This window comes from Diorhabda carinulata, chromosome 2, assembly GCF_026250575.1.
Source record: "Diorhabda carinulata isolate Delta chromosome 2, icDioCari1.1, whole genome shotgun sequence".
Classification (NCBI taxonomy): Eukaryota; Metazoa; Arthropoda; class Insecta; order Coleoptera; family Chrysomelidae; genus Diorhabda; species Diorhabda carinulata.
In genome coordinates this window covers 14282248-14570605 of record NC_079461.1, presented here as the reverse complement: position 1 = coordinate 14570605, position 288358 = coordinate 14282248, and the positions used below count along the sequence as shown (strand labels likewise).

The following is a 288358-nucleotide window of genomic DNA, read 5'->3' as shown; positions in this document are numbered from 1 at the left end:
AAAATCCAATATGAGAGGCATCTAGAACTAAAAAACAATGAAAACGAACAATCGGTACAAAACGAAGAAGCTCAACATGCTGTACGAAAGCTGAAAAGAAGTAAAGTAGCGGGCTATGACAATATCATATCAGAAATGCTACAAAATTTAGGAGAAAGGAGTATACAAATGTTAACAAGAAAACCAAAGTGAATATAGATGGAAGAAAAAGCTCCGACAAAATAGACCGTAATAATTCTAAGGGCATAACATTGTTAAGCGCGGAACGAGAATAGACTAAGGAAACTCTTGGGCAACCAATTAGAGGAATCGCAAAGCGATTTCAGGGAAAGAAGTACACAAGATTATGTATTTACATTGGGACAGATAAAAGAAAAAAACATGTAAACAAATCATAAAGTATACATCGGTTTTATAGACATTCAAAAAGAATTTGATAGCGTTTTAAGCAACCAAATATGGAATAGTTTACAACAAAGAGGAGTTGGAGTCAAATTGAAAAAAAAATATATATATGAAGCAACAAGGAATCGGGTAGGGGAAAATAATAACAAATCCGAGAATTTTACGACTAAAGAAGAATTAAGACAGGGGGCGTACTGAGTCCTGAGCTATTCATAATTATAATAATGAATAAAGTATTGAAATAAGTGAAAACAAAAGTGAAACAAATAGAATTAGGATACAAAAACATGAAAATAGTTAGTATATCTGAATATGTTTTTAATGACAAAATTTATCATTTAATTTACATGGTTTGGACACATTTGTAGAATGGAGAATAATAGACCGACAAAAAAAGATTTGGCAAGCAAGAGAAATGGAAAAGAGGACGCCTAAGGAAGTCATGGGAGAACACAATTGCCGTAATTTTAAGAGAAAAAAAAATATCATCATCATCAAATTGATCAATTATCAATTTGATTAGGGTTTCTTTTTAAAAGTTGTTATTGAAGTTTTATTTCATGGTAATATGAGCAGGAAAATATACTACACAAACTGCATTGAAATTTTGAGCTTTGACCAAAAGGAAGTTTAGTGTGCTTCGAATAAGAACGCCCTCAATATCAACTTATGCAAATTTTTAAAAGTTATAATTCAATGAAACTTATGTTTTCGTGGAATTAATAACGATTATGCCCGTACATCAAATTTTCAAACGCCTTTTTAACTGGAACTGACATGATTTTCACAAAGTAAGTATTTCCTTGCGTGTAACTATAATTAAATTATTATGTAAAATGCCGAATTTTACGAAGCGAATAATCCTCATTAAAACAAACATTCAACTTTCTCCCCAATGCTGTAATTTATCTTTCATCAATGTTAATAATGTTACACAAAAAACACTATAACCTTTTAGCATCTCTTATCACCCCCAGGTTATTACAAAATTACAGAAGGGTGAGAATGGTGAATTTTAAAGAGGGTACCGACATAATTCCGAAGAAAATATTTTCTAACGAAAGTGGTGTTCCTCATATTACATATTTGATAAATTGTTAGCTATTGAACTCACTTCTCTGACAAATTAATGATATGTTGTTTATCTTTCACTGATTTTTTTATCTCATACAATTTTTCGGTCGGGTGTTCGATATAGTGACAAACGGATAGACACTGGTCATCCTGCATAAATCTCTCTAAATACTACTGTGCGATTTGAGAAAGTTATTTTACAACTGGATCCAAGATGCACAGGAATGAGCATCTTGTCCAGGTTATATGAGGCTCATGTCCAGTAGTCGACGAGACAGGCTGCTAAATGATTATGATGCAGTACATACTAAGTGGCGCAATAATAATTAAAATCGCTTTCTGCTTTTTAGTGCGCATTTTTTTCCGAGAGACAATAGATAGCGCATATTCATCAGTTCTCTGCCGTCTATGATATCGAGGTAGCGTGTTCTGTTAGTTACTATGTTCTTATTTCGCTTTTTATAGCAGCTTAAATTTTTCTGCAGGAACCTGCGTATCAGATAGTTGAAACTTGTCGTCATATGAAAGAACAGCTTGAAACTGATCCTGATTTTCTGTCCAAGATCTTTACAGGTAAATGATTGATGGTACTGTAGTTATGACCCACAATCAATGTAATAGTCGAGTTATGGAAGACACAATTGTTACCTCGTCCACAAAATATAAACAAGTCGAATCAAACATCAAAACAACGCTAATTTGTTTTTTGAAGACATAAAAACCTTTCATTTGATAGAGTTGAGGAATTTGCAACGTAGTATCCGTAGAAGAATACACGATTTATGGCCGATAGGAGACTGGTTCATTCACCACAACAATGCACTTGTACACCAAGCTATCTTCCTCCAACGACTTTGGGCTATTAATCGCACGGTTATGCGACCTCACTCACCCTAGTTGTTCAAACCGTGAAAACTCCAAATAGTTCAAATATATTTGTTGTAATGGAGAGTATTGTAAAGTGGATAACTTTGTTGTATGGTGGGAAATTTTATATAAAATATATTTTCTTAATAATTCGCCATCTCCAAACTAACTTAAGATTAGAAAAATACATGGGTAAGGAACGGGAGAAACGAAAAATAATAATTGTGACAGAATTTTAGATATATGTATAGAAAAAAATGATACTGAAAAATATGGATTTCAAACACATTACCCAATCATAATGATAATTCAATAATTGACTTAGAATACCAAACTATATACCAAGCGTTATTAAATCATCACATTGTTGACAAGATGGCAGAGCGAGGGAGACAAAAAATGGAGGAGATTCAATAACAGTATCCTTGATATCCTTGATATCTTTGAATACATAAATCTATAGGCAAACTCAAAAATTATCCACTGGATTAAAATTACTCGAAACGTCAATATTTATTTATTTATTTTTCTTCTAAGGAATTATTAAAACACTATATATATATATATATATATATATATATATATATATATATATATATATATATATATATATATACATATATATATATATATATATATATATATATATATATATATATATATATATGTATGTATGTATTTTTTATGTTTTATGTTTTCACAATTTCTTTTTGAAAATTAGCAATTTTCCGTTTTTTGGCATGATGAATCATAATTTGCACTCTAATTTAACATTGCTAATAGAGGGCGCTAGTTACACTTGTTTGTGTTAATTAAATCAAAGTATACTTTTTTTGGGCTAAAATTACAACTAAAATAATAGAAAAATATTAAAAAGCGTCAAATTCCACAAAAAAAAGTTACTCTTCTTTGATTTGTGTAACTCAATCGAGTTATTTGCTTCTAAAAAGTTCGAAGGCAACCCAATTACAAACTGTACCGAAACGGTGAAACGCTTAGGTGAAACGGGTTCTTTACGCTCTAAAACTGAGCACGGTGCTACAAAAAAAATCACTGCCGATGAAGAAGATAAAATTTAAATTTGTGTTACGGAGAATCCAGATATCAGTACTCGCCGATTAAATCTGCAAACAGGTATAAGCCAATCATCTTTTTTTAGAATACTGAAGAGGGAAAAATTGCATCCATATCATTACACTCCTGTTCAGAATTTATTACCTCAAGATTCACCTAAGCGTCTACAATTTGTCCATTTTTTGCAAGATAAACAAAATTTTAACCCAGATTTTCTGGATATAATTTTTTTTACTGATGGGGCAACATTTACCAGACGAGAAATATTTAATTATAAAAATAATCATTTGTGGAACTCTGAAAATCCACATCCTATGAGGGAAACACATTTTCAGCACGAGTTTAAGGTTAACATTTGGTGAGGTATAATATGTGGGTATTTAATAGATCCTTTTGAACTGCCAACCAATTTAAATGGACCTCTTTATTTAGATTTTCTTTAAGAACATTTACACGAATTACTAGAGGATATACATCTCGCTTTAAGACAAAATATGTGATTTTTGCACGACGGAGCACCACCACATTATTCTTCACAAGTTCGTCAATTGTATTGAATTGTTATTCACTAACATAAATTGTGTCAACCTTCAAAAATTAGAAGAAATACAGAGGGCGCATAATACATTCATGAACACAGTAACTTGAAATATGGACTTATTCAAAAATAATTTAACATTGATTTAAGTTAAAGTAAAGGTCGCTACCAGTTGGAATAAACGTCAAAGGTTAAAGAGTCACGTGATATTCTAAACATAAAAACGTGACCACTAATGTTTCGAACGCGTGCTACCCTAATTCGGTAATGGGGTAGACACCACACGATCGTGTCGGGTATTCGGGGTCATTCTGTTTGGGGAAGAATTACGATCTCATTACACTAATTGACTGTGCGGTTGTTACCTGGCGGCGAATGGTTTATGCCGGAAAACCAGCTGTCACCTTAGCGGTCATCACAAAATCAATAAATCATTCACTTAGTGTAAGGGTTTTCCACCCTTGGGGTTTGTTCACTATCCTGAAAACGACATTTCAATCGAATTTTGAGGAACTATTTATATATTTATGTTATTTCATGTGAGCAAACCATAATAATTATTTATATCCTTCCAATTGTGGAAATATATTACAGCAAGAACAAGTCGTAGAACTTTTCACAAGTTAAAAATGAGCAAATCATAGTCAAACATCTTATGATTTATATATTCTCCTTCTTCCGTTGTATACATGATTGCTTTACAGCTGTAGGAGAAAAAATCGTAATTAATAGTGTAGGAATATGTATTCGAGCGTAATTATACAAAATAAAGATTCCATTACATTTATCTCAAGCCTCAAATGATAAGCATTAACAAGTAAAAGAAATGTTCCATTAAAACAAATTGATATTTTAGTTACTTAAACTTCTAATCGTTATATCCTAACCCTAAACTAAGCAAAATATTTTGTTAACAAACCTTATATCAATTCAATTTCTTTATCTGAAATCATTAACGCAGGACTCTCTGCGATAAAAAACAGTAATTAAAACAATATTCTTTACCCAAATAGTACTTTTGTGGAAACTTCAATTGTCAGAAGAAAGAAATGAAAAACACATCACAACTTGTAAGTATCCTATTTCACAGCAATATTTTATAGAAATATATTGGTCTATATCGCAATAGTTATGAAGCACACTTCATAGAAGATATAATAGATTAAAATTTCATGTGAGTGGACTGTTACGTTTTTCACAAACCAAGCAAGAAAAGTTTTGTATCAATCTTCATTTCTTCGGGATTCTTTATATCTGTGCAGCTTTTCGTCATTCTAAATATGTTTTACGATCAAATTTCTCTAGGATGGAAAACTCTTTCAATAATAAATTAAAAATCTTCTTAAAAATTGAAGTTCCCATCGTTAAATAATTTTTCCGAAATCATTAGATAAAGATCAGAGCATCGTATATTATCATATTTCAGCATAGTTTTCGAAATAATCCAATATAATCACAGCATTTGAGTAATCCTATGATATTAGAGATGAATTTAATGGTTACCATTAACACTAACACCTGACTATTAATTGTACAGCATTTTAATCGATAAATTCATAGTTGATTACGAATTCTCGTAGGTTGCGCTACGTGGAGGCATGCCTTGAAACCGCAGAAAAAAATATTACCATTGAAACGGTACAGTCGAATGAAGGATTTTCAGATGTGATTTATTCTAATTTCAATTAAAAAACGGGAAGAAGTTGGAAGAAAACATATAAACATATTTTTTTTTAACATGGAAAATTTGAATGAATTACGATGTACAATCAATTTTTACTAGAATTCACATGATATTTACAGAATTGTCTAATCTTTAATTTAAATCGTTCCACAACTTCAAATAATGAATTGACTTACCTCTTCATGTGATCGGTCAAATAATAAAATAAAACGTTGGATTATGTAGTAATTTTAACGGTATCCTCTCGTGTAATTATGAGAATAATTATCTTTATTTTTCTCAACATTTATCTCCTTCTGTTGCTTTCTGATGACAACAAGATGTGATAGATATTCATGATATAATTGTTTTTTGTAACATTTTATTCATAAAAGTATGTTTAATCAGGAGCATATTTACATTCAGAATCGTAAAAACTTGGTAGGTGGAGGAAATGCAATATTGCCGAAAGTTATGTAGAATATTTCAAATCTAATAAGATTGTTATGGTAAGTCATATCCAAGTGTGTGCTGGTACTTATTCATTTGTTATGGGAGAAGACATCTATTGATTCTAGAGATTTATAAAAATTTTCGAATAGCACTATATATTCAAGTTTTAAGGATTGTATAAAGACTCTTAATATTGGCGTTAAAATAGTTAGTTATTTATGTACCAAGCGGAAGAACACGTCCTGAAGTGCTTTGACGTCAGAATTTTTCTTGTTACGTTTTTTAATTAGCAAATGTGAGCTGATAATTAACCTCGGTATACTGAACAAACTTTTTACTGCTATCATTGTAATCCAATTTACGTCTTCAGAGACTTTCGGACGGGACACAACAATGCCAATTCCCATGTTTAACAGTATCAAATTACAATAATATAATATTCCGTTGCAATTTAAGTACTTTTCATATTTCAGTGTTTGAATCTTCCCTACCACTCTTATGTACAGAACAAGAAATGCAGATAGTGATCTCTACCCTTCAATTTGTCCAAAGTGACATTCACCATTATTTTAACGGGTATCGAACGTTGTATGTGTTAATAGTAAAATATACACAGAATGGTGACTTTTTATACCACTGAATAAACTCCGAAATATGATCTATTCATTACTATTAGTGATTAGTTGATTTGAATTATTTATACTTAAGACAGCTGTAACTAAGTTGGAATTTCTGGAACCGTTGGAGATATTAATACTGAATAATCCACCACTATACCAACACTCACAATTACACTGTTTGACGCGCATTTCGATAATCAAGTTAAATGAATGAAAGCATTTTGAAAAACAAATAAGTCATTTTGGAACTCAATTCAAACTCAAAGTTCACCTTCGAAATGGAAATTAATGGATAGTTACCATTTTTAGATACTTTAGTAATTAGGAACAGTAATAGGCTAGAATTTTATGTACTTAGGAAAACCATCGCTACTTACAGATACATCCCGGTTGATTCTTTTCATTGTATCCAACATGGCCAATCTCCATTTCTTGATACATCGGTTAATCCACTTTCCACTTACCATCACCATCGAGAGATACAATAAGGAAAAGACCTTTATTGAGGATGTAGCTGTACTTAACGGTTATGTTAAAAGAATTATAGATTAATTATTCGTCATAGGCTCAAGAAATATTTCCCAAACCCAAAATAAAAAACAAGAAAAATTTGCTCTGATACCTTTCAATCCTGTTTATATGCAAGGATTAGAAGGAATATTTAACAGAGTATTCTTTAAATTGGTTTATAATACCAACAATAGATTAAAACAAATGTTGTGTGATTCTAAGGTTAAAATACCAAATTTGGAAAAGATATACTAAATTAACTGTAGTAATTGTGACGGGACTAAGAGATTGATTACTTGGTAGCATGCATATTATATAGGTATCAGAATATGAAGTTATGGTAACTCTAATAATTATCAACAATTAACTATCACATAAAAGAGCCAATTTCTTCTCATATTTCAAATTTTTATGAAGAGCTTCAGTGATTACTAATATTTGAGGTATGTTACTAAAATATTTTTGTCTACCTGAGATAGTGTGGTCACATTTTAGAAGTCATTTTATATTCTACTTGATTTTATAAATTAAAATTTTTCAACAATTCAATTCAACGAATGAATATTTGTTGAAAAGTGAGCTTAATAAAATATTTCAAATAGTAAATATGAATAAAAATCCCTCTTGAGTTTTATTACTTTAAATTGTAAAGTACGTGAAGAATACCAAAAGTCTAATTTTCTATTTCATAAAACCTGGAAAATAATTTGTTGCAAAACGTACCAGCTATCGAAAATGTTTATCTTGATTTCTCTTGATTGTAAAATGCATCTTTCCATTCATATTATAATTATTTTGTCCCGTTAAAGAAACATAAAGATTACGATAAAATATCGAAATAGCGATATTTTTTATAACTAAATCGCTGAAATAGCTCAAATTGCAGTTATTATTGAGTCGGTAAACCAGTATTGCAAACCCCAACTTTAAAATATACCTAATTTGGAAGATTTGCATTATTATTAAAAAGCTTCCAATAAAAATATTTCAGGTGCACAATGTAAATTAACAGATAACAAAGAATAGTTTACCTAGTAGCATTTGAATAAACACTTTTTTTTATCAATTGACATATTGCAATTCATGAGTTGTTTCCATAGATAATTCATTCAAATTTATACAAGGTGAACACAAAAGTTTTCCACCTATCCGTATTAATTGATGAAGAATAAACGTTCTCTCACTAAAAGAAACTAGAAAAATTACAGTATTCAATTGTTAATCGCTCTGACCACTAATTAATATTAATTGTAAATTAAATTAATTATAACTGTGTAATCAGTTTCTGTTGTCTAAGTAGTGAAAAATTTGAATATTCTATTTCAATTATTATTTTTCCGATTCTCCAACATGTACAATTTAAATATATAAGTTGAGTTAAATAGAGCACCTTGTATTTCATTACATTTTCGTCTGTATTTGCCAAATCGTTTGATATCATTGTTTCAAAATCCAACCACTTTAGATATATTCCATTTTTAGTTAAAACATAGAAATACTAAATTATTCAACAATAGAAAATGGTAGGCCTTGATTTTATTATTTAAGGACATAATACTGAAAAGTTATGAATAACGTTAGGGATATTAATTTTGGATATTATTAAGGACGTTAACTAGGTATTTTGAATTAATTCAATTAGATAACTTACAAACAAAAATAACTAAAAAATAAACCGACATATAAAAAAATTCCAACCTAGCACCATCAACGTCTAAATATTTATAAATTCCTTTCTTCAAGTAATTTGAAAAAGATGGTCGGGTGTTAGAGAATTGAAAGCAATATATCTAATTGTCATTGTAACTTCAAATGCCAAAGTCTAAAGGAGCCAAATGAAGAGAGTGAGGTAGCCTAATTGACAATCCATCTAGCATGAAACATTTGTAAAAATGCTGAGCAATACGCCCAATGTTATAAGGAAATGTTCCATCGTGGTTATACTAAGCAGAAGCCACCTCTCTATTTCTATGTAGTATGTAACTCAGCTCGTATGGCTTTTCTGAATTGTGTCAATATCTTTCCACATTCTTATTTTCATAAAAAATGTTAATGTTGGTATTTTATCGTCTTTTAATTAGAAAAAAACCTTGAAACTCCAACTATCATGGAACGTTCTTTACTAACAGGCGGATTTTCATAAGACCACAACGAGAATTACGTCTATTGTATAATCCATTTTATTTATACTTGCTTCATCACTCCATATAACTTTTTTATGAAATTTTAATCCACTTCCAGGAAAATCGCCTAATTTGAAGTGTTGCACAATGGCCGTAAAATAATCAAAAATATCAATTTCGCTTATAACCCAGACCACTAGGGATTTGTTCTTATTAATTTTTGTCTCACTCACAGCAGTTTTTTCACAATCTTACAATATTACCACTTGCATTTGGTCCATTAGGATATCATAATGCAATAACACAGCAAGTCCGTTCAACAATCCTATTATACTCGCAGTAAACAATAATGAGAATATATAAAACAATCGTCATTAGTATATCTTACATTCATCATTATCAATGAGTTGGATATATGGAGTTAACGGTCAAGAACTTTTGGTTATGGACTACAATTTCACGTCACCAGATTTGTTCCCAATTGAGATACTACTATTCAATATTTACGAGACTCTTTCAATAGGACATTGGGCACAATTTATAACTAAAATTTTATGTTGCTTCGAAAATAAAATAAAATCAAAAAGTTCTATTTAAAATAACATAGCTGTTTCACATTTAGGACATTACATTTGAACTCAGCTTTATTCAAAACCTACAGCTTCGTAATTACAAATTTTTAACATAATTTGTATCCCTCACTACTTTTCGCACTACACCAGATATATAATGAATAACGTGTTTCCTCCCATAAAAGTATTTTTTGACGTTTTAGCTCTATTTTGATACATAAAAATACATTTTTGCAGAAGTATCGACAAATAGAAATAATGTACGAAAAGCAAGATTCTATTGTTGTTTGAGAACCAAAGGAAGTAAATTTATAGAAAATTTTTTTACTGTTATACTAATTTATGAATAATTCAACTTTTCTTAATTGTAATTCATAATATTTGTAATTTCTCAATTATTCACTTCCTATTTTTTCAAATTATACATTTCTGAAATTGCAAACAATAGTTTTTCTTTCGAAATGTCCTTAAGCAAAACGTCTCCTGATTGGCATACCTAATACATGTGTTCAAGTATGAAAATTAATAGGACAACTCCCTCTATAAGTCACGATTCAGGATTCCTTATTCAGGAAAATCAATAGAACATCAAGTAGACAATATATGTGGGCGTAATGCGTAGCTAACTGCTATTTTCAGGAAAACAGCGCATGAAACGCGCGCCTCTCCTCAACAATAGCGTCGACGAATCATATACGTTTTGAGATGGTTGGATGATTAGGTAAAAATGGAGATATGGAAGGTTGAATCAATGAATACCTTCGAATCATTTTACTTCAATGCTCATGTTCGTAGTGTTTTATGAACTGTTTAATTTATAAAATTCAAAAGTAATGTATACAGAAAATTTTAGAATATTTTAAAATCAGAATTAAAAGAAGATTTGTTCATATATTGATGTTCATATGACCCAAATAAACTCATTAGTAAGGAATATTATTGTGTAAAAAGACGAGAAATGTGATTTCTCATTAATACTATAATTTGTGAAATTATTTTTAAACATTTCAAACATGTCTACGTCAATTTGAATATTGAATTTTGAATTCTGAGTTTAAAAATTTTCACAAGCATCAATAATATCAAAAAACACCGGAAATCTTAAATAATTATTTCCCAGAAGATTAATACATAAGTATTCGAAGGCTCGGAAAATATATTAAAGTTAGTCCACTTTGGTGTTTCCTTGCCACGTTATAAATAAGAAACCGCTCATAATATAGCTGGCAAAGACTTCTTCACAATTCATATATATATATATATATATATATATATATATATATATATATATATATATATATATATATATATATATATATATATATATATATATATACCCCCAGAGCGGTTTTTTATTGATAACTTTGATAACTTGGCATTATTCTTTTCTCATTTAGAATCATCACATCACAGGACATTCGCTAATGGTATATTATAGAGTTGTGTTCTTTGTTTGTAGTTATACGTTTGAATTTCTTGGTAGTCCTGAAATTAGATTTTTGGAATAAAATTTGTAATAGATAGATATGTTTATATTATGAGAAAACCATTTCTCATTTATAAGAAATTTGGATATGTTTCTATTCAATTTTGTTTTATTGCGAATACAGGATGAGTCATATGTTTACCATATGAAGAGATTCTCAAGGAGCATATCATGAGGCTACTAGAAAGTTGCAACTCTTCTTTATTAATTCACATTGTGGCTTGAGGAATTGGTTAAAGTGTTTACACAGCTAATTGGATTTTTTAAATTCTTTCATGATGAAGCAGCACACTACAGTACAATAAGCACTGGACAAGTAAGTCGAGAACTAATGTTACTCAATGAAAAGTAAGTAGAGTCTTACAAAAAAATCAACCATACCCAATCATATCCAAATGCTGTACATGACACTATTTAAAGATGAAGATCAAAGAAGATAAAAATCGACGTTTCGACTTATTTGAGTCCTTTCCAAAATATGATATTGACACTGACAATTTGCATATTTATATTAATCAATAGATCACCTGAATCATGAATACAGAAATAGGAATAAAATCAAAATAGAAAGTTGTCTTACTTAATAAAAAAAATGAATTTTTCCTTAGATCTTACATCTCAATATGTAGAAGTAATCAATTTAATTATTTTTAGTCTTATGAAAGTTAAAAAATAGAGCTATAAATTCCACTTAAATTATTTAGATCTTTTTTATCATTTATAGCTTTCAAAAAAGTTTGCATAGATAGGTTAAGTAGAACTGGCCTTACAGGCGTTTCTTATAATAAAGTTTCCATCTTAATTGGACAAAATTTGTAAATTATTCATTTTATAATTTTTAAAAGGTCGTCAATACGATAAGAAAAATAAAACTGTATTAACGAACCATGAAATATCAAAAAAACATAAATTCAATTATAAAGATTAAAAAATTCTTGGAACAAGATCTAATCCACAAAAATAAGAATTTTTAGAAATGGTTCATATTCATAAGAGTGAAAAAGGTATAAATGATAAAAAAGATCTAAATAATTAAAGTAAAATTTATAGCTCTATTTTAAAACTCTAATAAAACTACAAATAATGTAATTGATTGTTGCTACAAATTGAGATGTAAGATCTAACGAAAAATTCATTTTTCTTATTAAAAACAAATTTTTATTTTGATTTTATTCTTATTTTGATATTCATGATGTAAGTGATCTATTTATTATTATAAATATACAAATTCTCAGTGTCACTATCATATTTTGAAAAAGACAGAAATAAGTCGAAACGTCAATTTTTATCTTTCTTTTAAAAAATTATTGGAAAAAAAGTAATTTTTAAACAGAAGAGGCCTAAAGTGAAGAACTTTTATAAGATTAATATTATTAAAAAAATAGATTAAATAAATATAATTAATTGATGGAAATACAATTTTTTCGTAATACTTTTAAAAACTATAGATACCAAAGTATCCGTAGTTCAAAACGGCAATTAACAATCCAGCAATAAAAATGTGTGAGTTTCATTTCGAGAATCTACTTTGAATTATTTCTATTTGTTGCGATCGTATTTTTTCCATTTCTTATTTATGCGTCTTAACCACACAATTTATAGTTATTGTTATAAAATTGCAGCTAGTTATTGTTATTAGTTACTATTTTTTGATGTTTGGTGTTTGACGTTTTTATAATTAGATACAGTTTATTATTTCAGTCGAATGATTTGAAATTTATAAGAATTTCTTAAATCAATAACTTATTATATGAGACTTCATTATAATTGATATATGTTTAATAAGATTTAATCATTCAATGATCATTCCTAAGCCTAATATGGGATTTTGTATTTTAGCTAATACCAGTAAAATGCTTAATAGTAGTTACTGTATCATGAACTAATTTTGGTAAATCAAATGAGCTGTATAAACACAATAGTCAATTAAAATTTATCGTCAGTTTCCCAAATCAGCATGTAAATTAATAAAAAAAAGAAATTGACACTTTCTAGTAGCTACTTGATATCTTCCCTCAGGGACTCTACATACACTCTCTATAGAAGTATGTAAAAAGCTCCTCATTCATTAGCTCCTTCATTATTTCGATTGTAGGAAAATACACGTACTTCTACTGTACAAATACTATGCTTATACGGTTCAATTGGACTAAACTTATCAAACCTTCATAATAACTCTCACCTGATAATTTAAAAATACATTAATTATTTATTATAAATGAAAAATATCCAATATTTCAATATGAAGAATTCTCTAATATTTAAAAAATAATCATATAAGTGGAACATTTGCAAATACTTATTATTATTTCAATACTTATAACAGATATAGACCTTCCTCTTTTAAAAAACAATGTTCATTTTTGCAGATACAGATATCACATATTGTTCCTCATAATTTTTATGTCCGCTCCATTCAAATTATCAGTTCATCAGATTTTCTTTGAGCTCAATATGCCTCTTGAAGCTCTTTTTTTTAAAATTGTGCGAAATATGTATTACAAGGAACAATTTTCAGAGTATGTATCTAATAGATGCTAGTTATAAGAATGACAAATATTACTCTTACTCTTATTCTTGTCGTAATAATTTATGTTATAAAAAATAATTTTTTACTTGGGTACAATGTGGTGAAATTATGTTTAACTACGTAAAATTTACACCGGAAAAAGTAAATATTGCCATGGGTGAAAATAAATATAAATAGCAAGCCTCGTACATAATTTCACGATTCAAAATAATTTTCTAGACACAAAAATTTGATATGCTCATTGCTATTTCTTCTTGAAATGTCTTGAAACTATTAATTTGGTCAGTTCCTTACATCGACTATCACGTTATTCGTTTAGTTCGTAGTATATACAATTACCTCTGGCTAAGTGTTAAAATTTTTATTTTGATTGTTCATTACAGTTTTGTAGTACTCGCTGGGAGTTAAATAACCATGTAGTATTTAATAGTTGTTTTCCTTTAAACGTAAGTGATTGAATTAGTTAATAAATTACCCATAATTAATAAAAGGCAGTCTTCTCAGTTTGCGTATTTCCTTTCAATTTTTCCAGTTGAATTATTATCATTCAAAATTAAATACTGAAGAGCAATATTGTATATTTTTCTTACACGTACGTTTACAGTACAAGGAATACAAATTAGTGTTCATGTTTTACTGAATCTTCCTCCATTTTCCAGTAATCAAACAAAAACGTTGCGTGACGGTTCACCAGTGCGTGGCATTCGCTGGTGGCCTTTGACACTGGAGCGCCACGAAATATAACTGTAGCCACGCTACCTGCTTATATCGGACACTCTTAATAAAATATTTAATTACACTTTGGTTCTATGTTTATCTCATAGTTGTATCTAACGGGAACAAATATTAAGTTTCCAAATCAGAAAAGCACCAATATAAATCAACCTATAAGTTATCTAGACCTAATCTTCAATGAATATTAATACTCGTAATATGCAAACAAAAATTCAATGTATAGTTTGTAATTTCTCAAAACTTCTAGTATGTGAGGATCAGGGTTTTCTTCCACTTAAAGGTGGCGGCTTATGAATAATAGAGAAGGTTAGTTTTAACAAATATAGTTTACAAAACATTCCAAATTATTTTTAAATAATAACATACCAATTTGAAATATTGTTCATATCACGCATAAAAAACCCTACCCACCTTTTCTTACCTATATTCTAGTTTTTTTATTTCCTGTTTAAGGATGTTTACTTTCTTGATGTAACTTTAGACTCCAAATCTCCTTATACTAGTTAGTGTTCCAGTATGATGGTGTGGAGCCGAAAACGGTCCGGAACATTTCCTCCATACATTCCTATCCCGAGCTATGCCCTTTGCTTCTTCCCAGTTTATTCCTCGTTCATTCAATATTCCGGTTATAACGTTATTCTACGATTTTCTGGGTCTGCATCTCTTTCATCTTATATCTATATTTTTTTTTTATCTTTTTTTGTTCACTCTGGTCAGCAAGTTAAAAACGTCAACAAAAACGATAAAGGTTCTAATAATTTGAGACATAGCTCATTTGATTCGAAATAAAATGTTTTTAAGGATTTTGTTGTAGGTAAAAAATTGCAGAAAATAATTTATAATTTTAATTTAATAATTTTATTATAGTATAAAATGTTATTAAAAAATTTGAAAAAATTCTAGTATTTTTTAAAATTATTCTCTTGCTATTTTGTTATCGAGAGAAAATAATGATTTTGAGAACAAATTTCTTTCTTAATTTTGATTTTCAATTGTTTGAAATCATTTTTTCATATTTCGAATTCCAAATTATCATAATATTTTGAAAAAGACTCAAAGAAGTCGAAATGTCAATTTCAAAACAGAAGAGACCTAAAAGCATAAACATTTAGAAGAATATATATTATATATATATTTATATATATATATATATATATATATATATATATATATATATATATATATATATATATATATATATATATATAATCATAAGGACTTCACAGAGTTCAAAATGCATATTATATAGGGCAATTATTAATACGTATAACTTTTAAAAAATAGTGATTTAACTTTTTTCCACAAGGCTCGATTCTCTTAAGTGTTAAGGGGATACCAGAATTTTTCAAATTTTCAAAATTTTGATATGACTTTTATTGTAAGAAAATTATTCATTTTTATTAACTTTCTTTAACAACAACACGCGTATACCATAATAGCCACGTGGACCCCTATTTTTAACGTCTAATGAAAATTATAAATAATGGATATAGAGTTCCGGAAGTTAAGACTTTTTATCCAAAGTTTCCTCCTCTTTACTTAGTTTGTTTCCAAATTCCCTATTAATCAATATTTTTCCTGTTATTAACGAAAAATTAAATACATTGTTTTTCCATTTTATGTTGTTAATAACAACTGCAATTTTTTCCCTGCATGAAAATCCTATTTCTAGAGGTGATTACGAATCGAATGAGATATCGTTGATTTTTTTGGACCTTCATCTCTGTTTTTGTGTGTAGTGGTAGTCCAACCAGTGTGTTCAGTTTTTGAATTGTTGACTAGAATATGTAACCGTTTTTCGTTCTTTGCTATTAGTACAGCATTGTCTGCAAAGGCTCCTTCGTTGATATTAACTCTTTCTAGTTGCGAATATCACACACATACATTTTACTGAAAACAGTGTCTCTTCATGATCTCGTTTATGAATATGATATATGATGAATAGTAATGGAATTAAATTATTTAATCCCATATTTATGGCGAAGCCTTCTGATATTTTGAATTACTTATGACCGCATTCTCATTGTATCTTTCATATTTTTTCTGTAGTTATTCTATCAAAAGCTTTTTCTAAGTCCAAGAATGCTTGGTACAATTTCTTTTTTTTTAATAGCTTTTTCTGTAATCAGTTCTATAGTAAATACATATGAAACTTTAATTATAAAGCTTAATTATGTTTATTATATGTCGTGGGAATTATTTAGCTTGAATTTGTTATCCCGTAATCTGGAATGTCTGGTCCATAACTTAGAAGCATTCACTTTATCATATGAATGAGGGAAGTAAGTAGGAATATAATCTTATTGTATCTTGAATTTATTTAATATAAAATTTAAGATAACACCTTTAACACAATTTTGCTTCCTGCTTCGGTGTTCCGAACATATGAACATCATCGTTTTTGTCCATTTTAGATATTTTTACCGATGAGTCGGTATTAACTTAAGTAGACAATCGCTGACTTTCCTCACAAACCTAAACAATCACTGATTGTTAAGATATTTACAATTTTAAATAAATATCTGAAGGCATAGTCAATATTTATATTATCAGTACACTAGCCTATTTGGACAATTCATTTTTTTGAATAATATAATTAAATGGCATAGAACTAAAATACATTAGTTTAGTCAACTAAACAACAATAATAATCAATTTCGGCTCATATCCGATGAAAATAATTTTTTAAAATGTCAAAGATCAGTTTCAATTACATGAAAAATTGATAAGAATTTGTGAAAGAAGTATGCATTAGGTTAGAAATCAAGAGATATAATGTTTCTTTGACACGCCTATGCTCAATTATATACGCTATACTATAAGTTTGATAAAGACTCTCTCGCAATACCTATATTTTCTTTAACGAACATTTGAACCAATATCTATTAGTTCTAAGTCGTGACGCTGCTACCTCTCGTGAATAGTATTTCAGACTTATGTGTTGTATAATTGTATTATGAAGAGAAGATTGTATTCCATGAAACAAGGCAACTATACTAAATTACTTAAACATCTGCATGCCACCAAATAAGTAAAGCTATCTGATAATAATACTGACAAGATATCAATTGAAACATCAAAGGTTAAAGTGAGAATAACCGCAGTTCCTCATAATCGTGAACTGATGGACCTTCCAGAAGAATAACAAAATCAAGTCATATATAATCACTTTTTTGCTACTACATTCAAAATATTTCAATATCATGGAATTAGACACGATTCTAACGTAAATCACATCAATTCTTTATTTCAATATATTCATGTAATATAATATTGAAATAATATTATTCGATCATCATATTAAAAGTCACTTAAAAATTTGAAAAATCCATAATTTTGGCACTGTTAAGTGAAATATCCTAGACTTTATACGGTTCATTCATTTCGTTGATCAATGGCAAAAATTTGTGGTAACGAAGTTAAACACCAAATATATTTGATATATTAATGCATCTAAATTTTCTTGACTTTAGGTCTGTTTTATTTTAAAATATTTTGATAAAGACTTAAAGAAAAGTCGAAACAACAATTTTATCTATCTTTAAAAAATTATTTAGAAAAATATATATATATTTGATTTGATTTGATGTTAAATTATCGCCCGACTGAAGAAAACGTCGAAACACCAAAGAGGACCAATAATATATTTTCCGACCTTTCAAATACTTAAGTATTCATCGTCTGGAAAACAATTAATTAAGATTTTCGGTTTTTTGGAATTGTCTTAATTCTTGTAAAAAGTTTCAAATTCATAGGATTTAAAATTCGATATTCAAATTGACGTTGATAGAAATATTGATTGATTGAAATATTTCAATTACTATAATTTCAGTTCCAGACAATGAATACAAAAGTAATCGAAAGCTAGGAAAATATATTAAAGTCCACTTTGCTACATTACCAATAAATAGCGCTCATACTCCAGCTATATATATATATATATATATATATATATATATATATATATATATATATATATAAATGTCACCAGAGAATATATATATATATATATATATATATATATATATATATATATATTCTCTGGTGACAGTAGCGTCCAAGTCCTTGTATGGATGTTCTGCTTTCCTCCTGCCATATTTGACAGACAAAAAATATGTGCTCTACATAATGATAGTCTACATTACGACAATAAAGATAAGTTGGTGAGTCTGTGATTTTAAACCGGTAGAAGTAAGCCATGAAACATCCATGTCCTGTGAATAGCTTCCTCAGCTGATAATTTATACATCCTATTGAGCCAAACTATAATATTTGGAATTAATATTTTTGTCCAGCTGTTTCTGTCTGTCATACTGGCCCATCGTCTTTGGTAGCTTTCCATGAATATCTCTTTCTCCATTACTTTGGCTACAACATGTTTACCATACGACGAGCTTTTTTCCGTTACCAGTAAGTCTATTGATATCAAGTCAGCCAGTATTACAACTGCTTCCGTTGACACTGTTCGAAATGCGCTGCAGATTCTAATAACTAGTATCCTTTGGAATTTCTTAAGCATGTTGCTGTACTTTTGGAATCTGAGTGCATCTGACCAACACGGAGAAGTATAAAGCATGATAGAATGAGGGACTGTACTCAAGAGTTTCCATTTTACAGGTGTAGGAGTATTGAGATTTGGCATTAAGCAGCTTAAGGTCATCCCAGACGACTCTGCTTTTTTGCAGGTGTTCAAAAGTTCAAAATATGTCTTTTCCCCTGGTCTATGCAAACTCCGAGGTACTTTAATTATGGTTTAGGTGTGATACGTGTGTTCTTCACTTCTATGGCCATATATATATATATATATATATATATATATATATATATATATATATATATATATATATATATATGGTATATGATTATTTTCCAGACAATGAATACATAAGTTTTCAAAAGCTCGGAAAATATATTGAAATCAGTCTACTTTGGAGTGTCATTGCCACATTCCCAATATATATATAAAAATGCCTTTAAGAGACCTAAAATCAAGAGCATTTAAAGCATTTAGCAGCGTTAATATATCAAAATGTCGAAAAAATGAGAAATTAGAGTGTATATATATATATATATATATATATATACACACATTTTCTCTTATATAATTACCATTTATGACAATTTTCCTCAAAATATCTTTTTATTGCGAATGGTTATGGTTTCCTTGGCATGTATAACGATCTAAAAATCTACTTATCTTCTGAACCATGAATTTCATCGAGTCAAACACAGAGTACCATATTGTTAAAAAATCGATTAAGATATTAATGTTTGCCATCCTTCGATTGTACCTGTTGTTCCTGCAAAAGGTACGGCTTGTTGACCTCGCCTGGCCTTCAGATTGTAGTGTAGAATTATTTACTCTGTTAACACACTACATGACATACGTAATCATCCATTAAAAATCATAATCTATAGTTTGGAACATATACTAAAATATAAATTCTGATTTCGCAAATTTAAATGCCTATAACTCAGAAACGAAGATTCGCTTGATAAATTTTTTTATGTCACTGCATTATTTTCACGTCATTTACTGACTCCCGAATTTTTTTCATCGAGTTGCATAACACCTTGTATACATATTCTAGTGTGATAAAATGAATGAATATTCAATAATTGTATACTAATAATGTCTTAAAATGATATTCATTTAATATATCAGATATTTTCATGTTGGGACTAAATTACAAAAAAAATTATCATCTCTTATATAATGAATTTATAATATTCAGACGCTTACTATTATATTATGTGAAATGTTTAATTTACTAATGTATTTTGATCGATATTTTAATATGTATCTTTTGTCTCATATCTTCGCTTTGAAAATAAATATTATGATAGAGCTTTCATTATTTTTTTAATTGCATGTTTTTCCAAGTAAATAATTGCAAACCGTAACAATCTCACAAAATTTTCCACTATGTTGATAAAATGTGAATTTAATAATACTTAATATATTGGAAAACCAGTTGATTATATTCATATTTATTATATAGACAATCACATTAAAATATTATACACACAAGTATGCAAAGACGGTCACGATAATAAGAAGTATTTAATTTGCAATATCACCTAAATTAATAGAAACTTGTATAACCTCGTAGATACACTAGTAATCCCACCGTTTCCTATGTATTCGTGTTGTGTTCAGTGGACATGAACGAGCTTCAGATTTTTAGAATTCACGTAAACCGATGTAGCATACCGACATAGAGGGCCGTTGCTAGCCAGCAAAGGTTAAAAAAAATCAAATTACTGGTATTCCACGTGGAATACCTTGTTAAGTAATATAACGGATTGCCGAGCCTTTAATCTTAATTTTTATTTGATCTGAATCGATGTTATGAGCTACTAATATCCGAAGAAATTGATATGCTGGAGATCTCTCATTATTTATTTGGGAATAATAAATTGGACACAATAAACGATACTGAATGGAAGCATTATTATATAATCGCATTATTTTTTTTATATCATATTAAGGAAAAGTTGATAAATTGGGGACCCATGAAACTACATCACTCAATTTTATTCTAAATTAAGTAATGTTGAGAATGACCTTAATTTTTTCATTACTTGTTTCATAATTCAGTTATAGTTGCGATTTGACTTAATTTAATGCATATATTTTCCTGTTCTATGCGCTACCAGTCATCAACATACCATTTAGCAACCGTTGAACTTTATTTGCTGATTTTGAACATTTACGAATTTACAATAGTCGTAAAATAAACTTATAGCAAGTACTCTGTACTGTATATTATTTTTTATTGGTAAAATATATTCATTTATACGAAGTAAGTGTACGAATCAGTGTACATACAAGATGAGTGTCATATATTACAAATTGTACTTCATATCTGTAAGATAACCAATAACTTGATAAAATTTCGTTCACCCATAAAAATAAATTCATAAAATTCACATGTGGGGATCTAGGTAGCCAACTGCATGGTCCTACAATTCCTATCCATCTATTTGAAAATTTCTTATAGCTAATTAAAAATTCTCCGGTACGTCATCTAACTTCAGCCACATCTTTGATCTGATATTTGAAGAATTAGGCTAAAAGACAACTCAAAATACCTTCCATGTTAATAGGAAATTACTTGGAAGTAAATAATTCTTAAAACGAACGAAGATCTTGATTTTAGGTCTCTTCTGTTTTAAAATTAGTTCTTTTGAATAATTTTTGAAAAATTGATGAAAAATTTAGTTTCATCTTAATATCAGACTTTATCAAGATATCAAAAATTATTTAAAAAAACTAATTTCGAAACAGAAGTGACATAAAGAAGCATTTATTGATTCAAGGAATCCAAAATGAGTATTGTAACCTTCACTTGTCTAAATTATAAATATAATTAAAAATGTATAAATCAAATATAGAGGATATGGATATTGAGGATATGGCTATAAGAAAAAATGTTTGCCCACTAGAGACCGTATAATTTCAGGTGATCTACCCTGTATATTTAAAGAGTAATTTCTTATATGTAGAAGGATAAATTTATTATAAGTAGAATCACTTTGAACTGATTATGGCCTTAAGTCAATTTTAGTTTTCTTAAGTTATTCATCATCTATCAAAATATTTCTATCTCCAAATTCGCTATAGTTCATTCCCTTGTTGTTGGTTAAACATTTGCAAAATATATGCCTCCGACTCATATTCCATATTCTTTGTTATGTCTTCACGCTTACAAATGAAAAACTACACCAGTACACTAAGTCTTTTACCAAAAGCCTTAGAATGGATTCATTTAATAGATAAATTCTGCATTGTCTAAATAACTAACGACTCTGTCGAGATTAGTTTAATGATATAGAAGTAATACAACATGAATGAGTAAAATTATTTCCGTGCTCTCAAAATCAACAATTGAATGTATTCTCACTTCAGTTGTTGTACCCATGCCGAAGAATATGTCCGGCAAAAAACGTTTTTTCGTCATTTGCATGATTTACCTTGCAATAATTTTTGTGACGCTACTTCCACTGTTTCTGCTAAGTTCAATTCAAGACATAATGAAATAGTATAATTATATTGACAGAAATTTGTTCAAAGGTTTATTTAACAACGTAGATCTAATCATCACTATAAATAAAACAGCCTCTAGTGTAAAAAATCAAATATATTCATAATGTTCTAACCTCCATAAAATATGAAATAGGGACAGATGAAAAGGTCTCTACATTAAAATAATTGTTCAAGTATCATAATACACTCATGCATGAAATGTTTAGGAGTGGAGTTCATAGTAGCTGAAAACACTGTTTGTGTTTGGATAACTTAGGTATTTATTTCAGACTAAACTTTCTATTCACGTTTGGAATCTTTTAAACTGCTAGGATATTACATGAATATTCTGATAATCGAGATAACAAGTGATTTGACCTTGAAAAAAATCTATAACATTGCACAAACCAAATACTTACTGTTTACTTATTGATTCAGTAAATTTTATCTGATTGTTATGAATCTATATTCGTGTCTCCAGTTGGGATTCTTAAATAAAATTTTTTGTAATATTTATATAAAATGACAAAATGCTTGCCTTTTTACTATCTTCTGTAGACAATCATATGTTACGCCTATTTGAAATTCAAACGGTTTTGTTCATAAGAAGTCATATATTTTATATATTCATAACAAATACAGAATTAATTTTTGACAACCGGAATGATATATTAATAAAAAAACTTGAAGAATGAATTTATTGTTGGTAGATTTGAGCATAAATTATTTTTTAACTTTTATACAAGCATATATATATCAATGTCATGTTTGAGTGCCAAGAACTGGAAAAAATATAGATAAATATGTAAATTTTTAAATTCATACTTACGTGAGATAAACTATTATTAAAATTTTGAATTTGATCACCATTAACAGTTACATTTTCATTCTCGAATTTCTCAAGGTGAGAGTTTATGTCATTTCTAATTGCTACTAGATACTTAAAACTTGATCATATGTATTGAAACTCCAGTAGCAGCATGGTATATAATTTAAATAGAATTCTCTTGAACTAAACCAACATATTAATTGAATAAAATCAATCTTTTTTCCGTTGTAAATAACATTAGTGAAGTCTTTTTCATCATTTATATCTTTTTCGATCTTATGAATGTGAACGAGCCATTTCTAAAAGCTCTCTTTTTCGTGTATTAGATTCCGTTCCAAGACTTTTTGGATATTTATAATTGAATTTTTTTTATATTTAATGGTTCGATATGCAGTTTTATTTTTTTATCGTATTGATGACCTTTTAATCTATTTTCTAAATACTGAGATGTCTGCCGTATCTAGACAGCGTCACTTGTGAACCTAAACAATCTTTCCTATTTAGAGAACTGTTGTATAAAACTACAAAATTTTTAAAAGGGAAGGTTTTGAAACAAAATCCAAATTTAATAGACATACCATATGACTTATAAAAAGGGTAATGTCACATTTATAATGGAGAAACAGTAATATTTAGATTTATCCAGAGAACTTATCGACCATAATAATTTACTTACTAATGATCCAAATCTTACATCAACTAATGATTGTAATGAATTGATAAAAAAGCTTTTAGAAAACAAATCACAATAAAACTAAAGAAAAATTATGTAATATTAGTGAAACTTATCGTGACATGGTTTTATCATTGGTTTTGATTCTCTCATGTTCAGAAGTAATATTACTTTTCAGTATTATCTAAATATATATCTAACAGCTCTTCCATACAAATGAAATAATACAAGTATAAACAAAAACCTCAATGAATAAACTTTGTAAGAATTAATAACATATCTATGTTTCTCATAATAATACCAATGAACACCAATAAGCTTTTCAATAACCTCTATAGTAGCAGTTTATGTAATGGATTATATTTTAAACTTATTATCTGTTCTGCACCTAAAACTATTCTTCGATGAAAAGAATATAAATTATTTGATTGTTTTCTTTCCATACGATTAAGTTGATAATTTGCTATTTTACGTGAATAGTATCGATCATTACATTCAATTTACTATAGAACGAGAGAATGCTTAGCAATCCTTAACTTTTCTCAACACTAAATTTATTAGAATTGAAAACAATAACATTTTAATCAATTGGTTTAGTATACCAATAAGTTCTGAAAGATATATTGATTATCATACTTTCCATCACCTCTCCTCTAAACTTTTCAGAATTTTTGGGAAATTTATTATAAAAATAGCTTACAGACAGAATCAGAAAACAATTCAGTCTGTTTCCCCTAAAATCAAAGACCAACCAATTAATGGACTAACATAGTTTATGAAATGCCTTGTTTGAATTGAGAAGTGACAACAAATAATATCCTTACAGATACTCGATTACCAACAAATTTTCTATGAAGGTCATTCTATGGATTATAAATATCTCAAATTTTAAACAACCGAAAATAACAACTTTAAACGCCAGTTTTTATAAACAACATATATTACTTAAAATGATCAGTGTATTATTAAAAGAACTAATTTAAATAACCTTGGTGTAATCTATGCATATCTTTTATATTTTGACAAAACAAATTCTATAACAAATTATTTATCATAAATACCTAATTTCACCTAACCTATAAAAATACAATGATATTCATAACTACTCAATAGCAGCATGAATCTACAAACTCCATATTCATATCAAGTATCATTTTGAATATTGTATTCTGTGTCTCAAAAATTCAATAATACATACAAAATTTCAAGGCACTACAATTTTTCATTGATTAATGTAAGTTTCTATATTGTTATACTTTTATAGAATGGATATATTTTTACATTCTACTTTTCCCATATTTTCAGTACCCGATGATGAGTGCATAAGAATTCGAAAGCTGACAATATATGTTTGATTGCCACTATCCCACAAGTATCAAGTTCAGAATTAGAAAATAATAAACTGCTCAGTCAATTAAGAATAATAAAACTGATGCGGATAATTTTATTGCATCTATTTTTGTACTCCCCAAATATGTCCCTATTCAAAATAGTGAATTTTAGATCAAAAATTATAGCTATTGAATATATTTGTAATAAAACTCCACAAATGTGGCGTTAAAGAATAAAATAAGTCAGTTATCTATGGTTTAGATCGAAAAGTAATTGAGAAATCAACATGTCACCAAATTTGACATTTCATAGTTGTAATGTGTATATTTGAAGCTGTAGAATCCAAATGCTAGAAATATATGAGGGGATCTCATTGAAATTTTAATTAATACCTTATATAGAAAAAATTCAAAAATAGGTTATCAATTATCGAATCAAAGGCATAACAGAAAACTGTATGAAATGTCATTTCTACTATAGACTATAGGAACAAATATTAAGATAAGAGTGTTTGGTAGGTGAATTCTGGTTTAGTCCCCTGAATTTTATACAACGACATTTTCCAAGATTTAAGATCCAAGATTTTTAATTTAAAAAATAGATAGTAACAGCTTTTCAAACACGTTTTGAGTAAAATCTTAGTTAGTGTGCCAACTGAAACAAGACGAGGCTGAAATTTCACATGAAAAATAAAAATTATTATTGAATAGTAATAAGAACCATATGGAGCCAATGATAAAACTGATTGGGAGATAAAATTTGTGTTTCACGAATAAGAAAATAGTAAGTCAAACGATACCCTCTAAAAGTTTTTTAAAATAAAGCAGTAATATATGTATAAAAAATATTCAAACTTTTACCAGTGTTCGAAAACAATAACTCAAGATAATGTAGATAGGTCTTAACAAAAGAATTTATTGTTTTCCGTTATCAGTTGAAATAAAAGTCACGTAGTATATTGAAAACTGTACAGTTATATAAGCAATAATGTCAAGGAGAAACTACAATTACAATTTCGTGCAGATTTCCTAACCTAACCAAAATCGGTATATCTCCTTACTCATCTCTTAAATATAAATAATAGACTCGTACTATATATTAATTTTAAAGTAGTTATCGGAACGCTTGATTGACAGGGCTTCAAAAGAAGAAAGTAGGTACAATTTGTTTCAAGAACATTTGGATGATCTGTGATATCATACCAACTATATATGATACAAAGAAGCATATGTATATATCAATCTCCCGTGACACGTCATATCAATGTTTCAGACGGCTTCAATAAGAAAATAATTAAAATCTCTTTAAAAAGAAATATATTATTCCAATATAGTTTATTATTCATTTGAACAGTTAAGAGTCGAATCATTCATAAACGCGAAGTAATCCAGCGGCGGATATAGATAATTATGTTCATTGCAATCACATATGAAATAATTCAAAATATAAATGTATACAAAAATACTATTAGTATACATTTAGTCTCAAATCACTATATCAAAAACGAATTAAATAGCTATACTCTTCAGAAAATGATTCAATATTCATTATTTTGATACATTCGACATATCGACATCTTATAACTTTCTATTTATGGACCTTTTTATATGTTTTTCTTAATAAAACTTGATTTTAGACATCTTTTAATAGAAAATAAAATTGAAAATTTGTTTCGATGACAAAAAAATTAGCTGCTACATTTCAAAAATATGTAGCAGTAGAATATATGTTTTTTTCGATATTTTTAAAATTTTGATGATAAAATATACTTATTTTAGAACAATTTGAGTGAATTTTAATTCGATTTTATAATTTTTTGAAAAACTGGAAAACTCAAACAACTGAGTAAAAATTTTCCGTCTTAACAACAGATTTTTATTTCAATTTTGAAACAAGTTTTATATCAAATATATTAAATTATGAAGATTCATAAAGAGAACCTATCCCCTTCACTATAATGATTGTAAAAGTATAAAAAAAAATTATCCAAATAATAATGTCATATAACTATTTATATATTAATACATCAAAGTGTAAACTAAAGATTTCATGAGTAGAAAGCATAATTATTGGTTACATAATTGAATGTTCTATATGATAAACTATGATAAACAAATAAAAATAGGAAAAATATTTGTATTTTGACTTATATAATTGAAACTACATAAGGACGGATCGACTTTCAATTTTTAAAATTACCGAAGTGAAAACACGATACATTTTTGTATTACTTGAAAATTTTGTAGAGGAGATGAAAAAACATGGTCGCTTAATGTATTGTAATGTAATAAAAGTTCTAGTTTTCACGAAATTCCATCGTTTACAGAAGCTCACTTCAAGCTTTTTTCATTATTTCACATATACATAACTGGCTGCAAAAGATATTATACTCCGTTCGAATTTTCATTAATTTCGTTAGACTCTATGTTGAGAGACACAATAAATTAGGAACCTAATAAAGACAAACGCAGTTCAAATGAATGGAAAATACCTCATTGATTAAATAAGAGGGTTGCTACTGAAGTTTTGAGATTCGCATATGAAATTATAATTAAATATAGCTTTGTTATTTTTCAAAATATTGTCCATTAAAATCAATACAGTTTTTCAAGCGTTCGAACCAAATGTCGAGTTATTTTTTCCATTCTAATTGAGGTACCTCCAAAACATGTGATTCTTCTGCATTTTATTTTTGATTTGGAAAAATAAAAAGGTCTCTACAGGGAATAAATCATCAATCCTATGCTTTGACTTTTTAAAAACGTTTTTGTTTGAACTGATTGGTGAGAGTTCGCATTGTCGTGATAAGGAATTATTCATCCTTTGCGATTTGTTTCCCTGATTGTTTGGAACACTTCTGTCAAACAAATGCTGCTGTACCATTCAGAATTAACCGCTCTACGTTGCTCCAATGAAACGATATTGACATCCAGTTATTCTAGAATAACAGGCGAACATTTGCTTCAAAGTGCTTGGTGCGCGAACAACTTTTACTGGATTTGACCCATACAGTCCATTGTTGCTTAATTTCGGGTTCATATGATTGATCTATGAGATGATTTCAGAGGAGATGTAATTCAATATTCGTCGAGGCATTAAGCAGGAAAGTAATTGTATAGTAGTTATATATATATATATATATATATATATATAAATATATATATATATATGTATATATATATATATATATATATATATATATATATATATATATATATATTGTGAAGAAGCTTTTGCCAGCTATATTATGAGCGGTTTCTTATTGGGAACGTGGCAAAACACCAAAGTGGACTAACTTTGATATATTTTCTGAGCTTTCGAATACTTATGTATTCATTGTCTGGATAATAATCATATATCATATAATCATTTATATATATATATATATATATATATATATATATATACATATATATATTTATATAGAATTTCGTAAATATATTCTGCCGTTCTTCAAAGAAGAAAACAACTTCTTTCCTGGTTAATGCCTCGACGAATATTGAATTACATCTCCTCTGAAAAGCGTAATGTCAATTGACCTTTTTATCGATATTAACATCCCCAATCGCTCGCATTTGCAAGTTGATCCCTCATTTATGCAAACCATTCAGAAGAATCCCCGTTTCAGAAAATTCTTTCCCATAAACAAAATGGGATTCTTGAAATTGATAATAATATAATGCATAACTATAAATAACTTTAGATTTTTCAAAACTCTGTAATTGTTGATGTTAATTCTTCTACAAATAATTCAATTAAAAGTCTAGGCCTGAATATCTCCACTAGATAAAAACCAAGTAATGGAATGGGGATTACAAGGCTCATTCGATGCAACCACATTCTAACAAATATTTTCACGTAAAATTTCTTTCAAAGTATAAAGCATGAAGTGAAAAACGAACTCTATAATTTTTTAAGCCCTTGATTCGACTAGATTCTATGGTCCATTTATCTGTTCCAGCTTCCAGTGAAATTTTCAGTCTACGATAAATTTAACTGGTGTCACAAGTGTTCAGTTAGGTTGAATATAAAATAGTATGAGCGCAGTTGAGTTTTTTGTAGCATACGTCAAAATAGATGTTACGACTCAACTAATATTCTTGAATTAGTTTTTCATTATTTGCGCTAGGTGCTTTATTAACTTATCTGTTATTATATACGTTGTACTAACTTGTTCCGGATTACCAAATACATACTCATATATTGTTACGACGAAATACCTTTGAATGAAATATGCAAAACTTCTCTCGATATTGAATATTTTCAGGATTAGCTTTTTAGCAACTTACGACTCATGAGTTCAATCCAAATCAAAGAAAAGTGGTACACCAATGGTTAAATTGGATTAAGAATTCTCTATAAAGATAATTTATGACAGTCGAGACTGTGTTGCGTAACGTCAGTTGAATTTACTGTTAGAAGTTGAATGAATCGGTTAAAGATATATGCAATATTTTATTACATTCAGTTACAAATAACTGACCACATGTCCTTTTTTATTCCTTTAAATTTGTCATAAATTTTATGTTTATTGAATATCTATCTATTGATTTCTTATTATTGTCCTATTTTCAGTACTGATCTAGAACAATAAACTATAAGGATTCGGTAACAGATTTTCTTCTGCTTCAAACAAAAAAGTTCTTCACAGTTCATGTTAAATGAGATGATTTAGTAACGTCAAAAACCAGTTATATTTGTTTCATAACTGCTATATACAAAGATAAGAATGATTTACCCAAACAATCTATTCTAAATTATTCAAACTATTATAAACAACAGAGGACTCTGTATTTCTTCATGTCTTAGGCCATCTTTTATCATAAAGCTTTGAGACTCTGAGTTATCTTTAGTGACGTAGGCTCTATTGTTGGCAAATAGACTTTTGATTCTGTTTATCAGTCTTTTGGTTACATGTCTCCGTTTTTCACCCTTCTTAAAAATCTAGGAACTCAACACATACTTGTTTTCTGTTTTTCTCTATCAATTGCTTGATTGGGAATTTATGATGGGTCCTCTTTTAATTTCACTTTAGACTTTATCTAGTTAATCCTCAACTAATGTCCTAAGGTTTTTCTCTAGTATTTCCTCATATACTTTATACCTATAATCTGAATATATACCTGAATATTATCAGAAGCATATATTTGTCGTATTTACCTAGAGTTATTATCATATCAGATGATATCGTGTCCACCGATTTCCCTTTTTTAACCTTCTTAATGCTTTCTTCGATATCCTTTTCTGTTATTGATTCTCGTCTATCATTATGATACATTTATTCATCTCTTTTTCCTCTATCTTCCTGAATGTAAGTTAATTATTCAGTAGTAATTAGAAGTCTTTTCACTGTTGCATTATTTTCTGACCACCTCTTATTATTTCGTTGTTTTTTTTCCTTCACTTCTATTATTTACTATTGTTTTTGTCCTCGGATTATTTTTGCTTTATAAAATAGCTCTCATTTGCTATTGAATCCTTTTCCAATTTCTTCTCCAATACCTCTGCCTATTTTTGATTCCTTATTTTCATCATTTGCTTCTTGTTTATCTTGATTTTTCGATTTTTTTTTATCACTAAGGGGTGATTGGTATTTTTCATTCATTTGAAATTCCATTTTCATTACCTCTATTTTTCAAAACGGAATCTAATACAACTCCTGTTTTTTTTTAATCAACTTGTTTTTATATTTTAAGAATGTATTCGATATCATTAAAATATAATCTTCGCATAAGTGAATTAATCTATTTTTGTTGTTACTTTTCACCTCTTCACCAAATAGGTTTACGTCACTATTTCCTTACATCCATTTAGCTACACTCCTCGTATGTTTATTTCCATTTATGTCTTCGACTACTTCCCTTAATTTTTCTAAAAATTTTTCCTTCTTTGTCTTATTTTTTTTTCAACGTCATTTCTTTCATATGTAACCACTATTATTATTAATAGTGAGCAAAAGCACGTATTAAAATCTATATTTCAATGGGCAAAAGTAACAAGACAAAATTTCAGAGACGTATCGCTAATACACATACGAAATATTTAGATGCATACTTTGATATGCGAATATTCAGAAAATAGTCTGTTTTATGGTAAAGACCATTATTAGCGTGTTTTTTTTTCTGTAAAATTACTAGCGCTTTGTATGTCCGTCCGTCGGTCGGACTAGCGATATTTCCTCACAGAAAGTATGTGCCGAAACGAAAGAAATTCTGAGCATTCTTAGGAAAAAATTAATGAAATCAACCAAAATGTGATTCCATTGATCCCGTTAGCCAAATAACCCCGAAATACATTAATTGTCGTGAATTGATCGTCAATCAATCAAAGTTAACAGACATCATAAAACATCGATCAGCATCAAATGACAATAGTCGTCAATTGGCATCAATGGACATCAATTCATGTCCTTTGAGGTCATTTTTCATTTCATAAATCAATTATAACAATTGTCAACAAATAATGAGAACAAACTTATGGAATTATTTAAAAATTTTTGGTTTATTTTTCAAGGAAACGTTCTTTCATAAATTATGATTTTTGTCAATATTTACTGATTGCTAACGGTAAAAAATGCGCTATAGTCTCTCGCGCCGACTATGCGACGACTTTTTTACTTGTTTTATTTTCCGTATTGCAAGATGTTCACCCAATATTTATAATTATAGTTCTAATGATAATATCGTGAGCTGTATATCCGTATCAAATATATTTTCTTTCCACTCTATTTGTTTCTTAATCTTTTCAATTATAGCATATGAAATTCTAAGGTCATAAATTTTATACTACTTTTATCAAATGTTAATACCGATATATTAAGACCTAGAGGCGAATTAATGCAGCTATCAAGGACAAATTCAACTATTATTTCATTGTTTTCTATTGAAAAATTTTCTCATTTATAAATATACATTCTTCAATAAATATATCGTAAAGATACTGTTATTCGTAATTACAGACTGTTCGAAGAGAATGATTTGCAGGCTTTTTTCAAGTTCATACTTAGGTATGTTGTGGTAATAATTGTTGTATCTAATAATGAGGTCTGAATAAATGGAATAATCCCAGTTAACTGAATTAATGAGAATTGTCACAGAAAGCCAAAAGGCACTCGAATACAAATTTATATATAACAATTGCGTGAGCTCATTTTAATAAGCTTAGATTTCTCATTTAGAATTTTCGTGCAGAAAACTATATTCATAACTTCGATACATCAATTGATCATGTTTGAAATCCATCTAAAAGAATTATCTCTCTGGTAACATAACGTTTTTCATCTAAATAAAATGTTTTTAGTTTCCTTGAGTATGAACATAGCTTCTCCTACACTGGCAATGTTTCCACTAATGTTCCTGTTATACTTCTCCTTATCAGACTGATCCAGAATGTTTTTCTTTGTATACTTTCAAATACTTTATCCAAATTCATTAATACTCACTAATGTATGTTTTTTGTGTAATAAGGTTGTTCCTCTGTAGTTCTGACAGTCGCGCTTGTTGTTATACATACTTAAGATATAGATAGTTATGATTATGCTTATGCCCCACTCTGACAGTAGCTGATTTTCTCTTGCCTTTATATTTTGTATTTGGACATATACTTCTATTAGGTTATCTCCTAAGTTCAATAACAACTCGGTTATTTCAGTAAGTGCTGCTTCTGTACGTATCTTTGTCATTCTTATTGCTACTCTGATTTCTTCAACACGTTAATGATGTTGTCCTTTTTCCTTATCCACTTATTGTTATTCCTGTTTATCCGGTTGTAATATACCTAGTAATTTATTGAAGTATATTCCCACTTTGCCAATATTTCTATTTTTCCATTTTTCTATGTTATATATGGTCCTGTATGATTTTGACCTTTTCTACGGGTTTTTAGTGTCTGTGAGAATAATTTTCGGGGTTTTTCCCTATAGCTCCTTCCAAGCTATTTATTTTGCGCTTTTAACATTATCCTTAATTTGATATCTCAATAGTTTATACAGATTCCATTGTTTCGGTTTGTCGAAGTTTCTTTTTTGTTTTAGTATTCAATGCTCATTTCTATTTATTTTTATTTTTTATTACTACTTCCTTCTTTAGTCCCTTCATTTCCTCATTAAATTTCAATACATGAATTTTCATTATCTGTACAAATGTCATTTTTCTGAAACCATCTTCAAAATTAACAAAATACTTTGCTCTGCCAAGAGACATATTTTCCATTTGACCACACACGTCCCTGTCGATAATCTTCAATAATTCTTTAGTGTGCGTAGTTTTAGTCTTAAATGGTAATATGTCCTGTTTACCTTCACAACAAACTTCACAGTTTGACTCAGTAACATATACTTTACCTAGATAGCTAACCCCTTTTACCAAGTCGTTCTTCATTTTGTTTAAATTGTCACGTTTTAATGTGTCAAACCTTCGATGTCATATTTCACCAGTGCTATCTGCATAAACATTTTTCAGATTCTAAAATATTTAATTTGTATATAGGTGCTCTTAATTAAGTGCGCGATGGCAAATAATTTATTTTCCTGATAATAAAATTCCATAGAGTACAATAAATCCGCGTTTATGTGCTTCATAGACTTAACAAAAGCATTTGACAGAGTGAGATTACATGACGTTATTGAGCTACTAAAAGAACGAGGCGTAAACCAAAGGACAATAGACATCATTCGGGACATGAACAACGGAAATAGCACATATGTAAGAGTAAACAACGAACTCTCCAGTAAAATGCCAGTATCAACAGGGATCAGACAAGGAGATAGTCTCAGCCCAATACTCTTCAACATTATAATCATAAAAGAAGTCAAAACGGCAGGCAGAGGATACAGAATGGGAAAACATGAGTTTAAGATAGTTTGCTACGCTGATGACCCGGTTGTGATATCCGAAGATGAGGATAATCTGCAAAAACTGCTACACAGATTTGAAACAGTTGCAGGAAAATTCAATATGATCATATCGACACAAAAGACACAATCCTTGACAATAACAAGAGAACCAAGAAGATGCAAACTGGCAATTTATAATAAAAGTGTAGAGCAGGTTATGTCTTTTAAATATTTAGGGGTTAACATCACGAGCAATAGGAACTTGAAACAAGAAGTCAAAACGCAAACAACAGCAGCATCTAGAATAACAGGATTCCTTCGAACCGTGATATGGAGGAATAAATTTTTAAGTATCGAAAGCAAAATACGGATATATAAAACTTATGTCAGACCAGTAATAGAACGCCATAGAACCGAGGGTGGAGACTGCAACTACTAAGCGGATTCTTAGAACGACCGAGATGAAAACATTACGCTCAATCACAGGGAAAACACTAAGAGACAGAATAAGGAGCAATGAAATTAGAAGAATATGTGACGTTCCGGATATAGTGAGATGGGCCAGAACTAGAAGAAGAGCATGGAGAGATCATGTCAATAGAATAGACGACGATCGACTGACGAAAATTGCAAAGGAAGAGAGACCCAATACAAGTAGACCGCCTGGAAGACCACCAAAGCGCTGGTATGAAAGCTGGTCCTCGGAGTCACAGCTTAGACTGCCTCTTTGAAAAAACATGACATAGTCTTAAAATAAGAAGAAGAAGAAGAAGATAATAAAATTTGCAACAACATACTTCGAACTTAACAGTATTGCAATTTTTTTAATTGGCTAACAGATAATAAATTCGGGGTTAATGCTGGTACCCAATGATCACATAAAGGTTATAGTTAACAACAAAGTAGATACAGACGATATCAGTGACTTAGGAACATCGGTTTCAGTGGGAGATCATAACAAGGAAACGAATGGATCTGGACAGTCAACTAGCTAAGGTGAAGTCTATGTTCCGAAACCGAAACGTATTTCAATATAAACTACCAGTGGAGGAAAAAATATATGATGTCACATCACATTTAATAAAAGAAGTCCATGACATTTAACTATGAAAGGGCGGAATCTAATATTAAAATTGAATATAAATTCAAACTGAGGCATACAATGCTCAAATATAACATTTTATTTTATTTCACATGTTCTTCTTTCAACCAAACCACCAGCTAATTCTATCAATTTGTATTTGGCTGTTGAATTCTTGCACAATCAATAAACGAACTACCAAAACATATCCATCGAATTGGATAATAACACATATCAAAAAAAAACTAGTCCACCTCTTTCAAAATTTTAGTAAAAGAAATGATATTGCATAGATATTTGAACCAAAACGACAATATTGAGTTTTACGTATAAGTTAACTTTTATATCATGCCTCATATTGGAAAGTGAAAGTTATTTTCTAGCTTTTTTAAGTTATTGACAAGTTCAATAAATAGGTATGTTTCTATTCATCTTTATTTTCAATTTCACTGCGTCTTCGATCTAAAATATTGTTTTTATCTAATATGGAATCAATCAATCAATGGAATTGATTTTGGCATGAGCAAGATTCAATTCGAATAAAAACTACAAAAAAGGCACAAACTTTCCAAATAATAATACATTATCATAATAAAATTAAGGTCTAATATGGATAGTATACAAGAAAAAATTAGAATAAAAGACGTACAATAAGACAATGTAGAACATAATTATGAATTAAATTATATACAAAATTATGTACACTCTCCTTTAATTCTATTTCCTCGTCAACGATTTTTTATGCATTTTATAAATGCGTCACTTTGATAAATATTTTGTCAATCATTTACTAAAAATACCGTCGTTCATGTCAACTGATCATTTCTTCTCCTACCTCACATACAGATTGCTTAGTAATTCACCGTTAGGTAGGTTGCTGTGGGTAATTTTTTCTTAACCGTTCTATCTCAACAACTTTTAATATGATCTTACAAATTCCAACGATTCGAATTAATTTATTTCCCGTATACATCCATTTAAAACACCTTTGGAATTATTTAGTATTGCCTTCTTTAGTAGGTTATTTGCATGGAATTATAGAGTTGCAAGTTTTCTTCTTAGTGCATGAGCTACTTAAAACGTTGTTTGAGAAGAATAAATATTGATTATATTTCTGACTACTGGTAGGTAATGACCTCGCTAAGCAAGTCAATTTTAATTTTTTTAACAAACTATTTATGTATTGAGACAAGGGAGTGGACTAGGTCCATTCATTTAAGATATATTAATGAAATCTAATAGTAGAATAACGTTAAATACTTTTAATTCTTTACTTATTCATATTTCTAAAATTATCTATTCATTCGCGTATTTCATACCCGATAACTTGTTTGGTTTCCAATAAATCTACTGCTTAACTGAATTAAATACAACACGCATACTACTATTAACAAATTTGATAAAAAAATGATGTTTTCCACAAATAATTTAGATATTACTAAACTTATTTGATTCTAAAGAAACATGGTCCATTGTGAATGATCTAAAAAATAAGGCTTCTTCATCGAGCATAATCTCCACTTCACCTAATAACCTCAATAATTACTTTGTGAATGTAGCCAAAAATTTATCAAATCAATATCTCCCTGATGATAATACTAACTTACAAAGTTTCTTCTTGATGCCCGTAGTTTAAGAAGAGCTTCGCAGTACAATTAATGACAAAACAAATACTCTTCTGAAACTGATGGACTTTCATTGAAAATGTTTTCGGGTCTGTCCGATTGCACATTAAATCCCCTTACCACTATATTTAACGTTTCATTTCAACATGGCACTTTTTCAAATTGCCTTAAGATGGCTATAATCATACCTCTGCATAAGAGAGGACATAAAAATCAAATATCGAATTATTGTCCAATTGCACTTTTCCCCACATTATCTAAGATCATAGGAAGGTTAGTCAAAAAGAGGCTTTAAATATAAAATACTGACTACTTATCAATTTGGGCTTTTCAGTAACAAAAGCACAAATTATGCTATATTCTTTCTCCTAAATAATGTCTAGTTTAGCCGCCTAAATAGTTAGTAATCACTCCACGCAACAACTTTTTGTGATTTTTCTAAGACTTTTGATTGCGTTCATCATTATATTTTAATTAACAAATTGCATGCAGTATTACTGTATCAGGGGAACAGCTCTCGCATGGTTCTACCTTACCAACAGAGGTCAGCGTGTGTGGGTTGATACAACGATGTATTCTTGCAAGCCAATAGAATGTACAGCGCCTCAATGCTCAGTACTAGGCGCTATTTTGTTATTTCTGTTTATAAACAACATTGTCTATATAGACATCAGTAGTAAAATATGTCTATTTGCAGACGACACAAGTTTCTCTTGGAGCAACCCTGATCTCACAGAATCGCATCTCCGATATACCCTTCTCTTCTGGGGTAGTGTGGTGCGACTCAATTTGAGCGAATTTTAAAACTACAAAAGAGTGCTGTTAGATATTTACTCGGACTAAACAGCAGTGCTCACTGCAGGGACTTCTTTAAATTATTTAAATTATGACTCTTCCTTATTTTTGTGTAATTCGTAAGCTCGCTTTCCAATTTTAAAAATGTCTTTCCACGGCTATCCACTTAGAAATGCGGAGCACGACCTGTACCTACCTACTCCACGCTCAGAATTAGTTAAGGGCTTAATATTTTACAATGCAAGAAAAATGCACAATCACTTGCTAATTGAAATCAAATCGATATCATCTTTTCCTGCATTCCGCAATAATTTGAGGGCATATTTACTAGAAAGTTCTTTCTACTCTGTAAACTACGTTTATTCTGATAATAATTTTTCATTCAGGACATGGTGCATACTAATTTAATTCTGTTATGGACTTATATACTAATTATCACCTATTACTTTTTCCTATAATTTTGTTACTTATTGTGGTTTTCTTCTGTATATTTAAATTTTATTTTATTTGCATCTTTCTTTAGTTATTTTTATGTTTGTTTTTAGTTTTTTACAAGCTTTTCTCTACAAATTGTAACAATTTGTTAAAAATAAAGCATTTTGTTAAGATAAAATAAAAGTTTTATAAATATAAATCAACCTACGAACAAATTTCAATAATAAAGCCAAAAAGGTAGAGAAAAAGCTTTTCAAGGCATCTTTGATCTCATCAATGTCCTCTATATTGCATATTTTTTTTAGTTTTTGAATTCTATATTTTTCGTGAATTTTCTCGTTTGTTATTTTGACTATGGAACTTGTGGTTATTATTTTATCGTTTCATTTCGACTGACTCAACTAGACTTATAAGCAAGGGCATTTACGAAAATACGTGACAAAATTAGTAGCAGAAAAAAACAACGCCATCGTGTTCTGGGAGTGAAATATATGTGCATCATTTTTTGTCGATGCGTTATTTTTTTAAACAATAAAAACACCAAAAAATCGGTACAAATTTTGTTTTTTGCCTTTTGCGCTAAACCTAAGCAAGATCGTTTCTGTTACTAGGGACAATATTTTAGAGAATTGAAAAATCCTCAAAATAAGCTTTTATAAATTGAATTTCGATAATTTGTTGCCTAGATAATTTAACCGAAAGGAGAAAATTTTTAATTTTTCAAATTATTTATAATTTGTTTAATTTTAAATATAAAGGTATCTTACTCACTGAAAACCGAGATCTCGATGTACTTAATCAATGCTGAAAAAATGGGCCCTGTGGCCCTAAAAGTTTTTGCATAATGCCAATTAAACCATAGGAGGCCCTTTTTTCAAAGGGCCATTCGTGCTCACGGGATGGTCCTATCATTATTAGAAAAGTCGCGTTGGAAAGAAGAAGAGTTGAACTAAAAATCCCTCATCTCAGTTTTATTAATTTTTTTTTGACCTCAAAAAAGTGTTTAAAAAAGGGGCAAAAAAATTTATAAACAATTTATTGTTTTTTAAACATTTTATAAAAATATCGTGATACCAATGTCATATTCTGGCAGTTTAATTTGAGGCGAAATTAGACATTTTTATTGTCCCCAATATAAATGAGACTGAATTTAATCATAATAATGATAAAGAACCAAGCGACGTTGTTTAATGTAAAGATTTATTTGAAGAAAAATGATGTATTGCATAGAAACAATAAATAAATTTTGACAGCTTCAATAATTTTATTTATTCAATAATTGAGATTAATTATTCATTTATGTTATACGTAGCTGAAAAATTATTGTTTCACAGTATTAGGGTGCAAATAAAAATATTTTTATAAGCAACATACAAACAAAGGAGTATTTTTAAAATTTTTTGTATTAAACCTATAAATGCGTTCAAGTAAAGCAATAAATACGAAAGTCTTAGAAAAAATTGAAAAATTGATAGAGGGGAAAATTCTGGGAAAATTATTATTTAAAAAAAACTGATGTGATAGCTAATTTCAGCTGAACGAGTTAGCCAAGTTAAAAAAAAGATCAAAATCGCCCCAATAGTTACTAAGATAATTAATATTTTTCAGCGTTTTTCGTTATCGATATCCCCACTCCTCCGCTGTCGCGGCTTCGCGGAGCAGCAGAGAAAAACAGTGTCACTTATACTGCTACCAAATGCACATTTTCAATAATAGATTATTGATAAAAATTTCAAGCTTTCCCTACAAAATGACGCAAAATACATTCCTCAATACTGAAAACCAAAGCCACAGTGAATTTAAAAAAATGTCTAACTTTTTTTCTTTCCAACGCGACTTTCCAAATGATGATAGGACCATCCCGTAGGCAAGAATGGCCCTTTGGAAAAAAGTGCCTCCTATGGTTTAATTGCCATTTTGCAAAAACTATTGTGGCCACAAGGCCCATCTTTAGAGCATTGATTAAGTACATCGAGATCTCGGTTTTCAGTGAATAAAAAACCTTTATATTTAAAATTAAACAAATTATGAAATTAAAAATTTTCTCCTTTCCGTTAAATTATCTAAGCAACAGATTTTTTTTGTTTTTATTGTTTAAAAAAATAACGCATCGACAAAAAATGTTAAATTTGATGCACATAACTTTTAATTAACCCCTAAAACAAGATGGCGTTGTTTTTTTCTACTATTAATTTTGTTTGTCACCAAAAGCCTTTTATTCGTAAGTTCCCTTAATCTACTATAGATAGAGGTTCTTTCCCTCTTAGAACTCACAGAGTCACCAATTATTTGGATATTTTACATTTCATGGTACTAAGACTTGCTAAAATTCTATTTTATACTCTATTAGTAAAAATAACAATTGATGATTACTATTATATAACTAATAATTTAAAATACAATTTAAGTTTCCCCATACATTCGTAATGAGCCTTAATATCACGTTTTATCACATTACCCATCTTAATTTAGACTATTTTTAGTTTCGAAAGCGATGCAATGATCCAGGAAACAAAAGAAACATACGTGCTGAATTCACTCATTATCCGCCAAGGAATATATTAACCTTTAGAATTGCATCTTGCTTCTAACTATTCAACAACGAAACATATCAACATAAATTATCCCTCTGAGATATTGATTACCCTTTTCCTTATATTTTATTTAACAACTTTCGTTTTACTGCTCGCGTCGTGCAATTCGATTCATTTTGCTACTGCCAACCATCAAGAAAAAATTATAAGAGAAACACATGAATGTTTCATAGCGGTCAATGCGTGGAGTTTCACTAATTCTGAAAAAGGGAATATGTCATCGTTTCGTATGGGTTAAGTTACGTGCTGTTGCCGACAAGAAATGTATTGTAATGGTATTCAATAAATACGTGAGAATTCTGTAGTATCATTTTTTTAAATACAGATAATTATTATGTTACGATGGAAGTAGGAAACGTGATTTCTTGATTAACTCTGTCTAATTCATATAAGATATTTATAATAATTTATCTTAGGTACAACATCTTTGCGGTTATAATAAGGAGTAAGAAAAGTTTTAATAACGTTTATGGTAATAATATATACTTTTACTCTGACACATTTTTCTAGGAATTTGATAAAATAGCGTACAAGCAATTTACTACTACTTCACCAATACTCACTGTTAGACTGTCGAGATGGTTTCAGACACCGATGATACACAGATATCTCACAAATATGTGTATTGAGTTACACATAACAAAAAATCACAACAGTGGCTATAAATTAACAAAAAACAATACGCAACCTTTTGTCAAGAGACATGTAGAAAAAAGTACGTATGATTATCTATTACTAAATGTTTTTCTACTGTTCCTATACAATAAACAACTACTATATGTTTCTTGTTTGCTATTTCTACACTTTAAGCTTCGTTTTTTTTCTCCTCTCGTTTCATGTGACCAAACATATCTTTTGTCAATGTCTATTGTTGCTACTATTATCGATCCTAGACAGTGGTGTTGTGCTAATTTTTTTTTACCGGAATGCGTTTATATAATTATATATACAGGGCCGATCCTGAGTAGGCGGTCGCTCTGTGCGGTCTCATGTGCCAAATTTAACGACGGGACGGGGGGACGGTGATTTTCCATGAGAATCCTGGCGGCGACGTTTTTTTTTAGGTCTCATGTCCCAAATTTGACGACGAGGGGGGGGGAATTTCCCCCATTTTCGCCCGTCGCCATGATCGGCCCTGTATATAGCATAAAACCCACTATGTATATATATATATATATATATATATATATATATATATAAATGTTTATGACAATAATAGAAACGTTTAATAAAAATTAGTTAACAAATTATAAAAATTATAAAATACGCATAGTAGATACTCAAACAATATTGCATAAATATTTTTAACAATACATGAAAACCCCAAACTGCCTCTGATGCTTCTATGAGTTTGTTTCGTTTTTTAACGTCTTTTAGTGATTCCAAAAAGCGAATAGTACAGCGGATTAGTTTGTCCGCATATACTATCGTTACACTTCTGTTCTGTAACGCTTCAAGCAAGACATACAAAACGTCATACATTAATGCCAAGTTAATTATAAACTGTTTAGACATGATATATTTTTTTAGACCAATGTATACACTCTGAACAGTTTTTTAACGAGTTTCATCAGTTGCGGCTTGATGAAAATGTTCAGCAAGAGATTTTAAATTTTGCCAAACTGCATTAACAGTTCTGAATGAACTAGCTATCCACCTTTTTCCTAAAACACTTCCTATTTTTTTAATTCCTTCTCCTAAATTTTCCGTGTATGATTCTAGTTCGCGTTGATTTTTAGGAGATTGATGATAAATGGTATATAATTTATTCATAAATATGTAAAAATGGTTAATACCATTTACTTCCGCGACAGCATCGTTAACAGAGAGCTCCAGACGATGATTTAAACGAGTGGTGTTGTCGAGCGGAACGCTCCGGAACGTCGTTCCGGTACTTCCTTTTTGAACAGGAACGCGTTCTGGAACTAAAGATGATTTCTGATAACGAGAATTGGCAGACGTATTGAAAAAAAAATTAAAAAGAATTGCTGATTTTTTTTTCTAATTTTTGACGAATTTTTATATGAATTATTATAAACAAGGGTTTGAACCGGACCCGAACCGGAACAAAAACCGGAACGAACCGGTTTGTTTTTCCGAACCGTGAACCGGAGTCCGTAACGTTTTTTCTGCTGAACCGGATCTCGAACCGAACCGAAACAAATCCGTTGAACCGGTTCAACGGGAAATAAACTTTATTTATAATAAACATTAGAAGAAAAAAATATAAAATTTTAAAATGTAAAGATTTCATACATAAATTTTAATGCAAGCGGCCCACGGACCGTACGTTACTCATCCCTGGTATAGTTTATTGCCATACCCAAATGGGCCTGCGGCTAATGTTAAGAATTTTTATTATACATTTGTTGCGAACTAGAATTTCCAGATGTTGGTTTCCAGTATTGGTAGATGTTTTAAACTTTATTATAATGATGCTAAGAAAAATGCCGACAAACGTACCGATTTTCATCTGAAATGTGCATTGCTGGGAAATTCCCATCTTTGTAGTTTTTACATTTCCCACCCTTAGAGTAAGAATTTGAGTATTCAAAACCATTTTTTTAATCAGTGTCAAACCATCTTTGCGACAGCACATTTAAGAAAGTGGAAGTTTTAGTTAGTGAATAAGTGCCACACAAACTCTAGGATTACGTGCGCGCTACATATATGCACTTATGTAGTAGTTGCATTTTTCTATAATCTTTAATCTAATAAACTTAAAGTGTAAGTATATTTTCATTATTAATAAAAAAATGTCCGTTTTTTTTCTATTAAATAATAGTATTTATTTTTTATTAGTAATTTCAACATGAGTGAAATAAGAAAAAACAGTAGCTTCGCCGATTTTTTTAAAAAGAAACTAAAAACTAGCAGCGAAGATGAGTCAATGACCCAGGAAAATGCAACATTGAGCCAAGTATCCAACACCAACTTGAACGCTGATCAACTGGAATCTGTTGAACTTATTTTTATTAATCAGTGTCAAACCATCTTTGCGACAGCACATTTAAGAAAGTGGAAATTTTAGTTAGTGAATTAGTGCCACACAAAACTATTGTATGCATTAAAACCTTTATTACATACAACGTAATAATAAGATTCATAAGTACTACTGTTAGCAAAATATTCTATGCACGCTACCTACGCTACCTAAGTCAAAGTGTCGATTAAATAGTGTCCATGTACTATTTTTTTAATTTCTTCCCTAAATTTTCCGCGCATGATTCTAGTTCGCGTTGATTTCTAGAAGATTGATGATAAATGGTATATAATTTATCCATAAATATGTGAAAATTGTCAATACCATTTACTTCCGCGACAGTATCGTTAAAAGAGAGCTTCAGACGATGATTTAAACAGTGCCACGTAATTATTTTTGGAAATTTATTCAATAATTTTGTAGCCACTCCTGACCTTTTTCCTAATAATACACTTGCTCCATCACTGGTAAATGTAATTAAATTTTGTTTCAAATAATTCTCGTCGAAGCCATATTTTTCCAAATTATTTAAAAGGTATTCTGTAATGTTGAATGCTGTTTGATAGGGCAATTCTATTAAATCAAAAAAAAGGGATCGTGGTTCACTGATTTCATTTATTTCGAATTTTAAAAATATAATTAGAGTAGATTTTTTACTTAATGTTGTAGAATCATAAATGACAATCGAAATCTTTCCATTTGTTTTAATAATTTCTGAACAAATTCTTAATTTCATATTTTTGGATATGTGATCAATTATATTGCAGGTATATCTGGACCGTAAACCAGGTGCCAGAATTGTTCCATTTAATTCTTGCAATTGCAATAAATTATAATAATCTGAATATGGTCGGTCGTGTTTGGCTAAATAATAAGCAGTTCTAAATATTAAAGACGTGCTCCTAACAACTAATGTGCGCTGTTGTTTTCGCATGTTCAAAAATTTATTTTCTTAATGACGTTAACTGCAATTTTTTATCTTTACCGTAGTAAGAAACGGATGTAGAACTCCATTCCTTTGAAATATTTACACCACGGGTTTTAAATACCCCTTAGTGCTATGTTTTGTTACAAAAAGAGCAACCTAATTTTCCGGATTCAGAAAGTAACCAAGAAAACTGTCTTTTCTTTTCTAACCACATTTCCGCCCTCCAAATATTAAGCCACGAGACTTCGTCAGAATCGTTATCATTTTAAGTACTTGTTGACGTTGACTTTGATGCTATGGCTGTAAGTTCAACAGATTCCAGTTGATCAGCGTTCAAGTTGGTGTTGGATACTTGGCTCAATGTTGCATTTTCCTGGGTCATCGACTCATCTTCGCTGCTAGTTTTGGTTTCTTTTTAAAAAAATCGGTGAAGCTACTGTTTTTTCTTATTTCACTCATGTTGAAATTACTAATAAAATAAATACTATTATTTAATAGGAAAAAAACGGACATTTTTTTTATTAATAATGAAAATGAAATATACTTACACTTAAGTTTATTAGATTAAAGATTATAGAAAAATGCAACTACTACATAAGTGCATATATGTAGCGCGCACGTAATCCTAGAGTTTGTGTGGCACTTATTCACTAACTAAAACTTCCACTTTCTTAAATGTGCTGTCGCAAAGATGGTTTGACACTGATTAAAAAAAAGGTTTTGAATACTCAAATTCTTACTCTAAGGGTGGGAAATGTAAAAACTACAAAGATGGGAATTTCCCAGCAATGCACATTTCAGATGAAAATCGGTACGTTTGTCGGCATTTTTCTTAGCATCATTATAATAAACTAATAAAGTTTAAAACATCTACCAATACTGGAAACCAACATCTGGAAATTCTAGTTCGCAACAAATATATAATAAAAATTTTTAACATTAGCCGCAGGCCCATTTGGGTATGGCAATAAACTATACCAGGGATGAGCAACGTACGGTCCGTGGGCCGCTTGCATTAAAATTTATGTATGAAATCTTTACATTTTAAAATTTTATATTTTTTTCTTCTAATGTTTATTATAAATAAAGTTTATTTCCCGTTGAACCGGTTCAACGTATCGGTTCGGTTCGAGATCCGGTTCAGCAGAAAAAACGTTCCGGACTCCGGTTCACGGTTCGGAAAAACAAGCCGGTTCATTTCGGTTTTTGTTCCGGTTTGGGTTCGCTATAAACCCTTGTTTATAATAATTCATATAAAAATTCATGTTTGACAACACCACTGATCTACTATAAAATTGACAGCAGAATAATTTGAAAAGTGGTTTAGTAAACAGCTTGAAATCCAAATATTTTTTTTTCTTCTGTTTTATTTGCAAATTATTCATTTTTCTTTATGGTTTTGTTTTGAAATTTGGTTTTCCAGCATAAGAAAACGAATGGGGTACAAAAAGGGCTCAGTTCCCCTCTCATACCCTGTTTAAATGATACTCCCTTAAAGACAGGTACATTTTACTCGTCTATTTAACTAGTTAACGAGGTATAATAATGTTTTTTTTTTCAGGTTCCAAGAAGGACTACATTTAAGTGCATCTGTCTAAATAACGGCGTATAATGCCGTCCAATTGATAATGTTTCGATTGAATTTTAACGAATACTTTTTCGAATAAAATGTACACAGTTTTGCAAGTTTTTATAAAAATAATAAAATTATAAAATGAGGTATCTACGTCTACGCTAAAATAAAATTGTCGGCAAGGGTTTTTATAATCTGCAACTGATACTAGAAGAACTATAGATATATTGGAAGAAAATATACTCCTCTTCACTTCAGAAGTGTTAAAAAAGGCCTATAGCAAAATAAAACTCAAAAGGGCACCAGTATATCACCTGAGATAATCAGACAAGTAACTGACAATTTTGTTGATCAGTCATTAAACCTTATGAACCGTCAGCTTATCAATGGTGAGTTCCCAAAAATATGGAATAAAGCGAGACTAGTACTTCTAGAGAAGTCCCAAAAATCGGTAACAAATAGAATATCGTACGTCTGTATCCGTGTTTGCTGGACTGCATAGGAAAGCTTCTTGAACATTTTATCAAGACAAGACTTATCACAGAAATAAAGAATGTAGGTGGATTTTCTAAAAAAAAAGTTTGATTTTACCGAGGGGAGATCGACTATCGATGCTGTAAATCTGATTATAGGAAAGGCAAAAACCTGTAAAAGCATCGCATATAATATCTGGAAGCTTTGTCTCTTGGTAAAGCTTGATGTAAAAAATGCATTTAATTCAGCCCTTTGTATAGGTATTGTGTAAGCGCTTCGAGACAAAAGCATATCACCATATTTCATAAAAGAGAGATTTTTGTTCGGCAAGTACATCATACGCGAATCACATGTGGAGTGCCACAAGGATCCATCATAGTTCAATCTCTCTGGAACCTCTTTTATGACAAAATCCTCAACTTAGAGATGCCATATACCGTCACCCTTATTGGTTATGCTGACGATCTAGCAGTAGTAGTCATCGGTGCATCAGAAGAATTACTGGTGAACCAGAAAAATATTGCAATATCTAGAATTTCGGAGTGTATGAAAAAAAGAATCTGGAACTCGCTGAAGAGAAGACCGAAGCGGTACTCTTGGTCGACCGTAGGGCAGTTAGGCAGGTGACCATAGTGAGGAACACACGTGTCACAACTAAACCAGAATTAAAGTACCTCGGAGATTGCAATGAACAAGGATTTTTTATGAAAAGACATATTTTGAACACGTGCAAAAAAGCTGACACAACTGCGATTGCCCTTAACCGCTTAATGTCAAATCTCAATGGTCCTACCTCTGTAAAACGAAAACTCTTAAGTACAGTCACTCCTTCGATCATGCTAAATGCAGCTCTGTGCTGGTCACATGAACTCAGATTCCAAAAGTACAGCAACATGCTTGAGAAAATCCAAAGAAAACTAGCTATTAGAATCTGCAGCGCATTTCGAACGGTATCAACGGAAGCAGTAGAGCTACTGGCTGACTTGATACTACTTGAGACTTACTGGCAAAGAAAAGAAGAAGAAAAATTCACTAGTATAACCATCCTGTTGATATTAACTCCTCTTTCAGCTGAGTGAACGAAAATGTATTTGATACTTAATATTGGAATGTTTCGTTAATAATAACTCGAATAAATATAGATATACCAATAAATCGTAAAATAGTATCCATATCTCATAGTTTTCAATAACAACTAATAGCTTATACAGCCCTTGATTCCGAATATTTCTTCGTACAAACAAAGAGAACTGAATAATCCAATTTTATATTTATTAAGTTATCGCAAGGCTAACCTAACCATTCTATATATTATTTCTATAAGGATTTGTGAATATTTAAGATTTATTTTCATATTATTTGATGGTTCAATATTTTTCTTCTTCGTCTCTATACTAAAAAAGAGTTGTATATATTTGTGTGGGATGAGGAAGATTTTATAGAGAGGAGAGTTCATTGGAGTTGAGCCTGTTATACGAGGTGCTCCTATGCAGGGCTGGCGTTGTGGTGATAGGTTTTAGATTGTGCTGTTCAGGCTGAACGAAGACGTAACGGACGACCACGTGGTTCGAGGAAAAAGAAAAGAAAGCTCCAGCCTAAAAAACTAACGGTTCTTTCCAGGTTTGGGATATATTTTTGAGCTTTTTGTTTTTTTTTTTGTTATTTCTGTTTTATTTTTTGGTTGTATTTTTTGTTTTAATTTGTCATTTTATACTGTTTTTGTTCATTAATTGATAAGAAGCTGCGGAAGCCTTATTCCCTATAGTCGGGCATTTGTCTGGTTAACCAGTTCACCAGGCTACAGGAAAACCCCAGAAAACCTGCTACACCGACGATTGAAGAGGTGTGAGGTTTTATCTAATAGCTGAAGAAAAATTATCTAAGGAGTTATGATAATTCTCGGGAAGCTCTTCGTATGCTATTGCGAGCAGCCGAAGGGGCGGATTGGGAAATTTATTAAGAGCTTTGTAATGAGGTGCGCCAAGGGGTGAGAAGAGTTTCTTTAACTTGGAGTTGTTTGATTCGATAGTAGGAATCACAGAGTGGGCTTAAAGGTCATTTCGACGGTCTAGTAAGGGGACTATGTAAGTATTAACATGAATAGTATTACTGATACTGAATCGGCACTTGTATTCGCAGTATCTGAGAATGGACTGCTCGCAGGTCAAGGGTGCTGTAGTTGCTTTATGTTCGGTTATAAGATGAATTTAGGTTTATACGTATGAAGTAAGGTGAGGAGGTGGGTTCGTCCGAAGCTTCCTCCGAGAGCCTTAATGGGACAGACTCATCTCCGTGCTCTAGAGTATCATTCAGTTCGGCCGAACAACTGAGAGAGTGCGTGAATTTTTCTCCGGATTTCGAGTCTATCTCCCCAAAGTATCAAGTGGAAATTTTGGGGTTGAAGTTGGTCGCACCGGGAATGCACAGGTTTGAAGACGATAACCTGACTTTTTTGGAAATCGAAAGTTACCCTCCATTGCCTGCACCAATTTGAAAATTGATTTAGCAAATTTTGCGATTTAAAGGGTATCATATTTATTGAAGAAGGGCTAGAATGAAGCCTTGTATAACATCCGTAAGGGGGTGAAAAGTTCGGCTAGGCAATAACCGACTTCGACACTGATGGAGCGATTGATGAGATGCGAATACATCAATTTTATTGTTGGATATGTATCCGGTTCGTTAAAAATTTCGTAACAAGGATAACGAAAAATTCCTCATCTAAGAGTGATCTACATTTTTGCAGACCAGGGAAAATGTGGTTTTTCTTGGTGCGAGATTAATTGAGATGAAGACTAGCTTCTCGTGGAATAGCGTGGCGTTTCGTGGTGAAACGAAGCAGCAATTTTAAGGAAAGCGGTTCTGTTTGAAGGGGATGGGGGATTGGGGATGCTCGGTATTTGGAGGGTTTTGTGTGGAGCGTGTACTGGAGTCTTGGGAATATGCGGGTTATTAGGTGGGTCGGGGATTTGGAAAGGAATATTTGCATTCTGTTTGGGAATGGCGCCTAGACGGGTATAATCTACCTTTGAGGTTCTATAAAAGGCGGGTTTTTGCGATTTATGCGAAAGCCTAGATGAATAGGATTTCGCTGCGAAAGAAGAAGATGAAGTCCCGCTATTTTGGGGATTTTTTGTAGGTTCTCAATAAAGTCAATAGCTGCTTAGAGTTTTTGTTCCATAAAACAATCTTTTTAGCAGAGGCTTTGAAGAATACTTATGTAACTGTCGATGTTCTTCGAGGAAGTTGGTTTGGATGATAGAGAAGGAAAATCCTCCAGAGAAGTAGGGGACACTGGCTTGATCCTGGTTTGGATAGCATAATACTGGTTTGGTTTTTGAGAAAATTGGGGGAGGTGAGAAAAAATAAAAAGAAGAAGAAAAAATTAAAGAAAGTTTTCGTCAATAAGTTAAAATAAGGTGGGGAATGAAATGAGGAATTCAATAAGTGGATTTCGTTCTGTTAATATCTAACAAGATGGTTGGCTCTTAAAGCCGACAGCGGTTTTACTCCCGGAGGGTGTGTCTTCCCCGGTTAAAAATCCAGGATTTTTTTGATTACATGCTAGTAATTGATAATAAAATAAATATTCACCGAAATTCGGGTTTCTTGTTACGGGCACTCACTTCATTAATACACTCTGCTAAATCGCCGAAAAGGGGTGATCTTTATATAAATCAAGACCTGAAATCGGGCCACTTTGAGGGGCTGTATTTATTTGGCACTATAATCGCTGAATAAAAATTTTATATTTGTAGTGAGAGTTTGAATCGCTTAAAGGAGACTCTGCATTAATCAGTTTATTTTTTGAAAAAATCAGTGACCGAAAATACTCTTTAAGACTCAACAACCGTCCTTGTCGTATCGCTCCAAGAAAGCAATTGTCCCTCTACTGCACTTTTTTGATAGTTATAGCAGCCATAGTACGAGGGTTTTCTATAAAATAAGTTTAGCAAAAAGCTGCGATGATTCACGTCAGGTGCGAATTACACTCTGTGATAGTGTCAAGTATATAACATTAATTAAAGAAACAATTAAAGAACTAAAGGAAAGTTTTTAAGCTACCTTCGCCGCAAGGAGGCGACTTCTTCGGCTCGGGCATATGGGCATGCAAAAATGGATTATAAATGGCGATTATGTCAAAAAATGGATGAAATTCTAAGCACTCTAAACATCTATTATTCAATGCTAATAAACATATTGAACATTGTAAGAATTAGGTAAGAATCTTATTTTATGGACAAGCCTTGAAATTTAAAAAATTAATTTTCAGCATTTTCTTTTTCTCCGAAATTTGATTGAACCACGGAAAGAGACTCAAACATATTTACAGATTTCCCATCTAGGACTGGAATCAGATAAAGTGTAACAAAGGTACTAAAAAGATGAAGAGTGTGTGACATTTCGATAAATATTCGAACATGATATTTGAATAGTTAGTTTGATAGGTTGTTTCTCCTTATAGTTTGTATTTTACTATTGCTAGAGTTATTAATTGCACTGCATTCCATATATAATATCTAATACCAACTACAACGTACAAAGCTAAACAATTATTTCTATTTACAATGATACATTAAACAAATTGCACTAAAAGTGTTGCAACCATTTATGGTATTATTGATAATTGAGTATAATTTAATAATGAAATTTTATGACTGTTCATCAAATTATTTATTAAAGTTGAGGCACTTTTACCACACCATAACTTGATGTAAATTGTGATATTACTTCTTGTTTGTAAACGTGAGTTGGTGTTTTTTGAAATGCGGGCTTTTCCTCAATAATTTTCTCACTCATTCATTTAATAACTCCCTCACGATATACAATAATTGTCCTCAATTCTATATTGTCTGTCAAGTCATTAATTTAAGATTACTCACTATAAATTTTCATATTTGTTTGCCAAGAATTTTTTCTCAGTTTCATTTTTCACTGATATTTGATATATATACAAAACCATTCGAAAGAATTTCTTACACCATATTTTCACTGTTAAGCTTAGCCTGTATAGCAAAGGTTTAATTTGAAACTTTAACAATAACCGTCAGTAATAATAAAAATTCATATCCTAGTGATTCAAAAATACTTATTAATTTCGTAGCAATTTCGATATAAAATTGGTCACAGTTTTCAAAATGCCATAAATAATTTGGTAAATGTAAATCTGAGAAAATATACAGGTGTAAAACTTAATAAGCGTATATTTGCTTTTTCCCGCAGCAATGAGTAATCCTGTAGATATCAACATATTTTCCAGATAAGGAACATGTTTTTCATCATAATTTTTGTTGATTTTGAATAATTTCTATAATATCGGAGTAACCAACCATTGTCTCACTATAAAAAAGCAAAACCAAGAATATGACCATCTTTAGGTCTGTTCAGGTCTATACCAAAAGTCAGTCTGGCGGTAGTGTAGTCGGTGCGTTGGTTAAACACACCTTTGTCTACTGTATCCACCATATTCTCTATCTCCCTTAGTATCCTGGTGTGCCCATATTTGGATTATTTCCACAGCCCAGTTTCCCTCAGTCTGAGGGCACTTCTAGCTGCTAATCCTTTTATGTGCAGATCCAGTGGTTTCAGATTCAGCAGCACATCCAGTGCGGCCAGTGGTGTGCTTCTTTGTGCTCCCGTTATGCCTATGGCTGCTAGCCTTTGCACCTTAACGAGTTTTTCCGCATATGTCTTCTTATTCATGGCCTCCCACCACACTACGGCTCCTTAAGTTATAATGTGTCTTACAACCTCTGTATACAGCCAGTGTATAAGCTTTGGTTGTAGTCCCCATTTTCTTCCAAACATCTGCTTACAAATGTAGAATCATGTGGATCTATTGAAAGCCTTTTATCGTTATCCTTGATATAAGATACTTGTTAATTAACTTTGCCCTCTCTTGATTTTTTTGTCTCTTGGTAAAAATTTTTCAGTTCTTTGTTTCCCAATATTTTGTAGTTTTTTTGCGTATGTTTATTCTCTTTTTCTTTCTGAGTATGTATTTAGTGTTCTTACGAATTTCTGAATATTTTCTTTTGGCTTCTGTCGAGTCAATTTTTGATGTACTTAATAGTATCGATTCCTTTTCTCCAGTTTCTTTTTATAGTAAACAATATGAGTACACAATAGAAATAGAATACTAAGTTAACTATTCCAGATGATAAGATTTGCTGTCAGTATGGATAGTTCTTTTAGCTACTACTGAATGACTTAATGGAAGGAATTAGAAAAAATAGGTGGTAATCGAATTATGTATCGATAGATTACTTTCTTCTCACATACTCTCCATGAATAGGAATTTTGCAGTTCTAGAAAACAAAAAAAAAAACAAAACTAGAAAATAAATGTGATAATAATGAAATAGATGCTTTTTTATTCTATAGACTATGAAACAGATAGTATTTTAAGACTTGCTTATTATTTAAAATTCAATGTATTTTGTAATTCTATTCCATCTAAAATATGAGTATCTTCACTTCCCATGTTTATGAGATAGAATTTTATACAATCACAAAAACAAGTCGTTACTTTTACAAACAATTAGGATGATTCAAAACAATACATGTTTGTTTAGATATTCAAATTCGATTGAATTTGTGATCACGTCATCTTATTTATTATTGCTTTGTCAATCAAAAGTGTATTCTAAATGTACACGCCCTAACTCTCTTGCTTATCCAGCCCACTTTATTTTCTGAATATACTTCACCTGACTATTCCTTGGATTATGAATATATACTGTGCAGTTGCTTTAGACAGTCTCAATTATAATATAATAACAAACATGAAGTGCGATATAAAATAAAACCTACTTACTAATCTAAAACTTACGTACGGTCATTCTAAATTTTATTACAGAGTACTCTAAATATTTCATAAACATTTTCATAAATGTATTTTTACATACAAACAATTATGTAAAAGTGTTGATGACACAATGGAATTAGTTAGTAGTACGCTTGGTGACGAGAAATCTACGATTTACAGAGTTATTGAAGATAAGAAATGTGAGTTTCAAACAGCACGTAAAGCTCCAGGAAAACCAACATTTCAAATAGATAATCATTTGAAAGAAATGATTCGAAGAAAAGTATATACTTTCTGATACAATGTGAATCAAAGTACACATACATTATTTTCTCGTTTATTTTTAAATGAATCTCATGTATTTTTTTTTTTTTTGAATATCGAAAAGTACTTTACCGTTACCTAAAATTAGTAGCTCTTGAGATATTTTGATGTTTATGTGCGAAGCAATGATCTTCATATAATCGGTTAACAATTAATTTTAAGTTTGCTATTTGTCACAAACTTTATCATTTCATCATTGCTGTTTGTTACAGTTAAGGTTGAATTGCAAATAGAAGGAAAATTGCGAATATTACAAATGAAATATGGGAACGAAACAATAAGGTGTTAGAAATGACCTCTATGCATTCTTGAAAGCGATAAGAGTTACTCACATCACGAAGCATTTCTATAGAAATATTTTGGTACTGTTGGAGGTATTCTGTAGAATTCATTGTTAATGTGACCACAGAAAAATAATTACATTTTATTAAAATCTGCTGTACTTCGTTACTACTCTACTGGACCATTTCTTCCGATCCATCTCCCAGGAAATAGTTTATTCAGTTCACCATTAATTAATTAATTAGCATTAGCAGGCGCACCATCATGCATCATGCAAAAACCGTATCACTTGTGTTGGTTTTTAGTAACTGCAGCAAAAAATCAATTTTATTTTCTTCTGTGACAGAAGTTTTCGATCGTTCATGTTTTTCATCCGTGTGATGTAATCGCTCCATAAATCTATCCAAGTTTACTTTTGCAGGCTGCTGCCTTTCAGGAGTAGGTGTTTTTACTGCATTTTCTAAATATCCAGATCATATCTGGATATTTAAACCACTAAATCAAAAACTAATAATGTACCTATTGTGATGTCATATCATTGTCAAATACCTGTTATTGGCAGATAAATCATAGCCAACTCACAATTAATTGTTAAATTATTAGATATAGGTACATAAGAACTAATAACTTTAGGTATAGAGCATGCTTGATAACAAAGGAAGAATGTTGTTAGTACTTTTCGATATTCACATAAAATACAGGGTGATTCATTTGAAAAAATCGAGAAAATATTGTATTAGTAGTTTGATTCACCTTGCATCAGATCTTGCAGCATCTTCTACATTGTACGCGTATTGCGCTTGTTGCGATTTTTATGAAAAATTGGTTATAACTTTATAAATTCCTCGTAGTCAAGTTGATTCCAAATATGCAATAAAATACAGGATTTTTGTTAAAAGGATTGTAACTTTGATATGTAACAGCATTCTGGAACACCTAGTAAGATTGTACATAATTTTGAAATATGAAGACTAATGATAGCTATAATCTCCAATTTTTAAATTGATATCTCGGAGGGCAAGGGAGGCACTGATTTTATTTCATTAATCAATCACCTTGTATATTATGAAGATTTGATTTTCTACTTCTAAATGTAATTCATCCGTAACTTCAATTTAAATTTCTTGCAACAACTGATATACTCTGCGAACTAGGATTCAGTATCATGTCCGTGGCGTGACCTTCATGTTTTCCAAAAAATAATTTTGTGGTATTAACAAGTCATTAATAACATTATTTCAAGTAATACGCAAACTAGGTGGTTCAATTGCAAGAATCGCAGACCGAGTATTTTAGCGGAATCGCAATGTGTTTTAGTATCATCTATTGTCCCGTTCTACTGAATTAAACATGTCTCGTTCATATTCAAGTTTAAGGTTTGATGCTTTGAACCTCATAAGTTACGCCGATGGTCTCTCATGTCGTTGAACGATCGTAAATTTTGTATTCTTTACACACTACAATTTTATTTTACGATGATACGGTCAATGTAGATAAAAAGCAGGTAAAATCTTTAATATTTATTCATAAACAAATTAGTTAGGAAACTCTGTTCATGTCCCATTTATTAAATTATGCTTAGAGTATTTTCTTCTTTATTGGATTATTCATTGGCTTATTAACCTCAGTATTTAATTTATAATCTATTATATCTTCTTTCCATTAATATTTAGATTCTTAGATTCTCATAGTTTATTGTTTGATATACGAGTATACCTAATGTAAAATTTATTGTGAGCTAATTAAGATGAGAAATTCCCCAAATAGTTACTTTAAAATAGGTACAACTAACTTTTCATGCTGCCTCAACCAACAGTTTACTTACTCTGAAGAGAATATATTCTACTTGAGGCGTTTCTTCCAATCCCTCAAATAATTCTGCACATCATGCAAGCATTCTTTGGTTTGACTCATTTCTCTCCAATGTTTCCTGCAGTGAATAGGAAATTCCTGGTGAATATAGTTTTGGTATTTGTATTTTTGTGTGCCAAATACCCTCTTTATGCTCGGATTCTTATAAAGTTTTCCATTTTCGTTCTGTTGTTTTGACTCCATTCACGTAAATACTTTTCTTCCAACAATTTTAAATTATTTGTTATTCAGCTGCATCATTATCCATGCTTAAACTCTTTTATCAGAGTGTCTAAATAAATATAAAAGAGCTGCTCAGATATCTTTTCAGTAACATTTTTTGGAAACCTTAAGTGATGACTGCTGAAAACTAACGATCATTAAATTCAACTCGATACTCCATTCTTTAGTTCGTTTAACTACAGATTGAATTGCATGCTTAACATTCAGATATACCGGATGAAATAAATCAATGGTTTGTTTGGTTTATTGCCATGCCTTGGTTTGTATGTTGACTTTTTATTCTTTCCATTTTTGATAGCTTCTAACATTTATTCTGTTAAATTTTCAAAATGTGCAAAGAGGTATTATTGTTTCTCTATGATAGTGACCCTGATATGTATAAATAGTTATGGACGTTCCTTAATTTTTCTCTCTCTGTTCTAATCTCCTATGATGTTTGCTCTATATTTAATACTCTTCCGATACTATCATGTTCTTATAATTAGTGTCAGCCCTCTAGCTCCTTCAATTTATTTGTGTCTAGTAATATTCTTATCAACAAACTATTTGTTCCTATATTATATCCATATTTATTACTTAGTTCATAGATATATAAATAAGGAATGTGAAATCTATTACTTCAATTTTTCACTGCTAAAAATCTTTCCATTCTTTGAAATTTCATATATTTGAAATAAATGTATGAATAATTGAAAATTATAGAATACGCATTTTAACGCGTCTGAGATATAGGAAATTGAAATTTAAATAAAACTGGGAGCATTTCAAGTTTCAGCTGAGTTATACTAGGTTCAACTAATTTTTCGGTTTTTTCTAAAAGTTGAAATTATTTCTAATATAATTTTTTCGATGAAGTATGTTTCTATTATTAGGACTTTTTTACTGCAGTCGATATACTATACACGAAAATGCTTTACCTACTTTTCAGTATATTTTCAAATAAATTCAAGCTTAACTCTAGAAATGGGGTTCAGAGTATCTTATAAAATTAATTCCTAATTTTTTTGCTCTCCATACATTGTTATTACAATAAGTAAGACCTCTTGTTCGATGTGCCTAGCACATGCTTAATAGAAAATTCAAGACATTGTTTAGTGAAGTTAGTGAAGAACGTTTGCCAGTAAATTCTTGAGTGCCAGAAGCTAAACCATCATGTTCAACTTCTTCAATATTGAATAATCTGATAATCAGTTCACATCAAAAATAGTAGGAAATAGTGCATAATAAAGCACAATCATCTAGATAGATGATTCTATAGACTTCGAAAACTTTAGAATAGATCTTCAGTTTTGTTTTTTTATCGATGACAACTTTATTATTTTTCACCCACAAAATTTAGTTACATAAATACATATATACAAACAGCGTAGGTTAATTTTTTTGATGATATCCAAACCAGATTTGGATAAAAAAAGTTTATCTCCATAGAATGATCAATATTTTAACCATAGGTTACTTTATTTCACTCGTTTTTTATATTGAATCTTAATTATTTTTTTCTGGTATATACAATGTCAACAAGATTATTAATATGTTGCGAACGCAATATTCAGTATAAAGTGACTATTATAGATTATATCCCGTCAAAGCGTTAAAGTACAGGTAGACAATTATCAATTTTTTTCTGTAATGTATCCAGTTGAAACCTATTAACGGTTGTTAAATCAACTTCCTTTTAATATCACTTTAAAATGTCCTTCGTCCACTGCATTATAATTTTTTCTTAAAATGCTTTCACGTTCCATGTGAAACAATAATAATAAAAAGTAATAAATGTACACATGCATCATGAATAATGTTTTACATATGAATAAAAGGTTGCGGTTAAAATGTTAAATACTTAGTCCAGTGAAAGAGCTATGCTCCTTTTTGCTCTAAGTCATGAATTTATGACTGATTGATGATTCATAATTGCAAATTACTGTTTCCAATGAACTGATTATTGAATTAAATTTGAAAAATGATTTAATTTGCATAAGATGACGTTAGCGTATGAGGTAGTATTCATAATTCTTTTTTGATTGAAGTAGCCGTAACTACTTATTATTACTATCAAAATAATAATATTCTATCGCCTCAATTTTTTCAACATTTTATAGTATGTCATTATTATAAGTACTTTAGATTACTTCCACAACTTACATAGGTTAAATATATAATGGGTTTTTTTTAAAAGTTTGGCATTATAAGCTAGTATGAAAAAATGATATTGTCTATTTTTTAAAAGGAAACGAAGAAATACTCCAGCATTAGCAGTCTGAAATAATAAGTAGCAAACTATCCTTCAGAACATAATCCAAATACCATGGAATAAAATTGAAATACACGGTGTATTTCGTTAGCAGCAACTTATTTATATACTTCATTCAATCTTCCTAAATAACCAAGTCATTGTCAAGAAAAATTGACATTCATAGCAATTCTGAGTTAACCTTATGTCATCAACAAGATTAGGAATGCAAAGAATTGCATAAGAAAATACTAATTTTTTTAATGTTGAAAACATATTAATAACTCGTTTCTTCGGCATAGACAAAATTGCCCATTCATTTTAACAAAATTTTTCAAAATTACTATGCGATTTACCGTTGGAATTTTCAGTCTAATCGTCATTTTTATGGCCATGAAATTTGAGTTGAAAGGTGGTCTCATTGAACTTTCCTTCTAATTTGAGAGCAACTTCAGATCTTAGGGGGACATTTTACTCATCGTTTATTCAATTTGTCACATGAATTTTCAACTTTTAGTTGGATAACTTCTTCTTTCGTCTGGTCTTTCAAGAAACTTGTAGCCCTTGTAAGATTAGACATAGTACTAACTTTAGTTTAAGTTTCCTGTCTTAATTTTTTTTTCTATTTCCAATACCATATAGCGCTTTTATAATATCTTCACCTCTACCTCTCCATAATTCTACTATCACATTCAACATCTCTTACCTAACCTAACTATGACGTGCTTTTTAAATCCGGATTAATTGGTATCACCAATCAAAAGCTTCTTCAACGTCACACAAGTTAAATTCGTGAGCCCATGTCTTTCACCAAGATATACGGTGTATATGTATATGCATACATTCAGAGAGCTTCGAGTTAAGCATTAATAATCATTCAGTATTCCTATCACATTTTATTTTTATTCAATCACTCACGAAATTGCATGGGGAAAGACAAATCTAACGATCTGTATTTCAATAACATAATTTACTAAGAACCAGCTCTAATATGAGAATTAAAATCGTGCTGTCTTTATTTTCCTTATTTTTGTTAGTATTAATGCTTGTATAAATTTTCAAACTCATAGAATTCAAAATTCAATATACAAATTGACGTTGATAGAAATATTGATTGATTGAAATATATATAATGTAAATATATATATATATATATATGTATATATATATATATATATATATATGTGATGGTCAAAACAAAGTATACTTAAGACTTGAAACTCATAACTTGATATTTGAAGCTCACCAGCGTGAATAATATATATATATATATATATATATATATATATATATATATATATATATATATATATATATATATATATATATATATATATATATATATATATATATATGAGTTATGAGTTTCAAGGTTTTAAGGTATACTGTAACATATTCTAAGTGAATCAATAATGAATGCGCCTGAAGATATACAAGGAAATAATCATAGAGTATCAGCATAATAAAATCTGCGTCTATAAATAATAAAGAATGACTGTTGAACATTAACATTGACTGAATACTAATATCCAATTTAAAAATACGAAATACGTAGGTATGAGTAATATTAAGAGAAGAAAAATAATTTAGTTGCCAATTGAAACGAAGAACATTATTGTCAACATCGATCAAAAATTAAATGAAACGGTAATGCAAAAACGCTAGTGCAAATTATTCATTCGAAATTCACTCAACGTTAAACCACCCAAGAAGTGATTATTATTGTGTTTGACAACCAGGACAACATGAAATGCACAATGTAAGATATGTTGATTTGACATGACTTAATTTAAAATTATTTACCAGTATAGTACACGTATGAAATATTACAATTACACAGAAATTTCACAAACTTCAGCGCATTCGTTAAGCATAAGTAGATAGTTGATTTCCACGAATTGTCTGCATCTTGTATAAAAAGACACTTGACCGTCCCCTGTGATCTTCTAATTAAGTTCTAATTATCATTACTATTCCTTAGTGGTGCCGATAGAATGGTAATAGGTCGCAGACAAAACGTATGTTGAATATCCGTATGTCACGTATACGTGTACTAATCACAATATAACTTGTTTCACGATTAGTTTCTATAGATCTAATTCCCAAATTCTCATTCCATCGACTTCTTGCTCTTTCACATTTTGGTAGTGGCGTGTTAGTAGTATCTTCATTTGACTTATTTGGGTTTCTATTCTTTCTAGCCTAATTAACTAACTAGAATCAAAATATTCTGAACCAGAAATAATTATTTTTATTTTCGAAACATACATTTTCTTATAGATATAATACTTTATGCTACGTTTTTGTGTGCTAACGATAAAATGCCATTTAAGTATTATATATAAACAAAATCTCTATTTTTGGAATCAAAATTATTTCAGTTCGAAATAAGAAACTAATTTTTTCGGTCTATTTTTTCATTGTGTATTTGAAATAATTGATCATTCTTCTTAGCTAAAAAAGATAAACCTAAAATTGGAATACATTTCCACATCTGCTCATATTTTTTAGAATAAACCTTCAAAGTCTCCTACATCAACTATAACAGGCATAACGGTAACTAAGATATTTGCTATTAAAGCTGTCATACAAACACATTTATATCTGAACTACAACATTGAGCAACCCGGGGTACCAATATTTATATGTGCGATGGCAGCTGAAATACATTATCTTCGTTGTTCATATTCTTCACTGACATTCGAGTTTACTCTCAAAAAACTTGCAAAACATTGCAATCATATATATACAGGATGTCTAGAAACTTAATTTCAAACTTTCGGAATACAATAGAAGGCTGAATAATCTCAAAATTTCAAATAAATGTCTGTTATATAAGCCTCCGTTTTGGAGTAGTATCGAAATAAAAACTTATATTTAGACTGATTTGCTGATTCATTATATTTGTTTGCTTTGCTTTACAATACAAATGAATGGACATTACACACATAAATCCTAAGGTAGCTTGCATACTCTTATGAAATATGAATTCTAAAACTAAGTTCCCAATCTCTATCTGAAGCGTATATATTATTTGAAGGATATTGTGTGGTTTAGCAGCCATATTCTGGAAAAAGAGTTACATCACAATTTAATTTTAGTTCAATCGTTGAAGTCTGACTATGTTAGTGGTTTAAAGACACCCTTCCATTTTTTTGTTAATAAACGAAATTATCACAATAATCTTATTTCTAATGAATGGATTATTTTCAGCACCAACTCAGTATTCAACAGCATAGGTGAACTCAGAAAGTGCAAAAAAGTAAGTACATTATTTTATTCTATTTATTTTAACAGGTTTTTTCGTATTATCATTAAACTGGACATTATACTGGATTTTTATTGACTGAACTTCGGGAGAATGGAAGGCCCTTATGGCAACAATGCCCCTTCTAGAACTCAAAGTAGATGATTTACAAAAAAATTTTGAGAGAGTTTTTCAGTATTGCTGAGGTATAAGAACTCAAATAGAAAGTCTCACTCAATCAGCCTTCCGAGCTCTAGCCACTGGCAGTATCTGTTTAATTTAATTTGACCGGAACCTATAAGAAATAAAATATAGCAATTCTATTCGATTACCTTACAAATAATGAACGCAACGTAACACTTTCCTTCTGGATGCCAGCATACAGGGATATGGAATCAATTTGGCAAAAAAGAAAATGCGACCATTTCCACAAAAACCGTGTTGTTTCCCAGGAGGGGAGAGGAGATACGACACAGAACAAAAGGAAAATCTGAAAATGGCTGAGACAGAGACAATAGACCAAAATAGAACGGAGAACTATTCTAAGTGGTCCGAAGTGGAAGATAACAACAATCGTCAAGATCAGGACAAAGCCCGTGATTCGAGAGCCCTACTGAACTGTAATAGATTATTATCAACATAAGTCATAACCCATAAGAAAAGAGAAGACTTAACGAACCCAGCAAAAATAAAAGACTGGAAGCATTGTTAACTGATCTATCAAAAATATTTTGATATACTTATAAGGAAAGTCATAACAAAAATATGAAGACACTTTTCAAGCCAAATACTAACCTGGAATTGAAAAAGCTAGAATGGAGATCATTTTTACAATATAAAAACTAAAGAAATTGCATTATGAAGAGATTAGACGTGTCATTAAGAAAAGGCAGCAAATACACCAACAAATAAGAATTGAGGTCCCAATGAGCCGTTTCAAAGAAAAATATGGGAGCATAGACCAGCTAAAAAACAAGGTGAAACGCTCGGAGGTATAGCTTACCTGGAAAATTCCATCGCAAGCCCACCGATAAGGGCTGAGAGATACAATTTAGGTTTGTCTGGTATCTGTTCATAGAAAAATAGCCCACTGAACTAACGTTGACTGAAAACTTTTAATAAAACAGCAGTCCAAACTGGCTATCCCCTCCATCACTACCTTTAATCGGGATATTTTAGAAAAGACCCTGGAATATGTGTATAAAGACATCGAAAAGATGACGAAACTTTTTAAAAAGGAGGCAGTAATCGTCAGAGGGGATCTCGTGAAGCGGATAAGAAACGAAATTTGTCTCGATGACATAGCAGTCGAAGTATCAATAAAGCCGTGAGCAGCAGAGCTCCATCACGAAAGTCGAATTTTTCGTCGAATGAAGAATTTAACTAATACACAAACAAATCTTTCCATAAAATGAATTTCTTGGAAATAATATCAATTCTCAATCTTATTTCTTTATATGGAAAATTAGCTATTCTTCAATAACTTTTCATTTCTCTTGTTCAATTCCAATTGACAACAAAGAAAAAATTGTCATAATGACAAGAAATTTCGAAAATGGGAAGTAAAAAAAATCACCCTAGCAACGATCATACTCGTATTATTCATTAAATAGGAGGCGGTCCAGTTCAACAATTACAACGATCAAAATGATTTCGGGCGTTTTGTGCTAGAAGAACTGAAGAAGAAAACTTTGAAGTTGAGAAAGACAATTCTTCAACATCACCCCTACTTGCATGCGAAGTTCGAACCCTCTAGTTAAACTTTTTCTGGCCAAAAAATAATACATAATACACAAAAATGACCATAAAATGGAGAGGGGTGGAGATGGAAAGTTTCGACTTTAGACAGGAAATCATCTCGCAACTAATTGAACCTACATGTGAAATTTCATTTTTCAGTCGCTTTTCGTTTGACCTGCAGAGGTGAGCAAAGGTCAAAAACCCCCTTTTTGCACTGCGACCCCTCGAAATATTCATTTGTTTTCAACCAAACTCTAATAACATCAATCCGCCGCCAAAAACTACAGACATTCGAAAAACAATCATAATCGTGTTCAGGAGGTCTGAAAACATGGGAAAAATGATGTGCCCCCCATTTTTCTTCTAGTCATGCCTACCGTAATAATCTAGTTTTTCCTTGAAAAATTCGACTAAAAATGCTACAAACGAGAAAATATTACGTAACACAAAGACGATTTCAGAATCACTTATTTGAGGCCAACCAACAGGGCGATACAACAAACTACGGTTATCTTTGGAAGTAGTCTAGCAGATTCACTTATTAGAATGGAACGCTAAAAATCGTTTGGAGTATATGCCAAATTTGTGAAAGAAGAAACGTTGGAAAATTCCGGATGTGGTGGAATACTGAAATACTATTTATAATAGTTCTTTTTGACCAATATGAACCCAAATTAGATTTTTTTACTTGAGACATATAATACATAATGCAATATATCCCTTCATTTCATCCAAAGTTACTGGAAACCACTTTAGGTTTCATTTATTTGCACCTTCTTTCGCAATTATTTGACTGGCATATCTATTCGTTTCTTCTACTATCATTTTCCAAAAAATTTCAGTAAGAACTTGGTCTAGCACTTTCAAAGGTGTAGGATTATCACCTAATTTGCGCAGGTACAAAGCATTGATTCCAGCTATTTCTTGAAATTGTTTTATATCGGCAAGATTTTCTTTTTCTTCCCAAATCCATTGTTCTTGCAATTGTTCGATAGAAGAATCACTATCGCTCGATAAAAGCCGAGCGCGTTTTCGACGTACTGGTATTACTTCACTATTGCCAGTATCACTTTCCAATTCATTGTCGTTTTCATCATTTTCATTCTCTAATTCACTGCAATCACTGTTATCATACAGATTTAATTCAACTTCATCGGAACTATCATTATCGCTTTCATAAAATGAATTTTTTAATTCAGACATCTTAGAATAGCGTATCAAAAAAAAACAGGAATGAAATAATAATAAATGGAATTAACCTTTTTTGCAACTGTAAGATGTCGAAAAAACGTTAGGCAATTGTTTGCGATCAACGCCAACTAGCGGGGGTGTCGCAAAAATGAAACATCTTATTATTAGCCGACTACAAAATGAGCTTGAGACCAAACAGAGTATATGAAACCGACAGTTGAGCTTTACGTGAGGTAAATGAACAACAGACTGTTAAAACAATAGTAAATCAGACAGCCGGCAGTAGTTATAAATGGCAAAATGAAAATATGCGCCTTAGTTACCTCCATTATTCTGTTTGTAAATCAGAATAAATACGAAATTTTTATCTCCACCAATATGTTGTAGTTCATTGAAAAAGAAGGTAAATAACGAATTTTTCAGAAACCTCTAGATTATTCTATTTGCGAACAATAGGTTATGGAGAGAGTTATGAGAAGTAAGACGTGATGATCGAACAAGAGAGAAAAAAAGAGACTAGAACTGTGGGGGGACTCCAAAACAGAGAATTGGTATTCGAAGCAATGAAAAAGATCGAATACCCGTTATTAGATGTTATCAGAGACGTATGAGGATTGGAAATGAAAAAGTAATCCTCAAACTGCGCGATGGCCATTTATCTTAGAAGGTCTTGTATACCAGCGAGAAGTGTATGGTGGCTGTCGCTAGATGCTAAGAATAAAATAGAATAGTTGGAGTACTGGAGCCAGTTTCTACAAAAACTCTTAAATATAGAAGAACAAAAATTGATGAGGTCCCCGGTTATTCGCCAAAAAAAAAATAGACCAAGACGAGTTCGACTTTCCAATCAAAAGGAGCATAACAAATGGTGAGGAAATGGAAACCCAAGATGCGATATAGCCTGTGGTCTTCTCCTATAGTACTGGTCAAGAAGAATGAAGGTTCAACAAGATTCTGTGTCGACTAAAAAAAGCTTATTGATGTTACTAAGCAGGACAGCTCTTTCCTGCTTAGAATTAATGACACCCAGGATACTATGACAGTCGTAGGACGCTCCTCAATCTACTAATTGAATCATACACTTGCTTGAAATCTACAAACAGGAGCCTTAGATTTAATCCCTGGTCAAAGCTACTGCTCTGCACGGCCTTTAATATACAACACTTGTTCGGTATTTGCTTAATCTATTTTTTATGAATTTGAGTTTTTTTATACGAAATACAACAAAGTGATACCTATAATTCTCTCACAATAAATGCTCGTTTTCTCCGTAATCTCCTGTTCCATCATTTAGCAATTTATTAAAATATTCCCTCCACCTATCCAGTTTTCCTACGACTGAACGACTTTGTAATATTTCTGTTTGGTCGGGTTTGATATTTTACTTTCCTTGCCTCTTGATAAAAATTTCTAATGTCTTTGTTTATGTAATATTCCTCAATTTGTCCTCCAGATGTTTTCGTTTGCTGTCTCTGAACATTGTCTCTACTTTTTTCCTTTTCTGTGAGTACTCCTGTCTCAATTCGTTCTGTTTGCATTCTTCATCAAACCATTTTTTTGTCCGATTCTCCAATTTTCCTACTTGTTGGTTTGTCATCTCCATTGTTTTCTCAATCTCTAGCCACGCCATCTCGATATCCAACTATATTCTTCTTTTAGTTTCATAACCAACAATATGTAGTTTTAATCCACGTCTGCTCCTCTGTAGCTTCTGACATTTGTTATCAGTGTTTGATTTTCCACTAGTACATAGTTGGTTTGGTATTTGTTCGGTAATCCGTAGAGATCGAGGTTTATTTATGGATAAACTTGCGGTATTCATGGTCCTCATATTATCTCTGACTGCCAAATCTATCGCCAGTTTGCTGTTTCCTCTTGTGGTACTTTTGTAAATTTCCTCATTAGCAGTTTCACAAAGACTTCACAAAGACTAAAACCTCATTTTTAGTACGCACTTTTATCTACGTCTATTTAGTCCTCCACTACTGACGAAGGTGTAATAATCAATTGGCATTATGTTCTCCTCTGTCTGCTCTGTCTCTTGCACCGCCATTATGTCATAAACAATGCTCACTAATAGATCATATTTCGTGGTGACTGAAACAGTAGAGAAATTACGGGTGAGATTCTAATGGATTGGATACAAGTACGACGTAGCAGATTGGTGTCGTGAAACATGAAATTTTTTCAATTCAGTTAAACTACTAAAAAATCTATATTTCACTATTATTTGGCTACCAGTGCATTTCTTTTACTCAAGACTTTATTTGTAATTTTTTGGAAATTTTTCCCTGCATATTAGAGAATTTTTGAAAAATGGCAATTCTTTATATTTATTTCATCATTAATGAGCTTAATTTGTAGGTTGATATTTCTGTCTATTTCTTCGAATCAAAATATTGAACTGGTTTTCAAATGTTTCCGCTCACAATCCTCTCGATGGTCTTAATATCGTGTCAAAACTTAAAATCTCGAAAGATACTCTCTGACCATGAATCGCCATCACCTCTTTAATATTATTCATCTTTCAAAACTCAAATTTCATGCAAACATATTGTTTCCAAAACGCCTCTTGAAGCTGGAATTCACCTTGAAGTGTTTGGTTGAAAAGATATTCAGAGGGAAGATAATACCATTAACTAATACACAATGATTGTTGGTTTTGCATTTGAGACGTTCAAAATCTATTCGATCTCACAATATAAGCATCTTGAGGATGACATTTATAAATAGGCAAAAACTACCTGTTTTTATTAGTATAAGACGTCTCTGAAGACATTACTTCGTGTGTGGTACATATTACAGATCAGTCTTTGTCACATAAACACTAGCATCCATAATTTATCCGGTTGAAAGCCTATAGTTTTATATGATATTTGACACCATGGAGTTAATAGTGGTAATTTTTAATTACTAAATAGCGCTTTCCACAATAAAAAACGAATTTTAAATGGTTAAATCGTATTTTAAAATAATATTGAGTTGTACAAAGTAGTTTATCACACTGTTATAGTAGTATTGTCGTATAAGGATGTTTAAATTTTGGATTTTATTAAGGTTTTTTATTATGATTCTTGTGGTGGCACTTTTCTTCGATTTATGTTGTTGTGAGACCACATCCCAGGTTATAAATTATATAAATGTGGACAATAGCTTCAACAAAGGAATGTTACTAGAATAACAGCAATTCATACAAAAGCAAAACTGTTATTAAAATTTCTACTTTATATCAAAAATTACAGGTGGTAAGGATAAATTTCAGTATCTTTATTTTTTCTCAATTTCCGAGTTAAAAAGAAGTAATTAGTATCATTTACATCAGAGAGAATTGGAGTATTTTATTTTATATACAAGTTTGTAGGTTATAATGAATTCATATAATGCAAAAAAAAATTGCTAAAGGACAAAGGAAATGAACATTCAATTTGTTATATTCTGTTTATTTGTTGATTAAAGTTTAGTCTACATTATTACATATATATACACTATCAAATTACACATAATAATTTTCGGTTTATTTCCGCAGGTAATTTCTAATTTTTCAATATTTTTCCATAACTTTAAATATATATCTTATTTCTTATTTCCCTGCCACAATCCTGCAATAATATAAATACATCATTTCTAAAAGGGAAGAATAAAGGTTTCAAAGTTGTTGCGTCTCATCAACGCGATGTGATATTATCCAATGATTGAGACTAGCGTTAAAAACTTTCTCATGACAAAATACTATTTATGAAAGAATTTTAATTTTTTATTGTTTTTTTCTCAAAATCTACTCATAGATTATTACATCGAGGTTAACCAAATTAATTATCAATTAATACAATGGTCATCTCAAGCAACACATTTTTTCTCGAAATGTTCTTTTCTGCTATAATTACTCTGGCAGATTCAATAAGAAATTTCATAAAGTTAGTCAATATATTTGGTGTTTAAAGTTTCGGTTATATTTATAGCTATTTAATTTTGCATTGTATTTACATTATACAGCAATAATTTCATCATAAAAACATTCATAATAAAATATATAAAAGATTTACCAGTATATATAAAAAGAATATTCCAATAACTGATGAGCAAATTTTCAAGATATTTTATTATAAAATCATTTAAATTGATCCTTAAATAATAAGAATAATTTCAACGTCAACTGTTAATGAACATAACCTAAAAACAGGAATTGGTTTTTTCATATCTTCAACCAGCTGTTGAATACCATTTCCAAGGAAATAATTGAAACGGGTCTATTGAAGAAAAGTTATGTCTAATGTGCAAAAATATGAATAAGTTGATTGTAATATTTACCAGAATCAAAGACTGAATCAATTAAAATTATAAATTGTTAGAATATGGACTAATTATGTAATTGTATATGTGAACTATTGAGAAAGTAGGTGAATCAAAAATATTTATATTTAAAAGAGAACATGAAATAGTAACAAATGATAAAGGTCGGAAGATATAAATATGAAAGAAAGTTGGGAAAAGCTCTTTTTTTGTCCTATTTTTGCCGGCTCTCTTTTGTCGTAGCTCCCTATTTGTTTTTAGAATTATATTAAATAATTATCAATGTAATTAAAAGTGAATGTAAAATTTATATTTTTATTGTTATTAGAATTATATAGTCAATTGTTCTCGAAATATCTCACTCTTCATATTAAAATAACTTATTCAAAATTAGTGACATCAGTAATATTTATTCTGATTTAGTCAATTTTATTACAATGAATATGATACAAAATTATTAATTGAATATAGTTGACTCATATGTATACTCATTATAATGCCAGAATTTAAAGTGAAACCGACTAAATTAGAGCTTACCGTAGTTAGTAATTGAATAATAAATAATTAATAAAAATTAATGAATATACAAGGGTTATATAAAAATTATAAGTGCAAATACAAAATATATCAATAAGGAATGTAATAAAATTCAACAAGATAGCCGATTAAAAGAAACCAAATAATCTTTTATTGTAATTCTATTCAAATATAATATTCTTGAAATTCTTTAAATTAAAATGTTAAAAATATAGAAGATGAGTCAGTGCCACAGTTTTATTACTACATAATAATAATTTTCAACAATATCCACTAATTGGAACGAAGCATATTTCAAACTACCAATCAGCATGAAGTGACGTCACTCCTGTTATGACAACTTATTCTAGGTTAAGGTTGTTGAAATGACTATAATTTCAGGGAAATAATAATTGCGTTTTTAAATAAAAAAAGAAATTGTGATCATCAAAGTTCACTCCAGGAATGTTGCTGTACCATAAAAACTTGCACTAATAATTTACAAGACAGTTTTTCAATAGTAATGTTTCGTTTTTTGAGATATTTGTTAAATTCTCCAACCAGTTCGATGATTCATAAGAAGTGTCTAAAATCTTACATTTTTGTATTCCTCTTATTAGTCCATTCGAGTGAAATATATATTTTTTTCAAAAATTTTGGTAGCGTAAACAGAGTTAAAAATATAACTATTTATAAATAAATATTACACTAGTGAAGCAAACAATCCAGCTCCAATTTCGTTAACGTAATTATAACAATTATTTATTATAATTGATAAGGTATATTTAGCCCCTAATTTCTAAATACTTTTGCCCATTTCGAAATCCTCTGTCAAGGACGAAGACGTCTCCTGGATTTGAAAAATTGATTTGTATCCATAAGAGTTTTTAAGATGCTAGCATCATTCAGATTTACTTCATAAGGACCAAATAAATCAATATATATTCACCAAACGTACATACTGTAAAAGATGTACAGAGTGTTTTCTTCTTTTGAAACAAATGAAGTTTATGCTGATATTCATGATTTTGAGTCTTAGATGAGTTGCAAGTTCCATCGCACATAAGTATAAGTTTATCATAATAATCCTCATATAATAATTCAGAAGTACATCAGCCTTTTTATATTTTATTACAGATATGCAATCCTCTAGAGAGTTCTAAATAATCTTCTGACTATTCGTAGAAATCTTCAAAAACTTCTGAATCTTTTCGCTTATACATTTTTATACGACAGGTTCCACATACTCTAGTATTACAAAACATTCTGACATCTTTCGCTGTTATAAATATTTTTGTTTCTCACTCTATTTTGAAAATTCGATTCACTACTAATGCCACACGATTGAAATTGATAGCGGATTGTATAAAAACCAACTTGGAAAATATTTAATTTCGTATAAATAAACACGCATCGACCTAGGTGCTCGTAGGAAACAAAGGTGTCGATAAAGTGGTAACTAAAAAAACATTAATATGTAAAACAACGAGATAATTTAACATGACATGACATGAAAGACGAGAGCACATAGTTACAATTCATGAAAATTACTAATGATATTCATTAATTTTAACTTATTAATATTATCAATAATTATTATAATTATAACTGGATCATTTGCTTAGCTAGTGTAATATTATCTATAAATAGTTATAATATATTTTTGAGCACTGTTAAACTGTAACAAAATTTTTGAAAAAAATATAGAACACTTCGAAAAAAAATTCTATTGAATTATTTTATTCATATATATATATATATATATATATATATATATATATATATATATATATATATATATATATATATATTGAAAAATTAATGCATTAGGGGTCGTTTTAAACAACCAAACAATCAAAACGAATTTTGCTTTTTATTTTTAAATTACTTAAAATTGTCAATATGTCCATTTGTCAGTTTGATCGATCAACAATAATTAATGAAGATTAGGATGGAGCGCTATAATAAATTCTTAATTTTCACTCACATTATTAATAGCTCTTTATACATTGCCGCTATAAAATGTATCGAATAACTCGTGTTAAGATGTTTTCAAATGATTTGCGATATAGGAAGACATTCCGATTCAACTAGCTAAAAAATGTGATACAAGAAGTATACTCTCACTGCCAATGAGAGACAAGACAAGATCCAATTAAACGAGTCTGAAACTAATAAATATTTAATAATTGAATACTTTCACAAAAATATCATCGGTCTTGACTGGTATCGATGAGAAAAACCAGATGTCATCATACATTAAGATTAAATGTTGAAAATGTAGGGTAAAACTTAGATTGCACGTGCAAATCTAATAACATGTATTTGCGGATTAAGTTTTTATAGGTTACTGTAACAAATTAATGTTAATTTTATATATATTTTGATAATACATACCTTCTCTTGCATTGTAAGAACTAATAACCTTAAATATAAAATGATCCAATTAATCTCCAATAATTACATGCAAATATCATTTCAACAATGTATTGTGTTGAGAAATACTTATGTGAGTAGTTATTTAATATATTACATAAAGTGATTTAAAATAAATGTTTGTACGAGGGCTTGACACTTTTAATAGTGAACCCATTCAGAAATAGTTATCATAAGAGTGTTATTTGAGTTGTTTACATATACTTGAAATATTGATCTTGGTCAAAAAATTGAACTAAACATTTTCGTGCGATAAAATCGTTTCGACTTTTGGTAATGAAATATTGAGCCAGCGTGTTTCGCAGGTTTTCCAAAATCAATCGTGATCGTACTTCGCTACAAGAAGAACTTCGTGAAGGTTATCCAAAATCGGCTGTTCTGCCAAAAACTGATATTGCAAAATCGTCATGTTATATACCATAAGATTGAATTACTTGGGCATAAGTTCCACTCGCCTACATTCAACATTGTTTGAAAATTTGGCTGTCAAAATTTAGATACCACATAATTTGACAATAGTTAAAAAAAGGTCTCGTGATTGGTAAAAAGGAATCTGAAAAAGTTCAATCGCGGTGCTTCAAAAGACGTCTATAAGATCGAGACAGGCGGATCTATGCGTATGAACCCAAAATTCAACATCAATCGACTGTATAAGTCTTTTAAGAGCGCTTCGAAGCAAATGATCACCTGTTTTTTCGGAATAACTGAACATGTCACCACCGTTCCTTTAGAGCAACGTAGACCGGACAATTCTGATTGGCACATTAGCTTTTAAGGGGACCAATAAGGGAAACCAATTGCAGAAGACGAATAATTCTCCATCACGACAATGTGAGCTCTAACACATCAGTAGCAACCAACTAAGTAGCAAGCATAGTGTTATTTAGAACAGTGATGAGTACGTTTACAACACTCAACACAAACTACAAAAAAAACTATGCAGAATATCAATATTGGTGAAACTATTCCTAAATTCCTATTTCCCACAAAAACAAATTGATAATAGCGATAACTGGAAAGGAATAGTAGACATAACAATTAGATTTAGTCTAAAACAATCCATTGTTAAATTCTCCACCAAATAAAGGGTAAGATCAAAGGTGTCAAACCATCGTAAAATTATTGACTAACATAAAAAGGCAAATACTTCATATCGCTAAAGTAGAGAAAATAATCACTGGAAATATAAGTTTGAGTCGCTGGAATTGGGCCTTGCAAGACAATATTAGATTTTCCATATTACGAGTAATCCACTCTCACATAGCGGCATTCGCATTTTAAGTTTAAATGTAATTCTTGAACATTATGCTTGGGTCCAGCCGTATCGTTCATGGAGACCGTTGACTTTATCTAGGAAGAATGGATGGAAATGACATCAAAGTCATATCACAAATATATGGGTGCAATCGATTAAAATATTGATGTTTACATTCACATAAGCACGTACATTATCACATTGTAGCGCCTGTTATCTATAAAATTACGCTGGAAGCTTACATCTTAATAGCAAAATAGATCGTTTAGAACACTCGATGATTGTATACTTGCTTTTATAGGAGTTAACTTTAACGTAATTCACTTATATTTGGTGAATACATCCGGGAAATCTGCAGTATTATAGTGACAATCATATACAGATGAACATGTAAGTGGAGTAGCCAAAACCGCTACCACAAGACAAATAATTTTTGCAAGAAAAGTACTGATGGGTGAGTAATGAATCTATGACTTTGATGTATATACCGAAATAACGAGTGAAGAATGAAAGTAATGAGTTTCACTACCTTCTAAAATAATTCAAATCCAACCTTAAACAGTCAAGATCATGCCAACCGTATTTCGGTTTGTGTATTTCCAGAAAATTATCCTTACAAATTCTCAAAGAATGGAAAATCAAGAGCACTGACTTCATACTCACCTTCCCCAGTGATATTTTTTGGATGGCCTTTTTTATACTTGACTTAATCTGAGTACGCTACACCTCGAATGAATAAATCCCAGTAGTATCGTTCTACTCTGTTGACAGATGTCTTCTACGGAGCATGACCTGCACCTACCTACCTACTCCAGGCTATGAATTATTTCGGCTCAATATTTTTCAATGTAAAAAAAATGCACAATCACTTGCTAATTCAAATCAAGTCGATATCATCTTTTCCCGTATTTCGAAATAATTTGAGGGCATATTTACTGGAAATTTCCTTCTAATCTGTAAACGACTTCTATTGTAATAATAATATTTCTTTCCGGACATGATGCATACTGTTTTAATTGTGCTTTGGACTTATATACTAATTATTACCTATTACTATTATTTTTAATTTTGTTATTCATTGTGGGTTTCTTCTGTATATTGAAATTGTATTCTATTTTCATCTTTATTTAGTTATTTTCATGTTTGTTTTGAAGATTTCACAAGCTTTTGTGTAGAAATTGTGAATATTTTTTGACAATAAGACAATAAAGCATTTTTCTCTCTTAAGGTGTTATATATTTTGTGATGTTGGTTCTATGTAAACAGCATTGCCGTTACTCTCGTAAAAAGAACACATTTCATATATTATATATTGTCATATTTTTTATTTCTAGACTAAAATATTGTATGTCCTTTATGACTGATACCACTTTTATATTAACTGAAATAATTAGTAATAACTTGATATCAATGAATTTGTCATCATGATCATGATCATGAATCACCACACTTTGAATCTTATGTGATAATTTCAATATATTCGTATTTTGGTAGTACCCTAGGTAAGCAATATTTCCAGAATAATTTTTTGGACTTTAGTTTACACCAAATTTTATAAAAAAATATATCATGAATGAGATTCATTCAATACCTCAATACACACAGGGTCATTTTGAATTTTTGCAAGAAAAAGGGAGGTGATTGCACGTACGAAATGGGTCTTTCCGATAACAAAATTTCCTCAGCTCACCCCTTTTCGAGATATCACCTCAAATCTTTGAACATGTAGGGCAATCTTTGACAAGTACGCTACGTTCATGTAGTTTGGTGGTTACTTCCAGCATTTATTATAAACCGTATTACATTTTATATCCTCACTGTTTTCCACTCAATCATAGATTAAGGTGATTATTTTATTCATCTGCGGATATTGATTTTGAGAAGAAAAATTTAAGAACAAAAAATATTTTTAAATAAAGCAAGAATTTTAATTTAAAATTTTATTTAAAAAAACTGCATCTTGAAAGAAACTTTTGATATGAAATAAAGTAAGGACTGCTCATTTCATCTCCGTATAATGTAACAGAAATATTGAAAAAATACTCGTGGTTAGTCCTTTGCGAGTGTTCGAAAACTACAGAGTTTCTAGCTTCACTGTAATTTTAGAAGAAACAAAATAAAAACTCAATTTTAGTCACTACCTTTTAAGGGTGATTTCTCGGAAAGAGGTGAGCTGAGAAAATTTTGTTATAGGAGAGACCCATCTTTATTTCATACGAGCAATCACTTCCTAATTTTATGATTTTCCGAGGTCCTCCTATGTTGCCATACTATAGTTAATTTTGAAAATATTCCTTCAAAATATTCAATCCAAATTACCTCTTTCAAATTTATACCACACACACATCGAGATAGACGCATTTAAAATATCCATTCAATTGTTAAATATCAAAACTATTATAGTGATTTTTTTGCTAACATTCAAATATTCACATTATTCTGATTCAGTTAACTTCAAATAATTGAATTTATTTTTTAAAATTCTCTTGTACACATTTATTTACCATGTAGGTTGAACAGTATATTAATCCTTAGAATTGTGGTAAGAGTTATTAAGTACTATAAGAAATTTTCTACTCCTTCTGAGAAAATAAATGTTAAACCAAATTATTATCATGCAAGAACAATTATTTTAGAATGATTATTATACATGCCAAATCAGCATATTTATTGCAATGATTATTCTAATCTGATTGTTTTATTGCAAAACCAGTTGTTATATAAGTTATATATTTACATTAATAAATTAAGATTATTTGTATTGTCACGTGGAAAGATATACAGTTGGTAACTAGAAAACAAATCCATCGTTCAATAGAAAAACTAGATTTTCCAGGATATAATTTTAAAACTGAGACTAGTGAAAATTAATCTTAAAATCATTTCGAGTTAGGACTTTAGTTATTTTTTTTTTTTTTTTTTTTTTTTAAATAACGACTTGTCACACTTCCTCAGCAATTTGCTGGGAAACATTCACCACCTCTGCGGAGTCCTGCTTTGCAGAGAGGCTCGGACGGTTGGAGTGTCCTTCTAGTCGTCTACGGCCCCTTTTGTCACTTATGGCATCGTTCCTGGAACATACTTCATGAGTGACGGGCTATCAGTGGTTTCCTTTTACCCTACGTCTCCCTTCCCCTCTCGGGATTAGGAGTTCGGGTTCCTTTCTCTCTGCTGTCTTTGCCTTTCATCTTTTTCCTTGTTGCTGAGAATACTCTTAGCCAAGTTCTGCACCAATTTCCAGTTCTCTGTGCTGTCAAGCATCTTCTCTACAATGTTGTCTGGAGTGAGCTCGCATTCCAGCTGTCTGTAAGTCCTGTCTCTGACCTCTCTCCACTTGTAGCATACGAAGATGGTATGTTCGGCGGTGTCTACGGCGGCACAGTATATACATCTATCCGTGGTGTCTTTTCTGAACCGTTTAGCATAGCATCGAAAGACGCCATGTCCTGTTAGGACCTGTGTCAGGTAGTAGTCTACCTGGCGGTGCTCGCACTTAACCCACGGCTTGATGTCTGGTATTAACCTTTTGGTCCATTGGGCCTTTACTGTCTCACCTTCCCATCTAGTTTGCCATGTTGTGAGGGAACTTTCTCTAGCTTCGTTGCTATTCTGTAGCGATTTGTACTTGGATGTTCTTTCCTGGGCTAAGAGGTCAATGGGCACCGTAGCCGTAATTACTTGGAGTGCTACTCCAGACACAGTTCGGAAGGCGGAGGCTACTCGCAACAGCATGTCTCTTTGTGCTCTATTGACCGTAGTAAAGTGCTTTTTTCTCATAAGCGCTTTTTGCCATATTGGGGCTCCATATAGGACAATATTTTGCATAGCACTACACAACACTGCTCTTTTGCTTTGCCTAGGACCTCCTACGTTTGGCATAATCCGAGCAAGTTTGGACACCCTTTCTGTAGCTTTCTTTGTTACTGTTTCTACATGTTTGCCAAAATTTCTACTTTCGTCAATGGTTATACCTAGGTATCTCAAGTTCTTTGCTGGCTTTATATTGACTCCGTCTACGCTGAAGCTTATTTTCTCCCTCTTTTGTTTACCCTTTAGTAGGATTGCCTCAGTTTTGTGGGGGGCAAGAGCAAGCTTGTTGTCTCTCATCCAGGTATTTATTTTTTCCAGGCACATGTTGGTGTTAGTAACCAATGTCTGTTGGCTTTCTGCTCCGACTATCAGCGCCAGATCGTCAGCAAATCCTATTGTTACAGCATTACGAGTTAGTTCTAAGCTCAGCACGCCGTCATATAGTACATTCCATAGCAGTGGGCCTAGGACGGAACCCTGGGGAACACCTGACGTAATATCCATCTCCCTATTCTTTTCTAATTGCAGCTTTCTGTTTCTTAAATAGTTAGAGACAAGGTTTATTAGATATGTCGATATATTCCTTTTTTGTAGCTCTTTGATAATCAGGCTGTGACATGCAGTGTTGAAAGCATTCTTAACGTCAATTGTGACAAGGGTGCAGAATCTACTTTTGAACTCCGTTACAGTATTCAGTGCAGCTTCTACAGCCTGGATCGTGGATTTCCCTTTTTGAAAGCCATACTGACACATGTGCAACCCTCCTCTGTCTTCAAGCTCATCTTGTAGTCTTCCCCGTATGAACGCTTCTAGTAACTTGCTCAAGGAATTTAACAGACAGAGTGGTCTGTAGGAACTAGGTAACTCAGCTGGCTTTCCTGGTTTTAGTATTAAAACCATCTTTGCAACTTTCCATTCATTTGGAAATTCCTGTTTTTGAAGTAGTTTGTTCATCATGCCTAATAACCAATCTGGGGCACAATCTGCTACTATTTTGATAGCCTTAGGGGGAATTTGGTCAATTCCAGGTGATTTTCCACATTTGATACTTTGGGCTACCTTCCTTAGCTCTTCTGCTGTGAAGGGTGGGGCTGGAGCTTCCTTTTCAGGGTATCTCCACTTATCATTTCCGGGTGGAAACAGTACTGCCACGATTTCGGATTTCTTTTCGATGTCAAGCTCATAGGGTTTTAGAGTATTAAGCTTTTTTGCTACTAGCTTATACGCATCTCCCCATATATTATTATCGAGTTCTTTGCATATGTCGTTCCAGTATTTCTTCTTTGATTCCTTAATTAGGCAGCAGAGTTCCCTTCTATTGGTCTTGTACGCCTCTTTCATTGCTTCAATATCGTCTCGATTTGGGTTGTTTCTTCTCGCCGCACGTTGTTGTACCCTTCTTAATCTGTTGCATAGTGACCGTTTTTCAGCAATGTTTTCATTCCACCAATATGATGTTTCAGTCTTTAGAATTCGATTTTGCGTGCTGTTCTTGCTTGCCATCTGTATCAGCTTGGTTACTGTTTCATGACTCATTTCATCTGGAGTAATGGTAAGCAACTCTATGCAGGCTTTAAAGGCGGTCCAATCAATAAGGGGCCTTATTGAAGTTGTTTTGGTCTTCGCTCTATCTACTTTAATTTCGAATGCGATATATCTGTGCTCTGTCAGTGTTTCGGTATCAAGTATCTCCCAGTTGGTTACTCTTTGAGATACACGATTGGTTGCTATGGTGACATCAATAAAGGACTCGCTATCTCCTCGGATAAATGTGGGCTCATTTCCAGTATTCAGAACCACCAAATCGCGAGCGTTGATCCATTCCACCCAGTATTGACCCTTTTCATCGGTTACAGGTGATCCCCACATTGGGGACTTGGCATTTAGGTCTCCCAGAATAATGGCATCACTGTTGTTCGTTATGTGCTCCATTATACTGTCCACCTCAGTTTTGTAGTCTTCCATGCTGATGTTTGGGGATATATAGCAACATATCAGCTCAAGATCTTTGAGTTTGATAATTACGTGACCATCTCCGACTACGTGGTTTATTACGCTAAGCTTTTTATTCAGAAGTAGGACCCCCACATTATGCCTGCTGTCCTTGATCCAGTTTGCTTCTTTGGTCCTTTTTTTGTTCGGTTCCCCAGTTACCATAATATCAATACCTTGCTGAACTGCGGTGGCATACGCCATGTCTTGGGCTGTATAGGCACGTCCAACGTTGGCTTGAAGTATTTTAATATTGAACACTAAAGTTTTGACCGCGTGCAGTGCTGAGCCTGCGTCTGGTGTCACTAATTGCTTTTGATTTTTCCTTTACAAGCTTAAGGTAGTAAGGGCAAGCAGTCTGGTCAGCTCTGTGACCGTCTTTTTTGCATGTTAGGCAATAGCTTTTGTTAGTACAGTCTTTGGCCTTGTGGTTATCTTTGCCGCATTTAAGGCACATCTTCGAGTTATCGGTTCCTTTGCATTCATTGGTGCGGTGGCCAAACTCCAAACATTTGTAACACCTGGTGATTTTGACCCTTGCTCGGACCTGGCACGGTGCCCACCCTATTCTCACAGTATCCATTTTGAGTAATTCGCTGGCCACTCTTCTTTTGACCGCAAGTGTAGCAGTTTGGTTTCCCCTCTGGTTTGGTCTGCAAGAGAGCACTCGGACGTCATCTTCTTTTGCGTTTGCTACGCTTTTCCTGACATCTTGCTCTATCTGTTTTGCGTTCATATCTCCGTCTATGTCCGAGATATGAATAATGTCTTCATCTCTTTTAATTTCTACCTGGGTATCTTTATCCTTGTCCATTATAGCTTGTCTGAGGGCGGTTACTTGATTTTTTTCTCCAAGTATCTCCATAAGGACATCACCCTTAGCGGTTTTCTTAATGCCTTTTACCTTAACACCCATCTCATCTATGTTCACACTACTCTTGATCGAACGGAGTATGTCAGCATATTGCTTTCCTTCAGATTTGATTATAATCTTCTCTGTTGTCGTCGCTGGTCCTCCCTTACTTGACTTAGGTGCTAGTCGGCTTGGATCTCTAGGTATAATAACTTGCACTTTGACCTCAGATCCTCTGAAGATACCTTCTGCGCACTTTCTAAGGTAGATTTTATCAATTTTGCCGAAGGCTACTACTTGAATTTCCGTCACTCCATGGTTTTGAACCTCTGCTTGCAGTTTGCCTAGCAACTGATATAGTTGACCCATGTCGTTTTTCCCTTCTGGGTTGACCTTGTACGGCAGCATGTACATGGTTCTTGACCTTGCTCCATTTTTGCCTTTGCTGAGTATGACCTCGGTGTTCGTCCTCACATATTCAATACACCCTTCCTCAAGTTCTTCGCACATAAGGCTTGTTATTTCCGGAAAGTTGCATTTTAGGTCGCTTTCCGTAGTGGTGGTCAAGGTTACATCAGGGTCTGCTACTATTACCAGGTCTCCTCGAAGCTCTCTAAGCGATCCCAGCTCTGTAACAACGGTGCTTTGGTAGCAGCTTTCTGGCCACTCGAGATGTATTACCTCTTCTAGCCCTGTCCATCCTTTTCTTGCTGTTATTTGCGTCTCAACCCTGGTACGTATTTCATTTGTAAGATCGAGTAACTCTCGTCTTATGTCGGTTTCATCAGCTTGGACTCCTATACTTTGTCTTGCGTAGCTAGGATTATTGTCCTCTGGTTTAGCTAAATTATTAGCAGTTTTGCTCTTACCTGGCGATGATTGCTCAGTGTTGTTTCGCACCATCTGCGTGTGTCTGATGTTTAAAACATCCATTCTTCTGTTCAGGGTTGCCATTATGCTTACGAGCTCTCTCGTTATTGCCTTGATTTCAGTTTTTGTCTTTGTACTCACTTTGACTTCATTTTTTAATTCGTCGACTTTTTTATTAAGACTACCCAAGGCGGTCATAGCAGCAGTCATCTCTTGGCTAGTATCATCCGGGATATGCTTTCCATGTGAGTCTCGCTTTCGTTTCTTTTTGTCTGGACTGGTATTTTTTGCCAGTCCATCGTGACTGTTGTCGCTACTTGCTTCGTACGCCGTGTTACTGTGGCTCCCAGTCTTGTCATCTTGACGTGTGCCAGAGTTTGTCTCTAGGCTAGCAAAAACATCATCCGTGGCAGAGGCAGTTGAATCTTTGCGATTCATTGGTGGTGTTCTTGCCAATGAGGATCTCCTAACACTAGGGTCTGTAGTAAACATCCAGTGATACCCTGTTGGGGTCATATCTCCTTCATTTTGTCCTTTGTCTTCTAAAGACAATGCAGTTTTTTCGTCGTTTGAACTATAGCTATCCATTTATTTCTTGTCACCAGCGCTTCGTATGTAAGGGGGCGGGTCGAGTTGATTGAGAACGGGTGTACCCTCGGCTGTCGCCTACCCCAGTTCACTGAGGCCCAATCCTCGCTTAGCCAGTCCCGGAACACACAGACGGACCAGACTCGCCCGGGGCGATGTGAACTTCCGACTTCCACATTCAATACATACTACCTGATCAGGGCCCGTAGTGGCTGGCTTCCGATCCCGCGCCATCATCCACCTCGGCAGAGACTAGCTCACATCAGCATCAGCAGCTACTTCGGTGACGAACCGAAAGCAGGGCGATGCACTCCCAGCAGACTACAACGCAGAACCAATCCGGGATACAGGAAAAAAGGTAGGAAGCCCCCTAGCCCTCGTAAACTAATAGCGTCGGAGGAGGAAAATCTTCTAGGAATAGTGGGGTTTTTTGGGAAGAGTCCACCTTGGGAGTGGGGTGGATCTCTAGCTAGGGTACCTCGGGCTTGCCACACCCGTAGTCGCAGTGCGATCCCCTGAGGGCAGGACTTTAGTTATTAGTTTTGCAAGTTCGGGAATATATAAGAAACATAGAAAATTAAACTATTTGACCGTAAAATTTATCATCCGTTATGTAGATCCATAATTTTCTTGCCTTATATTTTCAGGATATGAGAGACATACAATTTTCTAAATATGAAGAAAAACAAAATACTCTCTGAAGTCCAAAATTATTATCTTTATGACACTCGTCGCAAAAAAAACTAGAAAAATTCAGCCAGGTAAATTAAAGAATACCATTTTCTGCACATGACAATTTCCGGACAAATGATTACTACCCTATTACTTAATGCTTTTGCATTACTGTCTATGGAAGCTCAACTGGTTCAAGAAATTGATTATTATGACACAAATGATATTTTTAAGTGAACCATAGCCAGGAAAGTAATTTTAAAATTGATTTTTGTTTTAAAAAAACATTCATTGATTTGCCTAACGTTAATCAATATTTATTATTTATAATGGAAAATGAGAGCGTACTAAAGCTATTTTGAATTGTAAATAAAAATATTGTATCAAAATTAAAAAGCTCTAGCATTAAGGGCGGCGCAATAAACAGGGCCTAGTGCAGTATTAAACATAAATCGGTTACTGACCATATTATCCTGATGGTAAAAAAATATTTTTGAATGTGAATTAGTATATAGTATATACCAGGTTTGACCAAACTTGTATTTGACTTATGGAGCAGTTTTTTAAAATTTATCTCATATCAACTTAAGGTAAATTTAAAAAAAAACACCAAATGATGATCTGTCAATTCCGATTGATGTTGTGTTTTGATCATATTCATGAATGATAATGTTGTTTCAAAAAAGATGTACCATAATTATTTGAATATGAGTACTCATTTTTTTTCTTTTACTCAAGTAACAATCTCAAACCAGAGACTTACGATTTATTTTAAATTTGATACAAATAATATTTTTTCCACTGACTTGCTTAGAGGAGATTCTTTAGACACTCTTTAGAGTGCGTGAAACTTTACGCATTAGTGCTTGAATAAACATACTTTCCGCATTAGTGTGTAAAAAAATTCTATTAAGGTCTCCGTCGCGTAGTTGCTGGAGTGAGAGACTCACATGATAGAGGTCCCAGGTTCAAGCATCAACTATTCCATTTCTTGCTTTTTTACTAATTTGATGATAATTATTATTAGGTGGCATTTATGATTTGTATCTCCGGCACATGACAAAGAAAAGAGTTGACAAAACTGAAAATCGAAGTTGAAATTTAATAACTGTAAAAATTGCACCCAATATTACTTACTAGTGCGTGAGTAAATTACTAATAAACTTTTGTATTTTGAGGAAACTTTCGGCAGTAGAAAAACATTGTATGCAATTCGTGTGTAAGCGCCTTTTTTAGACTCATGCGATATTAACATCGAAATAAGGCTACTTTACACACTTGTTATATGAATAACTATTTTTTATTTTTATACTCATTAGCCAGATTTTGAAGTTTTTATTGTTTTGCAAGCATATTTAGTTAGTTTTCAAATGTTTATCATATATATTACTGTTTCACCTTCAACTTGTTGCTGTAAATTTCGTTGATATGATTTCCCTGTAAGATTACAGAAACAAGTTGCATCAAAAAAGCAATCTTAATCTTTCAATTGACGATGAAATATGTTTAGTTTGTTTTGTGACAAAAAACTCACATCAATATGATGCTTCATATCTGATATAACTAAAATCTGTCGACCTACTAGATTTTGCATATCAAAATAGCAGAATTCATTTAGTGGGTTTCTCCGACCCTGAGGTATCTTTCAATGTGTCGTTTGCAGGTTTATAGTTTAAAGAAGGAAGTTAGGAAAATTATTCCTATTCCTTAAATTAGATGAGCGATCAAAGAAGAAACCCCAAAATTACTAAAATGAATTAATAAAGAAAATATGAGACGATGATGGAGTCATAAAGAATAATTAATCTAAAGAGCATGAGAAAAATGTTCATCAAATTATTGGACTGTTACAAGATTCTCGAAAAGGAACAAAAGTGTATATTCAATGTACGTTTATTTTTATGACTATCAATTAAATCAAAGTGGAGCATAAATATAAAATTGTAGATTAGTTAGTACGCAAAAACTTGTACATACATACGAGTACATACAAATTAAAATACTCGTATAATCAGAGTAACTGAGCAACAGTAAGTTTGAACTCATAGCTGCCGCTTTTCTCATAATTTTTGGACTCAGGAGTGAATGTTGAATGAAGTTTCCATATCGTTATATAGGTTTCTCACCATCTCTTTTTGAAAATGGACTATGCTTCTCGAGCTTAATCTTCTCCCAATTTCCCAACACCTCCACAGATATTCGCGAATACCTAGGTACTTATTGTAATGTTTTTCTCATTTATACATTCTTTTTATTCGTGAGATTAATTCATCAACACTGTCTCTCACTTTTTAATTCATTCAAACACTTTACACTATTCTCACTAAATACAACAATCGCCTGCTATGATGAAAACTTACATGAAACCAATAATCAAACAAACTCCGGGTATGTCAAACGTGCCATGCTTTCGCCGAATTTTAGAATTCCACTTGCTCCTTACATGAATAGTACTGGATGTACAGCATGAGGTGTAGTGGACTGGACAAAACCATAATAAAAGTGCTCTATCATCAAAAGTACCATGATATTAGATTCTCTCCCACTCTAAAATATCTCCTCTATAATCTGTCACAGCTACAGAGATCTCAGATCCCTCTAGAAAATGTGGAAGCTCTAGGTTTCTGCTCTAAAAAGAACAATGACATATTTCCAACCATCTCGGAAATATATGACATTCCAAGCGACCATGACTCGGAATGGAAGATCTTATACAAGAAAATTGACGATTTACAGAGTCTCTACAACAAAAAGTGTGAAAATTAACTACAATCTCTATTCCAATTGGTTAGGGAAATGAAACAAGTCATCGACAACTTATGAACTAGTTTCGTGGACAATCATGATCAATAGAAATAGCTGATCTGAGACTTATGCTGGAATAGTCTGCAGCGAAGAATAAGACAAATATTAGTAATAGGCCACAAACATTTAAAAGATAATATCAACGCAGACCAACAATATAAATACAATTATTCTTTCATCTCCAGAAATTATCCCCACCTTTTATTTAACCCTACAAATGAGAATTACGTGGCAGAGTCCATCATTCCGCCTCCATATACAGCAAATCAGCTTGCATACTACATGCAAGAAAAACTAAGAACAAATGACTATATACGATGATTCCCAATGCTGAAAACTGAGGACAGTTTGCATTCCGATTTCAAAATTGGTGTACAAAAAAAAATAGTAACGCAAGGACATAAATATGTGGCCACCTGGTACCAAAATAGACAATACAGACATTCACATTTAGAACCTTTAAAACTAACGCCGCGAGAACCCAGCACTGCGACTACCAGTGAACATATTGAAATGGACATGTTATGAAAGAATCTAGCTTTACTCGAGGAAACTTATTTAAAGAGGTCAAAACAAAAAATAGGTTCTGACAGGGAGATTATAACTTCTTGTATGTCCCAGGGGATAAAAAGGTCTAATATAATTATAGAAAAAAATACGAAAAGAGATCATTTCTCACATATAGATCCGATGACTCCACCTATAGTGCAGTTATCGCGAGATTCTGATGCGGCAAATGGGCGCTATGTATTGGAAAGGCTAAGGTATCCGACAATCGTTAAAATACTTAGACTATTACTCGCTTATCTCCATAACCAACCATCCAGAGTGTGCTTCGAAGGGAACACGAATACCAGCATCAAACTAACGCTAGTGTCAAAGGGAGTCCGTAGCGACGTGGATTTCTTGCTTGAGTTATATTATGGCTTCCACAACGCGTATAGTATTTGTTCAGCTGAAGTTGAAGCAGATTCCCGCCTTCAGGTCTTTCTTTTTAACGGAGAAACGTCTACAGCTTTACAAAATTGGCGAAAACCAAAACAAATATTATTCCAGTAGCTCTCCAGGTAAAAGTAAAAATTTTTTTAGTTAAAATGACACGATCAGAGAAGCAAACACCCTCTGAAAGACTAAACGATAGCATACTTCGGATCTTACTGGATTCCTTACTCTAAAAAGCAAACTAATTGTATGCGGCGATCTAAATATTGATTATTCCAGTGTGTGTGCTGGTCAAAAATGTCTTCAATCAATTTTTGATTCTTTTTGTATGATCAAGCATATAACGCCACCAACCAGAATAACTGAGACCAGATCTAGTACTATAGACTATGTCGTGTCATCGTATGAGTCCACCGACTGTATTGTCTTTAATTCAAGTCTCTCCGACCATGAAGCAATGGTAACAAAATTATCAGTAAAATCCAATAGTAAAAATGCCTCTCGCAAATTATGCCTTATCTTTTCGGAAAAAAGTTTTCAAAACTTCAATCACGGTTGTCAAACATCTGAATAGAGCATGCTCTCAGAACATGGTGATGTGGACTTCGAAATTTCTAGATTCATAAAAACACTAACTAGTCTGGCATCCAATTTTCCCCTCTCAGCCGTATATCTGCAAAGAGCATGCGATCTTTATCTTACCTAAGGAAAATCTCGGATAGTGTCTTCTTCAAAAATTACATCAAACTATACAGAAAAATGTATTATATGAAAATAAAAGCTGCCAAAGATATTTATTATGATAGTAAACTCGTCAATTCTCGTAATGATTCTAAAGAAATGAGCCCTGATAACCTCAATAATTATTTTGTGAATGTAGCCAAATATTTATCAAATTCTACAACTCTTTTTCATGATCTGCATTCATGACTGCTTTCTTCTTTATACCCGTAGCTTTAGCAGAGCTTCGCAGTGACATCAAAAATAAATACTCATCTCAGACTGATGGACTTCAACAAAAATGTTTTCGACTCTGCACATTAAATCATCTTACCATTTTAATTAACGTTCCATTTCAAAACGGCACTTTTCTTCATTGCCTCTGCATAAAGAAAGAGATCAAAATCAAACATCGAATTTTCGCTCAATTGCACTCCTTCCCACATTATTTAAGATCATAGAAAGATTTTTCAAAAAGAGGCCTTTATCATTTCAGTTTAAATATAAATATACTTAGTACCCGGCCATTTGGGATTTTAAGTAACAAATGCACAAATAATGCTTCTCCCTCCTTAATAATGTGTACTTATGCCTAAACAGCCATCACCCCACTGCAACATTTTTTCGTGAGTTTTCTAAGGCTTTCGATAGTATTAATCATAATATATTCATCAACAATTTGCAGTACTAAGGTTTTAGGGGAACACTTCTCGCATGATTCATGTGTCATACCTTACCAACAGAAGTAAACTTGTAAGGGTTGATGCAACGATGTCATCTTGCAAGCCAATAAAATGGAGTGCTCCAAGGCTCAGTACTAGGCCCTATTTTGTTTCTTCTGTTTATAAATGACAACGCCTATCTAAAGATCAGTGGTAAAATATGTCTATTTGCAACGACACTAGTTTCTCTTTCTTCTTTCCCGATCTCACGGCACTTCATAGTCTAGTGACCCAAACACCATTAAATCGTGATACAATTCTAATCTTCTCTGTTTCAACGATTCTAAAACCAGAGTTTTATCACATAAAAATACATTGCTGCCTTTTTAATAAACAACACCACCATTGACGTCGTTGAATCTGTAAAATTCTTAGGGCTTGTTGTAAACAATTTCTTGAAATGGGAGTTACGCCTTATCTAAAAATTTAAGTTAAATAATGCCTTTCCCTTCTGGGGTACGTGTGGTGCGACTCAATTTGATCGAATCTTCAAACTAGAAAAGATAACTGCGAGATATTTACTCGGACTAAAGACTGCAAAGACATTTTTAAAAGAATAAAAATTCTGACTCTTCCTTCCTTATTCATCTTTGAATCCGTTTGCTTATTTCGTAAGCACGGTTCTACAATTTCCAAAAGATCGTTGCATGGCTGTTCACTTAGGAACGCGTAGCATGACCTTTACCAACTTCCTCCACGTTCAGAATTAGTTAAGGGCTCAATTTCAACAATGCAAAAAAATCGCTCAATCATTTGCCAATTGAAATCAAATAGGAATCATATTTTCCGTATTGCACAATTATTTGAAGGCAAATTTACTGGAAAGTGCTTTCTACTTTGTAAACGACTTCTATTCTAATAATAATATTTAATTTTGTGGTTTTGTTCTGGTTTTGTTCTGTATATCGAATTTTCATTTTATTCGTATCTTTAATTAGTTATTTTTATGTTTGTTTTTTAGTTTTTACAAGCTTTTGTGTACAAATTATAACAATTTTTTGACAAAAAGGCATCTCTCTCTCTTTGTTGCAGAGGGAGATGTTTGCTGGAGACCGTCGTCTAAATAGGAAGTGGGGATTTCGATGGTTTGCACCGGTTCGATGTTGGATATCTAAATTGTACTCTTGAAAGCGTTCACTCCATTTAGCGATCTGGCCCTCGAGATTCTTGACCTGCATCAACCACTTGAGTGCTGCATGATCAGTCCAGATAAGGAACTTCCTTTCATAACAAGATACTGGTGAATGTATACCTTCATTACTCACTATATGGCCTAAATAGTTGACTCGGTTTTAGAATAACTGGAGCTCGCTTGAATACGTCTCCTGAATTCTTAAGATGTTTCTCAAATGTCTTTCCCAATACCACTATTCAATCCAAATAAACCAGGCATGTTTTCCAAAATAACCCTCTCAAGACGTTTTCCAGAAGTCGCGGGCGCGTTACAAAGCCAGAATGGTATGACGTTTGAATTGCAATAGTCCAAATCCGGTAGTAAAAACTTCTCCTGATCTTCTGGAGCCATCTACCCATGATTCGTGACATTGTTTAATTGGCGATAATCCACGCAGACTCTTGTTGTTCCATCCTCCTCTTGACGATCATTACTGAAGAGAAAATATATCCCTTCCGCTTCACAGTCCTTTGCTCAAATCTTCATTTGCTTTTCCATTTTCTTCTGCATGTGTTTCCCATTCTCAAGTTATTTGAATGGTCAGCTGTAAACAGGCATCTTTCAGACGTCCTATTCACTAACGTTCTTTTCATTGAACGGTTAATGTCCATTCATTGTTATATTCCATTCTTTATCATTCTCTCGTTTCTTGTTTCTTATAAAGTCGTCTGATTATACGTCTCTTATTTTGAATTCACGACTATTGTCTATTTTGACCTTATTTTGTTCTTGCATCTTGAACTCCTAGTGATGTTTTTTCTAAATTTCACAATCAAATACTATTTCACTGATATTTACCTATACATACATACATACATACATACATATATATATATATATATATATATATATATATATATATATAATTATATAATTATTTTTAATAAAAGTATATTACAATTCATTGATCTCGTACCAGTCATTGTCTTTGTGAAGCATAAAAAATGAATTCCCCAAATTTATCATAATATACGAATCCACTAATATTCGTATTAAGTTAGTGTTAAGTTTGCGATGAACATTTTAAATATCTGGAACATCAGAGTTCAATTTATTTTGTTTTCTTTATTATTTACAACTGAGTATCACATTTTATAAGTTATGTAGGAAATATCGGTAAAACGAATGCTCTAAAAAATCCGCCTCACTTTCATGTAACATAATAATGATATTTGAGTACACAAATTAGCAAAAAATATGAAATCAAGGTGAATAAATTGACAAAAATATATTAATCGAAATCGAAAATAATTCATCATCATCATTCAGCCTTATCTCGTCCACTGCTGGACATAGGCCTCTTCCAAATGCTTCCAGTATTCTCTGCTCTGAGCGGTTGTTACCCTATTTGTCTGAATTCTTTTGATAACGTCAGTCCATCTCGTATGGGGTCTTCATTGATTTCGTTTTTCTGTTCTGGGTCTCCAATCTAGAATCCTTTTTGTCCATCGTTTATCTTGTATCCTTGCAACATGTCCTGAAAATAATTATAATGACCAATATACATATAAATCTTGTGAAATTTGATATCGATGAAAAAAAAACTCTCGATGGTAATAAAAATCAATAACTAGCTTAATCTCTTTAAAATTAAATTTATTTCAGGCACCATCATATGAACAATTAGTTCGCAGCAAATATAATCTATCATAATCTCAACAAAATTTCATACTAAATCTGTAAATTTGTTCATTGGATCTGCTTGTGTAGGTATAGCAAAAAAAACGATGGAGTCATCTATAGATTTATTAGAGAATTTTGAGATTTCAGATTTATATGTGTAAACTGAAGGAAATTGATAACTATATGATAATTATGTCGAGATATCAATGGTTGTAAAATTTATTCGAATCATAGTAATAAGCTGTGGTGCATTCAAAATACATAAATATAGGTACACATCAATTAAAGACATTTATTTCCTTGGACCCTTCCTCAGACAACAATGTGGTTATCGAACTTTTAATATTGTACTACCTCTTCGTAATCCTCGACTTTGAGACTAGAGCTTTTAAAACATTATGGGAACTGCCTGTAGAAATTCTTGATTTTTGTAATCATAGTATAATTCCTAGCAGGGAAAAATTTATATCGTGTAGGAAAAAGCAATAAATGGAAATTTTTTTTTCCAAAATGTATTTTATCTGGGAAATTTCTCATTATTTTGGACGTGTCATCTTTTTAAATATTGTAGCTTGTATGGATAACTTTTCTTTCTAATTTTCACTCTGCCACTATTATGTAATTAATAAATTCATTCAATTACCGGAAATTCTATTTCGTAAATTTATGTTAATAATCGGAAAAATATTTTGGCAAAATATGGCTTGAATGTCAGAGTATAATTTTTAATTTGATTTTTGAACTTAATTTTGACTATTTGACTATGGCAAACCATTTACAAAAAGCTGCTAAATTTTTCATTAAAATAAAATATAATACCTATACAGAATACGTTCAGGATATTTTCTAGTTTTACTCAGAAAACTTTCAAGAGTCTATTCAAAAACATCTTACTGAAACAAGTAATTACACATATTAAATGTATTTTGCTTTTATATTATTTCCATATCAACCAATAGAAAACTGCGTGAAGGTTAAGAATCATTTTTGATCCTACGTACTGATAATCATATAACATGATTACTTCAGCTAAATATTGGTAACTCTGTAGATTCTATATTTATTACTTCTCGCATTATCTAACTGGATCATCTCGGTTAACCAATCACATTTTTCACGGTAATTACAATAATAATGATTGTTTGTCATGATAGATTACTGCATCAATTAACGGAAAAGATGAATGTCGACACTGAGTTTGAGATCAATCTAATAATGCGTTTCAATTTGTATTACGTAAATGTTCAAAGCTTGAGGCACAATGCGTAATCATAAATCAATGAACATTAAAAAAAGGTACTATATTTTTGTGGTTGGTCGAATGAAAATCTAGCATTAATGATAAAAAATTTATGAGCGAATATGAATAGTAAATGTTAGAAAAACTCATTTCCCAAAGCGTTTTGCACCTAGAAGTGAATCATAATGAATTTACTATTGAGTTCCTCAAACTTTTGAACTAAAAAAAGATGTATTGTTTGTTTGAAAAGAGGTGGAAACGTTGATTCTTTCATATTCATAAAACTCTCCCCTACTCATCTCACTTTTACCAGCACAGCAAGATTTGTACCTCAAAGGCAGAATTATATCTCTATAGATATTACAAAATAGACTATAGTGGAGGTTACTAAATATGGTTAATTAGTGGCATTAAGCTACCTTAGCTCAATATTTCTTTTATTGATCCTCATCTACTAAGATTCCCACAGAAGTAATAAAGTTGTCTATTGAACGTATTAAGCCTCGAAGTTATAGAGCTACCCCTAAAATATTTGATTTGCCTAAACTATTTCTTTTTTGAAGCTACTACACTTTTTTAATGAAAACCTTTAGATTGATTTGTAATTACCTACAATGAGAATCTATTTTCGTCTAAGTGTGGGTTATTAAAATGCAAATTCCAAATCATCTGTTCTATTTTTTTCACACTCTCACAGGTTTCTGTTTTATGAAATTCGTATACTATACGTCGAATATCTCTGATTTCATATTGGGTTAGAGATGTAATGAATGCCTTATGGTCTCATTTTTTAAAAAGTATTAAAGTTTTGGTTTATTTTGTAAATTCTTGATGTGAAATAATGTCAATACGTAAAATATTCAATTAAAAGTTAAAAAATAATAAATGTTGAATTGAAAATCGCAAAAATTTCAAATTTCCCACTAAATAAGAAAACAATTCTCATTGGTTTTCAGTTCTAGCGTCATAGGTTTATAAAAACATTGGGTAGTTGTCTGCTTGATGATCACGAAGTTATCGTTGTCTGCAACGCAGCTGTTATAAAATAGTTTTTATTTATTACTTACTAAGAGCTCAAGAAGTTTTGATAAATAAAACATTTTTCTTTATATAAAAATGTAAGAAGTAAATAAGATTTTGGTAATTATACACTTTCACGGTCACCTGGTTTTTTGGCTCTAGAAAATCGAAAAATGGGTAGATTTTAATGATCTTGTTCTCAAAATGTTCCATTTTACGGCAGATTATATAGAATATAGTACGAAACTGTTCACGAAAATTGATTGTTTTTCATCGATTTCATTTTAAGCTATAAAAACTGAAAAAATAATTACTATAAAATAATAAAATAAGTTCCAAACCACTTTTGTTGTATATTCGAATTTCTTGGCATCGTAAAAAAACTTTATCAGGTGTTTTAGTCGTGGTATTTTCATATCCTGGCACAAAACACGATTCATATACCATTTTTCAGATAAATCAAAGTTTTATAATAACCGAGAGAAAAACTGTCGTATTTACTATGTATCATATGTTACGTGTTAATTTTATACCTATGACGACACGCAATATGGCGGCCTTAATTAAGTGTTTAAACTACCTGCAAAATTTTATAATTTTTGAATAATTTTTTTATCTATAAGTATCGATCAAAGAATTAAAAAATATATAATGAAAGTTGTACTTATATAAATTAACCAAAACTATTTTTTCTAATACAAGTACCCTATTAAGCAGATCTCATCTTTCTGAAATATACTTTCAATAGATTTTTCATAAAATACTCATAACATATAACTCAGTTTATTACAAAAATTATAATATATAATCTGTTATAAGATGTACTTTTTTCCAATCGTCCAGAAAGATGAAACTTTAAATGTAGATACAGAAATTTTTTAACTATGTTTTTTTTAAAACTGATTAAAATACAGAAATTATCTACATCAATCAGGAAAATCTTTCTATATAATACTGACTTATTACACTGCATAAATTGAAGACAATTTTTTCTAGTAAGAATATTTCAAACACTCAACACTTTCTACTCTCCCGATAATGCATTGATAAATTGGCTCCAACAACTTTTTCCTAGTTATATATACAACGATTAAGTTTGTGTGTCTTTGCAGAGAAGCACAATAAAAGACTTTGGAAAAATCACATCAACATGTTATAATTAGGAGAAAATGTCCAATCATCCACTCAATGGAAGAAATCTTGTTATTCATTTGAGTTTAGTTTGTGTTTCAAAAATGAGTTGATGGATCGGCGTAATTAGATAGTGGTATTACAGTATTTGCACAACTTTTCTTCAACAATCTAGGAAATACACCATCTTAAACAAAAAAACAGAGTTTCAATAATTTCTTTAACGTGATTTGTTGTAATTACCTGTTCCAAAAATACACAAAAAATTAGAGAATTGATACCAGGAGTTATTGTCTAGTTTTAAAAAAATTGTAGAAAAGAAAATCTCTTCTGGCTTTGAAAGAGTTTTTAAATAGTTAATATATTTTCCTTGAAGAGGAAGTTTTAAGGAAGCAAAATATTAGCTTAGGCTTTGGCAATCACTAAAAACCGTTAATGCTTATACTTAAGTCGAAGTGTATTTGTGTTTGATAATTAATAACACTGGGTGATTGCTTAGGGTTTAAGATTATTTTTCATTGATTTTATGAATATATAGATCTTAAATATATTTTTAATGATCCTTTTTATTTGTAAATAAAATTTTGCTCCAAAATCAAATGTGAAAATACTACGCTGAAAAAAGAGAATATATGCCTAAAGGAACAGAAATTCACAATGAAGTGAAAAAACTCAGAATACGGAAGAAGTAAACAGTAAACTATTAAAATTTCTATTCCCCCAAAGAACCAATATATATACATATATATATATATATATATATATATATATATATATATATATATATATATATATATATATATATATATTACATTAGTAATGGGAAGAATAATAACAAACTGTTTATATTGAAATAATTTGTGAAACTGATAACTCCTATGAGGTCTATTCTCGATATTCCTAGATCCTATGGTATATGATAAACTCTTCTCAACATTCTTTTTCAACTGTTCGTCCGCTAGACTTGTGGGTGGTTCAAATACCAACGGGCATGCAGTGATATTGAAAACGAGTTTTCGGCGAAGTAACTCGGTCGGTAATGAATGTGATTTATCAAGGATTTCATGGTGGAATTATCTTGAGAGAATCACACAAGCGTAGATGGGAGGATAGGAGGCATTTAAAAAAATGAGTTTCCATATACATAAAAGTTTTCATTGATTGGTTGACAAGTAATCAATGTGATGTATAGACAATAATATCTATAGATGGAATCCTTATTTTATTCAAAAGAACTAAATACCATGGAGCTTCATTTAAGGTACATTATATACAAAGGAAGATCAAAAGTATAATATGTCTTACTGACAACAATATAGCTTACAAATTTCAACACTTAAACTACTAAACAATCAAAATGGAAACTACAATACCTAGGTAGTATACTCAATCAACATATTTTTTTAATTTTTGGGAAATCATACAAGTCCATTGGATTGATTCAATAGAAGATCAAATTTCAGAAGAATACTGTTGATTGAACTCAATGTAATAAGTGTAACAAACAATGGTAAAACTGGAAGTGAAACAAAATAAGTCATAAGATGCCGACACACCAGAACAATCAACATAGAAAATGGAAGCAACAAATAATGAAATAGAGATAAATGGAATAAAAACATTTGCGAAAAAAATATACGCCGAGAAAAAGTAGAAAAAAAAATAGTTGAAGTAAAAAACGAAAAGGTTTTTCTATCAAGCAATATTTACATAATACGAGGTATTAATTTTCTGTTTCTGAGAGCGGATTTTAAATGATACTTATTATAAGAAATAATCAACATCTGCATTAAAGCCTCAAGAATACTACTATAGTTAATCTGTGAATTTTATTTTTCGTATTTGCCAAATTATATTCACACTATTAAAAGTTCCAAACATTTCCTGAAAATATATTTGTAATTGAGAGAGATACCAAGTATTAAGTGAGCTGGAATTTCTGGTATCGTTAATGCTATTCCTATCAAATACACTGTTTACACGACCACTACACTCACAACACTTCAGTCTCTGAAGACGATAATTTGGTTATCGAAACGCGCGAAAATTGGACGTAGGGAAGTTACACCGACAAGTTAGTTGTTTTCCAATGTGATATGTCACAATTAATCAATAGCTTATATAATAATTTCATCGAATTTTCGATTTACCTACCCCTGTGTATCCATAACGATATTGAAATAAACAAAATCTGATTTGGTATTGATTATTATGTTTGTATTTTCGCAAATTCATTTCAGGTTTGGTAAAGATCCTGAATTTTACATTCATTGTGTACTAAATTAAAATTGTAATAAAACTTTTATAAATATGTCAAAATAACTCCAAACATTATTAATAACTTTATTCTCTCTCTTCATCATTTCTATCTATTGTGTAATTCAATAACATACTCGTGATTATAGTTTGTTTAGTACTTGTTGAAATTATATAAAATCTGAAAATATACTGAACACGCTGTTTACACTACCACTAAACCAACAACTACAATTACATCGTCTTCAGAGACTGAAGATAAATTAAAACCTATTAACCTGACCCATCTATTTCAAAAAGTCAGATGAGTCAAAGGTTTTAATATATTCCCAGGATACGGTTATATGGACGATATTTTCATGATCACCAATGATTCCGCAAATTAGAACTCAGTTGGTATTCCTTTATTCCGCAACGGTGGAGGTAGAGAAATTTACTAATAAGAAATTATGTAGATATGATATGACGGTATGAACCAATTCTTTTCAGAAAAAGATAAGGGAAATCAGATTAAAATTTGAGGTAACGATGTGATTGAGGAGATAAAAATGTTGAAGTTTTAGTAGAAATATTTTTTTGACAAGAGCTACACATTTGGCACGATTGCATTTTCCTTTAGAATAAAATTTTATGAACCCTCCTCCCAAATATATTGAATATAATGACGCTAAACGCTTTTTCCATGTTTGCAACCGCATCCTAGTAAAACGTGTCGTGAAGTGTCTGGAGACATATAATTATAAAAAGTAATCACTTAATTTTTCTTGACTCATTTTTTATACAAATTATCAATTTTATGCCATTTGCATTTTCCGTTTTATTTTGTTCCGTGATGTAAGAAATCTGCTATTTTAATCACAGGTTGTACATTGTCGAATTTAAGATAATTTGTTAATCCGCTCAATAATTTCTCTTCCAACGTTTCAGTATAATTTTTGAGCGTTCATTTTCCATGATTTCGAATGGTCTTCAGGAGCTCATATTAAGGATAACAATGAATAATCATAATAAAGTTTAATGAGAAAAATTGGAACTAAAACAGCACTACGATTTTTCCAGTTGCATACAGATTAATAAATCGTTTAGTGAACTTCGGTCTCCTGACGGTTGTGTTTTTCGAATAAAGAAGAAAAAGTTTATTTACAGGTTTTAAATAGATAGATCATCTGCTGACGTCCAGTAAATTTTTTACTTCATCAATGATATCAGCAGCCACTCAAATGTGATTATAAAATTTTGAAAAAAATTTCGAAATTTTCATAAAGAAAACGTGTGTATTATATACTTTTATAGGCGATTTGAACAAGTATGGAATAAACTATAGAGTATCGATCATCGGTACAGTAGATAGATAAGTAAATAGGTTTTACGAGGTGACTTCAAGCCTTTTTGACAATAACCATTTGAGATCTATTGTGTTTTCTGAAAACAAGCTACATTTCTAGCTTCAATTTTCTTTTGAAGCCTATCAACCTAGATACTGACTATCGACATATAATATGTGCTAGCAGTTTCTTCTCCCGATCGATAGAAACTACGGAAGAATTCCTCTATCATTCCCATTAGTTGCAGATACCTATTCAGCTTACAATGTCCTCTTAACCCACTCAGTTTTTACCGTTTACCCTTATTCACTTTTCTCGAATTCTTGCTATTATTGTTATATAAACTATTTCTCTTGTTTGGTGACTTTCAAAGAACCAATATTATTTTGAATTCCCTTATTTTACCAAACAGCTGGTTTTCAATTAGATTGCATCAATCCTTCATCTCAGAAGAAAACTGCTAAAATCTCAAATGAAATTGAGGTTTCCTTTTCAGAAATAGCATACAATTTAAATCCTTCGTTAATTCTGGAGAAATGAAGTGTAACTGTAAAAAATTCAACTTATCAAAATAACTCCCATTAATATCTAAACAGTGATAAAGACTACTCTTAAAATTCTCATTCCAAAAAATTTCTGCATTCTTCACCAAGATGTAACTTTTCATATTTATACTTGAAATTAGGTCCAATAGAAAAAAGTCGGGCAGTGTAGTAACCATTCTATTACTTGTCTCCACCTATCAATGAAGGAATCTATCTTTATGACACTGTCTTACTGGAAGTGTGGGAACCCAGTAAGATCATGTTAACGCATCAATTTTATAATTCAAAGGTTACAGCTTACATGTTGGATTTTCCTGAATGAATTTAGGTCGAGTAATAGGTACTATTGCCAAATGTTTACATTCTTTAAGTAATGTTTATAACTATCCGCAAAAATTTCCGAATTTTTATCACTGGAGTAACGATAATTTTGCTTGTTAACATGTCCATTAAGAACTGATCAGTGAAGCAAATCTTCTGCATAATAATCTGTTTTTCAAGAATAAAAGCCGTTATTATTCATTCGTCGGAAAAAAATGTTAAAGAATTGCAGTTAAACACTGCAAAATGATGTATAGGGTTTTGTAAAAAGCCCAACACTTCTATTGATACTGCTCTATCCTAAACAAGACGATTGTTATTCTCCTTAACAATGGTACCAGGTTCATTAACATTAGCAAATAGTTCTAAATTAAATACTGTTAATTCTCTTTGCAAGCTGTTTCTACAGTCCCTATTTACAAAATAATTTTGGTTCTTCATTGCAAAGAAAATACTACTTTCTATTATATTTCTTTAATTTTTCAATAAGATGATTTTAGTTATAATCAATGATTTCTGAAATGATAAATGGAGAATATTTGAAAAAACTCAGAAATGTTATTCTTTTGCCCTTTTAAATGCCCAATCTGTCAAGTATATGGTATTTTTTTAAATCTAGTTAAATAAATGTTTTTATATGAAGTGACAGTCAACCTCCTATTTTATTCAAGTTTTTTGTTAGCGTCCGAAGGTTACTGTAATTTAGTCGCTTATTGCCGAATTTTCTTTTAGAGCTGAAATATATAGGGTGGTAAGTTTTAAAATTGACATCATTGATTTGATTGAAACTATATTCTCTATGCAACAACAACATATGTAAGATTATTAATAAATGAATTTATTGAGCTTTGATTCTAGAATAATAACTAACACGTTCTTTCAACAGATATATATTATCTTTGTAAACACTATTTTAATATTTAACTGTACAATGTTGATTTTATGAGACACGCCTTTAAAAAAACCTTTGTGACGGCTTTGTTCATGAAAATCGTGATCGGGATACGGTTGATGCTGTTTGTTGTTTTTAACCCAGGAAATTCGGTAACAATATCTTTCGGTGCAAGGTTGATGATGAAGCTAAAGATCGGACCCACTTTTCATTTTATTGATTGTTTACCTTGGCTCAAGAGTAGAAATTATTTTTCGAAACCGAGAGTTGTTCGGAATCTCCAAGGTTGCCGATATTTTATCATGTGATGGAATTGGACAATCCTCAAAAGATATACTAATAATGCTTTCAAATAGCAATATTAATTTGGAAGTTGTTTTAATGATCTCTGATATTTCTGACTAACAAGATTAACTAGAGAATTTTAACAGGTACTACTTAATTATAGATGTAGTATTGTTTTCAGGTGAAAATGTGATTGGAATATTATTATAATCTTCAAAATTCTTCGATGCAGAATTTATACGAAAAGAGAATCCCTACCTCTTAACCATTTCAACATTCTTATTTTAGCTGTATTTTTCCGTCATTTTACAGTTGTGTCATCATCGCAAGCTCTGTTTATTAAGTTGTTCTGTTACAGTTAAAGACATACAATTTTTCATAGTTAACTGTAGAAATTTAATTATCAACAACGTTTTTGAATCAATTTCAAATAATTAATTTTTTCACTTGCGATATTTATAAATATATTTCTAGCATTGCTTGGCTGCTGATTATTTCATTTGGTGTTTTGTAAACATTAGTAGTTGTAATGTAAGTTTTTATAAATAATGATTCATAAAGATCATCAATTATATTTCGTAACATGCTTATATAATAGTCCTAAACTTTTTCACATTACATTAACTATGATCAAACTCCCACACTGAAAGCATGCTTTAAAATGGACAAAAGAGAATCTAGTCGAAACAAAATTAAATCTGACCGGTCGCAACTGTCACCTGCAGATAACTTAATAGGCGTCTGCTTTTTTTATTGTCCCTCGCAAGAGCTTATTTACATTTCGTTTAAAATTTTCAGATAATCTAGACGATTTATCAGACACAAAGTGTGTTTGTTGTCTTTTCTATCTTTGCCCGCTCAGGTACGGCCTTAAGAAATGATTAGCTTTGCCAGGGGTATTTATTTTTCATTTATTTATTTTTTTGTCCAATTGAGAGGTAAAGTGAACTTGATACTGTGTGTTTTCGTTTGTTAAAACTTGAAATACATAATTAGTATTATAATGTTGAATCAGTTGTTACTACAAAACATTGTATTTCTAATTTCGTAGAGTGGCAATGTGACTTCTGGTATCTTATCTGTATGTTACTTAATTTGAAGCAATTTTGGCATTCATGTTATTATATTTTCTCTAGCTTTTCACTAATTGGTTGGTAAAATGAAGGAAAAGATGTTTTTTAATGTATTGTTTTTTAATATAAATCTCACTATTCTAATTCAAGGCGTCCGCTTTTAATCATTAAGGCAAGTCTCCAACAACAAAAGTCATTAATCAGCTTTTATGTTCTTTTCAATTTTTGTTCAGCATTTCCCATACCCAAAGATGAATAAAACAGTGTTATTATATTAATTATTTATTAGTATTCATTAAAAGCCATGATCAATTATTAATCTACAACATAACGTTGACAAAATTTCACAAAAATGCCAGTCGTTTACGTTTGTATATTTTATATTTTAAAAGTACTCAGTAATTATGGCCTCCACTTCATATTTTTTTTTTAATGAAAAAAGAAATACTCAGGATGATTAGTGTAAATTTTTCTACTAAAGATATGATGGACATAATATGGTACTAGTGAATCTAACAAAAATTGTTTGCTTGCATCTGATTGAGCCCAATTCAAAACTAATAACCAGAAAATTTTTTTCATTTGATGCATTTTGAAGATGAGTCAAATTTTTTAAAAATGGTTGTATAAATCGGCAAATTTTCATTATTATTCAACTTATAATCCACACGCCACTCAATCTATAGTATCCCATGGAGGTGGTTATTAAATGTTTGGGTTGAAATTATGTTGGGTGATATTGTGATAGGATGAAAGAGTAACTTGTCCGGTTTTTTTGAAATTTGAATCACCTGCCATTTCTATTAAAATAAGATCCATATAATATACGAGATCATTCCAAGATAATTTACATCCAACCAGAATATTTCTACGATTTGTTAAAAAAAAATATGTACTTTTAATCGCCAGTTACTGAAGCAAAACTAGATGTGGAGTAAATGTGGCTGAGTTGAAGTAATAATTTCATTTACATGTGAAATCAAGATAGCTGTGTCAACAGTTGAAGTCACACCAGTGGCTTTTTCCGACGTTGGAAGCAAACTAAATGATAGAAGTACTGGTCTAACCCTTGTCTAACTACATGGAGTAAAAGACTGGTAATTAATTCAGATTTATAATCTGAAATGGTTATCTCGCGAATAAAATTTTAGCATGAAACATAATTAATGATAATTGAATACTTTTTTCAAGTTCAAAAGATTCGGCGAAAGTTTTGATCCACCTTATATGGGCATCATTGCTTTTTCACATTAGTTATCAGTTTTTTCATACATATAACAAAAATAATATACTTACGAATATTCTCTGAATATAGAATAATGATTTCATAAAGTACCGAAGCTTCATTTGGATTTGAAACACCGAATACTTACGGATTAATGATTTGAGAACTAAAATTTACATAACTCGTATGCTTAAGACTGAATGGTGCTACATCCTAAAGTGTATAATAGTTACCATATAAGCGGATTGAAGAGTTTAAGAAGTTTATAAATAGACAGCAACCAACAGATTCGAGTATGAAAATAAGTTAATCATAAACATACAACTTTTATTAGTTTTGATATACAAATATCAAGCTTAATAATTCATATGTAATTGAGTGATTAACAGTACAACATTTTCTATTAATAATTAATAATTAATAATAAATTGTTAATAGACGGTCGGAATGTTTAATAATCTTCCGCAGTTTCGCAAAAGGTAAGTTTTTTCTGCACTTACTAAAAATGGAGACATATTTTCTATTAATGTGTTATCTATCGAAATTAATCTTTCGGAGTAAAATGATATATTTTTTTGGGAAAGTTGTATTAGGTCCTCGTCCCACTTGGACGGCGCGATACAACGTCGTTGGATATAAATAACGCGCAATAATTGTTTGTTTTATAATACACGGGTCAATATATCAGAGACCTCCCATGCGATGCAATGCGACGTGAGATGAAAACAACTGAGCAACTGGTGCTGTCAGTCGCTTGATAAAAGTTTCCTAGTCAACCATAATTGTAGTATCAAATAAAAATATTGAATTTAACAAAAAAACGAGAAGAAAACTGAACTATTAACCTAGATGAAACTTTAGAGAAATATCTATGTTTCATACATTTGATTACTCTAGAAGGGACTTGTCGCCCTAGGGAAACGAAGACCTGATACCTACCTTAAATTTACTTCCGCAGTTTTCATTTAGCTAGATTAAGAATGCCAGGTTTTTGACGAAATTCGTGTATGACATAGGTTGAACATCTGAATTTTCAAAATTCATTAACGCCTACTCTTAAAACTGAAGAATTGATGAGTATGCTTTACTGTTACAGATCTATGTCTACTGATATGGTCCGATCTACGATATAGTTGATTTTTATATGTTTACTCACCAGTTCACTTCTGTACATATAGGTACATAAGTCAAATAATATGTGAATAAATATTTTATTTTTGATTAATCTTTAAGTCCGCATTTTGCTGAATTTATAATAGGATGAAAATAGTTTGAGCAGTAAGAAAAAATGATTATAATACGTGTTTATTAGAAAATGACTTTTGAATAATTTTGCCCCACTAACGGGGCACTAAGATACATAATTTGGGGCACTTTTATACAAAGTGAAGATTGTATGAAATTGTTTAAATCATACCACTTTTATGGGAATAAAACTTTACTAATGTAAAAATATCGTAATCAGTCTTACAAAATACTTGAAACTTGACCAAATTAACAATTGGAAAATTTGAATTTTTTATAATAGATTAACAATTTATTTAAAAAAATAAATCTCAGAAAGCAAAATAAAAAAACAATCGAGAAAAAATCTAATACTTTAGCAAAGCAGTATATATTAAGTAATATTACCAAGCACGCTTGTATTGCTACTTTTATTGCACATTGTATGCACTTGAATCAACTGAAGACAGTAGACATAGAAGATGCTTGATCTGTGCTTTCCGTACAATTTGGTTAAGGCGAGCGTTAAACAACATCTCTGAAATCAACGCTTGCTTGATCTTCTACAAAAGGAAAAACAAAAATATAAGACTTTGGATATTCCTGGTATTCATTCAAACTGTATGTAGAAATTACTTATGGTACATAATGGAATACAGATTTATTCGTTTCAAATTTAATAAGAAGGAAATCCCCCATATTTATATTTTCAAGATTAGGGATGTCAAATTTTTTACCTTCTTCGTCTGACCTTTCATTATCGTCATAATCGCTTAATTTAAATAACTCATTCTCACTGGAATCCATCATGACATTGGATTAAAATGAAGACAGACTTTTTACTCTTTCGATTTTTCAGTTTCTGTAAGTACCAATAAATTTTTTGCTGCTTTCAGCTCCTTTACTGGAGACCTTGTGTATTAGTCTGGTAGCTTGGTCCAGCCTTTGGAAGCGGTAAAACGTTGAGAGGTGGAACAATATTCGCAACAATATCAAAATCCGATTAGTTATCCAAAAAGTACGTCTCTGTTACATCTGTCATTAATAATTTCAATTTGACTTATTTACGATAAACGATTATTTTCTCTGTATTGCATGTCCAAATACCTGGTTTGAAAAGCTGCTTGTGATGTTCTTTGATGTAAAAGACTCCAAAATGGCAGTTCAGCAATGTTATATAGATAATATTTTACCAATAACTCGAATGTGTCAATCATTAAATACTGTTTTTGATTTACTTTTAAATGGACCAAAAACGCTGACAGCTAGCACGGTTGTAATTTGTGTGATGTGTGTTGTGGCAAAGAAATATAGTCAATCCCATTAACGCGACAATAGTTGACAGCTTCAATAGAAATAAGTGACTCACAAATAATTAGGATTGGATTATCATTAGTGCATGAAGTTTGGCATTGAATGTGTTGAGGAACTTGTATATCATGTAGTCATCCAGCCGCTGTTTGCCAAACGAAGTCTGTGTTGGTCTTAAAAACGGCTTTGTTTTTTTCATTCCAAACTTTAGGCGTCAGTAAGAATGTATTAATATCTGTCTTATTAAGTTCAGAACTTTTTTAGGCTGACCTCCTGATTCCTGTTTCTAAATCCTGCTGCCCAATCTATCATAGCAGCATTATTTTTTTTTAATAATTCTGGATATTTGCATCCCAAATATTCCCAAGTATTCTGCATACTCATAAGGATAACCGATAATGCATCTTGCTGCAAGTTAACAAATTTTCTGAAAAAAGTTCCTCTTCCTGAGCAGTAAATACTTGAGCAACAGTTTACTTTGACCCATACAAATTAGAAGATGACGTTTGGTTTTTCTTAGTAGCTTTTCTAAAAAATTCTCAACAAGATGCTGTAGATTTGTACATTTGATACCATATTTTTCGCCTGCTATTTTTATATGTAATGCCTTCAAAGTAACTTCATATATAGAGGTCTTGATCCTCTCTCTATCTAAACTCCATCTCTCAGTTTTAGGCTTGTTGGGCTTACCTTTTTGTAATGTCAGAATAAAATACCTATTTAATTTTAATTCAAAATATTTGACATTTTTATGGGGGCACATTGATACACATGAATGTGACCCGTAACTTGCTGTATCTAACAGATTTTTTTCAAATTCCAAATTATAAAAATGAATCCAACAAAATTATTTTGAATAAATCACTAAATCCATTATATTAGACGCTCCAATTTATCTTTGGTATTTGTAGATTCTCTCAAGGTGGTGCAAAAGACCGAAGAAAGACGCAGAAAGCTATCAAAAGGTGTTCTGTTTTTGCAGGACAACGCCCCTGCAAACAAATATCATGTTGCCATGCAAAAAATTCGTAATTTAGGGTTTGAATTACTAGAACACCCCCCTTATTCGCCAGATTTGGCTCCGTCCGACTATCATCTCTTTCCTTAACTGAAAAAAAGTTTAAGAGGTCGTAAATTTTCTTTCAACGAGGAGGTAATAAAAGCTGTGGAGGTCTGGTTTGCAGAGCAAGAAGAAACATTTTTTTTGAGAGGTCTAGAGACGTTGCAGGTTCGCTATAATAAATGTATCCAATTAAGAGGAGAATATGTTCAGTAATAAAATATTTTTACATTGAAATTTTGTTTGGTTGTATAGTAGTTGTATAGTTGTATGTATAGTAGGCTAATACATCCTCGTATATTATTGCACTCGAAGCTGTATACACTGTAAAGTTATATTCTAAAAACAGTTGTAAGAGCGACTCATATACATTAAGAGCTTAAATTAGAACGTTTAGGTAATAGAAATCAACAAGTTAGCGATACATTCAAAAACAAATATGATATATTCATCTATTTACTCAGAAAATAGGAGAAATGAATTTAGAAAATTATCTTCAAAATGGCTTTTATTCAATAGAAGGTATTGATTAATGATATTATTTCGTTTGGATTGAATTAAGAATACAATATAAATTGATACCCACATTTTTTCTGTTCGTGTGTTTGCAAAAAACTATTCAGTGCCTCTAGTTACATTCCCAAGTTGCTCTATCTTCTTCATTTAACTGTGGAAAAGATAATAACAATTGCGTTGACTGAAACTGCTTATAAATTGGTAATATGCTATACCTGCTTTCATATACTTTCACAAATTAGTACGAATCAATGATTTTCATAATTTTCCAACGGCTTTACCTTCGATGAAAAATATTTCGGTTAAATTTTTTTAAATTTTTTTTTTTCAGAAGAACATTCCTTCCTCTATTTTAATACTTTAATTCGTTTCCTGATAATAAAAATATTTTTCTTTTGAATTTTGAATTAGTAATCGATATTCTTTTCTATATCTGTATACATCTACATTCAGATTAAATCCTTTTTATATCAACATGAAATTGAACTTATTAATTGTAAATGTTATTTAAGTTCATGTGGTTAAAACATTGATGGATTTGCTTTTTATAAATTATTGAATACATACCTTTTTTTCTTCAAGCGTATAATAAGATCTACATTTTTTTCGGCAATACAGATCGTGAAAATAACATTTTTCTACGATTCCTACCACCATTTATGAAAATGATAGATTGCACACTCATTTTTACCTATGAAAGTAGTTTATTTCACATATATACTAAAAAATAATAAAACATCCATGTATTGAAATGCTTCTTGTATGTTATAATATATGGTCTCGAACGATAGAGGGAATACGCGAATACAATATGAATCTGGCAATGCAAGTTTGTATACTTCATCTATACAGAGACAAGAGGTAATAAAGACATATGTAACATCACAAAATCCACAGATATTTAGTAATTGTTAAGATAACAAGTTTACATTTAACTTTTATCACGCCTCAGAAAAAAAAGGTATAGGTAAGACAAAATCGTTAATAATTATTTAGTTCTTGCTAGGTATCTAATATAGTTACAAAAAATTTATTGTTCTATTACTCCTTTTTCTGTTCTTTAGTTATAAAATATTTCATAATCAGTCTTTTCGTTTTTGTCATCTCTACTATTACAAAATAAAAAATATTTTGTAGAATATTTTTACTTTTCAGCACATGGGTGGCAATACTTCTCAACACATGTGGGATATTGTTTGATTGACTTTCTTATTTGAAAAATACATTTTTTGAAGAATTTTTTACGTGGTCGTAGAACAAATGGTGTACACTACTCGTTGAAAAGTGTATTTCGCACTCGTTACGTTTAAATACTCTAGTGCGAAATGTATCACTTTCCAAACTCGTTATCTAATATACTAATTCTTTTACTAGTAAAATAATGAACGCTCATTATTTTAACAAAATAATGAAAAACGATAGCAACGTCTTATTATGGGCGTTGTAACCAAGTAGGCAGGAACTGTCATTTAATTTGATGTTTTTCAGTTTTGAAAAGTGTATTGTAAAAATGTCTCAAGAAGAAGAGTTTTAATGTATAGCCTTCTACTCCCAGAAACATAATGTACTATTTCTGCCTATATTTATTATTTAACAGCAGTCATCTTGATAAAAACATCAATTTATACTTTTAAGCCACAAGCATTTTCAAACTAAAATGTGATATTTTGACAATCAATGGGAGTTGTATCTAAAATGTCAGTTTATGATGCTCCAAACACAAGTACATTTTCTTTATTGTTTCATGTGAGAAACAACTTTTTTTGAATATATTATTCAAAATCTGTGTAGAAGCATTCAACATGCTAAGAAAATGAAGTCTGTATACGAAACGTAGTTAAAAATACAGTGATTTTGTTTTATTAAACACAAAATAGAAAGTAGCAGAAAATTTGAACTAACCATCAAAGTACTGCCTTTGACTAAGCATTTCACTCAACCCAACGTTGAATCCATAAGGATTCTTTGTGATTAGCTGTCATCTTCTCAGTTTTAATTTTCGAAAAGAACCAAAAGTCTGATAGTAATGAATCTGATAAGTAACGCAAATATGGATAGACAGAGTCGCAAGATGCAGGATGCATGAACGTCTTGTAATATGGTTTCACACTTTCAGGAGGGTATCACATCAAAGATACACTTTCACTTGTACCTTCGGTTTATATGGATTATATCTGCTTGGATTGGTATCAGTGAAAAATAAATAATAATCAGACTTTTCAGACGACGGGAACGTCATTATGGCTTAAGCAGTTAAAAAACAAAACGAAGTCCAAAATGGATTCGTTTATAGCAGGATCCTCACTGGAATAATGTTGGATAGCATAGCTCAGTTATTGTTAACCCAATAATTTTTGAGCCACTCATTAAAGTTCAGGAAAGTCATATTAGACACGAAGAGGTGAAAAACGCGCAAATCAATCATGCAGACATTTTACGAGCCCCCACCGTCACCACATTCAACTAAGCGAAAATGCCGAAGACGGTATTTGAAATTCCGGAAGAAGATAGAATATTGGCTAGCTGTACGTTCACTTTATATTGAAATTATTCAAATGGCATAGGATCAATTGAAGATATGCTGTGGCTTTTGATATAATATATGGCTAAATATTCCATAATTTTTATTACGACTTTTATTCCGCTTTAAAATCCCAGACATATTTCTAATCAAGTTAATCCTGAAATTTATAGTTGTAAATTTTCCAAATTTGCTCAGTATTTATAAATCTTGTAGACAACGATGTACATAGCTGAATAATTGTTCTAAAAGTAGGAGTTGCAATCTTTTTTGATTTAATTGTTTCAGGTAAATTGTAATGTTTCAAATATATTCGAGTTTTTATTCAACTAAGGTTGTCTGAAAAGTATCCCACCAAACAAAGAAATAAAACATTTTTCCATGATTATTTTTCAACATAGTCCTAAATTAAACTCACCTTTTTAACCCTTCCAAATCCAAACTTTGAGATTAGGAAACATGAAAAAATTTCTAGAGCATAGATCTGGTGATACGTTGGGTGGTTGGGTTTAACGAATTTAAAATGTAATTTGTGAATTTTGGTCAACACCGAAGTGTGAGAAGATGCGTTTTCCTGATGATTAAGTACATTGTTCTCCCGAAAATGCTGTCTCAATTTATTTTTTTAGCCTTGTAAGTAATTATGCATAGTACTCCCCTGTTATTGTTCTACCTTTTGAAGATAGTCGATTAACACATTCCCCTGTCTATCCCAAAAAACATTGTCTGGACTGTTTTTCAGTTTTCGGAATGTAGTGATGGATCCAGGTACCATCCACAGAACTGATGCAAAAAATTTTATTTTGCTTAAACCGCGTCAATAAAGACTGGGAATGTTGATTCGAATGTGCTTTTGGTCCAAAATGAGCAAACGTGACACCCAACGCACGAACAACTTACGTTTGCAAAATTTTTAGATCAGTATATGGCAAATGCAATATTTTGATATGCCGATGGCCTCTTCTATCTCTCCAGCCTTAATTCGACGATCGTCTAGTACAATTTGGTGAACTCTTTCGATGATATCGCTAGTTGTCGCAATTGGCCATCATGCGATATTACCATGTTTGAATCAACTGACTAAAATTTTAAAGTTGTAAATGATAGTGCAGTCTCACCAAAGAAAATTTCTACCTCTATTTTCATTTGTGAAGGCGTATTGCATTCAATAAAAAATGTTTATTGACAGCTTGATACTCAATTTTTTCCATTATCAGAAAAATCTTCACAACGATTCACTTATACAATAGTCAAACAGAAACGGCTGAGACTTTAATGAGAATTTCGCAGGTGCATATGTATTTCCCAATTTGTATTGTGTGCACATCTTCAGGTTGAGGTTGGAATCCATCGTAGAAAAGAATTGTAAAAAAATTGTCATTTTTATGTGAGAATTTTACTGATTCGGAATAGAATTATTACATAGAGGAAAAATGATTCCTTCTAGCAGTGATGCATGTCACCAGCATATATGTTCTGTATAATGACAATAATTTATATCTTTACTTTCTAATCTTTTTCTAGGTACATACCTTTACAGAGATTTTTATTAAAAGTGAACTAAGTTGACGTCTGTTATTTATTGATTTATTACAAGTAATTGATTTAATCCCATAATTACTATATTTATAAATCTCTGAATATGTAATTGACAGTTATCATTGTACTGATTATATATTATATAAATACAGGGTGCTTCTAAATTCATCGACCAAATTCGGGAGTGAACACAATCCCGTTTACAATTGGGTTCCTTCAACAATATTTCCTTAGTCAAACCTCTCCGAAGATATAACATCTACAAGGTTGTTAGTTAAATCTGAACTTTTGCTCAAATATAAGTGTACATAGAAAATTGAAATTCAGTAAATTCCCTGTAATAGTAACTAAAGACATATCCGCCAGAATTTTTTCAACATTTCTGTTATATCATTAAAGCGTGAAATGTGTGCGCAAGAGATGTTGTCCAGAGCAACATCATAAGCAGCTGTGAAACTCCTGTTGATGTTAATGAAGAATGAGTTTAGTGTTGGTTAGGTTCAATAATAGATACGATTATATTAAGCTATAGAAAAAAGTCCAAAATTGTTCCATAGGAAAGTCGTTTTCTTCCATTTAGAGCCAAACATACAACCTATAAAAAAATCAGATATTTTCGTTGATAATGAAATTCCTATGATATTCTTTTAATAGTATACAACTGGTTTCAAAAGAGACAAAAGATACAGAAAAGTGGAAAGGATCATATATCAGAATAGAACGTCATCGATTAGAACATAAGATGATCGATCACAGTAAAAGGTCATTGATCAGAACGGCACATATATCATTGATTGGCGTTTAAAATTTATTTTAATCATTTCACTGAAAATCTCCAAATTATCGAAACTACTCTCTCCTCGACCAAAATTTAATTTACACCAAAACAAATGCGTGAGCTTGAGTTAGGTTTTAAAATAGATATAGAAGTATCTATATACATACTTGATATTTAATCACTGAAAGTTATATTAGAATATATTGTAAAACACATCAAAGTAGGTGAATATGGGAGCGAAAAATTAACACTTGATGAACATAGGCAAAATCTACACAAAACAAATTTAAATTCCGAGGTAAAATTGGAATTAGAATGACTAGAATCACATACAAACGTACCGTTGAACAGGCTAAACATTTAAGTGAAGTCAAAGAAATCTGATACCGTTTTTGAAGGAAAAATATCTATAAAAATCAAGGAGCAATAACAAAATGATCTGTCTTCCATTGTCACACGAAATCAACAGCTACAATGAAGTATTTTTGTACTTCGTCATATTCCTGCAATATCTACTTCGATATACTAGATTATTTGATCGAAATATGTAACCTATTACCAAAATAATTTTTCGTAAACACGGAAAAACACGAAAAAAATAATTTCAAATTCCCAAACCTCAAAAACTTAAATCATAACTAGAAACAATGATGAAGCATTTGGAGGTCAAGAGTATATTTTATAAAAGCAATAAAAAGACTGTTTGATATGATATTTTCAGTTAATTCGAACAAATGAACGAGAAAGAACAGATCTATGGAGGACGGTTCAAACGTAGCGGTTTCGTATTTGAATTCCTTAGTTTCGTTGATATTGATGTTGGCTTTGTCATCAATGAAGATTTTGTCGTATTGTTTCCCAAATCAATGTGGCGGGTAGATAGTATGACGGGTAGAATATGTAAAGGAGAATTCAAATATTAAATCATAATATTTATCGATTTAAATTTTCTAATTATAAGCCGGTCACCGAATACATGTTAGTTAATAGGATTATTCTGATTTGTTACTACTAATGTAGTATAAGAAAGTATATATTGTCATCCATAAGAAAGGATTAGAAGAATTCTGTATCTATGCATTTGAATTGCGCGAAAACTCTTCACATGAGGAGGTTCAGATGAAGTAATTCCTGTTAGTAGAATAATGAAGCTCTAATTTTGATGCTTTGAAACGGAAGCCACTTAAGTCACCAATTTCCAAATTGTCTGAATGCTTTTTGTACAAAGAAAATACTTTGTTCTTCTCAATCAGAATTTAATCAACTCTCTATTGTTTCCAAAATGAGGTTGTATTCAGATCAAAGCCTTGTATTGCAGCACGTCTCCCTATTTACTAAAAAATAAGGCTTTGTATCATAGAGCATGTATTGACTGTTACTCTAATTGAAAATCTCACGATCCCTATACATTTCCAAAAGTGTTTTCACACAATGTTGTTTCATTGTAAAAACGTTACCCAATGAATTGAATGAATAATATAAAATCAAACAATATTTTTATCGCTTTCATACAATAAACTATTGACCTCCTCATTTTTCTATCTGTTTTGCTACCTGATTCAAGTTTTGGAGTTTGGGAATTGAAGTTATAATTTTCCGTGTTGATAAATTCGGCAAACTGAATAAAAAACTTAAATTGCTCAGATGTAGATGGCAATTGTGTCAACGTAATAACGAAAAAACGGCCTTATGAATGATCAATTTTTGACTACAAACTGATTGTTAATGTAGGTATGTCTTATAAATACCTCCTGAAATATCAGTGTTTACTTATGCCTTCATTGAATCACGTTATAAAGTTAGATGTAATCACACTAGAGACATATCTAACTTATCAGCTAATATAGTTTTGGTAAAATACTAAAATTACCAATTTGTTGCAGTTTAAATGTAATTTCCCAGGATATCCTGAACAGCGGTTTTTTCATGACACAGCAAATCCTGTTAATATTTCCAATATAAAAATTAGCCATCAACCTAAATACCTAAAAACAATACTGCAGATACTCGTCAGCGTTCAAGGTGAAATAACTGGGTAAAAAACGATACCTACCTCAGATCTAGTTATACGCAAAATAAATTGTACCATTCAAAAAATAATTTGTTTTTATACATAACAAATCTTTTAATGAGAAATCAGAAACGCGAGGAGAAAATAAGTATTCAGAATATCTGAATTAATTTGCTAGTTTTATAACATCTCATCAAAACTATCGATTACTGAGAGATTTCAAAACATTTCCGCTTTAATTTACACACCGCTATCGCTATTTATCTATTTAAACGTCCGTATAATCAGTTAAATATGCTCATTTAATTTTAACTGTTACGCGGCCATAAGTGGTAGTTCTGTGTGAATGCCAAAAGTGAATAGGCTTGCGCCGTCCCTGGACCTCCCTCTATTCATCCCATTCGGCGATTGCACGTCGTGAGACCATTCGCGTCAGTTCCAGTCAGGTCGTGACACTCGAAGCTCGATGCGCGATTGTATGTAAGTTGCGCCTTGCGCGTGTCCACGACGAGTTTACGAATTTGCGACTGTGAAAGTGACCGATGAGTTTTCACGGAAATTTACCCCCGGAAACGGCATAATGGACATCGTTTATGGTGGCGGGTGTGGATTTTGTTTATATTTTTCCTATTGAAAGAATTTAATAGTGATTTTTTTATTTGTGATATGGTTATATTTACAAAATTGTTAGTTCAGCGATAACCTGATTGATGACTGATTTTTACATGGTGCTGGAACCTAGTATGTTTCTTGTAAGTTTTTCAACTTTGTATTACCAAAAATTATTTCGTTGTAACATACCGTTTTTCTATTGGGACAAGTTATTCTGAAGGAATAATGAACATTTTGCCAAAAGTTGTTGTTTAGTAATACAATAAATTCTTGAATTTTATATATATGAAATTATCAATTGTCTAGGAAATTTCTGAACCTAACAAATTCTGAATACTTTAAAACAAATGTTTTCATAGTTTTTCATATTGAATTAAAAATAAAAAATACAAATTTTAATCCTTGTTTTAAGTGACGATTACAGAATTGTATGTTTCAATAGTTTGAATAAATTAATAATCAAAATACCTAGAGTTTGCAAAAGTTTTATTTATTGTATGTTAGGACGTACTTCACAACTTTTTTCCGAATTTGTGTGATAATATTCACACAAACATTTAATATTAATCCGTTTTACGGAACCACTAAACAATAAATAAATATAACTTTGTTCTTTATTAATGCAGTAAAAAATTGTTAATTTCATGTTTTGTTTGTTTCTGTTTGATTATAATGGTACCTATTAAACTCTGTATTTGACACAATTCGAAATACAATATACCTACCGAAAATTTAAAATAAGTAATAGTCATTTCCATAATTATGCAAAAATGAACGATATTTAATTAATGATTCCAATGATCAAAACTCAAAGTAATTAGTGAATAAATAGAATTTGCAGGTTCATTCCAATAAATGAATTAAAATTTTTTGTTTGTAAAAGTAAAGTATAAATTGTTCTGTAAAACTTTGAGGTAGTTCAAAACATCTCCAAAAATAAAAACAAACATTGACATATAGAATTATTCAACCAATCGTTTAGAAATATATTTTGTCACATTTCAATATTTGTCACAAAAATGGTATAAAATCAAAACAAAATATCTGCTGGTTGCGATTATTATTTGTTACTACCTAGAAGAATTCTTGGATAGGGTTAAGACTAAAGAATATCTCTCATATTATCTTGATTGCTAATTTTAATTCACCAGCTTTGAAACTTACCTAGAAAATCATAATAGCCACACACTGTAAGTCATAGATATAATTATAAAATGGTATTTCGAAAATCATGTAGGCATGGTCAATAAGATCATTAATTACTGTACCTAAGCTGACTCTCCACTTACTATGTCATCAATTCCCAATGATAATTGATAAGAATATAATATTAAAGTGTCGACTTATCCCTTTTTATCGCCATGGATGGAAATAAAACTTGTTTCAGAGCGGTTGTGAAAATTTGTAGCCTCAGAATGATACTGAAAGAGTCAAATAAATGTATTCAAAGTCATTTATTAGTATACTTGGAAGAGATATCGCTTATCTTCATAATAATATTTAGTGGAAGTGTGTTCAGTAAAAGATACGAAATGTGTATATGAGAAAACATATCCAAAATATGTAATGTCGCTAAATTATACTATGATTTTTTACGAGAATTTATTCAATACTAATTGCAATATACAAACAAATTAACTCATATATCCAAACATTCGGGCTAATAATGAGTAGTTTTTGAAATGATATTATCAATGTGATAGGGGTGTTCAGTTTAGAAGAGTTTAGGGAAAGAAGGTATAAAAATAAATGCAAAATAGAAAAAAAATCTCACAACACTATTAAAAAATGGTTGAAGGTGAAGACTGAGAAAGAAAGTATGCATAAAAAAGGTACTAATTCTTAGCAATAGACAAAAAATGATGAAATCAAATAAAAACAGGCAAATAAGAGAGACTTATTACAGTCATATTGCAAAAAACAAACATGGGTGATTCCGTTCTAACTGTGATTTTTTGTATTCAAAATTTCAAGATTTTAAAATTTAACTTTTCTAACTTTTTTATGCATATTATTCATCTATTTTACTGTAAAAATAAAACTCTAAGAGGAATTTACTACAACTTCAAAGTATCACGAGCAAGACACAAATGTCGGATTTTGAGTTCCACGGTACTGACTCATTTATCCACGGTACTGACATGGTAACTTAAGATATTAAACAACAAGTGCATCAATTTTCCTCAGTTTGATCATAAACATTAGAATTTATAAGGTAATTAGTTTAAATCATTTGTTACGACAAAAAAAATTAATAATTTATCGGTAAATTCTAGGAATGGACATGACACGGTACTGACATTCAAGTGATGTAGTATAAGTTTTCTTTAAGTGGCAAGTTATATTGTATAAAAATAATGTTTAAATATCTTAAGAATTATTCAATTAACACAAAATTTTTATTAATTGATTATTAATTAATGACTAGTACAAAAAAACAATACAGGACATTGAATATCACAGTTATAATGGAATCACCCACATATATTTGGAAGAGAGTTCAACTGTATTTAATCTAAGAAAAGTACTAGTCCTAAGTCATTTGAAAATATCACCATATATACAAACTGTATCGGAAAATGTAACAACCGTTAGTTGTCGAATGAATAAAACATTAGATTCAACATCGCTCACCCATTAGTTTAGTATGAAAATTGTAATTAAAGACCCATTATTATTTTTATTATCCAAATCAATTTTGGGATAAACAATATAACAGTTAAAAACATAACAAGAAGCTTAATGTGTGGAATTTATGAAGTACTTTAGTTTGGAAGGTTATGATATACCTAAAAGATATACTGGTAATTTAAAATTTTTCAACATGTAATATACCCAGATCTGTTTAGATAACTGCATTATTACAGAGAATCTGGATTCGCGTAGGCTTTTATTTCCTATGTAATTATGAATAAGTTAACCTAATATTTGTATTATCTGAAGTGGATCAGTTTGAGAAATATCGTTATAAAAAAGGTAATAAAAATTTTGGGCTCTTACGTTGGTATTAGGAACAATATATAAAACAATGCTGAACTCGACTGTCAAGCTTAAACTAATTTACGATTATTAAAATTAAAAATGATAGCTTAACTTTTTTTTCGTTTTCTTTTATGCATTAATAGCAATATTCTCAAAACTGCAAATTAACTAAGGCACAGACTGTTATAATTCTCACCATATTCTTGATGCTTAAACTCTACACTGCACTTCATGTAAAGTACGAAAATGTTGAAATGCTAATTGCAAATGAAAATTTTATCAATGTATTTATTTGAACTGCCGATAATTGTATACATTTTGCTCAAACGAAAATTGATAATTAACAAAAAATATAATTCGATTCTATATTTTTTTAATAGTAGTTCCGTCGGCAGAGATTGAAAATATTTTGATGTCAGTTATTTCTGATTGATTTCATCTGCCTAGCCAAAAATCAGTTTTCATAGAAATTTTTACACATTATACATGAAGTATATTAGCCCTTTTATATAAATTTGCATAATCTATAAATCTACAAACACAACTGTTAATAGTGTCTAATTCTCATTGTATTTTTATACTGCTAATCAAAAATTTGATCGTACAATAATAATTGACACGAACAAATAACTTATGGATATAATTATATAATCAAATTGTCTTCATTCTTATGTTTGATTGTATCCATGTGTTCATGCAGATCCTCAGAAACAATAGAGAAAAATCGGTAAATGTGGTCAAACTATTGTGCCAATTTATATGTCTTGAAAAACTTTGAATTTCGAACAGCATTACTAAGGTGAGGGAATGCATTATTATTTATTATTGCAAAAGCTTTTTAATTCCTCAACAAATCAAATCCTTTGATCCGTTCAAATTGGCTTCTACAAAGAATAATACCTGCTCAAAAATTAACTTTCAAAGACAATATCTATAACTGTGACGGTTAACTGTACAATTTAATATAAACGTAATATAAATCTCACTTGCAAAATCTACATCAACTTTTTGCATTCTGTCGTTATTATAATTTTCAAATAAATTTATTGTAGTAGGGTTACTTTTTCAGGATGAAACTCATTTCTTTTTATAATGACTACAGACTACATTACATCATGTGATGCACTTTTACGACTTGTATTTTCTACAAAATTTTGCATAAGAATTTTACTTCATTAGTGACGATTTTTGTTCGGTCAGATTTAAGAGATATTTGGTTGACCCACTTCTTCGAAAAGTTTCACAATATTCTATACTGAAATTTTGATAATTCAGTCGCGATTTGGAAACGTAATCTCGTCATAAGTTCTTTACGATCACCGGAATATCTCATCATATCGGTATACTTTCCTGTTGTGTAAACTTGCTTAAATTTTAAAATAATATAATAAAATAAACTAATAATTCACGATATAAACATAATTAATGGCAGAAAATCCTACTTCTACTTTACTTGACCAATTTTTCAATAATTTCAATTTCAAATGGTTTTGAAATTATTAGATGTAGAAATGTGAGGTTTTATTAAATCTTTTTGTGAACATAAATCGGGAAACTAGGTAAACTAAATGTCAAAGAAATAGGATACTGAACTCTTCAATATTGATGATGTAAGTACAACTTAAATATGGGAGAAGTAGTAATCTTTAAATTTCACCTTATCGGAAAGTATCAAGTATATGAATTGAGAAAATAGTAATAATAAAGAATATATTTATTTGTACAAATGAAAATACAGTACAGTTACTTGTGCTATCCATACATCTAACCCTGACATATTAATGAGATAAAATGAATGAGACAAAATAAAATATTTGACATTTAGTTTCATTAGTTTCAAAGTATAAGTTATTCACCCAAAATAGATGTAAGTAACAACTAGTAAGGAACCATTTTGCGCCCGAGATGGTAGTGAAGCTTGAGAAAAGTAAAGATACGTCCTTTAAACTATGTAAGACTTTCATCTGGCGATACTTCTCACAGAAAATTATAGCTTTGACCGGTTTCTCTAGCATCATCAGCAATGTTATTGTATCAGTAACGTGAAGCTGCCAGTCTCTGATTAAAGATTAAGAGAAATTAAATTGTTATACTAACTTTTATAACAGCGAAATTTTTATAGAAGAATCACTGCCGTCAGAAAAATCGAGGCAAAGGTATGTGGCGACGTAACAATACTTAATGAATGGTGCCACACAGAGACTGTAACTGTAGTTAAAGAAATCGTGCTTTTTGCCTATTTTAACCAGACATCTGCTGTATTACAGCCTCCATCAAGCTTGTGGTGTAAACACTCCATGCTGAAGATCACCCTTTTCATAACATAGATTTTTCCAAGTATCCTAAAAATCGAGAAAAATGTAAATTATTTCCATAATTCTAATAATTGTACTATTACTTATCTAATAATCATATCACTTAATATAAGTTAATTTTTCTAATTCAATGTTAGTTTGACGTTGTTGATGAAAATGAAATTCAAGATATTTCCAATGTTTATGATTGAAATTTAAAAAATATAAGGTGAACAAAATACACGTTTCAATGGCATAAATGATTACCACTCAAGAGTGGTAAGTTCACTTAGAAACTTACAACCCGTCATTAAGTTAACTTAGTCAAGGGTGATCGATACTTGTTTGGTAATTGTTACTTCCTTCTTTCAAATCAGTGTTAAAATACGTTGTTTACAATATAAGGAGTAGAATAATAATATAATTATACAGCTACTGAGCATAGTTAGTTACATACAACGAAAACATTAGTGACTACAAAATCAGAATGAAGAAAATAGGCATGGTTATAGATTTTCAAAAACTATCCTATAATGTTTAAAGACGTTTATTGTTTACAACACATGATGTATATCTCCGTATAATTGATATTTGTTAGGTATAAAATTTTTTTTTATTTCAAAATTCATAATAACTAGCGACACCCCTCAGAGGTGTCGCTAGTGACTTTCCGTTTAGGTATTTAAAACGTTAATATTAAATACCAATTAAATATTATCATTAATTCGATTTATTTAATATGAATTTAAAATTATATAGATGGTGTGTAAGTCCTCAATGCGCCAGCATATCTGCAAAATTCCCAAGGTACTTGTGATTTAAAAAAAAAAATGTAGTTCGAGACAAGTACCGACGTGAATTTTTCAGTTATTTTGTAGATTCTAAAATATTATTTTTCTACTACCGTGCGTAAAGTACGGTAAAGACACACATTCGAGTGCGTAAAATTTCACTTAGTAGTCTGTAAAGAAACATACTTTATGCATGCCGAAGAGAATAGTTGCAAATTTTAATAAATGCACAAAGTGCAACTTTAATATTAGTATTAGTGTATAAAGAAAATTACCATTAAACTTCTGTATTTTAATAAAATTATCGCTTGTAGAAATAATATATTATTTGTATGCAATTTGTGTATAAAAAAGGCCTTCTTTCGACTTATGTGATTGTCGCATGAGCCGTAGGCAAATGTGATAATATTCATATTCGTCGAAAAAAGACTACTTTACACACTTTACATAAATAACTAATATATTGTTGGAGATCTTATTTCAATAAGGCATAAACTCTGATATTAGTCTATTATGAAATAAATATAAAAAGTATTTCGTTATATTTGTTACTCAAATTACTGTGATTGTATTATTATTTACTATTAGATGAAATAGAGTCTAGGTATCTGTATATTATTGAGGTACTTACTCGAGCACTTTTACCTTTCTGAATTCTCCTGAACAAAAGCCTCGATTCAATGCATAAAACTTTTCCAGCATCCACACACCAAAAATATAAATACTTACTTCATGAAAAGAGTCGCAAATAAAATAGCAGAGTATCAGTGGTTTGTTAATTTGTCCACTTAGAGTGACATCCTTCTATGATTAGTAATCAACATGGCGGACTTTCATATTTTGAAGATTTATCTTATCAATATAATTATCAATCTCGCTTTTAATATAAAATAAATGTTAGCTTCGTATTCCATAACTCAAGTTTCATTTAATACATGAACAATTTTGCTGATTTTCAATCGTCGTACTATTATTGCGTAGCAACCTGCCTTTCTTTAAAAAATTTTCTAAAACTTTTTGTTACTAAATACGGGTAGGTTAATATAAAAATGAATGGTTGCTATAGCAAAATCTCCGTCTAAAGTTAGTAGTTGAAAGCGACGCGTAAAATTGCAAATAATTTCACTTTGGTATTAGTTGTAAATATAAAAATGATCAATGAAATATATGTCAGAAAGTAAATCTTCGCCTCTAGCACTCGCAATTTTTTCTCGTCTTCTATCGACGGAAGTGTTGTCCTGAAATACCAATATGACCTTTGGAAAGAGTGTAATGATATTTTGGTTGGATGAACCCTATTTTGGCCGGCACCTCGTCACAACGTAATGTAATACTTTATCCATATTAATCCATTTGGGAGATACATAAGTTTCACCAGCTACTGCTCAACCTCAAATGACTATTTGAACTTGGTGATCTAAAGTTTTGTTGAAGACTTGGCTGATCAGAACAAGGTAAATTATTATTAATCTCGACCATTTTCAAATACTCGTACTAATAATGCGTATATGGTTGGATCTACTGTTAGTTGCATACTACATTCAATTTAAAATACAAAATTCAAGAGATAAAATAATTTTATAAATTTTACATGAGGCTTTGATTGATATTATTACTGACAGGAAGGGTAAATAGAGAATATGGAAGCTATGAAACAGATTCAAAAAGGAAATTGAGAAAACAACTATAAATAAAAAAAATAAAATTTGATGAAAATATTAAACTTTGAACGGTTTAAAGAGACCTCATATTCAAATTGGAAGTTCAGCATGAGTTTTGTTAAGCAAATAATTAGTATTTTTTCAAAATTATGAAATTGCCGAAAGTAATATTAATTGATTGAACTATATAAATATTGTAAAGGATTTTCCTTTGAGAATATAGATATTATATATGATTCATTATTATGATTTTTAATTTTGAAATTAATTGCTAAAACGCATGAAAGATTTTCGGATACAAACTAATTTAAGTATGCAAATACAAATTTTATTAATTTCCATAAACATGGTAATCGTACAACGTATTAAAAGTATATATATATATATATATATATATATATATATATATATATATATATATATATATATAAGATATGCTAAATGGAATTTAAACTGTTTTTACCTTCTCACAAACATGTTTTACCAGTTATTCTCGTAATCCTTCATATATCATACAATTGTTTCTTATTTAAAATAATCGATCAACGTTTTATGTCGTTGGTCATTTAAAACCTAAGAACCTCTTTTCATTTTCTGAGAAAAAATAGGAATTGTTTCCAAATCATACTCATACATGTAACAAAATGGGTACATTTATTTTGAATATTGATAAATAACTTCAAAATGTCAACTTTATCGCCACAAACAAAATATTAGTTATTACGAATATCTTAAGAACATAATGTAAATATTGAATCTTAGTTCTTTATGAAAAGCAACTTATATTTAACTTATGATTATACATACCAGCGTATTCAGTATAAAGAAATTTCAAATCTTACAAATCAAATAAAATTCATTGAATCGACAATGGTGTGATGATCATGATACTATTTTCATATATGGTTATACTTATCGGTGTATAGTATAGCTGTATAGTTGAAAATTATCACTAGGAATAAAATAGGAAATGTAGGGAGTAGCAGAGAAGAGATGTTAAGTGTTACTACGTGTGAGTATATTATTTATTTCTCTTTTCTCTATATGTTCATTATAATTTATTACAGGACATAAACCTCCTAAAGATACACCAGTTACTGTTGGATACATATCTTCAAAAGATTTTCTTTCAAATAAAAACATCGTAAAATATCATTTGACCTACAAACTAGTTAAAAAAGAGAAATATAATTTCGCAGAATTCTTCATTTAGTTATTTTAATTGCTTGTTTTTCATGAAATTATTATCAACATTCACGACTTTTCAATCAAATAACATAGAATATATAATATTTCTTGAAATGTTTTACTATATCAATAAAGAACAGACAATTATTAGAAATATGTATAGGTATGTAAGAATGGTTTTGACAGTTTATTACATTTGCTGATAGAATTAGTTCTTTGTTATACACGTATCCTTATACAAATATTCTCAAGACGGGATAATGGTATAATTATATAATATTGAATAAAATATACATTAAATATGTTAAGTTGAATGTTTACTGGCAATATTTTGACACTATACTCAATCAACAAAAATGTTTCACTTTCTATTTCCATTCATTTAAAATATGTTTGGCTATAGGATCTCATATCATCATCCAGAATACCTTTCATTCGTTGGGGTTTTAAAAAGAAATACAGGTTGTTAATCAGTGTTAATCAGCACAACACAAGTAGAAATTATAAGTCGCCTACGTTCGATAAAGGAAACCATCATGTTTGACAGGATGTTTTGCAGGAAACTCAAGTCCAGCTATAAGGCAAACTTTTGACATGATACATGAGGACCTAACCTAACCACTCCACAACAGACCCTCCATTAAAACTAGGTTAATGCACAATTTAATGCCATTTTGAGGCTTGAAACCTAAGATTGTGTCACGATCAACAAGACTGCAAGCTAATTTCGAGTAATGAAGTTGCCAATTGTCATCTAAAGACATGCGGTTATCTCGATTATTTCATGTGGGTCGTCATTGGTTCATGCTGATAAACTAACAACATGGAACGCCTTGGAAACCATCGTTGTTCGTATTATTCATTGCATACGCTTCGTGAAATTTGTTCCAAATCGGACGTTCAGAATAAATAGTCTCTGATGCCATATTGCCGAGATCATTTGCAAATTTTAATATCAAGTATATACGTAGGATTCTATCGGGCTTCAAAAGCACGTGGTAGTTAGTTCTGCAGAAATTCAATTAACAAGTGCGCACATATAACTTTTAGAATGCCTTGATATTGAGCAGTCTAAGAGGAAAAAGGTTATTATGTTTTCCAGAATATGTGTTTTTCAGTAAGTATAAATTATTCAGGCTTTCATAGAATGCCTGCAAAATTTTGTTTTTATAAATGTCTTCCCTTTGTCTATCTATACCTTACTCGATTTTTTCCAACCCAAGTTCGCATGCAAGACTATCGTTTAAGATAATTGTTCTTTTATCAGAAGAATGAGTTATTATTATTTATGTAGCTCAGTATTTGTTGCAAAATTGATCCTTGGCTATAATATTTATTACTAAATAAAGTACAAACCGCTTTCTGCGTCGTTGACATTGTTACTTATTTAAAGCATCATGAAGTAAAAATAGCTTGGTATGAAAAAACATATAAACACACCTATTTAAACCAGAAAATATTTTGCTTCTTTTAAAACGGAATGTTTCAAATTGCGTTTAATCGCAGGATTACGAATAAAGGCTTTCTCATATATAATCACCACTTCTTCTAGATATGAGAGACTAACTATTTCATAAATTTGACTCAATTTCTTATTACATTACAAAAAAAATCATGGCAAGCTAACAATGATTATGTTTTTGAAGTAAGGAATTTATTCCTTCCATAGTGTATTATTTAAATCAGGCGGCAGCGGTACTCCTATTACTGACATTTAATCAGTACTTGGATCACGTTCAGCGAATAATAATTTAGTTCGTGGTCATAATTGACAAACTATATCCACAATGTACCCTTGATACTTCTAATAAGTAGGTCAAACTTACTTTTCGTAAAGTAAATTTATCTGTCAAATTAATAAATAGGTTAAATAGTTTATTAGAAATGGTTTTTGAAACTTATTCATGAAATTATAGAAGACACATTTCAACTTACATCGATATTTGTGATGCAAAATAATTTATTTTAATAATTCAAATGCTCAATTTAAAATACACGAACTTTCCTTGTATTGCTTCTAAATATTGATGAATGAATATGCTTAGATATAATAGGAATAATATGTGAACCAATAAATTAATTTTAATTTAATGCTATCGTCAAATTACATAAACATTTATACGTCTACATATATTTCAACCTATAAAATACGTTTTTATTAGTGATGAGAGTAGGAGCTCCGTTGAATATGAACTAGTCTTTTATTTGAAGTTATGTTATTAAATTTCCTGAACAGAGTTCAACAAAGAGTAGCACATATTATGTGGTAAACCTAAAATTCTAATGATTGATTCACAAGGATCATCCCGAATTAGAAGAATATAATTTAGTGTTTTGTTGAAGTTAAAACGTGAATCCTGGGTGTTATACGGTTTAGATAAGACAAGAAGAAATACTTGATTTATACTTTAATTATTTGGTACTTTTCATTTTTTTGTGCTATAAAAAAACTGAAGACCTATTGTTTAATCAAAATTGTGAACCATGAAAGAAATTATAATAATAAGTAATAAAAATAATAAAAATCATCAAATATTCTTGATAAATTATAAAAATTCAAAGTACCTACGTTCTTTAATCAATTGCTTTAAACGCATTCATTTGATGAATAAGTTGGCACACTATTAATTAATTAACTATTTTCATTCCATTACGTGACAAATGTGAGTTATTTTACCCTCCGTAATTATATCTCTTCATATTAAAATTACAACTGCCCTGTGAAACTCGATCTTCTTCTGAAACATTGAAAAAATTGGATAAAGCTTTTAACTTATGAATTATTTTTCAATATTGAAATGTCAATATACTATACTTTATTTTCACATTTACTTTCAGGTTGGAAACAATTGTTACTTTTTATTTAAACTGTAGAATTGTTTGGATTTCATTGCTCAACAGCCGGCGGTTCTGGTATTATGTTTTCAACTAGTTAAAGGGTTTATATTTGATTTAGGTTTATCTCCTTATAAATTCTCTTTTAAGTATGCTTCATTGAACGATATTTCTCTCGAAGTCAATGGCACAAATTTTGTGGTTTGACTAAAGCCATACTATAGGTTACATTTATAATAATACAAATATTTTTGTCTCTAGTATAAACACGATAGTATCGAGTCTATTAACTAATTTATGTTTGTTAACATCCTGTTCATTGTGTTCATCATCCTGTAAATATACAAATTTAGAAGTCCTTGTGAAAAATCACATTCAAATTAAGAAAAAAAAGAAAGAAAGAAAGAAAATTGTAAAAAATGATTTAACGGAAAAATATAATCAAGGTAGTGTAATTTTACTCAACCAGGAGCAAAAACGAGATGATCGTATTAAGATGTATATTGTATAACATACGTTATCTCCGAATTTAGAGATATTACGTCATCATTTATCTTATTAAATGGCAATATCCTCATTTTTGTAGTTAATTTTATTTTATGACAGCAGGCCCAATGATGTTTCTTCATTGCGATAAATTATTATTGTATGGGTTGAATGATAATTTCTAATCAAAACTGTTTCATTCTAATGCAACAACTTGATTGGACCATGCAAAGCTGCCTTTTTTTATAATATGTATAGAAATATATATTTCTTAATTTAAACTTGACCTGTTGGTGTTTCGCTTATGACTAGAAGCATTATAATTAAAAATGATTGAAAATGATTAAAAATTATTATATAAATTCCATAAAATATGAAATACATTTTTCTATTTATTCATATTTTATGGAATTAACATTTTTCAATCAAGAAAATTTAGAAGCATAAAAATTTCAAAAGGTCTAAGAAAAAAGAAATTAAAAATTAATATTTAACATTATACCAGAAGAAGTGGAATAAGTTTTATCTTTAGGTCCCAATTTTGCGCAAAATATTTCTAGTGACAAAAAATTACCTGTGTCAAATATCTTAAGTAATACTGAATCCAACACCAATCATCTAAATAACGATATTCAGAATAAAATAAGATCTGATACTTGTAATATTATCACTAATTTGAAAAATAAATTGGAAAACTGGCAACAACAGAGAAATATCAAACCCCAAAATATAATTAAAACCAAAGAATTTATCAATCAAAACAGATATCTCAAAATTTTGAAAGCAGATAAATCTAATAAAATTTATTATGAAATCAGAAGATTATAATAATAAAATGATGAAATAAATTAAACGGTGAGACAACTTACAAAAAAAGTAAACAAGACCCTACGAATTCTTATCAAAAACAAAATTGAATTGTGGTTGGATTTCTCGAATTTCTTGCCAGCCCTAAAAATTTTCTAGGCAATCCTGATAGGTTCCTAGTTAAAGGAAATATTTTGACACTCTAGCATAAATTTACAAATTTTTTTATACAAAAATTGAGCGCTTCAGAAAATTCAGTGACGGGACAAAATTATATTGCAGATTTTTTTTGGAATTATTCCGTATATTTATGCATTTTTCTCTACGACTCGTTGTGGCGGACAACCGGTTTACGAATGGTGACTTCGAGCGATTGTAAAAGAGTAGCATACGATAAACAACTGAGATAGGCATAACAAAGGGAGGAGCCTATAGTGAACCTTCTTCTCTTGTTAATATTCGGTGATAATATACTGCTCAAATTGCTGACATTGAAGCAACAACTAATATTATGGTTTTCCATTCACATCAATACCCACTTACTTATCTTAAAAAAGGAAATAATAGTTGTCATACTATCTTTCTAACGATTCTTAAGTGTAAGTTGAAAAAATCAAACACATATTATCTATGTATCACTGATATCATTAGTCTGTCGTGTTTCTCAAGGTTCCTCTAATTCAGTTAGATTAGTAATTAAATTTTTCACAATAAAAACATACAAACAAGATTAATCACATATATTAGTCCTGATATTATTTTTCACACTTAGTAAACGCTGAAGGAGTACAAACGTATCAACTTAACAGTTAATAATTTACTTACTTTACATATATAATTAAAAATTCTGATTATTAACTACTAGTTAATTACCTATGGATTTAATTTTCTCGATATAAAACTAAAGGTCAACTAGTTTGAGATTAGAACAGGAGCAATTAAATTATTATTTAACAAATATTCAACTGTTTCATCAAATGAAGCAATGAAATATCAATGCTGAATGAATTTGTTAACTGTATATGTATAATTTAGTTAATGGTATGAATTCTTGATTTTAATAGCTCATAATCATACATTAGTTTATAGTCGATCATTTCTTTTATAGGTCTTTATAACCATTCATTAGTTATTATTATCGGGGGAGTGATACTAATGGTAGCTCATCAAAATAAATTTGCTACAAACAGCATGAGATTAAGAAATTGTTTCCCTTTACCATCAAAAAATAAGCATAGCACATAGGATAATATATACCAGTACATAATTGCTTATCTACGTAAGATTTTCTCATCAGTACTGTAGCGGAATGCGAAGCTTCAAAAACAGTTATTCTTGGAACAAATTACATGATTTGATTCATGTCTATGGGATTAACAGCATTAAAAAGAGTGTGAATATTCTCTAATTATAATGCCACCCCAAACGACATTTTAATAGTGATAGTAATTTTCTTTTGTGTAGATTTTTTCTACTACAAATCTGCTAATCACAGCGTCGGTGCTAGTGTAGTGTATTCAGCATTAATATAATAACATTAAATTACATTATATTATATCACCAACAGTTTCAGAAATTCAAAGTTACTACAATACCAACAATCTCGATTATAGGCTATTTATTCCATGAAAAATGTACCTTGTCTTATCACAGAAGAGAATAATTTGAAGTATCATTGAATCCCCATAAAAGTACGTATATAGATGATACTTTTATTGTTTAAAAATTTACTTAACTTTCTACTTATAACGATGTCATTGGTTCCTTCATTTCATATATAACGGGTTTCACTTGTCGGGAATTCTCTTGGTCTTTATTAGATACTGATAAAAATTTGCTGATTCAAAGTTAAGTGCTTTATGACATTCATAAATAATAGTTTCACTCAAAAGTTTATTAATAAACTGGTTATAAAAGTAGGTGAAAATAAGCTAGTAACTTAAGTAAAATACTATTTATTTAATTACTGAATGATTTTATGTGAAAACATTCCAATGAACATAAATAATTGTATAGGACTTTATGATTCCTCAATGTTTTTATTACCGTGATGAATGGAGAAATATCCGTATATTAATGCCTGTGTCTATGAGACACACATATTTCATTTCCTAAACTTTCATTGTTTAGTTAACTGTAAAATTTTGAATGAACAGAGAAGAAAAAGTAAATTTCTCAATAGTTAGATACTTATATTTTTACTATTTTAGAAAGATTTCAATTATCAAGTTTTGGCACCTCAAAAAATAATTGGACAACATAATTATTTCATCACAAGTAATTTTTGGGTAATTTTAATTATAATTTTACACAATAATTTTGGACCTGATGGCATTAAAAGAATTCCAATAATTTATGGATATTGTAAAGAATAAGGAAACTACAAAAAATTATCATCTCATCTTTTAATATTGAATGCTATAGAGCCACATCTGTGAATAACAGTGAGGATAAGAAGATATAATAGAGGTCAATATCAGTCGATTAAATTGAATACTTGTTCACGATTAATTTTTCAAATTTCACAATCACGCTGAAGGATAGAGAAGTGAGAAGTGAGAAAAATTTGAAACATTAATAGACTAAAAAGGAGTTTAGAGGGTGGTAAGTAATATATCAATATTTCTACTTATCATCAACATATCATGGCTCAAAAAGAAGAAAAGTCGAAATGGTTATGTTTATTTTGAATCCAATTTTGAATGTTTTTTTCCTCGGTGCACTTATTGACAGTGTTTATAGGTAAGTATTGTGAGATGTATTATCCAGAATCACAGTGGACAATGAATCGAGTTTTGAAATTTTTTCTTTAAACACGTTTAACTTATTCATTCAAATGTAAACTTACTTATCAGTAACAGTATACGCTACCAGTATACAAATCAACGCTATTGCCTTCATCCACTCAATTAATATTTTGATCTCCTCTTCATTAGATTCATCATTTATGGAATGTAGTCAATCCTCCAAAAAATAATTCTATCTTTTTCTAGTAGCATATTTACCATACATAAAAATTTTAAACTTCTCGATATTTTCTGGGTTGTTTGATATTTGATATATCTAGTTCTGTATATTTTTTTTAGTGGAATAATGAAATAATGATTTGATTTTTTCACGGATACCATTTCCAACTAAAATTATCAATTACGAATTGAGCTACTTTTTAGGATTCTTCTTAGACAACTACATATAAAGTTGTTCTAACGCTACCGACTACTACCAATATATCTGCAGCCAATCTCAATCAAACCGTTTTTCAGCTTTTTGGTCGATCCATAGACAAAGCTTCAAGAACTAATTTAATTAATATTAAATCACTTAGTGATTGTGAAATTTTTAACCAGGAAGTTTTCGAAGAACTAAAAAAAATTAGAAAAGCCATAAAATAAATGCCCAGAATCACATTGTAAACGCTTTTAAATTATTCTAATAGACTGATAATATTTACGTTGCGTGTTAATTGACATTATATATTCAAGAAATTCTTGGATAGATAGATACAAAAAAATCTGAGTAGATATCACTATCTAAGTGCCGTTTGCGTAGAAGCAAAATAATCAATATCTTTATTCTAGTGGGAGGAAACTAACCGTAGTTTTTGTTTGTAATTGGATAGTTATTATTTTTCATAAATTGGAAATGGCAAGAACATCGAAACAAATATGCATAACATAACAAAGATGAGCTTATTACGTATGACCCTTATTTTATACCACTACAAAAAGTGAAATAAAAAAAAATAAATTTGGATTAGAACAATTTAAAGTAAATGCATTGCATACACATATTGTTGCCTATGTTATATAGAAATTTGTTATTCATATTTTAAGGTTAATTTTTTTTCTACAGTTTATAATGATGTGTAAGATAAATTTATATACATGTAGTATGTTTTCTCAATTCCTACTTATTTACATTTCATTTGAACACTATATGTACTCTAATTCAATTTGTATTTCAAATAAATTATCTACTATTCACGAATAGAGTTTTCGGAGTCTTCTTTAGAATTCGGTTCTGAGAATTCCCTACGCCTTCGCCAAAATTTCCAAACTTCACAGTGTTCTCTTGGACAGGAACAGCTTCATTAGTACGTGAAATGGTAACAAACTTTATTAATACATTGACTATACTATTAATTAGCAGACCCTTTCAAAGTTGTTGTAGTATTAGTAATAGGTACATGCAGCAGTTTATTTCTCTTTGACTAAGCTATACAGAAAGTGTTACAATTTGTAAAACGACCTACACCCGTGTTACCCAACGTGGGGCCCATGCCCCACAAGGGGTGAATTCGACTGTAAAGGGGGGAAATTCAAAAATGGACTCGACACGAGTTAGCCTTTTGCTCTGGGTCATTTGGATACAATGCTAGATTTCGGTGCCAATATTGAATGAGTAGTTTTTTATTGGGAACGTGGCAAGGAAACACCAAAGTGGACTAACTTCAATATATTTTCCGAGCTTTCGAATACTTATGTATTCATCGTCTGGGAAATAATGAATTAAGATTTCTGGCGATTTTGATATTATTAAAGCTTGTAAAACTTTTTAATCTCATGTTATTCAAAATTCAATATTTCTATCGAAGTCAATTTGAATATTGAATTTTGAATTCCATAAGATAAAATGATAATACATATAAAATGAAAAAATGTTTTACCGTCATCGCGGAAATTAATTTTTTTGAATGTAATCGACAGTCAATTTTATTGGCTTTAAAGAAAATCACGCAAACCACTTTTTTACCGGAAGGGTCTGGCATACCTATTTGAAGATGGTATGCGGGATTTTTCGGGCAGTTTTTGAGCGCGCATACCAAGATATTTTTAAAAATTACATAAAAATAAATAAAATAAAGAAAAAGTTTCTGGCATGATGGAGAAATTTTAGCTCTCATCACACACTTCAAATAGGTATCCGATCTATATATCTATGAATTTTTGAAAGCGATAAATCGAATGCCTTTCAATAAAATAAAATTAAAACGCCGCAATTCTTAACTAATTATTTCCCAGCCGATTCATACATAAGTATTTGAAAACTCAAAAATATATTAAAGTTAACACTACGAAAACTCTCATAATCTAGTTGGCAAAGACTTTGAAAATTAGTTTTTTTATAATTTTTTAAAGATAGATAAAATCTATTTTGGTTACAAGGGGTACAAGGGTTTCTACTTAAGTTTTGAGATATGGCAACACTGATGTAAATATGTCATATCTGACATTGCCATCATAAAGATCGACATTTTCGATGGTTAACGTATTGTGATACGATTACTTTTTGAGTTGTTTACAGATACTTGAAATATTCATCTTGGTCAAAAAATGGAATCAAATTTTCGTGCGATGATTTTCTATGACTTTCCACGTGGATTCAATTTAATCGTAGTTACACCTCGTTATGGGATAAATTTCGTGAAGTTCGCCGATAATCGCCTGTTGTGCTATAAAACATGCTGAAAAAATTCAATCGCGGTGCTTCAGAAGACGGTAAGATGCTGACAAGCGATGTATCATGGATCTATGCATATGCATCCGAACCTACACAACTTTATGGGATTTTCTAGACAAACCAAATCTAACAAAAGTTGTTCACGCATGAACCACTTTAAAGCAAGTGGTCGTCTGTTTTTTTAGAATAAATGAACATGTCGCCACCGTTCCATTAGAGCATCGAATGATACACCAGCATTTGGTCTCCAGAAATATTCGAGAATATCACGGTAACCAATCGCAGAAGACGAATCATTCTCCACCAAGAAATTGCGCGCTCTCACACATCAGTTCAAACAAAAGCATTTTTGAACATCGAATTGATGGCACCCAATTGTTTCTGCTTATATAAGAAGCGGTTGATGCGTTCAAATCACATGATTTGGAGGTACTTTAATTGGAATGGAAAAAAATACTTCGAAAATTGGTTCAAACATATGAAAAAGAGTATCGATCTCAATGGAGAATTTTCTGAAAAAAATAAAGCCATAATGAATAAAAATATTTGCTTTTACAAAACTTAAATACCAACCCTCGTACCTAATCAATTTTGGATATAACAATATGTTTAAAACTATCTTAAAACTTCCTCATTCCAATGTTAATTCTTATTGCATTTCATTATCCCTTCCTTTCACTTCAAATTAATTTTTGTGTACCAGTTTTTATATATACTCATATATGATAACCTTAATTTGAGAATAGTTGTATTACTGGTTCTGAATTTTAAGCAACGCCTGGTTGTGATAGCAATCAGTAATAGCTAAGATATTTTCGTCATCACAAAGTATGCATTTATGTGGAACTAGTCAAGCGGAACCGACGAGGAATTTATGTGTCAAAAGCAATGTAGCCTTCGCTGTTTAAAAAATATCTGAACTTTGAATTATATCAGGAAACGCAACTTATGTGCAGTTAGATTTAGCTCATGTCGAAACTAATAACTGGACAGTTTCTAATTAAATAATTTCTATATCGAAACGAAGAAAATAACTCATTTGAATTGTGAAAAATAGTATTCTTAGGATGAATATGTTTTATATTATATTATATTTATATTATTATTTCAAGTTAGTAATGACAAAATATTGAATGAATATTTACAATATATTTCTGCTATTTATACAGTAACAGAGTGTTGGAATTTAGTTGAGAAGCCTATTTGAAAGAGTAATCGAAACTTTTTTCCACTATAGATATTACCACAGTCAGTAGGTTCATACTGCTACGTCATTTCAGAATATCGGTCAAATTTTTTTAGGTTTTAGTCAAAAGTTGAGTTAGATATTAACTATTCTACATTTCCCATGAGTTTTCAACAGTTGTATTGAACTATGTAGCTCCCAGTCGCCTTATTAATTTTCGGATTAATCTGTTCAGTCATTTTACGATATTTTTCCTCAAGACTTTCTCTAGGTATCCTTTCTATACTACCTACTCATTTCAAATGATTGCATAAAACCGGAAAAGCAATTCACCTATTAATTAATGTGATTGTTTGGAATTACAAAGTAAGCACAAGAAATAAAATTATTCCCAAATAGCTAGAAATCTAATCAGATAATATCTTTACCCAACTTCACCAAATATGGAACAACAATTAACATTTTTCAATGTGTATAGACATATAGGTATAATAGAACATTAATTAACAGTAAACGTCTAGGAGATGTATCCTTTTAAGAAGTTTATGATTAATTTCGTATTATATCTACCAATGGAATTTGTATATCATGTTTTACATCAATAAAAAATCCTGAAAAAACGTATGCCAATGGTAAATGAGCATGATATCTGCATAAAAGTAAAATTTGCGTAATAATTGTTTTTTATTTTGAATACAATGATCTGATATGGGATAACAGGATATGGAAAAGCATTTCCCAATTTAAATTCAGCTTAAGATTCAAAAATTGATCAAAATATATAATTCTCACTTCATATAGAAAGTATTGGTTTCAATTATATTTTATTGAATTTCTAACAAATTCTTTATTATTGGATAGTTTACGATAGAAAATTATATTGGATTATTCATAGATCTAGATCTAGTTCCTATTCTTTGAGAAACTTTTTCAACCACTTTGTCACTTGAGAGCATATCCAATTTATTAATCAAATCTGAGTTCTAATTTCATTATTCTCTCCCATCAATAGTTGCAAATTCTCTGACTCACCCTTCCTACCTCCAAGTAATTTGTCTCTATCTACTATTTACTATGTCAGTTACTGATAATTTTGCACAGTAAATATAACCATTCCTACGATAGTTGCTAGTTAAGTTTTAAGATAGACAAATGAAAACAAATATTTATAATTGGATATATTCTTGTTTTCAAAAATATTCCATATCAAAATCATTACACTTCAATTGTCCAAGCATACTTTTAATTCCGATTGAGGTACCTTCTTCGGCTGTATAAAAACTATATCGCATTTTATTTTTGATCTGCGGGAATAAGAAGAAATCATTGGTTGCTGAACAAAGACTGTGCGGCGAATGACCTATTAATTCGATGTTTAGCTTCAAAAACGTTTTATTTGAACTGATATGTGCGAGCTCGTACTTGTCGTAGTGGAGAGGATTCGTCTTTTGCAAACACTTCTGGCAAACAAATACTGATGTATTATTATTATCCAAAATTTTAATGGAATGGTAACGACATATCCAGTTATTCAGAAAAAACAGGAAATCTTTTGCTTCGAAGTTTTCAGCATTTTTTTGTACTAATCGACACGAGTTTTTTTAAGCGATTGTAAAACTATGCGGTATCCAACGCGAAAAATCTTTTTGACAGCCAAATGTTCATGAAATATTGAATGTATGCGAGTGGATCTAATGCACATGTATGTCTCAATCTTAAGGTATGTCACATGACGATATTGCAATATCAATTTACGAATTCAGAAAACTATCGAAATACGGTGGCTCGAGATGGTGTTTCATCACCAAAAATCGTAACGATTTGATCTGCATTCTGCTGTTGAAAGTCACAGAAAATCATCACACGAAAATGTTCGTGATTTAATTCCATTTGTGACCAAGATGAATGTTTGAAGTATCTGTAAACAACTGAAATAGCTCTCGTATGATAATACGTTCTAAGTATGTTCATAACTTTATTATGGAAATGTAAGATTTGACATATCAACATCATTGTTGCCATATCTCAAAAATTGAGTACGAATTTAGACCAGCCAACATTTTAAAAATCAACTTTTCATTGATTTGTCTAAAACTTGATTACTCAGTCACTTACTTTTATTACATCTATATCGTCTACGCATCAATTAGCAGTTATTGTATATTTGTAATTAAGATAACCATGTATTAATATTATGGGCTCTCCAACTTTCAGTTCAGTCAATTGTATTTCAAAAATATTGAAATCATTATTTTGGTTGAAGTAAAAGAGTGGATATTTATATATTCTAATTAATATGTTTTAAAATTATCCAGACTCTCGTGATTATGAAATAGTAGTTTACGGCTAGCAAACTTTTAATTATTATATATTTTTAGTATTTCTTACTATGAATCCTATCCAGAATAAGGCACTTTTTGCATCAGTTTATGTTGCAAAAATGAGCTTCACAACTTTTTCTTATTGATGGCACAAAAATGTTTAATTGCTTTTATGAAAATATTAGAGAAAAATAAATAATTACTAAATTTATACAAAGTTAATAAAACGAACTAATGAAAGTAAAAACTCAAGAATTTGGAAGATATGATTGAATATAAGTCGAAGATTGTAAAAGTATGCTTCTTATTTCTTAAATAATTATTGCAGTTTTGCGTAGTGCGGAAATCTAATATGATTAACTAGCATTTTAAGCAAGCAGAACGGAGCACCTTTTGTGGTAGGTGCTGACGTTTGTACTGCATCTTGAATCTGTTTTCTTCATTTTCCTGCATACCAAAATGTTGCTTACACCTTCTGAATCTTATACATATCTAAATCTACAAGTGATTTTTTATGTCACATCCTTCAAACACTGAATTTGATGGAATGTATAATAATAATTTGGAATCAGGTAAAAAGACACGTCACGAATAATATTTTTATCTCTTATCAACATTGTTAATGTGATGAAAAATCAAATCAACAATTTTATATTGAAAGTTTATATAAATTACAAAGCTCGAATGCTTACCTAGATCCTTCGCCAGAATATACAATTCTCGAACTTCTCATTTTACCTTCACAAATTTATATAGTTAACGCGCCTTATTTTTTTCTACTTCTAAACCTATCAATTATATAAAAATATGAGAATTGATACTCAATTAGATAATGATAATCTGTTATTCCTTATATCATTTCTTTCAGTAAATATTTAATTTTATTGTGGATATTTGATAAAATTTGTTCAGAAATAGAAGTATAGAAAATTCGTTCTTGGCATTGAATTTATTTATTAGTATTTGACAACATTATCAGCAAGGTGAACAGGCCTGCTATTGATAAATTTGAGATTTTCTTTTTTAATATAGAAAACATTGCTTCACAAATATATCCAGTTTAATACTAGAATATATCGTTATGAAAATTTGAAATTGCTACAAATATTGTACCAAACATCAGTCGTTAAGGAATTATCTATTGTAAAATATACTTACTACATCTTGCATCTGACATGATGATTTTGTTCTATGGAAGCTCCTTGGTTAGAGACCCGTGAGACCATAGTACCTAATTTTGTATTTAAAAAGAATAGTTCTTGCACATGAGGACTTCAATTATTATGGAAATCGATTATATCGATATTTATGACTCATATTTCATACGATTTGTGGAAATTTAAAATTTTGTTTAACAAGGTAAGAGGTAAAATAATTGTATTATAATACAAAAACCTACCTATTTCTAGAAATGTATTAAAAGAGGTTTTGCAGTATTAAAGACTGAATAACTAAATGCAAAAATTGCCTATTATTATTATAATTATTGATCTTGAATTGTTTTTCGGTGATCACTAAACATTGATTTGGTAATAAGTCTCTAACATGTCAGATTTATTATTCTAATCTCAAGATTCTCAATAACCTAATCAAAAGATATCAATCGAAGTAAGATCGGGGGATCTGGAGTCAATTCCACCACTTCCTTTCTTTCGAAAAAGAAATGTGTTTGTTCCCCATCGTATTGAAACCCTTTTTTGGTATCTAAATTATCAGCAATTTGATTATCGGGCAGTAGCTGTGACAAATACGGTTATGTGGTGTTCAAAAATTTCATTGATAATTCTGCTGATGAATTTTTATCAAAGAAATAAGTAGAATGAACAAATATATTCAAGATTAATTCAAATTTTATCAGTACAAGTTAAATTCTATTACAAATACACATTCTTTTACTTCATCTTCATCCACCTATTGGCGAGTAACTGGATAGTCTAACTGTTTCCGGTATATCAGGGAGCATTTCCTATGTTGAATGGTGATTTTTCTTGCTCATAGCTGGATGTCGTATATACATACTGGAGGTCAGTTCATGTTCATTGATATTATCTCATTAAGATTGATTCTCCATCCTTTAGTCTAAGCGAAGATGACGTATGAGTATATATTTGTATATTTGTTATAAGACTTATATTATCTCCAGATACCCCTGCTTTGATCGATCAAAAAAATGTTGGTCAGTAAATGTATTTCTCAAGTTTTTTGTGCAGTCTAGGCGTATACCTCCAATATTAATCATTATCAAAATTTCAATTCTATTACTTTTATTTAAATAAATTGATTAACAATACAGAATTGTACTTTGATGTTTATGATAATTCATCGTCAAATTAAAAAATAGTTGGCGAGAAATCCGTTTAAGCTTTTTCTGTGTAGTCTAGCGGCGAGATTATGATATGTAATAATGGCTTAACATCCGTAATGAGGTTGGGCCGCAAATGCTCTTTAGATCCACTTGTTGGGGTAGTTCAATTCACGTAGTCCATGTATACCCCTTCTCGCTTCCCGCAGTTTATAACTCCTACTCTGCTTGGGTCTTCTTTTATCTTTTTTAACCATTTTGTCCTAGACCTGTCGTGTCTTTTTCTATCACCGGCATCCCTGTTGTATCATATTGAATGCTATAGATTGTGTTCCTCCACTCCACTTAAAATTTCAGTTTAAAGCATATAATATTGACGTTTCGACTACTTTCAGTTTTTATCAAAATAATTTCATATCATCAGCATAAGCGATTATTTATTTTCCACTGAACCTTAATTTCTCTTCATGAATTCTCCTCATTATGTATTCTAATGTTAAATTGAATAGTGTTGCCGATAGCGAGTCGTCTTGTCTTACTCCTTTGTCAATCACAAACTCATCAGATTCTCTGTTAGTATACTAACCCTTGTTCCACTCATAGTAATTTCGATTAATCGTCGTAGTTTTTCTTTGAGTCGAAGGCTTGTTAAAAATCGATGATGAGCATCTCTGTGTCTTTTTGGTACTCATTTACTTCTTCCATTATTTGTTATATTGTATGTACTGCGTCTGTTTTCAATTTACATCGTGTGAAGCCGAATTGATAGCGCCGAGATTACCTATAATAATAATAATTAAATTATATAATGTTCTGCTAAATTTGCTCAATATTATGATACATTTTTCGGATCAGCTCAGCAACAAAAATGTAGTAATTAGAAAATGGAAGGAGTAATTCATTGAAACAAAATGTTACATATGTTTCCATCTAACCGTATTTCAATGATATATGTAGTTCAATAATTCAGAATGCTTCTCATAATAAATTAGTTCTTCTGTCTGTGCATTTTGTCGAAATGATTCAGAAACCATACGATCTAAAATATTCAACTACATTCTCATGTTAACTACACAGGGTGCTTTATAATGTTCATCTAATAATTCAAATTGAAATACATTTTTATTCAGTCATTAATTTAGGCCTAAGAATATTATTTTTTATTTCTATGTAGATTCACTAGATATTACTTATAATAAGACATTGATGTTAGTGTCAGCATACAACTTATTAATAATTATTGATACAGGTACACCAACAAATATGGAAAACCAATATGACTTCGAGAAATTAATGCTTAATGTAATAACTGGTCTGTATATGCCAAAATAAGAAAAATATTATGTAGCTATCAGAAGTTACACGGACTAAACAATCATTGGACATACCTGGGAATCAATTGCCTTGTCATGAATCATAGGCACAAGACGATAATATTTTTTGCTGTCATTAAGTATGTGTATCAAAAAGGAACTATTTTACACATACCTCTTATTACATTTACTTTTCATAGAATGGTTATATTCCATGAACCAATAGTTGAATAGTATTTCTACCAAATAATATCTTCAATAAAATATATGAATAAATTACATTAATTCATCACATATAACAATGAAATTATAGGTTACTGCATGTGTCTAAATAAAAACTGGACTCCTATTTTTAATTCCTCTTAGAGGCAATATAATCGTTTGAAATATGCGCATTTTATTTCAATACAATTTGAATATTTTAACTCGTTTCCTATATGATTCAAAACAAAATAGAATATTAAAATGTGCATTTTTAATGCTTTTTTCCGCCCCCTCTCTATTAATATTCGTATGTAAGAGGTCTGCAAACATATTTTATAGAATTATGACTGGATGGATGGAACTGATTGATTTTTGTCTGTATTGACTGAAAAATCTATCGTTTTTTGTACACAACGAAGCGTTTCATTTTTATCATTTACATACCATGTTTATTGATACTATATGTTAGTCATATTTTGATAAAGACTTAAAGAAAAGTCAAAACGTCAAATTTATTAGAGTACGATTCACTTCTACAACTTCAAAAATTGTAGTTTGATTGAATTTATGTGGTTGAGCTCTGCAACTTTGACATCTACTATATCCATACACTGATTCTATTTCCACTGTTGAATTCTAGTTTTAGAAAAGTCTGTTCATCTTTTTTTAAGTCGTTTCATTGGTCTCTCAATTAATATTGTGTATATCAATCTGTGGTCTTTGAATATTACTGCGTAATCTATCTTATTAGCTTTTAAGTGACTATCTAATTTTTTACTGACATACAGCCACCCGCTTTTTGGTGTCTTCTCCACGCTTCTATTATTCCGTCTTTTGCTGGTTCAAATATAATTCTTGTTTTCGTACATTAGACATTAATTTATTTCTTTTTATTTCTTATTGGTTGACAATCCAGGACCCTGCTGAGTTTGTATTGTTTCTTCAGCAGTAGATATTGATAATGATGTGAGACACAGACTAATGTCACTAAAATAAGCAGAGCATTATGAGCAGACAGAAAAAACAATAAGCAAAAAATTAATTGCTATTCAAATGCCAATTAAGTGCCATATTACGAAATTTTCCGCTGTGTAAGTTTTTGAGAAATTAGCTGTTGCAAGTTAAATGTGCAGAATCAATGGATAATGAAATTAGAATCAAATTAAATGCTCCATTATTCAATGATAGAAAAACTTTTTAGCAAAAATTTTTGCATGGAATTAGCGACTTTTGTTTTTGGAAAGTAAATAAGCTAACATTTTAACAATTAAATGCTGCGAAAAAAATGAATTTTTTGGAAATGTCACCAAAGACATTACTTTTCCGAGGTTTCTCAGCAGAACACTATCGTTTGCGAGGAATTATAGACTCATGTGGCCTCGTTAATGCCTGAATAATTAATTGTTTGACTAACGCTAATTAAATGCTGGCAAAAAGATGAGTTTTTTTTGAAAACACAAAAAAACTTTTTATATATCTGTAAAAAATTCATTTTTTCTGCAGCATTTAAGTGGCATTAGTCAAAGACTTCATTATTCAAGCCCTAACGAGGCCACACAACTCTATAATTCTTAGTCAATGATAGTGTTCTGCTGACCGGAAAATCCTAAAAAAGTCATTTTTTCGTGACGTCTCAAAAAAATCTTTCTAATCTACACTATTTGATTAGCATTAGTTAAATAGGACCTACCGAGGCTACTACTGAGTTGATATAATTCTTCGGCAATGATCGTGTTCTACTGAGAATGGTCGGAAGAAATAATTTTTGGCTTTTTACTTTCCTAAAACAGGCATGAAAGTCGTAAGAATAGAAAAATTTTTTTGTATTTTTATAAGAATTTACAAAATGGAGCTATAATTTTTGCATAATATATTTAGATCTTTTTTATCATTTATAGCTTTTTCGTTCTTATGAATGTTCCCGCACATATTACGTCATTGAACAGTGAAAACAATTTGTAGTAGTTCTTTATGTACAGCTATCCATTAACATTTCATTATAATGAAATCTGATTTCTATTATTAATAATGCTGACAAGGTTATTACTCCAAAAAAAGAAATCTGGACCGAGATCGGAACTGTCCTTGAAACGCTTTCATCTCAAATACTATCAATTTAATTGGTTTTTTTTGTTAATTGCTCGATAATCAGTTAATACCCATTTTTAAGGATCTATGGGGCCTAAATTATCATTCTGTTTTGCATAAACTACGTCATCTTACATCTACTATCGAAAGTAAAGGAAGTTTAGTAGAACATTTTAAAACCGTGAGAAATAATGGTGTGAAAAATCTTCAACAATCCCATAGTTTTGATATATAAATTAGGATATCACCTACCAAAAAATAAAATCTGTATCAATTAAACAAAAATTAAGAGTTATCAATTTATATTATATATTCGTAGTTGTATTGAAATCTTTAAGAATGGGACTAGGAAAAAACTTCACACCACAATATAGCAGATATATACTTTAAATAAATAGTCCATGGCTTTGAATTAGGTTTAGTTCTTTGGATATTCGAAGAAAAACGTAATTCCAAGTATTTTCATTGTTTCTCAACAATGTCTCACCAAATAAACTTTCTTTACTCCGTACTCGACGGCTTCTGAAATATGTAACCGTTATATCGAACAAAAAAAAACTTCTATCTGACATTTTACTTCAATCGATTTTTTAATGTTAATTATTATGTGATTAATGAGGTAAAAGTGGAATAAATACTAATCCACTGCTTTATATAGATTTCAAATTATTGAATAAATTATATCAATTGAAGAAGTTGAATTAATTATTGTTGACATAGTAGACATTTATCATTTTTCCATTTCTGTTAATGTAGTTTCTCTTAAATACTTTTGAATTTCAATAAAATGAGAAATTTTATCATCCTCCATTTTGTTTATACACTAAATTCCATATTATTTTCCCCTTAACACTACAAGTACTGTTGTTTTCATCTTAGTTGTCAAACATAAATATCAATGATTTCACTGACTCATAGCTAAGTGCATTTGCCGGAATTATTTTTTGAAGTACATAATTCTTCAATTTACCGGGATCTATATTATGAAACAATATTGATAACATACATGTTTATTTTATGAGGGTATTTAGGAATAATATAGTTTCCTTCTATACAATATGAACCTAGCACAGTCTAAATTATAATTTCAGTAGTTTTCTCAAAAATTGTTCTTACAATGTAAACAATTTTCACTAGGCATAAAGTATTCTGATTTGTCATTTGTATGTGTCAACTCTACTACTTTTTCATCCTTGTCATTTCAAATTTGTTTCTATTTCAATAAAGCTGCTCATAAAGACTTATTTTATGAATATGGCGAGTCCTCTTAAAATATCTGTGTAATTTAACTTATTAGTCAGTTGTTGTGAATGATATATATCATCAAGAATATTACATACCTATTCATATTATTTATTCGCACTAAAATTGATGTAAATGAAATTTAGTTGCATGAAATTAGACTAAAAACTAGATAACAATAGAGTTAATTTTTTGATTTAAACTATCAATGATATGTTTATGTATAAAAAAAAGGTAGAAGAATAAGTTAAAGCATGAATTAACCAATCTTTTCGATGAAGTTTTTGAAATTACTTACCAATTAACATTTGTGTCCAACAATGTAGACCTTGATCGAAAGGAAACCTTAATGTAACCCGTATTCTACGGAGATCTTCAGTTAAAATGTCGATCCAATCCATTTTGGAACTCCCTCTCCTCCTAGTGCAGTAGTCGGCCAAGTGTGACCACATCCCATTTTGATAAATTAGAATTCTTCTATAAATCGAGAACATGTTGAAATGTGTGCGAATATAACCACCCAGCATATCTAAGATCTGAAATTAGTTTTGGATGTATTAATAGTAGTTTATGTGTCTTCTGGCATAAATGATACAGCGCAAAATTCAGTTTTCATAAGATTTCTGTCTCATTATATCGGATATTGGAAATGCTGTAATTTAGTGTACGGATAAACATATTCCTCTCGATGAAATTGTGTCGATTCCAACAGATGGAACCAAAATTTTGAATGAAGTAAGAAGAGGATTTGTTGCTATTTGGAAAAAAAATTAATCACAATATACTTGTTCGCCATTGTAGCATTCATCAAGAAACACTTAGTGCGCAAACATTTCCTGAAGAAATTTGTGAAATTATGGAATTAGTGATTACCATGATCAACGCCATTTTAGCTAAACCTCTTAATCATCGCCCATCCAAAATTTTTTTTATTTAAAATGGAGAGTGCCACGCTAATCTCCTGCTTCGTAATAAGGTACGTTAGTTTTCCAGAGTTAACGTTTTAAATCGTTGCGTGTCTCTTTTAACCGAAACAGTAAGCATTTCAATTTAAGCACTAACAGGCGATTAGTAGATCCGAACCTTCTATTTCATATTAATAGGAAATTACGAAGGGAACATTCCAAAACAAATTATCTAGGATTTTGGAAAGGAAACTTTACGAGTCTGGTGAAGCTTCGCCAAGAAAATAATTCGTCTATTTAAATATGAGGGACGCAATTCAGCAAATTAAAAACAGCAGATCAACTTTAGCATTTGTCAATTATTCTCATAATGCTATGGTATGAGAGAGAGAATTTTCTCCTTTTGAGATTGGTAGCTTTGATATACAATTGCTAGATTTAAAAAACAAAACGCTCCAAATTCGAACGTATTGGTGTTGAATTAAAAATATTGGAGAATAAAAAATATTATCTTGGTTCACAACATAGGTGGTCAGCTTTGAATGACCTAAAGAAGGAATATTGTTCAAGACTAAAAAAACTCGGGTTTGCCCTTATTTCCCTTTTTGGCTCCACATATATATACGACCAACCTTTTTCGAACATAAACATCATCAAGAGTAATCTGAGATGTTGTCTTATTGATGTAAACTTGGAATCATATCTAAAATTAAAGACAACATCATACAAACTTGATTTACTCAAATTTTCCGAGAAGGTGCTAAGTATGAAATTACTCCGTTACCTTACGAAATACGAACAAAAGTAGGTACTCCGATGCATTCTGCCGATTGCTTCGCATAAATTTGAAAAGCAATATATGTCTAATTGGAGCTGTGCATATTTAAAATTATACAATATATTATGATTACTTTGAGTTTTGAAATAGATAAATAAAAATATATATTTATAATTGGACATGGCTTCATTGTTTTTCACAATATTCTCCATTAAGATCAGTACACTTTGTATGCGTTCGAAACAATTGTCGAGGCATTTTGTCAATTCCGATTGCGGTACCTCCAAAACATGTGATTTGGACGCATCAACCGCTTCTTCAGGTGTAGAAAACCGTTGACCTCGCATTTTATTTTTGATCTACGAGCTAAGATGGAATCATTGGGTGTCAAACAAGGACTGTGCGGCGGATGACCTGTCAATCTATGTTTTGACTGATCAAAAACGTTTTTGTTTGAACTGATATGTGACAGCTCGCATTGTCATGGTGGAGAAAGATTCGTCTTCTGCAATTGGTTTTCCTTATTTTTTTCTTGCAAACAAATGCTGTTGTACCATTTAGAATTAACCGTCTACGTTGCTCTAATGGAACACTGGTCACATGTCTATTTATTCCTAAAAAACAGGCGACCATTTGCTTCGAAATGCTTCGTGCGCGACCAACTTTTGTTACAGTCGACTTTTGTTTAGTTTCGGATTCATATGCGTAGATCCATGACGCGTGGTCATGAGGACAACCAGCGAAACACGGTGCGTGAGATGGTGCTTCATTACTAAAAGTAGAAGCAAGTTCATCGGCACTTTGCTGTTGGCTTAATCTACGTCGAAAGTCATAAAAACTCATCGCACGAAAATGTTCGCGATTTAATTTTTACCATTTTTACCAAAATGCATGTTTCAAGTATATATAAAAAACTCAAAAAGCACTTTTGTATGATCACGTTCATCATTAAAAATGTCAAACTTTATGATGGCCAGATTTGACATATTCACATCAGTGTTACCATATTTCACAACTTAACTAGCTACCTTCATACAAATTCACTGTCTGACGCGCGTAAAGTCTTCAGAGACCGAAAGAAAAAAATAGTAAAACACACATTTCGGTTTCTAAACATAAACTTCATGAGGGCAATGTCTATTCACATTAGTATTGTCATATCTCAAAACTTGAGTAGCAACCCAGTGTAAAGTGTCTGTAGTTGCGAAGTATTTGCTAGTTTATGAACGTTTTCGTAGTGGGAGTGTGACAAATTAGGCACCAAACAGTACTCTGTTTAATATATCTCGAGCTTTCGAATATTCATGTATTCATCATCAGGGACTTGAATTATGGTCAAAGTAGTATGTAAAATTATGTAATAATGTATAACAGTGAGTATTAAAAATTGATAAATTACATCAATTAATATTTACTCCCCACTGCCATATCTCAAAACTTAAGTAGCAACCCTCTTACATGATCCATGTATGACCATCGCGGTTTATTTTAACTAGTTTTTTGTTGTCAAATTTTAGAAGAATATCCTTTACTTTCAATTATCAGTTCGTATCATAGATGAATATTTATAGTTTTATATATTATGCCATAAACATATTTACAGTTCACAAATCACTATAAATTTTTCTATAATATAGTTATCTATCGGAATCTCTACGGAATGGGTATAAAATTATTTAATAAAGGGTATTGTGTCATTAACAATTATATTATTTCATAGCAATATATCACAGATAATAAATAATTGAATACTAAAATGACAGTGTAATAGTAATTACGTTCCTTGAAACCCGTTGTAAATATAATTAATTTGAAAGTATCCTTCTTCAGAGAGTAAGAAATAAATTTTTCCCAATGACATATAATTATTATTTAAGAAAATTTATGTTTTAATATATCCATGTTGTAAAAATAGATAGATGTGGGAAACTGACAATGATGTAGCAAAATCGGCAGAGACATCTATATTTAATGAAAATTATTTTATTTATTACTATAATCGAACATTTGATGAATGTTGTTGAAGGAATAGATGATAGTGCAGACAATCCTTCTCACTCTATAGATGAGCCTCTTATGATGGTGGTAATGTAATAAAATAGTGACAATAAGAATTCAGATAGAAAATACATACATGTAAAATATTGTTCGTCAAATCATCAATCCAAAGACATTATATACAGTAGTATCAACTACATTGAAGATGAACGAAACAACAATATTGCCAAATATTTCATAATTTGATAAAATAAATTGTACCTGAGGTGAATAGTAACTTACATTGATTAAAGTGAAAAAATATACCTTTTCGTTCGTGATTTCCATACAATATTCTAACCTCATCAAAGTTTAATATTATTATTATACTAAAGATTTATGCACTACTCTACTTAGAGCCTCTTTTTTTACCTATCCCGGATACCAAGTATCAAAAAGATTAGACTTGGTTCACATAATGAACTTGCGCACTGTGTGGCAAGTATTCAATATTACAGCCTTCTGGATGTCGGCGAAGGTGTTTTTTGGTAATCCCAGTTTGGCGATGTTATCGTGTACGGTCTTAGGCATGACGCCGGTTACTGACATAATAACTGGAACTATTTCCACATTTTCGCTATGCCACATCTATTTAATCCCAATTACGAGATCTGCGTATTTGGCCAGTCTCTCCTGGTGTTTGTTGAGAACGTTAAGAGTGTTCGGTATAGCAACATCGACAAGAAGGACTGAGTTGACTCTTCTATCAACCATCACTATGTCAGGTCTGTGGTTAGGTTAGGTTAGGTTACCTGTTTATCGGTGAAAATGAACCTATCGTAGTAGAGTCTAAAATTGACATTTTCGAGCATCTTCTGCAGCTGGTACTTATAAAACGGTGTATACGTATTGAGAAGACCGAACTTGTTGGCCAGTTTCTGGTGGATGATGTTGCACACATACTCTCTGGTGTTTGTTGACACTTTCTGCATTTGTCAGATTGAGTGTTCGGATCCTTAATAACATTTTTCTTGTAGTTATTCGTGTTAATAACTTGATCCTAGATAGCCATCATGAAGTCTTCGTTCTCTGGAAAGAGATTGTCGCTAGCAAGCCATTTGTTTGAAGCTTCCTTGTCAACATGCGGCTGGTTGAGGTCGTAATGATGTCTACCGTGTAGTGCCGCCTTTTCGTGACCACTGTTTCAGCTTCTCGGTCTAATACTACGAGTATATTCAAGTCAAATTCTGGTGATGCGAGGTTGAGGGGTGAGTAATCCTTATCCGGTGTAGGGTTGAGGTTTCTGATTTCCTATGAAATAACTCACGAGGTCGATCAAGCCTCCCCCACCCTCTTTTCGGGGTAATGTTGTTCTAATAGTGAATGACTTCAGTTGGTGGTTGTTGTTCTTCGTCATCATTGTTCGTGTTTCATTATTATTATTATTATTATTATTATTATTATTATTATTATCAATTCATTCAATTTCATAAATTTATTATTTAAATCCAGCTATTTCTCTTGAATAATTTTTCTTCCTAACCAAGTATTCTACGAAAATTGTTGCCTTCTTTAATAATCTGTACTTTTAATGTACAGAATTTGTATTCATTCTATAGTATGTAAAAATGATGTGGTAAATGATTAATATGCCCCGAATCATTCTATTTTCTAGGCCAGGTCAAATCTATATTTTTCTTATTCACCTTTTTTTAGAAATAATTCTGAATTGCATTGGCTTATATCACATCTGGTGGAGCCACAATCTTTTTGACGACCCGATCTCAAACTGTTAATAAATTTTTCTCGCCTACCTTTTACAGTTCCATAATTTTGATATCAATGTATCGTAGACGTTAAACTTTTGATTGTATGAAAATTTTTATCCTTAACTAAATTAACACGTTAATAAGTTTGCATTTGTATCTTATTGTAATTTTCTTCTTATTTAATTAAACTTTCTGACTGTGAGGTGAATTTATTCACGCTGTCTCTTAAATAAATAGACACTATTTATAATAACTACTCACTATTTATAACAATTACCTGTTCACTACTTATATAATTTATTTAAAGTCACTGGTTACTATTTACTGTTTCCTTAATTATTACTTTCAAGTATATACTGACTCCTCACTTCTAAACAAGTTCGCATTTATACCCAAAAGAATTTTTCGATTCTAGCAAGTAAACAAACAAACTAATGAACAAAAGGCCTTCATAGAAATAAGTTCTGAAAATAATGTAAATAAATCGCTGTATATATAAAAACATATAGAAAACCACTATCAAACGCTTAGTGAAGGTTACTAGAATAATAGAAGGTTTGTGACATGCGCATGTTTTTGTAAACAAACGATCAGCTGCTAGAACATCAGCTACGTTTTATGTCAAACATAACCTCACTAACATTATGTTCGAGTTATGAGGATGTGTGTTATCTCTTGCTGATCTGGCTATATAAACGAATATATTTCTAACTAACGAATTCATAGCTGGGAAGAACTGGTGACGTCACTTGTCTACTGCGCATCTTGTTATTGTCACAAACCTTCTATTATTCTAATAACCTTGAGGATAGTAACCTGTGAGAAACACAAATTCACCAAGTAGAAGCAGTCAGGACTTGACTAAAAACTAAAATATAATGGCTCATGGGCAGGAAATCCCAACTATCAACTGAAAACAAAGTGCGCTTATATAGTAGCATCCTTATGCCGTTATTGACATGCGAAATTCAGTTCTGAGGAACAGCCAACAGTTCCAATATAGAGACCCTGTAGAGATTCTGGAACAACACTTCAAGATTTGTACCTAATAGTGTTATAGTGAGATTATGTATCTAAAAACATTTCTCATAGATTTAAGGAAGACATCAATTTATTACGAGTAAACTTTGTTTGGATGAGTATTTATCAAATAAATACCACATGATAATATAATAACAGTACCTATAGCAGATCCTAAAATGGTTATTTTCAGCTTTTGTAATAATTAAAATTGGACGCAATTGAATTGAATATGTATTTTAAAATTAATCCGTTGCAAAACAGCTAAAACCTTCGAAGTGATTGATTATAGCTGTATGTAATACATTTACTACGCCTTAGTTTATTTCTTTGAATATTTCTTTGTGAGTAATTAACAGATATCAGTTAAAAATGTCACCTTCCTACAATGTATTTGACTCAAAAATTTGAACATATCTTTTATAACAGTTACCATTTTGTCACTTCACTTTTATGGTCCTAATTAATTACATGCTAAAAACTTTCACACAGCAGAACTGCAAATATATTTGTAGGTTGAAATAAGTAGTTTTACTCGCGTCATAAAACAATAGTTGCCTTATTCTTAATTTTTTTAATGGTATTAATTATAATAAATAATGTTATGGAGGAATACTATAAAGACGAAAATACTTAACGTGGGTGTATGTAAATGCAATAAAACATCGTTTTAATTGCGTGTCAAATAACAGTTAATATCTCAGTTGAAGTAACCTTCGAAACACCTTATATGTACTGTTCTTAACATTTTTAATTCAAATTATTAAGAATCCACCAATGTATACCAGAACATATAATTATCCAAAATATACACTCAAAACCAAGGAATTATGAATCCATTAAATTCTTTACAAATTTGACTTCGAACCTCGCACTTTCATGTTGTCCATATACTGAAAACGGATGTTTCAAGTAATACGAGTTTGAGAAACATGGGACATGGCAGAAGAAAAAATATACATACTCTAATGATTTATTTGAAACTTTATCATGCTCAACCTCTTAGTAGACATTACACATTACACACTCTTATTTGTTATTGAATAATTTATAATCTTCCACAAATTGTTATCAAATATACTTTTTACCTACAATGGTCAGTACAACCTGAGTTGATTGGTTATCTCGAAATAAATTAAGCGGAATGATGAAGTTGTTAAATATATGCCAAAAGTTATTAAACATGGAACGATCTACAATATAATCTGAATCAAATGATAACGGAGAAACATTCTCGTTTCCTAGCACATGAAATTCAAACTAAATACCAACGTCCAACATTGTAGAGACAATGTGAATGTGTAAAACTTGTCACGAAAGATATCACGTTTATTTTATTGAATAATCGACTATAACATTGATTCTAAACACATCTTAAGTACCGTTACAAAACAATCAACCTTAACATTATAAATATAATCAAAACCATTGGTTTCATGTAAGTGCGAACTGAAATCATTAGACTGAACGTTGAATTAATTATTAATTATTATTAAATTGATTGCTGTTCTCTATTAATATATAAGAAGAAATTTCATCTCTAATTCACAATATTATCTGCTCTTAACTATATTATCGCCAACTAGAGATGTGAACCTTAACTATTAATTGAACATCCGTTATAAAATCCTCGAAAATATAAATTTCACTAATGCTATGAAATTTCAATTTTTCACGGTAGTAAATCTAGGACTTTTAAATGGAAAAGAAAAAATTATTTGACCTTGAAACCTCTGTATGAACCGTCTGTTTGATAAGGCAATCGATAACAAATAAATATATTTGAGATTAATGTCAGTTTTGCAATACTACATCTATAAATTTCTGTTAACCACAAATCAATAGTTCTACTGAAAATTATGTTACTTCTTGCAACCGCAAAGTCGTTAGTATAATCCTTACAAATACTAACGATTTGTCTAAAAAAAGAACAGTACAGTAACAGTAACAGCTTTTTAAAAATTTGCGTAATTCGAATAAAATACAATAGGTCGAAATTTTCTCTGAATGTATCAGTATTGGAACAGAGTTAACTCGAGTGCACATTGAGATGCAGGCGAGGCAGTCGAAACAATGTAGGTCAGGACATTTTCAAATATGTGCCAAATCAAGACTGTATTGTGGATGGCCCATTAACTTGCCATTCGATTATTAATTTGATTGAGCAACGGGACGATAGTTTACATTACCACGATGAAGACCTAATCCCACTTTCTTTGACATTTTCCGACTTTCTTCAATGAATTCTAGCAAACAATTGGTTGTGTATCTTTCGGAGTTAACCATCTTAAGCAGCTCTAAAGCCACTGTTTCTACATGACGAGGCAACCATTTGTTCCAATGTGATTCTTTCGCGGACAACCTTTGTTAAATTTAGCTCATCTTGCGTAGATCCATGTTTTATCCATGTTTCGTCACCTGTGGAGATATTATACACAACCTTTGATGTTAATCTTCTTTGAATCCCACGCACCTGCTTATGTCTGGCAGAAGTTTTGCGTAATAACTGTAATTTATGTCTCTGAATCTAATCAAATGTTATTTGTAATTTTTATTGGAACCTGAACACAACTTTTATTTACTGTTCGAGCAATATACATATATTGTTGAGTAAATCACATGGAAATTATTAATCATACAACTTGTGACAAGTGAAAGTTCAGTTTCAAACAACTAATTAATTACTCGAGTCATGTTAGTGGTTTTTGAGAAGAACTAAGTTCCTATAGTAGAATCTCAAGATGATGACTATGGTTTTAATGTAATATTTTCATTACTCTTTTCAATGACCTCTTTATGAGTCTTACTTAAATATTTGATTAAAGAAAACTGTACAGTCATCGACTATTTGTATTACAGAATCTTTTTCGAAATAAGTTTTAAATCGATCGATTTACCGATGCCGATTCAACTTGTTGAACCAGTTTAAATAAAAAATGTAATTAATAAAGTAATCTACCAACATAGTTTTATGTGTAGGTATAGCAAAACTGGCTTCGATCGATTTCATTAACTTAATCTATTTTCTCTTACAACTTTATATATATGTATATATATACTAGATTTAGAAAGTGAAAATAACATGATTACTGATATATTTACATTTTTATTAGAGTCATCATCATTTAAGATCTTATCTTAAACTCAAGTGTGAAATAAGAGCGGTAAAAGTTTGACCAAATTATTTAGAAATTCTTTAAACTTGTTTATTTTCCAACTTTCAACTGCTAAACTCTGTGTGAAAAACAGAAGTAGTATAAAAAATCTTTCTTAATCACTGTTTATTTAAAGATAAAGATAAGATAAATGTATCTTTCAGCAGAGATGATGAAAATATAATTATTAATCAAATTAACATTGTACATTATAGTACGTAAATATAAATATATATTATTACCAATCAACCTAATATAATATACTGATAAAATTGGAACTGACCAGAATAAAGGACAGGAGCATCTATAGACACGTCACTGAGGAATTTGAAAGTATCTATTATTTTCAAAATAAAGGCAGCAATCAGTAAGATCTAATGATGTACTTTAGAAACAGAAAAATAAAATAATTACTCTCAATAGTGTATATATGGAAGTGAAGGAAACAAATGTAGCAAATGCTTTCAAAGCTTTGTCTATGAATTACCCAAAAAACAACAATTTTGTAGAACTTTTAAAAATTTGAATTTTTATCAAGATAAAGGATATATCGTCTCCAAAATTTGACAAGATAAAAAATCTTATCAAGTATATAAAGAAGGTTAATCGTCTGACTCAAAAGTTGATCCTAAACAAGGACTCTAATTAATTGTTTTGTATATTGGAAGCTCTCAAAGATTTGTTGATGGTAGTCATCTGTTATTTCAATTGAAAAAACGGAGACATTGATGAGAAAATGATTGCTTAGAAACATTTTTAGTAGTAGTAATGGACAATACACCCAACCCAAGTTCTTCCTTAAAGCACATTTTATTGTGTTAAAAGCAGTATTTGATAAGAAATGTGAAATATTTTATATATCAGATTGCTGTAAAGAGAAATGTTGACAACCCAAACTAGCCCCCTATCATGGCGATCTTAATCTCATTGAAATTCTTTGGGTGAGACAGGATATAAAAATACTACATTTCATAATTTAGGGAACAATAAGAAAAGATTTCTTAGAGAGACTAGGAATTTACTGACTTCGAAACTTAAAGAAGAAATTTAACAGCTCTTACCTATAAACTTGTTTGGACCGAATGAAACAAGTGGACATCTTTGCTAATTTTTAATGAAACTAGTAGTGACAACACATCAATATATTTCACTTTCCATTAAATACAAAGGTGGAAGACAAAGCAGCTTTACTTCACTCGTTACGAGCATGGCTACTTACTTACAAATGTAATTGTAATTATGCCAAGCATTTTTTCCATTCTGATTGAGATACCTCCAAAACATGTGATTGGAACGCATTAACCGCTTCTTCAGCTGTAGAGAAACATTAACCTCACAATTCATATTTCAATTTTGAATAAGAAAAAATAATTGGTTACCAAACAAGGACTGTACAGCGGATGACCCATCAATTCGATGTTTTTACTGTTTAAAAATGTTTTTGTGTGAGAATGGTGGAGAATTATTCGTTTTCTGCGATTGGTTTTCCTGATTTATTCGAAATTTTTTGACAAACAAATACTGGTATTCCATTCAGAATTGACCATTCTACGTTGCTCTAATGGAACTATAGGGACGTGTTCCATTGTTCCGAAATAAACAGTCGACCATTTGCTTCAAATTACTCCGTTTGCGAACAATTTCGCTCGTCATGAAAGACCCATGCAGTCGATTGTTGTTACGTTTCGAGTTCATATGCATAGATTCATGATTTGTCTCCTGTCACAATCAGTTTACGCACAAAAGTAGATTTTTGACGACCTTCATGAAATTCATCCTGTAACAAAGTGCTTCATCTCCAAAAGTCGAAGTGAGTTGATCGGCACATTGCTGATCGTTTAATCCATGTCAAAAGTCATAGAAAATCATCGCACGAAAATGGTCAATTCCATTTTTGACCATGATGAATGTTTTAAGTATCTGTAAACAACTCACCTTACTTTCATCAATCAAAGAAGTTTAAGAATATAGTGTATGTATAACATTTATTTTTTCGAACAAAATATAATTTCGTTTCGTTACTGTTCTTTCATACTACTACTAAACTAGAGCATTATTACATCAAAAGGTAGATATTTCTTTAGTATTTAACCGACTTCTCTTCTCAACAATTTTGAGTTTTATTTGGCTCAAGTACTTTATGTATTATCCATAAAACAACACATTTTATGGATCATTTATAAGTGTTTTCAAGTAATATATAATCATGTCTTTTATATTATTTCTTCTAGGTTTCCTGTTTCCTGCAACATGGTCCGGTAAGAATAAATTTATTCGAATAAGAACTCTGAAACAACTCCAATTTTTTTTGTTTAACAAATTCTATAGTCGTATTTAACAGGTTTGTCACCCATCACTAGAATAGTTTTTATATACTTTCATACTTTCTTAATAAGCTATAGTTTAGGAGCCCGAGCTTTGAAGGAACATTGTACATGTTTCGCAGTGTCTACTTTTATTTGGAAGAGGTATCAAGAACAGGTCTATTCATCAAATCAGCATTTATGATCTTGTCAAATTGTTTCATGGATTTTATTCTAGTATTACATATTTTCTGACGTCAGTATAGGCATGCCAATCATATTCTTGAAAATTAAAAGCCGGTACAATCTATTTTGTTCTATTTGATAGTTTTTGTCAACTCGTATATTTTCTTTCATAATCACTTATTCTTTATGCATGAATGTTAAAATGAATCAACTTTATTTGGAATATGTGTTTTCAAAAGTGGTGGTTGGGAGATTTTGTTTTCAATCGAGCTTTACACCGCTAATGTGTAGATACTATCCTTCATTTCTACGACTATTATCATTCTAAGCGATTGTGATTGTATCACGATAACACATCTTTTATAAGACAAAAGTAGTTGTACAGTAGCTGTAGTTAGTACAATTAATTTCTATGGTTTGATTTGACAAAAAAATTATGAATACGTCCCTGTGTTGAACAAATAGTCACACCATGAATGGCGGTTATGAATGAAACGTGTTTACTCTGAGATAACAGGAGATGAGAACAGGAAATAAAAGCGAGTGGAATCTCGTCGGACAGGTCGCTGTCCAGTTCTGTCGACCAGGCTTCTAGATATATCGAGATATCGACTCTTGGGGTTAGCCAATGGCGATGGTGTCGATTTTCATCATTTGCTTATCGTATTGGAATTTCAATTCAAAATATTTGTGTCCTCCGAACTGAAATTGATAAGAAACTTTGAAATATTAATTCGATTAAGCCAACAACATAATATTTTGTTTTTCAATTAAAGTGATTAATATAAAATATTTTACCGTGAAATTCAACGACAACTTAAGAGATTTATTCAAATAGTAACAAATATTTTTGAAGGTGATAAAGAACAAAGTATTGGAAGTAATTTATTGTCTACATCTGAAAGTGTAACTGAAACTAGACTTTTTTTACCTAAACACCAAATTGACGTAGTAAACATCGCGGTGGGCCAAATTTGAAATTCCTTCGTCATAAAATTCTTCCGCCAGCGCTTTCAGCTTTCAGTCCCTCAGTGAAACATACCCGCAACTCGTTGTCTAATGTTGTGTTCCTATTCAGCTATAGAAATGTAATTAAATGTGTTTTATTGTATGAGGACGGACGTCATTCAAAAACAAAATTTTAGACGCCAACTTTCTTCGACACTTGTTAACTCTTCTTCTCAGGTTGCGCAAAGTTTTACAGTACTGCTGATCTTTTGTTAAGGCACTAAGGTCGATTGAATTAATTTAGACGCACAGTGATGATTGACTGTCTGTTGTGGGCGTCCAGAAGTATCAAGATCGCATCCATTCACTTTATAAGCAATTTTGGCCCCATTCCTTCACAAAATTTGACATTTTTATACAACAAAGTCCGAGAAACTTGAGGAAAACTGAACGAACTTAATCGGTCATTGTACCGTCACAATACTAGGGCGTACAATCTTTTCTTTCTCGAGAATATTAGTTCCATTTTTTTCAATAGAATACACTACTTTTGAATGAAAGTTTTGTTTCAATACACAGACTTTTGGATTAATTTCCATAGGTTAGGCATAGACCTAATATTCTGAGAAGTAAAAAATTTCCGTAAATATGTAAAATTCAGTGCAAAAATCAATTGTCATTTTTCAACTAATCTATGATTGAATATAAATCGTCCCTTGTCTACCCATTATCTTGCCTTGTCTCACTTATTCTATTAAACAAAGAACATGTTGGAGCGATATTTGAAAGTCAAAAATGAGCAGGTTGCTCCAAAACCTCAAATACAAAAATACAACATATTGCAATCCAAGCCTTATTTAAAGTCTCAAATCAAATCCTATATGCATGCCATTATATTCTTTTTAAAGACGAAATATCTACTAAGAGCAGTAAAAGCCCTTGAAGCCACCTCAAAAGAAACTCTTCAGCTTATCAACTGACATTAACCATTGACAATACCTACTTAACTACAAGCCAACTGCTTGTATCATAGTTTCTTCTTACTTAACTGGAAATTTTCCAAACAGTTTAAGGTCTTTTTATCTTTGATTGTATAAAAAAACTTTCATACTCATAGCTAATGAAGACTATTTAAAGAAGCTTTCAAAACAATTCCAGATACATCGTTGTTGTATCGCTATAACATTTCACGAGCACACGATTTACAAATTAATGTGGTATTATACTGAATTAGAAAATCACATTGAGATTTAGATGTTAGTTAAAATGCACACGTGAAAACTGGTGCAAATTTCAAATGATCCATTGTCAGCCACAATAAACATACAAGATACTAAATTTACTGATGGTGAGCTATCTATTTACTAAATTTGCTGAATAGCAGTTACATATTCTTTATTTTAGTGTGGAATTTATTTTCGAATTTGAACTTAATTGATGACTATTGAAGTCTCTCGAAAATGTTCTTAGTGGACATTCCTTGAGATTAATTTATTGTTAATAGAAATAATCGTTTATTTATGGACGAAGATAAGTGGAATTTCTTAAGCAATATTTTACGCTTAACTAAAATACCATAGTAGTGTATATAAATTAATTAACATTTAATTCAATGGAAATATTTTGACATTCTTGTCAAGAATAAAATTTCTGTGAAAACCAAACAGATAAAACTGTTGTAACACTTGTTAAAGCGGCCAAAACCGACTAAAGAAACAAAATAATAGGCGATTAGGTATCCCCAGGCACGTCCGTAGTTAACAGAAGTTTGTCGGGACGTGACTGAATGTTTTTCCTACTAATGTTCTTTGTGGTTGCGTATGCGAATGTCTAATGCCATCGGTTTATTACCGGTGTACCGGCCGGTATAGATAAAATTTCTTAGGTATATTAGGCCTGTTATTATAATTTAAACCTTTGCTAAAGTAAATATTTGATTTATTTAAATACTTGAGATATTTTTTTTTCTATTCCAAATGTACTAATCATAATTATGTGAATTATAAAATAATGAACAATGGCTTATGAAAATTGGAACATAACAAATGAAATTCGGAATGTACAATATTTCTGAATTAAGGTAATTATAGGTTGTAACGACACCTCCCACCCACTCCTACTGTAAATTGCCTCTTTTCCGAGTTCTTACAAACTTTAGTTAAGCTCCAAATAATTAATTTTCGTTTCTTTTTCAAAATCAAGAGATGAGCTTAATAGCCAAAAAAGGACTCTTAAAGACAAAAACCAAGTTTTCCGAATATATTTTTTATTATGAAAGTCAATGGTAGCCGTGTTCTTCGAATTTAAATATACCTTTTTCCTCAATGTCGAAAGGTCCTAAAAATCCTTTAAAAACATAAAGCTTCTCTCTTACTCTATCATTCAAATGGGAATGACGTTATATTACAATTTCATTGTAAATTTTCAATTCGTCATATTAATTACTTGTGTAATAGTTAAGATCTTATTTCATCTGTTGACTGGCCTATAATAGATAAAACTTTGCCGTATGCATTTTTTCGCCATAATCGAAATGGCACATCGATTCAACTTTGTGCAAAACGAAATCACGTACTCCGTGAGAAACTGACGCGCAGGTCTTATCTATGGTGTTAATGACGGTTATTTTTCTTTTCTTTCGTTAATTTTCTCGCTTGGGTATTACATCTGATAAAATATTTCTCTATTATAATATATTTATTATATCTGATACTATACTTTATTAGTTCATGACTACAGCGTGATATCATAATAAATACATATGTGGTCACACGTGTATAGATTATTATTTCCAGTTTATTATGTAACCTATATTTTTACAATCGACTCTACCACTGTACCGCTGATTTCTTCAAGTAGGAAGCAGATAAATACAATAGGTACACATCGAAAACAAACAGAATAACTGAAAAAAAGCGTTTTTATAGAGAGAAAAACGAAAGTATAAGAATATGAAATATAGGAAACGTTGATAAATAAATACTATATTTTATGAGTACATTAAAAGAATTAAGAATAGTGAGAATTGTACGCAACAAATTTCCAGTAGGGCTTAAAACTCCTTTGCAAACATGGATGTGACAACTTGCGAGAAACGAAGAAAAGCAGGACTTTTTGTAAATTAATGTTAATTACAAATTGAAACTGTTACGCCTCTAATTATATAGATTAATTTCTAAAGCGTTTTTTATATTTAGATAATTTCACTAATATCGTTTAAGATTCTAATTATCACAGAATTTTTTTAACCATCAAAAAGTCATGATTTGTACCTCTGACTATTGTGGAGATTTACTATTATGGCATTATAGAAAACGAAAACCCGATTGGAGAAAGACCAAATCCTGAATCCTTCACCACGATAGAGCACCTCAACTGTGGACGCGTTCTTCGCAAAATTGGACATCTGTGTGCTAAAACATCTGCACTACTCAACTGATCTTGATTTCTGTGACCTCACAATATCATGTCAGCGCGGGAAAGAACAGTGTAAAAGCAGTTTAAACAAAATCAGTATACCTTCGTGCGGTTGTCAACAATATAATCGTGAAGGTATTAGGATCGCCAAGGGAAGTACCTAGTACATAGTAATCAAATTTCTTTCTTCTGGAATAATAAGATAACAACAATTATTTAATAGCCACACCCCGTGCATAAATATATAGTCCTTCTCTATGATGAGTATTCGAAAGCTCGGAATAAGAAGAGTGTTTCAATAGTTTCGATCCAGATATAAAATTCACTATAGAAAAGGAGAATGCTGAGAAATCATTACATTTTCTTGACATTAAATTTATCAAAAACGAATATTTTTATTTTAATTCTGGAAGTTATATCAATTATTATTGATATCACCCACGTAACACTAAGATTAATTTAATCATACAGATGAAAAATAGAGACCCTAAAAATTTCTGATCTAATATTTAATGAAAAAACCTTAAAATACTTTACAAACTTTTTTTATGAAAACTCATATCCTCCATATCTTTTGAAACGAAATCTGTATAACTCATTTGACACTGACTTTGACATTGGCCCGATTTCACCTTCAAACGTCAATTCCGTCATTTGTATCTCATCTATTTATACACCTCTACCATATATAAAATCAGTTAGTCCTAAACTTTCTGCAATCTTCAAACAACACAATATTAAGATAGCGTACAGTCAAACCCTCCATATTCAATATATTTTTACTAAAATAAAAGATGAAACTTCAACCAATAAATTGCCTAACATAGTGTATGGAATACGTTGTTTAAATTGTGATAAGAAGTTCAGTCGAAGAGGTCACTAACCAATCGGATAACTTCTCACAGAAGCGATAGCAAATTATATTCTGACAGGTATTCATTAGTGACACATGTCTACCATAAAGGGTATAATATGAATTTTGAATCTGCCTAAGCTTTGATAACTAAGAAAAACTACAAAAAACGTCTATTTTTAGAAACAACATATATTGCTTGAAATAATGAATGCATTAATAATAATCAATAACAAATAACCTCAGTGTAATCTATGCATATCTTTCAGATTTTAAAAAAACAACCTCACCTAACCTATAAACTTCACCCATAACGACCTAACCTATAAAATTTAATGTCATTCATAGTCGAACCAATAAATATCAAATATGTAATACTTCTATATGGACAGTTTCTATAAGCGGAAAGTGTTCCGACTAAGTGAAACAAATAGTGTATCGTTCTCGCTCCTCCGAGCGCGTCAGTTAGTTATTATTTTCCTACTACTGATATTTTAGAGAATTTTCAAGCATGCGCAGTATATATAAAGTATCTCGAACGAGAAAGAAAATGAATACTGTCGGCACCGTAACGAAGATACGTTTTTTCCCATAAGTACTGTCCATATAGGAGTATTACATATATGATAAATGTTCAGTTCCATTCATAACGACCTAGCCTATAAAAATTTAACGTCATTTATAAACTAACCCATCAATTTTCAATATGTGTTCTTGATTTTAGTTGAAATCACATTCATAATTCAAAAGTAATTCCGTGTCATTCATTACGGCATTAATTCTAATATGTCGATAAATTCTAAAATATAATAAACTGCTTTTGTCCCGTTAATTTTCTTCCAATTTTATTTTCCTATAGTGTATTAGCAGATCTAATAAAGTATTAAGTATTTCCAAATCAGATTATTACTGAAATTTTTACTTATCAGCTGTTCAGTGCTTGTGCAATGTCATTAATTATAGGTATTTTAATTGAGAAATAGTTAAGTATACATTTATACTTCGATTATGACTATCTACTTCATGTATAATTCAGCAAATAATTGCATTGAATTAAAATGCGGCATGAGAAGCAACACGTTTTTCGTTTTAAATGTCAGCGTTCAACGTCAATTACTAGGTTATTATTAACCAGTAATGTTTTCTCATGCATTTCTTTTGCGAACAATAGTTTTTGAAAAATTTATCATTCGTTTATTTTTCTAAATACTCTTATTTTCACCTAATGTTATATAAAAACAAATAATACTCGTAAATAAACTACTGAATTGTATGATAATGTAAAAAACAGCTTAACATATAATTGCCATTTATGATGAAAATGCTCATAATGCTCTATGTATAATATGTTCGAAACATCAAACAAATTATTGATGGATAAATAATTTGATTGGTGCAATTTCTGAGTCACATCAATTTAATAATTTATACAAACTTTCAAACCACAGAATTCTGTAATAATTAATTCCTAATTAATGCATAAGTATTCGAAAGCTCGCAATATATACTGAAAAGGGTACACTTTGGTGTTTGATTGCCACAGTCCCACAACAGTCAAGATCATAGACTAGTTGATAAAAACTTCGAATAACTTTATTATGAGGGACTAAAATTATGGTAAAAATATGAAAATCTGATCCAAAAAAAATCTTCCGAATGACAGTAGTTAAGAATATTGAGCTTGTTGTTTTCTTTAGTTTTGAAATTGAATTTGTTGTTTTGAAATCGAATCTATCCAATTAAAGATTAGGTTAGCTTAGGTCGTTACAAATGACGTCAAAGTTGGTGTTGTAAGAAATGTATTGAGAATCTTGCACATGTAAATTCTAGTCAATAATTCACCATATTTTTGCATAAACATTGTTATCAGAGACTGGCAATACGAAATATCAAAGCTAAATAACTTAAAACGCTAAAACATTTGAACATTACCAGGAAATATACTTCCTAATTCATAGCTGCTGATCTGATTGTTGATCTCACACATTTTGTTAAAAGAGTAAACAACTCTCTAGTTGTTAAAACATATTTTGCTTGCTCAATCTGCGATTGCACATCTTAGGATAAAAGGGTAACTTGTTCACAAAATTGAATTAATCAAAAAATTAGGGACTCATGACCTTGATACTGAATCTCATACAACCAGAGACACCTGCTGTTAACTGTTAATTTTTTCTGTTCTTCCCATTCATTCACTGACGGTCGATCTAGGTATTCGTCTTGCCAGGTTGGAAAAACCATGTGTGATATAGATGAAGAACAACCAACATATCCTGAAACATGTGTAGAAGTATTTTGAGCGACAAAAACTTAGCTATGGTCCTATAAAATGTAAAACATTACATCCCAAATTGTACTCAACAAGAAAAAAAACTTTCATAGAATAAATGCATATATGGATATCGATCTATGTATACTCATTAAGCTAATACTGTATTTTGATGGCAAACAATATCTATAGAAATCATATCCAAGTCGTTTGTAACAGGAATATTTCTGTGGACATTCTTGTTTATGCGACAAACACTGAATATACTTTTCATATTTCTTGTTTTTCTTCAATTTTTTGAACTAAGGTTACTCTATTTGATTTAATAATCTAGAATCAAGCAATTTTATTGTTAAATCTTAGAAAAGCACCAATATATAACAATATGAACATATATCTATTTGAATTTTTGAGACTACTGACTAAATTTTCTTTTATTTTAGGCAAGCAAGAAGGTATCTCGATTTGGTTTTTTAACTGGGCTATGAATTAAGAATCCTCTACATCTTCATAGCCAAAACTTATATTACATTGAAATATTGTGAGAATTATCTATTATTATATATAATAAAACAATCTATCGGTATCAATAGAAATTACACATATCATAGGTAAGATAACTAAGGAGATCAAATTTGTTCAAATCTGTTCAGTCGTTTCTGAAAAAATTAAATCTACTTTATTTCAATAGATACAAGCCTCCAAAAATAATGAAAAAGATTCAGTCATACCATTTTGAACATTTAAAAATATGTTCTATATTCTCTTTAATTTTCAATATAATAATGAAATTATTTACGCTAAGTCTCTATGGCAAATAGAAGAAAAACAAAATTTTGCATTCTTATTTAATCACTCGGTCCACATTAAGGTGAAACATAAAAATGATAATAATATGTCTGAAATCACAAGATGAAAAAGGGTCAGCAACTGAAATAATGTTACATAATAAAATATTAATGAAAGTAATAAATTACGGTTTTAAGTCATTCACATAATTCTAAATTTTATTTGAAAACTCTATATTGTGGAATTTCACTTTTATAAAAAAATTATTCTAAATTTAATGACCAGTATGTTATTTCAAAATTCTCAGTTTTGGAAAACAAATTAGTATGATTAGGATATTTACTTTTAAGTGATTTGTTATAGATATCTATAAAAATATTCTGGAAGTTGACTTTTGACTGTATTCTATCTTTTTATATTAACTTCACTTTATATAGTCGGCACATCGAGATGTGCCCGACTAAGTTATATTAAATAAAATTCTGATATAGAACAAACTTTTGATCAAATATTGTGGTAATAGAAATTAATTTTAGGATCACCAGCTACTCAATACACATTTGTGAATTTATTGTTTGTATTTTTTTCGACTCTTTCATCAAAATATATCTCCCCAATGCAAAGAAAATATGATAGGAAGCTAGGAACTCATACAAATATGCTACTTATATTATTCAACTTCTGACACTCATGTAATGTTTTCAAAAGTCTAATTTATATTCTTATTCTTTATTCGAACCTGTAGGATGAATTTATACAGTATATTTTTTTATAACTAGCTTATTTATACTCTTCACTGCGTAACACACATTACTAGTTTTTATCTATCTCTCCGATTTAATTATTTTCCATGCCATGTTGATTTTGACTCTAAAAGTGTTCAAAATGTCACCATTAGATTATTAGACTTCTTCAACTACGAAGTTCAAACATAAAATTCATTCTAACATATGCAAAAGCAACTTTCTATTTTACAATAAATATTCTGGACATACATTGGGACGTATGAATGGGGTCACAAAGGTTTTTAATAATTGGAAGAGAATAAGGATCATAAAAATCAATTTTTCATTAATGTGGAACTTGTCTTGCGATAAGATGCATTATTTTTTTAATTTGAAACGACTCTCTAATAAATCTCTTATCATTCGAAGCAAAATAGAAACATTTTACTGCCATTTTAAAGACGTACAACAAAAAATATAATAAATCGTTATAAACAAACAAAAACCAAGATGGTGTGAATGCCAAGAAACTATAAAGAATGAGTTATCTGCCGAGAAAAAATACATTATTTTATCAACCAACTATCGAATACCCATTATTCGCTAGTAGAATACTATACTTTTTTATGAATGTTGAGTTTGCACTTTTTACAGACTTAACGATTATTACGAATTAATCTGATGTTACAATAAAATATACATGGTGTCTTATTGAACCCCTTATGATTCATGAACGATACAATATCTTTTTAAACCTCTGGGATATCACTCTCAAAGTAAACTTCCCGAAAGCTTAAAATATTAGTTTAAGAAAGATAGCTTTTCTATAACACCTCTTGTTCTGCTGCATTGCCAGTTCGCTATCCCTGACTTCTGTAAGTCTTACATACATCTATCCATCTTCTACGTGGACGCCCTCTTTTTCTTTTTGAAGAAAATGTGGAGATGTTTCGTTCAGTACTCTTGTCGGTGTTAGTTAGTCCACCGTCTGAATCGATATACTTGGGCTTGAATCTGAAACTGATTCCGTCTGCACTGCATGTCCTATGTTTCTTTCAATAGGTTGCTCAATGTTTTCACTAAAATCGTACTCCGGAATGGCTGCTGGATTTAGCGGGAAAAATTGTGTTGCCCCGAATTCTGATATTTCATGTCTAATAAGCCAAATTGTGGTCTTGTTAGACGGCGTCCTGGTGCTGTTTCATCCATAGCCTTCAGGATTTGTAGAAGTAAGTTTTTAGAGATCTGGAAACACCAACATCCAGTTTTTATTCCTTACACTTATTTCACTGACAATTTGTATATTCATTTTAATCAATAGATCACCTACATTATGACTATCAAATATTATTTGTAGTTTTAATAGAATTTACAAAGTAGAGCTATAAATTTTACTTAAATTATTCAGGTCATTTTTATCATTTATAAGTTTTAAGTTCTTATGAAAGTTAATCATATCTAAAAATTCTCTTTTTCGGTTATTAGATTCCGTTCCAAGAATTTTTGAAGCTTTATATTTGAATCTATTTTTTTTTTTTTTGAAATTTGATGGTTCGTTCATGCAGTTCTATTTTTTGTCGTATTGATGACCTTTTAGACTATTTTCTAAATACTGAGATGTCTGCCCTATGTAGACAGCGTACAAGGCGCTTGATATATAATATTACATCTTTTGTATTTTGGTCCTCTATTACTCTATACTAATATCATATTTATTAAAATAATTCGATAGTTGTTGGAAAAGACCTACATATGGTAAAGAAAAATGTTTTATGTTTTGATGTTTCGTTTCTGTTTTACTTTTTATTGATTGTAGTAACTTTTTATCCTTTTCTTGGATATGTTGTTTATCATATTTTCCGGATAATTATTATCTTTCAATGCAGTTTTTGCTTTTTGAATAGCTAAGAATCTAAATTCTATAGCTTTAATAAATTCGTTTTTCACAATGGAAATAGGAATATTTGTATATATAGAAACTACATCTAACGAAATAAATACATATTCGTTAGGAATTTTTATACTTTTAATTTTTTCTTCGATGTGTTTTTGATATTTTTGAAATAATTATATAATGGGGTAAGAAGAGTTTGAATATTTCAAACAATCGATCGAAGGGGAATGTCAGACTTGTGCAGCTTTATTAAACCATATATTTTAGGGGGCAAGGCATTGTGAATTTTCAATTTTTTTGCATCTCATGGCGAAATAAAAAGTTGTTCTTCCCAAGATCGAATTAGATCATTATTTTGTTTCTAATAAGAATTCGTAGGGTCTTGCTTAGTTTTTTGGTAAGTTGTCTTATCGTTTAATACATATTTGAGATGTAAGAACTAAGGAAAAATTCATTTTTCTTATTAAAACAATTTTTTTATTTTGATTTTATTCTTATTTTGATAATCATGATTGTCCATGTCAAATCATATTCTAAAATAGGCTGAAATAAGTCAAAACGTCAATTTTTATCTTTTATCTTTCTTTTAAATTATTAAAAAAATCTAATTTTAAACAGAAAAGAGCTAAAATCAAGAACATTTAGTACAATAAACATATATAAACGGTCTAAGAAATTACATATATATATATATATATATATATATATATATATATATATATATATATATATATATATATATATATATATAATAAATTTTTAAAATTTTGTCAGGTACCTTGTGCTTACCTAGACGTTTTATTTTCATTTATTAATTTTGTTATATATACTTTTTAAGTTTTGACCTAAGTAGAGTGATAAATTATCAAGATTTCTTGTCTGTTTGGAACACTAGCTATGCAGTTAATTACCTACGATGCAACATATGAAGTAGAATAAATTATATTATTCGATCAACGGAAAAAATATTATGGCCTTGCTGTTATTATTTCCATCTAGGTTCTGATAGTTCTTACTGCATTTGATAAATGATAAATAACTAAATAAAGAAATATTGATCATAATTTTCTGTAAAATCTATATTTTTTCTGTTACTGCACTGTTATATATTCACGTTCTATTCCAGAGAGAACTTGCTAATTTACTCGGTATACCGAATTTCGTCAAACATTTGTGTTATGTGTTGAACCTGTTACATAACTGAGGGACACGCCCTGAAGTTAAACAAAAATTGTCCTATATAAATAGGGGTGTGTTTTCACGTTACTAACCCACAGTGGGATTTCCATGACATATTGCATCACAGAAATTTTAAATTAAAAAGGTTTACATTTTATATTAAGTTAAAAGGCTTTATTTTTAGTTTGATGGAAAAGTTTTTAATTGGTAAATAGGGTGATAGTGTATATAAAATTTACTATACAAAATTTACTCCCTGTATATCAATATTTGTGTTACCTAATTATATATATATATATATATATATATATATATATATATATATATATATATATATATATATATATATATATATCATCACATCGGGGAATCAAAAAGTTACTCTATTTCTGCTTTATAAAATTGTCAATTGTTATATTTAATTAAAAAATATGATTGATTGATTGATAAGGGAAGGCGAAAGTTTATGCATCTGTATTTGAGATTTTACTATTTTACACTTGAAAAGGTGCATTTTTTTAATGAAATGACTCTCAAATACTTATCATTAGAGGCCTAAATTGAGTAAATGATTTTTAGTCGTCAAAAATTTGAGCATTGATGTAAATACAGAAGAATTAGTTTGGTATGACAAGAGAGAAATTAATAACTAGTTTATAATTAAAATGTTAAATATATTACTATTCACTATAATATTTTTGAAGACTTTGCAGCAACATTTCTGTGAAAATTTTGCAATCTTCTACTTAAATAGTCAGATTTGAAGCGAATTTTCTTACAGACCTCCGAAAACTCCTCCCTCTCTTCAAGAAGTGTCAAAACACTGTAGAATCAAAACTTGCAATCATTTATATCGTATTACTTGTGGTTAATTGCAAATACTATTTCTAAAAGAAATATGCAAATTAATATCTAAGTACATATTTCTAATATAACTCGTATAAAAGATATTAACACTCAACTCTGGTTGATAATAATCTGAAATTTGTTATAGGAGCCAATTTGAAATTAGACTTTACAATGACTTCATAAAGAACAAACGCATGAAAACGTTGGGACCTCGAAAGTAAGAGGCTGCTGTTAATTTCTCGTAAGGGTTTATATTTGCATTATTCGAATATCTTACAGTACGAGTATATTTCTTATGCAACATATGCTGCTAGTATCATTTGATTAAAATAGTTTCTAATTATTTATTGAAGTACAAAATTCAAATAGTATACTGAGGGCTCGCATTTAAAATACATATTTCCCCGAACAACTTCCTCGATAAAACAATAATCCTTAGATCCAAGTTACCTTCTTTTGGAAATTCCAAGTAATATTTCTTTTATAACCTTCTTAATGTCCTAATAGCATGCAATTAACTAAGTCATATCCGATATACTTGGTAGAATTTTTGGGTACAACGAAGCGAACAGATCCCGATTGCCTACATCTCAGTGGAGCTATGCTACTCGTAGAAATTCGGCACGCGCGACTTGGTTAATTTTACGATTTCTAAATATTTTTGTGAACATTGTTTTGTTGATGTATATATATCAAGCTTAAACAGTTATAGAACTTTATTATGCTACCTTTTCACGATTTCAAGATCCTTGACCCTAAGACTAGTGCCAATAATACTTAATATTCCTTCATACCTGCAGGTTATTTATTAAAAAAAAACGCTAGTGTACAATAATTGTTTTTACGAATCTGCACATTTTTCCTGCCAAAATCTAAACCGAAATGTAATATAATTAGGTCTTCCGACAATATTCCCATTATGATGTCTGCATTATTAAAATGAATTTCAGTAATTTCAATATTTTTAAAGACAAACCATCCCAAAACTGTTGTTAATATCTGATTGCATAAATCAGCAACGCTATTTAAAATCTTGCAAGTTGGATGTATCTGTTTTAAATATAAATCCCACTTGTTACATTTATTTACCCAAAAAATACAATCACATAATTTCATCTGTGTTAGCACCATTTATAGGTGACTGGTTGCCTGTGGACAACAGTAAGGTAAGGTTGCAACTATTGTGGGTGAACAGTAATTGAAACTAAAATTTTTAATTGTCGTGGTTGTTGTGATGGTGGTAGTGTTGGTTGTAGAATAAGTAGTCAGTAGCAAAGTATTAATCGTATTTGGATGTCATTGTGCCACCAAAACGGAGATATGAATATACAGAAGACCTAATTTAACAGGGAAACATTGAAAAACGTCGAATTCTGCAATGTCCTAGTAATCAACTTAATGATTATCCCATAAAAAATGGATTTGGAACGAATGAAATGAATTTAGCGGTAACTGAGGATGTCTTTTGTTATCACACTGTCATGCACAATCACAGTTTCAGATCTATAGATTGTAAGTCTCGAGTGAAACAAACTCTCTTTGAGAAAAAAATTTCCTACAAACGGACGAATACTGAGGTAGTTATAAAAAAATATTCCGGTCTCAACCTTTTTTTTTTTTTAATTTTTCGACAATGCGTCTCGGATTTAATATATCCAATATGGTCACTTCACATATGAGGTTACTTACAGAATAGAAGTAACAGATGACAGGCTTTGAAAAAAAAACGATTTCATAGAATATATCGGAATTTAGATGAAATATTGCTTTTAAAACTCTCAATAACTGAACATGACAACTACCACATTTCTCAAAATGACAGTTGTCTAAGTGATTTTTCACGAATTCTATTTAATAGAACATTGAAGTTGAAAAAGATGAGTGTACTTATTGTAGGTTTGCGAATTACTTAGGTTTATTGTTATTAATTTATTTTGAACTCAATTCAATATAAAACATATGCAGAAAAAGTTTTGCCAAATAAAACTGGGTTCTCGAAGAAAAGTAGAACATTAATAAATTCTTAAGTCATGTTTAATTGAATCGCTAAAATTCAATTTCCTGTTTTGACTATTAAAGAACGCCGCTGATTCATTAAACTGTTAGAGTAACTGTGCAATCATCAATTTTTTATCATGATTTCGATATCCAATTAACTCTTCATTATATTTTAATAAATTTAATAAACAAACAAACGTGTTTTGCCAACCAGCTCTAGCAATCCAATTTCAAAAATATCGCCAGCTTTTGCACTATATTCAAAAACCCGGAAGATATTCTCAAGTGAATATCTTTGATTGACAAATACGATTTTCATCTAGTTTTTTTACGATGTTTCTCGATTTCTTTTAGTTTAATTTTTAACATGTTTTGTTGTATTGATCACCATCAAACACGCAACTTGGTCAAGTTCTCATATTAAATCAAAATTTTACTGTGTAGTTTTTTTTTTAAATGATGAAATAAACGTATCAAAATGAAATATAAATTTAAATTTAGACAGAAACTGCTGATAAATTATGAATTTTTGTTCTATTTTCATAGTCGAACACTGGGGAACAAGCATTTGACACGACCATTGGACGTAAATCATAGACGTTACAACATATTGGTGAAGGAAAATAAATTTTGTTCTATGTTCCCCTTCGGTCTCTGAAGACCATATCTTGATTACCGAAACATGCGTAAAACATTGTAATTAATAATTTCTGTGTAGTGGTAGTAAACCATATGCTAATGGAATTGACAGATTACTGCAAAAAAGAATAAACGTTTCAATAGTTATTATGGAGAATGCTACTGTTCCGAGTTTTAAGCATTTATTTGTGGCTGTTCATGCAACAGTACATGTTTGATAGTCTTCTACAAACGTTCAAACAATTCAATGCTAAAACTGAGAAATTACGCAATTGATTCTTAAGTTCAAACTTAATAAATATATTACGACTATCTTGAAAGCTAAATTAAGAAAATCAGCTGATGTTCTATCACTGAACATATGACAGTAGGACAGTAGAACTATCACAGTAGGTTTTTAAAATATTAATTGAAAATTATCCTGACTTGAAAGTGCTTCAGCTAGAACGATATAAGGGACAACCTCGTATCAAATTCAAGATTAACTCAAAGTATTTATCTGGGCTGCTCTTTGAGTATCGTACTTTTAAATATTTTTATTAGCATTGAAATGTATCAGTAAAAAATAAGGAGAGTTTGAATTTTTTTCAATCAGTTTCATAAGTTATTACAAATAATATGATAGAAAAATGTTAAGTCTCTATGTAATAATGACTTTGAAATAAAAAAAATAAACAAAAATATTTCCCTAAATTCGTTAAGATTTTTAGCTGTTTGAAATCTTCCAAGATGATTATTTTGTTTCAAATAATAATCATTTTTTATTAAAAGTATCTTCCTATAATTTTAAACTTCACGTTAATTGTAAGCTGGGCAGCCGTCTTACTAAAATAGTAATTTTTACAGTAGCGTTTTAGAAATACTCATTTCCATCATCATATTGAATCATAATTCCACAAAAATCCATACGTTTGGTATTGTCATAGGAAAAAATTCTATTGATAGTCTGTACCTTAAGCCAACGATAACAGTTTTTCATTTGGCTTCAAGAATGACGATTTATCAGCTTACATTTCTTCAACTTCAAAATAAGTCAAACTGTACACGCGAGCAAAAACCAGATTCTCATTCACACATCCAGATCACTTTCAAGGTGGAGTGAGAATCCAGTGAAATAAGTCTCTTCTACCTACTTAATACACTGTTTACACTATCACTACACCAACACTCACAACTACACTCTCTGACACGATAACCAAGTTATCATCCTCAGAGACTGAAGCTAAACGAAAATCTTTTAGCCTGACCTACTTATTGTATATTAAATTTTACCACAAATGAGTTTTCTCCCACGAAAAATGATTCCACCGTGAAAACACACACACATTACTTCCTTAACTACATGAGTGGGCTGTAAGGAATAGGCCCCTTGTTCCTGTTTAAACTGCTCTTACATGTAACAATCTTGATGCTCTCAAATGCATCCAACAATTTATTATTGGATATACTTTTAAACAATTTCACATTATTTATATTTTTTGCTCTATCCATATTTTAAATGAACTATGTCCTCTTTAAACCGGATCTTTTAGTCTATCCAACATACTTACCGTCACAATCATTACTTGGATATCGAAACACGCGTCGGGCAGTGTAACTGTTGTGTTGGTGTAGTGGTAGTGTAAATATGAATATCACCAACGGAGTATCATTTTTCGTGCGCGAACAACTTTTGTTGGATTTGGCTCGACTTGAAAGACCTCTACATTCGATTGTTGTTTAGTTTAGGGTTCACATGCATAGATTCATGAATTATCACCTGTCAGGGTCTTATAGACGTCTTTTGAAGCACCGTAATTGAATTTTTTACAGTATTTCTTTGCACCAAACAACACGAACTTTTTTTTGAGCAATTGTGCAATTATATGGTATCCAACGCGAACAACTAACTATTTTTGCCATTCAAATTTTCATGCAATATTCAATGTAGGCGAATGGGACTAATGCCCAAGATGTCTCAAGCTCACGGTATGTCACATGGCGATCTTACGATATGAGTTGACACACAGCATCGATGTTTTCTGGCACAACACCCAATTTTGTACCACCTTCATGAAGTTAATCCCTTAGCAAAGTGCAATCACGATTGAATTCGAAAAACCAGCGAAATCCGGTAGCTTGATATGGTGCTTCATCACCAAAAGTCAAAGTGAGTTGATCGGCACACCGCTGTTGGTTTAATGTACGTCGAAAGTCATAGGAAATCATCGCATCGTTATTAATTAGGATTTTTTCTATCGTTGGTATTATATTCTCGATTAAAAACTGCAAGATCATTCTTTCAAAAGTTTTCACTTTTTCAGAAAAATATAACGCTTTACGACCAGCAATCTATATTAAAAAAAGTGATATATTGATTTTCATTTTATTATTCTATACACCTCACTAACTGGTGCTCCTATAAAGGAAAAGTTATGATGTATTAAATAAATAAATGTCTTAATAAAACCTTACCAGAGCTTTCGCTGCAAATGTCAGATGTACAGTTTCATTTTCTCTTGGATTATTGTCTTTATTAGTATTGAAAATATTAAAAACTGCCTGTTAACTTATTTCCAAAACTTTTAATACTTTACTGGACGGAACTTCAAAAACCAATAGGTACGCGCCAATGAATGAAATATACTAAGTAATTTAATATTACTTAAGTGATCAGAATCCTCACCCTTAATTTGTCAATATAACAGTAAACTAATGCAAATTCTACATTTATTATCAAAAGTTGATTAAAAATACGTGTAAAAAGCAGCTTCCCTGAAATGTGATTGTTATTTGATGATACGACACGGATTACTTTGTATCATTTAAAATTTATATACCTATCATAGTTATTAAAATATAAACGGAAAGTAGAAGGACCACCTACAATATTATTGCACAATTTTTAGAAATACATATATACGTTACTTTATTTTGAAACAGACCGAAACAATTTTTCATTCTTACATAATTCTTAGCGAGACAACAAATCTTGGCCATCTATTATTAAAAGAATTATATGCAAGCATTAACTTTAACGATCCCGGCACCGTGATTCTTGTCAAGAATCTTGACCCAATTGTACAGAGTGCAATTGTAACGATCAATGAACACCGCTCAAGTATTTACTATTATAGTCTGATATCGACATATAGGTAAGAGAAATCGTTACAGATGAGGTCTTGTCGCTATCATTATGGATCGTATACTTTTTTCTTTTCTCTAGACGAGATTCTTTTATTATTCCATGTGATATCTTTGCCTATTTTGTTGCGTTATTGGTTTTTTAAGATTGTATCTTTTAAATTATTATTTCGTATTGAATGTTGCGTGGTTTATTGTCTTTATCTTTGGTCTTTGTCCATGATCCTATTGTTAAATCATTAGTAAAGACTATAAAACGGTCCACACTTGACAAGTAAGTGAGAGGTACATGTCCAATGCATATTCTATTATTATATTTTGGTTTTGAGAAATGACTTATATCCAATGCTAAAATAGAAACATGATGCGTTTACATAAAAAAAACTTATCTTAACTATTTTGAATTTATATTAAATTGTTCAGTTAATCACGTTATGAGTAAAAATTACTTTTAAACAAGCTTATTTCAGACATCGAATATCTTTCTGTCCTCCATTCTACTGATAGGTTTTCTTAAAACCTCTTTGCACCTATTTTTTCAACGTGTTTTTCCTTGCTTGTTCTCTTCTGTTCAAGAAAGTTTTTCCACTTATCCTGCCTGCCCTTATTCAGCTGAAAACATTCTGCCTTTATAGACCATCCGGTTTTTTTATATTTTATTCAAATCTGATTTCTCTCTTTTTGCATCTTGATGACTTATTTAATGTTTTCATTCATTTAATAAAGTCGATTTTTTTACCTTAACTCATTCAACAAAGTAATTTAATCTATAAAATAGCCATTGCCGTTCATCTTCATTCTTAGCCACAAGTTTAGTCGCCCATTCTGTATCTTTTCTAATCAATTCATCAATAATCATGTTCAAAGTTTAGAAAATTCTCCTGCTTAATACCACGCTCAGAGGTTATCGGTTCAGTTAGGTCCTTAACTATGCTCAAATCCAATTTACTTTATAGATATTTGTTATGGTCTTGCTTGCTTGTTTGTATTCTTTGCTCTTGTATGAGGGCCTCTGTGTGCCTGTTAAGTGAGATTGACCTCAAAATTTGGTACTCAAAAGTACTTCTGATATTTACTGTCTTGTCCTTACTTTACTTATCTTCCATTAGAATTCTCTACTACTTTAGTATCAAGGTCATCTGTTTGCAGGTTTTTTTAATAATCTTCATGAAGTTTGATCAAATTTTGAATTTGGTGTCTACGTAATTTGAGATAATTATGGTCTAAGATATTTTCAGTGCTATATCCTGGAAAGGACGAAAAAAAAATAATTTATGTTTTTCAGTTTTTATTTAGTAAAAAATACAAAAATATCCCAACAGAATACCATTTCATTTCGATTGTAATAGTGGAACTGATTGTTGAGAATCATATAACTCGTATGTCTAAGTCTTCAAATTAATACAAGTTTCAAAATAAGACTATGCTATTTCAATAGTAGAAGCTTTTAATTCTTGTTTTTACTTGTTTTCACTACATCAATACCAACCATGCACAGTTTTCTAACGCATTACAACCGATTTATTTATTCTGTATAGTTCTAAACATTCTTAGTACAAAAATAAAATTATGGCAAATCCAATTCCGGCAATTTCAAAGAAAAATATTTTAGACGCGCTACTATCACTTTCTTCAGATTTACTTTGCATTTTTATCGAATTTTTCTTTTTTTCTTGGTGATGTCGATGCTCATGCTCATGCTCTTCTACAATATCATGCATAATTTCGATTGAAGGGCAGGAAAGGCCACCTACGTATGTGTTTTCTATAAATCCATCTGAAAACGTGTCGGTGCAATATCTAGAAATGGAGATATAAATTACATTCCACTATTAAGTTTATATCACAATAGAACATTATTATTGTTAAGTAATGTTTTACTCTATTTTTTTAGAATTAATCAAAAAAACCACCATATTTGTGTATTTCACATAAACTTATGAAACAAACTTTGACCCTTATTTGGATAGTTTTTAAATATATTCATGTAATCATATATATAATGCAATTTTCGTACTTTGGTGAGAAGTATGTTTGGTTGGATAAAATATAAAGTAATTAGAAATCTTACAAAAAAAATTTATATAATCTTAATATACATACAAAATAATGTGAATTGATTCTTAGTGCTGGGGGTAATGCTTTATGTTAATATTTGTTGAAACTGAATGATAACATGATAATATAAGAGTAATTGATTTCATCTCAACTCATATAAATACAGGATAGTTTTCTTTGTCCCTATATATTGTGTAAAAATTTGAACTGAAATCATAATGTTATTATCATCACACTCAATATATGAATTGTAATCAACATTATGTTTTCAGCTATTTGAAATTAGTTTATGAAATTACCCCTTCGAAGGCATATATATCCCTTATTCATAGATAGCTTAATTTTATTTTAGGAGAACTGTCAAGAACATCTTGCGAATAAAATATATTGTATGATTGAGAAAAAATTTATGACTAATGTTAATCAAATATATGTAAAAAATGTGACCAGTCAATGCTAATCCATATTCTTCAGCTTTTAAATCTATGTGAACTTTATAAAAGCAGGAATAATATAATTGTGATTATTTCTATGGAATTGTACACTTGGTATATAAACAATATAGAAAAGAAATTTTTTAATTTTTTTTTAGGTTTAGATTATTAGTCGAATTTTTCAAGGAAAAATTAGACTATTACGGTAGGCATGACTAGAAGAAAAATGGGGGACACATCATTTTTCCCATGTTTTGAGACCTCCTGAACACGATTATGATGATTTTTGGAATGTCTGTAGTATATATATATATATATATATATATATATATATATATATATATATATATATATATATATATTTAATTCTTATTTTCGTCTCTCGAGCAATTGCTATGGGTCCGATTTGGTTCAAAATTAGCATACATGGCTTTTTTGGCGGAGGATTGATGTTATTAGAGTTTGGTTGGAAACAAACGAATATTTCGAGGGGTCGCAGTGCAAAAAAAGTGGTTTTTGACCTTTGCTCACCTCTGCAGGTCAAACGAAAAGCGACTGAAAAATGAAATTTCACATGTAGGTTCAATTAGTTGCGAGATGATTTCCTGTCTAAGGTCGAAACTTTCCATCTCCACCCCTCTCCATTTTATGGTCATTTTTGTTATATTTTCTTATTTTTTGGCCAGAAAAAGTTTAACTAGAGGGTTCGAACTTCACATGCAAGTAGGGGTGATGTTAAAGAATTGTCTTTCTCAAGGTCAAAGTTTTCTTCTTCAGTTCTTCTAGCACAAAACGCCCGAAATCATTTTGATCGTTGTAATTGTTGAACTGGACCGCCTCCTATTTAATGAATAATACGAGTATGATCGTTGCTAGGGTGATTTTTTTACTTCCCATTTTCGAAATTTCTTGTCATTATGACAATTTTTTCTTTTTGTCAATTGGAATTGAACAAGAGGGTTCGAGACCACCGGGTCTATTGAAATTATGAATTTTCATTCGAGAGAGAGAGAGAGTTAACTTGTGAAATGAAAAGTTATTGAGGAAAAGCAAATTTTCCATATAAAGAAATAAGATTGAGAATTGATATTTCCAAGAAATTCATTTTATGGAAAGATTTGTTTGTGTATTAGTTAAATTCTTCATTCGACGAAAAATTCGACTTTCGTGATGGAGCTCTGCTGCTCAGAGCTTTTTTGATTATTTTGATGGTTGTAAAACTTACTTCGTCGAATACCAGCCGTATAAGTACTAGAAGTTTTAATAAATTTGGAGTTTCGCAATGTATAACTTTTATTTATTAGAAAATGAATATATCATGTATTTATTAGATGAAGACGAATTAATTTATTAGTATAAGGAGTTATTCCGAGATCAAAGAGAGCAAATATTTGGACTAAACTTGGGTTAAGAAGACCATACGGTCTCCTTAGTTTGGCAAGTTTGACAAAATTCTCTCGTCAAGCAGTTATTTTGACTCTTCTTTTATTTAAGTAGAATTATTATTGTCGCTTAAGTAGTATTTTCCTATAAGCAATATTCGTTTGACGAGATGGCTCGAACTAGAAATATTGACTATAGCAGTAGCAAAGCTAAATAAAACCATCCATTTTGGGAAAGTTGTAAACAAATATTTGGTAAATAGCTTGTTAATTGAGAAACTGTTATTATTAGTTCAAATGAAACTGGTAAAGTGGAAATAATTATGAATGAGAATCACTGAACAATTATATCAGTAATAAATGTATAAGTTCTCAGAAGAATAAACTACTATCCAGTGCAATAGTTAAATTTTAATGTATGCTTCATATTGAATATTCAATTGATAGACTACTTTATAAGTTCTATTTATATGATATCTTATAATGTTTCAAGAACGATTACAGAAGTATTTCTTACAACACTTCACGAAAAGACGACATTAGACGCTCTATATTAGCTTAACCCTTATGTATCTATTTGTCTATGATACTATTTTCACCCACTTAAAACATTGAAGCTTTGTATACTTGTAAAAGACCAATGACAATACAATTCTTTAATTTTGTTCAAAGTCTTAACCAGAATCAGTAGACTATCCATAAAATAAATACTGGTTGCGTAAGTAAAGTTAAATATGTGATACTCAATGGATTACTTTTGAATTGTCAAGTAAAAGCACCGTGAAGTAAAAATATTGTTTGAATTTTTACGGTATTCCTATTTTAAAAAATCTATTAAATTATGGTTCAATAAAACTAATAAGTGCATTGGCTTCATACCGAATTAAAGAAGTGAAAAATAATCCCCAATTCTGGTATAAAAATTATAGTTAAATCATCTACAAGATATATGTCGATTGCACTAAGAAAACCTTAAATAGTACCCCACGCGTATGTTGGAAAAATTATTCTTTTATAATCTTATCTAAAGCGCATTGGAGATTATCTTATATGAATCACCTTCAGGGTAAACGGGATTTTTGATGTAAGTGACAGAAAGTTTCCTCCATTGGTCAAAAGATAAACTTTATTATCAATCAATACCCGCCCCTTTACACATGTTTTAACTGTTCCGAATTATCGATAATCCAGGATAGAAATTGTTACTGTAATTAGAATATTGTTCAATAAAATAGAATGACAGAATAATAAAAAAACTTTAGATTTAAAATTAATTTATATCTAGCTGATTAATGTCGTTAGTTTCGGATTTATCGTCAATTGTTTAAACTTGTTAGATGATTCTCAAAGCTTTGTTGGTTTTCCAAATAATCGTGATTTCTGAGTAGGATTATGATTTGAGTTTTCCAAATACACTACCAAAAATAGTATATTGGGCTAGGGCAACCTCTATTATTTAAATTTAAACATCGCTTTTTCTATTTATACTATGATGTAAAAGGGACTGTAGACAATAAGATACACAAAATCGAAAAACGAGAAATGTCAAATAAAATACGATATTTTCCTGTTTAGTTTGATTTTAGAAATAAAAAATAAAATAAAAAATTATAAAATGTTGTAATATAAACGGAGTGGTACAAAAAATCACAGTTTTTCACTTCTCGAATGCATTTTTTAATAATCATTTTCTATCTTAGTTCGCACAAATTTCAGTAATACATATACATATATGAAAACATTATCTCGCATCGAGCAACCACAACAAGGTGAACGTTTAGTTAACATCAAATACAGTTTAATCGCAATACAAGAACACCTGAAGACAAAGACATTTCTTCAAGAATCATCAGTAACTGAAAGACACAACCTAAATTACAAGAATAGTATTTACACTAGCACTCACAAAAGAAATTGTTGACGAGAATTTCAATTGCAACATGAACTATCATCGCACTACCGCTAAGACTAGTATGAATCATTTTTCATTGTTTTAATCAATATTTTAAAATTGCACGTTGTATATGATAATGAACTTGATCGACAATTTTATTGCCCATTATATGCATTTAATATTCTACATATAATCGTAAATCAACACTGCAATTGACAGTTTAATGAACACAAATCAATAAAAAAAAGTTGTGTATCGAGAATAATTTTATCTTTAAATTCATCTCCGTTTGAAATTATTGATCATTGGTGACTGATTAATGTTTAAGTAATTTAAATTATATATCACCAATTATTACTTAATTATAGATCGATACGAAACATTTGTTTGGTTGCATTAGTATATTTTTATTATACGAAAAAATTACAGACAACGCATTGTCGAAATCGACTGTTTGTTTCGAGTTTGCCAAATTACAATAAGAATTTCAAAATGGTCTATTCGAAGGATAGTTAGAAAAAAGTTTCAAATTCCCAGAATTTGAAAAATATATATTTTTTTAATATTATTATTATTTACTAAAACTTCAAATTATATTTTCCGTATATGGTCGCTGTATCACAAAACCAGTTTATGATAAGACCTCCAATAATATGTATTTTTACAATAATAGTATTTTCCCTAAAAACTGCATAAATCTAAACCATCTTACAATAAAGTAAGAAATTTTTCAACAATGCTTTCATCCATCGCACAATCTGCTCCGAACTGCCGCATTGACTATACTGAACTTGTAAATGAACTAAATCGCTGTTAAATCATCACTACTTGAGAGAATACTGCAGGTAAAATTTTTGACAGCTAAATATTGATGTTGGATAATACAGTCACAGTGGTAGATGGATTCGGTTGATTCAACTAAATTAATATTTAAAGTACTTGGTCTGATGAAATTTTATTCAGACTGTGCATTTAAATTGCGCGCGTAAATCGAATCGTCAACTTCTTTTTCTAAACTGGTGCAAGGTTTTTTCAATGTTGGTATGAAGTTTTAGCGGCATATACCTCTTAGTGTGTGTTTGTCAACGGTTTATTTAAGATGCGAAAAGTGGATCTGGCGATATTGACCATGAAAAACGAGTTTGCTCGAAATGTTGTTTCAATGGACTTACAGCTGACTGTCTTGAGGACTCTATTTTTTCGCGAAAGTAAATATGTAATTGACACAAAGCATTCAGTAAAAGTGGTGAAGTCGTCGACAATTCGATCAACTTAACATATTTTGGTTAATGTTTTGGGTACGAAGCTTATCAATAGTAGACTAGTAAGATAACGTAGCTGAGGACCCTACATTCATCAAATGCGGTAACGAGACGTGAGTTTAAGAATATGACGTCGGAATCCAGAGGGCCAAATAATCAATAAAAAGTTCTACCTGGTCGTTTTGTGGCTTTTACATAAAGCAATTATTTTTAGGCCAAATACTGAAGTCATCGCTCAGCTACCGTATTTGCTAGATTGTGCCCTCTTTTAGGATTGGTGTAGCAAAAAGAAAATGAAGACATGGGAAAATAATTACGAATTTCAATAATACCCAAAATACACTGAACTGCATTATAAACGACCTGAACGGAAGTTTCAAATAAACGTCCAAAACCATTGCTAAAACATATAACCAGATAATGGTAAAATGGTAAATATATTTCAATAGTTATGATAGATAGTCAAAAAAATACTTACTCTTCTCTTCTGTAGAGTCTGTTGTTATCTCGATTTTTGACCTGTAAAGTCCCGTCATCTTGAATAAATATAGCAGATGTGATATTGTTAACTTGTAATTTATTTATGATGTAAGGTGCTACGCATTTCAATTTTCCAGTTAATAGGTAGTAAGGAAGTTCTACGTCAATTTTAATCTCGCCTATGTAGAAGGACGGAACATACTTTGGTATATTTTTATCTTTCATACATTTATTTTGGATTATATTGTAGTAATATTCGTCTGGACAACATTTTTGTAAGCAAAGTTTTTCTGAACAAGGATTAATAAAAGCTGCCAGAATTCTGAAACATAGCAAGTTCTCGGCTGTGACATAATGATAAACTTTAAAAAATTATTTGGCAATTAAGCCACAAGAGCAATTAGTTTCATATATTCCAAACTAAAATTTACACAAGATTATTTGGAAATCCTATATGATTTAAATTACCATCTGAAAGGTAACTAAATTTTTAATCATCTACAAAATGATAATTTCAGAGATGTAATTTTTTTAATTATTGAAAACATTTATTATTTTGGAAAATATAAAACTCTAGTGAATATTTAAGCACATGTAAAAATCTTAAAAAAATTAAATTAAAAAACAATTATCGCTACACAGGCACACGCTACAAATATCTCAATTTCCATGAAAAATGTCGTCAAAAGACGATTTTATAGAAAATTTGAATCACAATATTTTTTATTTAAACAATCATTTTATATTTTAAGATATTTTTAAAGAAGTGATATTTTCAAATGTTCAAAGGAAAATGAAGAGTTGAGTATTTAATAAACCAAAATAGATACGCAATGATGACCTGGATGATTTGCCGAAAGGACATTGCGTTACATTTCGTAAAAAGTTAATTCCTTAAAAGACAAACTGGGTGATAGAATATTTACGCCTGCCTAAGCAGTGGTGGTTAAGAGAGATGTAACATTCCACAAATAAAAAATTGTTTTCAATTCTTAACACAACTTCAATGTTCATTCTTAATTTCTCATTTTGTTAAAAATGCAAAAAATTAGCAATACAAAATATATTTGCATTCCATATAGTAATTAGAAATAGCTATATTTTTTCTTTCTCTGCCTCCAGTGCTAATTTTACATGAAAAATACTAAATGGTCATGTAAAGATAAAAAAATTTACTGTATATTAAGTTGTATACAATTGAAATTCAATTAGAACTTTGATAGTAGCACAGGCCAAGAAAGAGAGAAGCCCTTGGTTTAAAAAAAACGATTTTTTTCGGTGAATTGAATAAAGATTTCGAAAATTGTAAATTAAAAAGTTGATTTTATTCCTAGAGAAAAAAGCTTCGATAACAATAATTTTTGTAACTTTTGTAATTTTTTAAGAAAATTAATAATAAAAAACGAAGAAAACGGTTTTTTGTGTTTTGGGATTATTTATATTAAAAATAATAGAATTTATAAGAATTTATTATCTAGATTTTTTATATCTCATTTTTTATATGAAAATTATTCAAACCATTTTCAACCCTTTTCAATCCCTAATATTTGTAACCCCCTTTTCTGCCATTTTCCCCTTTCCTTCACATAAGAAATTTTCTAATTATTCTTACTATCTGAAGTCGTACGCAAGGCCCATGTGAAAATTTTTTCTAAAAACGCTTAAAAGGGACATTATATTTGGTTCATGTCCCTGTAAAAAGAATGAAAGAGAGCAACATTTAAGGGGAATTGAAGTATTGGAAAAGAGAGAAAGAGCATTGATCTACCACTCTTTATCTCTCTCTACTCGCTATGAGTCCTTTGCCATTCCTATTCCAAACTTTGACGGCATGTCGATCTAGTCAGAATAAAATAGAGAGACATAGAGAGTGGTATACCGATGTTTTTTCTTTCAATATCAGTAATTCTGGTTCACATGAACAAGCTCCCGTACCTCGGTCTCTCTATTTTTAATATTAACTCTATGGACTTGTAAAGGTCTATATGAGAGGTCAGTGAGATCACAAATAATTTATTTTCATATTCTCTATGAAAAAATCACGTCAATATTTTCGTGTCAGATTATATATAGAACTACTTACTGTTCTGATGTAAGAAAATCTAAACAATAAGTACTTGTTGAAAACTTGCTAATAATTTTCGTTGTGTTTTCGCTCAACAGCACTAAAGATAGATCTTCTTGAGAAAATGCGAAATCTTCTAATACTGGTGAACTCCAATTTACAGCTAAACACATTAACAAATAATCATTTTATAAATTTATGACATGGCACAAATTAGAATATGTTCTGTTCGACATAGTAAATTAAATATCTGTATTCATTGTAGAAAATTTTTGTCCTAGACATTTGTAGTGGGGTTTCAGAGTTGTCGGTCTGACAAAAAGTCAGAAAAGAAAAGCCAATTTTTATATATTGACGCCATAACTTCTGAGCGGCATACGTATGACATAAGCATTACCACTGAGTAATTACCGATTAATGTATTTTTTGTTCGTTGCATTTTAAATCTCAGTAGGAGAAGCATTCTGAGTCGCCAATACCAAAAAAGCTCATTAAAGTCGAAGTTTTTTTTATGAAGAAGGTGTTATACACTATGAATATTATTTAACACGTCGTGCAGCTTCGCCAGCTTTCGCAATCCCGACGTAGACAATTCCAATAGCACAAGAAAAAAAATTAGAGCTTCTATAAATAAATATAATCAGATTGTCTAAATCCACAGACAAAATTCATACCAAACAAATTTTGTTTTTATAGTTTTCGTACATAATGGAAACCTGTTCCTAGGACCTATTCTAGAGCGCTCATAGTTTGATATACCTAGCTAGTGAAAGGGGATTTCAAGATATTTAATTTTCAAAAACGTAAGAAGATTACACTAAATATTTATCTTATTGTATTCTAGAGTCAGACCACTTCTACCAGCAATGGAGTTTGGAATAAAAAATTATAATATAAAAAATGAACCCTAGTGTACCGCCGTTGCATATAAAAGCTTTTCAATATTAAATGCGCTTTTTCCTCACATTGTTGTAAGAATCTTAGGTCATAGCTAATATCTCCACCAATACATAAATAAAGAAAATAATGGTTAGTGAACAGTTCACTTAGTTACTGTGTCACCACGAAAATCAGTCCACCTCAGTAAAACGGAGCTTTATTGACTATTGAAAAGTTGCAAAGTTCGTATTTCTGTTCGTTAACTTCAAACTTATAATTTCCAGAATATACTTTACACATACACATTTAGATTAGTTTTAAGATAGCTTATAGAAATTGCTAGAGAAGTTAAAGGTGAGCGTTCAAGATGTGAAGAATGATGTACTGAAAACTGATAGAGCTAATGAAAGATACTTCTTCCACAGATGAAATAGAAGCTGATCGATCTTACCGTTTCTCTGTGTTGTATTATGTTTGTAGACTCATACTAAATGTATTTTGTAAATAGAATTGGTATAATATATAAATTAAAGCAGGCAGCATCCAAATATTATGCTCAAAATTCGTGTTCACTTGAAAATTATCAAAATTCAGAGTAAGATATGACATATTATCTAGAATAATTTGAAAAAAGTATGTGAAATATAAAAACGTGGAAAACATAGGGAAAAGAATACAGCTGAGAAATAAATTGTTTCGCCCCATTTTGTATTTAACAAGCAGTTGAAATATAAACTTATTTACTGAAAAAGTACTAGCCCAGAAGACCTTTATTACGCACATTCTTTAATATACTAACTTACCAAAGGCATTTTCATCTCTCAAATTCAAAATGTAGTTAGTATTTTTGAAAGCAACTCTGCTTAGGTTTATCACTGTTTTGTTAAATTTCTCATCAATAACAAAATTGGTCAGTTTATTCATCAATGTATATGGCGGAATGAGTTCATCTCCATCTTGACATTGATATTTTTTATTCAAGTATTGGTTAAAAGCACAACATTTGTGTAAAGAAATGTTTCTAGTCCAATAATCTGCGGCTTCATCGTAATTTCCAGCAATTCTTTTCGATCTCAATTTATTTTCATTTTGTATTTCTTCCAGATTTACGTTAGATAACGATGACACATATGTATATGTAGATAGAGATATAACATAGAAACTCATGAATAATAATAAAAATATAATCTTAGATGTGCTTGAAGAACCCATTATCTAACTTTGACAATTTTAAGTCAAAACGTCAACAGTTTAAAACATTCCAAAGACCACTATTGAAAATTAAGGTAATGTAGTAGAAGTATACAAGCAGAGCTAAAAACGTATTTCAGTAATCGAGATTTTCACCTGTCTCTACTAAATTTTGATTTAGGATTGATTACAGTAAAACTTTCACTATTGTGATACTTATATATGAATTTTAATTGGTATTATATTTTTAAATTTTGTGTCCACGTTTTCCAACCGTTTCAATTGACATACAATTGCTTAGCTTTTGATTAAAGTAGTTCTTATTCACAAGTACTTGCAACAGATTGTGAAAATAAGCTATTTTTTAGAAGATTTCAGAACGGAAATAAAATAGTTTGGGATATATGAGATACTCTTGAAATAATAGACAGTTTATAAATATATATACCTATCGATGTAAGAATTATTTCTCGTTGATTCATTCCGTGTATGGGTACTCAACTTTTTTATCTTCAACTAGCAAATACCCTTCAAGTGCTACTACATTAAAAAAGAAATAAATACTAAATTTTGTTGTACTATCAAAAAAAGCGTTTTCGGTATGTGTGTTAACATAAAATAGGACCGATAATCCAAATGGTAATTTTTTTGTTAAAACCTAAAACTAACAACAAAGCGATTGGATAGCCCGAATTTGCCCAAACCATTGTTTTATTGGTCTAAAACCATCATTTTCAACGTCTTGTAGATTTTCAACCGAACCTTATCTTATACGAAATATTTCGGTTTTTATAATGTCAAGTATACACTATTATACAAATAACGAGAATTACATCAATTTACTCAGTATAAATTATATTCTTCAAATAAAATATGTATCTGCATAGTCAAAAATAAATTCCTGTTCTTGAATAAATTCTTTAATATTAGAAAAAAACTACACAATAATAACAAAACAACTTCAGCGAAATGTTTTTCATATAAAAATGTATCTGCCGAAACCCGGGATCGAACCAGGGACCTTTAGATCTTCAGTCTAACGCTCTCCCAACTGAGCTATTTCGGCTTATATAAGTTCATAGGCGATACACATAGTTCTACCTTAGAATTTCACTATAATGACTGTGATATTAGAATGACATTTAAATTGTAGCAATCTACCTTTTAATTATAATATGATTATTGAAATTGTAATGCTACGCTTCAACAAGCTATCTGCTACATAATAAAAATTTGTTTCTCTAACTACTTATGAACAAAAAATATAAAATATGTTTTAAATATACTGAGTGGACGTAATTTGTATGATAACTTTAGGGTACTAGTTTGGTGTCGAATAAGCTGCTTTAAAATCTTATGGCTGTTTTCCTCACTCTTAGTGATGAACGATGAACGTTATTCTTCAGATAAATTAAGTTTAATGAAACCCTCAGTTCGTATTTTGTAATTGACATTAATCCTTGAAACTTTGGAACCATTCGACCTAAAGTTTAACTATTTCATGAAGAAAACGACCATTATATGTGAACAAAAGAGCAGGTGGTTATATTAACAAATTTCGACTTATTCCTTAAAAGTTAATATGTACTTAAATTTACCAACACCTCAAATCTGAAATGGACATCAGTATACTTGTAGGTACTTATTCGCATCGTAAATTTTTTGACGAAATGTGTAAATAGTGGTTTTTCAATTCATGAATACATACTTCAAATTTATTGCGTTAATCTTTAACCACTTTTTTGATAAATATATAGTGCAAATCTTATGATCCATATCTAAAAAAATTTTGCTTCTTGAAGTAAGTAGAAAACGTAGTTGTTCTCTAAAACTTTTAAACCGTAAAAGTAATGAAGTATACAATTTATTTGTAGGCATCGGTGGTTCAGTGGTAGAATGCTCGCCTGCCACGCGGGCGGCCCGGGTTCGATTCCCGGCCGATGCATTTTTTTATATATATTCATACTTAATTTTCTGTTTTATACTGTAATTAAAAGTGTAATTTCTGTTTCAAAAACAAAAATTCATACATTTCTTTTTTCGTTTTTGTTCTTATTTTCATATTTTTGTTTAAGCTAGGTATAACATTTAGCTATTTCGTCGACTTAATCAAAATCTTATGTGATATTATATTTGTTTTCCAAAGAACCAATATTTCCATTCTTCATTACTAACTAAGAAAACGAGAAATTATATTAACAGAAAAATTTCAAACTGGAATCAGTTTATATTCACCACTAACCAACTATTTGCAGATATAAAAAACGACTACCACGCTTTTCTTAATTTTTTAATCAATTAATCTCATATTCCAATTTCATAATTATATTTCATACCAGCATTCTCATAAACACCACATTTTTTAGTTTAATATATCATTTTGTCTTGCCTTTATTTGCGTTTGTGGGAAGGAAAATACAATCTCACAATTTTTCAGTTTCCACCAAAAAACCATTACCTACGTATTTAATATTTTATCAAATAAATAGTAATTGACAATGATCAAGATGAGCATAATAATTTGCAACAGGAAATTCTGCAAATAATTTTGATACTTGATAAAAATAATAAATACGCATATGTATCGGTTAAAAAACTACAATAATATAAATACTACGAATATTGAATCTCATTATTTGATACTATCTTTTTAATTTCGTATGTTTGACACGAAGGCAATGCTTTGGATTCAATAAGAGTTTAAAGTGTTGCTTTGGAATTGACAATCATCATTGTTTAGTGCTATAAATTCCGTACCTACCTAATATCATTTTAGAACAGGATAATATACATTATAAAAAATTTGTGTATGTGGATAATGAATTTAAAAGTAGTAATTATCGTATAATTTATAAAAAAAATTTTCATGTGATTCCATCGCACTTTATATTCAACTTAAATATTGTCGATTTACAAAATATTAAACATGATATAATAATCAAGATGATACAAAAGTATGTAATGATAATGAATAACTAAATTCCATGTGAGTATATCAGTCCATACTTTAACTAGTGTTAACTATTGTCCAATTTCTTCACTTCTTTGTGTTTGTTAAAAATGAATCAAGCGATCATAAATCATATATCACAATAGTATCAAATCAATTAATCATGTATCGTAGAAATAATTTATTTTTTTAATTTCCTTTAATCTTGACAGATATTTCGTGTTAACACCCCAGAAAATAAATGAACAAAGCCAAAAAACTATAAATTATGACAGGTGAGCTGGACAAGTGACAGGTCAAGAAACAATTGAAGGTATGGGCGAAAATGACAATGCGTTATAGTAAACTGAACACTACGGGTTTCGAAATAAGGCTACATCAACAACACATTAAAATTCAATATAACTTTTTTTATATCGAACACTGCTGAGTTTGAATAATCAAATCAAAAGCGTAGGTATCAGTACAAATTGACAAAAAATCAAGATGGTTTTTTTTAAATTGATGTAAAATGACCGAAACAAATTATCGATACGTATTTACCTATAATATTTATCTAACGATTTTCAAAACACAAAATCTTTACAAACAAATCATGAATGAATCACAATTTGTAACAAATTCCATAAAAATTCAATGATCTCAGAGAAATTAACAAAATCGTTGTTCAAGATATCAAAATTAAAAACTTACAACCTTCTTAGATCCTCCGACACACAATATACAGGGTACTCCGAAACTCTCCCATCTACCGCAAACTACAAATACTAGACTAAATCCTCATATATTTTTTTGAGTAGACGTTCAACGTGAGAAGGGTAATAAATACATTCAATACGTACCATAAAGATAGATAAATCATCAAATAATCGAACTAGCGAATAATTTATTCATCAAATTATAATAATGAACGCTAGAAAAAAAAATATTTTTTTTTAAACGGTGCATAATCGCCAGTTCAAACAAGAGCATATTTTTAGTGAAATTTATCTTACAGTTTTCGAATATGAACAAAAATCGCCATGTTTTTAATTTTTTCGGAACAACCACATAGGTTTCAAGGATTATAACCGGGCATAAGGACAATGGATTCACGATCTTGGACTTGAAAATATTCCTACATACGACGTCAAATCATAGGGTACCAGTTAATAAAAAAAGTGTCTTCTGAGCCACCATGAATATTTAAATTTGAATACTGAAATCAATTCCTCTTTAAAAGATAATGGGGATTTACGCTCAACTTTTTTTTTCGTAGTGCCAACAGGTCTGGCCATAATACTACAATGTCCAATAATTTGGTGTTCCGCCCCACTGTGCGCTGGTGACGTGACAATAAAATTTTACAGTAAACAATTTATCACATACAATGTACTAATTTTGAAGTTTCTTGGTACCAAGTATTTGAAATAAGTAATAGCTGCTATAGAGATAAAATAGATTTTATGGATCTAAAACCACGTTTAGTAGTTTGCGTTGGACACCCTATATAATAATACATACGAAAAAACTTGTAATCTTTTTTAACTAGAATTTGTAACTTATGTATAAGTAAGAATTGATATATTTTATGATGTATAAAGCAAATTCAATAATCGCGATCGCAGCACAATTTTGAACAATAATTTTCGTGAAAAATCCTATAATTTCCAACGCAAGAAAAAAAATAAACAGTTACTATTCATCTCAATAAATGAAAAAATATAATCAACCCATTGAATCGTACACAAAATTATCAGTAAACAACTTTAATGGCGAAAAAGTAAAAATCAATCGAAATATAATTAGAATTAATATTCCTAAGATAATAAAAGACTTAATTTTCCTAGATTTCAATAGCAATTTTACTTTGCCTGTTATACAGTATTAATCGTCGACTTAACAAATCAAATATTTGCAAGAGTTCTAAAACATATAGGTTTGCCAACCATTCAATAAATTAATAAATCATAATTTTATTAATGATAACAGGAAAGTTTTGGGCCTTATTCAACCCAATAATAACGTATTGTACGTTAAATTTTACATTTTTTTATACCACATAAAATATTTTCATATATTACAAAAGAATCCATGTATTATACATATTAGCAAGAAAAATTGGAAGACGCAAAAAACTTTTCCCCTGTTCTTGCTAAAATGTTAATTGGCATATGTTCATAAAATAAAAAAAATGAATTACGTAATTAAAGTAACTGAAAATATCAAGGGAATAACTTCTTCTATATAATGATTTTAATTTGAATTGTGTATTTCATATTTAGTTCAGTTAAAAACGAAAATAATAGTTACTTAATAAAAAATGTACTTTATATTTAATCTTATAAATTTAAATAACAATGTTTCTTAATCGACAGCTAACAGTTTCAATACAATAGAATCTATAAGTATGAACCGGTTACAAAATGTTTAAGTATACTACTTTCATTTTTATGTAGGTATCCTGCTGATTTTTCGAAGTAATTAATTTATGTTTCACTCACAGTTTAAATGCAATGTCATAAAACAATACAGTAGAACTAAAATAAATATACCTACAAATAATCTAGTACACGAGTATGAGAAACTAAAATAATCATAAAGAAGAACCTACAAGTTTTTATCAAAAACGTCTTTTTGTTATAGACCAGCGATCTGGACACGTTCCTGTGCAAGCAGGACTGGGAGCGACCGCTGGAAGAAGAGTTGGAAAAGCCCCGTCGAGATTCAGTACCACAGATCGATGACTTCTTTGAACCAAATCATCCAAACCACAATAACAATTCGAACAGCAACGCCAGACACCAGGCTATGAGCTACGTCTCTATGAGATCGCTGCCAGGTTAGTCTTCTCAAACAAATTTATAGCTTCATAACTCATACTTTTCTTGACATTTAGGTTGTCTCTTGAGTTATCTTCCCAGTACTCCCTTTCTTGTTGTTTCAATTTATGAAGTTGACCGTGTGAAGTTTCTTTCTCTCATTTTGACATTTCTGTTTCTGACAATTAGACAAATATTTATCTTCAGCAAAGAACCTCCAAAACGTTGGTCTGAGTCTCTCCAATGTGTCAGACTGCTTGTCCACTGCAGTCATCTAAAAACGTTGTTCAGAACAACAACTAGAAATGGAAAAGTTGGGACGCCACGCCTTTTAGGGATGACTTCGATTTTTCACTTGAACCCAAACTTTTTTTATTTAGATGCGGATGATTTATGGAATGAGGGACATATCTCCTACATCAAGCAAGAAGTGGAATTTTCACTTTCCCAAATTTTTATGTTGTATCGTTGATGATTATTCTTGGAGATTATCCAAAATATGCATAATTTTTCGTAGTCCTATAGAGCTGGAGGCTTACTTAATATATTGATATCATGTGCTTTTCACTATGTCGGTACAGGTTGTCAGCCGATGGAAGAAGTGTGTTATGAGAATCTATATGTTAAATTGTTGCCGACATACCGAGCTGAATTTATTCAGATGAGGCAATACTAGTACTGAAATGTCATTAAAAAAATGTTTAGTCCAATTTTAAACTATACAATGAAAATCCTGTATTTATATTACATAATTAGAACAAAATCGTTTTAGGCTCAGAAGATGACGCATTTTTACGGCCTCCAGCACTCTGGGAAGATATCGCAAGTAGTATTCAAAACATCGACCCTGAAAACGCCAACATGTTGGGAGTTAGTCCAGGGCATGTAAAGTTGGAGGCAGTTGATGATTTGACTGTTAGTTGTGGAACAACAGCACCGAGTCCTTTATTGTCTCCTTTAGAAATTAAAACCGAAAAAGTAAGTTCAAATTGATCATTTTGTATGATATGTTTCTGTGTGTAATCTAATCATCAATGAAGTTCGGAACGTGACATTTTATGGTACTTATTTATTTTCATAAAATTACCGATCGAATTAATATACGATATGTAAAGAAGTTGATGATTCAAACCAAATATTGTGGGATTGAGTCATTCAAATCTAAATCGCATCCAGAAAAAAGCTCTTTTGGACTTATCAAATGATGAATAAATATTATAAAATGAAATCTATCTGTTTGTTCGTAATAAGATGTACAATTGTTCATATGGAAAGTTCAGATATATGCTTTGTTATTTTTGAGAATTGGTTAAAATATGACAATAATTGCTTGGAAAAAGTGAAGTCGCTTGTGAAGCTTTCATCGAAAACGTTGAGTAATATTTTTGATATATAACAAAAGAAGGTATGGTGGCCCAATTACTTTTTATGGATCTACAACAAATTTTAAACATATCTTAAATGTCTATTCTATCTTCTGAAAAAATGGGTAATTTATACTGTGGTTATTGAAAAGCTATTTAGACGGAGCATAATAAATACTTATTAATTTAAATCCACTAATTACTTAAACGTTTCATCATGCACATTATTATAATCCTTCAAATGAATATCTTATCGCAAATAATTAATGTCCAAAAGTATAGTGAAACAACCAATTAAATAAAAAATTTATGGCAATTAGAATTCAAAGTACCCTGAACCCCGCAAAACTTTTTAGAACGATGGGATTAAATTATTATTATGATAACATATATGTTTTCGGCCCGGTTTTAATAAGTGAATTTAAATATTTTGGGCCAGAATCTTAGCGAAAACGATTGACAGTTGATATGATCATATTTCTCATATATTCTTCGCCCATAATTCTGACCAAAGAAATTATATTGCATTAAACAAAGAGTAGTATAATGCTCCCAAAAATTGTTTATCTTTGTTCTGCTCTTCTTGTTCTGGCGAAAGTTACAATAATATACAATACGTTGAGTGGTGACGTTTTTTCCCCAAACTTAGCAGTACACTACCGGTCAAGTTTTTGCCAACTTTAACAAATTTCTCTCTCATTTTGTCAAACGAAGATCTGAAAGGTGTATTACAAACCAAAAATTAAAGTGTCCGTTATTGTTTATTTCATACGATCAAGTAACGGCTAATTTGTTCATTATGTGTTTATGATTGTAGTATAATCTAAGTTAGCCCTGCGAGACGCAAAAACGTGCTGTGTTTTATACTTTTTGGACTAAGACATCTTTTTGTGATGTTTGTATACGTATATGTTTTGTTTTTCTCAAAATGAGACTTGTAAGTTTAAAAATGGGTAAAACCAAGGAAATATCTATTGAACCTCGTGCATTAATCGCAAGTCATAGTCTAGGAAAAAGTAGCTGTATCATTGCCGCCCAATTGAAAATACCTCGACGTACCGTAGACTACAACTTAAAAAAATATGCATACACCAGGAGATTTGGCGATTGAAAAAGTTCAGAAGGGCCTAGACAAACGGGCATAGAGATAGCAGCTCAGATCAATTAATCTATGGATCAGCTTTTGAGTATTTCTACAGTGAAAAAGGGATTGAGAGAAGCTGGCATTTTTTAAAGGGTGGCAGTGAAAAAACTTCTTAACCCCTTAATACGTCAAAATAAAATTAAAAGGCTGCAGCTGGCTGAAGAACATGAAAATTGGATACATGCAGAGCAGTAGAGAGTTTTATGGACTGATGAGGTTTTTGAGTCTAAGAGTGTTTCTGCGCAGGTCAAAGGAAGAACGGATATTAGATCCATGTGTAACCCGACTGTAAAACATGGCGGAGGCTCGGTGATGGTTTGGGGATATTTTAAAGGGTGGGCGATTGGCGACCTGGTAAAAATTTGATCGGCAGAAAATTCATGTTTTAGCATAACAACGATACCAGGCATCATTCGAAGCTGTGCAAAGACTATTGGAAAGAATTGGTAAGGAAGAATTTACTGGAAGTAATGATTTAGCTGTTACAGTTGCTCAACCTCAACCCAATTGTACAGTGTCCTACTTCCACTTCAAATCTTTGAAATATCTTGAAAAACGATGGAGCGGCATACATGTTTTATTAAAAAATTATATGGAATTTTGCTCTGGTAGCAGCTATAATAATCATTATAATCGTTATACACAAAATATCGGATGTAGCTGTTTATTGCTATTTATTTTCGATTTTTCATTTACTCAATTTGGAAAATTGGTACAAAATGAAAGAAAAAATTCTAGACTCCTTAAGCAACTTGAAGGACAACGTGCCAATTATTGTCCACGAAGCCCAGAGAGTATTATGAAAAAAATTTCTTTGAAATTCAATGAATGGATAAAAAGTGGAGTATACATCGCATTCCTCGAATTTGAGAAAATATCTAATTTAATCAGTGCGCTCAATTTCTCGATACTGAAAACCGAAAATACAGCTCACTGCTCATCTGAACAGTGCAATGTTTGACTTCCATAGAGAATAATTGATTATCGTAACCTGTTAGACGGTTTAAATAATAACCTTAGAAATATTTAGGTGGCACTATAAACGGTAACAGTGCGTGGTAACTTTTCCACGGTAAGTAATTTCATTGTTCCTCTAGTGGATAAAATGATATTCTATACAACTCATGAGAGATAATTATAAAGTGATTTTAGATAGAACATATTTATTGAGTTGTGAACTATAAAATATCTAACTGATTGCGCATTTTTTGTCTTAAATGATTGGTTCTTATCTCATATATCAAATTAGAAGGTAATGGCGTAATAAATTGTTCACTTAAATGTATGCTATTATCTAATTATCCTGTAATGAATCATTACTAATAAACAGTATACCGTTGATTGAATCATTCTATAACCTATATACAGAATGAGGAAATTTAACAAGTTATTTGAAAAAAAGTGGAACCAGTTAAAGGTGTAGGTAGTAGTATATTTTTAAGACCATATACCTGCCGAAGGTCAAGCATTTAATTTTGATTTAAAGTTGATAGATACCGATATCTGCCTAAGAAGCGTTTCAAAATATATTAAATTAAAGGTACAAGAGTTTTTTCTTTTAGATAAATATAACGTTTTTTTACTAATAAAAGTCTTTTTACGATTTTCTAGAAAGCTTTAACAAGAAAATTTCACTTTTGTCTTTTCTTAAAATGAAGTGAAATGCTAATTAGATAGCAGTTTCCGAGGCGAGTAGACCAAATACCAAATAGGTCACAATCATAAAATAGGTCACAGGCATTGCCCGAAGCGGTCATAACCTAATAAGTTTTTTGAAACGTTATAGTGTCCATTGTGAGAAACGTATGGTATTCTGTTGATCTATTCCTTTGGAAAAAGTAGGACGATATTTACATGGCTTAACTATATCAATTGGATTCACATCAAATCCACTTCGAGTTGCTTCCACCTCTCTGTTTTCGCTTGAATAAGCCTCCAACCCCAATTTTTACTTATCTCAGGCTCGCGTACATTTTGCCCGAATTAGAATGTAGGTGATATATTATAAAACAACACCTATGTAGAGCCTACTGCTATGCAAGAAATCGAAATTTTGTTTTTATCAGTAGATCGCGAACTTACGATATCTTTTGTACATTCAAGTATTTTGTCATATTAACGTACTGATGAAACGTAAAATTTCCATTATAGTTGGAATTTGATTTGACCATTTAAAAAAGCCCAATAAATGTTTCACGAATGATATTGTTATGTTAATTTTGAGTCCATTCTTCTTATTTATTAATATGCATTAAGGAGTTTGTTATTTCATTATGATTTTTTGATAAAAGTACAAGGTATCTCAAAAGATAGTTCACATTTAAAAAAAAATGGAAAAGCAAGAAGTTTATTGAAAAAATGTTTCTTACATAATAGAACACATTGCTTGGGAAGTTATTTTTTGAAAATATTGTGAGAACCATTGCGTTCACGGCATTCATTTAATCGAGTATTAAAATTGCCTATGACGGCTTGGCAGGTATTCTCCGGTATTTAGTGGCGAGTCCCCTTTTATCTTTCAAAAAGTAAGTGCCTATAATTCCTCGTGCTGATATCGCAGCCCATAAGGTCACTTGGGCTGTAGAGGATATTTAGCTTGTTGTCGCGTCCAGTAAGATGAAAATGAGCTTTATCCTTAACAAGATGGTGGTAAACATTAGAAAGCGCTCAATTATTTAGTCAAGTTAAGCTTCTGACCAGTATCTTGAGGTTTGAATTTTTGCACCCATTGCATTTTGTAACGGTACAGCCCCAAATATTTGTGTAAAATTTGAAATAATGATTATCTGGACATCTTGAATGCCGAAATTTTGGTTTATCCAGCGTTGAACGGGTCTCTTCAATTTTCTCGATTCATGTTCCAATCAATTGAGCGACTGACGCATCATTTAAGTGACAAACATTGTGAATAATGCAGAATTACAGTCGCCCAATTTCCGTTTTTGGGAAATACATAAGTACAGTCCGCTCCCGAGAAATGCTCTGTAGCATCTAAATTCCATAGGTTGGGCCATAGATGAACCACATCCTATAGATAGCCAACTCAATTCTCGTTTCAGCACCATCTCTTGAATCATGTGCACTACTAAACGTATATGAAATAACAGTTTCCTTTCTGCTTTTGGCGGAATACTTCAAATTTTAAATTCAAATCTTTCGTTCGGTTATTTTTTGAAACAATTCAACGGAGTTGTATAAAACGAAATTCCATTGAATTATTTCGAAAAATAACTGGACGAAAGTTTTTAATTATGAGGAGGAAGGGGCTTCATAAATGAAACAAAAAAAAACGACAGTTTTTTATTACATTCGAAAAAATAAAAATTAAACATGTAGATAAATACATGTATGCTGCTATACCTATATTAGATTATCATACTCAAGGATCTATTGTGTTCCCCTTTTTTGCTGTGATACTGGGGATCATCTTATCTATTAATTTTCCTTTTCTTGGATAGTTCAGAATATGGGATGGCTCTAGCAGCCAGATGTCATACGCTCCCCGGTGTAGTGCTCTAGAGTTCCGAAGTGTGTCACACTTCGAGGGAATGTGGATAGAGGTTTCATTCTCTACGCTATAGAATCTGCAGGCTGCATTACCTGCTGAATCTATTGTCTTCAGGTGTCCATTGAGGCGACAGTACCCTAGTCAAATACATACATCATTAATTTAAAACTACCAATTTACCAGTTTTTTGTATTTTTTTAAGTGTTTGTATATTATTGTGAACAAGAAATCAACATCTTTTAATCTTCCATCTACACCTTTCAAAACTATTAATTTGTTTTACATAATTGAATAAAATTATATTTATTATAATAATCAACAACTCAGTTTGCTTTTCAAACGTATTATGATTATCACAAAAAAGAAATTTATTATTGTTACTTGTTTTAACTTTTGATGGTCCTTCTGGAAGGCCTTGTACTTTATCTACAACTTTGAAAGTTGAGGGCTAAGGCACATATGAAGTTTTTGTAACACAATAAAAGAAAAATGCAGTATGATCCTTACACAACAGTTACATGTATGGAAATTTGAAGGTTTACATGAAACTTACCCTTTGAGGAGCTGTCTTCTTCGTCCTATGATAAGGCTTAACGGAATACTTGCAAGTATATGTACTTACAAATATGATTAAAGATAGTTATATCAACTCTTATTATGAACATCTTGTAAGTACACCTATCACACCTACATTCAATTTCTTCTGGTATTTGAATGTTTTGTTGAAGGGGTGGAAACCAAAAGTTATCGTTGGAGTCTCCAACAACTGCGTAATCCATAAAAAGAAAAAAAAATACCTTACTGGGAAAATGTGGGGATGACACCACACCCTTTACTAACGCCAAACCTTCGCCATCTTGTTTTAAACAAAAAAGATGACATTTTTCCAAATTTCCTGTTATTTTGCTCATAAATCAGACTCGGGCATATATTTGAGATTAACTTTTACACACACATTTCAGGCATCAAAATAACTGTATGTGAATAAAACTGACTGAACACGTGTTACAATGAGATTAAAAAGTTGTTGGTATGCATCCGCACCAGATCAACTACGCAACCACTATATTACATCAAATGTCAATGTTGTTCTGTCATTAGCCCTTAGTGTTACCTATCTTTAAACATATAAACGTATTAGTTTAAACCTATAAACGTATTAGTTATGCTCGTAAACCAAGAGAGGACGCTACGGTTCATTCTCCCTTCCTGCATCAGCTAGTTTCCATATCCTGGCTTAGAATTTCGATTGACATACCTTCCGCACTCCTCCGAATAGCTGCGTTCACGCAGTAAGCAATACAAAAGTTAGACACATTGTATTTGGGTTAAATTAAGTTTTTCTCCGTCAATTATCATTACAAAGACTTCACAAAAATAAATCTCAATTTTGAAAATTGTAAAAACCGTTACCGTCCTTGCTCCTATATTATTTTCACTTTTTTGGTTTCATTTTGGAACCAAACTTGTTTATAGATTCATCTTGTAGTAAATATTGTTATTATATGTGTAATGGACTTTATTATGTTTTTACTAATCAGGATAATTACTTTTTCTGAAATTTTTCATTCCACCCACATTATTCCATTCAGAATATAAATGACTTTTTATTTTATTGCATGTTACAAAAATGTTAATATAGTTGAATGGATGTTGACCTAAACATATATAACTAAAAACCCTTCATTCTACCCAGTCTATTTGTGGGAATTAACCGACTGGCAAATCCATTATCTAAACAGGATTTAATTTTCTAATTGCAGGTTCTCCAACAACCCTGTCCGACGTTACATCTACTAGGCACCCCCACCAGCCCATACACGCAACCACAGCCGACAAGTCCCCAACACCATCCTTCCCACTATCACCCGCAACAACCGATGCACCACCCTCACAACAATAATAACCAATACAAATATAACAACGTCACTCAAGGGGCGCAGACAGGGCCGGCTCCAGGCAATGCGCTTTACCCTATGCCCTCACGGCTGATGTATGTTTCCCCGCTAACACCCCCAAATTCAGAACCTGGTTCGCCCGGGGGGGCGTTGCCGCGCAGGACGCCACCGCCCCCCTATCCCGCCCCAGGATGTCCTCAACAGACCCCGGCCGCCGCCGTACCGCGAATAAGTGGAGTGAAGTACAATAGGAGAAATAACCCAGAATTGGAAAAGAGGCGGATTCACCATTGTGATTTTATAGGTAAGAGTAGGAACCAAACAAAAAATTTTTAATTGAATTTATAGGATGATTATCAGATTTTTTTATCGATAAACTACGAACTAGATTTTTAAGACTGACACTTTATGTACTAGGGTATGTTTTTTCTTCGAGTTTTATTACTAAATTAGTAGTTGGATCACAATCATCTTGTTAAGCACCTACGAGAGCCTAGTGACCTAGACTAATCGCAAAGTTAATCAAAGTCAAGCGAATAAGATAGTGTTAGGACAAATTGCGCTTCGTGTAACCTAGTACTTCGCCTCAACTTTCAATCATTGTGGGCTTTTGCACCCGAAATTTAATCTTATTTCGTGTGCACGAAGAGCGTATGACTATATTACCCGAGTCAATTCAGTTTGCAAATTTGGAGTTCTATTTTGGAAAGCAGATAAAAATCAAACAGTGATAATCGTTGAAAATTTTCGAATTCTGCAGATCGTATTATTGCATTAGGGAAAATGCACATCCAAGTGACTGAGTTCCACGCGAGGTTGCACGAGTGTGAACATGCGCTTCTAACTTCAATTTTAAAAAATTGAGTTAAAAATAAATCCAAATGTCAAATGGGTATGTAGAAGACAAAATATCAAAGACATTATATGATGATATTCAAAATTCCAATAATAGTATAAACAAATGCACAACGCAATTTAACGTTTTTTATATTTCTTATTTCTATCGAAATCCAAATGATAAATTTCAAATTTGGGGAACTTGATACAGAGGATACAACATCTTCATTTACAATTAGATCTGTTAAGATGTAAATTCAAAAGAGCAAAGGAGTTTCCACCAAGATATAATGAACTTTGACCACTTTATCAAAGGCAATATAATAATAAATTTTATGGGTGAATACAATTATAAAAGGAGAAATTTCAAAAATGTACATGAATGTCACGTTAATTAAACAATGAGAAGAGTGCCAATGAGTAGGAAGAGAGAGAGAGAGAGATTGGGATATCTCCTCGTATGAGCAAAAACACGTGACTGTGTATATTATTTGTAAAGTATCTTAGTGCCTTCAGATTTAAACAGTTGAACGGGGAGCGAAATGCTTTGTATATTTTTAAGCAAAACCTCATGAAATAAGCTATTCAACTTACTATCATTTTCTGCGAAAATATATAGTTATTCATATATGGGTGATTCCGTTCTAACTGTGATATTCAATGTCCTGTATTGTTTTTTTGTACTAGTCATTAATTAATAATCAATTAATAAAAATTTTGTGTTAATTGAATAATTCTTAAGATATTTAAACATTATTTTTATACAATATAACTTGCCACTTAAAGAAAACTTATACTACATCACTTGAATGTCAGTACCGTGTCATGTCCATTCCTAGAATTTACCGATAAATTATTAATTTTTTTTGTCGTAACAAATGATTTAAACTAATTACCTTATAAATTCTAATGTTTATGATCAAACTGAGGAAAATTGATGCACTTGTTGTTTAATATCTTAAGTTACCATGTCAGTACCGTGTCATGTCCATTCCTAGAATTTACCGATAAATTATTAGTTTTTTTTGTCGTAACAAATGATTTAAACTAATTACCTTATAAATTCTAATGTTTATGATCAAACTGAGGAAAATTGATGCACTTGTTGTTTAATATCTTAAGTTACCACATCAGTACCGTGGATAAATGAGTCAGTACCGTGGAACTCAAAATCCGACATTTGTGTCTTGCTCGTGATACTTTGAAGTTGTAGTAAATTCCTCTTAGAGTTTTATTTTTACAGTAAAATAGATGAATAATATGCATAAAAAAGTTAGAAAAGTTAAATTTTAAAATCTTGAAATTTTGAATACAAAAAATCACAGTTAGAACGGAATCACCCATATCGATGTACAGCTGCAGAACGAGCAAGGTAAGAAAATATCTAAATTTTCTAAAATTTTGCTTTAGTACGAAAAAATTGTCGATATTGATTGAAAAAATTGTTTCCCTCAGTTTTGAGTTTTGTAATAATTATTACTGTTAGAGATGAAAAATTAACATATACTGATTAATATTTATGTTAATAAAATAGAAAACTAGTTATTTCATCAAACATTCCTCGAATCTAAACTGAAAATTATGAGAGGCTTAAGTATACCGAGAGATCTCGATTTTAACATTCCAACTTCACTGAAAAGCTTCATTTGCTTTCGAACCTGGCCTTGAAAATCTTATGATATGAAGACGAAATCGTTTTTCTAATCATAACTTGCTTAAGTTTTATATTGAATACTAATTAAGTTAATTTGACAGTATTTCTAATAAATCGTCGATTCTAGTCGAGCTACGCTGCTCCTAGAGATTAGGCACGCGCGAAATAACGGCTAAGTTTAATTTTACACTCTAATTTTAGGACGGCTTTTGCGCCATTGTAAAGTTATCGCATTATTAATATATGAATATTAAGTAGTTAATAGAACTTTGGTTATTATGTTACCTCTTCATCGTCCTTGATTTTAATACTCAAGTTCATATAGAGACCGAAAATTCAAGGCTCGTACCTATTCATTTGGTCGTCATCTTTTATATAAAATCTTTTTATTGTCGCAACAATGCAGCTTCAATTCCTACAGCTTGGCCTCCATTCACAATGAAATTCATAGATTTTGTGCACCTTATACAATAGAAGAAGTAATTAAGTACACAGGGACAAATTAACGATATTTCTATTTCTTAAAATTTTTCACACAATTAAACTAATTGTTTCCTTCACCCCTATTTTCGTAAAGTTTTTCACTACATAACTGTAATGTATACTTTGCATAACTTTACCAACAATAAGTATCTATCGTATCTATTTAATCAAAATTGAATGCAGATTATCTCAGAAGGTACGTTGAACTTCACGAATGCCAAAATAGCAGTATTCCAATTTGATATTTCGAATAACCTGTTTTCCATAAAATAAGGTGTGTCCAGACTTGACAAAAACGTTTCCGCTAGTTAAGGTTAAACTCTATACATTCGATACATACATGATTACTCCTATATAGTTTGTGGGTCCAATCGTTACTTTAATGACTGCAGTTGCAATAGAGCATTTTTTAATTGTTTTGTAGTTTCATACAATAATCATGGCTCTTTCCCTATTGTAATTTCTATTCATTGTAAAATTAAATCGATCCGGATAAACCTCATTATGTATATAAAAAAAACGATAATGTAACGTGGGAATCAATATAATATTGACTCAATTTATACTATATTCTTTTATTGAATTTAAACGGCAAATTGGTACATTGTTAACTTCATTGAAAACTACGCAATAACAATTTTTAACAACCTTCGACTTATTTTGTCGTTAATAGAAAACTTTATCTACTCGAATTAGAGCAATCGATTTTTAAATTGAATTGAAAGATATAGTTCACTTAATAGCATCATTTCTAAAAAAAGACGCAAAAGTGAAAACTCTATGCTTTTGTTCAATTTCCAACCTGATTAATTAATAAGAGTAATATACTTGTTTTGTAGGTTTATATGTTGTACACGTCATGGCAAAAAAATTACAGACTCTCACCTACCCGTCCCAGAAGTTTCAGTAAAAATTGATTGTGAATAAAGAAAAAATAAAGATATTACTTTTCTGTATGTAAATATATGGTTACAACTTCTCGGTCACATCAAGTATTTGCTACAGATTTTGCTTCGTTCTATGAACAACCGAAGAGCGATAAATTTGAGAAGCGGTACAGCTGATAATTCTCGTACCGTAGGACATGTACCCTTTTCTGGCGCTTGGCTTTTTGATTAACATAAGCTTTTTTTTATTCTTAAAACAATATATACAAATTACTGCTGTAATTTGTATATATTACGTAAAAACGTAAGAAAACAATATAAAAGGCGCCGCAACCACCAAACTTTAGACTCCTCTATCATAACTGAACAGGACCATCTTCACGGTCCATGTCGTGGAGGAGTTCATAACATTACCCCCTCTTTAGAAGAAAGTTCCTCTTGGAACTTATGTATAGCAGAGAACCATCTCCATTATTGCTGATTACGAGATGTATAGCTGCAAATTAATATATGAACACTAGTATCCTGGAATATCACCTCTTCACGTTGGCTTCCAGCACATGATCCCGGAGACTTTGAAGCGTTTTCCACACATCGCGGTAGGGGAATCGATCTTGAAATTTGTTTGTGACTACCAGATAGAAGACATACCGCGAATTGTGTTTGATCCTCAGAGTCTAACAGGGGCTGGGATTTGCTCTTCAAGTTTTTCTAATTGACCAAACTTCTTTCCAAACTCGGTTGCCTCGTGCGTTGTTGATACGGTCAAAGATGTTGCAGGCAATCGAATAATTTTCCGACAGATTGAACAAATCTCGTTGACGTTGACTCTATATCCTACTTTGCCGAGTCCTCAGTGTGCACCCATGAAGAGGGCATTTCTAGCAAATGGTTCACTCCTTCCTCTGGGTTATGGTTTCCTTCGAACGGCGCTAGTCGATTTTTAAGGACTACTTTTGGTTTTCCATTGGGAATTTTGCTTATGCAATAGATGACATCATCGATCCTTTTCTTGTTTAATTATGGACCCTCCCACGATTTCAGGAGGAAATCCTTTCCTCCTTGTTGGATTGTGCAACTATACTTTGTCTCCCTCTTTAGAACCGCCGTCTGTGGCTTCCGCGTCGTATCGTTTTTTCATTCTGTCCCTGGCAACTTGAGAATTTAAGCGAAACAACTCGTGTATGTCGTTTATTCTCCTCAACTTAATCGCATAATCTTCTCCCGCTAGGTCTTCGCCAGGCCGACAGTCAAATTATAGTGACAAGGAAGCCTCATTTCACATTCAAACAGAATGTTCGCAAGTGTTTCACCATTAATAGTAGAGCGATGAGCCATTGCAAATAGGAATATATACTGATCCTAATCTCTCTGGTGACTGGAAAATACTTTGTATAGATATTTGCCAATGGTCCTGTTCATTCTCTAGACCATCTCTTCTTTATTCTTCTTCTTTATTCTCATTTTTAAAAGGCTCTCTTACAGGACAAGGAGATCCTACTGATCCCAGCTTTCCTGCGACTGATGTTCCTCTTTTGCGGGAGTCCTGAGACACTCACACGAATTCCGTACATGCCCTAGATTTCCACAATTCGAATATCCAATCTTCTTTTGCTTCTAGTCAACCGTACCTTTTATTAAGTTGACAATCTGGTCAAGTTTTTTCTTGTCATCTTCCTCATGTATAGTCCTGACCTTGTTACATGAAGCCATCGTGGCTGCTTCATATTCAAAAGCAGCAGTCAGAGTATCTAATTAAGTTTTCGTTAATTTAAACTTTCTCTGCATGACATGATCGCGCTGTCGCCTGGATTCTCAAACCTCCGTAATGTTCCCTGGTGCTGATGCATGAGCAAATCGGACAAGTCGGGCAATGTCTACTCGTACTCTTGAAGAGATTTGTCAGGCCTTCTTCAACTGCGATTGGTACAGGTGTTCTAGATGTTCGTGGCCATATCGCATATCCAACCACTTCTTTAGCTGTTCGAAATCAATAGTTTCTGGAATATATCTAAGGCCTCTCCTCTCAGTGCAATGGTTTAGTACACTATTTTTTCTTTATTGGACCAATTATTCACTCTAGCGGCTGTCTCAAACTGTTTAACTTAGTTGGTCCAAGACCTCTCAACGTCAAACGTTGGGGCCTTGATTCGGGCAAAATTGCCAATGTCTTCTGTTTGAGTTGTCTTTTTAAATTATATGATTTCATTGAAGGCTCGTCTTTGAATAGTTTCTGGATCAAATCCGTCTCTACAAGTGCCACTTTGAGTCTTTCTACCAATTCACTCTTTCAACCGAACGTTTCCAACTCGCGATTCTCCAATTCTGCTTTTAACTCTGCCAATTTAAAATCACCTTGACGTCACTTATTATTTAAACAATCTGATACTAATGTGATGTTTTTCTGCTAATTTATTCAAAGTACCCCACCCCTGATACAAATGTAATGTTTTTCTTATCTTTTTATCATATCTCTATTGGTACGGTGAGGTGACTTTATACACACTGTCTCTTACTTATTCAATTTATTCACACACTCACACTAGACTTACTAACTAATATAATTTATTTAAATTCAGCGGAAAATTTTACTACTTTGATTCGTTCACTATCTCATTCAATTATATACTGACTTGTCGCTGCTGAACAAGCACGAATTTTTATCAGAAAGAAATTTCTCAAATAATTCTGGTAACTAAACAAATAAACATAAATAAAAAGGCCTTCCTAGAAATGGATTCTTAAAAACATTATGAGCTGTTCGTCGTTGTCATAAGAACGTCTAAAAAAACAATATCAAAGACGCCGTATTCGCCAAACTTTGGATTCATCATCATAACCGAACAGGACCGACTTCACGGTCTATGTCGGGAACGAGTCCGTAACATTATTTTATTTCACGTTTCTGCTACAAACAGCTCTAACTTGTATATGATATCCAACATTATATATGTGTCCTTGCAGTTGTAGTATTTTATAACTATATGAAATATTATGATAGCGCGATGCCATAAACATTATTAATGCAAATTTAACTGAGAATACTGAAATCTTGAGAGAGATTATTTATATTCCCATGTTCCTTTTTTAACTCACTGATTGCTGCCTTAATATAATAATATGGTTCTCATAGATTTGATCGCATTGATAAATGTTTTGAACATGAGCAAAAAGTTAAGTTACCTGTCCAAAATAAACGCTTCTCGTTTGTCAAGATTTATGGATAAATCAATAGTACAGTAAATATCTTTAAATTAAATACTTTAAATCTTGCGCGGATTTATAATAATGGTTATTTGTTATTGTAATTTATTAAGCGTTAGAAATATACTAATAAATATGACTAATAATGAGGTTATGAAGGTAACATCACAGCTGCGGTATTATAACTATCCCAGAGAAAATGTCAATTGCTTAACAAATTTCTAGTTACTAAACGTAGGTGTGATTCTTAATGTACTTTGCAAAATGTATTGAGGTTAGGTTGAGAATTAGAATATTATAATTATTCATTTCGTTAGATCAAATAACAACCAGAGTCACAATATGAAGTTTTTTTAATTTATTAGCAGAAATAAGTACTGCACTTTTGCACATTTTGCATATTAATTAATTTTTCTAATCAGACTATTTCACTCCTGTAGAAAAATAGTACTAAATTGTTTGTTATAAATCACAAAAGCTTGTAATAATATGAATTGAACAAATAAGAGAAACGATTTATGAAAAGAAAAAAAACAGGTCGCACTAGCTGAAAGTCATATTGACACCTACTATTACTTTTAGTTTCACAGTAATAATACCTATGTGAAAACCTATCTTCATAGTGTTTAACAAATAATCGTTAGGGATGGTACCTATGTGACTACATGACCTAATTGGACCCTAAACGCCGCCAGTGAACCATAGAAATTATTACTTACATTCGCCATCAACCCACAGAACAATAATAAAACATTGGAAGGTGCAATTTGTAAAAGAAACAAATGAATGCAAATTCGTGTCATTTGTATGCAGAAGAATTCAAAACACATATTTTACAATAACTGAACCCATATTTAACGAAATGCATGTAAGAGTATATCCTAGCCTGACCCCGAGAATTTGCACATTCTTATCCTTTCTCTTAAAATAGCAGTAAATATTTCAATTCCTTCGCTAAACTTTATTGGAATGAATCGTCCGTCTTCTGAAAATGGATATTAGAAACGGAAAGCCGATCAAAGAAAATATGATAAAATACTTTTTTTATATAAATCAGACATATTTAGTCATTATCATACCATATAAACATTAGTTATCAGAATAATAAGTAGAATTATAGATTTAATAAATGTTCTATACTTTATCTCGAGGTGAAATATTTTTTATGGTGAAAAACGGGGTGATGCAGAAGATATCTCCCTTCATGATGCTCTTCTTGATACAATATAAATAGGTGTTATAACGCATCAATTTTTCTATATCGTTTCGATTCCATATATTTTATAAGGCATTGCAGCTCGTTTATCACAACATTTAGGATCCTCAAATTTTGGAGAATGCCCCAGTTTATTATTCAGAAATCGAACAATCTAGAAAAACATCAGTATATGAATCTCGACGGCTGAAAAGTCAAATTTGTAAATTAACAGTGGACATAAATTGTTGTTCTTAGTGAAGAGTGTAAATAAATAATTGGTAAGAACATATAACGTGTGTTTAAATTTATCTTACCCTTCAGGCTAAGTATAAAATAGGAAAATATTATAATATTTATTACAAACTACCTATCATTCCATACTCGATCTTGACCTTGTTTTAATTTAAAGTAAATTTTGAGTTAGTAAAAGTAGGATAATGTAGTTTAGTTATAATATAATAATATAATAAATAATATGAAATAAAAATAGAAATATGGGAATAAAAGTAATTATCCAATAATGATCAAATTCTTTTCAAATGGCTCAGGAGATATTTGATTATGTTAAGACTTCCAGTGGTTTACTTACTAGTTCTATGCTATATTTATTAATTAGAAACATGATATACCAAGGTATTCCAGATCCTCTATTGTTCAGAAAAAATAATATGACTCAATCTTCTTAATCCTTGTGTGATTACCCATCAGAGCTAAAAATGAGTGAGTTGAGATGTGTAGATGGGCAGAACTATAAAACAAAATTTTAAAGTGAAAAAAAGTTTAAGGAACTTGATAGGCCCGGTTAGCGATTTTTTAATTCAAAGTTAAGCTTAACATATTGCTTGCCAAAGATTTTTATTTTGTAAATATACAAAATATATTAATAAATTTTAAACGGTTCTAGCTTTTTTTTGAGAAATTTAACGCACATTATTATTGTGTTCAAAAGTTCTGCATTTAATCAACTCCAGTGTATTAGAACCAACAAAGATGATTGGAGTATTAATACATTAAGGCTCCTTAGATTTATGACTTTTTTCTACATTTTTTTATTGAACACATAAAATTCATATGTGATAATCTTGCTCCCACAACTTCCTGTGCTCCATTAAAACTTCAATACAAAAATTGATCTGAACACATTTTGATTTATTGTTATGTATTTTCATTATATTCACAATTACTTTAGATGGAAATTGGATCTGTTAATTTTTTGTTTCAGGTTGTACGAAAGTGTATACAAAAAGCTCACATCTGAAAGCGCATCAAAGAATACATACAGGTAACTTGTTTTATAGTTATATATATTTAAAAATGCTTTATTTGTTAGTTTTAACATTTAACTGAAGTTAAAACCATGTAAAAGACTTTTGCCATCATTAGTTTTATGAAAAAAATTCGGAAGAAAAGATGAATTTTTCAATTGAAAAATATCTTGATTATTCAATCAAAAATTAATTATCCTGATTTGATACAATTTATCGCAATCTAGAAAGCGAATGAAGTGTTTGACAGTGAATTTTAGAATTTGATGGTGTTTATAAAATCATAATATAAATGGAAAATTCCTTAAATTGTGAACAAAAATAGGAATTGTGTCCATTTTAGAGAAAATTACATTCCCTCACTCTAAAGTGCACTGTCAAATATTTCATGTTACTGACGAATAAATATGGAATTATAAGTAAATTATTACCAACTTTAAATTCCCAAATACTTGTAATTGCATCTTTGAACTGCAAATAACTTTTCTGTGTTATAACTAAGCAAAAAGCTTTACTCTTAAGTAGAATTAATATTTGTGAAATTTTATCAATATTACTTCTGTCGAAAAGAAGGGACGAATATTCTAGTTCATTATTATCACACTTCATAATTACCAGAGGACTCTATATTCGCCGCAAATTTTAGGTGATCTGGAATCTAGAGAGTCATCATAGATGACACACGTTTTTTTCTTACAGTTTCGGCAAATATCTTCCGATACAGCCACAAATGTTTGCTACTAACTCCACATCTCCCAACAAATTCTTTATTAACATAATTTTTTTAAATTTGGTATAGTACTGAGACGGTAAACGCAGAACACATAGATCGTGTTCTGATTTTCTTGAAATAAAAGTATATAAATAAAAGTTTGGTTGTACAGGGATTACTTCGTAAATGTACATTGTACACAATGGCTGATTATAATAACATGGTGCTCTTCAACTCTAGCGAGTAGTAAAAACAAAATATTTCAAAGCATTAGAATCAAACGACGCACTAAATAAACTTTTTTTGAGCCGAATTTTTTGTTAATAATAAATTCTCATTATTTCATGAAACTTGACAGAATACATTTAAAATATTGCATTGATGTCATCTTGTTAACCGAAACTACTTCTGTATATTCAATCCAAAAAGGTTGAAAGGGAACCTCTAGGAATGTTTCCATATGAGCATTAACATGTAATTTTTAATAAACAGTTAATTGAAAAAGGAGATATGTGAAATAAGACGCTATGCCATTAGTTTGTCACCAATCGGAACATTATTAACAAAGTTACATGCTGATATCCCCATGAAAATATCCTTGGAGGTTCACTAAAAGCCCTCAAATGTTGCCTATTATCATTCTTTCTTGATTTATCCTACATATTTCTTTGGTAGTATATTATTATTGTTAGTAAAAAAGCATGGACTCAAATATTTCTTACAAATTTGACTTTCTAACAGGTAGTTTCAGTCTCGCTGAAGACTTTAACAGTAACTGGCCATTCTATCGTATTTGATATTGCTAGTTTCAATCTCATGATACAAAAGCAAATAAAAACAAATATTTATCATAGGATATACCTTTATTGTTTTTCAAAATATTCTCTATTGAGATCAATACACTTTAGTATGAGTTTGAAACAAGTATTTTTTCCATTTCGGTAGAGGTACCTCCAAAACATGATTTAAACAAATCAACCGCTTCTTCAGGTGTAGAAAAGTGTTTACTTCGCAATTTTTTTTGATCTACGAGAATAAGAAGAAATCATTGGGTGCCAAACAAATATTGTACAGCGGATGACCCATCAATTCGATGTTTTGACTGTTCAAAAACATTTTTGTTTGAACTGATGCGTAAGAGCTCGTATTATTTAGTTGTGAATGATTTGGCTTCTAAGATTGGTTCCCCTGATTTTTTCCAACACTTCTGGCAAACAAATGCTACTGTACGTTTACGTTGTTATAATGGAACGCTGACGTTATTCTAAAAAGACGACCAGACGACCTATCGTTTTTTTTTCAGCATTTCTTTGCATCAATCGATACGACCTTTTTTTAAGCGATTTTCAAATTATGCGGTATCCAACGCGAACAAATCTTTTTGACAGTCAAATGTTCATGCAATACTGAATATGTGTGGAACTGATCCCGAAGTATGCCTCAATCTCACCGTATGTCGCATGACAATCTTGCAATATCAGTTCACACAGCGCATCAATATTTTCTGGCAAAAGTTGTAGCGAGTTTATCAGCACACTGCTGTTGGTTTAATCCAAGTCAAAATTCATAGAAAATAATCACGATTTAGTTCCATTTTCTGACCAAGATGAATGTTTCAAGTATCTGTAAACAAATTCAATAACACATTTATGACAACACTTTCCAAGTGCGTTAACCATTAAAAATGTCAAACTTTATGATGACAATGTTAAATTTAACAAATTCACATCAGTTTTGCCATTTCTCAAAACGTAAGTAATAACCCTCGTATATTTATTGTATATTACGCACTTAACACTGCTAAAGTTGGAGGGCATTAATAGAAACAATGTCAATAGAAACAAGTAAATTTTTCCTTTGATGCTCTGGACCAATTGAATGTAAGTTTGCTTGAGAGTTTGTTCTTTAATATACATATTATTTCAATTAAGTTTATTTAATTTTCAGGTGAAAAACCTTATCAATGCCAGTGGCCCGAATGCGAGTGGCGGTTTGCACGATCCGATGAATTAACGCGCCATTACCGCAAACACACAGGCGCTAAACCATTTAAGTGTGGTGTATGCGAACGCTCTTTTGCTCGTAGCGACCATTTAGCGTTGCACATGAAGCGCCATCTACCGAAAACGGCCAAATGAATAACTTTGCCATCCCATTAAGAGTTTTTATGTTTTATTTATATGTCACCTTACACGAGCACATTCCTTTATTTATGATTCGATTATAATTCTAGAGATTCTAAGATTAATTCGAGGACATCCTAGAAATAGATCAGATTGTATTGTCATAAGCGAAAGTATTTGTACTGACATTTATAATTTAAATTATTTGAAATTCGTTTAAGTTGTTTTCGAAACGTGAGTTTCTATTCACGTTAATAAGAAAGGGTACCTCCAAATATTTGAATACTAGTAAGCTTAGTTGTGAAATAAAAAGGAGCAATATGATAAGCTTATATAGATTACAAACTTTATTTGATATGAATATTGTTTTTGGTAGCTATTCAATTGAAATTGAAATCCGTCCGATTGACATGTTAGTTGAGGTTCTTACGAATGATACTCCTTCTGGCATTAGGAAACATTATTGATAAAACCAAGATTTTATAAATATTCCACAGATAGCAATAAGATTTTGTAAAATATATTGATATTGGGACTGCTCTTATAAGCATACTAGGAGTTTAATGAAACCGAAAACGATCGGATCTTATTGAGACCACTTTGAAACAAGGAAAGTCCCGGGTCCCAGTTCTTCTAACTTAAATTCATATTATTCAACTTAGTTAATTCTTTCAAAAAGAACTCTTCTTTTTAGTCAAGAATATTATAATTGAAATTTTTGAACGGGAAACTTTTATATAAAAGTGACAATTTTTGTATGAATTGTATGAACATTCTTTGAATAGTTTTTTGTTTTTTTGGTATTACTGAAATTCCATATGATATTTTGAAGTATTACAAAAAACAACGTCAGTTAACACGAAAACTCAAATTTCGGTGAATAAATATGTGGAATATTTAGAAAAGATACCGTGCCATAGAAAATAATCTTTTATTCTTTGTTTTCTTGGGATGTAGTACTAGTATTTTCTTTATTTGGTATTGGTGTATTATTGCGGCATGGAGTTTTCTCTGTAGTTAGAACAAAATGTATTTTGAAAGCAAAATATCGTCTTTTTTTCTAGTTGCGCTGAATTTCAAAATGAGCAGTGATTGGACAGTTTTTTGTTTTAAATTTCATGGTTCTTAGGCTATCAGACCTTCGAATAAATTGAAAAAATATATATAGGATGTCCTTGAAAAATTTAAAAGTATTTTTGAGTATAAGGCGATCTCACACGTTTCAAAGACGTTTTGTACTTGATTAACATCGTTAATGGTTATATCTTCATATCATTATCGCCATTTGCCTTTTATAACAACTTGTGGCCTTTTACAGTGTACTTAGAAAAAATATATTAAGAAAAAATATATTATCAATTCTAGAATATTTATGTCTTATTGGAACTGCCTAATAAATAAGTAAAAATGATATGTATTAATATTCTTAGAGAGATCGAATGATTGTTTCTAATATCCTGATATAAATATTTGTTAGATATTTCAATTTTCATACTTCCCTGCTTCTAAAGATTGATTTTCCCGCGCAAAACTCCTGAAGAATTATATTAGATATTATATCAAGAAATTACAATATCTTTATTTTTTTTAGATATAATGTAACTTTATTTGGTTACATTAGAGGAGAAAGAAAGGAGCTACTTCAACATTAAAAAATTGAGCAGCTACATGCAGTGTCCTGTTATATTGAATATAATAAGAATCCAATTAAACCACACATTTTAAAATTTTGTTTTCATACTACAATATTTGAAAACGAAAATTGAATTGATATTTTCCCAGTGTTTTTGTTTATTAGGTAGTTCCTAAAAATATAAGACCATATGATTTTCTTCGAGATATTCCATATTTACGGTGTGATATTTCGTTTACAGTAGCTTTAAAAAAGAAATATGCAAATATCAAACTGTAAACATTTTTAATAGAAATATGGTTATGATTTTTTATAATTATTTTTGTAAAAAAGCAAAGTAAATAATTTTGGTTGTGAAATATTTGTTATTGGTGTATTTTCCTCTGGAAAAATAAACCCCTGTAATTATTTTTATTGGTAATTTGTACATTATTATTTACTTCAGTATGTATTATCCCAACATTGCCATCGGTTTTACCCACATATGTGATTTTTTTTAGATTCTATTCGATGTACCTTGTGATTCTTCAACAAAACTATGTATTTCAACCATATAAGTTGCGAATATTTTCAAGTGCTGGAATCAAAAGATACAGATGTATTTCACTCCAAAGCGACTTCATTTTTCAATTTATTATAGTAATTTTTTTTATTATTCAAACCATAAGCCATGTATGCATTTTTCATGTCATAATTATGATTTTCTCGAAAAATTGATTTATTCACATAGAATAACCAGTTTATTTTCAAAATTGTATGTCATCATGCAAATCAGTAATCAGAATTTCAATTAATAATTTTTTTCAGTTATTATCAAATCTGAAATTCATATCGTTTAACCGCTAGACAAGTAATAAATCAGCAACAGCAACATATAAGCCTTACCTATATTTATTATTCATCACCCAAATTGAAAAATTTCATTAGTTTCATTACTTATACATTTTTCCTAGAAAATTTTGAAACATCAATTCCTGAATATATAAACATTGAAATTTCTGAAACCGTCGATAGTATTCATACTAAACACATAAAGCTACACCAACATTCACAATCTCTAGAGAAGAAGATAAAGTAAAACTTAACTAGTGGATAAGTTTGTTGAGCAAACTAAGGCTGTGTTTATGTTGGAGCTGCTATAAATAATAAGAGCGACGATACTAGTGGAGTAAAGAAAATTATTTTAGATGCAGGTGTTTGTATTATAGCTACGCGTTGAGGCTTGCTTGGTAGCCGAGCAACGGTAAGAGCGGCTCCAATGATTTAGTCTATTTTCTTTGCTTTTATAGAAAGTGCGATCGGCAATGATATCGATAGTTTAGACAGTGAAATATGTATTAGAACCCCTTTGTGGGACTAAAAAAATAGAAATCACCACATAGGTTCATTCGGATAGAATTGGTCTACTATGACAATTTCTCCATCTTTTTTCAACTTTATCATAGATGTTGCTATTTCCATCTTCATATATTCCATTAACTTTGCAGGGTGGGCTCCCTTAATATTTTATAAAGATGATGAAATTCTCCACACTTGTACCTCTTTGAATTTATAAGGTGTGCAGAGAATTTGCGTTTTTTAATGCAATTTTAACAATATAATATTTAAATGATTTGACTCTGAAGTATTTCTTCTTCGTAATCACTCATTTAAAGAAATACATATTTTAAATCGATTAGTTGATCCAGCTCTCAATGGCTTCAAAGCAGTCGCTATTGTTGAAGCTTCACTACAAACGGCATATCATAGAAACGTATTTTGCGCAGCTCTTATGGTTTATTGCAGCACCAACATAAACGCACCCTAAGAGGTTTATTAACGTACGATTTACAGAGTATTTCGAGAACATGACAGAACAGATAAATCGAATTTTACTGAGTATACTGTCATGTATAATTTTCACGAAATTTGTACTACACTACTTTTAGATACATTTGAAAATATGGAAGTAGATGTAAGAATGGGTTAAATAGAGACATAGGTCTTTTTCTCTAGTAGATGGGGATTCAATGTAAAAGTTTTTTGTGGAATTTTTGAGTAATCCACTCACAAAACTAAAATTATTGATAAAAAATTAAAATAAAAAATGAAGTCTTATTGGAGTAGAAATAATTGTATAAGGGTAGCTACATTAGAAACAATCGTCAAGTCCGTCCTTCAAAAATATATTTGTGAATATTATGTGTTAAATATAAGATAATAAAGTACTATGTTGAAGAATTTACACAGTAGATTGACACATCTTTTGGCTTTTTGAATGTCCATTTTACTTATCAAATAAGAAAGCTAAAAACGTGTCAAAATTATTTCTCCTACGATTAAGCTTAGTATACAAACAGTTCTGAATTACGAGAAAATAAGAAAAATCGGAATTCAAATATAATTTTGGAAGATGTAACATTAACATTTTGGAAGTACTGGTGTAATATGAAAATGTATTTATTAAAATACTGTGAGTGATGAGAATAATTTAATTGATAAATTAAATTTCAATTATGGACAGAAGCATGAGACTATAAAATGAATTAACAGTGATCAGAAAAAGTCACGATCATGACTGTAATTACCATATTTTAGTAAAAAATTTATTGTTTCTTCATAAACCTATAATTGCTTCACCCAAAGTCATTTCTGTTCAAAATATAAATTTCAGTGTCTACTTGAAAGTCCATCAGAGGAATGATATTTAGTAATATGCTGTCTCATAAAAATTTGGTGATATGGTATAAACTCTACCTTTATGTGCAAGATTCAAGGTTTGTGTAAGCTAAGCCCTCAAGTTTATTATCTAGTTTCTACAAAATATGAGAAATAAAATAAATCTAGACTCAGTCGATATAAATACCCAGAGGAATTATTTTTAACTTAGTTAGCTAGAATAGAAGTTTAAAAATGTATAGTAATATAGAAGAATTATTTAGTTATTATTATTATTAGTATTATGTCAATTATTGATATATAAATTACAATTCAATTCACCATAAAAGTAATTAATACAATTGATACCAAATATTCGAAATTTGATTACATCGACGACTTATTTAACAACTATTCATAGAATCCATTCTATAAATTATTTTAATAGTAATGATAAAGAAAATGCAGTTTTAATAGCACAGAATGTGGCAACTAATATACAATGTGGTCTAGAATATCTGGAGTTTAGAGAAGTTCAAGAATAAGGTTACCCGTAATCCTTTGAAAGGTTAATTGAGAACCTAATTTTTTGAAATATATGCTAAACGGTTTTAATTACGAAATTCAGTTTTGATTATGAAACATTAATATAAACACCATCTTGTCACTCACCTGAACCCGTATAAATGAAATAAAAATAAGATAAATACATTCATTACAGAAGGAAAAAATATTTTGAAAATTGTTATTTTTAATTAAATATAAATTTTTATTTGAAGTGTTCCATTAATTTGAATTATTACCTACTTGAGAAATGTATTGATTAAAGTAGAAGACATACCTTCGAGTTTAAGTAAATGGATTTCAATAGAATTATTAAAAAGACTGAGTATGAGAAAACGTAATAACCTTCGATTATCCTCCAAAACTGTATTCATAGGATGGAATAAATGATAACATCAAAAACGTTGGCAGATATGTGTTCATAATTTACTCCTTGGATCTAAGTGATTCAGCTCAAAAAATAGTATTTCTGGACCGCCTCACATAACCAATATTCATGTAAACAAATAAAATTACAATTTATATCAAGATTTCCTAAATGTTAATGTGTAAGAATAATCGAATATACAAAAACACATCTGCCTTCTGCCAGTTTTTAAAGTGTACAAGCCTATACCAATAATTCTTATACTCTTATCATATACAGAGTGTTCAGTATATGAATGTTACCAAATATGTACACTGAATTATTAACTTTTTGTACATAAGAATTAGAAATTGACTAGATCCTAGTCTAGTAATTCTGATATTTGTAATTACATGTAAGTTTCAAACTGCTATGCATATCTAGTGTATTTATATCCTTTATTGTAAGTATTATATAGATAATTACAAAAATGTAGCAGAAATACGTGCAGTTTATTCTTTTCGCTTCGATTTAGGTTATACTTCAAATCATAGTAATTGGTTTATCTAATATTCTTATATTATACTGTTTTCAGTTCCTACAAGATTAAATAAATGGAGAACTAATTTCACACTAACACAAGTAAAAAACAGCACTACTTGACAACTTAAAAACTTCTTTTTAAGGTTGATTTCTACTTTTTCACCTGGATTTAGTGAAAAAAATTACCAAAAACTTCATCAGCTTATTCGTTTTGCGTTACAGTCTATTGAGCTTGAAAAACACCCCTTAGTTGTCTATTGTACTAGAACAAAAATCTGGTACGCACTATGTTTGAATGCTTAGAAAAGGGGATAGGATAGTATTCCAGTAACTAAAATACTTGTTATTGCCCAAAAGTTGTTTACACCGTGGTCGAATATAGTATAGAAGTGGGTGATAGTTTTCATGTTATAAAGCAATAAAATGAATAAACTAATCAAGCTTATGCTAATACCTATTTATTTATTGTCAACTCCAGCTATATTAGTTGGAGTTTTCAAATGCATGTATTCAGACTGCTTAAATTGTTAATTTTTATAATTTGGACTCATGAAATTTTACAAGAGTCACGTGGAACATATTGAGGACACAAACAAGTTGTTTATTTGCTCCACAGCAACGATTTTTTACTGCAGGTATTGAATTCAACTAAAACGACAGGTTCACACTTGCTTAGCCGATTAGTTTAATGAACAATGATGCTTGAGAGACACTAATCGCCCAATAAAAATAAAACGAAATGGATTGACTTTACTTCATAATTTGCTAATCTATTAGAGTACACTTGTTTTATTTAATTACTTTTAGTTACTAAATTAATTGGTACTCAACTAAATTACTAGCTGTATTACAAACGATTTTTGAAGAGTAATGAGTATTTTAGCTACTAAAATACCGTTCGACTAAACTGCTAGCCTAGAGCGGACTTGTTATAACGGCTGAGATAGTAAACCCAATTATAATTTGATAATAATGTGATTGGTGCAGAAAAGGTATCATGAGAGAATAGTTTCTAAGTTGAAACCAAATAAGGTCTTATTTGGGTTTTGGCATTAATAGATATGAGTTAAAGCAACTGATATATTTTTATCATAAAAATGAAGGAGGTACCAACATTTGAATCAACGACTTCCTCTTTCGTAAATAGTTGCATTGAACATCTCAAATATGGAAGTAAGATGTTATTGTTTTACTATTATTGGAAAATATAAAAGGCGATTGTTTAACTTATTTATTTAAAATTAGTTACCAAGTTATTATATGTCTGGAATTTGACAATCTATTTTGTTAAGTGTTTTAAATTTTTGTAGCTACAAACGGCACATGTTTTTACTACAAATTTGTATACATTCAACACAAATCTTCTATTAACATTAATTTCAACTTTATTTTCTATTTAAATGAATATAGAGCAAGCTAGAGTACACATAAATGTAGTTGAACATTGTTTTTATTTTTTAATTTTGTATAATTTCCTTTTTAATACAATTTTATTTTTACCATTTTGTTGTTTTCTTTCTATTTCTACTCACCTGGTTCATCTGTCGTAATGGTATTTTACAATCAATTTTAAGCCAAATTCACACACTTGCTCAGCTCCAATAGCAATAACACATGCCGTCGCCTTAATGTTTATTTGTTTAATATCCACTTTTAATGCAAATGCACAAAAATACGCCAAAATTTGTAAAAAAATTTGTTTGGCTCAATATCCATGTAAAATCACAGACTTGCAAACTACATTTGAGACTTATCTTAAATATTTTGTTTATTGTTTCCTCAATATTTTCTTGCTGAAATATCAGCATCCAATATAACTATATAGGTTTTTACTAATGTTTAACTTGTTCAATATCCCAGAATGAGTTGGGTTCAATGTTCAATATCCATTGAAACCAATCTTGTGAAATTTGTTATCTCACGTGATGTAAGCAATGCTGCACGTGCACCGTGTTTTGTTTCAACCTGTCCAGGGGTACACGATAAATTTAGGCTAATGTATTTAAAAATGAGTCGGTTATGTTCCAGAAATGGATGAAAATACAAGAAGGTAGTAAATGAATAATGTCAATAGCAATCAATATTTAGAAAAAGTGCTAAACAAAACTACGAAAGTAAAAGAAGTCTACTGAAAGGAAAACATTTGAAAAAATACATTCGCAAGAAAAATTTATTGTAATTGAAAACCGTATATAGTAGGGTGGGCTGAAAAAAACGAATTTTTCTTTTTTACAATGCTATACCGCGGGAAACTTGTCTTTGGGATAGGTAAGTAAAATGCAATTTTAAAAAGAAAAAATATTGAATCCCCAGCTAGCGCATTGTCCTTGAAATTTCGTTTTTTTTTTCGAAAATCAAGTCATTTGTCAAATTTTTGTGCAGTTCTTATTCAATGATATTTTAAACTGCTACAGTGAAAGAAAATCTTTTATTAAAAGTACCAAAAAACACCAAAAATATGTAAAACCGTCAAAATCTTTTAATTTATCGTAGCGCAAAAAAGAAAAAACCCGGTAAATTTTTGCTTGAAGATGTATATTTGCGCATTAAAGGAAAAAGGAAGGTGTAGGAAAGCATGCGAAGTTGTGTGTCAATAGCCCATTACTTTTATTTTACTTAACACTACATTAATTCTTTTAGAATGACGATTTGTAGAGTACAAATAAATGAAAAAACTAAAGTTTACATTTTATTATGCTAAAAAATTGCACTTAATTTTAAAATTCACAAACTGTTTTTGGGAAGGTAACTTGAAGCTGTTCTTGCTAACAAATTTTGGCATTGAAGCTCTTGGTGCTAGAGTGGATCTTACAAAACTATCTCGGTGGTTGGCACAGACCACTCTTTTCGATACTTCGGTCACTAATTTTACGCAGCGCTCAACTGCTTGCGTATGGCATGGAAATTTACCAAAATTCCATTCGTCAGCCGTTTCACCGGCGGTAATTTAAGCTCAAATTTCATCATCAGATACATCGCGCAACAATGGAGGTGGAGGTGTAAGTGTACTCGTACTCCAATCAATTAATTTAGTATAATCGTTTGCCTCTAAGTTAATTTTTAGGGGTCGAAAATACCTTATTGGTTCTGCTTTAGAGGCTAACTTTGTTGCTTTTAGGATTCTTCTGAACCCTAACTCTTTGATATGCTTCCTTTGATCTACTATCATCCTAAGGAGCAAGTTTTCCGGATGGGCGAAATATGCGTTTCTTTCGATCACATTATCAACTATTTGAACCATATTTTCTGGTAGAAATCTAGTAGATTTGATATCTTCCAAAATATGTTCAGGGCTAACTGTAAAGTAGCTGCTTTTCTTTATTTTAAACCATACAGGCATGTATGGTTTAAGAATGAACGAAACTAACATTTTCTGTTCATCTGAAGGGTGTTCCACACTTATATATAGCCTCAAAACTCTATTAGCTGTTGTCAACCACCGTGAGTGGGAAAGAGGGCCTGGTTCACGAACAAATAAGTTCACAGGGCAGTTATCTGAATTTATTGTATGACTTATGTCAAGCAGGTACCGTTAATCTTTGCTTAAAATCTACAATCCACATATTAGTTGAACAATTCTGTAGGTTGTCACACTTGGAATAGAAGCTTTATCATGCAATGCTTTCACTTTAGGTGCTACAATATTCGCAACATTGGAAAAACTAACAGTCTTATTAGACTTCAAGGCGATATTATACTGTTCATTAAAACAGCATCGAAGAACATCCTCATACGTCGGAAGTTTATTTACTGGCAAGTCTTTCGAGGGACCGAATTACGGACTCTCAAACCCACTTCGAGTTAGCTTCTTAGAAGTATTCATCACGAAGAGCAATCTAGATTACTACGATAAAAAATAGCACAAAACACAGCACAGCAAAATAAAGCATCGAAGTCACTGTACGAATGTGCGTCTAAATACAAACTCACACGTGTCGGAGAGGTCACGTGATGAGGCGAACGCATCCGCAATGCATTATGGGAGATGGGAGGGAGAAAAAGAGAAGTTATTGTTTCATTCATGATGCGCCTAACTTGTAATGCCGCGCTTATGAAATGCAAGAATTTATTGATACTTGAGTCGTTTGCGCTATTCCAATGTGGAATCACTTTTGATAAATGATTTTAAGTCATTTAAAATTATATTTGCCATTAGATTTCAAGTGGTAGACCAGGCAATGATCTTCTCAGTGCTGTAGTCAAATTTTAAAAATATTTTGATCTATCCTCCTAATTAAACAAAATTAATTTTATTATTGGAGAGTTGCGTTTAAAAACTTAAAAACAATTGAACAGAAAGTTTTTGAGCCAGGAATTTGCATGAAGTAGATGCAGTACCCTCAGTCGTCGAAACAAGAAGAATGGACATTTATAGTCCTCTTGTTCTTGTAAGATGTTTGTGTATAATATTAATGTATTAATATTTAATATAATTCATTTGTTACAAAATGACTTCATTAATTATCAAATTGCAGCAACAACATTAGAATAATCTGCCATTCCTTACACAAAGTTAAAACATACAGGGTTTTTCAAAAAGAGGTGATCTCTAGAATAGATAGAAAACTGAAAAATATTTGGGGGTTGCTCAGTAAAAAATTTATAGCCATTTTTTACGATTTTGCTTCAACCAATATGTTTTAGAAGCTGATACATCCAATGAATTTGTTTTTATGTCTGACTCTCATAGAGGGCGCTAGGTACAAGATTCATACCAGGTAGTATTCACCATTACTTTTTCATTATTAGATTTATTAAGCAAAATTTCAAGTGAACTTAAAAATCATTTAATTTTACACCAAAAAGGTATTCTTGATCAAACTCGATAATGTGTACCGTTTTCGGATTATTTTGATTTGAAAATTATGAAGTAATAACCGATGCTGGTATAAAGAATTGATTATGTTATTAATTATTATTATTATTAATTAGTAAGCATTGTGTGAATTGAATATTTTTTGTCGCGTAAATGAGGTCCCATCGATAAAACGGATACATTTAAAAAATTGGGACTTTCGTTTGTTGGAACGTTTCATATAAATTCAGTCTAATCAGTGTAGGATCTTGCTTTTCAAAGTTAAATAAGTATGAGCATTGAGCTATTGGATGCTTCAATATGAAATAAACAACAATTTGAGGATCATGTATTACGGTTCTGGGACTCAAACTGTTGTTTTTTCATACTAAGGCCCCCAATAGCTGAGTACCCATAATTATTCAACTTTGAATTTTACATGGCAATAGCATCTTCTCTGAGTTTGCCATAGGAAATTGTTATTCATTGATAGTTATGACGTTGAGTAAATAATAATCAAATTTCTGATAGCTTGTTATTTGTTAATCAAAATGTACTCAAATTTGGAATACACTAACATGTTATTAATCTTAAGTGCGTGTTTAGGAGACTCTAGTGCAGCTGTTACGCGTTATGCAGAAAAGTTTCGTCGAAGAAACTTACCAAGTAAAAGTACATTTAAAGCAATTGTCGAGAAACTGGGAATGTGAGATCTAAAAAAATAAATTCTGGTAGGCCATGACCAACAAAGACCATTAATAAATAAAATATGATTTTAAATTTAGTTGATTAAAATCCATCAGTTGGAAATGTGGCAAGACAAACAAATACGTCTTCTTCAAGTACTTGGAGGCAATAGCTACACCCTTCTCATTACAGACAAATCCAAGAGTTTTTGCCAGAAGCTCTACCCGTTAGAGTGGACTTTTGTGAAACATTATAAGAAAGCACAGCCTTCAATCTGAATTTTTTAAAATGTATTCTTTCTACGCATGAGGCCACTTTTACGCGACAAGATGTGATGAAAATCCACATATCACATTACCAACACTCATTTAGTTAATTTTTGGGTAGCAGCTTTAGGTAGCAAATTCATAGATTATCACATCCTACCTGGAAATTTAAATGGTGATATGTACCTAATTTTTTTAAGAAATCTCTTATTTGATATATTAGAATATTTAACGCTAAGCCTTTATTTTTTATGCACGATGGAGCTCCACCGCATTTTGATAGAAGGTGTCGTTATTGGTAGAGTAACCATTTTCCGAATCGATGGATTGATAGAGGTGCAGAAGCTCCGATTTATTGGCCTCCTCGGACATGCGATTTTAATACCTTGGATTACACAGTTTGGTCGTATCTTAAAGAAAAAGTTTTTGCTACAGAGATAAATTCACCTCGAGAATTGAAAGACAGAATTCAATGTCACTTTAATGACCTCATAGCTGACTCCCAACTTTTTAGAAGATTAATGGATTCTTCAGGAAAAAGGAGAGACTTGTGTATTCGTAAAAACGGAGGAAACGTTCAACACCTACTCTAATTCAATTCTGTTTTATGTTACTAACCTTTTGATACTCTTATAATAATTACTTCATACCAGCATCGGTTATTACTTCCTAATTTTCAATTCAAAATATTCCGAAACCGTTACAGAGTATCGAGTTTTATCAAAAGTACCTTTTTGGTGTAAATTAAATGATGTTTGAGTTCACTTGAAATTTCGCCTAATAAGTCTAATATTGAAAATTTTTTAATGAGCAAACCCCAAATATTTTTCAGTGTTCTATCTATCCTAGAGATCACCTTTTTTTGAAACACCCTGTATTATTCATAAAAAGAAAGTATATTGAGATTAAAATACCTATATGAAAATTCGATGTTGTTATATGAACCTATGCAGAAGTCTATAATGTTGTAAAACACAAACATTAAGTTTATCATGCATGCTTGATATTACAATATTGAATTTAATAATTTAAGAAAACGTTGAATATCCTTCAAAACTTGTTCAATATCCGCAAAAAATCATACGTTCAATATACAAAATGTTTATGGATGATTACGTATGTCCATGTAGTGTGTTTGATAGGATTAATACTAGATTACTATCTGAAGGCCAGGGGAGCTCATGCTTAATGGTTATAATCCGTTAATTTTAAAGGGACAACCTAAAGATAGCAAAAATGGATTTTTCAATCGATTTTTAACAAAAAGTCATTCTTTTTCTTAACTGTATAAAATTTATGGATTAGAAGATATGTAGCTTTTTAAATCATTGTACGAGTACATGTCAAGGAAACCGTTAGTCTTAAAAAGACATTTTGAATAAAATTATCATAAATTGTTAGTATTTATTGGTAATATTTACAGGAGGTATTAAAGCACAATCAAACATTACTAATTGAACTGCATACTGTCGAATATTGTGTTACTTACATAAAGAAACAGTTTAAATGTAGAAAAATTTAGTTGGATAACCTACTACTTATCTAATCAAAACATAAAAAATAAAATAAATGTTCGAAGTGAGCACCTAACCTAACCTTGCACTTCTACACATTTCCGGAGACTACAGTGGATATTTCCTTGAACTTGGAAGAGCATTACAAGATTCTGCCTTATAACGTCGCAATGGAAGTTTATTCTATCGATTTTTTCGTTCCTTGTGTTTACTGGTGTTGCATATATTAAGTTTTCAAGATATATAATGAGTCTATTGTATTTAATTCAGGGGAACATGATGGTCATGCAAATGGACCTCCCCGACTAATCCACCTATTAGGAAACATGTTTTAAGATGATTTTTATATCATTTAGACACTTCATAAAAAATAATTTACAGAAAATAATGAAAACTAGTGTACTTAATTTATGCAGTCAAACATGTTTCTTGTAAGCAGCGATCAACCCTAACAAAAGTTCTACAATCGGGTATAATTCTGCACGGAAAGCGTTCAGTATACAACATTCTGGCTTCTGACGAGTCACCATACGTCAAATGCATGTCGGCATATTCACTAAAAGTAAATACTACTATATTGAAACTTTAAAATTCGATTGATAATTGGTTTTGAAGATTGACAGCAAACTGACATTAACAAATAAGTCACTTGCAGTTTTTAATTGTATATATCATGTAGTAACTTATTTGATAGTAGCCCACTAGATGAAAAATATTTATCTTTTTTAAAATTTTCCTTATGCCAGTAATATGATCTTCGATAGTATGTAGTACAAATGTTCATTTATTTATTCATTAGTTCTCCAAGAAATGTTTAATTGTGTTTTAATACCTCCTTCTTTTGGGGAAATCTTAAAAGCCATCTAAAAATCCAACACCGATAAACACAAGGAACGGAATGATCGATAGAATCTTGAAATGCCCAATTCGAAACTTTATCAAGGTTTTTTTTGTTTTTATTTGATAAGTTGTAGGCTGAACAAACAAAATTTTTAACATGATATTTTATTATCATTATTATTTATCCCACCAACCACACTACATGGACATACGTAATCATCAATAAAAAATTCATAATGTTTCAATAATTTAGAAAATTTACTTAAATATAAGTTCTGATTACGTAACTATAAATTATATATACAATCGGTTGTAGATGCCCCCATACAATGATATTCAGAAGCGCTAAGTTGGGAGATCTTAGTGGCCATTCTATAGTTCCTCTTCAGTCAATCTAATCAGTTAGTCTAACCGAAAGAAAGTAATAGGGTGAATCTCCATATGATAAGGATAAGGAAGACGAAACATCTTGAAAAATAATTTTAACAGCCGCATCCATTCGATTTTCCTAACTAGTTGTTAGTAAGAGGTCTATTATTTCTTGATCCAAATTCAAATAGATAAAGGTGCAACAATTCTATTGTCCAAAATATCAGTCACTTCACTGTCACTTTTTTTGTATACTGTATATGGCACTCCTTGAAAAGTCACGGATATTTATCGATGCACTAGCGAAAATTTTGCTTTTTAACATTTCCATTAATATAATCCCAAATCTTCTTATTTACAATTATAAAAGCCGTAATTCAATACTTCTGCGCAACTTGTCAATATTAAAATAATATAAAAAATGATCAAATAATTAATATATTACTACATTTGAAAATATCACAACAGACATATATTTAAATAATAAATTAATATAAAAAAACATGCATAATACACACAGTAAATTGATATTTAAGTACTTTTAACCTCAACATCGTCTTTTGAAACGATGTAGTACAAATCAGCGAATATCTTGGCAGAATTCAATAAATCCAAAATATTTAGAGAATTTGAGTCTTCCTTATATTTAAGTACATTACTTAAATAATTATCTAGGGCTGACAAGCCGCAACAAATTTGCTTTTGTATATTATTTATAACTTCATGTTGTTGCAGATCCAGGGAATTCTTTTTTATAAACTCTTCTGTGCAATATTTCTTGAGTAGCTCCTGTTTTTGATTATCTCCTAAACCAGTTTGAAGACAAGACGTCCATGAGTCATCTGTAAGTTAAAACAATTATATAATTACAAGTATACCTATATACAATGAACGTTAATGGCATATTCAAGTTTCCAAATAGACAATTATCTATTTAATACAATTACAGAAGACAACACAGTTTTTTTTTTCGGAAAGCACTAAAGTAATTTTTTGAAGAGATTCCAAATTTGGACATTAAAAGTTTGTGATTTGAAGAGAAATCATCATTAAGTAATACTATTGTTCTTCAATTTTATGCCGGTTCTAAACGCTCTCAAGGTGCCTTCTAGAGAATCTCGACAAGAATCTATACGATCCACACTCTCCATTTATTCAGTTGCTCGCTAGATTTACTACAAAATGGACGTGATGCCAAACGGAACAATCGGATACACTCAGTGATTGCGACTCCGTTTTAAACGAAATTTTGAGTTATTAACGCGTGTAACCATGTAAGCATTACTCTTGAGCATTTGCGTACATTTTATGCCTAGATCAAAGCATATCGACAAACTGTTATGATGTTACAAAGCAGTTATGATTTGCCAAAAGATTTTAAAAATAAAAGAATAGCCAAAAAGAAAAAGATGTTTGATTATGAAAACAGCGATCAATCTAAAGAGACTTTTAAAAGCCGGTATGAAACAGAGTTTTTTAACACCATGATTGATTCTGTGATAAGTAACATGGAATCGAGATTTATGTTTTTAAATCAACATTTTGAAAATTTTGGTTTTCTCTATGACTTAAACAAGTTAAAAAAAATTACAAAAGAAGAAATATTGAAAAGCTGTCAGGATTTACACACAGTTCTATAAGTAGGTGAGAGCAGTGACTTCCAACCTTATGCGTTGTATGAGGAATTTCAAAATATGATCCCAAATTTACCCAACTCTATTAAAGACGTGAAACATCTGCTCCAATATATCATAGAGAACGAATTGAATAAAATTTACCTAAATATTAACATTGTCATTGGAATTTTGTTAACAATACCTTAAATACTGCTTCCGCTGAAAGGAGCTTTTCAAAATTAAAACTAATTAAAAATTATTTAAGAAATACTTTGGGTCAATAAAGACTTTCAGTTTTGGTAGTTTTAATAATTGAAGCAGATATAGCATTTAAGATAAATTACGAACCAATCATTAAGGAGTTCAGTAAAATCAAAAGTAGAAAATTTCTGTTTCTTTATTTATTTCTTTTTTTTTTCATTTTTGTTTAATGTTCCAAAGAATTATAAGTAAAAATGAGGTTTTCTTCTTAATGAATAAAATGCTGTTTGATATCAACTGATTTTTTTATATTCCCTCCTTTTTGAACCATCAGAAGGCATCGGAAAATGTACCTTGCCCACATTAAGTCAAGGTCTTACGCCGCCTGTGTACTAGTATATCATCATATATATCATGTACACTCATCCCAGCAGTGTAGAATTTTATTTTTTGGCAAAGAGGTCTTTCACATTGCATTTCTCATTGAGTTAAATAACTTTAATTTGTTAGACAATGCAATAATTTTAATCTGAGTGGTAACTGGGACAAGTTTTTGTAAGTATTCTTTATATCTATTATATTAGTTTTTTAATATATTAATAAGTACAGAAGTCGTAAGTAAATGCAATTAGAACTATTTTCAAAACGCGGCATTTTTTAGCTCATTTATTCATTGTATCAATATAGCATAAGGTATTGATAATATTAATATGAGTGCGTCTATATTATTGAATTTTTTTTGAAAATCGCCTGTAATATCCTTCTGGCTTCAACCTATACTCTGCAAATAGATTATGACGCAGCTGGTCCTGTAAACCAAACCAAAGTATTTGAGTATGCTTACTTATCATTTATAGACCACCGCTGATCATCACTTGTCTTAAAGCTATATGAGTATTATTTAATGTCAATATCACTCTTTGAAATTTAAAAAATTAATGTTGTTAAAGGTAGAATTTTTAGCCTTATTGAGATTGAAAAATTGAAAGAGTAGTGGTTTAATGAATACCGAATAGAATCGGGGAAAATCCTTTGAAAGACAATTAGGAAATATATTTGCATAATAGGCAGATTTTTGGATTTGGCAGGAAGAACACACTATATTACATTTTTGAAATAGTGTTACTTACTAGATCCATTTCAGTAAAAAAATAAATAAAAATTTGTTACGAGCTCGTCTACTGACGTATATCGAGAATTCCATTTTTTATAACACATTTTGTTGTCGTAGTCGAATTATAGAGAAAACCGTTTTGTATGAATAGGCGGTTTTATATCAGCGAGAAAGTCAATAAATAATCTGATGTCATTCCAAACACATCGGGATACACAAGTCAATGGTGATTTGAATAATTATTATTAATAGAATTAGATAAGTGTTAGTAATAAATTTTAGTGTATAGTTTAGTGAAAAGGAAATAGTTTAGTATACTTAGTGATAGTGTATAAATAAATTAGGTAAGTACCTAAGTAGACACATGTGTATAAATTCACCCCGCTGTTAAAAACACTTTGAAGAAATTAGAAGAACGACATTACAAATATAAGAATTTGAAGAACTTATATGGCAAATATAGAAGTGTCCTCAATAATAGAGATAAAAAAAACAGTTAAGTATATTACATACTACTTAGAAAGGGTGGATATGGCAGCAAATATCTGCTTAGTTTGCATACTCTCTTTAATCGGTAACTTCTGATGTTGATAACACAATTCATTCACCCACAACTGGTATATATACTTCGGAATTATTATAAGATATTAGTAGTTCAATACATGTGTCATAAGATATACAATAATTTTGTTAAATATAATTCTAGAAACATCAATATAATCACTTTTCATTTCACATAGAAAGAAAAAAACCAATGGCAAACGTCTTAATCAAGATTGATACTTTGTTACTCTTCAACTTACCTTTTTTAGGGTGCTCCTCTTTGATGTGATCATTCAGTTCGATTTCTGTTTCAAACATTTTCTTGCATTCATTACATTTTATTAAAGCTTGTTTAGCATCTCCATTTTCTGAATGTTCTTGTTCGTGTTTGAACAACCATTTAAAATTACTGTATTCTTTATTGCAATACACACACATAGCAGTTTTGCCTTTTTCTAAAAAAATCTTTGTTTGTTAATTGTAACAAATATAACAAATGAAATGTTGTAATAAAAATTTCTACTATTCTGGGAAGGTTGTAAAAAAATTATTGAATTGAATAAAGTACTGAAAGTATTCTTGTAATCCCTTTCCGGTTGGTTCAAACCTGGAAAAGAAACATAGAATATCTAATTATTTCCACTTCTGATGGATCAATTTTTTTTGAAAATATGAATGAAGAATTAACGAGAAAAAACATGATTATTAAATTGCCAGTTACGATTATGGCAGGAATAACAAACATTTATTCATACCATGATTTTTCTAAATTGAATAACATAGATAGATAGATCCTATCAAAAGTATAAATGTGAAATAAGAGCAAAGTTAATATTATGATATATGCCTTGGTTAGGTTAGGTTGTGGTCTTCAACGACAAAAGAAGTGGGATGTAAATGGGTGTCAAGTTCAATGGTCAGTCCTGAAATTTATTTAACAACAAAAAATCTCTTGTGTTCCTATAATTTCTTATAATATAATATATAATAAGCTATAAGAACAAATGATATTTTTTGTAGTTATCAATAAATTTCAGGACTGCCCATTGAACTTGGCTATCATTACTTTTTGTACAAAATAGGTCGTCAGATATCGTGAGACAACAATCGTCGTTTGTTTTTTAACTCGTTAGTTCTTTTTTCTTTTTATTTGGTGTCCTTCGGTGACTTACTTTGCTTCTTGAACTTCTTCAAATGATTTTTCGTGAACAGAAAATATGCTGGTATATTTATATAATTTCTTCAAATTATTTCAATTTTGAGTACAAACCTGTTCTTAATTCTTAATTTTTAAAAAAATCAATAACAATGATTCTTTTAAAAAAATCACGATTCATTTAAATTTTTTGATTTTTTAAATTTAAATATAAAATTTGAAAATTTTGATTCTTTGAAATTATTGTTAATTATTTTAATGTATAAGTCTAAAAATTATACGCATTTCGCTAGTTAGGTTAGTTAAGTGAAGTGAAAACATATAAATAAAGTAAAATGAGTGGAAGAAAAGAGGACCCAATATGGCAGTTCTATATTAAGACAACAAATCCAAATAAATTGGGCTATTTGTTAAAAGTGCAAGAAATATATTCAAGGGTTAGTCCAAAGACTTAAAGCACACCACGATGTTTGTAATTATCAAGAGAGGATTACAGGTAATTGAATTATTAATTTAATTATATTTATATTTAATAAAGATTTTAATTATTAACCTTAGAATGATCACGTTGTTAGATTTTGCCTGACATTTTTTGTTTTTATTGATTCTCCAAGCACTTGATATTTTATTTTTGAGATAATTTAGTGAATGTTTTGAGACATAAATATTAATTATAAGTTAAGTTACATTCATTATTAATTATTCATTGAGTCACCTCATCAACGTGGCTGAAATTAACGCATACAATGTCTTCAAAGACAACCGCAGACGCCAAAACCCTACTTTCAAATTTGAAAGGAGGCTGTTTCTTAGTAATTTGGTGCACCAATGAAGAACTCAATCATTTCTCGGTCTCTAAACTCAGTGATTTCAAAACCCCTGAAGATGAAAATTACATTTTATTTAGAAGAATATGGTATAGTCATATTTCCTCTTGAAGCGCCTACCACCATACCAAACTCAAAAAAACGCAAAAGGTGTTACATTTGCCCCAGCAAGAATGACACAAAATATTCTGCGTTTTGTTCTGAATGTAAAAATACTATTTGCAAAGAACATTCGTTGAATATTAAAATTGTTGTTTAAATTGTAAAAATTAGCCATGTTTTCCATTCCTAAATGTTCATATGTATTTTGACTATAATTCATATTTTAATATTCTAGCTATTGTTTTTATTTTGATAGTAGTAGTTTGATAGTTTGATTTTTTTAGTAATATGTTTTTTGCTAAGAGACAAAGGGAAGTATTTGAGGTGCCCAACAATTTTTTACTATTTCATTTTTATGTCTTGGTTACTAGTGCCCTATCGAAGAATTTATTTTAATAAACAAATTGTACACAATTTTTTTTGTAACTTAGAGTTTAAAATAACTTTGTGGGTACATTAAAATTTTTTATATGTAGTCTTTTTAGATATTGTGTAACTGACTGGAAGAACAAAGCAAAAGACCGGAGAGATTGGAAAAGAATAGTAGAAGAAGCAAAGGACAGACTTCGGAGCAGAAACTAAATCACGGAATTCACAAACTCCCTACTGATTTAATGCAGTAGGGTTGGCTAAGCGGCTGGCCACTGATTCCGGAAAAATGAGGCTAGGAATCCCAATAGGGAGTCTATGGACTTTAAAGTCTGAAAGTCAATGAGAAGAAGATACATTTTTGAGATAATTTTAAAATTTTATGATAGATATTATTTTTAACAAAGATAATATAATTTTTAAGTATTGATTTATGGATATTTTAGGATATAGATTTTAGATATATAGGATTGTTTTTAAATGTTAGGTTTTAAATTTTAATAAGTTGAGCAGGTCATAATTTATCTCTTATCTCTTATCAACTGGCAACTTGATTTCTAGTTTCACCATTTTATACTATACCAAATCTATAATGTGTATTTGAGGTTCATTTATTTGGATTATTTTTTTAAAGGATCAAGGAAAACTTACAAGTTATTTTGATGCACTATATAGTAATCCACTATTGTTTTCACAATGTATCATTTCCCAACACAAACTATGTTTTGAATGAAATGATAAAAGTAATTATTGTTTCTTGAGACAGCTTATCTACTTTACAATATACTGGTAGATTTCTATTGGTTTAAAAAAATATATATAAACATTTTAAGTATCATTTCCTGACTCCGAAACAGATCAATGAATAATATAAAGCGTTCAACAAAGCAAACTGCCGAACTAGACGTCGCCTAGATGGAAAATTGTAGACGATCAAAAATTAATGTTATGATATTTTTCTGGAATTGCTCCATTACAAAAAAAAGTAGTGAAAAATTGTTGAATACATTTTTAACAATTTCACATTTTCCATATTTATTCCATAAATATGAATGACAGCGTGCTCGGCAATATCTGATTTTCTGTGTGTCCATATTTGTAATGAACTAGGTGCTATTCAAATCGGACAATAACAGATTTTTTAGTTTTCCCAACATACTTCTTGTTACCATCATTACAGCTAATTTTATATATAGACTAATTTCAAACCTACTCGTTTAAATATGTTATCTTTCTGTGAAAACCGAATAGAGCACCAGAGCAAATTTTTGCTGCTTTGTTTTTGGAAGGGTGATTTTACAGAGAGATTTCTCAATCCTTGAACCTTTCTCGAACCCTTGAAAACGGTGAAGTTGCATCATATCATACCAAACAAAAGTAAAAATTAATGATAGTGCTTTGCGAAGAATTATTCAAAATTGTTACGGGCAAGTAAAAACACCAACAGTAGAGGCAGACTTGGGGTTTAGCAATAGTATACACTGCGTAAAATCATACAGAATATAGTTTTTCTGTGGCGCAAAAAATCAATCAAATATAAGTTGATATTTATAGGTGAGGTAAAGTGAAAGTTATTTGCTTACTGATGACGTTGAATTTTTTAAAGAATTGGTTTTTTAAAAATGTAAAAGGTATGCATAAGGTTATTTAGATCAGTTTTTTTATTAATTCACTTATCATCTTTAGCAATATTTGTTATTTCTTAAAACGGATTTTATAGTTGTTATCAGTTGTCAAAACTTTGGCAAATTCATAATCCAAAGAATGATCTTCATAGAAAACATGAGGGGCAATAGAGCACTTATCTGGATATAATTTGCTATCATTTTTGTGAGAGGTTATTCGATTGGTCAGTGACCTCTTAGATTGACCAATGTATTTTTTATCACAATTTAAATTTCATAAACTAGGCTAGGCAATTTATTAGTTGGCTTTCTATCTTTGATTTCTGTAAAGGCGCATTGAAGTGTCGAATTTTGTTCGTAAGTTACTTTTAGATTATATTGTTTTGATAACTTTACGGAAAGTTAGGATTAACTGATTTTATATTAGGTGAATAAATAAGTCAGTTACTATTGTTAGAATTGGTGTACGACTCGTCTGATGTCAAGGTCACTGTCACATATATAGAATTCGTTTTAAAATATATGAAGTATACGAGTTTTTATAAAAAGTTTGTGAAATATTATTAGAATCTTTCCATGGAATATTGGATAGAAAATTTTAAGAACTCTATTTTTCATTTTAATCTTAGTGTTACGTGGGCGATATCAATGATAATTGATATAACTTCCAGAACTTATTGGTTTCCTATTCCAGTCAATTAAAATTTTATTGTTTCTGATAAATATGGTGTCAAAAAAAGGTGACAAGTGTTCAGCATTCTCTTTTTGCATTTTTACTTATATTACTCCATTTAGCTGTTAGACATATGTTAAGATGAACATTAGTAAAAAGTGACAGAACATCTACACCTAAAAGAACATAATTCTTAATTCTGCGGCAATACCATATCATTAAAAGTTTTAAGAATTTTAAAAGAGTCTTTGAGATAATAAAAATGTTATAAGGTTTTTTAAAAATTTCTAATAACCAAATAGTAAGAGGCTCAATTGGATAACGAAGTTACTATTCTTCTAAAACGTAAGAGCAGCAATATTACCGATTTTACATGTAAATTTATATCTTCCGTTATTTTTCAACGTAAAAATATAATTATTTTTCGAATATAACCAGAAAATAGCCTGTGTTAAATGCAAAATATAGTTCTCCCTCGAAATTACTATTCACAAGGGTTGTATTCCCTCGTGCTCCGAAACTAAAGGAGCCGTAGCCAAGACGACCCCACTTTTTGCACAACTAGAGAAAGGGAAACGCTAGCAGCAATAAAAGAGATGGTACCGAGCCGAGAAGGGAAGTCGTACCGTCGTTCTCATCGAAGCGAGAATACCAGATTCGGAGCAAAGCAAGTGTCCGAAGCTTTACTGTGTTGAAGGGTTTTTGCTGCACCAGTCCGTCCGATTTTAAGTAAGAAAAACCAAGGTAAACTGATTGAATTGTGAGAGGTAGGTCAGTAATAATGCCTGCAACAACCGCTGAATACCGCACCGAACCGATCATCCGAGGTTAGTTTATGTTAATTGTATATAGGGGATTGCTGTTCTCAACCACCGAGCCGTAGATTTCGTGGGTGAAGTAAACTGCCAATGAGGGAGCTAAATATTCAAATCACAGTGGTGGTCGTGTTAAAGCCTTCATCCAACAGATTATATCGAGGGTAAGGAAATTGCTACTGGAGGAGCTGAGAATTTACACTTCAGTAGAAATCGCGAAACTGCCAATGATGGAGCTGAGTATACAAATATCAGTGATGGTCGTGTTAAGGCCTTCATCTAACCGATTATATCGAGGGAAACGAAGCTGCTAATGAAAGAGTTGAGAATTAAAGTTTTAGTTGAAGTCGCGAAACTGTCATTGAGGTAGCTGAGTATTCAGGTCTAAGTGGTGGTCGTGTTTGTGCCCTCAGCCAACTAAGTAAAGAAACACTAAACGTGCATTCGGTAATCGCTTATCCTTAGCAGCCGTTTGTGGCTCACTTGGCAGTTGCTAGATAGTCCCCGTAGAGTTTAATGCTTTTGCTTTTTTCACTTAGTTTATTTATATTATTGTATAGGTTTTTTGTTTTTAAAAAGGAAATTCCGTTTAATAGTTATTTTGCTTTCTTCTACGACTCCGTGCTTGTAAAGCTTTCTATGGAACATCAGCCGCAAATACCCAAGCTACAAATCCAGGAGAGCAAGTAAAATCTGTTCAATTGGTTTCAGCGTATTCGTTAGCGTTAACCACAATTAAAAACTGGCGCCTGAGGCAATCCAATATGCGAACTTAGGCATCAAAGTGACGAAAGAAGGTTGCAACTGAAATGTTTATTGATGCTACAATTGGTTTAGCTGATAATTTAGGTTTACGAATTTTTGGTAAACAATGAATGTTGCAGAATACCGCTATAGTTTGTTAATGTCTCCTTTGTTTTTTGTTCAAATTTTTTGTTAATTCATCACAATTATTAGTTTTTTTAAGAATTGGATCATGAGTAAATTCCTTATGTAATGTATTATTGTCATTTAGTTCTCGAGAAAAATCTGAATACCTTTGTCATATAGTATGACTATTAAATTTGGATTTTCTTTTAAAAACTTTCTGGTTTTATGAACTAGTTGTTCAAATACAGAAGAATGTTTAGGTTAATGATTATGGTTAGTTAAAATGTTAGTTGTTTTAGCTATACCGATATTTCTTTCTTGTTCATAATATATAAAAGAGGATATGTCTATAAGAATAAGTAGCGGAAACTTTAAATGTATACTTAGATATAGATATCAAATATTACAAATATAGAACACTCACCTAATTTTCGTGTTTTAATAAAATGTTCAACATCTTCGTCTTGAATTGAAACTGTTCGCCTTTTGCGAGATTTTGATTTTATCGGTTTCTTTTCCTCAAATGCCTCTTCATCGTCTTCATAATCTTCATCATCATCATCTTTTTCATAATAATCATCACTATCAGTGTCATTAAAGATGTCATCAGAAGAATCTTCTTTTTTTATACATTTGTCATTCAAGTTCTGAACATTATTGTTTTTGACTTTGTCCGATTTTTCATCTTCTGACTACAAATAAAAAGAAAATTTTCATGAAAGATCATACAATAATTATGCTACTTTCGAATACTAAAAATTATGGCAAATGAATAGTTAAACATGCATTTTTTAATTCGAACAACCCTCACTAATACCCCCCATACAGTTTTTTGTGTACAATATACAAAAAAAGCTTCTTCAAGGGTCACATTTACGGTGACTATATAATGCGACACCATCGAAAGAATTACCGCCGCTTGGTAAACCTAACCAACCAACCTTTATATCAACGACAGGTTGGATTTGCTCAAAAAGGTTTGCCTTTGCCTCAGTTCGATTTCATCTAAATTAAGTTTAAATTTTCTCGAAAATTTTTATATTATTGATAGAATCTTCGAATTTACAAATTTTTTTAATTCATATACCGAGCGGTGCTATCTCTTTTGATAGTGTCGCATTCTATCGCAAAATGTCTCCTTTCATTTAACGATCGTAAAAGATCGCAATTGAAATTTTTGAAATGTCGTGCTCTAAGGTAATGGATTTTTAATATTTAAGGTAAAAAATTTACCTTCTTTGAGTCCTAAAAACCTTCATTCGCCAAAGAAAATTTACTCTCAAATAATTAAATATTTATTTAATAAATTCTAATTTAGAGCTTAAAACAATCGAATCTCAATTCTGGTAACATACAGGAAATGAATGTAGAGGATTGCCATTTTGGTACCACTTAATTGTCAAAAAACCCAAGAAGAAAACGAAAAATAGATAAAAGTAGTGATGTGACTAAGTCACAGATAGAATTATCCATCACATCAAGAGCTTCCAATATAATTATACCACAAAGCAAAGATCCATTATAACATATATACCTTTGTTCACGTTTATTGTGGCACAGTTCTGATTCATTTATCTATTTCAATCTCTATCACAATATATAATATATAACTAGCATAACTATATTAATTAATAAATCACTTACAACATGGATATAAAATAGAAATCTGTTTTAACAAAAATAAATACGTTTTCCTTAGTTGTTGTATCTAAGAAGTAACGAATTATAGAAAATGATATGCATTTATCTCACAAAAATTTTTATGAAATTAACTATGAAGCGTTTAGCTGAAAAGTTTCCGACCTGAATCTGAAAATGTCAGGTTTAAACCTGGCAACCCTAACGTTGCGGCTATTTTTTTATTCTTTACATGATTTTTTTTAAAGTGATGTAAATTTGATTGTAAATATATAATTGTAATTGATATAAAAAAAATAATTAAACTAACTGATAATTAGGTTAAGTTATCATAGCCAACTCATCGCTATTACTATCGTTACTTTCTAAACATTAGTTCAAACCTTGTTCTGTCAAAAAACAAGGTATATCCACATGGACAATCGAGCAATGTGATCCTGCATTATAATATCCAACTGAATTACATTATTTCATTTTGAATTTCTGGAATTATTGGCGATGTTCACACTGAACTGTTTATTATCACTACATACTCACAATTTGACTATCTAGTACTCGTTTTCAATAAGTTATCATCAGCAGAGACTAACGCTTAACATTTATTTGTATGCCGGGGTTCACAATTTTATACTTACAAACAAGATAAAAATGGAATCATCTAAAATTGAACCAAATATACCTTAACATTTTCTTCCTTAACATCTCGGGATTTTTCATCATTTATCTCATTATCTAAGTTGGCCAGTTTTTCCTCCAGTTCTCTCTTCATTTGCATTCGTTTCAATTTCGATGATGCAGGAGTATTTATTCTAACTTTAATTTTTGTCGATGGATTTTGTACACGATGGCTTGTCATAGGTATGGCTCCACAAGTATCTGCATGCGTTCGTCTGTGCTTCAGTAAATTACCAACACAGCTGAATGATTTTCCGCAACCCTCACATTGATAAGGTTTAATGCCTGTATGTAAAGATATGTGAGTTATCAAACTTTGACGATGACAAAACCCTTTGCCGCAAACCTGTATGATAACACGAATTATAATTAGTCATAAAATACATGCTTCAGAACGAATCAAAGATCGCGTAGCTTAATTGTAAATGTGAATTATGAATGACGAAATTCTTAAAAAAATTTGCTAATTCGACTACCACAAGTAAAGCTAGTATATGAAGTGAATATATTAAGTAGTCTAATAAAATGACATCCCATTCAATGATCAATGATAGTATTATAGAAAAACTGTGAACGATATGTAATATCAAATAATGTATATCAACATAACGTTATACCCTGTTTTTAAACTAGGACGACTGATTTGAATTTAAGTTGGCGATTCTAAAGATTCCTGATTTGTCAAATCGCAACCAGTTTTAGATAAGGCGCAAATTGGTACACGTATTGCACGTGTGAGGTAGCGTGACACGAGAGACACGACTCGTACATGCTACACGTGCAGCGTGGTCATTCGCATATAGAGACACGCGTTTTCAAATAGGAAACGGTGGGGTTTGGATTTGATTGGTAGTTCGAGACTAGCCGTCAAAACAAATTGTCTGACATTTTTGAAAATCGAGCAAAACAATTGTAATTTCAGAATGGGATGATGCTGAGGAAGAAATGTTCTATTCCTAATACATTAATTCTATCGAGGAGAAGAAACAGTGGACAATTTACAATTACAACTAAAATGATTGATACTGATTTTGCTAATTATTTCCGAATGAATGGAAACCAGATTGTTCTATGTGGTGTTCCCTTATCTCCTCCATCAACTTTTCTCCTGTCATTTTTTCGTAAAAAAATTAAGGAAAAACTTGCTAGTCACACATACCCAGTTGTGACAGGACGCGCTGCGTCGACAATTTGCGTGAATATATTCAAACTTGTAGATTACAAAACTACATGGTGTCACCTCACACGTGCTATACGTGTTCCAATTTGCGCCTAGCTTTACACAGCACTTTTGACATACCTATTTTATTGACAATTGTATAAATAAAAAAAATAGTGTCCATTTTATTCTTTCATGAGTCATTGTTTAATTGAAATATAAAAAAAGTTCTTGCCAGGACTAATTTGAAAATGGATAATATTCCAAGTACTAACAGACATCATTCACCCTTCAAAAAAGGAGCTATGTAATTTTAGGGCACTACAGAGAAGCAAAATATTGTTAATTTATATAAACGAATCTTAGATAATGAACCACAGACAAAGGTGAATGCCAATTGTAAAAACGTTCGGCAAGTTATTGAAAATAGCACTTTCGTATGAAATAACCGGATACAAATTTTATTTTTTAGGCGTTGTGAGATCGACTGTGTTTTGAATTATTGAAGAATAATTGTCACTTCTAACCATGGTTGAGGTCGTCCAAGAATTTTAGAAACCTTCAACGATACAACAAAAAATTTAATTCAACACATTGTTAATAGTTTCTTTATTGGAAAATGAAATACCAACTTTGAATAAAATGTTACCTGAAATAAAAAAGTAGTCAAATTTCTCATTAATCATTGCATATTAAAGACAGAAATTTCAAATAAGCCACAAATAATACAATCAGCCACAAATAATATTAATTTTTATATGAATTGAAAGCTACTTTTTTTATTTTATGGTATGTACCAAGAGAATAACAATTTTTAGATACTTGAAAAGAAATAGAGAGAGTATTACCTAAGATCCATCAAACAGTATAGGCGAAAACAGGGACCCATTTATTACCTTGATGAAACCTGACTGAATGAAGGTCATACCAATTCCAAAATATGGATAAATACATTCGAGATAAAAAAATTCTTTTCATAAATGATTGTCTACACGTTTGAAAAATCAATCTGGAAAAAGCAAACGTTTAATAATCCTTCATTCGGGATTTGAGTATGGATTTGTTAAAGATGCATTGCTAATAGTTGAAAATAAAACAAATTGGAGATTATCGTAGAATATGAACGGATTTGTATTTGGAAACCAGTTTTCTGAATTTCTGAAAAAATTGCTAGATGGTGCTGTAATTGTAATCGACAATGAATTTTACCATATCCGTAGGATGTTCCAACAACATCTAGATTTAAAAATGATAGGCAAATTGGTTACAATCTAAGAATACACGATGATATATGAATATGATTCGATCTGAATTTATATATACTATAAAACAGAATAAAAATAAGTTCAATTCCTAATATGTTACTAATGAAATGGCACTATAAAATAAAGAAATTGTACTTAGGCTGCCACCATTATGAATTGAATTGTATAGAATTGATTTGGACTCAAGAAAAAAATGCAGTGCCAGCCAAAAAGACTACTTTTAAAGGATGTATAGAATCTTCAAATACAAGCATTGAAAAATGTGACAAACATTCACTGGCAGAATTTTGTTGCATGTCATAAAAGAAGAAATAAAATAGATAGAAAATTATGCAAATAGTTTAATCAATAAACTATTTTTACACCACAGCTGATTTCATACTGAAATTACTGTTTTCTGAATGAGGATTAACTATAATAGGTTGTCTATTCAAAAATAGGCCCCTTTTCATACCATTTGAAAATTTACTGTTCTATATAGGTATTTAATCTTGCTATGAAATATTCCAAATAATAAACCTATGGAAGAAGTTATGACAAATACATTATTCTGTTAGTGTATCACATACAGATATTTTTGATGATATATTTCTAGAACAAAAAATATATATTGTATTTTTACATCAAATAAGTTCTTGCAATGGAACATTTTCTTATATTTTAAACTCAACCAATTTTTTATTCAACTGATCTTCTTATAGCTCGAAAGTTTTGAAAAATAAACATGATCTGCTCTCTGAATAATAAAATTTTTGTCTATTGTGGTTCCTTCATTCTGAATTAATACAAAACTTTTCATGTGTCCCAAATTTGACAACTATTACTAATCTTCTTAGATACGTAGTCACCGACCTTGAAATTCTTTATAGACTTAATTTTAAAATTTGTTGTATTTTTTTTTTGTTTTCAATAATATGCATTCCCTCTTTTACCGTATATCTATTAGGTTAATTATCATTTAGTTTGTGGTTCATTATTTCCAGAGTGTATAATTTTAGTATGACTAGTATTCTATGTTATATTGCCTTAGATTATAGAACGGAGAGGATACCGCATATGTATATGTGGCAGTGCTTCTCTTTTGTTATCAACACTGATAATCCATTTTATTTGTGGCAAACAAACTGAATACATGGTGTAAATTTTATAGTTATTTTCTAACTGAAAAGTTTCATTATTCGAATGTATTTTACACTTATTATAATGTAAACTATTGTGATTTCGGCTGTAAAAGTCACAGCCAGAAAATGGAGCCAGGAATCTCGTTTCATAGGTAATTAATAATTAAAATATGCATCATTAGATTATTAGTAACCATTTATTTTTATTGTTTGAAAATTATTTGAACTGTGACAAGGTTATATTATACTTGTAATTCAAAACTTTATAATTATCTTGTAGCATTAAAGAAGTATACTGGTGGCGTAGACATAAGTCGTAACCTTGTTGCATAAAATACTATTATTATGATTCCAATTAGGCCAGTAGCAATTTATTTTCAGTTATATAAATAATAATGAATATTTTTACTTTTAAAAATATCTTTTAATGGATCTGATATCTCATTTAACATTATTTAAATATTACAGCTTTCCTAAGGATTTGGAAAGCAGAAAACGTGGATAAAGAATATGAAAATTGATAATTGGGAACCAACAGTAAATGATCAAATATGTTCAAAGCATTTTGAACAAATATAGTTCTACAAGACTGATTCTATGTCAATCGTTCGTTTGCTTAATGAGGCAGTCCCCACCATTTTTTCTGAACTGCCTAAAAATGTCCAACTATCAATGGTAAGTAATCACTTATAAAATAATTCTAAATAGAAATGTATTTCACTGAGGTTTTAATTAAAATGTATGTTGAAATCAATAAAACACTTCACATTTCAGGCTCCTAAAAGAAAATGATCTCATTCTCTGAAGCCTGGATCTTCAACAGCACCTTCAACTGTAGTCAAATCCCCAGAAATCCCTAAAAAAGATATTGAGGAGAAAGCTCTTTCGAGTGAAAATCAGGAACAGGAAATCAAGAGAAATTAGAGTACTTGAACAAAAATAAAAGTAACTATGTACTTTAAAAGATATTATTGAAGAACTCGAAAATTCATCAGAAAATGGAGAGGGAATGCTGCTAAGTAGTATGTGTACTGTGGAAAGTGGAATAAATATATAGCAAGAAACTATAAACAACATCAAAGCATTTCAGCTGCTGCACTAATGTAGGATAGTGAGAAGATTCACAAGAGTTCAACTTGTTGAGCTAGTGTAGTGGTGAAAATTAATTGTTATAAGATTAAAAAAAGTTTAAAGACAATTTAAATTTATTGTAAGAGAAAATAGTACTCTTTATTTATATTTCAACTATTTATTAATATCAATAATTGAAAAATATCCATATAATTTTCGGAGTAAGTATTACATTAATATTCAAGAGTATTGAATAAAGTATTCAAAACTGACAAATGTTAAATTAAAGTTCCAAATAGCAGCTCCTACCTGCTTGATTATGTCCATAATGCAATCTTATTATTGTAATTGTAAAATAATAGAATATTTTTGTCTGTGAGGATGAAAGTAATGTATGCTTGAACAAAAATTTCTATTTTCTTTGTGAGACCTTAGTACCGCACTTCATACCTATAAAAATAACTTAGTATATTTGTATATTTCACACTCAACCCAATTCTATTTTATGTCCTTATTTTGTAAAAATCAGTATTATTTCATTTCAAAACTTTTGCTTTGCAACTATTTTATAGAAATATGATAACAGATTTAATTCAATTATTTTGTTCAATTTCAATAGCTATTAGAGAAAAACTAAAAACATAATTAACTAGTAAAATTTTCGTTGCCAATTATAATGCCTTGATTGGCCACTGCGCGCTACTTGCTTTTGACCAAATGGTAACAGATAAGCTTTGAAGGTTACGTGTTCTCTCCTTTTCCTAGTCTAAGATCATCGCTTCCAATTTAGTAATTTTTTCAGTGATTTTTAGTGGTGTGATGTGTTTCCTAAAATGATTCTCCTAGTTTAAAAACGGTATTAAATATAATAACCTCCAAAAAATACTTCGGTACCCTAAATTCTTTTACCAAAAATATATACTTAACACCAAATAATAAAATCTAAAATTACCCCACTCTTAGCGAGCAAATTGATGCGCTATTTCTGCCTATACAAACCTCTATGATTGCAATAAAATGTTAACACATGACCAAATAAAGTATTGTGATGCCACATTAAGTTACGTGTCCAGCTTACAAGCTCCTACCGCGGCACCGCAAGCGCCACGCTCTCGCGGGCATTCAGTCAGTTACAATCACTTACTTGTTCTTCAACGGAATTAGACGCTGAGAAAATCACGGAGCATAAGAAAAACGTCGAATGCAAGGCACAACTTAGGTTTTTGAAAGGAAATTTAAGACTGTGCGGAGAGCAGGGGAATTTATCAAAAATGAGAAGACCTGGTCCATACAAAAAGGTCATATGACTGAAGGAGTAAAACGTTACTATCGTTGTAATAAAGTGAAACTTCGGGCTGAAATTCAGTGTTCTACTGCGATTTATCTTTTAGACCAAGAGCCAGTGACCAATTTTAGGTGGTGATTTCAGAAGTCATGAAACTTTTCACAGTCAAAACTTAATACAGATACTGAAAAGCCACTCCTGGCAGCCCTATGTGGCCGGGGTGAACTACACTAAATTTTTAAAGAGGGTCAGAAATAAGACTAATTTCTGTTAAAGTATAACTTCACTTCATAAAACTTTTGCCAGAACATTCACATTCCTCCTAATTGTTGACAGAATATTATAAATATGTATAAAGAAAATCCAATTTTGTCATTTCATCAATCTTGAACTTTTAACAAAATAAATAAAATAGATTAATAATTCATAATATCTAATGTCAGAAAGAAATTCTATCAACAGTCTGCAAGAGCGAAAAACGTGTCATGACTTCATGACCACCTAAAATTGGTAACTGGCTCTCCCTCTATTTTATTTGATGCATTATGTGATTATATATTATTATTCCTACTGAAACATGTCACGATCATGGAAATTTTTTCTGTCAGTCAACAAGAGGTATAAATGAAGCAACAAAAAAGGAAATAGAAAAACTAAAGAAATAGAAGAACTAAAGTAAAATTAATGGATCAATCCAGCCGACTAAGTTACAGTTATACGTCAGAAAAAATACGGGCCAGCAGGAATAAGCTTGGAAGAGCTTGCATTATGGTTAAAAGAAAATTAATCTGATGAAGATTACGAAGTTTTTGTTGTGGCCTATGAAATTTCCGAAGATGATTTAGATCACAACTTCTGGTTCATGTTTCATCGACGAAATATTTAATTGTATCACGTCAATGTTCTGTTCTTCACGCGGATGCCACGTATAAGATCATTTGGCAAGGATTTCTAGTATTGGTACTATAGTAAAGATAAACATTTTCACCCATTTGGATTAGCTCTGACATCAGCAGAATGAACGGAAGACTTTGTATTTTTATTTTCCGCATTGAAAAAAGCAGCTTTCTCCCTATACTCATACAATTAACTTGTAAAGTATTGGTCTGTGATGCAGCCAAGGCAATTTTGTTTAGCTTCGCTCGCACGTTTGGAACCGTCATAAGAATGTGCTGGGCGCATGCGAAAAAGAAGATGCAAACAAAAGTTGGGCAAAGTGTGCGAAAAAGTCGCAAAAAGAAGTACTACAAGACATTGATGTTTTACATTTGATTGAGCCTGCGAAAATTTTTTGGACAAAAGATGTGGACAGAAAATTACTAATGGGTAAAACTGTCGAAGCAGGTGCCATTAAAGATTAACACTAATTTGCTCATACAGAATTCCAGTAGGAGACCTTTGACGAATATACAGAGCAACCTTTTAGCGAGTCGGAGGTAATAATGCCCCTAGAAAAAGTTACACGGCACATGTAATTGCCCAAAGTTTCTCAAAGATTATATTTGCAAGTATCTTGTTGGATTGGCAATTCGGCATGTCTAACCACCTTCAGAGGCAAGAGCTATTGGCATAAAACGCAAAAGAGGACGACCAGCCAAAACTGAGAAATCATTAATTGTGCAGTAAATTATTACAAAAGACTGATTCCTCTTAATATTTTCAAAATGTTTATTATTAGTTTTAAAAGGACCGATTTCACCCTTCTTCTTAATAAAGGATTATTGAAATTGTAAGAATGTTATTTTGGTTGAATAAATGCGCAAAAAAATCATTTTTTGGTAGTGGTTAAGTAATTTAGAGACATTAAAAGCTCGGCCTTAGTAAAAAATTTTATAATAATATAGGGTCACACAATAATTCACTTTAATAGGACAACGACATAAATATATGCATGTCATTTTAAATTAAAATGTGGTTAATAGTTTGGTGTTTTTAACTGTTTTTTGGGTTAACAATTATTTGTTTGGAGTCATTTGCTTTAATCTATCTTTTAATGTAAAAACTTTGGTTATAATTTCACATTAAAATGCGGTTTTTATTTTGGTAATCATTTACTTTTGGTTGTAACAATTTACTATATCTGGTGGTAAGTTAAAAATAAGCCTTTAAAAACAGGGTAGATCTGACAAAACTTAAGATGAGCTTTAAGGAATGACAGGCAGAGACGATATACATGAGATCCTTAGTTTTATTTATTTTTAGAGATTTTTTTTGTAGAAGTATTTTTGTTGAATTTTATTTCAAACTTGGAACACGAATTAAAAGTCAGTTGTCTTCAGTAAGTGAAAAAATATTGATACAGTCCTCAATCTTCTGCATCCAGAGACAACAAAACTCAAGAACAAGTTTTGCATATGATAATAAGGTTCCTCAGACAGCACTTTCAATAATGAGTTTTTGGCTAGTAAAAACTCTACTCCTCGGGGAGTAAGGAACTCATTTTAAGCCAAACGAAAACATTCAAACTGTTGTCACTGAATAGAAGCTTTGCATTCCAACTTTTTTATTGTCTGTTACGTGAAATCCATCTGAATATAATATTTTCATATTTTCAGTAATATTTCACTGAAAAGTTAATTTCATCTTTTGAAATCATTAACGGATGTTAGATCAACCCTAATAATGCCCATTAATCACGGCACTGATTAGTGAATCCATTAATCACAAAAATGATTCATAAATCCGTCAAGCCCTATAGTGATTAATATATCCATTAATTACTGCTTTCAGATGCTCTCTTGATTTAGCTATAATATTATATTTTTTCTAAAATCTTATCAAAAAGTACTTTCCTAGACCAGAATTGAGCCAATTGGAAGGCACGAAGCATCTACACTGTACCATCAGCGACTTGAATGTGCGTGTCGTATATCTGTTGCTCGAAATACCATGTTTTTCGAAACAACTTATAAATGGAAGTAGCTTTTGAAACAAAATAAATTTTTTCTACGTCCGTTATAATATTCACGTTTTTTCTCATTCATTTGCATTTAAAAAGAATGTAATTTTCGAATTCGTCAAAAACCGTGAAAAAAAGTATCACAACGGTTCATTTTTTCACGCTTTTGTGTTAGAAGAAGTGCCGCAACGTGTAATTTTTAATTATAAATTGTTTTATCAAAATAGTGGGCTGCCACACTTTTATTTCTTGATATTCGTTCAATAAAATCCGTTTTCTGTCTAATTAAAAGGAGTGTGGTATTATTATTAGTGATAGAGAGTATAAGAATTTACTTTTTTAAAAGCTTAAAACTAATATTTAGGATATTTATTATATAGACTAAGTGTTTGAAGACATTTTTGCGTGTTTTTAGTAAAAATTAAACAAATATAAAAACCTTAGGGATGTTTTCATACATTTGTTGTTAAAAAATTGGTTTTCTAAGCCGTGTGAAAATATCTGTAAAAAACTCTATTAAGATGTTGGTGCAGTTTTAAATTATATGTTTTTGTTTAAGTTTCACCTAGTTCTTCGGGGGTAAGAGTTGTCACCCGAAAATACTTATTTGAATGGATGCAGAGACTGAATTTACCTAATTTGGAAAAAAAACTTAATGGTTTGAAAGAGCAACTTTTGTTAGGTAAAGGTTATACTGAAGAGCAAATTAATAACTTCAAGCGCACTTTTGCTTATTTTAAAACCCAAGTGAAACAAAGGTGGTTGAAATTCCACAAAAAGGAGGATGTTTTTATCAAGTACAACCGGACGTGGCTAGAAGGAACCATTCAAATTCCTGTAGCTGGGCAAAGCCGACCAGGCCGACCGCTCAAGTCATTTGGAGAATCTAGTGAGCGCACCAAAAGAAGAAAAACCGAGGAGATTCGGTCGACATTAGATAAGGAAGTTATTGTTCAAGCTGCTCAGACTGAATTGAGAAAATCTGGACAGAGAGACGCTTCAGAAATATTAAAGCAAATTACCTGCACTACTCCAAAACGTGCAACTAAGTACAAAAAAGCATTTTGTGACTCTAAAACTAAAGAGGTAGAGTCACTTACTGTAACAAAGGCTTTAGCTATGTTTGTTGATGCAGACTTAACTCGTCGACAATACGAAAGCATTAGAGTCACCAACAAAAAGTTTTTTCCATGTTAATCCCTTTTACAAAAGGCAAAACAGATGTGTTATCCACCTTCGGAAGAAATTAGAGTAACAGCTACATGTGTCGAGTGTAATTTACAGCCTTTAATTGATCTGACCATTAAGCGCTTATCTATGTGCCTGGAAGAAATCCTAATTAGCATAAAAGAAGAAGAGAGGGACAAACTAAAAATTATTTGTAAATGGGGTTGTGACGACTCCCAACAATCCCAATACAAACAAAAATTTGAAAATGATTCCGATTCGGATTCAAATGTGTTTCAAAGCTGTTTTGTACCTCTGAAATTGATTGGTGGAAAAAACGATGAAAATGTACTCTGGGAAAATCCAACACCTTCATCCCCAAGGTACTGCAGACCTATAAGATTCCGATTTCAGAAAGAAAGTGTCGATGTTACGCTAGAAGAAATTGAGTACGTAAAAAAATCTGCGCAGTCACTAAACCCAACAGAAGTTGACTTAAATGGACAAAAGTTTTTGGTTAAGCACGTCTTTATCATGACAATGGTAGACGGCAAAGTTTGCAACGCGGCCACTGGCACTAAATCTACAAGCAAATGCTATTTATATGGAGCAACATCCAAGGAATTTAATAACTTGGATGTTCGAAAAGAAGTTAGTCCTGAGACTACAGAGTTTGGGTTGTCAGTTTTACATGCAAGGATTCGTTTTTTTGAAAGCATTCTTCACTTAGCATATAAATTGCCAGTAAAAAAGTACCACGAAAGAAAATCTGAAGCTGAAAAATGTCTAGAAAAGGAAAAGAAACTAGAAATCCAAGCTAGATTTCGCAGGGAAACAGGGTTACTGGTTGATATGTCAAAATCAAATTTTGGCAACACAAATGATGGCAACACGAGCAGAAAATTTTTTGATGAGCCAAAGCTAGCCTCTGAAATAACTGGAATTAGTTATGATCTGATCTATAGGTTAAAAGTTATTTTAGAGACTATTTCAAGTGGGTATTAAATCGACACAGACAAATATGACCATTACGCAATGTATACTGCTCGATTGTATGTAAGTTTATACCCTTGGCACCCAATGACACCAACCATGCACAAAATACTTATTAATGGTGCAAAAATAATAAAAGACGCATTGCTGCCCATTGGACAGCTTTCTGAAGAGGCTGCGGAAGCGCGAAACAAACATTTTAGAACATACCGTCAAGATTTTTCTCGAAAATTTTCCAGGGAAAACTGCAATAGGGATATTTATAATCGGTTGCTTCTAAGTTCAGATCCCCTTCTTACCAGCATGAGAAAAATTAAAAAAAGAAAAGTTGGTTCCTTTTTACCCGAAATCGTTAGTTTAATTGTAGCCGAGAAGCCAAATGAAAATGAAGATTCTTCAAGCAGCGAAGAAGAAAATATTTTCGATGATTAAAAATGTTTTTGTTATTTGATTTTAATAAATATGCTCAAATAACACATTTAAGAGTTTTTTTTATATACTAATATCATTTAGAATCAATAGAAGCAAAAATATATTTTTGACCGTGTAGATCGTTCAAATACCCGTATGTGCGACGTAGACATCAGTGGATACTCGAACCTCATTGCATATTTGAAAAATAAATCAGTTGGCTATAGACCAAAAAAATCTATAACATTTGCTTGTGAAGAAATTAATAAGTTTCTATTGCAAGCTCCAAACGATCATTCTCTCATGCATAAGATATGACAGGTTGCTTTAATACTCGGAATTGCAGGAGCACTGCGGAAGGAGGAATTATATAAAATGAAGTGTAACGATATTAATAATACCGGAAATGTTTTAATTTTCACATTACCTGTTACAAATACTCATGTTTAACGTTGATTTACTATTATTGGTGAAATATCTGAAAATAGATTGAACTTGATAAACATTTATAAAAAATATAAAAACCAACGACCCACAAATGTCCAAACAGATCATTTCTTTTTGCAGTATAGAAATGGAAAATGCAAAACCCAAGTTGTAGGTATCAATATCTTCACAAAAATTCTCTCGCTTATCGCAACATATTTGAATTTACCTTATTCAAAAAAACTACACATTTCGACGCTCTTCGGCGTCTCTATTAGTGGATTCCGGTGGTGATATAATTCAACTAAAGAAGCACGGTGAGTGGAAATCCAGCACAGTTGCGGAAGGTTACGTAAAAAAAATGGATTACGCAGTGAAAATTTTAATGGGAACAACTAGTTCGACTTCAAGCAACATTGTAAATGTTCACGATCCTACCAACAATCCAATAAGTACCAATACAATTATAGACGATGTTATTTCTTTGAACTCGTTAAATGTTGCCAAATCAAGTGCCAATAATAATGTAACTTCTTCTTCACCTCAAATTAATAATGCTCACAGTTGTACTTTTAATATCACTATTACAAAATAAAAATTGATAAAAGTTCTGTCGAATTTTTTCAAGTCTACGGACGTAGAAAAATTTTTGTATGAAACTCGTGAGTAAAGTAACTTTTTTTTCAACTCAACCGTCCTACTCGAGAAAAAAGTATTACTTTATTCACTTGTTGCATAAATAATTATTAGTCAAACCTGTCAATATTATTGTTGTGCGTAGATTTCTCAGTGCTTTGATATATTTTGTTAAAAAAAACAACTTAAAATGGATAAACAATATGAAAATGAGTTTTATTTGACACTAATAGAAATTGGAGAACCTGATGATGTTGCCTCATTAAATTTATTGCCAGAAAAGTCGGAGAAAGTATCGATTTCTATTAATGTAACAAATTTTTCTGACAAAAAAAATTTCCTCGAAAATATTAATTTAGTAGTCGTAGATAAAATATATTATTTTACTCGCATATAATGAGTTATTATTCACTCGGTGATTTATTTCACTCTCTAGTGCCCGTGACAGTGAACTTTACCTCGTTAATGATAACATTCATTTTTTGCTAGTGAATAATTTACTATTATCCATGTTTCTGAATCGATTTTGATAATTATTAGTGAAATTGTTCTGCTTTTAGCCTATGCCACAATTCTTACGAATGAAATATGAAAAAATATATTATTAGCATAGAGATCAAACTATATACAATATTATCGATACATTAATAATTAAACTTGTATGAAAATACATCTACATCCCACTTAGGAAGTTTTCTTTACAATTTAGTCCGTATTTCCAACAAATCAATTTTCTTCTTATCAGAATTTCATTTTAAACGAAATAAAGAAAAGAGTACTTTAGGCTGGTTTGAAAATTATAATCTGAGAAAATATACTTTTGTTGGATGAACAAATTTCGTAGAGATTGATATAAGTACTGTACTTACCTCACAAACAAAATCCTTTTGCTGAGTATGAATTCTCTCGTGAACTTTCAATTGTCCAGAAGTGAGAAATAATTTGGCACAAAATCGACACATAAACGTATTTTCCCCTTTATGCCTTTTTAAGTGAGTATATAAAGATCCAGGCGACATGAGTTTTTGACCGCATTCCTACAAGAAATATGTTATTTTATTACATGTGCCTATAACGAATAAAATACAAGATTTTTCAAATTGCTTACAATTTGAAATGTTAGTTATACTTTAAATAAAATAGTTAATATAAATTGGTGCTCAAGTCTAGTGTAAGAACTAACCTTTAAAAAGTAACATCTATTACTAACTTGTCCTTCCATAATACTCTAATTTAGTGAGAGTAACTTAAACGAAGAAAACAAACATTTCGTTGAGTACAACTTCATAGAGGGGTTAACGTTTCTACGATGCAAAATTTTAACTGTTACACACAATAATTGAAAAGACAAATTTCCACTAAATTACTCATATTAATGAATGTTTTTTTGTATTTGAAATACTTTCTACCATATTTATATCTCTATACTAAGTGTTGACAATTCTTTTATACAAGTTTATTGTTTCTTTTTGTGTTTGTTGCATAGTTGTTGACTATCTAGATCAAATGTGATGGAACCATATATTTATTTTGCAGTATCAATTTTTAAAAAAATCAACGTATTCCTCAGCCACAATACTAACAACGACGAGCGTCGAAAACAATGCCCTCTCTATATATAAATTAGAGTCTGATGATTTTAAACATATAGCAATATCTTTCCTCATAACTCCAAATTTATTAATGCCAATTTCTTGTGAGTGATATTCTCCGTTTTGAAAAAAAAATAAAATCATTGTAGATTAATCGGTAGGACGAAAATTCGAATATTTCTTAACTAGGGTAACTGACTATAAAATAAAATTTGTTCTGACGCAAAACTTCCGTAGTTTTAGCTACATGTTTCTTTGAGAGATTTTCAAGAAACGCAAATAATTTTAAATAATTATCTATATTGATTTCATTATTTATCTAGAATGTACTTTATGGCAGAAAGTCAATTGAGACAATGCTCTTTATATTATGTACGGCTAAGTTCGCTAAAATGAGCCAAAAGTACTGTAAACGACGCGACTGCTTAATGATTTACTGCTTCACCAATCTTAAAAATTTTTATATTTGTTTTGGAACTTCTATGGAAATAAAGTCTGTATGGTAAAGTTAGTTGCTTATCTAAGACAAGTAGGTAGTGGAAATGTACATGTTTATTCTTTGGAGTTTTTATCTGTATCTATTGGTTTAAAAAACAAAGAGGAAAAAATTTTTGTATGCAACATGGATTTTAATTTGACTAAATAAAACTTCATCTTGTTTTGATATGAAATGAAATATTGGTTGCTAATTTCACCCCGTATAATATAACAGGAATATTGAAAAAATACCTGTAGTTTATTATTTTGCGAGTGCACGAAAATTACAGAATTCCAAGTTAGTAGAATTACTGAATTTTAGAAAAAAAAAATAAATAAAAACTCAATTTTAGTCACCATATTTTAAGAGTGATATCTCGGAAAGGTGAGTTGAAGTAGTGGGTAATTATTAGTCACTTTATAGATACTGCCCAAAAACAATATAGTTCTATAAGCAAAAGTATAGTTCAATTGTTATTAGACATCAAACAGATTAATCAAAGCAGACTCAAAAACACGTTTTCTCGAAACGTATCGGATATCAAGAAATTTATTCAGCACGGCCGGCGCTATACAACGTTTAGCGGATTTGTATGGAAAATGAGTTTTTTGCTGCCACTAAATAAAGGACAGAGTAAAGCTACTACATACTTATTGCAAAACAACTTAATAACATATTGTATTTAACTTTCACACATGTGGGTATCATAATTTAAAGGTCAAATCTAGAAAATATCAAAAAGATGTAATATGTTATGATAACTTTGTAGAGTAAAAAAACATATATTTACCTTACAAATAAATTGTTTTTCTGTACCACATTTGGATCTAATATGTAGAGTTAATTCCGAACTGGTACGAAAAGTCCTTCCACATACATTGCACATATGACTCTCAATAATTTTACCTTCGTGGGTATTTCTAAGATGAACAAGATATTCCTTCTCCTGCGTGAATGTTAAATCTGGACATACTTTACATTTAAAGTATTTTAGCTGTAAAATTAAAATATACTAGGTGATTGATTAGTGTAATAAAGTTCAGTGCCTTCTTGTTCCTTTGAGATATCAATTTGAAAATTTGAGGGATTATCATTAGTCTTCACATTTTAAAATTTTTTACAATCTTACTAGTTGTTTCAGAATGCTGTGCGATATTGAAATTATATTTTTTTTAAATAAAACACCCTATATTTTATTGCGTATTAGGAATCATTTTGATCGTTGTAATTGTTGAACTGGAACGCCTCCTATTTAATGAATAATACGAGTATGATCGTTGCTAGGGTGATTTTTTTTACTTCCCATTTTCGAAATTTCTTGTCATTATGACAATTTTTTCTTTGTTGTCAACTGGAATTGAACAAAAGGGGTTCGAGACCACCGGGTCTATTGAAATTATGAATTTTCATTCGAGAGAGAGAGTTAACGTGTGAAATGAGAAGTTATTGAAGCAAATTTTAAAGAAATAAATATAAATCAATATAAAGAAACAAGATTGAGAATTGATATCATTTCCAAGAAATTCATTTTATGGAAAGATTTGTTTGTGTATTAGTTAAATTCTTCATTCGACGAAAAATTCGACTTTCGTGACGGAGCTCTGCTGCTCACCTGCAGGAAAACTGAGCTGACGTTCCTACGGGAAGGAGACGTATTTGATGAAGGCATCTTTTTTAAAATTACAATTCTAGAAAGCAAAACACACGCGAATTTGTGGTCACTGCTGGAAACATTGCTGGTGTCAATCTTGTTGAACCCCTCAAAAAGTGGAGAAATATTAAACCTGCTACTGTAAAGCACGTCAGATGACTATTGAAAAATTAACAGCAATGATTGCTCAGTACCTGGGTCTACCTAATGTTAAAGGATACACAAGACATTGTTTCAGATGCTTGTCAGCGTCTCTCCTGGAAGACTCAGGAGCGAACATTCTGAAAATAAAGCAACACGGAGTTTAGCGGAAGGCTATGTCGAAAGTTCAAGAAAATATTCACCCAGACAATGAACTTACTTTAAATAATTATGTCTTTAGTAATGTTGTTTCCAATGTTTATAAATCTTAAAATACTATTGAATTAAAATGAGTTAATTGTTAGTTTAAATGAAAGAATTGTCAGTTTTTACAGTAATTAATAAACTATTTTTTGAACAGTTACGTAAAGTTTTTACATAATTATTTTTCAAAACTGAAGGTTACGAAAAATATGACGTTTCCTAATGTGAAGGAGTGACTTAAAGTGTCACATTTAATAGCGGTATTAGATAAAAAAAGTTTTAGTGATGTTATGATCAAGCTCACGAAATAGGTCCTTAGGCCGGCCTTGTCCAGCTAAATGGAATATGAAAATCCGGCGAATTCGCAAGGCGCCTCTGATTTGTATTATGGAAGGATTTTTATTATGGAAGTCCGTTTATTACAGAATCTTTTTTAAATAATTTCTAGGAAATTTCTTTTTGTTCTAGAATTCTATTTGTGGTACGTAAATAACTTTATGTAGCGCAGTAAGTTAGTTTTAAATGAATAGTGCAGTGAATAGAAAGAATTAGTGAAGTGAAATTTATAAGGGAATAATTATAAATAGTGTAGTGTATAAATAAATCAAGAACGTAAGAGTCAGTGTTTATTAGTTCACCCCACGAATAGAAAGAGTGAAAATAAATACGAAAAACGTTACATTGGTGTCAGAAGTGGGGTATTAGAAGTGAATAGTGACATAAACATGGCCAAGAGACTGAGTGACCTAGAAGTGACGGAACTGAAAGCCGAACTGGACAGTCGCGACTTAAAAACGTCCGGTAAGTAGAGTGAATTAGTGGAAAGACTCAAAGTGGCTTTGGTAAGTGACTGATTTGATCAAGAAACTTATCTATTCAAAGACGAGTCTTACACCTTTAACTCGTCAATTTCTGCCTATTTGGATGAGAAGATTTCAACTTTGATTAACGATATTATTTCTGTCAATATATCGACTATGACAAATAATATTTCGGCTTATATGGATGACAAGATTTCGACCATGTAGAGCGATAATTCTGCCGAAATTTTATCATTGAAAACCGACATTACCGCTGAAGTTAAAACAAAATCTCATATCTACAATCAAAAGATAATCGAGGATATACAATCTGATATCGAGAATGAGATGACAACAATGAAAAATCAGATGAACGAGAAAATCAAGGAGTTGGAGAAAAAGATGGTAGATTTAAGACACTCCAATAGAAGAGAAGGAGATGAAGATAAATAGTTTGAGTCAGTCAGTTTCGAAGAAACTGTCGATGTGGTCACGAGCATCTAGAACATTTGTACCAATCGCAGTTAAAGAATCGAAGGCAGATGCGTGACGAGGTGGAAATTACCTAACTTGTCCGATCAGCATCAGAGCTAACCTAACCTAAATGATTTGGCAAAGGAAGGAAGAAAATCGGCGACCTACCTGGCAAGATTTTCACAGGCATTGAAAGCATATTGGGCTCAGTGGGAATTCCTTGTCCTGGAAGAGGGCCTTTTAAAAAGAATCCTCGAGACTGATGATGGTTCCGAAAAGACATCCAGTCGTTCCGAGATTGAAAGTAGCCGAGGCCCTGGAGAAGTTACACGACAGTTCATCTAAAGGTCATCAAAGAGTGAAGAAACCCCTTCAGCGAGTCCGCGAAAGGTTTTATTGGATGAACAGCTCCGACGATGTGAAGGAATGGTGTAAGAAATATACGACTTGCGCTACAATATAATGTTGGAAGTCTTTTCGAGAGGATCGCTTTGGATATTGCTAGACACATAGTGGTGGTGAATACATGCCAGTCGTGATGGATTATTTTACAAAATGGGTAGAAATTTACGCGATCCCGAATCAAGAGGCCACAACTGTTGCGGAAGTATTGGTGAAAGAATTTATCAGTCGATATCGTGTGCCCTTTGAAGTTCACAGCGATCAAGAAAGAAACTTCTAGAGCCATGTTTTCCAGGAAATCTGTGACCAGCTGTGAATAAAGAAAACCATTACGACCGCATTACATCCGCAATCAGATGGAATAGTCGAGAGAATGAACAGGACCATTGATAGATATCTGTACAAATTAGTTTCCAGCTACCAGAGAGATTGGGATCTACTATTAATAAGTCCACCGGTGAAACACCTATTAAAATCCTGTTTGGACGTGAAATGGGGCTTCCTTGTGACCTATAATTAGGCTAACGACCTGGAGAAGGCTTAGCTGGAGAAGATTATGTGATCCAATTGAGAAGAAGATTGGACGAATTGGTTCGCTTGAATCAAGTTGCCACAGACGAAAGTTTCAAAGAGGAGGGATAAAGTATGACTGCAAAACCCGACGAGAAGAAAGGAGTTTTCTACAAAATTACAAAAATCCTGGGAAGGTCCATACTTAATCAAGAAAATGATGAATGATGTAATCTATTACATTTGCCAGATTCCCCATTGGCAAACCGAAAGTAGTCTACCAAAATCGATTAGCGCCATTTGAAGGAGACCACGACCTACAGGATGAAGTGAACCAGTTGCGAGAAAAGCCTGCCTTCGAAGAATGTATGGGTGCGTTCGGAGGTTCCGGAAAAGCTAGATATGGAGTCACTACAGAACAACAACTAGACTTGTTCACTCTGCCAAAAAATTAATAACTTCTATGTCAGGAGGGGGTAATGTTACGAAAAAGCTCGCGAAATGGGTCCTTAGGCTACATGAACTTTTGAATGATGAACTTTTTATTATAGACGGTGGTTTATTACTGTACTTCTATTAAATAATTTCTAGAACGTCTAATAATTTATTTCTTTTAGTTCTAGAACTTTGAAAGAGCAAAATTTTTAAAGAATGCATACTGAACTTGTTCTTAATTCCAAACTCGTGAAAAAAGCAAATAATGTATTATTATCTACAAGGGTTGCTACTCAAGTTTTCATATAGACATGGCTTTGGATATGGCTTTATTGTTCTTAAAAATATTTGTTTCTTCTTTTGCATGAGTTTGAACCAATTGTCAAATTATTTTTTTCATTCCGATTGAGGTACCTCCAAAACATGTGATTTGAACGCATCAACCGCTTCTTCAGTTGTAGAAAAAAGTTGATTACGCAATTTAATTTTGATCTGCGGGAATAAAAAAAAATCATTGGGTGTCAAATAAGGACTGTACGCCTAATGAACCATCATCGATGTTTTGATTGTTCGAAAACGTTTTTGTTTGAACTGATGTGTGAGAGACAGCCATGATTCCTCTTCTGTCACGATCTTATAGACGTCTTTTGAAACACCGCGAATGAATTTTTCAGCATTTCTTTGCACCAATCGACATGAGCTTTTTTAAAGCGATTATCAAATTATGTGGTATCCAACGCGAACAAATCTTTTTGACAGCCAAATGTTCATACAATACTTAATATATGCGAGTGGAACTAATCCCGAGATATACCTCAATCTCACGGTATGCTACATGACGATATTACAATATCAGTTTACGCATAGCATCGATGTTTTCTGGCATAACAGCCGATTTTGGACGACCTTCACGGAATTCATCCTGTAGCGAAGTGCAACAACGATTGAATTCGGAAAACCAGCTAAACACGATTGCTCGAGATGGTGCCTCATCAACAAAACTCATAGCGTAGTTCATCAGCACACTGCTATTAGTTTAATCCACACCGAAAGTCATAGAAAATCACGGAAATGTTAGAGATTTAAATCAATTTCAAGGTTTCGAGTATCTGTACACAATTCAAATAGCACTCGTATCACAAGTAACAACATGTTCTGAGTATGTTCACCATTAAAAATATCAAACCTTATAAGGCTATGTCAGCTTTGACATATTCGTATCAGTGTTACCATATCTTATAACTTGAGTAGCACTACTCGTATTTTAAAAATATATGATTTAGCAATTAGCGAATAAGAATAAAAACAAATCAAATTAGATTTAGACCAAGTTCCTGTGGTGAATAGCAACGGATAGATGATCATAGAGAAATTACTGCAAATCGGATTGATTTTGTTCAAACCCATTCGAAATTTGAGACACCAGGCACACGTATATAAGAAATTCGATTCAACCAGAACGGGCAGAGTTACCTGCTAATAATTGCTGTAGTGAGGAGTACGCACCAATTGTAAAGCATTTTTAAATGGACACCTTGGGGAAATATACGTTTGAGTTTTAGTTTGAGCCAATGAGTTAATAATGGCCGTTGGAATTAGACTGTTCTACCAACATCAACAATAATATACTCCTGTTACACATTACTCGAAAAACGTTATAAAAATAGACATGAGACTGAATACTATCGTTACGGATTATAAGAAATAACTGTAACAAGAGATATTTCTTCAAAAATCTGACACTGATAGATGATGGGTGTAAATTTTTAACAAAACTTGTATTTTGGAGAGATCTAATATGATACATCAACAAATTTTAAAAAAAAAATAAAAAATATATAAGCTGAAAGCATGATGTAAAGACTACAAGGTGTGCTATTGCGCACCTGCTGGGAAGCAGCCAATGAGAATTCGCTCCCAAAACGACGCGCCAATTTGGGAGCGAAATCTCATTGGCCCTTGAGAGATGCGCAGACCGAGTCGAAAATGAGCCCTCGGGAAGAGCACACCTTGTAGTCTTTACATTATGTATGAAAGTACAATCAAAATTTTCAATAAAATTTTTCCCTTGCTTTTTAATTGACAGCAACAATTCTCCTTGCCGAAACATTTTTTGGGTTACTTCGCCGAATAATTAAAACAAGCAGTTCAAATAATACTGTAATTAATCAACATTCCAAGTTTTTGGTCACGGTTTAAAAACCGGCAACTGAACACTAGCAGGATTAAACAAAAACAGATCTCCATTTTTGTAAGTGAATAAATCTAAATATTGTAACAATAAAAGTGCTAATTGAATCTTACTTAGGGAATTAATTTGTTACAATACATGATAATGTTACATTATAGGAAATATACACTTAAATCATAGGCCACAAATAAAAAAGGTCCAAATCTGGGTATTTATAACATATTTATTGCTATTTGGACATACCTTTGGATGCTTTTCTTTATTATGTTGTCTTAATTGACTGAAAGTTTTGAACGTTTTGCTGCATTTTTCACAAGTTGAATTGTGGGTTTTTTTATGTCTGTTAAAGAGAACCAACGTTTTAAACTCCTTATTGCAACTTGAACATACATAAGCATTATCCTGAAATAAAAAAAATATGAAATGAAATGAACAAATAGCACGTGCGCACGTGCAGGCGCATTCATTGTATATTTAACACTACTTAATTCTCAAAGTTTTAGCTATCTCCAAGGCATTATTTTTGTTACTCCGCTTCTCAATTTCTGCGGTAGTTAATTCTCCTCATAACAGACGGAAACTTTTCAGACAATCCTCGTATATAAAACATGCCGTTGGACCCATTATGTAATACTTAATGGAATCGAGAACAGATACAGCGGATACTGAACATTTTCAGACAAAATAAAAAATAATGATATATCAGAATAGCATGTGATGATAGTGAGATAAGCCACAACTAAAAGATAATCGTAAATATAACTCATTCTGCTCCTTTGAGAGGAAAAGGACATAATCTCGAAAAAAGAGGAAAAGTAGCGTTTAAAGTACAGTAGCGTGCATATTTCAAGGAGAATATACTTTCAATGATAGTGAAAAAGTAATAATCCACTATTAATTTATAAATCGTGACTGAAGTTTTTTTACGTCATAGACTATATGTCCACATTCTTCAATTTTTTGTGATGATGGTAGTAGTTACACATCGGCCCCGATTTATAAATAATGAGGGACCCGAGGTATTTTCTAAAGTTTAAATAAAAATTTTGCGTGTTTAAAGTAGTTTTTAATTTTTTTGATCAGCAAGGAAACCATAAAAACACGTCTTGGTTTTCAAAATTGAAACAAAACATAAACACGAAACAGTAATAATTATGCTTGATTTGATATAGATGACAATAAAGCAGTATGTATATAGCTCTGAAATTATATTTTAATAAATCCCAAACTGTCATTCAAAATACTGAACTCACTGTTTACACTACCACTTACCATCACTCACAATGGCAGCGTGTTCGACAATACCCAATTTTTTTGTCTTTTCCATATTTTAAATGAGCTGTGTGCTTTTTAAACCAGACATTAACGGATCTCTAAATCTGCCCAACATACTTCATGTCACATGCATTTTAGGTAATTTCTTAGATACAGCTCTGTTCCAAATCTGATATTTTATCCTTGGGATTGCTCAATAATTGTTTTAATGTATTACTGGATTCATAAACCAATTTCCAACCCAATTTGTTGAACATTATTTCCAATCTGTTTTGTATAAACCGAATTTAGAGGGTCCAGAGCAAATTTTCTTTTTTTCATGTTTATTTTGAAAAAAAGGTGGTTTCGCAGAAAATTTTTTTAAGCCTATCGGTTAATTAACTTATCTACAATTCTCTTATCATCCTCGTTAAGTAGAGCTTATTGTATCTATCTAGTGGAAAATTAGTCAAAAGATGGAAATGGAGAGTGACCATCTTATGTTGGATGCAATGGAAAGTATCAGCCGGGACTCCAACGCGTAGCGGTGTTTTCTTAATTACTTAAGTATCTAAAAATGCTAACTTTTTTATTATTTTCTATTTCATGAGTAAACTTTATAGATGGACATTTTGAATTGAGTTGGGAAATTTTCAACATCATTTGCCTTTTTCTTATCAATTATAGCGAAAATATTATCCAGATACCTGTACCATACCCTGGAAAATACTAAAACTCTTGACTTATTTGCTTTTCAACTTTTGAATAGTTCAGCTATAATGGCAGATTAGTCAAGAGTTTCAGTATTTTCTCAGGGTATGGTGCAAGTATTTGGATGCTATTTTCGCTATACGAAAATGGCAAGTGCAGAAGATTTCAATTCAAAACGTCCATCCATAAAATTCACTTATGAAATAGACAATAAAGAACAGTAATCGTTTTTGCTTATGCGCAGGACACGTACCATCTCTCTCGCAGAAAGTGACGTCACGTTGGAATCAAAATGTGAAGTATAATGTATGCTGTATACCTGTTACAAAGTTTTATTTTGATTTCAAAATTGATATTTGTTGTAAAGACATGTCTACCTATATATAGGGTTATTGAATTTATCAGTTAAATTTCACGTTCTTAAGGTCGCGTGAGATTTACAATATAATTTCCTACCTATTTCGTGAAATAAGAGACTATTTAAAATATTGTTACGAACATATCTCCGCCCTAGAGCCGATCCTGCCTAGATGTATTAAAATTCTAAAATACTGCGAAAGCGCGCGGCACCTTTAACTTACTTTTTATTAACCGCAGAATCCGTTTGATGTTTGTTTTTTATAGCAAGCGGTTTATTTACATTGTTTCTTTTAGATAATTTCTAGGAAGGTCTATTTATTTATTTATTTTTCTGTTTCTGTTTTCTGTTTCTATATTTTTTTAGGATTCTTAAAAACTTCATTTGGATAAGTGAAAGGATTCGTTTAGAGCAATTCAGTTCTGTCTACAATAAATAGTCGTAGTGAACAGAACCAATTAGCAAAGAAATCGAAGAATTTGAATATATTATTTAAGATAGTTAGGTGATAGTAATAAGTTAATTATTATAATTTAGTTTAGTGTAGTGTATAGTATTTAAATAATTTAAGTACGTAAGAGACAGTGTTTATTAATTAACCCCACGAATACAAATCATATAAATAAAAAAACATTACAAAATGATTAGAAAAATTATGGAATTATTCGATTTAATAATATTATTTCTGATATATTATAGGGATATTTTATTTATATCTTTGAGCTGATCATATATAGGTAAATTAACATTGTTTTAAACCTAGACACTCTTCACTATATTGAACTACCCTCTTCGAAATAAATAGAACAAATACTCGCTAAGAGGTATCGTATCTAAATTTCCAACCAGACTGAACCGTTTTTGTTTATAATTCTACAAGTCAAACGAAAACATGAAATAAGTATAATTATCGAAAACAAAATTATAAAAAAATATTCTAAATTAATTCTATCCTCTCGACCACAAAGTCCTATCCACGGCTTTGCCAAGTCTTTTTCTTTAGAAACCAAAGTATTTAATATCTGTTTCTTTGGTATTTCCATTAGTGTTTTTGCATGTATCGACGGCATTATGATCTCATAATAGGAAGTAAAATATTTTAGAAGAAAATAATAACAGGTCAACTCTACAAAAGCCTCTAAACACAAAAAAATATTACACACACACACACACACACACACACACACACACACACACACACACACACACACACACACACACACACACACAAAAGCCAAGTAAATACGTGCAACTCCAACCTAATTTTAATGGCCAAGAAAACATTCTGATTCCAACGTGACGTCATGCGCGAGGCGTGTCAAATTTGAGTCGACAAGTCAGCATACCAGTGTATGTGTATCGGGTTTTTAGATACTTGAGTAATCAGGAATAATAATAAGCTAGAATTTGGTGTATTTAGGAAAACACCGCTACGTGCAGGTACATCTCGGCTGATCCGTATAAACATTCATAACGAAAATCGTTGAAAATGGCTCAGGAATCTACTTCCACAATTAACTATTAGGTTCATAGTTCACTTTGCATTAATAATTACCTGCGGGTTCTTGCCGATTTACGAGAAAAAAATTTTTTAAAAACTTTTTCTCCTGCTTTTTTTTTAAATAAATTCCAGTTTCTTGTTTTAAATGTTTGTTTACTTATACTTTATGATGTAATTTGACTTTATGTAAAAACGAAAAAGTCAATGAAGAAATAAAATTCGGTATCGAGATAGCATTAATAGAAATATGAACAAAAATCGTGACGTTTTTAATTTTTTCAGATTAAACCATATAACTACGTTTCAAAGATTATGACCGGGCATGGACAATGGATTCATGATATTGAACTCGCAAATATTCCTAAGAAAAAGGAGTTCTGTGTTTACGAAAAATTTATTGTGAATTGAATGGTACCTACTCCTCATATATGGAAAAGGGGGGTTTTGGTCCGCCGAAAAGTACCGAGATAATAAAGTTCCAATTTTTAAAAAAAAAAAGTGTCTTCTGGGCCACCCTGAACATCAAAATCGAAATTTGAATATATAAATCGATTTCTTCTTAAAAAATTATGGGGTTTACGTCTAACTTTCGTACGGCCAACAGTCTGGCTATTATAGAGCTACAATGTCTAGTAGTTAAGATGTTTCTCCCCAGTGTGCGGCGTGTTGGTACTAGAAACATTTTGAAAGTGCATAATACAAACAATCTGTCTAATATGGACATCCAAGGGTTCAGGGTAAATGATTAGCGGGCTTCGCACCTAAGTGCATTTTTCTCTCTAACTCTTAAATCTCTATAATATTGTTTCTTGTCTTTACAAAATAGTTACGTAATAAATCAAATAAGCAAACAAAATCTTAGGGTTGGTATTTGAACGAAATTTTTACAGAGAATATATTTATCGAGTTTCAAATATTCGTGACCATTTGTTGTGGATCATAAACAGGTTATAGAAAACAGATTCTACGGATATTAAATGAAAAATTTGCTTTGGAAAACAAAAAAAAATAATGTATCAGATGACGTAGAAACAGATATGTAAATAGCATGCAGCGCCCGCCAATCAACTTGCAAATTGCAGTCGGATTAAAGATGCCACCTATATATAAAATTATTTATCTGATAATAATGATTGCTGCATTATGTTTCGCTTTAATTTAATCAAAAAAATTTTGAGAACCGAACATTTGTTATACACGAAGATGAACACCATAAATTTTATTGCCATAAATTAATTTTTGAAAAATAAAAACATTTTTAATTATTAAAATATGAATGCCTACTATTTATGTCGTCATATTGTTGCATTACAAAATCTTGATCATCATAAATTAGTACCTTTATATTGATTAAAAGTATATTATCGAATTATATGAATCCAAAATTGAGGCAAACGAGATTTTCCTATTTTTTAGATAAATCGGGAAATTGAAACTTTGTAAATGCCAGGTACATAATAATTAAATATTAATCACATCATAATTTGGTAATCCAGTATAAAAAATTCAAGAAACGTTTATACATGAAGAGAAATGATTAATTGTTTATCAGTTTATCACAATTAACACTATTACAGACAATTATCAATTCTAAGTTATACATCCCCTGTAGAATATAATATAATAACTACGGTTTGTTTCATCAAAATTTTAATAATGGAAGAGTAACATGTATTTTCTATTAATCGAAATAGGGGTATCTACTACTGATGTTTAGAAATATTTTGCAGTAGACAACTTACTTCACTGGCGTCCTCTGAATCCATAGAAAAGTTCCAATTGTTATCTAGTATATTTTCGGTTGATATTTTGAAATTGTCGTTTTAAAAGACACTGTTATCTTACAACTTTTTATATTTCACTTAACTACACTGTTAAAAAGGTCGCCATTGTTAGGTCTGTACAGGGTTGCCGTAATTTATATATAACACTACTTCCAACAATCAATGATCACGAACTTTTATATTACTAACACTTACGTTACAGCTATAGAAAACAATTAATAACTTAAGAACACACCAGAGAATTATTTTTTTCCTTGACAACTAAAAGTAGTGCAGTAGAATTATATTGATGTTTATGATTTTAATCTCTATTATCGTAGTATTTGGAACTTTTTTATTAGCTGAAATCGTTCTTTCAAGACATGACATTTATTTTTAGTAAATGTTTTAATATGCTTCAATATTAAAAAATCATGATAACATAAAACACAGTTCGATATTTATCTAAAACAACTGTTTAAGAGCACAGTAAATGTCAGAATAAAGTTTGTAAATTGAGAACACTGTAATCGAACGCAGCATCGCTAACGAAAGTGTTTGATATTCGAATTCATATTTACTATAATATTTTAAACTCTAACCTAAAAGCATCATTCAGAAAAAACACTAAAAATAAACAAAATGGTTAGAAAACGATCTAAAGGGGCAAAAAGACATTATGAAAGTGATGATGAACCAGAAACGGAGTCAGATTTTGATGATGATCCTATTTACGAACCAGCACCTAAGAAATATAGTTTAAGACAAAGAAAAAAAACTACTTTTAATTCGGACGATTGGCATTATGAGGAAGATATACCCATTGAAGATCCAGAAGCTACTGACCAGGAAGAATTCAAAGATTTGCAGAACAAACCTAAAGTAGATGAGGCCGCAGATAGTGAATATGTTGATGATTCTACTTATATAAATACTGTTGAACCTGCTGCAGACAAACCAATAGAAAATGATGAAGAACTGGTAGATTTTGAAGATATGATCCGAGCAGATATAGTAGTGAATAAAAATAGGATTGATTATGATAATGTTATACAGAAAACTGAAATTAAAGTACAGCCATTACCAGAAGGAGAGAAAGAGATCACAAAAACAAAGTCAGTAAAACCACTACCACCTATCAAACCTAAAGGTAAAAGAGGAAGAAAACCTAAGCGTAAACCTTGTGAACCAGAAGAACCTCAGTATTTTGCTCCTCAGATACAAGAAGATGAAAATGATGAAGATTATCACCCTTATAAACCCAAACGTACAAGAAAACCAAAAAAACGCCCAGCGGGGGAGATTGATAGCAGTCTACTTGATGGTTTTGAACATGATGATGAATTTGAGGATCAGAATGATAGAGACTATGACCCTGAAGATGATTTATTAGATATGGATTATCCTGGTCTCTCTAACTTTATTTTGAACAAACAAATTAGTGATGATCTTGAAGAAAGTGTACATAATATAGTATCAAATAATGAAGCAGCTATTACTGAAAGTACATCAAAACCCAGTAATTATTATATTTTTATTATATAATTTCATATTATTTCCAATGCAAATTTTTTATTGCAAATTAGTTTTTAAAACAGGTAAAAAATTGAAGTTTTGACCTGTTTTGATCTTTAACAAAGTATGTATATTGATAAAGTTTAAAAATTAGGTCAAAATGTCAAGATTAATATATATCAAAACAAGTAATTAAGAATTAAAATCAAGAGTGTTTATTTGAGGATTAAATATGTAGAGATATAGTGGTTTGCAGCAGATAGACAAGAGAACTTTTCAAACTAATCCAGACTTCCTATAGTACAGAGTAATATATTAAATATAGTATAATTAATGTAACAACTTGATATATCCTTTTTGAAATTGATATCCAATATATTCATATAACTTTTGTATAGTATTGTTCACATTTGTGAATTAATGAGTTTTAAAAATCAATCATGTCCATTATATTAGTCCTTTAGCAAAACATATTTATTCATTACTGAGTAATTTGTGGACCATCTAGTACCAAGTGAGGAAATGTGACACACAAATACATTTCATTACTCACATTTTTCATAGAATGTTATTTGAATATTATTGTAAAATTAAATTTGGAATAACTTGAACACAAGTTTAATTCAAAATATATAAAAGTGAATAATATACTTTACTCAGCTTGCTATGTGATAGGGAGAAAATACAAAGTCTCACTTAAAAACAAAGTCCTTATCTACATGTCTATTGTTGAGTCTTTATGGATATGAGGACTGTGTGACTGCTATTCCAAAACTAATATAAATATTATTCAGAGATTCTAATCGAAGATACTGCATCAATAAGTAGGTGTTCCACGGTATATATCAAATCACACCATTCACATGAACCTGGGAGTGCCCAATGTGCCAGACGTTATCCAATAGATGATCATCAAATATCACAAAACTATAGAAACCCACCCAAATCCACTACTAGAGGGATTGTTAAGACCAGTAAATGCATAGAGACTGAATAAAAATTGGCCAATAGACATAGTAAGAGTTATTAGAGGTTACATCACTGGATGTAAATGTCATCAAGACATTATAGATGTTAGATTATCTAACACTTGCTAGCAAATTAACTCAATGAATGTAAATAAATATTCTGATGAAAGTGTGTTATTAAGAAAAGCTTGGAATGCAATATTTTATTTAAGTATTTTTTACAAATTACGAATGTTACGATTAACATAATGATACTATAGAAATGAGTACTACTTGTTATAGTAACAAATGAATTCATACGCCTTTTTATTCTTTACTTTTACATGTCTATATTATATTGATTCAAATCGTGAACAATAAAAGTTATAGCAACATTGTAGAAATTAACCTCAATAAGGATGTGATGATCCAAATATTATTGAGTTCTGTTCAGAAAACTAACCATTCAACTAGAATCTTGATATTTCTATCAACTCCTGTTATATCTTTTTAACTAGTTCAACTAATATCATTTATTTGTTCTGATTATATACAACATCAATAAGCTACTCAGTGAAAATAATGTAACACTTTATTACATCTCTCAACAATTATTCAAATTCATAATAAGTTTAGAGAATATAAACATATACAGGGTATTTCTAAATTCATGCGACGAAATTCAGGAAGTGATTGCTTGTATAAAATTAAAATTGAATTTTCCTATTACAAAATTTTTCCAACCCACCCCTTTATGAGATATTACCTTTAAAAGGTGGTGATTGAGTTTTTATATTTTCTTTTCTAAACGTGTACGGCAATCCAGGACATGTAGGTTACATTTATGTATTTTGCCTATAGGTGGTCATTTCCAGCATTTATTATGAATCTTATTATATTTCACACATTTACTGTTCTCCACTCAATTCATTAAAAAAATTATACTTTATGGTGTTCATTTTTTTATCTGCAGCTATTGGTTTTGGGAAAAAAATTAAGAAGGAATAATATTTGTAAATAAAACAGGGATTTTAAGTTATAATTTTATTTCATAGAACTTATCTTAAAAAAAAGTTTTAATATGAATTAAAGTAACGATTGCTAATTTCACTCCCATATAGAGTAACAGGAGTATTGAAAAAATACCCTTACTTAGTCCTTTGAGAGTGCGCGAAAATGACAGAATTTAAAGTTTCTAGCATTACTCAAAATGAAAAAATGAATAAATAAATTCAATTTTAGTTACCACCTTTTAAGGATGATATCTCGAAAAGGAGTGGGCTGAAGAAATTTTTTTTATATAAAAGACTCATCTAATTTCATAGAGCAATCCTCCTGAATTTTGTCGCATGAATTTGGAAACATCCTGAATATATAGCAAAATATGTGTGTGAAAGACATCTTGAGGATGTTTTTATGTAATTTATGAATAGTTTAATATTTGCAGTCGCCTTTATTATCATTTCAGTCAGAAGATGATATCGCTGGACAGTAAAAGACAATTTAAATTTATAAGTAATGAGCAGAATACCACTTATCTAAAATAGATAAAATCAGAAATGGCTTGTGTAACAACATGAAAAAAAAATTATATCTTAACTATGTCCTGCAATCCAATCATCTTTGTTGAAAAAATTATTAGGAAATAAATTCTTTTCAACAACATGGATGCTTCTACTTTTTAGGAATTTAATGTAGAAATTATTAAAGACAAAGCTTTATCATTATTAATTGTAGGTACCCAACATAAAAGAAGATCTGAGCAAGATAATTATTTTCTGCTTCATTTACAGATTCTTCAGTTGATGCAATTTCTTCAGATAGCACTGAACCCATTACCAAAATTGTTAATAATACTGCCTCATGTCAAGAGACACCATCTTCTTCAGATCTAAATACTAATGATGCAATTGGTAAGTGTTTTCTATACAGAATTCGGATTAAAGGTCACCTTCATATTATATTCTACTGATCAAAAGTTTAAGACCATATTAAATCAACATAATTATCTACCAATTGTAAAGGAACCCCATCAGATAAATAAAAGAAATATACACCTGTATATTCTATTATTAATATTGAATATCTAAAGAAGTCATTTTTCTATTTACTTCCAAGTTATTGATCAATTGATTTGATTTGGTTTTCCATCGGTCAATAATAAGGATTATTTAGCTTCTAATAATACGTGCTTCAGACTTATTATTACCTGAGGTTACATAGGAAGGTTTTCAAACAAGCTCAATTAGTCTAAACTTGTGGTCTCTGTAGTAAAGACGTCTTTAAATGGGAAAATCACGCGAAATTAACAGTGAAATGCGTTCTGTCAAATCCAAACATGAGATTGCTTTACAATTGAAGTTATCAAAGACTTGTGTTCATGGCAAAATAATTCAATATAGGAGAGAAGACTGAGAGCTACCACGTCTATTGAATTTAATTTCATTACCAGTAAGTGAAATGAACGCTTAACAGCACCAGACATCAGCATTTAAGTAAACAAAATCCGAGTTAAACTTTTATCATTGACTACAGTAAAAGTGTCTGAAAGATGCGAAGTTGTATGGTCTTATCGCCGTTTGAAAACCTTTGAAAACAAGAAAAAACGGATGCAGTGGCCTCTTCCCCACCGATTATTAGACTGCAGATTTCAGGAAGGTTCCTTGGATTGATGAATCAAAGTTTTAGCTATTCGGTCAAAATGAAGAATTTAAGTTCAATGCAGTGCCCAAGAAAAGATGATGTATAGTTCCAACAATCAAGCATAGCTCAATTATGGTCAGGACTTGCTTTTCTAGCCATGGAACTGGCGATTTTATCAAAAGTAACGGAATTATGAGAAAGGAACATTACAAAAAAAAGTTATCACATAATGCCGTTCCTTTGAGTTTAAGATTAATTGGAGATGAATATATTTTCCTGACAATGATCCCAAGGATAGCTCCAAAGTATGCGAAGGATATTTGGTAGAGAAAGGGGTGCAATGTGTGTTAAGAAACACGGTTTGGCCTCTTCAGAGCCGGATCTCATTCTCCTCGAACTTTTGTGGCTTGATAAGAACATCCGTGATAATTGTGGTCCATCCTCACAAGAAGAAATGTGGAATACTTTATGTGAAAGTTGGAGCAATACATTACAAGACACTATCAACAAATTTATTGCCCGTTTGGCAAGACTTGTGAAAAGAATCATAGAATCTAAAGGTTGTAAAGGTTGATTTTTTTATGAGAAATCAGTTTAGTTAAGCCTTTTTAGCGTAGACTGTTTATATTTCTGTTGTGTTCAATTATATTGGTTGTCAAAAAATGTTCTATTGGATGATTAAACAGTTTAAAATGCTTAATATTTTATTGAAGTTTTATTTGATTTTCCTTCTTTAATTAAGGTGGTCTTAAACTTTTTGCCTGCAGGGTATTTATATTCCGTAATCACTTAATACATTTATTTTACAATATTTCCTTTGATAGAAATTTTTCAATATAAGTTATACCTTTTATTAAATGAATACTCGTAGCAATCAAGACATTTAAAGATTTTTATTGTTTATTGTTGCTTTACCTAAAAAACATATAGATCAGTCCTTTTATCCAGTGCTAGCTATCTTATATATAGAGTGTCGCACCGACAACAAAACAGGTGGAGTGTATGGCAAACAATTTCTTCTTGGGAATGTGCAAAAGTAGGTCCACTATTTTTCAAAAGAGAAATCTTACATTTTGATCATATCCTTAAATTTTGAACATCGCTCTCTCCCCCATTGTCATTATTACCAATAAAATTTAAATAGAGAAAGTACTGAATGTAAAACACTATCCAAAAAGTAAAATTGTGAGGATTTTAACTATTTGGCAGTTGATTATGAAGCATTTGATTTTAGCCCTATCTTGCTGTATGACAAATAATATTTCATTTAAAATATGAACATGAAAAATAATTTATTGACGCTTTCAAAAATTCATTTTATAATGCTAACGCCATTATAGAAAAATTTAACAATTTAGTACTGTGAGACCACTACAACAAAACGTAGAAGTTGGTCCTGTTAAATAGTAGTTGATCTTAAAGATATTTGTTATAAGTAATTCTTCGAGTAATCTAAACAGTTGCCTTTAAATTGGACTTACAATATGATTACCATATATTCCAACCCAAACATTTAATTTTTTTTAATGTTAAGTTCGAGTTGAATTTGACCAGTACCGACAAAAATCAATGTTGAAATGGAACTTTGAATCGTTTAAATCACGTTCAGCCATGATATCATCAAATCATCTTTATTAAATTCTTGAAAAATATTTTACAGAGATGAAATATATTGTCTGACGTGGACTTTCATGTATGAAAAGCTGGATCCACAAAAACTTCTCCCAAAACAGCTACTTAGTATCTTACTGGCTTTTCAACGAGCTATTATGCGTTTATTAAAAATTCTGTCTGTCGCCATTTTGCAATTAGATCAAAAACTTGAGGGTTGCTCATTAAAAATTGTACAAAGTTAGCTCATTCTTTATTTTTGAAATAACATTTAACAAAATTTCGTCGTTTTTGTATAGAATAAACTATTTTTATGTTTTATTTGTTGACACAACAATAAACTCAAAGCAGATCTGGTAGTTACAGAAATTTCTGTTTTACTTTTACACAAATATAGAAGTTTTTTTTGTTCAAAAAGTAATTGAATATTAAATTGTTGAATTTGACCTTAATGGATGTGCCAGCATAACTATATATCAAGTTGGCGAATTTGTCACAAAGCTGAATCATTTAATGTTGATATTATATATTGTACAGTTCTCTTGATGATTCATTATCGTTGTGTTGTGCTCGTGTTTTTGTGTTGTTTTGATTATGTATAGTGTTAGTTGCTAATTTTTTAAAATGACTTTCAATAAATGTCGTGTGTTACATTAAAAATGCATGTGTTCCAAAATCCTCATAAGGACTTTAATAGATGCTGGCTATAAAAAATACTAAATTATCTGCAAAGGATTTGTTATGAAGTTGGAGTGATAAAGCCCATTAAAATTAGGTTTAATTACTTAATATGTTACATTTGAATTGCTTATTTTTGTGTACAATATTTTCTTCAAAAATATGTATTTTCCTCAAGTTTTATTTTCATTTTATCAATAAAGAATAACACGTTTTGTTTATATTATCATTATAACTGAAGGATTATCATATTACTTCCAAAACCCGATTTGTTTTTATTTCATTTGAGTGAGGAGAAAAATGATCTTACTATAACTTTAATATTTTTCTCCTAACAAGATTACAACTAATAAATTTCCAAATTTATATTTTTTTCATAATGGTTTTCAAAATTTCATCTTTTGTGATACTGTAACTTGAAAATGTGCCATTTTGAGAAATATTATTAACAAAAACATATATTTGAATTCTTACTAGTTTTGATCTACCAGTATGAATTACCTTCAAATTATTTAAATTACACGCCATTATTAAAATCAAATTTGTCAGTTTCTTATTAAGGATGTCATATTGGTAGCTCAAGTTCAGACCCCAGTCGACGGCAATTTGGTTAGAACAAATAACATTGTCGTGATCCATCTAAATTTAGGTAATCTGTAGTTATTATTGAAACTGTCGCATCATATATGTAATACTTCTAAAATGACAACGATTCTCTGTCCTCCGAGGTTCCAGCTCGGTTCTGCGCTTTCTCAAGTATGCGCAACCTGTACGAGAGACAAAAATATCTTCTCGATAAAGTATTTTTCATATGAACATTTTATTGGTAATAGTGGCAGAGGGCTGTGGAGGGATATGTTTCAATTCACAATATGGTCACGAGATGACCCCCATAAAAGAAAAATAGATTCAGAAAGAAAAATTATTAAACATTAATCTGTTGAATTTTCGGTTTATTTTATATTCTGTTTATTTAGGAATGCAAATTGGATATTTTATAAGTGTAGTCTTTTTTGTACTCTAGTCGAGGAAAATGTTAGCCGTTGAATCATAAACTTCGAAAGAAAAGTGTCGCATTCCGAGGTCATGTCCTAATTATTTTGTATATAACTTGGTTTTATTTTATTCTGGTGGTGTTTTTTCTTGTGCTTTTTATTTTTCTTCCTCGGCATGCCAGAAACTGTAAGCATATATTGAAGCAGTGGATTTTTGAAAACTTCACGTTTTGTATTTGTATCTTTTAAACCGTCTCGTTTATTGATGAGCGCATGCATCCGATGCATTATGCTGTAAGTACAAAGAATGGCCAACAATCATTCCAGTCATAGGGAGTTTAGATAATTCAAGTAGGATAAACTTATATAAAATAATAAAATGGTTAATTAATATTTTTGTTTATATTGTTGTAGTCTTACATTTTTACTAGAGTTTTTTTATCTTATTTATAAATAACTGACAATACCTTTTTCTATGTAATAGATTATTCGAATACATTAGTAGTTAATAATAATTAAATATTGTGATCCTCGTATTCTAGAACTTAAAGTTATCTCGAAAAAATGGAAAATAAACAATTTAAATCCGTTTCATTGAAATTTTCAAATAAACTATTTAAAAACAAAATGTAAATAAAGGAATTAAACTTTATTATGAAAATAGCCTAGAAATGCAAATTTGTTTAAAAATTGTTAAGCACTTCTTATTATTTTATTCTCATTGAAATTTCTATGAAAATATTAATTTTGGGGTTATTTTAATAGTTGTTTCAAGACAAGATGCAGATACTACCTCAGTTGCTGCAATGGCAGACACAACAGAAGTTTCAGAACCAACCCAAGACATACGAGCTTCTGACGATAACACTGAATCAGAACTGATTACTGAGAAGAAAATTGAAGATACCTCTGAAGAGTCAAATAAAATTGAAGAAGCGAAGGGAAGCCCAGTTTTGGAAAAAGTATGATATTTTTTGTCTTAAGTGTGGTGTATGAATAGAATTTTTGTTTATTTTTAATCATATACAGCTACAAATATTTTCGACATATTCAAAACCGAAATAGGTTAAAAAAGTGTCTGTTAATTAGTTTTATTTTGTTCAACTACTAGTCGAATTGGACGTTATATTAGAGAGTTAAATTTAATTATGTCACCAGCTGTAGTACATTTGAATATGAATTTCAAAACCATCTCACAAAAAGTCCATTCACAATTGGTGTCTAGTCTATTAAGCTTAAAATGCTTCATTACCACTTCTTAATTAATCATAATTGCTATTGAATAGAGATATTTATGTTTATTGTGTCCAACCTATTGCAATCATTGTCAATGTGGTTATACATCTGGTGTGCGTTTCGTTTTATAACTATTTTAGAGGATATTTTCATTATTCTAACATTTGTACATGCCCAAATCTCAATTGAATTATCTAATTACTAATTACACGGATATTTATCTCCTATTGTCACTTTACAGAAGTGTGGAATTTAATGATTTAATGCACCTTTTTGTTAAAAAAGTGAATAAAATTGGTTCCCCTGTATTTATTGACATATTAGAATTTCAGGTTTTTGCCAATGTTTAGTATAAAATAATCCAAAAAATTTGTAATAAGACTGGAAATTTCAAAAATATTTCATTTCTACAATTAGCAAAAAAATTGTACTCTGAAAGTCAATCTAATTTCTAGGATTGCAAGTGGGTTAATTACATATACATGATGTTTCCAAATTCATGACAAAACAGGAGGATAATGCTCGTATGAAATTATGATGGATCTTCGCTATAACAAAATTTTCATTCCTTTCTGGGATATTACCCTTAAAAGGTGGTGACAAGATGAAATTTTATGAAATAACATTGTAACTTGAAATCCTTATTTCATTTAAAAATATTTTTTATTCTTATTGAACAAAACATCATTATTCATATTTTTTTAATAAATTGAGTGGTAAAAGACCAAAGATGTAAAATATAATACGATGCATAAGAAATGCTGGAAATATCCACTTCTACCTTGTTTTTAATTACAAAGTTTTATAATAGTAGGCTGTTGTCACTTGCACAATTTATTTACCATTTTGTTTATTTATAATGTAGCAGGCTGATATCAAACACTGTTGTACCACTCAAAGTTTACTTGTAAGTTTTTCCTTTGTTATTTTTGCTTTATCTGTGTATGGTAACATGACAGAAATGACCGATATGCATTTTGTGTATGGTATGGCAAATGTTAATTCTCGACATGCTATACATCTTTAAGCTGAAAAATATCCGCTTCGAATAACACTATTCCGTATTTGCCCGTATTCACAACTGCTCATCCGAAACAGGGATGTTAGAAGAAATTCCACCATCTCTTGTCGTTTCCGGATAGTTAGAAATGTAACAGTAGAACAGTAGATGAAATTGATATACATCCAGAAACAAGCACTAGAAAAATTGCCAACGTCCTAAATATCAGCCATTCATCTGTGTGGATAGTTTTAAAAGAGCAGTAGTTATATCCTTACCACATCCAACGGGTTCAAGCTCTTTCACTTAGAGATTTTCCACAATGAATTATATTTTATGAATGGTTAACACACAAAATTCCACAAAATCAATTCTCAATTTATAAATAATGACTTTTCACGATATTCACGTATAGGGGAACGAGAATCCCCATGAGATTATAGAGCACCAATTTCAAAATGTGTGCATGAATTGATAGTGCAGATGATAACTTAATTGTGCCACATTTTCTGCCTCGGCCATTAAATGGAGTGTCTTACCCCAGTTTTCTCTAAAATGATCTCCCAAACTATTTGAAGATATCGCACTGAATATCAGACAAAACATGTGATCATGCACGATGGTACTTCTGTTATGGGGTTGCCTCAGACTATTAGTCCACACACCATCCATAGTTGCTATCAACAATTTGAAGAATCGTATTAAAATAGCGTATGACACCATAAAAAATACACCTCTAATCTTTGAACGCTTGTGGCAATCCATGATACATAGGCTACGTTCTTGTATTTTCGCTGGAGGTGCTTATTTCCAGTATTTATTATGAAACGTATTATATTTTACGTATTTATTGGTTTCCACTAAATTTATTGAAAAAATTATAAATTATGGCGTTTATTTTTTTTCTACAGCCATTTGTTTTGGGGAAAAAAGTAACAATAAAAAATATATTTAAATAGAACATGGATTTTAATTTATAATTTCATTACATAAAATTACATTTTGAAAAAAGTTTTGATATGAAATAATGGATGCTAATTTCACCCCCCGATAATGTAAAAAGAATAATGAAAAAAAATACCTGTAGTTAGTCCTTTGCGAGTGCATGAAAATTTCGAGTTTCTAGTAACCCTGACATTTCAGAAAAAAAATAAAAACTCAATTTTAGTCACAACCTTTTGAAGGTAATATATCGAAAAGGGAAGTGCCATCACCTCCTGAATTTTGTCGCATAAATTTAGAAACACCCTGTATAAAGTATGGTGTGTTTTACTGTTATAAGTGCCCTATAACTAGATAAACAGTAAGAAATAAAGAACAGAAGAAACTTATAAGTGTGCAGATATACACTTGTTGATTAATTGGAGAGTAATGTCTTGAAATGTTTATTAACATATATTATATCAGAAAATTTACAGGTATCATTCAATATGTATTTATTATATTTTATTGAATTATCATTCAAGATAACATGCCAAATAATGATCTTCATATCACATCATTTTTTAACGTCTTTTCTGGAATCTACATCAGTACTAGCAGTAAATTATTTTTCATCAACTAAAAACTTTTAGAATCAAAAAATATTCGGCCAAAGCTGTATAAGGTTTTAGTCAGAAATTTGTTGTGAGATTATCTTGAAATACATATTGTTTTTTTTTTAAATTTGCTCTCAACAAATCTTGTAAATATTTGTTTCTCATGTTTATCCTAAATAGAGAGCATTTGAAATTCATTTACTCTAATTTCTAATATATATATATATATATATATATATATATATATATATATATTTCTAATTGGTATACCAGTTTCCCTCATATTTTCTTATTTGTCTTCTTCTCAGAATGCAGTTACTCCCTTAAACTATACAACTCCCCGATTCTTTAATTCTAATAACCTATTATATCAATCTGATTCAGCCATATTACTATTCATTACTAAAAATAACCTTAAAGAGGTCTATACTTATTGTGATATTGTCCACTTTTTTTGACTTTGTTCATGACTCGGACAAAAACGAACACAATTGGACAATAGTTATTTTTATTTCATTTGGACTAAGATATTTAGTCAGTTTTTGCACAGATGATTTATAATTTGTGATTTGTGTTTGTTTCGTAAAATATTTATTGAAAATAAAGGAAAAACTAAGAGGTGAGTGCTGATTTTACATTTAATTGTCATTAACTTTTCCTAGTTTCTAGTACCTTTTTGCTACTTAAAGTAAAAGGTGAGTCGGATTTAAGTTTGATTTGATTCTACTCGTTTTATTCGAGTTTCGACAGACCACAGTCTTAGTTAGCTCACGGATACAATGCCTGACTGATCTACGTAAAGTTGTAAAAGGTCCACGGTTCGAACCTTGCTTTTTTCAGTTTTAATTTATAACCAGATATTTTTTGTTTATTTAGGTAATTCACGGGCAAGCGTAGGAAGAAATACTAACAACATAAGACAACATTTGAGCCAATTGAAAAAACTAGGAATGTCTTTGGCTATAAATACAGGATTTGGAATGTCACAGACAGTTCAAAGGCATGTCGAATGAAAATGCATTTTTAACAAGCTAACAAGTAGCAAAAACCAATGGAGTAGTAATAGCAACATTAGAAGAATCTGACGAGTCTCAATTGGAACTGGAATGCCATGATGATGTAATTGGAACAAAACTAATACTCAAAATAATAATGAAGTTTAAGATCCAGTTAAAAAAACATCGAATTACTGCTGAAGTATAAAGCAATTCAGTAAATTTATTCTGGAATAACTTAAACCTCAACTGTCTGAAATAGATCCTTTTTTATAAAAAATGCAACTGGGGACAAAGATAAAAATGATTAGGTCATTATAGAACTTTTTTATTCCCGTACTGTACCATTATAACATTCAGAAAGTTTTTTTTTTATTTCATTATCAAGTCCAAGATACACTCCCCCAATAGGAAATATTCAAGTGATGAATTTTTGGATAAAGCTATAACGTCCATGTGTAAAGGAGAAAAGAATGTATACATATTTCTGTTTATATGCGTTGTTTCATATATTTTTTGTAATGAAAAAATCAAGGTAGATACTCCAAAATAAAAATGTCGACAAGTGGTTTATCATTTATTTTCATTACCTACTGTTAATTATTTTTAATATCTTGTATGTTATACAGGGTGTTCTGAGATGCAAAAAATTTGAGACTGAGTAGATGACGTGAAAATAATTTGACATAGCAAAAAATTTTTTGTTTTGATTTCACAATTTTAAATGCCTGTAACTGAGAAACGAGGGGTCGTATGAGAATTTTTTTATGTCACAGCATTATTTTCACATCATCTACTCATTCCCCAATTTTTTACATCAAGTTCCAGATCACCCTGTATAGTAATAGTTACATCTGAATATTGTAGGGTTTGATTTAAAAGTCGAATACTTTCTATTTTATATTTCATATTGTTGACTTTTTGGTTAGGTTAGGTTTCTATTGTTAAGTTTCTTCGATACTAATATAATAAATTTTTCTGAATACCATTTGTTTTTAATTGATTTTGTCCAATTCTGTTCGCTTTGTCTAGAACAATTGATTTTGTCCGGACAAACATAATTGCGCAGATTCGTCCAATTATGTTGGAACCCCATGTGCGAAATTTATAGTCGATTAACCATTTATGCCATCTGAAAGATGAGAAATTGGTCATAAAAAGTCAGTTGGTCTTATTAATTGATCAGCGCTAGAAAATTTTTTATAAAGGGTTAAATTTTTTCAAGGTCATTGAGAAATTTTAGCTACTCATTTATGAAAAAAATAAAAAATTCCACCTATGCGCGATCGAGAAGCATTCGCTAATAATTGTTAATCTGAATTAATTTTAAATGAATTAAATAAGTCGTAACGCACATGTTTTGGGGAGGTTAATGTATCGCAGCAATAGGGACTTTAATCCCGAGGGGCTTTGTGATCCCAGGAATTTCTGGATTCGTATTACTCTGAAATACTTTAAGGAAGTAAATATCAACAAAAAACTTTGTTTTACTAATTTTTAAAAAGTTCCGCAGAAACATTAGTGCGTTTGAGGCTTCATCTTAAAGCCTTGAACATATTTTATGGCAGAGTAAAAACATCTCTCAGATTCCTCGCTGGTGGAGTGAATAGTTGATAGAAATTCGAAATCATGCCAACTTTTTTTATCATCCTCGTGACACTTGGAATTCATTTTCTAATGAAAATCACAGCATTCGGGGTAATTGTAGGATCATATGCGATTCGCACTTTTTTAGTTGATAAATGATATGAAGCTACAATTGATTGTTGCTTTCCCTGCAGAAAGCAATAAAATGACCTGGGCTATAGCCAATTATTCCATTTAACCTCTAAACATTCTAGTTGTAATTCATTTTGAGAAATGAGCATACACCTTTTCGATCACGTAGTGAAAAAAAATTGCTATTTCTTTCAACACTGTTAAATATTTCCCCTATTCCATCTGGTTCATAGTAACTAGCTGTGCCAAGTGCTTACTGATCTGATACAATAAACCGACAAAATTTGGTACGTTAAGACAATAACAAATGTAATTTTCTTTCAATACTGAATTAAACTGACCAAATATTTACGTAAGATGACCAATTATCAGCAAATGTTTGTCGAAAGCCCATGAGTAGATTTTTTAATTTTTTTGAGATTGAGGTGCAAATATTTCGCAAGTTCTTTGAAAAACTTCAGCCCTCAATAAAAAAAATTCTAACGCTGACTAATTGATAAGACCAAATGACTTTTTATTACCAAACTAACCTAACCTAACCAATTTCGAATCTTTGAGATGGTATAATTGGACAATGAAAATTCCGAACTTTAGTTGCTAATATCGCGGAGATATAGTAGGTGCTGACAAATTCTTAAAGTTTAGAACTTTTCATAATATATGTTAGATATTTTCTTTTATTTTTGTCTAATGTCATAAACCATTTTTTGGAATATATGCTTTCGACCTATATTTAATAATATTTTAAAATGATTATTTCTTCAATTTATCGTTTAAATAAACGTGTAGGGCTATTTTTATATCATCTACAAAAAATCACTACTAATAACAATTTCATTTATCAATTTAGAAATACAGGATTTCAATTAACTACAATAATTTTTTTGGTTTACACCAGTTAATGCTTACCCTAGATAAACAAACTTCCTAGATACCACATACTACTATTGATGGGGTATTTGGTGAACACATTTTCTGATAAATAAGACATCTACAAATATTTTATTCAACTTTCAAACCAGTTTATTGTTTATATAGTATTCCATTGATCTCTGTTCTATTCTATTTTACTTTACAGCATTACCTATCTATATAGGTACAAGGGTTGTTATTTATATTTTTATGAAATGTTAAATATCATTTGAGTACGATTAATGTAATTTGCGGTTAATTGGAAAGTGCAATTCCTAGTGCATCAATAAATTTATTACATTATTTAACTATGAAGAGTTCTATCCCATAGCACCGTCAAAACTGGTGTAACTATTTTCAACGTGACTAATGTTGAGGTTAATTTGTATGGTAGGGTTTGACGCCACCCGGAAGTTTGCATCGCAAAAGCTCCCTAATACAAAACAATGCAAACAATTATGTGTACCCATTCTTACTATCTTCTAAAAATTGGTTACCCAACTATGGATATTTAGATGGATAAAGTATCAAATTTTCCTGAACTTCAATACCTTAGTTTTTTAACTATTTCGTGGTACACTAAATAATTTAAATAAAATCATGCTCATTTCTCACAATCGACTCGCTGGATGTGTCATGTAACTTTTGAACAAAATTCTCGAATTTCAAATGTTTTTTAAACGTTGCATTAAATTATGAAATACTGAATCTGACGTTTGCTGGAATGTACTTAAAATTCTTTTTTTATGATTCATGTGTAGAACAACCACAAGAAGATATCGCCAACCATACCAACACTTTCGAGTTCAACTTTTTGTACCTTTTAAAATACACCTCTGAAGTTACTTCCTCGCCTTTCTGGGAATAAGTTTGCCGTTTCACTCCAGTCAAAAGTAAAAGATGACTCGTCGTCGATAATGATTTCTAAACCTATAGCGGGCGTAAACTTGTTCCATATACTCAGACTAACTCCCAGTTTTCCATGAGCCGTTCAACCAAAACTCTTCTTTTTTGGCATTTTGTTTTGTTTTCCTGCCTGATCCTAACTTTCTTTCAATCGAAATACATGTCTCAACACGAGGACTGATATCCTAAATTGTTTATCTGACTTATCAAAAGTTCTCAACATTTGATTGCAAATTTTTTAAAACGATAAATTGATATTTTTGATAAATTGAAGTGTTAGAGGTTTTTTGCAGTTTCATTTCCAGCGTGCAATAAAAACCAGATGAATTGAACTTTCACGAGCAAAAAGAGTTTAGTATTCCACTATATCCAAGGTGGAGATGAGTTCGTAACAGTACATATTCCTGACAATTATAAAATTATATTTCTAGACCTTATCTCAATGCATATAAATATTCCTAATGATCTCATGACATACGTACTGAAAAATAGATGGGATTCAATCAAACAACATACATCACTCAGCTATGACAAGTTTCTGGAAGTTATGCTTATTCAAACTTATAATTATTTCCAATAAAATGACAACTTTTTTCAACAACTAAATGTATGTACTTACAATAGGATCTCCAATTTTCAAAAGTTACTTTGAGGACTGTTTAGCTATAATGCCAAGTAACAAATGCAATTCATTTCTAAATATCTTCAATAAATTCAACACAAGTATCCGATTTACTTTAGAAATTGAAATCAACTATATACAAAAGAAACATTACAATTAAGAGTTGGAAATATAATGAAAAGAGAAAAATAAACGAAATAAATAAATTTAGATTTAAATCTCAGTCCAGAAACAAGTCTGTGACTGGCCTATTTCCAAACAACTGAATAAATTTCTAGTATATTTACCAAATTTTCTAAAAATACATTACGTTTCAATTATGAGAAAAATGGGGAGTTTATTTTTGATAGAAATGAAGTTAACGATCTAAACTAATGAAGCTGCTACGCATTGAGGATGTTCTTACGATCAGCGGCAAATAACCGATATATAATAATACATTGGCGATGTATATCTAGGGAATATTTAATAAAAGCACTAATATATGTTTTTCTCAAATCTAGGTGTCATCTACTTCCCACGAATCGGTTATAAAAGTTAATGAAAACTGCATTACCAGCGATCTACAAATTAATGGCAGTGTCAAACATATACAAGTTCCAGAGGAAAGCACTATAAAAACAGAAGATAGAGAAGATGACGATGACATTGTATTTATAGAAGAAAAGAAATATGAAATTATCGTTTTAGATGATTGAAGTTTTCATAGTTATTTTAGACTGAGTATTACAAATCCCGAGATTGTAATTTTAAATTGTTTGCAGATTTATTTTGTGATAAAGTTGTTTTGTCGTAGATTTGCCAATTTGCATTTAAAGACTAAAGTATTTTTTAGGAAACCTGCCATGTAAATAGAAAGCAAAATTTTACTAAAATTCCTGCCCATTGGAACAATTACGTCGATCGTCTATTTGCAAAATTTACTTTTCATCAGAGTTCAACACATAGAATTTTTCCTAAAGTGCCATATTTCTTTTCTACTCCCCTCATTTATTTTCTAACTCACTCACTTCTCATGAAGGAAGCCTTAGGCAAATAAAGGTATGAACTTCCTTTTCATGTTGATATACAAACAATTCAGTGAAAGACTTTAGTTCTTTAATACAAAATGGAAAATCTTTGACTAAGTTAGTTTACCTTAATTTAATATACTAAAGAGTTGGGAATATTGTAAAAAAATTTAGGTTAAGGTATATATATTATATCACTCAGATAATTTAATGAAAATTCAAGTATCAGAGATACTTTTAGTTGAAAATTACCAATTTTTAAGATGTATTTTGTATAAATATGATTTTATACATTATGTTGGGTGTTAAACAACATATGTTTTAAATTATTTGTAAAGTTCTGATTAAAAAAAGGGGGAAAATGAACTTGGTTTTACGAAGGAATTACTTGGAGAAGGACTTGTAATAATTTTGTTTAATTATGTCCGTGATTATTTTCCAGTAAAATAGTTAAAAAATACATATTGCGTTTTTATATTATTAACACCTTTTTATTAGTTGTGGACGTCTTATCTGACTTGTTGCCTGTCTAAAATGGCCAAGCTTTTAACTGTAAAGATAAAAATAAACATTGTAAAGTCATAAACTTCACAATGTTTATTTGTGTTTGTGTTTCTGAATTATACAAATAATTTTATTAATAACTTTTGAATATACAAAACAGTCCATTAAACGAAAACTATTTCTTAGAGGAATTGTTCAAACTGTGCCCCGTTCTCTATCTGACAGGCCAAAACGATGGTAGACCTGATTTACAGAGTTTTCGATCATCTGCGAGTTATACGAATCATTTCTTGTGTAATTCGTTCCATTAAGTGTTAATTGTATGGGCGGTTAACGTACGAACAACTTTTTAAATGTCCCAATTGAAAAAAATCAAAGGGGTCAGATCAGGTACCCAAGGTACCACACTTCTTAATATGATGGTGCACCTTTTGTTAGAACCAAATACTGGATACAAGTTTTTCTTATTATTTAGATTCATAAATGCTGCAATTAGTTTGTTTTGGACGTCGGGTGTGTTTTGTCTGAATCCAGTAGAATTTTACCGAGTCCAGTAGTGACAATTGTGATGACTTTGTAGGGTGCAGTTTTTCTTTACTTTTTGTTCTAAAACATTTTCATTTATAGTTGAATGAGGGTTCTCTTATAATGACAGCAAAATATGAAGCTTTGCATCGTCGTTTATTCCTGGTCTCCCAGTTTCCTTCTTACACATATTAATTAAAATTGATATTTTCAATAAATTGTGTAACTCCACAAAATAATTTAACTTTTTATGAGAAATAAGTGAAAATACATTATAAATAAAAATGGTAACATAATGAGTAATTTTTTCTTGTAATGTAGGAATAAGTTTTTCTGATTTATATCCAAAAATTTTTAAGGAATTATTGTTAGCATTGTTAGCAAATAATAGTTTCAAAGCCCTCCTTCAAAATCGGTTGAAATTGATATACTCTTTTCTGGTTTCATCGACGTTATGCAATTTAACATAGCTAATAGAGGGCGCTAGTTACACTTGTTTGTGTTAATTAAATCAAAGTAAACTTTTTTTTTGGCTAAACTTACAATAATAAAAATAATATTAAAAAGCGTTAAATTTCACAAAAAAATGTTACTCTTCTTTGATTTGTGTAACTCAATCAGTTATTGAGTGATTTGCTTCTAAAAAGTTCAATAAATTTTAATTTTTTACAGAAGTGACCATTGCAAGAATTGAATGGAATATACCCTATATGATTACAGGTATAATGAAAAATACAAACAATCATGAACTAGAATTTATTTTGAATCATACATAAGAACCGTTGAATTGGCGTTATTTACATGATAAAAAACATATATCTTTAATTAGTATATGTACAGACTTTGGTAACCACTTTCCTGAGAAAAATGAAAATGTATATATACACAAATACTATCAAGTAGTATGACAACAGAATTAATAGTTTCTAAAAAAAATGTTGACGCGGCCGCCAAAAAGCAGCCATATGTAATACAACGGCTAATTTTAACAAAGAACATATTTTGTATAAAAATTTGGTGTTTCAAATAATAAGCTATGAATAAATTTTAAAACAGTTTATCAATGAATGAACTTTTGTTGGTGCAATATATTTCTCATAGATTAGATAAAAATCAATAGAAATATGCTCATAAGTAATAGATTAGTATAAAAATAATGTGAAAAATTGCTACTTTACGTATAGCAAATCTTCAATAAGGATTATGGTATTATCACAAAGAGCACATTTAATCTTAAAAATAAAAGAAAGAACTTCTTTCCTATCATATATTTCGAATAAAATTTTTCATCAATTTTTGTAATCATCAGTCAAATATATTTAACATGGTATTAAAATGAATTAACTAGTTTTGTCAGTTTCAGTAAGGTATAAAATAATAAATATAATAAAAAACGATTTGTCCAAGTCAGATACAATATCGAATGAAAATGTTCAAACTCTACAAACGGTTACAGAAAATTGCAATTGTAATCCTACAATTTTTCCGAATACATAATAACTATCCGTTCACCTTAAATATAGTGTTGAAGAGTCGTTCTAGAATTAAATAGATATTTTTATTTCCAGTATATCATTATTGCTAAATGATTGCCTAATGTTTATTCTAAACACTCAACAAACTATTGATTCACTATAGACAATCTATAATTTGGGTTAGAACTAGACAGAGTAAATTAAAGTGGGCAATTCTGTAGATTTTGATTAGTCAGATCTCAGCAGGTTTCACTCAGTACTTTTAACAAACTATCGAACAATTGCGTGAATTGCAAATAACAGTGTCCATTTTGTTCTTTCTTGCAATTCTTGATTTCTCTTTATTATATTAAAATATAAAAACATATCTTGTAAGGATTTATTCCGAAGTAATACAGCCGACCATCTTACAATTCACCTCCAAAATATATGAGTGTATTAGTTTATTTAGTTTGTAATTAATTATTTTCTCAATATGGATAATATATTATTCAATCGCTCCTAATGTAATAACTTTTCAGGTGATGTATAGTGATGTCATTCAGTTATCCAAATCTTAATTTGAAAATAGATTCTACGATTATTTGAAGTCCGTGATTTTGTAGATTCCTGAATGGTGAGATGATAGTCGATTTTACTCAGCAGTTCGACAAAGAAGGAGATAATTGTGTAAATTCTGTTATTTCTATTTATTACGGAATGAAAACAGTTCTATGATTTTATTATAGTTAGTTATCGCTCCCAATATACTGGTGGAATCAAGTTTTTTCAAATGCTTCTTCTATTTTGAAAACAGACTATAGTTACAATAGATGAAGTCACTGAAAAATAAGGCAGTTCCAGAAATTTACGCTCTTTGGTAAGAGTTTCTTCTTTGAATGTACAATCAATAATATTATTTATGTCAATTTGAAGATTTTATTATTTATGCCATTTGTAGTAGAAATGTGTCTTTATAATAATTTTAATATATTAAACTAAAACTCCATTATTGGAATAGACACTCCTATGTTCTTAGTTGGTTAACCTGATAAATGTGTTTGTTTTATATAGCGGCACAATAGTAGTCCTTTTCGGGATTAAAACCAAATTCTAGCAAACAATTTTATATCACCAGCATTGTGGCAACAGCTTATGGTGGCTGCTCCAGAGGGACTGAATGCATAGTTGAAAGTTAGCTTTTTTATTATGCAGGTATTTTACAACATTCTCCCACGAAAAATATTTTGTTGTCATCAAACCACATATCAAGCCCTTTGAACATATGAGTAGGTACAAGCAAATAACATACATACTTTTGGTCCCTCATCAACATTACCAACACCTAAAGATATACATAGAATATATTGAGCGGATCTACATAAATACATATTTTCCACCCTCTTCAATATATACGTCATATTCTAATTCTAATATACTATCTATCTACCTAAGATATTTATTTACTTATAAATAAAAATGAGTTTGTTACTATTTATTTAAAAATTAACTTACAGTCACTTTACCTGGTACCTGTTACTTACAAATTGTTGTAGTGAACTTATTGAGTATTACCATATAGTTTCACTGCCGTAGGTTTGAGCTTTGAATACATTTATATAAGGAAGAATGGTGATTTAAAGCTTATTACTGCTTTTAATATGTATTTATTTGATTCAGTAAGTGAAACCAATGAATATACAACAAAAAGAAATCTAACAATTCAATATTTAGAGCTTCTGGCATTTTGTAAGGAAGTAACCAATCGTCGATGAAATCATTGGCGTAGTCACGGAGGGGGGGGGGTTTCGGGTTACAACCCCCCTCTGAGCCAGTAAAAGAGATAGAGAATACAAAATAGTGTTTTTGCTAGAAAAAACCATAAATTGAATGTTTACTATAAATCATGAGTTTTTTCCCGTAGAGTTGATCCGTGATCAACTCTTCTATACAGTTTGGCCAGCCACACAACCTTTAACAATGCCTTTCTCCTAAGCGTTTCCGTTTACTGCATTGTATTTGTCGTAGAATTTGTTTGCTGTTTGTAAATCCGTGTGCGTTCTATTATAAAAGTGGCGCAGAAAAGAAACGAAAGAAAAAACGGTGGGGGTGGGATGAAACATCTACTACGTGTTCTAATGTCAGCATGGCTGCACAAACCAAGGACAGAGGGAAATGAAGGTAAGTACAATAGTATATGCCTAGATGAAAAAAATCTCTGTTAACAATAGAAATTACTATGAACGAAGTTATGATTTAATTTTTATTTTACTTAACACATTTCACGCGGATGTCATTCTGGAATGTCGAGAGCGATTCACTTGCGTATATTTACGTGGTAGACAATTTGAATAAGGTCTGGTGGAGTCACCGTTCGCAGGAACAGGTATACAATTTGTACCGACCTTTACTAACGTCTATTGTGTTGAAAACCATTTTATAATTAGCCTTCTCCCTTCCGGGAATATTTAATTTTAAAGGTAGGGGAAACGACCTTTTTGTTGTTAACTCTTATTGTTTTCTTCAAAAAAAAAGAAAAAATAAAGTGTACTATTACTAAAAATAATCAAATATATTCAAATATTTAACTACTGAAACACAAAAAATTAAAACTTTATATATATATATATATATATATATATATATATATATATATATATATTGCAGATCGATCAAATAAATAAATTAAAAAAATATTTTTTATTGAAAATTAGCTCTGATCTACATGCAAAATATACAAGTAATTTTGTAAGCATGTCAAAAATTATATTTCAATTTTTTTTATATAAAATTGTTAAAAAGTGAGATTTATTTTATTGTTCACCTCTAAGAATAAAAATAAAATACTTGTTTATATTAGGAAATTATTATTAGCTAATTTATAACGTAAAAAAATATTCGTTACATGCTTTAAAGGTTTGCCTATGTAGGCCTCCTGCCACACAAATGTCATTCCGGAATGTCACACACAAATTCATGGTTTTTAAAAACTATTAAAAAACTAGATTTTCAATTTAGCAGTCATAAAAAACTTACTTAGATAAAATGGGGACATATGGCTGGAAAAAATTTTCCGATTACGGGAATCTTAACGGAAAAAATTATGCGGTGAAAGTGTCCAGGACCTAGGTATCGTTTCCTGGCTCGCCGACAGTAACTCAATTTCAATTTTTTCTCAATTGATTGGTTCTAAAATTATTGATTCTACTACGGTTGCTTTAATTGCGATGTTCTTTTCAGATCTACTACAAAACGAAGAGCTAATCATGAATGATGAAGCTTTAGGATCACCACAAAATGTCGAAATTTTTAAAGAACAAAGTGTTAGTGATGCAGATGGTCTTCATCAGACTACATTATGTGACGTAAGTACCATATTTAATTTGCATTTTGAACTGTTGAAATTGCTAGCTATTAACCGTGATCTTATTTAATTTCCAATATGTGTGGGCAATTTCTTATATATAAGTTAGCTTTTTTATAAATTTTGACACAATATTCCTAATATTTTTCTCAGAATGATGATGCAATAACGCCTAGGATAGAGGAAAGTTTGAAATTAGTAAACGACGCTACTAATGGGCGCACAAAAGATATTGCTACTTGAATATCTTCTCACAAAAAGGTTAGTATTATTTGTAAACCTATAATGTTTAAAAAAGCATTTCCAATAATAATGCTTGTAAAATTTTGAAAGAATAAGTCTAAATTTAAATCATAA

The 288358-nt window shown here is 30.7% G+C and overlaps 4 protein-coding genes, 1 long non-coding RNA gene and 2 other non-coding genes across 9 annotated transcripts; 4 read left to right on the top strand and 3 right to left on the bottom strand.

The window, feature by feature from the left end:
* The first annotated feature begins 112724 nt into the window (after window positions 1–112724).
* Window positions 112725–217736, top strand: LOC130890690 (Krueppel-like factor 5). 2 transcript variants are annotated; one of them, XM_057794908.1, is made up of 7 exons: window positions 112725–113042; window positions 153898–153924; window positions 190059–190254; window positions 191007–191212; window positions 198014–198452; window positions 207634–207693; window positions 210336–217736. In XM_057794908.1, the coding sequence occupies exons 1-7, from the start codon at window positions 113001–113003 to the stop codon at window positions 210524–210526; spliced, it is 1161 nt and encodes a 386-aa protein (XP_057650891.1). In that variant the 5' UTR covers window positions 112725–113000; the 3' UTR covers window positions 210527–217736. The 2 variants fall into 2 exon arrangements, with proteins under 2 accessions (XP_057650891.1, XP_057650892.1); XM_057794909.1 differs by lacking the exon at window positions 153898–153924.
* LOC130890692 (uncharacterized) lies at window positions 174268–184562 on the bottom strand. Its single transcript, XM_057794910.1, has 4 exons — window positions 184096–184562; window positions 182432–182576; window positions 180347–180670; window positions 174268–174638 (listed from the first exon to the last, which is right to left on the bottom strand). Exons 1-4 carry the CDS (start codon window positions 184502–184504, stop codon window positions 174389–174391), a joined length of 1128 nt encoding a protein of 375 aa, XP_057650893.1. The 5' UTR covers window positions 184505–184562; the 3' UTR covers window positions 174268–174388.
* On the bottom strand, window positions 185477–185549 carry Trnaf-gaa (transfer RNA phenylalanine (anticodon GAA)). Its single transcript has one exon. It is a non-coding gene; the product is annotated as a tRNA-Phe (tRNA).
* Window positions 186358–186428, top strand: Trnag-gcc (transfer RNA glycine (anticodon GCC)). The gene has a single exon. It is a non-coding gene; the product is annotated as a tRNA-Gly (tRNA).
* Window positions 217737–225127: 7391 nt separating the features above from the next.
* Window positions 225128–264028, bottom strand: LOC130890688 (zinc finger protein 91-like). 2 transcript variants are annotated; one of them, XM_057794906.1, is made up of 8 exons: window positions 263807–264024; window positions 258484–258642; window positions 252223–252426; window positions 250232–250399; window positions 236934–237275; window positions 235041–235308; window positions 228440–228634; window positions 225128–225547 (listed from the first exon to the last, which is right to left on the bottom strand). In XM_057794906.1, exons 1-8 carry the CDS (start codon window positions 263828–263830, stop codon window positions 225237–225239), a joined length of 1671 nt encoding a protein of 556 aa, XP_057650889.1. In that variant the 5' UTR covers window positions 263831–264024; the 3' UTR covers window positions 225128–225236. The 2 variants fall into 2 exon arrangements, with proteins under 2 accessions (XP_057650889.1, XP_057650890.1); XM_057794907.1 differs by lacking the exon at window positions 236934–237275 and having other exon boundaries at window positions 263807–264028.
* Window positions 232228–241864, top strand: LOC130890689 (uncharacterized). The gene is made up of 3 exons (XR_009058775.1): window positions 232228–232264; window positions 240943–241149; window positions 241249–241864. It is a non-coding gene; the product is annotated as an uncharacterized LOC130890689 (long non-coding RNA).
* Window positions 264029–264350: 322 nt separating the features above from the next.
* On the top strand, window positions 264351–282614 carry LOC130890687 (uncharacterized). Its single transcript, XM_057794905.1, has 4 exons — window positions 264351–265346; window positions 268083–268202; window positions 272982–273178; window positions 281648–282614. Exons 1-4 carry the CDS (start codon window positions 264470–264472, stop codon window positions 281840–281842), a joined length of 1389 nt encoding a protein of 462 aa, XP_057650888.1. The 5' UTR covers window positions 264351–264469; the 3' UTR covers window positions 281843–282614.
* Window positions 282615–288358: the final 5744 nt, after the last annotated feature.

What these genes read in the sequence shown, in the direction of transcription:
- LOC130890690 (XM_057794908.1), top strand. Translation starts at nt 113,001, where the DNA reads ATGACTGATTTTTACATGGTGCTGGAACCTAGTATGTTTCTT. An exon ending in TGGAACCTAGTATGTTTCTT is followed by an intron (nt 113,043 to 153,897) that starts GTAAGTTTTTCA and finishes TATTTCTTCTAG; the next exon opens with GTTTCCTGTTTCCTGCAACA. An exon ending in GCATCAAAGAATACATACAG is followed by an intron (nt 207,694 to 210,335) that starts GTAACTTGTTTT and finishes TTTAATTTTCAG; the next exon opens with GTGAAAAACCTTATCAATGC.
- LOC130890692 (XM_057794910.1), bottom strand. Translation starts at nt 184,504, where the DNA reads ATGGGTTCTTCAAGCACATCTAAGATTATATTTTTATTATTATTCATG. An exon ending in GAGAGATGAAAATGCCTTTG is followed by an intron (nt 182,577 to 184,095) that starts GTAAGTTAGTAT and finishes TAATGTGTTTAG; the next exon opens with CTGTAAATTGGAGTTCACCA. An exon ending in AGACTCTACAGAAGAGAAGA is followed by an intron (nt 174,639 to 180,346) that starts GTAAGTATTTTT and finishes CTCCATTTCTAG; the next exon opens with ATATTGCACCGACACGTTTT.
- LOC130890688 (XM_057794906.1), bottom strand. Translation starts at nt 263,830, where the DNA reads ATGGATTCAGAGGACGCCAGTGAA. An exon ending in ATTCAGAGGACGCCAGTGAA is followed by an intron (nt 258,643 to 263,806) that starts GTAAGTTGTCTA and finishes TTTTTATTTCAG; the next exon opens with GATAATGCTTATGTATGTTC. An exon ending in AAAAGGATTTTGTTTGTGAG is followed by an intron (nt 237,276 to 250,231) that starts GTAAGTACAGTA and finishes GTTATCATACAG; the next exon opens with GTTTGCGGCAAAGGGTTTTG.
- LOC130890687 (XM_057794905.1), top strand. Translation starts at nt 264,470, where the DNA reads ATGGTTAGAAAACGATCTAAAGGGGCAAAAAGACATTATGAAAGTGAT. An exon ending in AAATACTAATGATGCAATTG is followed by an intron (nt 268,203 to 272,981) that starts GTAAGTGTTTTC and finishes TTATTTTAATAG; the next exon opens with TTGTTTCAAGACAAGATGCA. An exon ending in GAAGCCCAGTTTTGGAAAAA is followed by an intron (nt 273,179 to 281,647) that starts GTATGATATTTT and finishes TCTCAAATCTAG; the next exon opens with GTGTCATCTACTTCCCACGA.